Source organism: Macaca nemestrina, chromosome 11 (assembly GCF_043159975.1).
Source record: "Macaca nemestrina isolate mMacNem1 chromosome 11, mMacNem.hap1, whole genome shotgun sequence".
Taxonomy (NCBI): domain Eukaryota; kingdom Metazoa; phylum Chordata; class Mammalia; order Primates; family Cercopithecidae; genus Macaca; species Macaca nemestrina.
In genome coordinates this window covers 137,937,312-138,223,833 of record NC_092135.1, presented here as the reverse complement: position 1 = coordinate 138,223,833, position 286,522 = coordinate 137,937,312, and the positions used below count along the sequence as shown (strand labels likewise).

Below are 286,522 nucleotides of genomic sequence, written 5' to 3'. Positions count from 1 at the left end.
CCAGGGGCCCTGGGGCCATGAGCCTTGGGAAGATGTCTGGGCCTCGAGACCCACCTAGATCTGGGAGTTGTTTTGTGGCCTGGTCCAAGCCTGACTCCAAGTCTAAACCTGATCTAAACCTTCGCCAAGAGCTTGTGAGATGGAACATCCCAGTATTTACCCAGCCTTCTTCTAGAGCTCCATCCCGTGGCCCCATCATCATTACAGCCTCCTAACAAAGGAGGAAACACTTCCAGGGGGTCCCGCCTCCCCTCACGGCTGCCGAGTTGGCCTCACGATTTGAAGAACGCAGTGCATTTTATTCTAAGGTTGGGTCTTGTTACCCAGGGAAGCTGCTGGACATACAGAGTTATTTTAAAGGAGCAGAAATAGAACAGAAGAAACAGTCTTCCTGCACATTTCTTGCTATTCATAATATTCCCCTCTGAGAAGCTTTGATGGTGGAAAGGTTGAAGGTGCTGGCTGGTTTGAAATACTGGACCTCCCTGGAGGGACTCTCTGACCCCGTGAGTTGATTAATCTTATTCTGGAACATCCATGGCACTGACTGCACTCCCCTCGGTGGATGTGGCCACGCAGGCTCCCGTACCCAGTTTTCTCTCAGAACATGGTTTATTTGCCCAGAGTTGCTTCTCTGTCTCCTTGAGGCTTCTGCAATGAAAATGGACATCTCCCTGGCCACTCACTCAAGTCCTACTGCAGTGGCTGAAAACACTTTCAAGGAACCAGCCAACAGCCCCAAGAGAGGAACCACTTGCAGCCATCAGCAGGAATTAGGAAGCTCACACCTGGACAAGACATGCGCTCCCCAGCGGTTGCAGAGAGACAAGATCTGTTGGGCTATTTCTGTCACAGCTAACTCACTACTCACACAGAGAGACGTGAAACCATGACCTTCTGGAAGACTCTGCCTAGTCCTCTATGGAGGCTTGGGCACTGTGAACACATCTGTTACGTATTTCCATCTGACAGCTGGTGAGAAAATGAGATATTTGTTTTATTCCAACATATAGAATCTTCCCTGGGAAGATTAGGGGTCTTCTAATCCCTGCTGATGGCTGCCAGTGGCTCCTCTCTGGGGATTGTTAGCTGGTGCCCTCATCTGTGCCCTCATCTGCTCCTGCAGGCTTCTTAATTATAAGGCCAGGTGGTCACATTGTCAGTATCTAGACCATGAGCTCCTGGGGCCCCTCTTCATGCTGCCTGCAGAGAGGGTCCCAGACACTGAGAGACACCGGGGAAGCGTTGTGAGTATAGGATGCATTGGAAGCTGAAGAAGCTGCTCTCTAAAGGGGAGAGAAGAGCTGGAGACCTTCCACATGTCTGGTTTGCTCTTCCCCCAATAAGGGGACATGAGATAAGAAGGCAGGACAGACCAAGGATGAGAATCAATGAGCCAGGAGATCATGGAAGAGCATCCATGAGGCCCAGCAGAAGCTTTATAACGGGAATGCCTCATTTCCCCTGAAGGCGCCCAGACCAGCATACTGAGCCCGGCATCTCGGCAACTCTAAAGCAGAGAGATTGCCGTTCAGAGACCTTACAATGTGGAGATACTGGAAAGGTGGAGAATAAAGAGGGGCCCAGAATAGAGATTGTTCCAGGAAGCACATAATACGGACAGAAAACATGAGCTTTCCTGGTGGGACGTTAAAGTGGGGAGAGGTCAGGGAGATGGCATGCTCACACATTGTTGGCAGAAACATGAAGTGAAACAAGTTTTCTGGAAGATACGCTCTGTAACAAAGTGGAAGGGCTTCTAGAAATGCACCTGAGTGAAATAGATGCCAGGCAAATATGTATGAGGATGGTCACTGCAGCATTATTCAGAATACTGATGTAAGTGAAAATGTCTAATAGGCATTTCAGTGCTCCCTTCCCATAAATAAATAAATAAATAAATAAATACCCACAAACAAACAGAAAACCAGTAAGGACATAGAATACTTGAATCCCCTTATCGAAAAACCCGACAACTAACATTTGGAGACCCCTCCACTCAACAACACCAGAACACATATTCTTTTCAAGTGCACATTTTAACCAATATAGGCCATATTCTGAACCGTAAGAAAATGGCTTGAATTTGAAAGCATTTAAAGAATACAGAGCATGTTCCTTAGCAAAAATGGAATTAAAATATAATTCAATAACAGGAAGATATCTGGAAATTCACAAGTATTTGGAAACTAAATAACACACCTTTTAGTACCCCATGATTCAAAGAAGAAATCAAAGGAAAACAACAAAAAAGTTTGAACTAAGTGAAAGTGAAAACACATTATGTCAAATTGTGTAGGTGCTGCTAATGTAGTATTTATATAGCACTAAATGCCTGTATTAGAAAAGAAGAAAGGTTTCAGATCAATGACCTAATCTTCCACTTTAAAAAACTAGAAAAGCAGAGTGAACTAACCCAGTGTAAAGAGAAGAAAAAGACTCACAATTAGAGTGGAAATCAATGAAATAGAAAACAGAAAAAAATAGAGAAAAATCGATGAAACCAAAAGCTAGTTCTTAGCGTAGATCAATAAAAATGATAAATCTCTGCCCAGACTTCTCAGGAAAAAAGAGAGAAGACACAAATTACCAATATCAGGAATGAGGAGATGACATCATGACAGATTCTACAGATACCAAAAGGATAATAAGGGAATTTGATGAAAAGCTTTATGCTAATAAATCTGACACCTTAGATAAAATGAACAAATTCCCGAAATTACAAAAGCTCACTTAAACAGAAATACCTTTATAACCATATATCTGTTAAACAAATTTTATTTATAGTTAAAATCCTCCCCACCAACAGAACTCCAGGTCCAGATGTCTTCACCAAAGAATTCAACCAAATATGAAAGGAGGAAATCAAGCCTTTCCACACCCAACTCCCCAGAATACTGAAAAGGAGAGGGCATTTCCCCCCTCATCCTGTGAAACCAACATTACCCTGTGACTAAAATCTGACAAAGACAGGTGCAGTGGCTCACACCTGTAATCCCAGCACTTTGGGAGGCCAAGGCGGGCTGATCACTTGAGCCCAGGAATTCAAGACCAGCCTGGACAACGTGGCAAAATCTTGTCTCTACAAAAAAACACAAAAAAGTTATCCTGGCGTGGTGGCGCACACTTGTAGTCCCAGCTACTTGGAAGGCAGAGGTGGAAGGGTCACCTGGGCCTGGGAAGTTGAGGCTGCAGTGAACCAGAGATGGCACCGCTGCACTCCAGCCTGGGCGACAGAGTAAGATCCTGTCTCAAAAAAACAAAAACAAAAAAACAAGAAAACTACAAACTGCTATCTTTCTACGATAGGTCACTACAAAAGTTACAATTCTTAGCCAAATTTTAGTCAACCAGATTCAATAATATATAAAATAATATATAAAATATAATATATAAAATAATATATTAAAAGGACTCAATAATATATAAAAAGGTAATATAAAAATATTACCAAGTATGGTTTACCCCAGACTTGCTAGTTTGGTTTAACATTGGAAAATTAATATTAAACTAAAAAAGTGAAAAAACCAAACCATATGACTACCTTGATAGATGCTGAAAATGCATTTGACAAAATCCAATATTCATCTCTGATTAAAAAAAAAAAACCTCTGAGCAAGTTAATAATGAAATAGAATGCTCACAACCTGTAAAGCACATCTATGAAAAACCATAGCTAACACCACACTTAAACAGGGAATAACAATATTTTCTCCCTAAAATCAGAAATAGGATACCTGCTCTCATCCTGTCTATTCAACATTACACTGGAGGTTCTTGTCTGTCTAATAAGTCAGGAAAGAGAAATTAAAGGGATCTAGATTGGAAAAGAAATTAAACTGTCTTTCTTTGTAGACAACCTGATCATCTCTGTAGAAAATCCAATGGAGGCTAAGAAAAAGTCACTATAACAAGTAATTAAGCCATCAAAGTGGCAGGATAGAAAATCGACATATCAAAATCAACTGGATTTCTATATCCTGGAAACAAATAATTGGAACTTGAAATTTTAAAATTTCATTTTCAATAGTATCAAAATATGAAATGTTTAGGGACAAATCTGACAATGTGTAAAATCTGTACTCTGAAACCACAAAACATTGCTGAGAGACATTTAAAAACTAAAAAATGGAGTGAGACCCCATGTTTATGGGCCAGAAGACTCAGTGTTGTCAAGATGCTGATCCTTCTCATTTAGATCTGTATTGTTGGTGCAATCTTAATCAGAGGTCCCATCGGGATCATTTGAAGAAGTTGACAAGCTGAATCATTTGGACGCATAAAGGGACGAGAATGGCCAAAACAACGTAGAAAAAGAAGAATGAAATCAGAAGACCAACACTACCTGGCTTCGAGACTTATTATAAAGCCATCGTAACCAAGACTGTGATATTACTGTAAATACATACGATCAAAACAAGACTGTGATATTACAGAATAGTGTAAAAAATAAACCCACATATATATGATCAACTGACTTATGACAAAGATGCAGAGGTCATTTGGCACATAGGGTTAATCAGTTTATCAGAATTTAGTTATTCAGTTTTGAAAGAAAAGCTTAAAATGATGTTGGAATTAATGCTTCTTGGCCATCCCTAAAGATGTACCTTGACACAGGGGGATATTATACAACTGTTAAGAAAGGATGAAATGGGTTTATTTATATTGACCTTCCTGTCAGCATGAATGAGGCTCAAGGTTGTCTTTATTTCAACATCTGCTGGACTCCATGCATGGGTTCCCATGGCCCCATCCTAGGGAGGCCTCATGAAGGCAGGGCATCCTGCCGAAAGCTCGAGGTGTCTGCATCTGCAGCAGCCCCAGTCTGTCCCGGGGCCCTGAGCAGACAGGAAGCAGAACACCAGCAGTGCCTCCCCGTGTGTGAGCCTGAAGCAGAGCCCACCCTTTATCCCACTGTCTCTTCCTTTAAAGCTCCTAAAGTGTTAGGTCAGAAACGGAGGTGGCAAGTGAAGCGTGGGAAGAGACCCATTTATTATTATATTAGTTTCTATTAGTGTTTTAATTTTAATCAGAAAAGTTTAATATATCAGAAATTTTTCTGGCTCACTTGTGATGCATTTTTAGTAAAACTGTACTCTCTCTCTCCAAACCTGAACATTAGTAAGAGGGAAAACAAATCTAAAGGAAAAAATTTACTCAATCAGGTTAAAAATCCACTTTCCTAAATTTATTTCAACTCCAAGTTTAGCTGAGGCCCAAACAACCCCTAAAATGCTATCTCTACACATATGAAGATATCCAAGGTATACTAAGTAAATTAGACAGGTTAGAGAGCAAATACAGAAAGCAGGTTTCAGGTACATAAAATAAATTCTACAAGCACAAAAGAACATGTTGATAATTGTAATAGTGATTAACTAGATGAGAGTGGAAATTGTGAAGGACTTTCTTTTTTATGTTATGCACCTCTGTAAAGTTTGAACATTTAACTTCAAACATGTATTTATAATCGCTGAATAGTAACAGTATTTCCATCTTGGGGGAAAACCCCACACACCAAGTTGGGGAAGGAAATATTTGCAGTTATTCTGGGCCTTCTGAATATTCCAGGTAGGCAACTGATATGGTTTGGCTGTGTCCCCACCCAAATGTCATCCCAAATCTCATCTTGATTATAGCTCCTGTAATTCCCATGTGTGGTGGGGGGACCTGGTGGGACATACTTGAATCATGGGGGCAGTTTCCCCCACACTGTCCTCATGGAAGTGAATAAGTCTCAAGAGACCTGATGTTTTTTGTTTTTTGTTTTTGTTTTTTTTGAGATGGAGTCTCGCTCTGTCGCCCGGGCTGGAGTGCAGTGGCCGGATCTCAGCTCACTGCAAGCTCCGCCTCCCGGGTTTATGCCATTCTCCTGCCTCAGCCTCCCGAATAGCTGGGACTACAGGCGCCCGCCACCTCGCCCGGCTAGTTTTTTGTATTTTTTTTTTTTTTAGTAGAGACAGGGTTTCACCGTGTTAGCCAGGATGGTCTCGATCTCCTGATCTCGTGATCCGCCCGCCTCGGCCTCCCAGAGTGCTGGGATTACAGGCTTGAGCCACCGCGCCCGGCCGAGACCTGATGTTTTTATAACAGGTTTCCTCTTTCACTTGTCTCTCATTCTCTCTTGCCTGCCATCATGTAAGACATGCCTTTCACCTTCTGCCATGATTGTGAGGCCTCCCCAGCCACGTGGAACTGTGAGTTCAGTAAACTTCTTTTTCCTTATAAATTACCCAATCTTGGATATGTCTTTATCAGCAGCATGAAAACGGACGAATACAGCAACTTATTTGAATAAACTAAGAACTAGAAGATTACTTTGTTGTTGTTTCTCAGACCTCTGTTATTTTAAGAATGCTTGAAAACTAAGTGCTGAAATCATCTCAGTCCCCCCGAACATCTCATTTGGCAGGTATTCTCTCCCTCTTGGCAAGCACTAGTTTACATGGTGCTAGCCAGGACAGGACAAACACGTGTGCCAAAGATGAGTTCAGAATCAGGAAGAATGCCTGTTCTTCCACGGGGCACCCAGGGGAGAAGTGTGAAAATTCCAGAGCTCTCCTCCCAGCATGGCCTCGTACCACAGAATGCTTTGGTTAACAGAAGTTGTCCTTGCAGGTGAGGCCAGCCCAGGGGGAGCCAGGAGTCCAAGGCAGCTGACCGTGGTATGATGGGAATTTCTGGAAGCCCCATTCACCTAAACACTTCCACAGCAGGGATGCTTGAAATTCTGTGACAGAAGCCTCACTTGGGCAAATGAGAAGGGTCTATGCCAGAAGGGCTAGGACGTGCAGCTGCCACAGCCTGCTCAGTTTATTCTCCCTAAGGTTTGGACCACCTGGAAACTTTGAAGCCATGTGCACTGCCACAGCATGATTACCCAAGGAGGTGACCAGGCCAGGACACTGGTGAGAACTGCCCAGTGGGTGTCAGGACACTGCACAGGCCTGACTGGAGGTGGGGCAGGGGTGGGGACCACTCTTTGGAGGTTCTATAAGCTGAGGAAAGTCAAGGGGTCAGCCCAATCCCATTTTCCACCTACCTACATATCAATATTCAAAGAAAAAATGCAACTCCAGAAACAATGATTGTCTCCCACTGTATAGAACATGACATCAAAATTCCTCTACCTTGAGCTTTCAGTTCTGCTCGCCACTGCCCTCCAGACCCCTCTCTCTCCACCTCCCAGCCACCTTTCACATGGCTGGTGTCAAATCCTGCCTGTCCTTCCTGGTTAAAAATGCCCCTTTATTTTAATCACCGCATGTCGCACAGCCTAAAGTGACCCCCAGTGAGTGACACCTTGTGTAATCTGCTCCTCTTGAGACTTGCTTCTAGGTCACACAATATGACATGGGTGATGGGCGTCACTCTGCAATTGTGTTATGTAAGACTCCAGAGTCTTAGCAGAGTAGAGTGAGAGATTCTCCAGTGGCTTTAAAAGAGCAGATGCCATGAAGTCTGCAAGGCAAAGGAAGTGAATCCTGCCGACAACCTGCAGGAGTTGGAAGCATGTCCTTCCTGAGTTGAGCCTGCAGATGAGAACACAGCCCAGGTGACCCCGGATTGCATCCTGTGAGACCCTCAGCAGAGGACCTTGCTAAGCCATGCTTTGAAGGTTTACTTAGTGGTGGTATTATACGTGCCATGTTTGTAGTCATTTGTTTACAGCATGGAAAGCTGACCCCTCTTGTCTCCCACGGGGGCTCTTAAGGGCACAGCCCAACTCAATTAAGTCCAGGGTGCAGCAGAGCCAGGGACTCAGTCCCCAGTAGTCTCCCACAGCGCTGGAACCTCAGCCAAAGCTTGGTCAGCTGATGCGTCCTACAGAACAGACTCTCCTACAAGAGGACATCACAGGAAGGGATGGAAGAAATATATTTAAGATGCAAGGAGATTGGTAGGTAAAGACTGAAATGGTCAATGCCTGTGTTAGGGGAGCAGCGCTTATCATCCTATCATGAAAGTTTGTTCTCTGAAATAGACATCTATTCCATGGCAGCCTGGCTCCTAGAAAACACACAGAGGTCTCCACAAATTCAACCTTGGATCAAGCAGCCAGTCTGTTCTCTGCACAGGAAAGAGGGCCCTGGCAGCCACCCTTTGCTAAGTCCAAGAGGGCTTATTATTTCCTGCACAATCCAATTAATAGCATAGTTTTCTTTTAATAATCCAATTGAGGCACCAGTATTTGAAATAATGTGGCATGATTCAAGGAACTACCAGCAAAAACCAAGCCAGCAACGAGAAAGTAATTTGATCATAGTGATGTCTTTAATCTTTTAACCAAAGCTAAGTTAAAATATATTAACCACTGATTCATTTTTTCGTGATTGTCTTGTATAAACAAGCTTCTGCACCAGCCCTGAAAATCAAATTCTCAATGGACTCAATCATGTTGACTTAATAAAGTGGTAAAATAAATCTCAACTTAATAAACAACCTTGTAATCACATCTTTAACCACTGGCCACTTGAGACTAAAGGAAACAAAGCACTGCCTCCCCGAAGATCTCTCTAATCTCCCTGCATTTCTGTGACAGCAGGAGAGAGAAGACAGACACGCGGGCCCCTGGCTGACACGCCCACCGGCAGAGCTTGTCCAAAAGGCAGAACGTCCCCATGCCTGCCCACTTGGGGCCTGACGGATCCTTTCAGAAACTAGAGCCTGCTTGCCAGGACGATGGAGTCTGGAACTCTGCACTGAGGAAGGGGAGTGAAGGGATAGATGGCGGTGGCTGTGTTGAGCTTCCTGGCCTCTCCTCCAGCCAACAGGCCTAAATTCCACATCCCACCCGCTAGGGACACCTTTAACTGATCACCTGTCCCCACACCTCCGAAAGTGAAAAGGACTGTCAGTAAACGTGCTGCAGGCCTGCAGGTGCTGCCTCATACAGGGGGATCACACCCACCCTTCCCTGCCGGCCAAGGGATCCCTGTCCCCGTGGGGCCTCCCACCTTTGTTCCTGTGTCCCCTGACCCCTGTTCCCTGACTCCTGGGCTCCTGACCCTGGACCACCTTTGTTCCTGTGTCCTCTGACCCCTGTTCCCTGACCCCTGGGCTCCTGACCCTGGACCACCTTTGTTCCTGTGTCCTCTGACCCCTGTTCCCTGACCCCTGGGCTCCTGACCCTGGACCACTTTTGTTCCTGTGTCCTCTGACCCCTGTTCCCTGATCCCTGGGCTCCTGACCCTGGACCAGGACCCAAGCACCGAGTCAGCTGAGTGTCTGCACTAGTGAGGGTGCGGGGGGTGGTACTGTGGGTATGCACAGGCTCAAAGACTGCAGATTTTTTCTTTCTTTCTTTAAACTTGACTCCATCTTTGACCCACAACTCACTTCTTCCTCTGTCCAGGGAACCCTAGGTAATTTGTCTGTTCATGAAACCAGAGCAGAGTGAGCCACCCTGCTCTGTGCCCTGTGCCCAGCCCTGTGCTGGGGAGGTCCTGCAGGCCAGAGTGGGCTGTGCTCACACTGGGGGCTGTAGCCGAGACTGTGCCTGGCTCCCACTGCATGGAAAAGCAGAGCCTTTGTTTTGTTCTTTGCTTAAAAAGAGGGCCAGGCACATTGTGGGTGATGGATGAACCTTTCAGAGTCACCCAATAAATGAATCAACAGATGCAGGAAAATGGTCAGCTCACCTTGAGGGACATGTGGGATGAGGGCGTGTGTGTATGTGTGTGTGTGTGTGTGTGCATGTGTATGCATGTATGTGTGTGTATGTGTGTGTGCATGTGTATGCATGTATGTGTATGTGTGTGCACGTGTATGCATGTATGTGTGTGCATACGTGTGCATGTATATATGTGTATATGTGTGTATGCATGTATATGAGTGCATGTGTATGCATGCATGCGTGTGCATGTGTAAGTGTATGTGTGTGCATGTGTGTGCATGTATATGTGTGTGCATGTGTAAGTATATCTGTGCATGTTTGTGCATGTATATGTATACATGTGTATGTGTGTATGTGTGTGCATCTGTATGCATGCATGTGTGTGCATTGTGTGTTCATGTGCATGTGTGTATATGTGTGCAGGCATATGCATGTACGTGTGTTTATGTGTGCATGTGTGTATACGTATGTGTGTATGTGTGTGCATTTGTGTGCATGTATTGTGTGCGTGTGTATGTGTGCTTGTTTACATGTGTGTTGTATGTATGCCTGCATGCATACATGCACGTGTGTGCTAATGTGCACATGTGCACAAATGTGTAGGTGTGCAAATGTGTGTATGTGTGTGTGGTTGTGTATGTGTGTATGCATATGTGTGTGTGCATGCAGGCACATGAATGTGTATGTGTGTAGGTATGTGCATGTGTGCCTGTACAAATCTCTGCTTGCATGTGTGTGACTGTGCACATGTATATACGTATGTATGCACCCCAGGCAAGGCCTGTGGGGGGCAGGCCAATTCCCTGCAGAAGAGCTCTCCAGCCATGGCCACCGAGGACTTCTCTTTTCCTTGCCCTGTGTGAGCCCCTTCTCTGAAAGAGTCCATCATCTGAGAACACACCAGCTAGTGATGACCGAAGTGTTCTCCCTTTACTTCTCAAAGGCCTGCCCAAGTGCTCATCCCATCAGCATGGCTGCCAGGAGTTCATCTTTTCCCTCCAAAGATTAAGAAATGGCCCCTTGGGTTGGCCTGCATGGCCATAGCTCATGCATGTAGCATTTCTCGAACATTTGGCCGCATGGGCGTTACTGACCAGAGGAGCATAGAGAGAGCCTGTGGTGCAGAAGGCAGTAGCGTTTCTTTCCTTATCTGTGAACACTGGGTTCCCACCCCAGTTACCCTGGGGATATGGGATGGGAGGAGGTGAGAGAGAGAGGTGCTGGCTTTCACTAAGGCACAGGAAACTCTGTCCTCACAACAGTAACAAGATGAAGAGTTAAAGCCGTCCATCCTGCAGAGTACTGGCTCGGGAATGTGCCTGGTGGTTTTCTGTTGCTTCCTTGCTAACCTTGTCATTTTCTGTGACCTGCACTTGCTTTCCCCACCCCCAAGGGGAGGCAAAAATGATGTGTCTGAGAAGTAAACGGTCATTACCCAGATGTCCCATTTAGAATGCGACAGAAGGCCGGCAACCCCTGCGTGGCACAGCCCTATGCTGGGGCTCTGGGGATGCGGGCGAGAGACAAGTCTGGCTCCCTCACTGAGACGCCCTCCCACAACTGTGCCAGCCCCTACCCCACCCACTGGGGGGCACACCCTCAAGGAACGGATGACAAGGGATTGGGAAGTGAGGAATGCCTGGCAGAGGAAGGATTTCTCTGGGCCTGGAACGATGGATGTGGTGTGAATGGACAGGAGGGTAGAGAGGGTGATTCTTGGGAGAGAAGCAGCCGATTCTGGAGCTGAGGCAGGCACCAGCCCAGCACAGGAGGGGAGCAGGGAGGGGAGGAGGTGGCTGGAGAAGGAGGCGGCTGGGTCTCATCATGGTGAGGCCCTGGAGTGTGGGAGGAGGTCCATCGGTCCAGCAGGAGCCTGGGGACATTGAGAGACGGGCAGCACCATTCACAGACACCTCCATGTGAGTCCAGAGTGGTTCCGGAAGCCAGGGCTGACACAGAGCAGGTGCTCGGGGAGTATTGGCTGGGAGGCCCTTCTGGGAAGGAGCCGCAGGCAGAGGACTCCGGGTGCTGCTGCCCGCCTCCCTCCACCTGCCCTGAGACACTGCCTGTCCCCGCTAAGTCGTGAGTTCATCTTGGTATTTCCAATTCAAATGGTTGATGTCATGTATGTCCTTCTATGCCAGCATCTCTTTCATCCTTTGTGGAAAGTCTTGGTTCCTAACAACGTTAACATAATTTTAAAATTGCATTGTCCCACAACATACATATAATAATGCCAAAATAGTAATGCCAATATTATCACTAACGTTACTAATAGTTACCCACGCTCTTTGTCCTCCTCCCCATGCCCTCCAGACCAGCAGGCTGAGTAAGGTGCCTGCAGGGCCACGCTCACCCCAGAGGCTCCAGGGAGAATCCTTTCTGCTCCTCCAGGGTCAGGAGGTGGCCAGTCATTGGCTTGTGGCCGCATCGCCCCGACCCTGGCCTCTGCAGCGTGTGGCCTCCGGTGTGTACGCTCTCCCTCTGGCTCTCTGCTACGGGAACACCCATGATGGCATCCAGAGCCCACCCAGGTAATCCAGGGTCACCTCCCGTCTCAAAGTCCTTAATGCAATCACATCTGCAAAGTCCCCTTTGCCGTCGAAAGTGGCATTCACAGAGTCCAAAGATTAGGACGTGGATCTCGGGGCTGTGATCACAGGAGGCAAATCCCATGAGGCAAGGGAGATAAAGCACCGGGCCTTCAGACGTGGAGCCTGTTACTCTGCATCTCGCAAGGCAGGGTGGATGCTGTTTTCTGGGCTGACTTGTGTCCCCAAAATTCACATGCTGAAGTTCTAATCCCCAGCGCTTCACCTAGTGACCTTGTTTGGAGATGGGATCTTTACACAGGTAATGAGGTTAAGATGAGGTCATTGGGGTGAACCCTAATCCAAATGTCCCCTTTTTGGACACGAGAAAAGCACTGAGGGAAGATGATGTGAAGAGACATAGGGAGAAGACAGCCGTCTATAAGCCAAGGAGAGGGACCTGGGACAGGTCCTTCCCACAGCCGCAGAAGGAGCCAGCCCTGCCCACACCTTGATCCCAGACTTGTAGCCTCCAGAACTGTGAGGGAGTCATTCTGTTGTCTAAGCCCCCCAGCCTGCAGGCCTTTGCAGTGGCAGCCTGGGACATGAATTCAGATGCATTCCTTGGCAGCAGTAAGGTGGTTTTCAGGGGGCAAGGGTGAAGGGACCCCTCCCTCTGATGGGCACATAGGCAGCAGAGACAGCTGGCACTCAAGTTCCCACAAGGCCCATGGGTCGCAGCTCCTGTGTCCTCGTGGTGCCTGAGGGTCCAGCCTCCTAAGAAGCCTGGCAGTGGTGCCTGGGTCACGACCTTCCTCTCTCACGCAGGGATGAGGTCACACCATGGGGGCCAGAGGCCCATGTCAAGGTGGCAAGGCCAAGGACGCCCCAGAGCAATGCTTCACCACACCTGCCAGGCCCATGCCAATGTTGCCTGCTGCTCCTGCATCCTGTCACCCTGGGTCCACTCAGGCCACCATCCCTGCTGCAATCCATCCACTCACTCCACCCTGCCCCCTGGTCTCTGGGGTGAGCCGGGTGCTAGGTCAAACATGGAGACACAGTGAGGGACAAGCCAGACCCAGTCCTGCTCCAGAAGCAGACACTCTAGTTGGGGGTCAGATGGTGGACAAATGTGAACATAGGGAACTAGAGACAAGCTGTGAGCTGACAGCATAGGACCACGAGGCTGCACAGGACCACGAGCTGGTACAGGGCCACAAGGCCACGCAGGACCATGAGGCCACACAGGACCACAAGGTGGTACAGGGCCATGAGGCCACACAGGACCACAAGGTGGTACAGGGCCATGAGGCCACGCAGGACCACGAGGTTGCACAGGACCACGAGGCCACACAGGACCACAAGGTGGTACAGGGCCATGAAGCCACAAAGGACCACAAGGTGGTAGAGGGCCATGAGGCCACACAGGACCACAAGGCTGCACAGGACCACGAGGCAGTGCAGCAGGTGGCCAGAGCCTGAGTGGGAGGCAGGGCTCCTTGGTGAACACTGCACTTTCGCAGCTGTCCATGGTGTCTGCACAGTGGAAGGGTCAGTGGTCTCACCTGACTTGAACTGAACAGGAGCTGGCCCACGTTCCTGAAAAACAGCAGAAGCAACCGTTACCATGGTGCCCGATGAAATTTATTTCTAAAGTGGCCAATGAAGGGTGAGTTTCGGTGCCCAGTGGTGTGACCTTCAACTACTGTGGCCTTCAGATTTATGGAAAAGGGAAGAAAAAAACAAAACAAAACAAAATCCAGTGACAAAAAGCAAGCAGAGGCTGGGCATGGTGGCTCACGCCTATAATCCCAGCACTTTGGGAGGCCAAGGGAAGTGGATCACCTGAGGTCAGGAGTTCGAGACCAGCCTGTCCAATATGACGAAATCCCATCTGTACTAAAAAATACAAAAATCAACTGGGTGCGATAGTGCATGCCTGTAACCCCAGCTGCTGGGGAGGCTGAGGCAGGAGAATCGCTTGAACCTGGGAGGCAGAGGTTGCAGTGAGTCAAGACTGCACCACTGCACTCCAGCCTGGGCAATAGAATGAGACTCTATCTAAAAATACTACTACTAATAATAAATATAAATAAAAGTAAAACACCAAGCAGAGCCAGCAGATCTGATGAAATTACCCCTAGGTTTCTGATGCTTCCGCTGAGATATCGGGCAGGCAGGCATCAGGCAGGGGCAGGCAGAGGAGTGTCTGGCAGAGGGAACTGCTGGACAAAGCCTGGGGACCCTGATGCTGAGGGACCGAGGGAAGACGAGGAAGGCCCTAGAGGCTGGCAGGGCTGAGGTTTGGGGTTTCGTCCCGGGTCATCAGAAGCCCCATGAGAAGCCCCGCAGGGATTTGGGAAGGGCAGGAGTGTCTAAGTGTCACTCAGCAGCTGATGGGTAAATTGATCTGGGGTGTTCCCAGGGTGGGCATGGGATGGGGTGGCAGCAGGAGGGCCATGAGCCGACCATGTTGGGGAATATCCCGGAGGTAGAAGTGCGGGGCTCGGCTGAATGCCTCTTCAAGAAGCCTCAGAGATTCTCTGATGGGCTATGCCTCATGTGGCTGATCAGTGACCTCACATCACTCTAGGAACTTTGCTTCTCTTGTGTCTGGAAGCCCCAGACCTATTCAGGCCAAGATGTGTCAGGATGTGGTACTGTGGGGGGTGCCGTGTGTGACACGTACCCCACATTCAGGTGTCCTGAACTTTGCCATGTTGCTGCAGGTTTCTCTTCTACAAACACAGGGATTCTATTTTCCCCATTTCTCATTTTTTGAAAAGGTGGGGAAAAGCGTGTGGTGAGTTTCTAATTGTGCAACTGGCCTGAGGCAGAAGACGACTGCCTTTCGCTAATGCACTGATAAGAACTGCACCCTCCCTCCACTGCAGACCCTTTTCCGGAGTCACTTCCGGCTCCCTGTGTGCACGGCCTGCCCTCCTTACACGCACACTTCTGGTACCGTGAGCTGCGGAACACCTTCATTGGTGATGTGACCTCAGGCCCGCTCCTTCATGTCACCGTCCCCAGCCAACCGGCAGGGTAGGCGGGACCTGGGACAGCTTACAGTGGCTTGGCTCTGCCCAGAGGTGGTTGCAAACCTCATAAAGATGTTTCACCAAACCCTCAGTAAAGAGCCCCACACAGCCAGCCCACCACACAGCCATGCCAGGGCAGGCAGAGCAAAGACAATGGGCTTAACTGGCTGCCTGAAAACATCAAGGTTTGGTTTTATTTGATTTGTTTTGCAAAAATCTATCAAACCACGTGACTGTGAACACACTGCTGGGCTTTCCAGATCACGGGGACAGCTTTGCACAAGTCCTGCAGCTTAGGCATGGTGAAAAGGTAAGTCTGCCTTTCCACAGCAGGTTCACTGGGAGGGATCAACTGTATGAAAGTCAAATCATGAATGTCAGGTATATTTCAAGATGTTTCCAGCATCGTCGCTTAGAGCTGTTAGGTCCTGGAAGTAACCTGGGCACGCATCACAGAGATTCACCCAATGCATGTGGGTGTGTGCACACAATTGAGCGGGGCCCCACGGGGGTGCGACGGTGTCTGGAGACCGTTTGGGTTGTCTAGACTGGAGAGTGCTCCTGAACATCGTGGGCGGAGATGGGAGATGCTACCGAACGCCCCGCAGGGCACAGGACGGCCCCACCACAGAGACTTGTTTCACCCCAAGTGTCTACAGTGCTGAGGCCGAGAAACCCTGTACTAAGGTTTATCAGCTGTCAGAAATGTCAGAAGACAAAATGACAACGCATCTGCTTATAGATCGAATTGGCTTTTATTCACTGTTCATGAATCGGGGCAGCCTTGCTTCTACAAAACAGAATGAGAGCTCCCACGGGGCAATGGCAGAACAGCAGGTTTTGTAAGGTGGGAACAAAGAATCAGAGCAAGAGGCAGACGGCGACGGCTTTTTGTGTAACGGGTAGAGCAGAGGAGACGTACATATCACGCTGACTCAGGTAGACCGGACTCTTCTGTTTTCAGGAAGTACTGGTCTGCTTGGAACCTGTCTGCTTCTTTAAAGTTTCGGTTTCATTATGTGGCATTGAGCATGAGTGCCTTCATTTTGGTTTGATCCAGTCTGTTGGGGCCTCACACGGGAGCTCTGTCCACAATGATGACCAAACCCATCCCAATTTTTTTCCTAAGAAAGAGTGGATGAGTCTAATAGATATTGACCTGGCAGATGTCCGGAATGTATCCTTGAATGAGAAAATGCAGCCGTGGATGAATGTGTGTGGTCTGATCTGCCTGCAGTGCTCAGCCCGGCCCAGGGGGGAAGGGGACAGGATCTGTGGATCTGTCCACATTGAGCCATTGAGCCATTAGCACTGAGCATTTGCTCAGAGAGGGGACCTGGAGGGGAAATGAGACGCAATTGTTTTTTACATTAAAAAAAAAATATATATATATATATATATATATTTATATATATATATATCTCCTTTTGCAGCGTGTACAATCATTTGACCTGGCTGTGAGGTGAGTGGTTGGCATCTCCCTGGGAGCAGAGCAGGGGTCAAAGTTCTGCCTTCAAGGCCAGTGGGCTGGAGAGCTGCCTCCCAGCCATCCAGAGTGATTCAGCACACATTTCAAAGGCATCTCCATCCCTTTAATTCCGAGATGCGGTTATTGGCCCAGCAAGCGTCTCTGACTCCCCACCCTGTGGGCTCACAATACCTGCTTCTGGGATGAATCAACGAATCTAGGACAAGCAGCCAGGAATGAAACAGGCAACCTGCTCTTTTATCTCCCCGTTTCCAACAACATCAGGGAGGGGAGAGCCAAAAAGTTAGAGGGAGGAGGGCGATGGGCTGGTGCCCGACTCCCAGCAGAGACCCTCAAAGGCTGCAGAGCCCGGGGGGCCCCCAACGGCAGCATGACGGGGCCACACCGCCCGGATGCCTCAGCCAGGCTGAGAAACACACTGAGCCCTGGTTCCCATAAATTCGGCTTTTATGTGGCTGTGAATAGGGGTGAACAATGGATCTATTGCAGGCTGCACAGAATTGGCCCAGCCTGGGTCTCCCTCCTGCAATTAGAAGCCTTGGCATGGCAGGGTTCTGGAGCCCCTGGCCTGCCTGTAAGCCTCATAAACACCACCGGCGACTTGAATTTGTGGGAGGAGATGCCACCATCCCATGGGGTCTGTTGCTGGCCAGACCCCTTCCCTGGCACAGGAGGAAGTTCTCTGGCCTCCCCAGCTGCCCTGCAACCTAGACGGTGGTTACTGCACCGTTCGCATTGCTGTGGGCTCAGGCTTGGCCCGTGGCTTTGGGTCATGTCTTCCGGTTTCCCTCAGGATGGGACCCCCTTCTCCCCTTCCACACAGTGACTCCCGCTGTTCAAACACTTTTCCTCCTGCTGGTATCTGGGGCATCACATCCAGTGGGGGCTGGGCGTACAGAGGAATCTCAGCCTCACCCTGCACTTCCTGAGCCCAGGGCCTCACCGGCTCATCTGTGCCCACTCAGCCCCCAGCCCTCTGCACCTACAGCACGGCATCTGTGTTGCGGTCCCACCCTCCACAATGCCCACCCACCTCCGGGAAGCACCCACTCCCACCTCTGCCAGCTGTTCTCCTAGTCTTCACCTACATGCAGTATTTCCAAAGAGCAGCTTTACTGGCATTAATTTTATGTGTCAACTGGGCAAGTCTGTGGTACCCAGTTGTTTGGCCAAACCCCAGTCTAGATGTCAATGCAAAGGCATTTTAAAAATGAGATTGGCCAGGTGTGGTGGCTCACGCTTGTAATCCCAGCACTTTGGGAGGCTGAGGTGGTCAGATCATGAGGTCAGGAGATGGAAACCAGCCTGGCCAACATGGTCAAACTCCATCTCTACTAAAAATACAAAAATTAAGTGGGCGTGGTGGCACATGCCTGTAATCCCAGCTACTCAGGAGGCTGAGGCAGGAGAATCTCTTGAATCAGGGAGTCAGAGGTTGCAGCGAGCTGAGATCACACCACTGCACTCCAGCCTGGGCGACAGAGCAAGATTCTGTCTTAAAAAAAAAAAAAAAAGAAGAAAAGAGATTAACCTTTACATCAGTTGACTGATTAAAACAGATCTCTCTTTATAATGGGAGTGGCCCTCATCCAATTACTTGAAGGCTTTCAGAGAAAAGACTGAATTTCCCCAGAGAAGGAATTCTGCCTCCAAACAGTCTTTAGACCCAAGATGGCAACATCAACTCATCTCTGGGTCTCCAGTCTGCTGCTGCTCTATGGACTTTGAGTTTGCCAGCCTCCATGATTGCATGGATTAGTTCCTTAAATAAGTCTCTCTCTCTCCACACACACACATATCCTATTGATATTCTGTTGGTTCTGTTTCTCTGGAAAACCCTGACGAACACACATCTCCAGTGAAGGGAGCCTCTGCAATGGTCCCCACTGACCTCTGGCTCCTGGTGTTCACACCCTTGTGTAATTCTCTCCCCTTGAGTGAGGGCAGGGCCTCATGATGGCTCAATTGTGTGGAGTATGGCAAATGTAATGGGTTACAAAAATACTTCCATCTTGCTCTCCCTCTCTTGTCTCTGTCTGAAGTCAGAACCCTCACTCTGGAGAGGTAGTGGACCCCACAGGGGCTTCCCTATAGAGAGACCATGTGGCAAGGAGGCCACCAGGCATTAGGGATCTGAATCCTGGTAACAGGCATGTGAGTGAAGTGGATTTTTCCCCGGTTGGGCCTTCAGGTGACTGTCTCCAGTCGATAACTTGCACCAAGTCAGAAGACCCAGCGGTCCTGTGCCTGGATTCCTGACCCACTCATGAAATAATAAGCATTTGTGATTTGGGGTCTGTTACCTTGAGCCAATGTATTTTGGGAGTAATTTGTTACTCTGAAACAGGTAAATAATGTACCGCTCTCTCTTTGTCATCTTAGACCTTATCTGTTGAATTGTTGCTGTCTCACACTAATTTTCCTTTCCTCTTCTTCCCAATATAGCCATATCATGGTTTGGGTTAAATCAATATTCATGCCTCATGGGATCATGATCATGTAAGTAAAATGTAACACTGAGCTAGGTAGTGCATTCTAATGGTATTTCTTTCTCTGCACATTTTTATTTTCCTGGAGTTAGTTATTGCCTTGCTTTTATTTAAAAACAAAAAGTTAGCTTTCGATGTGTCTATTTATATTCCAAATGTTCTAACACAAGTCTCAAATGCCAGCAATACATTTTCAAATGCTGAAATACACCAGACAATCCATTGTTTCCATTTTCCTTTTCTTCTGGCGGTTTCCTTCTTTGGACCTTTGCCCCCTCCTCTGGAGTCTTGATTTTCTGGACCTGAGTTGCACCTGCCAGTCTGAGAAACTTCCTTCACTTCTCTTCTAAGTTGTGCAAACTGTTTTCTGTATCCCATGGTTTCTCTGTACACTATGTCACCCAAATACAGTTCTAGTAGAGTCTTAAGAAAGAGAACATGGGAAATAAAATGTTGAGTCCTGGTAGGTCTGAAAATACCCTTTTCAATCCACTTTTTAGGTGTGATATTCTAGATTTTTCCTGAAGTACTCGACTCAGGACATCTTACCATATGTTCCAACTTCCAGTGTGACCATAAAGGGATCCGATGCCTTTTGAGTTCCTGCCCTTTTTATGCGAACTGTCCTTGCAGGTTGGACACCTGTAAGTTTTATTTGGTTTCCAGTGTCCTGAAATGTCCAAAGCTGTGCCTTCTTGTGGGTTTTTTTCCTCTGCTGGCCTCTCCCAGAGTGAGGGTTCTGACTTCAGAGACAGAACAAGAGAAAAAGGAAGAGAGGAAAAGGGCAGAGAGTGAGTCTGGTCATCAGAGATGCTCTTCTCCTTCACCGGGAGGAGTCTTGCTGTATTTCCATGATTGCTGTGGACATTGGTTCTGCTGAGTTGAGCCTCTAATGTTTCTACTTGTCTCAGCAATTTTCCATATTTTTGTCTTTTTGTTCTATTTTACAAGAAACTTTTATCTTCTTACCTTTCTGCTAACTTTTAAAATTTAGATTATTGCATTTTCAATTGCCAGTAATGTTCCTTGTTTCAGAATGCAGCTTTCATTGTGGCCTCCTGTTTTGTTTCATGAACAGAACGCCTGTCTAACCCCAATGCTGTCTCAGCTGATGCTGTCTAACGCCAGTGCTTTCTAACCCCGATCCTGCCACCGTGTTTCCCCCGTCCTCCCTAAATGCAGACTTGTACCTTGAACCTTGTGGATATCACTGAGAGCTGATGCCACATGCCAGGAGCTTCCTGGACACAATCCTATCATTTTACTCTTCTCAGATACAGAAGCTGAAGTACAGAGATGGTGAGTGTCCTGCCCAGTCACACAGCCTGTCACAGCTGGGGCCAGACTCACCGGCGGGGATCCCTTCCAAGCCTGGGGTGTGAGCCAGCCTAGGAGGCTCAGCCCCTACCTCCCTGCACATCTGCCTGATGCCTCTCACGCGTCTTCTTGGTGGGGTGGAAGAACCGTTGCAATTCTCCCTGCAAGGATCCTTCTGAGCCCCCCCTCCTCGAGGCTCACACCCCTCCCCACCAGAGCACAAGTCCTTCTACCCACCCCAGCTAGGGGCAGGCCCTGAGCTGTGACCCATGGAAGTGTCCCAGGCCTCTGAGAGGTGGCAGTGATTCCTCTCAGAAGCATCACAGGGCTGGGAAGAACCCCTGAGTCCCAATCTCCATTGGCCACTGCAGGGCCTCGTGTGTCACTGCCTGGGAGGTGGTGATATGAGCTGCAGATGGTGAGCTCTGACAACAACAAGGCTAATCTTTGTTGAGGGCTTCCTGTGTGCCAGGGACCCCTCCTCTTCAGTTTCCTTCACAACCCAGAGTCACCAACATTTAACAGATGGGGAAACTGAGGCACAGAAGTGTTAAGTAACTTGCCCAGGGTCCCACAGCTAGTAAGAGGCAGAGCCAGAAGCCAAGATGCTCTCACATGAGACACTTGTGGCCTAAGCACAACTCAGGGACTGAAGTGGCAGTAGCTGGGAAGGATCTGGCCAGAGGGGGAGACAGATGCGGTTTGCCAGGATGCGGGCTCTGGGTGGGCAGGAGTGATGCAGCCTGGGTGGAGTGAGCCTGGCCATTTGTCACCTGCTTGCCAGACCCCAGGAGCTGGCCTGAGATCTCACAAGAAATCAGGGCACTCCAAGATCCTGAACTGGAAATGGTTTAGAGCACTTCTTTGGGTCTGGCTGAGTTACCCCAGTGGGAAAATGGCCTGGGAGGGCTGGGTTTGAGGGGCTGGGGTCAAAGTTGGAGAGTGCCTCTCCCAGAGGAGGGACCTAGCTGGGGGTGGGGGGGACCTCCAGAGCTCTCGTCCATCAGGTTTTCACCCCTCTGAGCCTCCATTCTCATCTGCAAGGTGGGACCAGTCAGTGCACGGCCCCAGGAGCTGGGCAACAGACCTGGATAGGGACGCCTGGACCCCCACCCCTTACCTGCAGGCAGCGCAGCACCACAAGTGCCCCAGGGAGCTTGCCGCAGCCCCGCCTCCCCACCTCACCCGCCCACCCACTGGGATCTGTGGCCTTGGGCAGAGGCTGCCTGCCCAGGGCTGCCCCCTCCTGGTTCTGGTGTGCTGGTGCACTTCCGTCCCTGTTCCGGACTTTCTGTTTCCTGAAAGCCCAGATAATCAGAACCTGGAAAGACCTTACCAAGAGTCTCCCAGGGGAGACAGGGAGGGGAGGAGGTCTCAATCGGCCCAGGTGTCAGCTGACTGCGAGTCCACTGAGCTCTCTCCAAAGGTCGAGATGTCTGTCACCAGGCGGGGGCCACCTCCCCTGTACACCCTGGTTTCCTGTGTCTCCAAGCATCCTGCCCTGGACTGAGACCCATATCGGCAGGTTCAGGAGGGGATGGCAAGAGCCAGTGGGCACACAGGGCGACTGTGGGGATGGGCAGGGGACACGTGTCCAGTGACAGAGGATGACGGTGTCCTTCCGGGCTGGGTCTGGAACTAGCCCTTCCTCACCTGTGTTCCTCGGGAATCTTTTTCCAGGTGGTAAACTAACTCAGGGAGAAAAGTTTGTCTTGGACAAATGCATATGGGTTGTGCGGTAAGAATTTCTTCTTTTTTGGAGAACCCAAATGCCCATTTGCTAAATGTCCAGGGTGGATGGTCTCACCCCAAGGGCTGCCCATGAGCCTCGGCCTTGTGTTTGGCCAGCTGTGAAGGAGGCAAGCAGCTGGGACGAGAGCACCTCCCTTCCCTTCCAACCGAGTCCTTACGGGCTCCTCTGCCTTCTCCTCTTCCTGGAAGCAGGCATCCTGGCCCCGTGGTCAAGGACCCAGAGTGTGAGCAAATTTAGAATCAAGTGCCCCTGATAAGCTGCTGCAGTTGTCTTGCTACTGTTCATCTTCGAGAACCATGACTTAGAGAGCCCCCTGGGCATTCTTATGGACAGACACCTGGACGAATGGAGCCCCAGACCCCTGCACCCAGTGAGGAAGCAGCAGCACTCGCAGGGTTGGCCTTACAGCACAGGCCGCACAGTTCCATCCGGGAGGCCTCTGGAGACATCAGCGACCCTCAGTCCCAGGACTCTCGGAGGACCAGGGCACCTGTGCAGAAGCTCGGGCCCCGCCCAGGCCTTCTCAGTGGGCCTCTGTACAGGTAACAGAGGGGCACACCTGGAGTGTCTTGGAAGAGCCAGGGAGGGTGATCTGACCCTTACCTGCTGGGGCCGCCCTGAGACTGGGCTCATTATCCCTCTCCAGCCTTTGCTGTGCACTCTGGGCAGGTGCCTTCCCTTGCAGAGCCTGTTTCCTCTCCAGGGAGATGCGGACGATAAGAACAGCGCTGACCCTTCTGGGAGCCGAGGACCTCAGGGAACTGTCTTTGAAGGGGTGTGGCACAGAGCAGCTGCTGGGGACATGAGCTGGAATGGTGCAGACTTTTCTCACCAAGAGATGATGCTGTGGTGGGAAGAGATCACCCTCCAGGGACGGGTCACCTAAAGCAAGTATCTGCCTATTTGATCAAACACGGAGGTAACTCATGGCCTTCCGAGGGTCACGCTGTGCCTTCTGGCAGGCAGATCTCTTGTGTTCTATCTTTGGCTTGGCTCTGGGTCCCCCTTGGAGCTGGCCCGTGTGTCCCCAGAGACCTGTATGTCAGGAAGACTGAGGGATGCACGGATAGGGGTAACTCCTCGTCCACCTCACTCCTCATGGTCCTTCTGACTCCAGCCTCAGCTGCAGCAACACACTCCGCCCAGGCCTCACCTGCCCTGTGGCACAGTCCTCACCTCACCTGCAGCCCCTGCTCCTACTTCCTGCTTCCTCCCTGACTTCTATGAGATCACTGCTCTGGAAGCCTGCAGGAGCCCAGTGAGCACCCCAAACCTGAAGTGGGGCAGTTTATCCCACGGGGCAACCCCCAGCCAATGGAGATGGGAGACAGTGGAGTGGATACACGTGCCTCCTTCTAGGCTGACGATCAGAAGCCCCGGGACATGCTCCTGCTGCCCGCAGCAGCACCAAGACCGCGACTCGCCCTGTTTCTCCTTCTCTGCGGTCTCGCTCCCAGTACTGCATTCCCACTGCCTGAGGCACTTCCCGGATAGAGCACATGCTCGTGCAACAAACCACACATGCCACACACATGCACACGGACACACATATGCACATGCCACACACCCCCACATACATGCACACGCCACACACATGCACACGGACACACATATGCACATGCCACACACCCCCACATGCATGCACACGCCACACACATGCACACGGACACACATATGCACACACCACACACATGCACACGGACACACATGTGCACATGCCACACACCCCCACATACATGCACACACCACACACATGCACACAGACACATACATGCACACACCACACACATGCACATGCCACACACCCCATACACATGCACACGGACACATCCCACATACATAGCATACACCACACACATGCACACAGACACACACATGCACACACCACACACATGCTGTACACCCCCACATACATGCATACATCACACACATGCACACGGACACACACCCCACACACGCCACACACATGCACGCACACACCCCACACACATAGCACACACCACACACATGCACATGCCACACAATACACATGCCACACACACCCCACATGCATGCACATGCCACACACGTGTACGCACCATACACATACACATGCCACACACATGTACACACCACACACATACACATGCCACACACCCCACACATGCCACACACATGCACACACACACCCCACACACATAGCACACACCACATGCATGCACACAGACACACACAAACATAGCACGCACCACACACATGCACACAAACACAGTACACACACATACCCCACCCCCCCACATCCCACACCCATCTGCATAGCACACACCCCACACACGCACACAGACACAGTGCACACACACCCCACACACCCCCCCACCACACAGAACCTACACTCCACCCACAGAGCACACAGCACACACATGCAGCCCTCCACACACACAATACACAGACATGCACACATACAAGTACACACCCCACACCCCACCCACACAGCACACAGCCCACTCACGCAGGCCCACACACACACACACACAATACACAGACATACACCCATGCACATGCCACACCCACACATTCCACACATGCATCCAAGCACACAAACACAAATACACATGCACACACGCATGCACAGACATACACACACCAAACCACACGTGGACATGCACACACACACACACACGCACACACACATTCTTCAGGATAAGACAACACTGGCTAAATGTTGATGCAGTGTTCGGGTGTGGCTGTTGGAGGCTCTGGGTGCTCTGGAAAGAGGAAGATGAGCGCACACCTCCCGCCTTCTGTTGCTCCAAGGCTGTGGGGGCCGTGGGCCCTTCCCTTTCCCGGGTCCCCTTCCTCCCACGCAGTCAGGCCAGGCCACCCCAGCCCATGAAGATCCTTGCTGCTTCAAGGCACTGGGGCCCCGGCTGCCTCTCAGGTGATGTTTCCACTGAGAAGCGCCAGGCCCTCAGGTGCCGTGTCATGGCACGTGGAGGGTGGGTCCTGTCATGGGATTCAGGCACTTGTTACAGCCCACCTGGAGGGCTGGTGCTTCTCTCCCTGAGTCATGGGAGGCTCCCTCTGCCCTGTGTCCCCATCCCTGGCTCCAAGCTTGAGAGAAGGAGGCTCTGCCCTGCCTGCCTCTCTGGCTCTATCAGCTTCTCTCTGTGATGAGCCCAGCCCAGGCGAGTTCCAGACAGCCATGAGTCCCTGGACCATGAGTCCCTCAGCTGACAGGGAGGTTCAGGGCTGCAGCCCATCTGCTCACATTGTGTAATGACCATGACCCTAAGTTCCAGGAGGAAGCATCTCAGAAAAGACCCTCGTGGGCATGGGGAGCTGCCTGCCTTGCCCCCAGGGCTGGGGCCACGTGGGTGGTCAGGAGCCTGGAGCCCCTTCTCCCTGCCAGCCTGTGCTCAAAGCCTTGGCTTTTGGCCAGACCTGGGCACGGAGCCAGAGGCCAGGAGGGTCCACATGCTTCTGTCCTGCACAGGGTTGCCAGATATGGCAAAAAAAAAAAAAAAAAGAAAGAAAGAAAGAAAGAAAGAAAGAAAGAAAGAAAGAAAGAAAGAAAGAAAGAAAGAAAGAGAAAGAAAGAAAGAAAGAGAAAGAAAGAAAGACAGACAGGTAAAATTGGAATTTCAGTTAAACAAGGATACTTACCAGTATAAATATGTCCCTGGCAATATTTGGGACACACTTATACTTTAAAAAGTATTCATTGATTATTTGAAATTTGCATCTAACATGGCATCCCATATTTTTTTCAGGACAACTAGGGTCCCAAAGGACCCCCACAACCCCAGCCCCACTTGACCCCAGGCCAGGTTCCCCTTTGTTTCAGAAGAAGCCCCTCAGGCCCTGAACTGGAGCCTAGTCAGGAATTCTGAGTTGGTTAAAGGAAGGAATTATATCTTTTTTAAAAAGAAGAACCAAATGGGCCTTAAACAATTTAGCTTTCAAATCTGCCATCTTTACAGGACAGTCTTGTGACACGGTGGGGGGCTTTTCTCTGATCATCTCCTGCCCTGCATGGTACCCCAGGAGGCCCAGCCGTGCAGAATCTGGTAAGAACAGCGCCCCTGGAGTGCACATCCGCCATGCCTCCTCCTCATTCCCAGCTTGGGTTCCTGAGAATGAAGCCTTCGGATGTCCATGATCTGCAATCTGAAGTCAGGTCTGGCTGGATTTTCACTACTTTGGTTCTCATTTTTTAAAGCCCTCACACTCACATCTAATTGGATAGTTTTTAGTGACTTTCACCGTAAGTAGGCCTCTCCAAGTCAACTTAGTTTTAATCCAAAAAGCTCTTTCTTTTCATGTTCATTAGAATTCTGGACATTTAGTTATTTTATTAAAATAACAAGGACAATCGGCACCGGTGGGGTTGGGAACTCACGTAGGTGACTGTCAGAGGGCGCCGTTATCCTCACTCCTTGGGTATTTGGGCTCGGTCCTCGGGTTTATGGAGGGGGCAGAAGACAGCAGCTGAGAAGCAAGTGGGCAGTGAGGGTGGGGAGGGCCATGTTCCCTGTGGCTCAGCGAGGACAGCAGGGTGGCCGGCCTGCAGGCACGGTGGACTCTGACACTGACTGGTTGGGTGGACCAGGACTAGGCACTAACATAGGCTCAGAGAGGAGGCAGGCAGGACACAGCCAGGCAGGAGGCCACATCTTTGCTGAGATCGAGGACACCAAGGACACCAGCTGGGGGATGGGGGGGCTGGGTGGGCTGTGAGGAGGAGGCCACGTCCCCCACTGAGACCGAGGATGCCAAGGACACAGGACAGGGTGACGGGGCTGGGATGGGCTGCGAGGAGGCTGTGTCACCTGCTGGGATTGAGGACAATGAGGACACAGGACAGAGGGATGGGGGCTGGGGTGGGCTGCCGAGGAGGCTGTCTGAGGGTCCTGGGCTCTGGGAGCGGTGGACAGGCTCCAGGCAGCGAGCAGAGCCCCAGTGCCGAAGCAGGGGGCACGTTCCTAGGGCCCTGATGGCGGGCTGGCGGGAGAGGACCTGGGAAGCGAGTCACCAGCAGGAGCCTGGGCTCTGAGGCCACATGTGGGAGCAGCGTGGACTTTCCAGAAGCTTCCCTGGCAGCCGAGGGGAGGTTGGTTTGAACATAGTCTGTCTGCTCCAGAACACGGCCCAAGTCTGGTCACCATGATGGCAGTGTCGTGATGGGGCCTTTGAGACGGGTCTGTCCGTGAAGAGGGGCTGGTGCTTCCTGTCGGGAGCGGGTTGACCCTCTCGGGAGCACGGCTGTTATAAAGGCAAGCTCAGCTTCCTCTCGCCGCGGGGCCCCTCTGATTCCCAGCCATGCTGTGGAGCAGCACGAGGCCCTCCCGCGAGGTGGCTGCCCAGGCTTGGACTCTCCAGCCTCCGGAAGCGTGAGCTGAACAAACCCCTGTCCTTTATAAATGCCCAGTCTGTGGCATTCAGTGAAGACCCAGACAAGGGGACAGGGAGGAACACGGAGGAGGCACAGCCGTCCGGAGCCCATGTCCAGGTGAACTGTGTCTTTAGGACTTTAAGTCATGAACAAGAGTCTGTGCTTGGCCTGTTCCTCCAGGAAACAGGTGGGCTGGGCACAGGCCTGGGCAACCCTGGCTCAGTGACACCTGCAATAGCCCAGGCTTGGTGTTCCCAAGCTGGACAGCAGGGGGCACCAGAGACCGCCCGATCTCTGCACTGCCAGCGGCACCCGCAGCCCAGCTCTGCCTGGTTGTCTTAGGACCCACCAGTGTCCCCCAAGACCGTCTTGTGCGTGTGAGCATGTTCTTGCCCCAGGCAGATGAGACTTCCAGAGGCCTCCGATGCATCTTCGATGGGTGGGGACTGTGCGGAGCAGCGGCAGGAGCTGGGGCCGGGGAGCAGGGACCCTGCAGAGTCACCTGGAGAAAATTCAAAACTACGGAGACCTGGACCCATTAAATCAGAATCTCACGTTAGGAGGCTGGAAATCCCAACTATTCAAAAGCTCCCAGGTGGTCCCAATGTGCCGCCAGGGTTAAGAGCCACTGCTTGAGATGGTGGCCCTGGACCTGCCCAGCACCATCTAGAGACGTGTTGGAAATGCAGATTCTCAGCTCCCCGAAGCACTTGAATCAGAACTCTGAGTGGGAGGGGCCAGAAAGAGACCTGCATTTTAACAAGCACTACAGGAATCTGATGTCAGGCCCCCAGGGACTCACCCCCTCAGGCTGAGAACCGCTGCCCGTGCCTCGCTGCCCAAAGTGTGCTGGGGGACCAGTAGTATCCTCAGCTCTTGGGAGCTGGTTAGGGATACAGAGTCCAAGGCCCTCCACCTGTTGAATTAAACCTGCATTTTAACAGGACCCCTGGGGGATTCTTACAGTTTGAGAACCATTGCTCTAGGGGCTGTCACTGAACAAGAACAATACACGCCTTGGTGTGTAAACCCCTACAGAGGCCATTCCGGGTGGGCTGCAAGAGAGCAGGTGAGAAAGGAGTGATGGGTGAGTGGCCAGGGTGACGCCCTCCAGGGTGCAGGGGAGCCGGGGATCTCCGGGTAGAGCCAGGAAAGGCTGTGTCCAGGCCAACGGGGGACAGTGGCCCTGCAGGACCCAGGAAGCGTCTTCTCAAGAGAGCGTTCCTGCAGGACCCGGGAAGCGGGACAGTGCGTGGTGGTGGGGCAGTGGGAGTGGCAAGATGGACCAGGATGGCCCGAGTGATCGGAAGCCCACAGCTATTGGTGGTACTGGGTGGTTTCTTTTTAAGATATTTTTTCCTTACATAAAAATAATAAATTAAGGAACATACATATACCCAGAATGAAGAAAAACCACATATACATGCCCATAGGTCCACCGTCCAACACCATCACTGCTTACTACTTCCAGACTTTTTCCACATATAGTCTTTTATTCAGTCATTATAAAGATACGGTACATGCTATCATATCATCTTTCCTAACGTCGTAGGCATATTTTCACATCATCTTCAGACATGTGGTTATTAACAGAAGGATGATGGGCTCTCTGGCAGCCCCATCACGGTCAGAGGCTGCAGCAGGGCCCGGCTCACCCTCACGTCCTGCCCTCTGCATCTGGCTCCCACCTTCCCTGCTGGACACGGAGGTCCTGGGCCCACCGCCGATGCTGGGCTGTGCATTTTCAGACAGAGCCTCCCAGACTGTTTCCTGGCTCGCCCTCCCAGACCCTCCCTTCCTCGGCGCCGCCCACAGTCGTGGAAGGTCCATTCCTGTAGCAAGCTCACTCCGTGTCTGGCCACACTCCCCGTAACCCGGCTGGACACAGTATTGGTGCTGGGAGAGGGGCCCAGGGATGGGAATGCTCAGGGTGGAATCTGGAATTGGATCTCTGACTTGAGTAGATCGAAGACTTCAGTGGCTCCATTTCCCACGGAACTGCTGCCCACCCAGTGCAAAACAGACCGATAGGGGGCAGGACTCTGGGTGACCAAGCAGCTGATGCCACCGTGGAAATAAGGACCGTGGGCTTGGTTGGTGGCTGGAAAAGTGTGCTGTCGAATCTGGGAAAAGAAAATGATGAGCTCAGAGCTTAAATTCCCAGCTCAGGGGGCAGATAAGGAAGCAGAGAGCTTCTGTGCTGGGCAGGGAAGGGCGACAGGCAGGCCTGGGTGCTCGCCTCAGCACCCAGATTTCAGAGGGGCCACTGCCCCTAAGCCCTATGTGCAAACAATCGGTTATGCTGAGCACCTGCTTCCTCCTGGGGGTCGGAGATCTGCACACGCACCAGGCAGAGGGGGCTGCACGACCAGCCCTGGGCACTGAGGTTCTGAAGGGCTCCCCTCGTGGGGAGATTTCACATGTGTCGACACAGCGTGGTGCTGGGGAACGGCATGAGTCCTCCTAGGGCATCTTCCTAGTGAATCATTGACCTGGGTGCTCTTGGGGGCCCCCAATACAACTGCCCTGTAAGAATCCATTGCCTCCTATAGCCACAGGCTCCAGATTTCTGAAAAGGAAACCCAAAATCAAATCCGTGGGTGGCTGCCTTACAATCTGAATTAAATTAACCTTTGGGTATCTTTGGTTAAATGTATGGCATTGTGCGGGAAAAAATAAGTCCTTAATCATTTGGATGGGGGCATGTGGGCAGACTGTGATGAAGTTGGGGACCCTGAACTCCAGAACCGTGGGACACATGGGTGAGGAGTTTCCCAGAATCCTTGCAGAGCCCCCAGGGTGACCAGGAATGACAGGGGAGACTGCCACACCAAATTCGGCCCTGAATTCAGTGGGGTGGTGGGACCCCAAGGGGCAGTACCAGGAGGAGGCTGTACTTACTGGAGAGACAGGTGAACACAGGAACTGATGTGGTCAGTGGGACTGCTGTGTAGTCAGAATGGCCTGACCCGCAGAGACCCTTGGTGCCAGCTGCTGGTGTCCCAGGGTGGGGACAGCCTCCTGCCCACCTGCAGACTGACACTTCGGATCACAGGGAAGCTCCCGCCTGGAGACAGAAGTCCATCTTGACCCCACACTTCCTGCTGTGACTCTGCTCAATGGACGTCCTGCAGGCAGGTCCTGCTGACCTGGGGCTCCTCCTGCCGGCTGGTTTAAGTGGAAGCAGCGCTGGAATTATTCAGCTCCATCTCACGGGGGAGGAAATCTCAGCCAGCCCCAGTATTGGATGTAGGATCTCTCCTTGTGGAGAGGAAACTGGGTTTGTTTCAAGTACCAATGCTGAATTCAGTCCTAACAATTTCAGAAATGGCCTAGCCAAGATGTTTTTCTCTCAGTTCGATCTTCGGATCAGATTTCCAGAAGCTGACACTCTGATTCTGCCTGCCAGCAGGGCGACAGGAGCCCACATCCTCTGGTGGGGATGAAATATTCAGTTTGACTGTTGAGGCAGGTGACGTGTCCTTCCTCATCTACAGCCCTTCTATAAAGAGGACCCTTGAGCTGGCAGCAGAGCCCATCCAGGCAGCACGGCCGGCTGAGCAGAGACAAGGTAAGCTCTGGAGAGGCCAGGCAGGGTTGGGGGGTGGGTGGGTGAGCAATTTCTTAAGTCGTGCAAATTAAGGCCAATTGAGGCAGGGATTTCACCTCCAAATAGTGGTTTGAAACCACTGAAATGGAAATTGCTAGGAAAACCGTAAGAATTTTTTTTTTTTAAATCCATGCCATTTTCCCCAGGGCTGCCACACTGGGGCTGGTAGAGGAAGCCGGCCCTGACAGATGGGTGGTCTCGCCCTTCCTGGGTTCGTCCTGCTGCAGGTGAGCCTGAGTCGCAGATCAGGAAGCACCGGGAAGATGCAGGCCTGCATGGTGCTGGGGCTGGCCCTCTGCCTCCTGCTGGGGCCTCTCGCAGGTGAGGGGCCGCTCTGGAGGGAGGCAGCCACCAGGACCCCCGACAACCCTCCTGTTCTCTCCCCTTCCATACACATCTCCAGACTGCTGGGAAACCTCAGAGCCCTGCGGCTGGTGTGGGGTGGGCCCAACTGGCACCTGGGTGGTCCTTCTGGGTGACAGCTCTTCTCTTCCTTTGCAGGGGCCATGCCTGTGCAGGAGGAAGGAGGTACCGTTCTCCGATTTCTTTCCTTTCATTTGCATAAGTAACTGGTGTGCAGCGGGGAGAAACTGCTGGGGAGGGCAGTGGCTTCCTATCTCAAGCAGATGCATCAGGGGCCCTGGCTCAGCTCAGGCCTGAGCACGGAAAACATGGCCCTCAAGAGCCAGCTTGGAGCTGTGCAAGCAGAGGGTCTCTGAGCTCCTTCCAGCTGCGACCCTGCCCTCCAGCCACCAGGGAACACACTGGGCAGGGGAACCAGGGCCCCATGACCCCTGACATTCCCACCCTCCTACCTGGGCTCCAGCCCCTAGGCCCTCCCAACTCTGAGCCCTAACTCAGTCCAGTATCTTCAGGGCCACCCTTGCCCAAGCTTTAGGACAGGTTATGTTGGGGGGTAGTGGACGGGGGTGTCTGTGCTCCCTTCAGAAATCCCAGCAGGAGACTGCCGGTGCCCCACACCATCCCCATACAACTCCCTCCTCAAACAGGACAGGCCTCCCCCCTCCGTCTCTTCCCCTTTTTCCTCTGTCTCCCAGACCAGGCATCCCCAAGGACCTAGGTCATCACCCCACTGATGAGAGGGGACAGGCTCAGGCCCCCACTCTGGGAAGGCTGAATCACTGTGGGCACAACTGGGAACCATCCACTTGCCTTGAAGCCTCCGAGGACGGTGTCTCCGGGCAGGACCAAGGCAGGTGTCATGTGTCTTTCAGACCCTTACGCGGAGCTGCCAGCCATGCCCTACTGGCCTTTCTCCACCTCTGACTTCTGGAACTACGTGCAGCACTTCCAGGCCCTGGGGGCCTACCCCCAGATCGAGGACATGGCCCGCACCTTCTTTGCACACTTCCCCCTGGGGAGCACCCTGGGCTTCCATGTTCCCTATCAGGAGGACTGAATGGTGTCCAGCCTGGTGCCCGCCCGCCCCGCCAGGCTGCACCAGGTCAGGCCTCTGCAGGCATGGAGTCCCGGCAAAAACTTGGCCCCTGCGGGGAGTCAGGCCTGGTCTCATGCTCAATAAACTCCGGACTGAAGATGTACAACCAGCATTGTGGGTGGTCTTTCAAGGACGGCTGCGCTCAGGCCCCATTTACTTTATTTCACAAATGAAGCGGGTTTTATTTTGATTCCTGGGGAGCACTTTCATACACTCTTTCATAAATGTGCACCATTTCCATCCACACTGGCATCAACAAGGGACCTTATATCCTGGGCGGACTCAGGACTGGCTTTCTGTGTCTCCCTCTCATCCATTTCCCACAATGATCCCGGGGGTGCTGCAGTTCCCCAGATTACAGGTGAGGAAACTGAGGCAGAGACAAGAGGCCACTGCCTGATTTGTTAAGGTCACACAGCTGGTTAAGGGGGAGCTAGACTCCAGTCCAGGCACCCTCGCTCTGGGCCACTAAGCTGGGCAACAGGCAAACCCACAGTCAGGGCTCGGCTGACTCCACACCACGACACTCCCCTGGGAGGAGGACCCAGGAGGCAGCAGGACATGGAAGTGAGAAACCCCGTCTGTATCTGTCATCAGTCAGGGACAGCAGGGCCTGGGCAGGCTCCGTCTTCCAGGGACGGCTCTAGGTTTTGAGGATGCTGGGAGGAAGGGGGCTTCACCTGGGCACCCTGGGGCACCGGAAGGCTGGGCAGGCAGCATGATGGCATCTCAGGGGTGGGCCTCCAGCAATGGGATGGCCTCTGCACAGGTGGTGAGCTCCCCATCCCTGTAGGGTATACAAACAGACCGTGGAGACCCACGGCTCCAACCCTTAGCTAGGAAAGACCTTGACTTAATGGGCCACTCCTCTTGGTCACTGCCAAGCCCCTGTTCCATCGGACTGACTTTCACTTGGGTCTTTCAGAGTGACGCACTTTGGCATGGCATGAGGCTCACGGGATGCCCACTGCCTGCTTCTCCCTGCATCCCACACTGTCCACTCAGGCCAGGCGGACCCTTTTCAGGCCACACCCTCACCCCTCACATTTCAGCTCAATTCCTGTCCCTGGAACTACCCTCCTCCATGCCGCCCCCCCTTCTCTGCAGCCTAACCCCCAAACCCACCTCCTTTAAGGCCTATTGAGGAAAACTTACTAGAAATTTTCAGAAGTTGTGCTGAACCCTGGAGACAGGTGTGGGGACCACTGCAACGGGATCTTGCAGTGGGGGAGGGAGACCAGGCTCAGCTCCGAACAGCACAGGCAGTGGGGGTTTGCGGCTGAGGAGCAGGTGGGGTTGGGGGTGGAAAATGACTAGGAGGAACACAGTGCGGAAAGGGGACGCTGGCTCCGCAGACCCCACAGGGCTCTCGCTGAAGACAGGCCTGGGCGATCAGACATCCTGGGGATGCTAGGGACCAGGAACCTGATCCAATATCCAGGGTGGAGGGCTCTGGCTAAACCAACTTAGCAGGGCTCTCTGCGAAAACTGAACCTGACAATGCCGTGCACAGATGGGCCTGGGAGGAGGTTAGGAGGCCACCGAAGTCTGGTTAGGCAAAGAACCTTTGGCAAAGTCTCGTTCCAGGACCTCTTGCTTCTCTCCTTCCCTTCCCTGTTCTTCCTCTCTCCCTCCCTTCCTCCAACCTTCTCCCTCCTCTTTCCCCTTTCCTTCTCCTTTCCCTCGCTTTTCTGTCACATTCCTTTCCATCTTAACCACATTTAAGGGCATTAAGCACATTCACGGGACTGTGCAGCCATCACCATCAGCCGTCTACTGACCTTTTTCATCTTTCAAGGCTGGAACTCTGTCCCCACTAAACACAAACTCCCCATTTCCCCTTCCCCAGACCCTAACAACCTCCCTTCTACTTTCTGTCTCTGTGACTTTGACTCCTCTAGGGGCCTCTGCTGAGTGGAATCACGCGGTGTTTGTCTTAGGACTGGCTTGTTTCCCTCGGCAGAGCGTCCTCAACGTTCACGCGCGTGGCAGCAGGTGTCTGCATTCCCTTCCTTTTAAAGGCTGAGTAATGTTCCACAGTGTGCGCGGACCACATTTGCTTATGCACGTATCCATCAATGGGCAGGGTCAGTGGGGGACGCTCCTCTTTTTCATTTATTATAAATAATGCTGCTGTGAACGTGGGGTACAGACGCCCCTTGGAGCCTCTGCTTTCCGTCCTCTGGGCTTGTGCCCGGAAGGGGAGTGCTGGGCCACGTGGGCGTCCGTGTTTGATTTTCTGGGACCTGCCTCCCTGTCTCCCGCCCCGGCTGCCGCGTCTCACTCCCCACCCTTCCACCCGTTTTGCTGTTTTTTGACTCTGGGCGTCCCAGGGGTGCAGCGGCCCCTCGGCGGGGCCCTGGTTTGCTTGCACCTTTTCATCTGCTCACTGGCCGCCAGTGTGTCTTCTCCAGACAAACGTCTGAAGGTCAGGCCCTGGGCTCCTGTGAACCCGGCCGTCCCTGCGGCTGAGTCTGAGGCTCCCTCTTTATTCCGGATCTGGCCCCTTGTCGGAGGCGTGCTCGGCAGGCACTGCTCCCATTGCTGGCGGCCTTTTCTCTCCGTGGCCGCCCGGCCGCCCCTCAGAGGCGTTGCAGACGCCCGCCCTCGCCAGCGCAAAGACAGACGCCGGTGGCCGCGGACGCACGAGCGGCCCCGAGCACCCCGGATGCGAGACCGCTGACCGCGGGCGGGCAGGCGGGCACCACAGAGGCGCGGTCCTCCGGCGTCTAGAGCTGCCATGTGGCGCGCGCCGGAAGCGGCCCTGCGGCCGGAAGTGGGCCTAGAGCGCCGCGGGCCCGAGATGAAGCCGGCGGTGGACGAGATGTTCCCCGAGGGCGCCGGGCCTTACGTGGACCTGGACGAGGTGGCACGGGCCCGGCGGGAGTCTCCGAGCGTGGGGAGCGGGGAAGGGGGAGCGGAAGGGCGGCGTCCTGGTGCGCGGGTCCCGGGGAGGGGAGGCCGGGCGGGTGGGCAATGGCCGCGGCTCCCAGGCTCCCTGCCCCGCGGAGAGCAAATCCCGGCTTCTCCGAGCTTCTGGTGAAAGGCGGCCACCGACGGCGGCGGGAAGTGTGTGCCCTAGCCCGGGGGACCAGGAGGCGCAGCCTGAGGGTTGAGTGCCTGCTGGGTTCCCCCACGGCCCCCGGGAACACACTCGTGGTCAAAGGAGTTGCGTTTGCTGCTGTTCGATGGCGGCAGCACCCAGTGGGGGCCCGCGGTGGGTCTCCGTAGCGCGGGTGGGGACTCACCTCGTGTGGGATTTGAGCTAGTGTTCGGGGATTTGGGGAAAGAAAGTGGGCTTTGCTGTGCCTTGGAAGCGAGGGTAATTTTCCGACTGGGCTTCTTAAACTGAACTAGAATGAGGGAAGACTGGAGCAGCCGTCATTCTTGTCGTAGTGGAAAAGGGGGATGTCTGGCATTTATGTGCTTTGTGTAGTGGCCTCGTTCTTCTTTTTAATTATACAGGATTATACAGTCGTCTTGGGATTTTTTTGGTCTCTGTTGTGTTCACAGAGTGACCTTGTCTGATGTGAGCTGATGTTCTGAGATGGTTTATGGTCAGCAAGAAAGCACCACAGCCTAGCTCGGAGTGGTAGGCCAGCTCCTGCATGTCAGGGCCTCATGTCCTCTTTCTCAAAGCTTAGGGGGTACAGAGGTGGTCAGAGGCAGCCCTTGTGCCTGTGGAGGTAATAACATGGCAGAGAGGCTGATTGCAAACACCAGGTGTCATAGAAAGCCGAAGACACACCAACGGATGGGCCCTCAGGGCTTTGAGGGGGCTCAGCAAAGGTGCAGCTGAGGAGTCGACTCTGTGGCTCAATGCTGGGGGACACATTGGTTTTTGCCAGGTAGGCGGGGATGAAGGCCCGGCAGGAGCAGAGTCCTGGGTTGGGGGGATGCCCACTGGCTCATGTCGTTTAACATGGTTGAGCGTGCAGTGCCAGAGAGAGGGGAGACAGTGGGCAGGGACCAGATCATGAAACCATCTGGAGTCACGGTAAGAGGGTGGCTCTGTGCACCCCACTCCTGAAGCACTTCCACTAAACCCAGGCCTCTCAGTCCTGTTTTACAGTCACAGCCCTAGGCGATGTGGAGCCACTTGAGAGCTTTACAGTAGGGAGTGAGAGGCTCTGACTTGCTCTGTAGGGTAGTGGCATTTAGAGATGAGAGGGTAGAAAAATGGTAGCAGGGAGAACAGGACAGTCGAAGAGGGTGTGAATGAGGCAGATGAAGGTAGGGACAAGCTCAGCTCAGTGTTTAAGTGGTAGAATGTGGGAGGCTTACTGTGGTGTTGGGGACAGGGAGGGAGGCTGAGAAGCCAGGGGAGGAGGCTGAGCATTCTGGCTTTTCTGAGAGTGTCTGTGAAAGGGAACAAGGGCATGCAGCTACGTGGGGATGAGGGCAAGGTTGAGCAAGTGGCCTTGTGAATGCTGGGGCCAGGGCAGCAGCAGGACCTGTGGCCAGCTGTCCAGGGTGTTGCTGTCAGAGGAATCTGCTCCCACTGTCACCAGGTGACTCTAAACAGGATCCAAAATCCTGAGGGCTTCAGATTGCCCAGCTTGGGTTGTGACATTGTTTTTCCACTGCCGTGGAGTTGTGGCAGTGGACGGTCCATGATGGCAGCCAGCACCAGAACCTCAGAGGCAGAGCAGGTCAGTTTCCTCTGGGAAGTGGTTTCATTCCCAGAAGAGAGCGGGAAGGGATCCTGAGCGGAGTTGATGGGCTCAGTTTTGCGTGTTTGTGGCCTCTGTGGCAATGTCCGGGGGGGATTGGAAACCTCTCCTCGAAGGTTACAGAGAAGTAGTGGTGCTTAGAGCAGTGGTAGGTTTCTAATTTTTAACGGCAGAGAGGAATCAAGGAACAGAAGCCCTTGAGAGACCTTAAAAATCATTCCTTTGAATTTCTCCCTCCCCCTCCGCCCATACATATTCCTTTATCTGGAACTAAAATGTTGACTCCAGCTTGAGCCTGTTTCCCCTCACCCATCTTCCTTTTCTGTGGGGGTGGCGGACACTGCAATGTACTTATCACCTGTTCTTTTGGAAAACGCAGCTGACATAATTTTGCCTTTCCATTCCCCAGGCGGGAGGCAGCACCGGGCTCTTGATGGACTTGGCAGCCAATGAAAAGGCCGTTCATGCAGACTTTTTTAATGGTAAGGATGCTTGGAATGGGATGCCAGATTTAATCTGAATATTTCTTCTGTAGGTTAAGGCAGTGAAGCAACTTGGTGACATGAATAATTTGGGTCATAAGGGGGTAGAGCCCCTGCGCTCCTCTCGGAATGCAGTGCAGCCTCTATGGAGCGATGACGTGGGCTGCGGCCCCTGGCAGGCAGCCTTCTTTTTCAGGAGAAAAGTAGCATAAAATTGTGCCCAGCTTGCAGCCCAGTAGTTGAGTTTGAGCTCTGGCATATGTGTTACACGTGCCTGCAGACACCTCAGACTGTAGCTGGGTCTGGCCCCTTGCCCCAGACATGGCCATAGGAACCCTGTCTGGCTCCCTGTCTCTCTCCTCTCCGGGCAGCCGGTTTCCTTTCCTCTCCCAGCCCACCTGTGTTTGCCTGCCTGGGTTCTCGTACCCTCAGCTGCCTTTGCAGAGGGACAGCCACACTCCAGCTCTTGCCCAGCTCTGAAATCAGGACGCAGGATGCGTTTCCCTCTTGATTTAAGGGCTTCAGTGCTAGTTACCAAAAACATGGATAAACCAAATAAAACACTGGTAAACCAAATAAACAATGAAAAGCAAACTTTCTGTAAGATCTTCTGACCTGCTAGAGGGGATATTTCTCTCATTCTCTTCTGATTTCTTCAGGCCTTGTTCCTCTAGTTCATATTAACATTTACTAAGCGTTCAAATAATAAACAAGATAGGTTTCTCACCCCAGAGAGTGAGGTGGCATTTTCCATCCTGTTTTAACCCATGGTGCTGGCCTCTACAGAAAGCTCTTGTTACCAGTTAACAGCTAGGATGTGACCTTACCACATCGGTTTCTAACTTACCGGAGATCCCCTGCCATCCTGAGTCCCTGCTGCTTTATCAGGCTGACTGTCAGCCAGCCATTGCCTGAGGGGAGCAGCCAAGCTGCTGAGTTGGGGTGCAGGCTTTCCCAGGGTGCCTGGCCATGCCCCTGAGGCAGCATTCTTGCTGCTACCAACTGGAGTCAGAACTGGGGCAGGTGACATTTGAGACGAGTCTGGAGGACTGAATAGCATTTCTTTCAATTCTTTATGCCAGAGTGAGATGGGAGAAGGGTGTTGCCTTCAGAGGGAACAAATTGTGCAAAACTGCGGAGTGCTCTCCAGAGCTGCTCTGCAAAAACACCAGCTCACCAGGGCGACTTTGAAGCTTCTTCACGTGGGCAGGATTGGGCAGTGGCTAATGCTGGCACCATGCACTTGCATTTTGATGATCTCCTTCAAAGTCCCATTTATCCTCTGCCAGCCCATTGGTGAGAGGCGACTGCTGTGTTCTAGTGTTTGAGTTCACATGGCTTCCAGAGTCAGTCCCTGAATCCTGACAGGAAAGCATCTCTGAGAGGGACCCAGGCCTGACCCGTCAGGTGAGTGCCCAGCAGCCTGAGCATTGTGGGCGTGTGTCTACCTTTGAGCCACAGCTGGTCAGGGAGGGAACACGGGAGAGCTCTGTGTCCCCTGCCTGCCCACCCACTGAGTTCACAAAGCACTCACTGTCCCGTCAGGTTGTGACAACCCCATGTGTTCAAGGAGCCATTTACTTTGAGAGACCTGTAGGCTGTGGATGGGGCTTCTGCTGAGTCCTTTTTACTCATCAAACAGATGGGTTTTGCTGGGCAGTTATCCCCTGGGCACCGGGGTTCTAGCCATGAACGAGACTCCCTTCCCTCGCCGTGTCTTACAAAATTGTGGGTTCAGACAAGTCAGCAGGCAGGGGCTGGACTGTGACGAAAGCCCTGGCAAAGCGTGGACGGTATTATTTCCGGGAGCACAGCAGAGGGAGGTTTCTCCAGAGCGGGCAGCAGAGCAGAGGTTGGAAGGTGTGGAGTCAGCTGGGCCTGGGACTGCGCAAAAGTGCTCTGAGTGGCAGAATCACAAACAGCAGTTGGGAGGCAGTGAGGATGTGGGGGTGCGTCAGTGTGGCTGGGGAGAGCTGGGACCCTCTGAGTAGCCAGAGATGCCTCAGGGACGCCACCCTCCCTAGGAAGGCTGGATGCCGTGGTGCCAGCAGGCACCCTCCAGCAGTGGAACCTCCTCTTTCTAGTTCATAATTCATCCTGCACATTTTCAGTGCACAGTACGTGTGGGTGGGCTCTTAGTTTTACTTTCTTCTCCTGTTGTGAAAGTAATGATTGCCTGTAGAAGGGAATGTAGAAAACTAAACAGAAGGACAAAATCTTTTCTGGGGGGCCTGATTTCGATCACCCAAAGCAGTGCACTAGGCGTTTGCTGTGTTTTTTCCAGCGGGCACGGGCCTTAACGGGTGTTTCTCAGGCTTGAGTGTCATTCACACTGCCTTACTGGCGGCTTCACCTTTCTGCAGCTCAGTCCGGCTTTCTCATTCTCACAGCGGCAGCCGGCCTGTTTCCCTCTGCTCTCAAGGACCCAGCACGGGCCTCCCAGCTTCGTCTCTGCCTGGCCCTGGCAGCGAGGGCGGCATCTTGGGCACCGTGCACTCATGGGTGCAGACATGGCACTGACGTGTCCTGAGTGCTGAGTTATGGCTGTGCAGTGGTGTCCGTGGGACCCAGAACAGCCCTGCAAGCATTTTCTTAGGATTGTCTTTTAAATGAAAGCAAGAAAGCACTCTGGCCAGCACTCTCCCCTTGGACTGTGTGTTTGAGTCCGGGTTGGCTGAGACTGAAAGTCTGTTACGGGAAAAGTCTTTTATTTCATTAGATCATTGACGATCATGTCTGTATTTTGGACGACCATATAATTCATTTTGAAGTGATTTCTTCAGCTCTTACCCTTGTATGTGTAAATACGTGGTTTTGCTTATTTCTCTAGATTTTGAAGATCTTTTCGATGATGATGACATCCAGTGAGATGACCTCTGGCTGCAGGCGGGGCCAGGCCCTTGGTACAGAGTCGCAGTGTGAGCCTGCGCAGGACAGTTTCAGGTGGTTTTAAAGAACACGTGGAAATCCCTTGAATTTAGGACCTGGTTAACCAAGAAAGATAAAAATGTTCTTCACCACCTAGATGAGGCTGTTCGTCTCTGAACATGACCACGTTGTGTCCTCACTCCAATTAAAAGAAAGCAACGTCACGTGCAGAGTGATCTCTTCTTGCACTTTTGAGTGAGTGTTGCAGTCCCTAAAAGTCTGTGTGTGTGTCACGCATGTGTCAGCTGAGAGAACCATGTTTGTCTGCTAGCAAATACCGGGTGTTACGGTGCTGTATGTGCTAGACCAGGAGGCAGTGCGGACCGAGCACAGCTGGGCCTGCTGACGGCACTGGGAGGACCTTGCCCCGGGGCCGCCCCTCCGCTGCGTGGGCAGGTTCGCACCATGTGTGTCTGTCAGCACAGCGGGCCCTATGCTGTCCTCCGGCCGCCACGTCAGGGCCGCTGCCCCACAAACTCGAGGCTTAAGGATGACGGGAGGCGCCTTCTACGCGAGGAATGCACGTTGGTCCGTTTCGAAGGAGAGTGTAGCACCCGTGTGGGGGAGGGGTTTTGTTTCCTGTAGGCCCAGCTCGGTGATTGATAATGGTTGTAGAACAGTGAAGTTGCTGTTTCATATCCATCTCGCAGTGAAGAGTGTTCCTCAGACCAGGGGATGCCCAGTCCCAGGACTTCAGCAGTTCCCCTTTTCAGTTAAAGCCCCTCAGTGGACGAGGGACCTGCTGCCCCCGCTACTGAGAACCCGCTGAAGGGTGTCGCCTTGTCATGTTTACGGAAGAGGCATTTGTACTGGAGGCCAGGTGAGATTTTAAGCAGAACTGAATGTCAGCCCTGCCTCATTTTCTTGTGAGTGGTGAGTAGATTTCCACCCTGTCATCCTGATGGAGCTCCTATCCTTTGTTGGGGCTCAGCAGCTGGGGACCGCCCGGGACAAGTTAGCAGTCCTCCGTGGTTCCCGTGCTGCAGCGAGGGCAGCCAGAGCACAGGGCGCGTGGGAAGGCAGGAGAGTGGACTGCGGTGTCAGAACACCCTCAGTTGGAAGCTCTGCACTGGGCTGCACGTTGAGACTGCCGCTTTGTGTCTGAGATCCACGTGGCTTATCTGCAGGCCGGGAGCAGGGTTTCCAGCAGCCAGGCTGCATACCATCTGCACTTTGAGAGGGCGGAGTTTCTCAGTGCTGTGTTCTTGTGGTTCATTCATGAGAGTCGTGTTCACAGTTTCCTAAGTGGATTCCTCAAAGCAGGCATAGAAGGCTCTGTGGGGAACAACTAGGTGTTTTGGTGAATTCTGTCGTATCAGGTGGTTACCCTGCAGATCCCCTTAGTTGAGGTTTATCACAGTCCCACAGGGCCTACAATACACAGTGATAAGGGCTGTGGCTACAGCTCAGGCTGGCCAGTGGCAAACACCACTGCCAACGAGTTGTAGGCTCCTGCTGAATCAGTTCCTTTCTTTGGAGGGCTGGGCACAGTGGTTCACTCTGGTAATTTGGGAGCCTCTTTGGGAGGGTGTGGTGGGAGGATCACTTGAGGCCAAGAGTTTGAGACCAGCGTGGGCAATAGAATAAGACCCCCCTTTCTATAAAAAAATAAAAAAATTAGCTGAGCGTGGTGGCACGTGCCCATAGTCCTAGCTATTCGGGAGGCTGGGGCAAGAGGATCACTTCAGCGAGCTGTGATCGCACCACTGCACTCCAGCCTGGGCCAGGGAAACCCTGTCTCTAAACAAAACTAAAAATGTTTATTTGGGCCTCTGTTTCCTCATTGGTGAATGGGGATATCAGCCTCTGGCCTTCAGCAGGAAGGAACGATCCCAGATGAAGAAGACAGCTGCTGCACAGGAACTCGGGCAGAGTGGAGATTGGCACACCCCTTCTAGACCAAGGCCTGTGAGCCCCAGGCGCTCCTGTGTGGGCCGTAGAATTTCAGGCTCGTCTGGTCCAAGCCGCTTTGTGAACACCAGTCTGCACGTGTGTGCATGTCAGTGTCTTCTGCTCGTGTTTGGACCTGTGTGGGCTCTAGGAGGCCTCCCTTTGTCTTCACAGAATCCTTGCAGCTTCCTCAGTACCATGAGGCCACAAGCATTGCCACGTGTTTTTCTTCCTCATCTCCCCGTGACTCGGCTGTCACTGTGAGGCTGTCAGGAAGGGTGATCACCCGAGTGATCGGACTGCAGCTGACTGGCCCAGCCACGCCCACTCCCGTGCAAAACTCCAGCCATTGTCAGTGACGTGTCGTCACCTACACTGACAAAGACGTGTATTTTCTGTTTTTACACCTGATCGCCTTAATCACAGAGACCTCTATACTGATCTCTGCCGCGCTGAGAAAGCTGCTGGGGGACCATAGGCTCAACTGCCAGCCAGATATCGCACTTCAGCAAGGCAGCACGGCTCTGCGGGGAATGCCTGCCTGCTCCTTGGAGCAGAATCAGCCGAGGGTGAGGGCGTCTTCTGGGGTCTTGGAGAAGACTGTTCCATGAGAAAAGAAGGAAGCACTGTCCATTAAAATCCATACAAGAGAGGAATTTGTTGGAAGGCTCACAGAAGGACAGCTGGCCCCAGGGCTCAGAGATCCCTGGACTCAACCACTTCCTGTTTCTGCCTGCCCACTGGCTTCATGGGCCTAGAAAATCTTTCTCCACAGCAGTTTCTTTCTCCACCGTGGTTCCAGCAGTTTCCTTATTACGTCTCCGGTAACACGCCTCCTGGGGTGGCGAAGGGGACTGTGTCCCAAGGGAAAGGTTTGAGGAAGGGCCGTGATTGGCCCACCTTCCGGAAGCCATGTACTTTGCTGCATCCAGCCCTGGATCAGCATCCGGGCTCTCAGTACGTCTTTGAGGTGTTGGCCACACAGTGCAGGTTTTGTGTGAATAATCGTTACCTCCAATTAGTCCCAAAATACTACCCTCAAGTATGTCTTGAATGGTTTTTAATGGTTCCTGGGTGATGTTTGAGGAGGTGTGAGTGGCCTGCCATCAGAGGTGGCTGTCACTTGGGGGCAGTGAATCCAGGGAGGGTTGGTCAGCTGACTGGGCGACTGTGCTCAAGGGATGCCTGGTCCCTTTGTCAAGGTGCTCAGCAGACGTTTGTTACATGTAAACAAGCAACAACAGAGGGACTTCGAAATGACCGAATCCTGGGCTCCTTTGGAGAGGAGAGAAAGCCGCCCAGGGAGCGCTGAGCCTGCGTGGCTCATAGGTGGTGCCTCCCTGTGGAAGAGGCGTGGGGTCTCTCAGTTCTCTCCTGTATGGATGCTGGTCCCACTCATGAAGGCTCCACCACCATGACCTAATCACCCTCCAGAGGTCCCACCTCCTAACACCATCACCTGTGGGTGGGGAGTGAGGATTCAACGTGAATTTGGGGGAGTACAAATTTCTGGACAGTAGCACCTCAGAATTGGAGGGTGAGCAGACGTGGCCCGATGTGGGCAGTGCCACATCACCAAGAGGCAGGCGCCTGAACACATCTGGGATGCACTGCCTGGTCAGCAAAGTGTGTGAGAGACTGCTTAACAGGGGCCCTGGGGAGCGACCTAAGCCCAACTGCCTCTGGGTGGTCTGGAATTTCCCTGTGCCTGAGCTTGTGAAGTGGGGTCACAATGACACTGGGTGGGGGTCGGCGAGCTCCTATGGGAAATGCTCTGAAATGCTCCGGCAGCACCCTGCATGGTAGCCCAAGCGCTGCCTGAGTATTCGCTGTTAATTATTATTAGCAAGTCTGTACGTCACAGGAACCCTGTGTCCTTGTACTTGGCCTTCCCCTGTCTGTCCTAAGTTCCTATACCTTGTAGAAATGCTTGTCTTCTCATTGGGCAGAGTGACTTGTCCCAGGTGACTCGGAATTCCAGAGGCAAACGTACCAGACCTCATTCTAGTGTCACGAGCTTCCTTCTGTTCCTCCAGAGATGGTGAACTAAACGGGAGACAAGGAGCAGCTTTGGACAGAGTGTTTGAGAGCACAGGCCGTGAGCAAGGGGCAGAAGCGCTTATGTTTACCAGATGCATAGAACTTTCCCTACGTGGCATAAACAAAGCAGCAAGTTAGGGAAAAATGGACACAGGACACTTAAGAAACACAGTTTACAGAAGCACCAATCCAAGTGGCTGGGAAGTTAGCTAGAGGTGCTCAGACCCACAAGAAGCAGGCGGGAGGTCAACTAAGACAGCACAATATCCGTTTCCACTCACTGGAGTGATAGACGTTTTGAGTGATGAATAACCATCCATTGCTGGTGGAGAAGGGAAGAAGACAACACAGCCATGTGTAGATGTCAGGTAGGATGCAGAGAGGTGTGTCTGACATCTATTTACATAAACATCAGATAACCATTGTGTTCGTGTGTGTGCAGAGATACATGCTTTTTAGATGAGTGTAAATGTGGCGTATGCCCCTATCTATATGCACCCAGCATCGGAGCACCTACCTAGAGTCCTGTGTCGCTTAGCGACGGTGGTCCCTTCTGAGAAATGCCTCATTCAGTGATCCCGTCATTGTTCCAACATCACGGAGTGACTGACACAAACCTAGATGGTTTAGCCTGCCACACACGTAGGCTAAACGTGGTGGTGGAGCCTGTCCTAAACAGGTGGTGGAGCCTGTTGTTCTAGTACACACCGCACAGCTCGTGACTGTGCTAAATCCTGTAGACAACAGGAACACAACGCTGACCATTTGTGTGTTGTGAGACAAAGTGTCAAACCTAAGGAGCCCTCTTTGCTCGTTTCTGCTTGCCAGCACTGCTTCCCAGAGCCCCTGCGCGCAGTGCTCCAAAGATGCTTTGAAGGCAAAACAGGGCAGAGCACACGCCACCCCCACATCTCCCGCCTGAGTCACTACGTTCCTTGTCTTTCCTGCACGAGATAACGCCTGTGAGTTAGTGATTGTGCCTGTGTAATCTACGACCTGATGTCCTCCTGCACAAACCTTGATGTGATTCTGCTCTCAGGTAACTTCTGAGCGGGTTCGACCTGACTGTCCTGAACCCCACCACCTGCATCTCCGCAGGGCGCTGGCACCCTGTGTGGGGCGGTCGAACAGGACCTGGCGAAGGGGCCGCTCCCAGGCTAGAGGACTCAGTCTGGAGTCCTCAGAAAGACTTCCGAATAACACTAGTTTAAATGCCTTCAAAGCTTGACTTCTTTTCTTCCATCAACAGTATCTAAACATATCTAAGCATAGAAAAGGAATGGTTAAAATGTGCTGTTATAATCTGATGAAGCCACTGGTGCATATGCCGTCTATTTTTGCCCAAAGTGGCATTACGGGGGGCATGACTGTGAAGCAAACATGGACAGATCCAGGGGGAGAAATAGCAACACCACAATATGGGAGACTCCAGAACCCCACTACAGCCACAGGCAGACCATCCGGACAGAAAGTCAGTGAGGAAACAGCCGACTTACACACCGCTACAGACCCAGCGGACCTGACAAACATTCTCCCCCCGACCTGTGTGCTCTGCCACCAGCTCGTTTAGGCAATATGGTAACGGCGATGAAACTGAAGATACACAAGGAAGTGGGGTTTGCAGCATGTTTTCCATACGACAAAAAACATGGAAACAAAATGAACGCTCATTCATGAAAGAGGAAATTACGGTGCATCCTTACCACGGGGTCCTGTACCCACCGGGCAGAGTGTCCCTTCCACAGGGTCCCATACCCACTGGGCACAGCATCCCTGCCATGGGGTCCCGCACCCACTGGGCAAAGCGTCCTTGCCATGGGGTCCTGCAGCCACCGGGCAGAGCGTCCCTACCACGGGGTCCTACACCCACCGGGCAGAGCGTCCCCACCATGGGGTCCCACACCCTCTGGCGGAGTGTCTCTACCGTGGAGTCCTGCACCCACTGGGCAGAGGGGCTGGAGTTTCAACCACTGATGTAGAGGGGATTCCACAAGGCCATGTGGCTGGGAAATGTGGGATACAGAGACGTAGGTGTTAGGTATTCATACCTATTTACATACACCTAAAATCGACATTTTGTGTGTGTGCATAGACACTTTTTAGATGACTGTAAATGTGGCGTGTGCATCAGTCTGTATGAAACGCCACACACTTGTACTGTGCGGCTCACCTAGGCCCACAGACCCTGATCACACCCCGTGCATATGATCATACAGGTATGTATGTGTATGTGAATGTTTCATGAAAGACTGTGCCTACAGCCCTGTGGGGAAGGCCGAACACTAAGGCTGCTGTGAGGACCCATTGTAAAGCACGAGGGCAGGGCAGGTGCTCGGGGTGGGTGCAGGCCCCGGCCCCACTCTGGAGGGGTCTGGGGGAGTGTGGATGGAGAACCCTGGGAGACCACACATCCTTGTGCATCCTGCACAGTCCCGATGGAGGGGAGGGGCCGTCTGGGGTGGGCAAGGGACCCGAGCATCAGTGAGGGCCTGGGTGGAGGCTGCCGCTTAGATGGCTTTTCTCCCCAGACCTGGGGACTGCCCCCAGTGGGGATCCCTCTCCATTTCCTTAGGCTCCCTGTTTGCAGCTGAAGCAGAGAAGGAAAGCCTGGCCTTCAAGACCCAGGGCTGTTCATCAGCACAGGCCTGAAAAGAGGGGCCGACTGCAGGGTCAGTCCTCTGAGCTGGAGGAAGCCTTGCTGGTGTCAGGGCCCCAGTGGGGCCTGCAGAGGGGCAGTTTGCCTAGAGAATGAGTGCGGCTGCTGGCCTGGAAACAGGCCGGTCTCGGCTGGAATCTGCCCCGGACATCAGTGCTTTCTGCTCAGCTGAGCATTGCATAAGAATTGCATACGTCATGGCAATATAGATATGAATGTATACAATTTGGAGGTCTCTGGTGGATCTGCAGATTGAGGCTTCCTGCAGGGCAGGAGGCCTGGATGATTTGTTCCAGTCAGCAGTCCTTGGGTGGTGTGGTGGTTGTGTTTTGTTTTTTATTTTTTTCCCCTTTGGCCATTTTAACTTTATCCTGTCACTTGGCAGGCTCACCTCTGTGTCCCCAACTGTGCTCAGTACAGCTAAGGAAATGTTGAAGGCAGTGCTGACCCTCTTGCTGAGGCAGGAAAACCACCAACCCTGCCATGAAAATAACATTTGGAACGGTTAGTTCTGTTTTTTATTTATTTAGTATCCTGCCAGTGATCATAACAATCTCAAAAGATGCCATTCATTGCAAGCCAGCGTTGAGCCCAGCATTCAGATTCTATCATTTCAGCCTCAGAAAGTTCCCAAGACGTGCCTGGTGCGCTGGCTTTGCCGATAAACAAACTGAAGCTCCCTGCAGCGCAGTGACCCCTGCAGCCTGGCCTGGCTATGTGAGGAAGGACAGGGTGAGGCTGAGAGCAGCAGTGCAGCGCGGGCCCTGTGCAGGAAGCACAAGCTCAGCTCCCAGCTCTGCCCTCTCGAGGTGTGACCTGGAGCAAGTTATCACACTTTTTTTTTGCCTGGGTTTTCCATTTGCATAAATGAGAATTATGACAATACCTACCTCAAAACATTAAAAATGCCTGCTCGGCCAAAAATGCAGCAGTGAAGGAACAGACTGTGATGGGATCTGCACAGTACAGGAATCTGACGGAGGACTCACTTTGTCCAGAACATGTTGTCTATAACAGGAATTCCCATACGTCAACAATAAAAACATGCAGAGACTAATGAAAAGGTGGGCAAAATGTATTTGATTGATAACTCGTTTAGAAATGAATGTATGCAAATGATCAGTAAGCACCTTAAAAGGATGGCAATACCCTCACTTATCAGAGAAATGCAAATCAAAACTGCAGTGAGGCATCGCTTCACATTTCTGTCCGCAGCGAAAGTCTAAGATGAAGATGACAGCACTGAATGTCATCAGGGATGTGGAGTCTCTCCTGGAACGGTGGCTGTGGGTGGGGATGTAAAAGGATCTGACCACACCAGGGAAAAGTTTGGCAGTTTCCTAAGTGAAACCCGTATCTACCCTGTGGAACACCCCTCCCCAGTGAAACCCGTATCTATCCTGTGGAACACCCCTCCCCAGTGAAACCTGTATCTATCCTGTGGAACACCCCTCCCCAGTGAAACCCGTATCTACCCTGTGGAACACCCCTCCCCAGTGAAACCCGTGTCTATCCTGTGGAACACCCCTCCCCAGTGAAACCTGTATCTATCCTGTGGAACACCCCTCCCCAGTGAAACCCGTATCTACCCTGTGGAACACCCTTCCCCAGTGAAACCCATATCTATCCTGTGGAACACCCCTCCCCAGTGAATCCCGTGTCTATCCTGTGGAACACCCCTCCCCAGTGAAACCCGTATCTATCCTGTGGAACACCCTTCCCCAGTGAAACCCATACCTATCCTGTGGAACACCCCTCCCCAGTGAAACCCGTATCTACCCTGTGGAACACCCCTCCCCAGTGAAACCTGTATCTATCCTGTGGAACACCCCTCCCCAGTGAAACCCGTGTCTATCCTGTGGAACACCCCTCCCCAGTGAAACCCGTATCTACCCTGTGGAACACCCTTCCCCAGTGAAACCCGTATCTATCCTGTGGAACACCCCTCCCCAGTGAAACCCGTATCTATCTTGTGGAACACCCCTCCCCAGTGAAACCCATATCTATCCTGTGGAACACCTCTCCCCAGCTTCCACTTTTAGGTACCTGCCTAAGAAAAATGGATGCATATGTGCATGTGCGTGCGCACACACACACACACACACACACACACAAACACAGATGTGTCTGATAATGCCCAGCAGCCTTATTCATTATAGCTCCACACTGGACACCAAAACAGAATATTAGAGTCCAGAAATAAACTCACGCACTCTTGGTCAGATGAATTGTGACAAAGGGGCTAAGGAAATTCATTCGGAAGAACTAGATATCCATGTGGAAATATAAAATGATCCCCAGTGCTTACCTTACACTGTACATACATGTTAATTTGAAATGGATCATAGATGTAAAGCTACGTAACTTCTAGAAAAAAAATCGTAGGAGCAAATCTTCAGAGCCTTGCAGAAAGCAAAGGCTTTGGGAATCAACAATGTGAACATCGAAAACAAAGGGAGAAAACAAAGGGAGATTCCATCAAAATTAAAAACTTCTCTTTAAAAAGTACTTAGTAAAATGGAAAGGCAAACCACAGATTGGGAGAATATATTTTAATACATATATGTGACCATATAAAGAACTCTCAAGACTCTGTCAGAAGACAAGCATCTCCCCTTCAAATTGGTCAAACGTTGAATAGATACTACCAAAGAAGATGTACAGATGGCCAATCAACACATAACAAGATACTCCACGTCAAAACTCCACAGAAACGCCAAAGCAACACTGCAGTGCGACACCTACTATTATACACCCGCCAGGCTCGCTAAAATTCAGAAAGTCCAGCAATCCTAAATGCTGAGGAGTACATGCAGCTGTTGTAACTGATACACTACTGGTGGAAGTGTATATTGTACAGCCGCTTTGGAAAAGCATTTACTAGGTTCTTACAAGTCAAACATACACTTCCAGTATGACCTAGCAATTTCACTTCGTGGCATTTATTTAAGAGAAATAAAAACATATGTCACAAAAAATCTTATACACAATGTTCATAGCAACTTTATCCATAATATACAGAAACTGAAAAAAAAACTGGTGGTCAAATGTCCGTCAGCAGATAGAATGTATAAAAAAAAGTGTAGTGTATCCATCCAATGGAATAATACACAGCAATAAATAAGTCAGCTGCTGATGCAAATATCAACATGGATGATTCTCAGAAATGTGATCTCAGCAAAATATACCAGACACAGTGGGCCCAGAGGTAAGGGAATGGAGTCAATGACAATTATTCTTGAATCTTAAAAGTCTAATGATTTTTTTTTTTCTTTGGCTAGGCTTCACACTTGGTTGAGACCTGTCCCTTCCTTCTTCTTTCTGATTTGTCCCTTTTGGAATGGGGATGTTTTTCCTATGCTTATCCAGCCACGGTATTTTGGAAGCAGGTAATGCATTTGGTTTTATAGCAGGAGAGGAATTTAGCTTCATAGTAAATCATACTTTGATTCTTACATATACCTGACATAGACTATATTTATGTAAACTTTTGGACTTAGGGTGTATGTTAGAATTGGTTAAGCTTTTGAGACTGTTTGGATGGGGTTCATATATTTTGAATATAAGAAGGACATCAGTTTCAGAGTGGCAAGAGTACAGTGTTATGGACTGAATTGTCAAGAGTACAGTGTTATGGACTGAATTGTCTTCCCCCCAAATTTATATTTTGAAGTCTTAATCCCCACTACCTCAGAGAGGACTGTATTTGGAGTTACGACCTTAAAGAAGCCCCTAAGGTAAAATGAGCTCGGGCACAGTGACTCACGCCTGTAATCCCAGCACTTTGGGAGGCCAAGGCGGGTGGATTACCTGAGGTCAGGAGTTCAAGGCCAGCCTGGCCAACATGGTGAAACCCTGTCTCTACTAAAAATACAAAAAATAAGCTGGACGTGGTGGCGTACACTTGCAATCCCAGCTACTCAGGAGGCTGAGGCAGGAGAATAGCTTGAACCTGGGAGGCAGAGGTTGCAGACAGCTGAGATTGCTCCACTGCACTCCAGCCTGGGCAACAAGAGTGAAACTCCATCTCAAAAAAAAAAAAAGTAAAATGAGGTTATATGGATGTATGGATGGGCTGGTGTTCTTATGTGAGGAGGCGATTGGACACAAACAACACACAAACTCGGGGGTGGCCATCTGCAAGCCAAGGAGAGAAGCCTCAGAAGAAACCAACTCCACTGACCCCTTGATCTTAGACTTCTAGCCTGCAGAACTGTGAGAAAAAACATGTGTTTCGTGTAAGCCAGCCAGACCCTGCACTTACTTTGTTCTTATGGCAGCCCTAGCAAATGAATGCAGGTTCTAGGGCTTTGGCTGCTGCCAGTTTGGGGCTATTACAATTACGGATGCTGTGACCATTCATGTACAAGTCTTTGTATGGACATACACTCTCATTTCTCTTGGGAAAATATCCAGGAATGGATTGGCTGGGTCACATGGTAGATTTGTAACTTTTTAAATAGGCTGTTTCCCAAAGAAGCTGCACCACTTTACATTCTCATCAGCAGTCTATGAGAGTTCCAGTTGCTCTCTGTGATTAGACTTTTTTATCTTAGCCACTTCACTTAGTATTTTATGGTATCTTATTATGGTTTTAATTTGTATTTCCTAATTACTAACAATGTTAATACTATTGTTATGTGCTTATTTGCTATCGATACTCCTTCTTCGATTAAGTAAATGTATGTTAAAATTATTTGTTCATTTGTTTATTTGGTTGGTTGTTTTCTTATTTCAAATTATGTGTGTGTGTATGTGTGTGTATATATATATAGATGTAAGTCCTTCGTCAAATATATAATTTACAAATTTACAAATATTTTCTTCCAATCTGTGACTTGTGCGATAGGTGGACAGCTTCCAGTAAAGCCCCCAAAGATCCCTGCCTCCTGGTATTCCCACTGTTGTTTAGCCCACTCTCCTCAAAGGTGGGCTGGAGTCAGTTATTTTTCTGTAATAAATAGAATATGGCAAAGGCGATGATATGTCTCTCCCAGGATTAGGGTGGTTTTGTGAAGACTGAGGCTTCTAATTTGAGTACTCTTTCAAAATTACATCTCGAGGCCTTGAGACATAAGGAATGTCCAACTTTTTCTAGCTGGATTTTGAAATTACTGTGGTCCGATGGCCCCTCTGTGCCTCCCCTTCTCCCTGCCATCTACACTTTCTGAACAGGAATACCTATAGATGTTATCCTGTGCCTGTCCAACCATTGTTGTATTGGATGTTGGGATCAGATAACTCGTCTCTTGAGTTTCACAGTTCTACAGATTGAGAAAAACTGTACTCAAGAAGCTGTAATTAGGAAATTACACCTGGGAAGCCTCATCCACACCTGGACCTAATATATATAATAAACTTTTAGACTTTGAGTTGGTGTAATAATGAGATAAAATTTTGGAGAATCTTAGTGTGGAGTGAATGCATTCTTTATGGGGAAGAGAAATAAATCAAATGAATAAAATACAGCAGAAATTATGTTATGTACTGTTACTTCTGTTTTTGGACAATTAAAAGGACTGTAACTTCTGTCTTGAGGTTCTCTGTCTCTCTCTCTCTTTCTCTCTCTCTCATTGCTTATTCTGGAACAAGTTAACTTCAATTTCATGGGTCAGTCCTTATATGCTGCATAAGTGACCGTGGAAGTAGATTTTCTGAGGCCCGACCACGGCCAATGTGTGAGTTTGGAAGTGGCTTCTCCACAATTGAAACTTGAGATGACTGCAGTCTGCACTGACACTCCAATCAAGAAAGACCTTGAGTCAGAACAAAGCTGCTAAGTTTCTCCTATGTTCTTGACACAGAAATTATAAGGCAATAGATGTTTTATTCTGTTCATCCCCTAAGTTTTGCAGGTAATTTGTTAAGCAGCAATAGATAACTAATAGCACTATTCTAGTTCCTTTTTCTTTCCATGTAAATGTAATAATTAGCTCATCAATATCCACAAAAAATGCCTGCTAGGACTTTGATTAGGATTACACTAAATCTGTAGATCAAATTTGAAATAATTGATATCATAATGTAGAATATTCCAATTTATGAACACAATTTATCTCTCCATTTATGTAGGCCTTCTTTAATTTTTTTTATTGTTTTATAATTTTCCATAAACTAAATATCCTTTGTTAAGTTTATTCTGAGGCATTCCATTTCTTTGATTCTATTGTAATTAGTACTTTTAAAACATTCAAATTGCAATTGTTTATTGCTAGTATATGGAAATATTATTGATTTTGCTTGCTGATTTTTCTATCCTGAGATTCTGTTAAATTACTTATTTTTCTAGGAGTTTTTTTTTTTTTAGATTTTTAAGAGATTTTCTATGCAAAAAATTATGCAGTCATCCTGGCCTACAGTGGCCAATTAGTTGAGACTCTGCCTCTGCTGAGCACCAGGACTCCGGGTTCTCCAGGGTCCTCTGTTACCACCCTGTCTGATCCTCCTTACCCACAGGACAGGACCAAAGCCCAGAAGTCCCTCAGGGGGCCCAGTGGGGCAAACAGGAGACAAGCAGAGGATCTAGGAGCAGACCCAGTGGCCTCAGCAAACTGTCCTCCAGGCGCGGATGTAAACTCCTGGGTGCAGAGCTCCTCTCTTGGACCAACCCCTCCTGACGCAGCCCCAACATTCTGGCTGAGGAAAAGCTCCACCCCAAGTTCTCCATCCAAAAGGCCCATGACCTTGGGCAAGTCACTCTTTCATTGTCATATATCCAGTAATTAAATAAGATCATCTCTAAATTCTTCTCTGCATTTTTTATGGCCAGCAAACATGCTTAAAATTCTCTATTTTTTTTTTTTTTTGAGACAGTTTCGCTCGTCATCCAGGCTGGAGTGCAATGGCACATCTCAGCTCACTGCAACCTCTGCCGCCCGGGTTCCAGGGATGCTCCTGCCTTAGCCTCCCGAGGAGCTGGGATTACAGGCATGCACCACCACACCTGGCTAATTTTTGTATTTTTAGTAGAGACAGGGTTTCACCATGTTGGCCAGGCTGGTCTCGAACTCCTGACCTCAGGTGATCCACCTGCCTCGGCCTCCCAAAGTGCTGGGATTATAGGCGTGAGCCACTGTGCCCGGCCAAGTTCTCTATTTCTAAAAAATTCAAAACAAGCACCTGCTTGAAAAATCCAAGCTATAAAGAAGTGACTAAGTGAAAAGAGACCTTCCCACCTTTCCCTACAAAAAGTTAGCCCTCTTAACAATTAGGCTGACTCTGCAGGGGGGTGTGTGTGTGTGCACGTGAGTTTTACTTTTGTCTTTTTAAAAAACTGATGATGATATTCATTGTATCTTCAGTTTGATTCTTTTTTCACTTAACTCGATGCCATGCACATCTTAGTTTTTTCTGCCTTTGAATGGTCTATTGTAATTTATTTGTGTATCATATTTATGGACCTTGGGGTGATTTTTTTCCCTGTCGTAAATGATATTGCAAAGCGTGTTCATGATGTTCTCATGGTAACATTCCCATAGGCCAGCAATTGACTTTCATGCCAATTCTCTACTGCACTCCAAATAATTAGTGCAACTTCTGCCATTGACACATAAAAACATGGATTTGTCTCGCCTCACTAGTACGTAATATCACCAGTTTAAGAAATTTGTATGTATTGGGAGGCCGGGGTGGGAGGATCAATTGAGCCAGAAGTTTTAGGCCATCTCTACAAAATTTTAAAAACTTAATCAGGTGTGGTGGCATATGCCTTGTAGTCGCAGATACTTGGGAGGCTGAGGCAGGAGGATTGCTTGAGCCTTGGAGTTCAAGGCTGCAATGCACTGTGATTGTGCCACTGCACTCCATCCAGCTGGCACAACAGCAAGACCCCAACTCTCAGGAGAAAAATGTATGCATCTAACATAGTGTGATGGTTAATTTTGTGTATCAACATGACTGGGCTACTGGGTGCCCAGATACTTGGTCAAGAATTATTCTGAGTGTTTCTGTGAAGGGGCATCAGATGTGTTTAACAATTAAATCCATAGCTAAGTAAAGTAGACTGACCTCCGTAATGTGGGTGGAGGTCATTCAATTAATGACCTCATTCAATTAATTGAAGGTCTAAATAGAACAAAAAAGCTGACCCTTCTCCATGTAGGAGGGAATTTCTCCTGCCCAGCTACCTTTGAGCAGGGACATCTGGTTTTTTTACTGCCTTCAAACGCAAATGGAAACATCAGCTCTTCCTGGATCATCAGCTTGCTGACTGCCTGTCTGCAGACTTGTCAGCTCCAAAACTCTGAGTCAATTTCTGACAATAAATCTGTGTGTGTGTGTGTGTGTGTGTGTGTGTGTGTGTGTGTGTGTGTGTACATAAATATATGGACATATACACCGTAAGATATACCCATAGATATATAAGACACATATATTCTCTTTCTCTGGGGAACCCTAATATGCATGGTACCTCATTTTTAATGAACGTAACTGTATTCGTTAGTGTGGCTGGTTGTCTTTTCTATACTTCTGGGCCATTCGTGTTTCTACTTCTGTCATTTGCTCCTGTACATTCACACATTCTGTCTGATGGTGATGCAGTCCTGCTTGGGGACCATGACTGGAATCAGATGGGGACGGGAGGCTACGCCCAGGGAGTGCCTCCTTCCCTGCAGACCCTAGCCCCAGGCCCAGGCACACCAGCCATGTCACTGGGGTCAACAGCTTTGCAGAGTTGCTTTCTCACCCTGGGGCAGAGCTGTTTCCTTTTGTTTTAGTTTGGGGCTTTAAAAGTTCTACCCGACCTTATGCAGGAGTAAATCCTGGACTCCACACTGGGTCCAGTTCCCAGCTGGGCAAGAAAATTTTCCATGTAGTGCTCCATCGTTGCCGTTCCATTGTCTACTTTTTCTTTTGCGATAATGTTTCACTTTCCCACTGGATTGCTGAGTTTCTTCTTATTGAATTGGATGAGCTCTTTACATAAAAGAGCCTTATGGGCCCTTTATACTCCTCAGAGTAAATATGTAAGGATATTTTTCACTTTCACAAATAAAAATGGAGGCTCCCATTTTTCTTGAACCAGGGTTAAGAGAAATATGGCATTTCACTTAACCACATGAAACACTTCAATACAACTTTAATGGTAAGTGCCAATTGACATGAGTTTAGAGTTGAAAGACGAGAGAGGTGTAGACTGGGATAAACGTCAAATGAAGGCTGTAACTACAGCTTGCCTCCAGCCAACTATTGCTGGCTATCAACACAGGCTCTGTGTTACTAGCTCTTCTGAATTTCCAAACAAAACAGAAGTCTTGATTTTATATTTTTTAGATACTGGAAACCAATCAAAGATTTTATTTTATTTTTATTTCAATAGCATTTGGGGTACAAGTGGTTTTTGGTTACATGGATGAGTTATATATTGGTGAATTCTGAGATTTTAGTGCACCCATCACCTGAGTAGTGTATGATGTACCTCATGTGTAGTTTTTTCCCTGGCTCCTCTCCCACCCTCGCCCTTCTGAGTCTCTAAAGTCCATTATGTCAGTATGTATGACTTTGCATACTCATAGCTTAGCTCCAATTGATAAGTGAGAAAATATGGTTTCGGTTTTCCACTACTGTGTTACTTCTGCCTGCAACTCCACCCAAGTTTCTGCAAAAGACATTATTTTATTCCTTTTAGTGGCTGAGTAGTATTCCATGGTGTACATATACTGCATTTTCTTTATCATAAGTCAGTGGACATTTAGGTTGGTTTCACATCTTTGCAACTGAGAATTGTGCTGTTATAAACATGTGTGCACAAGTGTCTTTTTCATATAATGGCTTCTTTTTCTTTGGGTAGATACCCAGTAATGGAATTGCTGGATCGAATGGTAGATCTACTTTTAGCTCTTTAAGGAATCTCAATACTGTTTTCCATAGAGGTTGTACTAATTTACATTCCCACCAGCAATGTATAAGCATTCCCTTTCTCCTACATCTGCGCCAGCATCTATTGTCTTTTGACTTTTTAATAAAGGCCATTCTCACAGGAGTAAGGTGGTATCTCATAGGGGTTTTAATTTGCATTTCCCTGATGATTAGTAATGTTGAGTATTTTTCCATATGTTTTTGGCCATTTGTATATCTTCTTTTGAGAAATGTCTATCCATATCCTTTGCCCACTTTTTAATGGAATTATTTGTTCTTTCTTGCTGATTTGTTTGAGTTATAGTTTCTGGATAGTTCTTTATTGGATGTATAGTTTGCTAATATTTTCTCCCATTCTGTGGGTTGTCCGTTTCCTCTGATTATTATTATAATTTTTTTTTTTTTTTTTTTTTGCTGTGCAGAAATTTTTTAGTTTAATTAGATCCCATTTATTTATTTTTGTTTTTATTGCATTTGCTTTTGGGGTCTTAGTCATGAATTCTTTGCCCAGGATAATGTCAGGAAGAGTTTTTCCAACATTGTCTTCTAGAATTTTTATGGTTTCAGGCCTTATATTTAACTCTTTGTTCCATATTGAGTTGATTTTTGTGTGTGGTGAGAGAGAGATAGGGATCCAGTTTCATTCTTCTACATGTGGCAAGCCAGTTTTCCCAGTTCCATTTATTAAATAGAGTATCCATTCCCCAATTTATGTTTTTGGGTGCTTTGTTGAGGATCAGTTGACTGTAGGTATTTGGCTTTATTTCTGGCTTCTCTATTCTGTTAAATTAATATATGTACCTACTTACCTACTTTTATACCAGTACCATGCTGTTTTAGTAACTATAGCCTTGTAGTGTAATTTGAAGTCTGATAATGTGATGCCTCCAGATTTGTTCTTTTTGCTTAGGATTGCTTTGGCTATTCAGGCTCTCTTCTGGTTCCATATGAATTTTTGGATTTTTTTTTCTAATTCTGTAAAGAATGATGATGGTATTTTGATGAGCATTGCATTGAATCTGTGGATTGAGTTGGGCAATTTGGTCCCTTTCACAATACTCATTCTTCCAATCTATGAGTATGGGATGCATTTCCATTTGTTTGTGTGATCTATGATTTCTTTCAGCAGTGTTTTGTAGTTCTCCTTGTAGAGGTCTTTCACCTCTGGTTAGGATATTCCTATGTATTTTATTTTATTTTTTGCAGCTGTTGTAAAGGGGATTATGTTCTTGATTTTATTCTCAGCTTGGTCACGGTTAGTGTATAGCAATGCTACTGATTTGTGTACATTGATTTTGTAACCTGAGACTTTACTGAATTTGTTCATCAAATCTACATGTCTTTTGGAGGAGTCTTCAGGATTTTCTAGATATACAATCATATCGTATACAGTGATAGTTTGACTTCTGCTTTTCTAGTTTAAATTCCCTCTGTTTTTTTCTCTTGTCTGACTGCTGTGGTTAGTACTTCCAGAACTATGTTGAATAGAAGTGGTGAAAGTGGGCGTCCTTGTGCCTGTTCTCAGGCAGGGGGATGCTTTAAACTTTTCCCCATTCAGTATGATGTCAATTGTGGGTTTGCTTTCCATTATTTTGAGGTAGGTCCCTTTTACACCTAGTTTGCTGAGACTTTTTATCATAAAGGGGTGCTGGATTTTGCCAAATGCTTTTTCCACATATATTTAGATGATCATATAGTTTTTAATTCTGTTTATGCGATGTATCACATTTATAGACTTGCATATGTTAAAGCGTCCCTGCATTCTGGGGATGAAACCCACTCAATCATGATGAGTTATCTTTTTGACGTGCTATTGGATTCAGTTAGCTAATATTTTGTTGAGGATTTTTGTATTTATGTACATTAGGGTCTATAGTTTTCTTTTTTTTGTTGTTGTTATGTCCTTTCCTGGTTTGGGCATCGGCGTGATGCTAGCATCATAGAATGATTTAGGGAGGATTCCTTCTTTCTCAGTCTTTTGGAATAATTTTGGTAGGATTGGTACTTTTTCTTTGAATGTCTGGTAGAAAGCTGTGAATCCATGTGGTCCTGGGCTTTTTTTGTTGTTGTTGTTGGCAAAGTCTTAAATTACTGATTCATTCTTGCTGCTTGTTTTTGGTCTGTTTAAGGTTTCTATTCCTTCCTTATTTAATCTAGGAGGGTTATATGTTTTCAGGAACTTGTCGAATCCCTCTGGGTTTTCTCATTTATGTGCATAAGGATCTTCATAGTTGTCTCAAGTGATCTTTTGAATTTCTGTTGTGTTGGTTGTAATGTCTCTAGTTTCATTTTAATTGAGCTTATTTGGGTCTTCTCTCTTCTTTTCTTGATTAATCTAGCTAATGGTCTATCAATTTTGTTTATTTTTTCAAAGAAACCAGATTTTTGTTTCATTGATCTTTTGTATTTTTTTTGTTTGAATTTCATTTAGTTCTGTTCTGATATTTGTTATTTCTTTTCTTCTTCTAGCTTTAGGTTTCGTTTGTTCTTTTTTCTCCAGTTCCTTGAGGTGTGACATTTGGTTGTCAATTTCTGCTCTTTCAGACTTTTTGATGCAGGCATTTAGTGCTATAAACTTTTCTTTTAGCACTGCTTTTGTTGTATCCCAGAGGTTTTGATAACTTGTCTCAGTATTATCATTTAATTCAAAGAATTTTAAAATGTTATCTTTATTCCATTGTTAACTCATTCAAGAGCAGATTACTTAATTTCCATGTATTTGTATAGTTTTGAGCATTTCTTTTGGAGCTGATTTCTAGTTTTATTCCACTGTGGTCTCAGAAGATATCTGATATGATTTTGATTTTTTAAATATATTGAAACTTGGCTGGGCATGGGGGCCCATGCCTATAATCCCAACACTTTGGGAGGCCAAGGCGGGTGTATTGCTTATGCTCAGGAGTTCAAGACAAGCATGGGAAACATGGTGAAACCCCATGTCTACCAAAAAAAAAAAAAAAATTAGCTGGGTGTGGTGGCGCATGTCTGTGGCCCAGCTACTCAGGAGGCTGAAGTGGGAGGATTGCTTGAGTCTGGGAGGTGGAGGTTGCAGTGAGCAAAGATCTCGCTACTGCACTCCAGCCTGGCTGATAGAGTGAGGTTCTTTCTTAAAAAAAAAAAAAAAAGAAATTATTGAGATTTATTTTATGGCTTATCATATGGTCTATCTTGAAGAATGTTCCATGTGTTAATGAGAGGAATGTGTATTCTTCAGATCTCGGGTAGAATGTTCTGTAAATATTGTGAAGTCTATTTGTTCTAGCATGTCATTTAAGTCCATTGTTTCTCTATTGACTTTCTGTCTTGAAGATTTGTGTAGTGTTGTTAGTGGTGTATTGAAGTCTCCCATTGTTACTGTTTTGCTGTCTATCTCATTTTTTAGATCTAGTTGTAATTGTTTTATGAATTTAGGAGCTCCAGTGTTAGGTGCATATAAATTTAGAATTGTAACATCTTCTTGTCAAATTGATCCTTTTATCATTATATAGTGACAATTTTTTTCTTTTTGTTATTTTTGCTTCAAAGTCTGTATTGTCTGATATAAGAATAGCTACTCCTGCTCACTTTTGATTTCCATTTGTGTGGCATACCTTTTTTCACCCTTTTACCTTGAGTTTGTTTAAGTCATTCTGTTGTTAAGTGAGTCTCTTAAAGACAGCAGATATTTGGGTTGTGATTTGTTATCCATTCTGCCATTCTGTATCTTTTTATTTTATTTTATTTTTTCACTCTGTTGCCCAGGTTGGAATGCAGTGGTGCAATCTCGGCTCACTGCAAACTCCACCTCCCAGATTCAAGTGATTTCTCCTGCCTCAGTCTCCCAGACCATTTACATTCAACGTTAATATTGAGATATGAGGTACTGTTCTCTTCATCATGTTAATTGTTACCTACATAGTTTGTGTGTGTGTGTGTGTGTGTGTGTGTTACTGTTTTATAGGAACAGTGAGTTTTAAGCTTTCAAGAGGTTCTATTTTGGTGTATATTAGGCTTTTGTTTCAAGATTTAGAACTCCTTTTAGCATTTCTTGTAGTGCTGGTTTGGTAGTGACAAATTCCATCAGGATTTGTTTGTCTGAAAATGACTTCATTTCCCCTTCATTTATGAAACTTAATTTTGTGGGGTACAAAATTCTTGGCTGACAGTTGTTCTGTTTAAGGAGGTTGAAGATAAGACCCCAATCCCTTCTGGCTTGTAAAATTTCTGCTGAGAAGTCTCCTGTTAGTCTAATAGGTTTTCCTTTGTAGGTTATCTGCTGCTTTGTCATACTGCTCTTAGAATTCTTTCCTTCATGTTGACTTTAGGTAGCCTGATGACTATATGCCTGGGTGAATATCTTTTTTGCAATTAATTTCCCAGGAGTTTTCTGAGCTTCTTGAATTTGGATATCCAGATCTCTTGCCAAGCCAGGGAAGTTTTCTTCAGTTATTCCCTCAAATAAGTTTCCAGACTTACTATTTTCTCTTCTCCCTCAGGAACACCAATTATTCTTGGGCTTGGCCACTTTACAGAATCCCGTATTTCTTGGAGACTTTGTTAATTTCTTTTGATTTTTTTTCTTTGTCTGATTGGGTTAATCCAAAAGCCTTGTCTTCGAGCTCTGAAATTCTTTCTTCCATTTGTTCTAGTCTATTTTTTAAACTTTCCACTGCATTTTGTAATTCCCTCAGTGTGTCTTTTGTTTCCAGAAGTTCTGCTTGAGTTTTCTTGATGATATCTATCTCTCTAGAAAATGTTTATTCATATCCTGAACTGTTTTAAAAATTTCTTTATGATGGTTTTTACCTTTCTCTGATATTTTGAGTAGCTTAATGATCGACCTTCTGAATTCCTTACCTGGTATTTCAAAGATTTCATCTTGGTTTGAGTCCATTGCTGGAGAACTAGTGTGATCTTTTGGATGTATTATGTCCCCTGTTTTGTTACATTACCAGAGTTATTTTTCTGGCTTCATCTTATTTGGGCTGACTATTTCTTCTAATTATTCTTGAATTTATGTTTGGTTTGACTGTATTTCATGGTTTTTAAATTTGTTTTTTCCCCCTTAAGGATGAGACTTTAATGCTTATAATTAATTATAGCCTGATTCAGTTCTTGGTACTTTCAGGAATGAGGCAGACTCTGAAATTCCTTGGTTATGGATGGCCTCAGTGTCTTGGCTTTCTTGAACATGGGTTATAATGGTAACGAACTGGTCGTGTAGACAGACTTAGGACCTCGTGGTTAGCTGGAGTGGTGCAGGCCGAGGTGATAGCTGAGATTGCACAGCGGTTTTCTCCTTCCTGGGTGAAGTGTTATGCTACCAGGAGATGCTGTCCTGGACTGTGTTGATTGGCCTTCAGCCAGGAGGTGGTGCTTGCAAAAGAGCAGCAGTGGGATTTGTGCTCGCCTTAGGTTGCCCAGGGAGATAGTCTGGTTTCTTAGGCAATGGGCAGGGTCATGTAGCCCCCAAGAGATTCTGTCCCTTGTGTGAAGCTACCAGGGCAGGTGGCGGGGCAAAGCCAGGAGGGGGCTGGTCGGGGCGGGTTTCGCTGATGCTCCCTGTGCAGGGTAAGCAGTAGCCCCTGTGGGTGTCGGGGCACGGGAGCGGTCCTCAGGCTACGGGTTGACGTTCCAGGGGGAGCGCTGCTGTCTCTGCGGCACAGAAGAGTTTGTGCAGGGAGTGGGGAGTGGCAGACGGTGGCCACCCCCACAGTTCCCACACACTTAGAGTCGGATCCACTCCTACAGTGTTCACTGGCAGCGGCGAACTGAGTTCCAGTCGCCTGTAGTCAGACCTTCCACTGCCTGGAGTCATAAGCTTTTCCCTGTGGAGGTAGCAACCGCCGCCTTCAAGCCACGCCCCTCCCTGTCTTCTGCAAAGGTGGGCGTCCAGCCCCTGCACCCGCGGGCCCTGCGCCCAAGGCTCCTGCACCCGCTGTCCCTGCACCCTGCACCCTGGCCCCTGCACCCGCAGCTCCTGCACCTGGGGCTCCTGCACCCGAGACTCCCGCACCCGCAGCTCCTGCACCTGGAGCCCCTGCACCCAAGGTTCCTGCAGTCAGGGCGCCTGCACCCGCAGCCCCTGCACCCGAGGCGCCTGCACCCGCGGCCCTTGAACCCAAGGCTTTTGCACCTAGGGCTCCTGCATCCGAGTCCTCTGCACCCAAGGCTCCTACACTGGGATTCCTGCGCCCGGGGCGCCTGCACCAAAGGCCCCTGAACCAAAAGCTCCTGTACCCGGGACCCCTGCACCAAAGGCTCCCGAACCTTGAAACCTTCTTTTTACTCTCCCCCACTTGGGGTTATGTCGTGAAACGCCCCATTGGGAGCTTGTTTCAACCTGAGACCGCACCTGAACTTCTTGGCCATCCGCAGCGTCCCCCCCCCCCCCCCCCCCCCCAGTGAGGCACAGCAGGAAACGACTGATCTCGGTCTGCCTGGGCTCTGGGAGTGCGGGAGAGGCCTTCCCAGCGCCGCTTCTACTTTTCCATCCCACCGCCCTCCCCACCGCCCTCCCCACCACCCTTCCCAAGTCAGTTCCTGCTCCGGGTGGGGTTAGGGCCTTCCTCCGCGTCCTCCTGGACTTTCGGGGTCCCCAGGGGTGTTGTGTATCCCAGAGGCAAACTCCCCCCTCACCAGCCCCTGCCTGACTCACAGCGTGGGCTGCAGCCTCCCGCTTCCTTCAAAGGTCCCTAGAACCCTGCGGTTTTCCCGTTCAGTGATGGCATCTCTTGTTGAAAAACGTTTCACAAGGTGAATCTCTACACACGTGTGTCCTTCCAAGTGGGAGTGATGTGCTAGTCATGCCTCTAATCCGCCATGTTGGGGTGAAGATTTTATTTTTAATACTGTGTGGCCAAAGAAAATACGTCTTTGACCCAGACTCAGCCTGCAGGCCGCTGGTTTTCTATTCATATCAGAGAGTATGTCGGCCCATAATGTAGCAGCTCACAGACAAGGTCTGGAGGAGCTGCCGGTGACATCAGTGAGCACAACAAAAAGGAATTTTAAAAGGTATCAGCAGGTCATTTGCACCAAACAGGAAAAATATTGTGTAAGATACAGATAAATGTGTTAAGTACAGTTAGCATTACAGGAAATTGGACAATCACTTTTTATAAAATAGGAGTTCTATAACAATAGGGAGAAATATAAAGAAAACTCATAGAACTAAGAGAATTTCAGAGTCAAAATAGGTTTAAAAAGTTTTACAATGGAAACAGCATGGTGTGGAAAGGGATTCCTGGCGTAGAGAAAAGTCCTGAGTCCATCCTGGTTAGTGTGGAGAATAAAGAAAGACACTTCTTAGAGCAAAGTGAGTAGGAATGGAGGACAGATACATAAAATTCAATGTGAAGTTAACAAATTTTGAAATAGAGAAACCAACAATGGAAAAAAAATGTTTTCAGAAAGATAGTAGAAGGGAATTTTATGGCATTGAAGAAGGAACCACACTGAGAATTTAGTTTTGGGGAAAAATTGATGCAGAAGCCAACTCTGAGATGTACCCTAACAGCATGATGGTGATGATGAAGGTAGAAAATTTAAATATATGCAAAAGTAGAGAGTACAGTGTAATGCACCTCAAGCAGCCACCACGCAGCTTTCATAGCAACCAACTCCTGGCCAATCTTGCATCCTCCCTACCCTACACCCACAGTCTCTGTAGTATTTTGAAGCAAATATTAGACAAATAAGAGTTTTATCTGTAAATATTTAGCATGCATTTCTTTAAAAAGACCATTTCTCCTAAAAATATCTACAATACCTAAAGAAATATAATTTCTTAATATCAAATATTCATCAGTGCTCAAATGTTCATTTTCTCATAAATTAAATGTAATAGATTTTTAAACTAGAGCTTGTTTTAATCAGTCAAAAATGGTTCACACTCTGTGACTGGTATAAGGCCCTTTTAATATAGCCTGACGCTGTCTCCCTCCCTCCCTCCCTCTCCTCCTTACTTCTGAAGGAAGGAAGGAAGGAAGGAGGGAGGGAGGGAGGGAAGGAAGGAAGGAGGGAGGGAGGGAGGGAGGGAAGGAAGGAGGGAGGGAGAGAAGGAAGGAAGGAGGGAGGGAAGGAAGGAGGGAGGGAGGGAGGGAGGGAAGGAAGGAAGGAGGGAGGTAAGGAAGGAAGGAAGGAGGGAGGGAGGGAAGGAAGGAAGGAAGGAGGGAGAGAGGAAGGAGGAAGGGAGGGAAGGAAGGAAGGAAGGAACATTCTTCTTTTTCTGTGCTTTTTCACATTATTATGGAAAGTTGGTACTATTAAGATTACAGTACCAAAATCTGACAAGGACACTATAAAAAAAGAAAATACATGGTGTTCTTACTCATAAACACATATGTAAATTTCCCAAACAAAATATCAGAAAACGTAATTCAACAACATATAAAAATAATAATATATCCACAACTCAATTGTCTGTATTCCAGGAATGCAAGGTTAACATTTGAAAATCAATTTACTTCACGCCTGTAGCAGAATAAAGAGAAAAATCATGTAATCTGAACAGACGTAGAAAAAGCACTAAAAAATATCAACATCCAGTCTAGAAGAGGCCCTGAGAGGGTCACTCTGCAGAGCTAATGGCACACATCTTTCATGGTGGACTATTGACAGCTTTGCCTTGAAATGGGAGCAAGGCAACATTGTTCACTCTCACCACTTCCATTCAGTGCTGTGCTGGAATCCTAGCCAGTGCAGAGAGGCAAGAAGAAGAAATAATTATGAGGGTTGGAGAGAAAGAATTTAAAGCTGTCATTTATAACAGGTGATATGATTGTATAGATAGGCGATCCATAATATGCAACAAAATTGTTAAATCTGATTATTAAATTAATTTTAATAATTATCAATAATTAACAAACTATGAATTATTTTATATTTCAAAATTATTGAAATCAATAAGTTCATTTAGAAAGTTTGCTGAATAGCAGGGTAATGTAGGAAATTTGTTTTATATTTATGCATCAGCAACAACCAGAAAACGGGCATCCAAAAGTGACATCACTTAAACTAACATACAGATACAAAATATTGCAAAACCTCTTTGCTGCAAACATTTGAGAGAAGCCAAAGTAGACTTAAATACCATGACAGTATGTGCTATCTTTATAAACTGGAAAACTCAATTTTGCATAGAGGTCAATTCTCCTCAAACCAAACGGAGTTAATGCAATCTCAATAGTGTTTATTTGCGGAACTTAAGAAGCAGATCTTAAAATGTATATCAAAACGTGCAAAACCAAGTATGTCCAAGACATTCTTGAAGAAGAAAAACCAGCGAGAGGATTTGCTCAACAAGCTCCAGACTTAAATTCACAGCAATGAAATTGTGGTAGTGCCATGAGGATAGAGAAGTATACTAATGAATAGAATGGAGAACCTAGCACGATTCAACCCTGTGTTGATATAGACACCACATTTATGAAAAAGGCAGTCTATGGAAAAGTGGGGAAATCTAGGAAGATTGGATCTCCGCATGTTAAACGGTGAACTTTGACTCTCACCCCTACTCTACACGAAAAGCAATTACAGGCTGCGTGTAGAGCTCAATGTGAAGGCCAAACAGTGAAGGTCCTGGAAGGCAACACAGGAGACTATTTTCACAGCCTCCGTGCAGGGAAGGGTTTCTCAAATTTTGCAAACAGGAAGCGAAAAGTACACAATACATCGGAAGCACTTCGTGATGGGAGCCACATGAAAATGGAGATGTTCTTCAGTGTGAAAAGCCAGACCACAGTGTGAGAAAGGAAAGGAATAAATAGAGTACGATATGCTTGTCTATGCCTGCAATCTACACAACAGACAAACGAGGCATGTGCTTACTGTGTGAATAATCCTACAGGCAAATAAGAAAAAGACAACCCAGTAGAAATATGGCAAGACACGTGTAGAAGTGCTGCACAGGAGAGAATATCCAAATGGCCAGTAAACATTTGAAAACACACATCATCCTGTTAATCATCAGAAAAGGACCAACTAAAACCTTACAGTAATACCACTGCCTACGCATAACATTGAACAGATGGGCTGTTACCAGGGCTGTTGAGGACGGGAGCAACTGGAAGGCAACGTGAATCAGTACAAGTTTGATATTTTCTTCTGAAGTTGAAGATACCTCGCCTTACCTATGACTTAACTTACCTTCTCGAAGGTATCTACCCAACAGAAATGTGCACACCGGTGAGCCAGAAGACCTGTCCAAGCCTGTAGCATTGATTGTGAGAGCTGCACATGGGGAAAAATGCAAATACCAATTCCTGAGGAATAAATAGAGTGTGATATACTTGTCTGATGGAATTCTACACAACCGTGAAAATGAACACACCACTGGTACATTAAACAACATGGATGTATCTCATGGGCATATTTTTGCGTAAGTATCATAGTCAAGGATGTCACTGTCACCAAGTCTATGGCAGTGCAGATCAGAGTCCACAGGAGCCTGGCCCTTTGCTGACCCATGGTCAGCTGCCACCACTTCCTCCTTCCTAAAGGAGCTCAGACCACACTGAAAGGAAAATGTCCATTGCACTTTATTTACTTTGCAGATACCTATTAATCACCTGCTTTGTTGAGGGTCAGAGAGATGCCAGGATGAGTTAGAAATTCCCCTGCCTCAAATCGCTTGGGGTGTACTAGCAGCTCTAACTGCCACTCACAACTTCGTAGCAAGGATTCACCTTGGTCTTGGTAACCCGTCTTTCTTTCCTTGGTTCCTGACCTAGCTCTCTGGCTGCTTTTGCTAATCACCTTTTCAGGTCAACCATTCCCTGAGCGCCCATTTAATGGTGGTATCTTCTACCACGAAGGTGGTGTCCCTTCCTTAATTAAGGGGTTCTCAATGTCATTGTTTGCTGGAATCGCCCAGAGAGCTTGTGAAAACATGATCACCAGACCCCACAGTGAGGGTGTTTAATTCAGCAGGTCTGAGGCAGGGCCTCAGAATTGGCATTTCTAACAAGTCTGCAGGAGATGCTGATGATGCTGGCCCCAGAGACCACACTTTGAGAGCAGCTGCTAATTAAATCTCCAGCTTATGTCTCCCTTACCCTCAAGGTTCATAATTCCAAATGGTGACTGGTCGCTGATATGGTTTAGCTCTGTGTCCCTACCCAAATCTCACGTCGAATTGTAATCCCCACATGTCAGGGCAGGGACCCAGTGGGAAGTGATTGGATCATGGGGGCGGACTTCCCTCTTGCTGTGCTTGTGATAGTGAGTGAGTTCTCATGAGATCTGGTTGTTTAAAAGTGCATGGTACTTCCACCTTCTCTCTCTCTCTCGCTGCCTTAGAAGGCATTTGTTTTCCCTGCGCTTTCCATCATGATGGTAAGTTTTCTGAGTCCTCTCAGTCATGCTTCCTGTTAAGCCTGTGGAACTGTGAGTCAATTAAACCTCTTTTCTTCATAAATTACCCAGTCTCGGGTAGTTCTTTATAGCACTGTGAGAACGGACTAATGCAGTAACTCCACCAGAACACCAATTCATCGTGTTCAAAACTGTTCATCTATATCCTTATGAAAGAACTTTCTGTCTAGGTTAGGGGCAGTGCCACCCACCAGCCACCCCAAACCCAGTTCGCTTACCTCCTGGCAACATCCAATCTGCACTGCCTGCAACCTGTTCCACCTCCAACTGCACCACCTCCCACCTGTACCACCTCCAAGCTGCACTACCTCCTGACATTCTCCGCATTCAATCTTCCTCCCTCCACCTCTCCTGTTTGGCTTTGGTTTTTTGTACCTGTCAGTCAGGCAGCTGTCATGGTTTGCAGACGAGCTCCAGCTTGTCCATTCCCCGATTTGTTTCCTACACAGCCCCCTCACACGCAATTGAGTCAAACAATCTGCAATTCAGATTTGTATTGCCCCTAATGCAAACAGGCAATAACTTCCCCACAGTCTGCAGAATGCAGGAAAGGGAAGCCGTGGAAGGACCTTGCTCCACTCCAAGTCTGCCCCAGCCTGGGGGACCGTGCTCATCTGGAGCCTGCTCAGGACCTTCTTACTGCCCTTGTCATTTTGAATTCCATGTCTTTGTTTGCATTCTGCATTCCCACAGAACCATGAGGTCCCAAGGGCTGGAATTGGTCTGATTTATTTCTGCATCCCTGACAGCACCTGACCGTGGTGCTGCGCTCAGAAGCCTGGTGATGCTGCTGGAGCCTGAGGAATGTGTGGCTGGTGACGAGGAAAGGGTGGTACTCCCTGTACCCCTCTGTTTATAATGAAAAGCTGTCCCCTCAGTATAAATGACTCTGCAGACGAGGCCAGGGCTGTCCAGGACAGGAGAGTGGTCACTGCTCCACCTGCAGAGAGCAATCCCTGAGTGCTTACTGCATACTTCAGCCCTGCTGCCTCCTTAGAGACATGAGCCCATTCGACTCCTGGCAGCTATGACAGGTGGGCACCTTGACCTCACCTTTTCCAGGGGAAGTCATGACTCACCCAAGGCCACACGGTCAGGACCTGCTTTCCCAGGGTGACCCGGGCTCCTGACTCTGTTCTAGGCTGATGATAATGAGGTGGGCATGGAGGATCACCGGCCACTCTGCACTTCAGCTATGGCTTCCTGTGCAAGGAAGTGAGAGTAGGAAGGGACAGAGGTGGCACCTGGAGTCCCAGTAAGCATGGCCCGGTTGCTCCAGGTTCTGGCTGCGAGAAGATCCTGGGTCTCTGGTGGAAGAGGGGAAGGAATGGGCTCATGCACCTTCCTCCTCACCTCATCCTGTCAGTCCAGTCTGGCAGCTGGTCAGGGTGCCTGCACTTGGGATGACTGTGCTGGGGAAGAGCCTCTGCATCTGGCAGGGCTGGGACTCGGGGCCTCTGGCAGCCAATTAGGTGAGACTCTGCCACCTCTGCAGTGCACCAGCCTGCCAGCTTCTCCAATATTTCTAATTTCTTAAAACAAACATTTGGTTTGTAAATTTTCTATCTTTACTTTTTAATTTATATGTATATTTATACTTATTTATTTTAAAAAATTTGTATATATTTATGTACATATTTATTTTTTAATTTATATAGGCATATTTTAAAATTTATATATATATATAATATGTTTGAGACAGTCTTACTCTGTCACCCAGGCTGGAGTGCAGTGGGGCGGTCATAGCTCACCGCAGCCTTAAATTCCTGGGCTCAAGCGATCTTCCTGCCTCGGTCTCCAAAGTGCTAGGATTACAGGTGTGAGCCACTGAGCTCAGACTTTATTTTTTATTATAAAGATATTTAAGGTTTTAAAATATCCTCTGAGTGCAGTTTTCGCAGTGTTTCGTAGATTTGGTTTGAGGTTTTCTTATTTTGTTTCCCAGATAATTTATGATTCCTCTTTTGATTTTCCCCTTTGGCCCAAGGCATAGGTAGAAATATGATTCTTAATCTTTAAAAGTTATAATTCTTTGGTTCTTTCTAATAAATATTTTTCATTTGATTGCAGAAGAGGAAAGACCCTTGTTTTAAAAATCATTATTTTTTGTAATTAAGATTTCAATTTCACCTAGTCATGAGCCATTTCTGAAACATCCCACGAACAAACAAAATAAACTCAGCATATTATTTGTTCAAAGAATCCAAGGTTTCTATAAAAATATTTATTAAACAAGTTTGTTGACTGGTTTATTCTTATTATCTGTGTCCTTTCTTATATTTTTGCTGCCATATTTTTCCAATTCTGTAAAAAATCTCTCCTATCTAATAGCTTTAACTTTATGCATTTAACTCAATTTTTGCTGCATAGAATTTTATGATTGCTATATCTTATGCATGAATTTACCTATTATTATTTTCTAACTCTTTATCCTGTTTAGAACTTTTGCCCTTAAGTTTTTGTCTGCTATTGATAATCCCTCTCACTTTTTCTACAAATTTAACTGCTATCTCTTCGCTAAAATAACAAAACATTGTTACTTTTAGCAGTTCACTTTTATTTTACTTAAGTTTCTTGTCCCTCATTATATAGCTGCCTTTTATTTTATCCCAACCTTATAGTCTGTCTTTTACTGGAGAATTCAATGCGTTTACATTTTGTGTAATGACTTTATATCTTACTCTCTATGTATTATTATTATTATTTTCTTTTTTGTTGTTGCTGCCCAGGCTGGAGTGCAGTGGTGCAATCTCAGCTCACCACAACCTCCGCCTCCCAGGTTTAAACAATTCTCCTGCCTCAGCCACCTGAGTAGCTGGGACTACAGGCATGTGTCACCATGCCCAGCTAATTTTTGTATTTTTATTAGAGACAGGGTTTGGCCATGTTGACCAGGCTGGTATTGAACTTCTGAGCTCAAGTGATCCTCCTGCCTCCGCCTACCAAAGTGCTGGGATTACAGGTGTGAACCACCAAGCCTGGCCAATCTTACTCTTTATGTATTATTAATAATATATTGGGATACTTTACAGCAATGAAAATGAAACTTGCTGTAAGCAACAAAGAGACGAATATCCTAAGTACAATAATGAATAGAGGAAGGCAGACATGTAAGAATACCTACCATATGATTCCTCTTAGTTAAACTAAAGAACAGACAAAATTAATCTTCAGCATTAAAAGTTAGGGTAGTGACTAATTTTAGAGACAAAAAAGGGAAGATCAGAGGAATTCTGGATGATAGTATTAATTTTTCCTTGTCTGCAAGATAGTTTATATAGAGTGCTTAGTTTTTAAAAATTTATTGAGCTCTATATTTTAGTTTTATTCAACTTTCTGTTAAAATACCACCAACAGTGTAAAAGCGTTCCTATTTCTCCACATCCTCTCCAGCATCTGTTGTTTCCTGGCTTTTTAATGATTGCCTTTCTAACTGGCATGAGATGGTATCTCATTGTGGTTTTGATTTACATTTCTCTAATGACCAGTAATGATCAGCCTTTTTTTCATATGTTTGTTGGCCACATAAATGTCTTCTTTTGGGAAGTTTCTATTCATATCCTTCACCCATTTTTTATGGTTTTTTTTTTTCTTGTAAATTTGTTTAAGTTCTTTGTAGATTCTGGATATTAGTCCTTTGTCAGATGGATAGATTACAAAATTTTCTCCCATTCTATAGTTTGCCTGTTCACTCTGATGATGGTTTCTTTTGCTGTACAGAAGCTCTTTAATTAGATCTCATTTGTCTATTTTGGCTTTTGTTGCCATTGCTTTTGGTGTTTTAGTCGTGACGTATTTGCCTTGGCAATTCCTCAAGGATCTAGAATCAGAAATACCATTTGACCCAGCAATCCCATTACTAGGTATATACCCAAAGGGTTATAAATCATTCTACTATAAAGACACATGCAGCACTGTTCACAACAGCAAGGACTTGGAACCAACCCAAATGCCCATCAATGATAGACTGGATAAAGAAAATGTGGCACACGTACACCATGATATACTATGCAGCCATAAAAAGGATGAGTTCATGTCCTTTGCAGGGACATGGATGAAGCTGGAAACCATCACTCAGCAAACTAACACAGGAACAGAAAACAAAACACCACATGTTCTCACTCATAAGTGGGAGTTGAACAATGAGAACACATGGACACAGGGAGGTGAACATCACACACTGGGGTCTGTTGCAGAGTGGGGGGCTCGGTGGGGGGATAGAATTAGGAGAAATATCTAATGTAAATGATAGGTTGATGGGTGCTGCAAACCACCATGGCACATGTATATCTATGTAACAAACCTGCATGTTCTGTACATCTATTCCAGAACTTAAAGTATAATAAAAAACATAAATACAAATAAAATATTATATTTAAATATATTACTTTTTTCTGATCTATGAACATGATCATGTTGTCTGCAAATAATGGTCATTTTGATTATTTTCTGAGTCCTGTTTTTGCTATCCCTGGGCCTCGAATTTACATTTTAGTTAGTTTTTAACTTATTGCACTTGCTCGGAGCTCCAAAACAATGTTGCATTTAAGTGGCAATAGAAGGTGTTGCATCCTTGACTTGTTTTCAATTTTAAGGAAAAACTTTCAATATTTCTAAGTAGAAGTTTTAGGAAACCCTATTCCTAGTTTGCTAAGAGTTTTTTTCAAAATGAATATTGAATTTCCCCAGATGCTTTTACTGCAGCTCTTGAAATGATCAGATGTATTTTCTTTTTCATTCTGCTCATAATTTAAGGTACAAAAATTGATTTTTAAGTATTTAACAACCTTGCATTTCTGATGTAAACACAAGTTGGTTGTAATATATGATATTTGTCTATATGTATATGTATGCATGTGAACACACACACACACACACAGAGTGAGACTCTTAAGACTTCTGTTGTTTTCCTTTCTTTGTTTCTTTTTTGAGACAGGGTCTTGCTCTGTCACCCAGGCTGGAATGCAGTGGTGCAGCCACAGCTCATTGCAGCTTCAACCTCCCAGGTTCAAGTGATCCTCCATCTGCCAAATAGCTGAGACACAGATGTGTGCCACCATGCACAGCTTTTTTTTTTTTTTTTTTGAGAGACAGAGAGAGACAGGGTCTCCCAATATTACCTAGGCTAGTCACAAACCTCTAGGCTCACGTGATATTTTCATCTTAGCCTCCCAAAGCATAAGATTTTTTTTGTTTATCTGAAAAATTTTCCATCTGTATTCGTGAGAGAGGAGGGCCTGCAGTTCTCTAATGTCTTTGTCAGATTCAGAAATCAAGATAATGCTGGCCTTATAAAATGAATTCATTAGCGTTCTTTCTATTTCTAATCTTGGGAATGCCATGGTCATGTTTTTTTCTTAAAAGTTCGGGAAACTCATTGGCAGAGTTTTCTGGGTCCAGAATTAATACACACGCAAAATTTGTAATTTTGAATTTAGTGTCTTTGCTTTCTGTATAATCTCTCAGCTTTTAAATTTCATCTTATGTTGGCTTTGTTAAGGTTGCATTGCTGTAGAAATATTTGTCCTTTGCATCTAAATTTTCGGTTGATTTGATGTTGCTTATAACATCCTCTCACCACTGTTTTAACATTAGTAGTCTCTGTGTGATGCCCTCTTTCATTCCTGACATTGGTCCCTGATGCTGTTTTCTTTTTGCTTAATCCACCTGGCCATGTGTTTATCATTCTCATTAACCTTTAAAAAGAACAAATTTTAACTTGATTGATCCTTTATATTGGGTGTTTATTTTTTATTTTATTAATTTATACTCATCATTATTTACTTCTTTCTACATTATTTGGGTTACATTTGCCCTTTTACTAATTTCTTGAGATGGAATGTCATTGAAAGAGATAGTTGTCTTTCATAAGATGATATGAATTTTTTTCTGTTGCTGCTTTTAGATTTTCCATAAAAATTTAGTTTCCATAATCTTAACTGACATACCCAACTATCAGTTTTTGGTAATAAATATCTTACTTGAGGTTTCATCAATTTTGGAAAACTCTCACCTATTATTTTTTTCAAACATTGCTTCCAGCCCATTCCCTCACTCCTGCACTCAAGGACTCCACTCTTACATATGTTAAGCCTTATTACCATATTATTCCCTGTGTCTTTTCTACTTCTTCAGCATTTTAAAATTCTTTTGTCTCTTCATGCTTAAGTGTGGATATTTTCTTTTGATCTATATTCCAGTTAACTAAATCTCTCTATAGCTACATCTAATCTGTTGTTAAACTGATTCATTGAGTTCTTAATTACAATTACTTTATTTTTTAATTCCTGGAACATACTAATCATACTTATTTTGAAGTACATGTCTGAAGGATTCTGTGAATCTGCTTCTAATGGCTACTGTTTCTCCTTGTTTTTTGTCATTTTCCTGTGAGACTGGTTATTTTTGATTATATACCAAATATTGTATATCTTAAAATGTGTGGATAATCTCAGGCTCTGGATGATGTCAGCATCCAGACAAGCAATCTCTGACTACACTAATTCAATCTGAAATTGATAAGATTTGAATTTGGGAGATAGTGTGAAACCTTGTGAAAGCTAGTCTGCTTTTAGTTTACTGCTACTTCTAGGATATTGCTCTTCAAACACCCTTGTATTAGGTGCCAATTTTTGTTCACTAAACCCATGAATGCTAGTTACTCTTCAGCATCTCAGTAGCAACTTTAGCTGTTGCCAATTTTCACAAAGGAAAAAGCCCAGTACATTTTATTCTCACCTATCTTGGTTTCATCTACATTTCTATCTCAGTCCCCTAATCATTGCTATCCTAGTCACTGTCTAATTATTTTAAACAATGTAAAAATATTTTTAAGTATTTCATATTTCATCAAGAGGATTTGTGTAAAGTAGTTATTTTTTTACATTGCTAGGAACAGAATTCCTGTTTTATCATTTTCCATTCTTTTTGAACTTTCTGTGTCATTTTGTTTTAAATATATCTCATGTATAAAGCATCAAAAACAAGTAGTTGTTTGTTTGTTTGTTTGTTTGTTTTACCATTCTGGGAGCCATTTCCTCTGAATAGGCTAATTTACTACATTTATCTTTGTTGGGCTTTTGATATTTTTAAATTTATAACTCATATATTTTCTTGTATTTTGTGTTGGCCATCTTACTTACCTCTTTTCTTACTAATTTGTGTACAAATCATTGAGTTTTTACTTCCACTTTTTATTCTCAGTATTTGTATATTACACATTTATTTCTATTTTTCCAGTAGTTACTCTTATATTTTTAATATACATGTTAAATATAAACTTTGTATTGATGTCTGGAGTGAATCAGAATCTCCATTCTTCAAGAAACCCAGAACATTAAAATGATCTTCCCCTTAGACCACCACCGTAATATTAACATCCTTCAAGCAGCTTAGATTTAAAAATACAAACATTGTATTACATTCTATATCAAAAGTCATGAGGCTTAAAATATATTTTACTTTTTTGTTTTTCACCATGATTTCTTTTACCTGTCTTTATCTTTCTTGAAAACATTTATTTTTCTGGAACACACCATGTACAACTGTCTCATTGTTTATTTGATAAAGGGGACCAGAATCTTGTCTTGTGACATCTTTGCCACCCATCTGGGGATATACCTCTCTCTGCCTCCAGTTACTGCAAAGCATCACTCTTCAAACCTGTGGACAGGCACCTTCCCATATGCTATGAGAAAACTGGGGAGGAGCTGGCTGATCTAGACTGGTCCAAAAGTAGCGCCCAAGAGCATCACCTGGTGGATGGCCCGGAGTCTCTTCCTGTGTCCTGCATCTGTTCATACAGCCCAGCCATGCTTATCCCTTAGCAATCTTCTGTATACGTTTGGGGCTTTGTACTGTATTACTTACTCCAGAGATTTTTTTTTTTCCTTTCTGAAGAATTCTTCAAAGTGCCTTCTTGCTGATTACATTCTTTCTTGATTTTCCAAATTATTATGGATTTATTACATTCAGAAACTATCTTTTGTATTATCTACTGGGATCTGGTGTGGGAGAGAGAAAAGAAAATATGCATATTCAGTCATCTTGATACAATACAGCATTAATTTGTATAATGACATAATGACACTTATGTCAGCCAATGTCAGTCAAGTATTTTGATTTTTATTATGAATTTTTTATTACCTTTCAAATTAATTAAAGCTGTCCTTTGCTATCTGGTCTCTATTCTAGCCCTATAAGAAGTGAGTCAGCCATCACTTTGAACTGTTTACTAAGAATCCCAGAACTTATTTGTTGCAACCCGAAAGTAACATACTCCCCCGGGGTTCTACCTTCAAACTAACTCTGCTGCTAACAGGCTTGAAACTCTTGCCTCATTAAAGAGTTTCTAATGAGCTAATCAAACATGGATAGAGTTTGGCCAAAGAAAGGCCCTTGGAGAATCTGGATTCTGAGACAGAAAGGAGAGGGAAGTAAACCCTGGAGACCTCAGCCTAGACAACATGAGAATCCTAATGAGCTGGGCCTGGCTGGCAGCCAGTTCAGTGAGTACGTGCAGTCAGCAGATCATAATGAGCCTGGACTTTTGGCCCCAGCCTCTAGTGAACTCGCTTGGCCAGCTGCATCTTCTAAGGGATTCAAGTTGTCAAACCACCCATATCTGCAAAGGCAGGTCCATCCATAGGCCCAGATGAGCAACCCATCCCCACGCAAAGCTCCTCCTTTGTCTAAACCATCAAAACACTGGGGTCCACATAGCTCAATATCTCATGGGACTAGAATCAGAGAACCTGGAAATATTCAAAAGTTCACTTAGTCCAATCCTGTCATAAAATGAAGCCTAGACAAACCAAAATTTTACAAGCTGTGTGCATTTTACAAGCCACATAAATTCCAATGTTAATCATAAACAGAAAAGGTGTAAAAATGACAAAAGCTAGAAAAAGAACAATGAGGTGGGATTTTTTTTTCAACCAGATGTTGACATTTATTATAAAAGCAGTGATTTCTGGCACTGTTGGCTGCCTAGAAAGTCAGCCATTTCGTCTGTTATCAAGTGATTAGCATCGCCACCCTTCCATGACAGAGACCAGACATGCAGATGGTAGCGCTCCATCCCCCTTGCAGCTGGAGTACCCATATTTGATGCAGTTGTGATTCATCATTTGGAAATCATCTGGGAAATACTTTCCTCGTGACTGAAAGAGACCGTAGGGCAAGATAGACTCTGTAGAAGAGATTAATGGCTGTCCTTTAACACTGATTTCCTTGTGTGCTGTTGTAATAGAATCCTTGTTGGTAGCTGTTCCGTATTCACCCAGAATAAAGACAGGAGCTTTCATCCTCCTGCAAAACACTGTGGCCGTGTAACCAAGTTGTGGTTAAAGTAGTATAGCCAAAGTGTCACACAACAGCGTCCCAGAACCTTCCTAAGACACAGCATGATATGTCTGCTGCCCTCTCATTTTTCTCTTCCTTTATCCTGCTATTTATTAGGCAGATGTCACCATGTCATCAAGTTTAACATTGGTGGAGCAAAAAGGCAGAAGGAATGTGAGTTACCATCATGCACCAGTGCTGCACCACCTGCCAGGAACTTCACATAAAAATAAACGACCCTGGCCGGGTGTGTTGGCTCACATCTGTAATCGCAGCACTTTGGGAAGCTGAGGCGGGCGGATCATGAGGTCAAGAGATTGAGACAATTCTGGCCAACATGATGAAACCCCGTCTCTACTAAAAATACAAAAATTAGCTGGGTGTGGTGTCACATCCCAGCTACTCGGGAGGCTGAGGCGAGAGAATTGCTTGAACCCGGGAGATGGAGGTTGCAGTGAGCCGAGATTGCGCCACTGCACTCCTGCCTGGGCAACAGATTGAGAATCCATCTCAAAAAAAAAAAAAAAAAAAAAAAAGAAAAAAAGAAAAAAGAAAATGACCCTTTCTTTTATTTAAGCCACAGTTGTTTGGGTTTTCCATCACTCGCAGCTACTTGAACTGTAAGTAACAGGACTTTTCTCCATGTGCCTTGCCTTTCTGTCTGTGGCTATGTGGGAGTGAAGTATGATGTCCGGAGCTACAGTAGCCATCTTCTGCCATGAGTCAACCACCCTGAGCGTGAAAGTCAACACTCTGAGGGGCAGCGAGGAGGAGGAAGGAAGAAACCTGCACCTCTGAGCACTTGAAGCAACCTTCAGACCAACTAGTCCTGGGCTTGTTATGCACGATAATAACACTATTAATTTTAAACTACTTTTAGTCAAATATTGGTTACTTTCAGCCAAAAACATCCTAAATGAATCAGATATGTTAATTGAAACTGAATTGTTAGTGGAGAAATAGACAAACAGATCAGTAGAATAACCTCTAGAGTCCAAAACAGATGTTTATAAACATGGGATTTCAAACCAGTGGAGTTTGGGGCAATAGGCTTTTTACTTGCGGGGAAAAGTTAAAATCCTACCTCATATAATACAAAGATTAAACTCCAGAGGGATTGAAATCAAAATATAAAAGTAATATAAATAAACAGAAGAATATTTTTATGGTCTTGGAATAGAGAAGTTTTTTTTTAAAATAAAACTACAAATCTTAAAGGCAATAAAAAAAAATTTAAGCTTCTCTATAATGAAGGACACCAGAAATGAAGTTGGTAGATAAATAGAAAACCTGGAAACAATATCCAAAACATGCCAGGCAAGTGAAGAATAATTATTGGGATATATTGAGAGTTCCTACACATCAATAAGAAAAAGATTTTTAAAAAACTAACTGGAAGCTGGGCGCAGTGGCTCACGCCTGTAATCCCATCACTTTGGGAGGCCGAGCAGGGTGGATTATGTCAGGAGATCGAGACCATCCTGGCCAACATGGTGAAACTCCATCTCTACTAAAATACAAAAAATTAGCTGGATGTGGTGGCTGGCAACTGTAGTCCCACATACTTGGGAGGCTGAGGCAGGAGAATTGCTTGAACCCAGGAGGCAGAGGGTGCAGTGATGAGCCAAGATCACACCACTGCACTCCAGCCTGGTGACAGAGCAACTCCATCTCAAAACAAAACCAAAAGCAAAACTAAACTAACTGGAAATGGACAAAGGTTAGAAACACACAAATACAGGAGAGAAAATACAAATGAATGATCAACATGAAAAGATTGTAAGTCTCAATGATAAACGTCAATTAACCGGGAACAAACTATGAGGTTAAATATGCTTAACCTCAATGAAGAGAGTTAAATTCCAATGATTGGGGAAAATAAAACCCGAAATAGTTATGTTTTGTTCATAAGTTTATCAAACATTAAAAGGATCGCTGGCACCTGGTTTTTGATAAGAATGTCATCTTCACTTGGCTATCTCAGAGATCTCTCAAAATGGACCTATCCAAAAAATCCTCTATTAATCTTTTCTTCCCAATCTCTTATTTCATTTCTGGATCTTCCATTCATCACTCAAGCCAAAAACCTGAAATTCTTAAAAAATTATTTTTCTTTCTCTTACGATATCTAACTTATTTCCAGTCTTAACCTGCATCATTAAGACATTTAAAAGTGGAAACAAAGCCCAGCACCATAGCTCCTGCCTGTAATCTCAGCACTTTGGGAGGCCGACGTGGGCGGATTGCTTGAGCTTAGGAGTTCGAGACCAGCCTGGGCAACATGGCAAAACCCTACCTCTACAAAAAATACAAAAATTGGCTGGGCATGGTGGTGCACACCTGTCATCCCAGCTACTTGGGAGATTGAGGTGGGAGGATCGCTTGAGCCCAGGAGGTTGAGGCTGCAGTGAACTGTGATCATGCCACTGCACTTTGGCCTGGGCAGTAGAGTGAGACCCTAACTCAAAAAAGAAAAGAAAAGTGAAAACAATAACACAAGTTTTAACATATGTAGGATAACTTCATTCATGTTAGAAACATTCAATACATACCCATGTGAAAATCAATGTATATAAATGCAAAGGGAAAGAACTGGGTGATGTAAGTCTATTTACATTACTTACCTCTGACAAGCATAATGGGGAAGGAGAAGGTAGATTGGAAAGTAAGAGGGGGCTTCAGTGTCTCATTTCTTATTCTTATATATTTATAGACTTCTTTCCATGTGACTGTGTTCCCAAGAAATAAGATAGCTGAATCAATAAACTTATTATTTTAAAAAATATGAACTACACAGAAGGCTATAGCTATTATGACAATTCCCCATAAATACCCAAACCCATTTTCCATTTTTTACTCATCTGTTCTAAACACTTTGTTGCATATTCTTCCAGATTTTTATATTTCTGGGTGCCTATCTCTGTGTCTGTCTGTTATTTTCTCCCACTCTTTTTCTGATAGATTCACAGTTTTTCTCTGTATGGGTGGACTACAGTTTAAATGCTTTATTTAACCAATGTCCTATTGAAAGATTTTTTTTTTTTTTGGCAGGGTCTCACTCTGTCACCCAGGCTGGAGTGCAGTGGCCTGATCTTGATTCATTGCAACATTTGCCTCCCAGGTTCAAGTGATTCTCCTGCATCAGCCTCCTGAGTAGCTGGGATTACAGGTGCATATCCTTATGCCTGGCTAATTTTTGTATTTTTAGTGGAGGCGGGATTTCACCATGTTGGCCAAGCTGGTCTCAAACTCCTGACCTCAGGTGATCTGCCTGCCTCAGCCTCCCAAAGTGCTGGGATTCCAGGCGTGAGCCTCCATGCCCGGCCCCTATTGAAAGATTTATAAGTTGTTTCTTATATACTTATAATTTGTTTCTTTATTTCCATTGTTTCCTAAGGGACTGTAACAAAACTCTATCTGCACCAGAACAATGATTTTTGGAAGTGAGATTCATAATAATAGATGAAAAGTGTCAGAAGATAGGTTCCTTTTTCATGGACTGATAAATTATCCTCCAAACATGAATGCTAATTAACACTTCAAAGTGCTGAGTTGGCCTATTTCCCCACAACCTGTGATGATTAAATTTAATTCGTATTTTTGAATTTCAGCTACTCTGACAGGCCCGAAGAAAAAATGATACTTCAGTGTTATTTGTCAAACCATATTCACTTTTGAGTGATGTCAATCATATTTTCTTGCATTTCTTGGCCACTGATAATTCTTTTTTTGAAGTTTTAATTCATATTCAGTGTTTATCTTGGAACACAGAAGCTGTTGGAAAGTTTACCTCTCATAAATCCATTTTTTTAAATTACTAGAAATTTGACCAAATGCAGCTTGACTTGGGATAAAACATCAATTTAAGGAAAATAAATGTTCAAGAAACACAGCAGTGATTCAGAGGCAGAACTTCCAAAATGGTGGCGTGAGGGTTTCTATAAACCTGATCCTCCAGGCCAGGTACAGTGGCTTATGCCTGTAATCCCAGCCCTTTGGGAGGCCGAGGCAGGCAGATCACCTGAGGTCAGGAGTCTGGCCTGGCCAACGTGGTGAAACCCCCATCTCTACAAAATACACAAAAAATTAGCTGGGCAAGGTGACAAATGCCTGTAATTCCAGCTACTTGGGAGGCTGAGGCAGGAGAATTGCTTGAATCCAGGAGGTAGAGGTTTCAGTGAGCCCAGATTGTGTCATTGCACTCCAGCCTGGGGGACAGAGACAGACTCTGTCTCCAGAAAAAAAAAAAGACCTCCATTAAAGTAACCAGAATACTGGCAAAATTATCAAAGTCAACTTATTCAAAATTCCAGAAATTAGCCAAAGTTTATGACACTCTGAAAAGTGTTTACTAAAGAAAAAAATGACTGAAACTTGGTTAGAATAGCAAGGGCTATGGCGTTTTAACTTGATATCTCTCATCTCATCTTTCCTACCACCATGATGTGGTAGCCTTGAAAACCAGCAGCCTTACAGCCACCAAAAGGGGAAGGTTGGTTTTGAAACTTCTCAAGAAGCCTCAACCCTAGAGCATTGCTACTGTGACCTACAGTTCCCTGAGAAATCCATATTTATGTCATGGCTATTGGATCTGACCCAGAGAGCTAAGCTGTACCCACAGGGCATTGTTGATGAGTCAGTAGCAATTGTTTACTTTTGCAATTGCCTAATGCTGCAATATCATTATTTCTAGGGCAAAAAATTTAAAGGAAAGATATGGGGTGTAAGATATCCAGAGACTTTGAAAAGCTCCTATGTATTCCTGGGGATCTCTAAGTCTGCATACAAGCATATGTCTGCATACCTGCCCAGGAAAGACTAGAGCAGCCCCGTCAGTCACCTCTGACTGACCTTGAGGCCCTGTACAAGCAGAAAGTAAAGGTTAAGACAGATTTGAAGGAGTGATCCCAAACACACACAGATATCCTTAGGAAAGGGTGGAAGACCTACTGGCTGATGGCATTTAAGAAAATCTAAATGAACGCTGACTGACAAATAAGTCAAGGTGAGTCAAGGGTGACTCTTAGAAAGCCAAGCTTAAAAATAAAAACCAGAATTCAAAAAATATCCAGAGGTTTCAGTGGCCATAAACTGTAGAGAAAACAGACTCTATAGAATAATCTGAGGAAGGTCATCAAACAAACAAATAGCAACAAAACCACCTACAACAAACCAAGAGTGGGCTTATTCCAGAGTTGTCACATTATATTATCTAAAATGTCAATGTATCAATGAAAAATGATGAGACACAAAGAAACAGGATAGTATGTCTCACACAGAAAAATAAAGCAGTCAGTTAAAACTGTTCTTAATGGGACCTAGATGGTGGTTTGTCTAAAATTTACTAGACAAACACATGAAATCAGCCATTGCAAACATGTTCAAAGAACTGAGGAAAATCATGTTTAAAAAATTAAAGGAAAGTATGTACAATGATGTCTTATCAAATAGAAAATACCAATACAGAGATAGAAATTACACATCATATTATTATATATAATACACATTATATATAAAGATATATATGTATATGTACATTCACAAATATAAATTTTGGGGACAAAAAGTACAATAACTGAAATAAAATAATTTACTAGAGGTGCTCAACTATATAAAAAAGAATCAGCAGACTTTAAGATAGGTCAATAGAGATTATTCAGACTAAGAAACAGAAAGACTAGACAATGATTCAGAATAATCAGAGCTTCAGAGACTTATAGGACACCATCAAGTGTACCAACCCATGCATACTAGGAGACCCAGAAGGAGAGGAGCAAATTAAGCATGAAAAAGATTTGAAGAAATAATGGTGGAAAACATCCCAAACTTGATGAAAAACATTAATCTATAAATAGAAGAAGCTTAATGAATTTCAATTACAATAAATCCAAAGGGATCCACTCCTAAACATATCAAACTTTCAAAAATAAGAGAAAGCAGCAAGACAAAAAATGACTCCTCATATATCTAATACTCAATCAGATTAATGCCTAACATCATCAGAAATGATGAAGCCAGAAGGTAGTGGAATAACATATTCAAACTGCTGAAAGAAAAATTATATAACGCTGGAATAACCTAATCTAACACTGGAATAACTTGAAAAATGGCATCTGACTTTTCCTTGTACACAATGGAGGTTAGAAAACAATGGAACAACATTTTTAAGGTATTGAAAGGAAAACACTGTCAACATAGAATTCTATGCCCAGCAAAAATGTTCTTCAAAATGAATGCTAAATGAAGACATTATTAGGCACAGAGAAGCTGAGATCGTTTGGAACCTTCAGACCTGCACTAAGAGAAATTCTAGAGGAAGATCTCCCAGCATAAAGAAAATAATATTAATTGGAGCCATGAATCTTCAAAGAAGGAATAAACAGACTTGAAAGGGTAAGAGTGAACATACGAACAAAGATAAAAGAATTTTTTTAGAAAGCATAAGACAAAAAAAGCAAAAAGTTCAGGAGGGGAGTAAATGAAATTATACAAATGTAACATTTCCATATAGTTCATCTTATAGCATAATATTAATTGAAGATAGACTGTAATATGGTAAAGGTGCATATTTCAACTTCTGGAATAACCCCTGAAACTAACTGTATTAACTTCCTATTGCTGCTGTAACAAACTCTATTATCTTACAATTCTAGAGTTCATAAAGTCTAAAACAGGTCTTATGGAGCTAAAATCAAGGTGTGAAAAGAGCTGTATTTCTTCTGGAGTCAATTCAGAAGAGTCTGGGTTTTCCTGCATTGAGAGGCTGCCCACATACCTTGGCTCTTGGTTGCATCACACTGGCTTGGGTTTCCACCATTACATCTCCTTCTGTGATTCTTGCCTCCCCCTTCCATATTTTAAGGGTCCCGTGATCACATTGAACCCACCAAGATAATCCAGGGTAATTTTCCTATCTAAGGATCCTTGTCTTAGTCACATCTGCAAAGTCTTTTTGCCATGTAGGGTAACTTTAGCAGATTCTGGAGATTAAAATGTGGACATCATAATCTGGAGATTAAAATGTGAACATCATTAGGGGATTATTATTCTGTCTACCACACTAACAAAATAAATGTAGCTAAAATATCAATATGGAATATAAAGCAGAACATTTTTAAAGTGCATAATTTATCCAAAAGAGGAGAGTAAAAGAGAAACAAAGAAACAATGAACAAAGGAAATAGAAAGACATTAAAATGGGAAACTTAAAACATGTCATTTATTATATTAAGTGTAAATTGAGTAAATACTTTAAACAAAAGAGTTAACTTTATTTTTAAAAAGCATTTTATAATTTTAAAATACGTAACTTTGCTTTAAAGAAGCAAATTGTTTTGAAATAATGAAGTTGAGTGCTGTTGACTAAACTTCTCTGCTGAATTCAAAGAGGCCTGTCTCATTTCCTTAGTGGTTTCCTGAGTTCTAATAGGAACAAGCATCTTTCTCCTCAAATATCCATTGCAAAGGCTGAAGAGTATTAAATTAGCATTTTCCCTTTCCCAGGAAGAATGGGGGATGTAGGCCAAGCAAAGCAGAAGAATTTTCCAGAAATGCTTGACTGTTGACAGGTTGACCAGTCAAAATAATTTTCATCCTATAATTAGCTCTAAAACTCAAAGACTAAATAGACAAACTAAAGTAATCCTTATGGTTAATATTGGTATTGCATTGCTTAGAAGGAAAGCTGTTCCAATAGAATTCTCTCTTTTTCTGAGAGCAGGAACCTCACAGAGATCCAAGGAATATTTAAATTTAGCAAAAGATTATTTCAGAAAGGTAGCAGAAAGGAAAGTTAGTGGAAAACAAATCACCTCAGACATTTTGTGGTGCTTATCCATATTTTTGCCAGCATGAAATGTCTTACCTTTCTGAAAAATGCCTTCCCGCAACACTGTGTGGTTTGGATGGATGCTGCCATCTTCTGACACGTTTGGAATCTTTGTCACTTTTGTTTTGCCAGAAGAAGGTACCTAACAGCAAATGGGACCTAGAGGACTTCCTTGAGATTTTTTGAAGCTGATAACCAGACGAGCAACCCACAACCCCCTGAGGAGGTGAAGCAGGATAAACAAAGCATGGAAACTGTTGGCAACTTTTTTGCTGTGTAGAGAAAGACCTCTGGGACAAAAAAGGCCAACTGATTAACAGACTGTATGAAATTCGAACATCCCTTGAGCCTTGTACCCAGGTACCCTTGAGACCAGCTGATCACCTGCTCTGCCTGCCCTTCCAGAAACCTTCCAGCAAATTCCTATTCTTCAATGTCTTAGTTGCAGTTGGAATCCCTTCCTTTCCAAGGTAGAATATATGATATTTTTCTCATGAGCGACTCTTCCCCAAGACAGCAAATATTTCTCTCCACCTCAGAGGTGACTCTTTTCCAAGTAGTTAGTAGTCATTCCAATTCGAGCTGAAGGCCTCATACTATGATTTGCCTTTCTGATGTAATGTTTACTTTCTAGCTTCTGAGCTCATAATTGACAATCACATTACTTTTATTTGCAGCAGGATTTCTAGATGTTGCAAAAATCATTAATGAGTTTCTTTGATTTAGGCAGTTATAAAAAGTGAAAAAAATTAAAATGGCCTTTTTTTGTCTGTGTCAAGGACAACCAATATTGAAGATGACTGGAATTATAATAATAGTATGCCAATAAATTCAACAACTTATTATTTTTAAAATAGAGCCAGTGTCTCCATCACCTAGGCTGCAGTGGCACTATCATTACTCACTGCCACTTTGAAATCCTGGGCTCAAGCAATCCTCCTGCCTCAGCCTCCTGAGTAGCTGGGACTACAGGCACGTGCCACCAGGCCCAACCGAAATTCAAAAACTTCAGTGAAAAGTGCAAATATTTTTAAAATGTACCTAATCAAAACTGAAACAAGCACAATAGAAAACCTGAAAAAGCCATGCATCTATTAAATAAATGGAATTTGTAAACAAAACCTTCTTACCAAGAAAATGCCAGGACTATGTGGTTTCACTGAAATTGTTAACAAAAAAATTAATGAGAAATAACACGAATCTTTCAGAAACTGTTTCAGAAAATAAACGAGGTGCTCTTTTCCAACTCGTGGTTGAAGCTAGTAAAACCCTGCTATCGAAACATAAAGAAGACGCTACAAGAGAAGAAGACTTCAGACCAAGCCTTCATTAACATAGGCATAGACACAAGAGTCTCTAAAAATATTAGCAAACAAATCCAGCAATCCAAAATAGGGCATCTCATCATGACCAAGTAGGGTTTCTCTATGAATTCACCATTCGAATACCCATAACTTACCGTGTCAATAGAATAAAAGAAAAACACCATATGATCATCTCAATAAATTCAGAAGAAAAAAGACCTTTGGCAAAAATTCAACACACATTCGAAGTAAATATTTCAGAAAATAGGAACAGAAAAATTGAATAAAACTGTCTCAAGCCCGAAAAAAAGCATCGACAAAAGTTAAAATTGACATCATGCATGATGTTGAAAAACTGAATGTTTTTCCCCTAAGATCAGCAATAAGGCAAAGATATCTGCTTTTACTACTCGTAGTTAACATTGTGCTGAAGGTTTCAGCAAATGCATAAGGCAAGGGGAAAAAACCACATAGAGACTGGACCAAAAAAAAGAATTATATGTTGTTTATTCACAAATAACACAATTTTCTACATATAAAATACTCAAGAATCTATAATTCAACTATTAAATCTAGTAAGTAAATTTGGTAAGGCCACAGGACATGATTATACAAAAATGAACTCTTTTTCTGTCTATTAGCAACAAACAAATAGGAAAAATAAAAATTTCTAAAAGTATGGAAGATGCCTACACTAAGAATGCAAAACTTTGGTAAGAGAAATTAAAGAAGTCCTAAATAGAGAAATGTATAATGTTTATATTATCTAAATGTGAATTCCCCCTAGTGATCCCAGATGGAACCATCAAAATATAAAAATTAATAAAGAGTAATTGAAGTATTTATAAGTAGGTAAACAATTATCAGCTGTTCGAACAATAAGAGTAAGGATACATACTTTAAGATTTATGTAGAATTTTCCAAAAGTTGAGAAAGATGAAATGAAATTAAACTGTTTTAAAGATCTAACATTATCTTAGTGGTTATAAATGTAATCATTCTTAATAGATTGTAATAAGAGAATAATGCATGTTGTCTTTTGTAGGATAGCCAGAAAACAATAAAGAATATATAAAAATTTAATAAAGGAAAAATTGAAATACAAAAAAAGTTAATTCAATTGAAAGCAGATAAATGTAAAAATGGGGATATAAAAGAGAGGCCAATTTTTTAAAAATAGGCAAAAGATGTCAAGAAAATTATGTCAGCATTTACGTTAAATTATTTAAATATTCTGTTTAAAAGACTGAGATTATCAGGTTGGCTAAGACACGCCTTAAATATAAGGACACAGAAAAGATGGAAGCAGAAGTAAGGGGAAAATCTGTGTCATAAAGTTAACCAAAAGAAATCTTGGACAGGTGTACCAATATCAGATGACTCTACCTTAAAGCGAGAAGCCATTCAAGAAATCAAGAGAAATGTTACAGTGATAGAGGTGGGTTTGTATGTTGTGCAACCTCGGCAGGTTGTCTTACAGCCCTTCATGAGCTCAGAATTTCTTGGCAGTGATGGAAACTCACCTGATGCAGTATCCACTTGAACCACTTAACGTTATCCTCGTGGCACCTGGGAATAGGCAAGGGGAAATGATGCAAGCATGAAGTTTGTACTTTCTCCCACGTCATGAGTAGTAAGCTCTGTAGTCTCTACCTCCTGTCGGCATCCATGAAAGTGTGGCAGACTTAACTGGTAGCTCATAATTAGGTAAAATTTCAAATTCTTCACAATTCCTGACATATATGGATGGCCAATAAGCCCATGAAAACACGCTCAACATTGTTAGTAGAGAAAAGGAAATTAAAATCACAATAAAAGACCTGGCACATTCACTTGAAAAGCTAAAGAATGGCATTACTAAATCTAGATTAGGATGCAGAGCAACTAAAACCCTCATATGTTGTTGAGAATGTAAAATGGTACAGCCCATGAAAATTTGTTTATAAGTTTCTTATATAGCTCAAAATACAATTTCTACATAACCCAGAAATTGCATGCCTTATTTATCCAACAGAAATAAATCTCTGTACACACAGATATATAAACAAATATTCATAACAGCTTTATTCATAATAGCCAAAATATAGAAACAACTCAAATATCAATCAACATGTAAGGAGATTAAAGTGTGTAGTATATTCGTATGCTGAGGATACTGTTCAACAATAAAAAAGGAACAAATTATCCACCCAACAATATGGATGAACCTCAGAAACATGTTGAGCAAATGAAGCCATACTGTATGATTCCACTTACACAAAGTTCTAGAAAAGGCAAACATAACCTATAGTGACCAAAAGCAGATCGATAGTTCCTTGAGACAGTAGGCAGAGATCATTTGCTGCAAATAGACATAAATGAACTTGTTTGGGATGACTGAATATTCTATCTTGATTGTGGTAGTATTACACAATTGTATACATTTGACAAAATTCATAAAACTTTACACTTAAAATAGAGTATTTAAATACACTATAGCTCATAAGGTTGTATCAAAAGGAACATTCCAATAAGAAAAATCTACAGCAATTCGATACTTGGTCAAATATTATACGTTCTCCTACCCCCAGCCCCCACACATACCCCACACACAAAAACATTCAGGTTAATTTATTCTTATATCCATTGTTTCAAGATAATTTGTTGAAGAGGCTATCTTTCCCCATCAAGCTACCTTAGTACTTTTACCAAAAATCAATTTACCATTTATATGTGGTCAATTTCTGAATCACAGCATATTCTATACCACTGGACTACATATCTGTCATCATGCCAATCTCACACTGACTTAATTACTGTAACTTTATACTAGGTGTTGAAATCAGGCAGTAGATATCCTCCAATGTTGTTTTTCTTTTTTTTTTTTCCAAAATGGTTTGAACTCTTCAAAGTCCTTTCCTTTCTATACAAATCTAGAGTCAGATTTTCAATTTGTAAAGCCTGCTAGTATTTTTATTGGGAGTGCATTAATCTATGGATCATTTGGGAAGAATTAATATCTTAACAATATTGAAATTTTTAATCCATGAACATGATATATCTTAGTTTAGTATGGTATATTTTATTTTAGGCCTTTGTCATTTTCTTTTGACAGTTTGTTTTAGTTTTTGGTGTTTCGCTTATCAATTTTTTGCAGTACTCACGCTGAGAATTGACAAATCAGTAGGGTCTTCTGGTTCAACAACTGGTTGGAGACCCAAAGTCATATGTACATGTGTGGGTAAAATGGCTGAAAGGTGAGACTAATTTTTCTGGGACCCCTTGGCACAGGAGTCCAATGCACTGTGGCTTCAAACCTGTTGGTAAAGTCCAAAGGGGAGCTACAGTTAGATTGAGTAAATTGGACACACTAAATGAGACTCCATGGAATTGCCCAAACTCATAGAGGTTATTAATTTGAAACAATATAGAACACCTGGCAGACTAAAAGAGATTACCATTTTAATTGACAACAGAAGCTGGATTGGTTATAAACAGATTGTTCATTCTATAGCTTCGTGGGGCCTGTGAAAAGGTAGATGGATCATGGACACTATCAGTAGATAATCAACCCTTAAATAAAGTGGTGAAGCCAATAGCTTCATCAGTTCTTAATATGGTCCCAATAATGCAAAAAAAAAAAAAAAATACAGCAAGCAAAAGGAGATTGTGCTCAGTGACTGGTCTTGGAGGTGCTTTTTTCTCAATCTCAATCTCAGAAAAGAGCCAACTGCTTTATCTTTCATGTAGAAAGGATCTCAATTTACATTTATTGTACTGCTACAGGGTTGTTTGAATTTACCAGTTTGCTGTTATAATTTAGTTAGAAGACATTTCAAACTGATGCAGGTCTTGAGTGTAATAAAAACATAAAAAATTGATATCGCAATAATATCAGAAACTGAAAAGCAAGCTAGAACTGACCTAAAGAGGATGCTGATACACGTGACTAACAGGCTGGTTGATAAATCCAGTAACAATAGAAGGGCCTGTCCAAAGGGTGAAATTCTTAGGAATAACATGGGCAGAAACCACCCTTGATGCTCCACAGGCGGCTAAAAATTAATTGCTGTCATTGCCTACCCCTGGACCTAAGGAAGAAACAGTGCATGATTGGGGCATTTGGATTTTCAAGGATGCATATTCCGCAGCTGGGAATATTGGTAGCTCCAATTCATGAGACTGCCTGAAGGAGGCCACATTTGAACAGGGACCTGAACAAAAAGCAGTAGCTCTATCGATGTTCTTAGGAGCCCTAATGAGACACGCTCAGACATAATTCCGGAATTATCTGCCACTCACACTGCATGCAGGCAGGAGCTTATAGCTAAAGCCTAGGAGTGCCACCCAGTGGCAAACACAGGGATTTTTAACCAGAATATTTCCAGATGCATCATAGACATCGACCATTTGAGAGATAGTAACTAGTTTGCTATTGGGCATTCATTGATACTGCCTCTGTGATTGAATGACAGGAAACAATCTTGAAACCTGAAATTCCCATAATGTCTTGGCTGATGTCAGAGAGACACTCTCATCAGGAGAGCCACTCCCAGAAGAGTTCCAGAATAAAATGGAAATGGTTTACACAAGAGCATGCTACAAGGGGATGCCTGGAAAGTACTCGTTGTATTCACAAAACAGTAGCCTCTTTTCCTCCATGGCTGACTTTAGGACCACCTGAGGGACTGCTAGATCCCACTGCCACATGGGAGGTGCCCTATGAGCAGCTCTGGATTGGCCAAGGATAAGCTGTTTGGTTTAGGGACAGCGGTTCCAAGGAGGATGGGTAGCATCCTGTTTGGAAGGCTGCCACCCTATGACCAACTGATGGAAAAACTGCTTGAAGAAGTTAAGAATAAACCAGCTCAGTGGGTGGAAGTGCATGCTGTTTTCCTTGTGGTATTGGAAGAATTGAACAACAATAAGAGCCCTTGTGTTTGGGTGTTTACTGACTCATGGGTGGTGGCCAATGACCACCCATGAGGGCAGGCGGGTGGGTCATGGAAACTGCACTATTAAAGAATTGGGTAATTCTTTAAAAATAGGAATTTCAGGGGGTGCGTTGAAGGACATATCACTGTCTGTCAGAAGAACCCCCTTCCAGGATCGGAACGTGATTGGAACCAGCAAATGGAAAACCTGGTGCACTCACTTGAGGTGGCCACCAGGTCCATGGAATGAGTGGACGTGGGGGCTGGGGCTGTGCAAGGAGGGAGTGCACCTGGATATGTGCCCCCTGCACCCTCTGAGGCACAAGATTCCAGCAACAACTGTCCTGTCTTCAAATAAGAGGGACGGAGAGTGCAGACGGTGTGAAGCAGACTCCCTGGGTGGGGAGGGGAAGGCCCCACACATAGCCAAGCAGTAGACTGTCACAGCACTACAGGTCACTCCAGGACATTATACATTAAACTGGCCATGCAGGAAGAGACACTTGCTCTGGACTGGGCATTGCATACCCAGTGGTAAATGCGAATGCTCGAAATACGATGAAAGGATTGGAAGAGAAGATGCTACACCAGTTTGCTCCATGGAGTTACATTTCCTCAAGCAAGAGCCTAGGAGAGCCAGAGTGACATCATTTTAAAATCTACTCCATCTTAAAACTAGCCAGGAACACTCCTTGCCAGTCACGACCCACGGTCCTAAGATGTTCACAGCTGTGGAGGCAGCTTGGTAGCGCCTGCAAAAACACACTCCTCCAACAACAGAAAGTCCAGACGTGCCAAAGCCCATAACAATATAGGCTTTCTAGGTAATTCTAGCTACGCTTCGATGGACTCACACATGAAAATGTCAAGGACAGTTTTCTTTAAATCAATAGAAGAATGCATTTTGTCATGCTGTCAGCTCACCGCACGCAGACACAGCTTATCTTAGTCATTGCGTAGACGAGACCCTCATATAAGAAAAATGTAAAACAAAGCTGAGGTGCTCCCCATCTTGCTGTTTTTTTGTGTGTTTTTTTTTGTTTTTTTTGAGACAGAGTCTTGCTCTGTCAACCAGGCTGCAGTGTAGTGGCGCGATCTTGGCTCACTGCAACCTCCACCTCCCGGGTTCAAGCAATTCTTCTGCCTCAGCTTCCTGAGTAGCTGGCACTACAGGTGCACACCACCATGCCCGACTGATTTTTGTATTTTTAGTAGAGATGGGGTTTCACCATGTTGGTCAGGCTGGTCTTGAACTCCTGACCTCAGGTGATCCACCCACCTCTGCCTCCCAAAATGTTGGGATTACAGGTGTGAGCCACCATGGCCAGCCTCCGTCTTGCTTTCTGAGGATACCCTGCTCCGTAACAGAGCAGCTTTCAATGAACTCTCTTCTCACTGCACTCTGCGACTGGCCTTGGATTCCTTCCTGCGTGAGACCCAAGAATCCTCTCATGGGGTCCGGATCAAGGCCCTTTTTTCCCAATAACAGACCCAACTTAAAACAGGTGAAAGGCTTGAGCAGGCACATCAGGGAAGGAACCACTGGCCAAGCAGCATGTGAGCAGGTGCCAGTGTTATTAGCAACGAGGGGAATGCACACTGGAAACACAGGCAGGTACCCAGATGGACAATAAAGATAGAAAATGTGAAATCATCCATGTCGTGTGGATTGATATTCATTTGTTCTGATTGCCAAACAAGACCCCAGCATACAGATGCACTCCAGTGTGCTTATCCATTGACCAGCAGGGCCATTGCCAGCTTTGGGAGATGATGGATGGGGCTGCTATAGACATTCATGTGCAGGCTTTTGTGTGAATATACGTTTAACTCAGTAACTGCGTGAGAAGCTCAGAAGCTGCGTGAGACCATTTTCCAGAGCAGCAGTAACATTCTCTGCATCCACACCGGCAGCGTGCGAGGCCCCAGCTTCCCTGCCTCCCAGACAGGACGTAGTGCTGTCCCTGTGTTTTATTTCAGCCACTCTAATGGGCATGCAGTGGTGTCTCGTGATGGCTTTGATTTGCATTTCCCTTGTGGCTAATGGTGATACACATCATATAAATCCTCTTTGATGAAGTGTCTGTTCCAGTCGTCTGCCCATTTCTTTTATTCTTTCTTTCTTTCTTTTTTTTTTTTTTTTTTTTGACAAGGTCTTGCTCCATTGCTGAGGCTGGAGTGCAGTGGCACAATCACAGCTCACTGCAGCCTCTACTCCCCTGCTTGCTCAGGTGATCCTCCCACCTCTGCCTCCCGAGTAGCTGGGACTACAGGTGCGTGCCGCCACACCTGTCTGTTTTCTTTTTTTGTAGATATGGGGTCTACTATGTTGCTGAGGCTTCTATTTCTTAATTGAGCCCTCCTTTGCTCTACTAGCCTTCCTCAGAGGCAGAAAGACCTTGGCAAGTTGGACTATTTCTTTACAGGAATGTCAACCCTCCCCCACTGCATTCTCCTCTCTTGGGTTGGGCTTCTCTCCAAACAGTGTAGCTCCCAGACTTCCTGGGCAGGGACAGGCCTCTAGGTGCTCCCATTTCTTTTGCCACCAGAAAACTATCTTTTGGAAATAGTTGTAAGGCAGGCCTGTTTGGGTTAAGACTGATACAATGGTGTCTATGTTGGTCGTCTATTTGAGAAAAGAAATTAGTATCTTATGTCAGCAACTCACATTTCCCTGTCCCCTTGAGAGTGACAACATTCCTGGATTCTGGAATAGAGTAGGGTCCCTCCCAGTCCATGTTCCCTGGACCAGGCCATGGCCACTGAGTCTAGGAAACGCCTCTGTCCCCAGGCAGAAGTCACAGTCCTCTCTGACCCCAAAGAGAGAGGGTAGCAGAAGTCGGGGTGGAGACAGGGCTGTATGGGTGGACTCTGAATGGACAGGGCAGGAAGGTTGGTCAAGAGGCCTGAATGTCTGGACAGGGCACCAAGGATGGTCAGCAGTAAGTGGGGTGAGTTTATTCCATCCAGGGTTGGGGCCGCTCCTCAGCCAGGCACCACCCCACACATGAGATTCCAGGCTAATTGGCAGTGTGGGGCCGTGACTTCTCCATGGCAGGATAATTGGACCCTGGAGTCCCCACATCTGTGCACGACGGGGAAGGAAGACACAGCCCCTTCTTCCCTGGTGCCACCTACAAACCAGCTGGCTCTCAGGACTGGCCGGGCTGCATCAGAGGCCAATGGGTCAGAGGTGCCAGTGGGCAGGACAGAGGGAAGTGCTGGGCTGCGTCAGGCTGAGGACAACCACCGTGACCCACAGCTCTCCAGGGTAAGTTCCTTCTGCCAGCGAAGTGACTGGTCTGCGGGTCAGCCCTGGGATCTTGTCCCTCAAGGGCAGTGGTCGGGGTTGGGATCCTGCCCCACGACTGGCCGGGATGTGACTACACAATGTGGGACTCCCCCTCACAGGGCCCCACCTCCCACCCCAGCTTCCTCTCCCTCTGCAGCCTGAAATCTTCACCCAGGGGCACAGGCAGGATTCCTATTCCCATGTGCCCACCCCCTGGTTTGCCTGCCTGACCCCCAATGTAGAAAGATGGGAGAAGACTGCAGGTCTGCTCACCCTGCATCTGTGCCAAGCGTGGCATGTGGGTGGCACCTCCTCTGCCCTCACGCCCGTCCTGCCTGTCCACTGCACACCGCCTCTCCCTCCCTCCTGCTGCAGGCTGCTGAAAGGACGCTGGCAGGCACATTTCCGAAAGGCTACATTGGCTGGGTATCATGCCAGTGACTGGTTCCCTGCCGGCTGCAGGCCCTGAGCAGCCAGGGCTGTGCTGGGGGGCAGGCATGGGAGGTGGTGGGCTAGAGCTGCTGCCACAACACCCACCTGTGCCTGTGCCCTCCCCTTGGGACACGGAGGGACCAGAACTCAGGGGTCAGGACCACCTCTCGCCTGCTCCACCTCCTCTTCTCTAGTCTTCCTGCTCACTCTCTGTCTTCTTCTCTCCTCTTCTGCCTCCCTCATTCGAACTTCCTCTTACCCCATCTTTGATGAGGCTGAAAATGAAAGGAGGTTTTCCTTGCAATTGTGAGGTTTGAGGACTGCGAGAAAGGCAAACAGACTCAACAAAGCCCTGGGCATCGCTTCCCACAAACAAGCTGCTCCAGCCGAGCGGATCAAGGTGCCAGGGAGGTGTCCGTTTCCCGGACCCTGATCCAGCCACGGGCCTGACCAGTCCCCCGCCTGACTCCCACGGGGAAGGATGGTCCTGAACCATCACACGAGGCCCCAGACTCAAACCTGTATCCAATCCCAGGCTCACCCCAAACTCCATCGCCAACTAGCAGCTGGGGGGCTCCCCTCATCCTCTCACAATGGGCCTGGGCCAGACTTCACCGTCTTGGTGATCTTGGGGACAGGCGTGATAAGGGATGGGCAGGAAGACATAGGTTTCTAAGCCCCTCCAACCCCCAGACCTTGCTGCTGCATCCTCTCCAGCCAGCACACTCATCTCCACTGCAGCTCAGAAGCATGCGCTCCAGGCATCGTCCCTGGGGACGGATCTTCCCCAAAAACATTCTGGAGGACTCTTGTTCGGTGTTTATACTTTCCATTGTGATATTAACTCCACAGAACTGGATTCAGAAAAGCTTTCAAGTAAAATACCTACTTACACTTCAAGATACCAGAAGTAAAAGGATGAAATGTTTTGGGAAATGGTAAATTGCAAAAGTACACTAAATTGTATCATTGTTTTCCTTCGTCCTGAGAGGCGTCTGTTCCTGCTAGCTCTGTGCCACTTCCTTTCCAATTCTGCCTGCCCCGTTAACATTGAGCTTCTGCTCCCAAACCCTCCCTGATACGTTTTCCCTCTGCGGTTACCAATGGCCTCCTACCTGCCAATCAGGCTCCTGCCTCTTGGAGGAGCCCCCGTGTCCTGGCTTCGGCCACACGTCTCCGAGTGTCACCCCACCTCTCCCACCACCTTCACCAGCTCCTCTTCCTCCTCTCTTCCTGCTTCTAGAGGGGGAGGCTTCTCAACCTTTATTCTTTGCCCTCTTCATCTTCACACTTTCCTTGGACAATCTCATCCACATCCCCACAGTCAGCACAGATTGACTTGCTGGTGTCACTTTGATTCTCAGGGACCCAGCCGGGAAGCCTTGTTGAGGCTGCCTTCAGCACACACCAGAGAGGTTTGCTTTTCCCACGCCTCCTGCCCTGGACTGCGCTCCTGCAGCCTCTTGCCCTGATGACCTCAGGGTCTCTGCACGGGCTCCCCCTCCTCACCTGACCCCTCCAGCCTGATCGCAATGCAGTGATCAGAGCCAGCCATTTACAAGTGTGGGTGGTGTCATGCCACTGCTGTCAGAGTGAAAGCCAACGTCCTCACCATGGCCAGGAGGCTCTGAGTGGGCTCCTCCCGCTCTTGGTTGACACTGTCTCCATCCACTCCCTATCACTCTGCTGCAGCCAGCCTTGCCCCAGCCCTGTAACCCCTTCTTGCACTCCCCAGCCTGCAGCCTTTGCACCTCATCATCTCTCCACCTAGGTGTGTTCAACAGACAGACACAGGCTAACTCACATCTTCTTCAACACTCTGCCCTGGTGTCACCTCTTCTCTGGCATATTCCACCATGCCCAGGCCGCCCAGTCATGCCCACCCTGACCTCTTCCCATCTGCTCACCACCTCTCACACTCTAAATAATTTCCTTACATGTCATGGGTATTGTTTATTTTTCTGACTTCTTTCCTGGCTTCACTAGAATTTACATTTCATGCAGGCAAGAGTTTGGGACTGTTTTTTTTTTTTCCTCCTGATTTATCTCAATTGCCTGAAACAATGACTGGCACATATTAGACACTTACTACACCTTGGACAGAACACCCCTCCCGCCCCCGATCTTGACATCTGACCTCAGTCTCTGGTGGGCGTTCTGGGTCTCAGGGATACTCCTGCAGCTCTCTACAGGGTGTTCTGTGGGCGCTGCAAACCCAGCATGCCCCAAACTAAGCGCCTCATCTTCCTCTCTCTCCACAAATGCACTTTTCCCCTCCACAGGGAAACCCTAATGCAAGCAGAAGCCTGGAGACCCTGAAATTCCCCATGTCTGGGAGCATCTAACAGCATCGGGAGCTCAGGTGAGCCTATCGGGAGGAAGCGACGCCTGGGGCAAGTCCTGAAGGGCAACTGGCAGCAGTGGGGACCGAATCAGCCCGGTGCTCTCATGGTGCTGAAGAGGGGCCTCCTGCAGCAGCCAGGGGTTCCAGGAGGGGCAGGAGCAAGACAGGCAGTGAGGCCACAGAGAGGCTGACTCAGGAGCAAGGGGTTTACGCTAAGAACATGTGATGGGCGTGGCCAGGAGACAGGGCTGCGTGTCATTCCCTGTCACTCGGATGATGGATCAGACAGTCAGGAGAGACTGGAGGAAGACCAGTGAGAGAGCGGTGACCGGTGACAATAATCCAGCCTGGAAGGGACGGAACTGAACAAGGACAGGCTGGAAGGCAGCCCATGAATGTGGAGACAGCAGACCTGATTCTGGAGGCATTTAAGATGTGGGGGAGAAGGACTCAGCGCCTGCTCAGGTGTGGAGGAAGGAGAGGGGAGGATGATGGAGCTCCGTGGGGCATCCAGGCAGAGTGGAGGCCGCACCACTCCCTGAGAGGAAGAGCACGGGGGCAGGGGCTGGACACAGGAGTTGGTTCTGCAGAGGGGTCAGGGGCGGCCTGGGGGTCGTCAGCTGGAGGTGACCACAGGAACCACAGGGGTGAGTACATTGCTCTGAGTATGGACAGTGGGGACGGAAGGCTGGGGCCACAGCACCAGACACTGAAGGAAAAGGGAGCAGAACAAGAGCCAAAATGTGGGCCCAGAAATGAGCCAAACGTTGCTGGCATCTGGGGACAGCCAGTCCCGGAGGTACGCGGCGACAGAAGCCGCATGGCAGTGGGAGGAGGGAGTATGACTGCCAGTGAGTCTTTATGTATGGGAGGAAGCGGGGCACGTCAGAGGCATTCGTGCGAATGTGCACCCCAAGAAGAGAGGAGACATGGGGACCCAGAGGTATCTGAGCAGGAGCAGAGACACATCATTGCCTGACTCATGGCCTGCTCTGCAGCTGCAATCAGGTAACCGGTGCGCAGACGGGGCAGGTGCTCCCAGAGAGACGGGCCATGCTGGGAGCAGGGTGCATCTTGCACTGTCCACAGGGTGCACTATGAGTGCAGGACCGTGAACAGGGTTGCCTCAGATTTCCCAACTTTTCAAAAGAAGCCAGATGTCGGTGCCTCTGTGTGAAATGTTCTGATTTTCAAAAACAAAGGTCAAAGTGAAAGTTTTAGTGAATTGTCCTCTGAAACGTACAGGATAAATGACATCCCAATATACCCAATATACAGGCATGTGAGGAATGGGCTTGAAGGGTGCTCAGAAGCCACTGGAATTCTCACCGTGCCCCCCATAAAATCTGTCTCCCTATTTATGTTTAAGAAGCAGTTGCTCATGCCCATAATCCCAGCACTTTGGGAGGCCGAGGTGGGTGGATCCCCTGAAGTCAGGAGTTCGAGACCAGCCTGGCCAACATGGTGAAATCCTGTCTCTAGTAAAACAAATACAAAAATTACCTGAGCACCTTTAATCCCAGCTACTCGGGAGGCTGAGGCAGGAGAATCACTTGAATCCGGCAGACAGAGGTTGCAGTGAGCCGAGATCATGCCACTGCACTCCAGCCTGGACAGAGTGAGGCTCTGTCTCAAAAAAAAAAAAAAAAAAAGTCACAAATAATCTTTAATTGGATTATTCTTTAAAAATCAGTGCTGAAAGGAAATCAACGAGCAGACTATGCGTGTTGGGCCCACAGGCTTCCAGCTGGGGCTCTACCCTGTCTCGTCCACAGAACAGCAGTTTAGGAGAGGCTGGGGGACCTGCAGGCATAAAATAAATATCTTTAATATTTATTTTATTAAATTATTATCTTTATTTTTATTGTAGTTTTTCTATCCAAAATAGAAACTCCTCTTCATTAATCTGCTTCTCTTTTCTTCTTCCTGAATTATTTTAGCTGTTCTTATCTGTTTATATTTCCAGATGATTTCAAGAATTATTTCATCCTGTTTCAAGAAAAATAAAATTTGGTGAGATTTCAAATAGAATTGAATTAAATTTCAAAATTGATTTGGAGATGTTGACATCATTACAATACACTTTTTTTAACCTAAGAATATTCTAATTAGTAATTGTTGGTATATGGGAAGACTACATTTTAAATATTCATTTTGAAATCCTTTAATTCTAATAGTGCAGCAGATTTTTCGGGTTAAAAATCCTGTCATCTGGAAATAATGATAATTTTGTCTACTTCTCTATTGTGTTCTGTGGTAGCCAGTACAGTGGCACATTGTCACACAGCAGCAGTTACAACCAAGAGCCCTGTCTTCATCTGACCTTGGCAGAGCGGGAATGATCCTGGTATTTAGCTGTGGGGATGCTGCAGGCTGTTGCTTGAGGCTAGTATTATTTATCATATGAGGAAAAATCACTTCTTTGGGGCTGACAAATGCATGAAAGCTTGGGGAGAGTTTTTAATCAAAGCCTTTTAGCATCAGCTAGACTTGAAATGTGATCCTTTCAGCAGATTTGCTGACCTCGAAGTCTCCTTGCATTGTGGAAATAATCATGCCAGTGCGACATGAGCTCTTTTAATGTGCTGCTGCGTCCTGACTGCTGACATTTTATTTGAGTTTTGTAACGATAGTTAAAAAAAAAAATCATTGATGCATAGTTTTTCTTCCCTGCAATCTTCATCAACCTTTTGTATCAGGAGTTTGCTATTTTGTAAAATGAATGGAGACTTTCCCACACTCTCTAAGGGTTTACCTAAGGTAGGAAAGATCTACTCCTGGCATAGCTAGAAGCTGGGCACAGGTCAAGTATGTGGGCCTGTCGGTTTTCTTTGAAGCAATTTTAACATCATGATGCTGCTGAGTTGTCTTCACTTCACTCCATTTTCTCAGAAATAGACCTTTTTCTTGACGTTAACATTCACTCTTACATGATTGCTTTTAATAATCGTCTAAGCCCCCAGTCTTTCTTGTCATCTGTAAACTGAAGCTGTAAGAGGACCACTGAATAGAACACATATGAGGTGCTTAGTAAATAGCGCCAACCCTTCCTGTCATTTGGTGCATCTCCATCTGCAGTTTACTTTTTATAGTCTCTGAAATTGGGTTGCATGCTCATATTCTCCTGCTCGTTAAACTAGCTAGAGTTCCATCATTTTACTGTCCTCAACTCAGCCTACGTCAGAACAAGTTTTTGCTGCTATCGATCAATTCTATTATTTTTTCTAATTCATGAAAAATGATTTTTATGCCATTGTTTTTAGGAAAATGTGTTATCTGTGATTCTGCTTTGGAGAGAGATTGAACATTTTTTGATGCTATTGCAGATGATTTCTCCACGTTTTCTAAACAAAGGTGTATGTTTTCTCAGGGCTGTGAGTTTATTATCCCTCAAATCAACATTTCAAAAATTATATTATTCTAATTCTAATACTTGGCATTCTAATTTGCTTTTACCTTTGAGATCTGTCAAGTAGTGAGAGGCATGTACTAGAGTCTGCTGCTGCTACTTTATTTCTGTCTATTTCTTCTTCTTCTTCTTCTTGTTTTTTTTTTTTTTGTTTCTTTCAGATGGAGTCTTGCTCTGTCACCCAGCCTAGAGTGCAGTGGTGCAATCTCCGTCCACTGCAACCTCCGTCTCCAGGGTTCAAGTGATTCTCATACCTCAGCCTTTGGAGTAGCTGGAATTACAGGTGCCCACCATGACGCCAGGCTAAGTTTTGTATTTTTAGTAGAGACGGATTTCACCATGTTGGCCAGGCTAGTCTCGAACTACTGACGTCAGGTAATCTGCCCGCCTTGGCCTCCCAAAGTGCTGGGATTACAGGCATGAGCCACTGCGCCCAGCCCCTGTCTATTTCTTCTGATACTAAAGTCAGGTTTTTGCTGACTCTGTGTTGAGGATGTATTATTCACTAAAAGGTTTATAAATAAAACAGACCATTTGGGGTCTGAAATTTTACTTGATCAAATGTTAATTCTGCAATCATGCTTTCTTTTTGTTTGATTATACATCTGAACCTATGGTTGTCATTTCAACCTGAGTTGAAGTTTTTTGTTATGTATCTTGGCATATTACCACAACTACGTTTGCACCAACCTAATAAAATAGATTCTTTTTCTATGACTTGGGCGTTTTTTCCTTTTACTAGGTGAGTTTATCCTACTTACATTTATTGTCACAACTGACTTTTTTCTTGTTGTTTTTTTTCTTTTTTTTTTTCTTTTTTTGTTGTAGTTAGTTTTAGGTGCTTTCTTATGATTTCCTTTATTTCTATATTTTTTGTTCTTTCAAGATTTATAGGATCTATATCCTTTTAAAAACCATGATTTACTATTAAAAATTTTAAGGACTCATATTACTCTAACAATAAACTCCAGGAATAAAACATAGCCTTTTGATTATCTCATCTGAAAATGAGGCAAAACACACTTTTTTTCTTATTACAATCTTATCCTCTCCCAAGTTTTTCCTCATGGAAAAACAATCAGATAATCAGTAATTGGGAAAAGAAGAGAAACTGGTTTAAATATAGTTACTGGCTTTAACTGTATTTAAGCCCAGTTTCCCTTTTTTCTTTTTGCAAACAATTACTATTTTTCATTATATATTATCTCAATAAACAAGGACAGACCTTTGCATTTTGTTTTGTAGCTATCTGGACAACATTTGCTGGAATTGTATATGCTGTGTTTGAATGTGCTTTTCTTCACTGCCTGTGTTTTTATGCTGTGAAAGTCTTGGTCAAGGATTGTTATTATGTCTCAAGTTAATACCTGTGACATTTTGAGTTTCATATTGAGGAAGAGTTTAAAACTCCTACATGCAAATCAGGTGCTTGTGCAGGCTGCCTCTCTGTTACCCTCAGGCGTGAATACTTCCAGGTCTGGACACAATATTCGAGTTTCATATCCTCCAGCCCTCTCTAGATGTTTCTCTGCTGTTTTCTGGACTCTTAAGTTTTTGATGAAAACTAAAGCTAACTCAACGGATGTTCTATTTTATATACAAAATTATATATATTTTATTCTGGCTGGATGCCTTTAGGGTTTTTTTTCCTTGAAGTTCCAAAACTAGCCATGATCTCCGTGGTACCTGCTGATAATGCTGCTATCCTTACTCTGTTTACAGCCACCAAGCTGCCCAGCCAGTTGCCTCTGCCCTTCTTAAATTTTGCTGATTTGGAGCCACAAAAGGATTTCCAAATACTGCGTCCATCAGCCATACACCCCACTCACACCCAGCCCTCAGCCCTCCTCCCTGCTGACCCAGACAACTGTGAGATCCAGACTCCCACCATCCATGTCCCCTGGGCCACAGAGCTCTCCGGGCACCCCGATGAGGCTTTCTGGACACCTTCTTCCCTCCCATGGGCAGGAGGGTGGTGACATCCTCAAAGACTCTTGGCTCTGGGCCGCCTTTCTTCACTAGCATTTGTGTCATGAGGATAGCCCTCTAGTTTTACATTTTATATGGAATTTCCCTTTTTCTTTAAAGATCTGGGATTTGAACACTAAGAGGAGAGAGAAGAGGGGGCAGGTGGTTGTGGTGGTGAAAATAAACACATGCCACCACCCACTCTGCCAGCTTTTGCTGTACTATGTTAGTTTGGGCAGGCCCTTGTCACTCCTTTAACCTTCCCATCGACATTCATTCCCCTATGGCTTGTGGAGTTTCTACTGCGTGGTGGGAAGTGCTCTTAGTGCCTTGGTCTGTGGTGAGAGAGGTATAGCTCCTGTCCTCTGAAGCATGCAGCCCAGTGGGTGGGCAGCAAAAGGCACTTCACGAGCACTTTCCAAATAGAGTTTCCATCAGTCGTACAGCCCGGTCGCACCCAACCCACATCCCTCCTCCCTCATGAACAGAGCAAGTGCAACCAGGAGAGACAGGGCAGAGAGGGGGGTAGGTGTGGGGTGATGGGAGCCCAGAGGACGGCCACAGCAGAAGCAGCCAGAGTGGGGACGGGGCTGGGGGGCATTCCAGGTGCAAGAAAGGATGTCAGCAAAGGGTCAGGGACTCCACTTCATGCAGTTCTACGACACACACTACTGTGGTTTAAGTTCGTTTTGTGTTTAATCGGTATATGTAAAAGAAAGCTGTTTTATTAGATTTCATTCATGTAACTTCTAGGCACAATCTTGCTACCATTTATGGAATGACTACTGCATGCCAACATGAATCAGGTGTTTTAACAACTCCCTACATTTCCTATGTGTTTTCTTTAAGGATCTGTTAAATTCATATTACTTATTTATATTCTTAATAATTTACCTACTTATTCATGCTCTAATAGATGCCATCAATATAGTTCTATTTAATCTTTAGTTTCAGTTTTCTTTTCTGTATTTCAATTTCTCTACTATTTGGGGAAGAAAATTGCTGTTGATATTATTCTGCAGTTTCTGATCCATCCTCTGTTTTCATTACTCTTTGCAATATCATAATTGAAACCTTTGTCATTTTTAAGGCACATGATATACTGCACAATACACTTTATGCTCATTCAGCCATTTAGTCTATGTATATTTTTCAGTATAGATTCGGAACTATGGTCTGGGAAAGTGCTGACTTAGTGAATTGCTAATCCAGTGTGTAACCTTTTCTTTTTAAAGGAGAATGTAGTATTTGCAAATAAGTAATGGTTCACTATTTTGAATAAATAATACACTCACGTGAAGCAAAATTCGAAAGACAGAAAAAGGGTTGCCATAAAAACATTTCCCTGCCATCTGTGTTCCAGTATCCTGCTCTCCCCCTCAGGGACGGTAAGTGTCCCCATCGCCTTGTGTGACTGTCACAGGTCGTCTGCCCTATTTACATACTTTTACTTGTATGAGCAGAGGCATACGATCCGTGCTGTTTTGAACATTTAAAACTGTAACTACAGACCTTGGAAACCATTCCATATCGACAGACAAACCTGCCCCTTCTTCAGTGACCACATAGTGTTCATAATATGGATGTGACAAAACTTACTTAGCCCACCTCTTATTCATAAAAAATATGGTTGCTTCCAAGTCTTTTGCTTATTAATTCAAATATTGGCTTTAGGTTCGTTAAACCAACCGATGCCCTATACCCCCGTATTTCCTTCTGAAGGGATCTTCTCTGCCTTTGTTTCTGAATAATACTATTTGTTTTGTGACTTTTTGTTTTCATTGCCTGTTAGTGTCACAGGGCAACCAGCAACTGTATCTACACATCTTTATAATTCAAGTGTTCTAGCCCACATCCACATGAGTTCACTGCTTCTGTTGTGGAAACCGCATTGAAAGGGCAGTGGCCCTGGTGTTAGAAGATTCCAGTCTGTGTCCTGGTGCTGCCCCGACCCTGGGTAAGTCCATGAACCTTTCTTTTTGAGTCTTAGACTTTCCATCTCAACATAGAGATGTAAGCCTTGTTTTTCCCACGACTGTAGTGAGGACTAACAGTTGTGATTTATGTTAAAATACACATGCAGGTGTGGGTGGACAGCTCCTCCCTCAGCGACAGGCCCCTTGAAAATGTTCTAGACTTCCTCCTCTCTGCTGCCATCTGTTTTCTCTCTTCCAGGATTGTGTTGCAATCTCTCCCTCGCTGATATTCCCCTCAGATCTACGGGGATAAGGATGTGGCCACTTTCCCTTCTTGGCCTGGGAGGCTCCGGCTGCCGCTGTGGGTGTGCCTGGGTCTGGGGTCTGGCTAACTTGGACCTGGGCCTTACCCCTGCTATGGTGTCTCTTCCTTCTGTAAAATCAACCCTAAAACCGGGTGACAGGTCATACATATATCTAACAATTTAGAAAGAACGCATCAGACTCAAACAATACACCCAGAAGCCTGGGGCAGTCTGGGCTCGTCACCTGGAGGACACCAGACACCCTGTGGACCCCCTTCATGGTTATCAGGTCCCTTGGAGAAGTCCAGATGGTGAAAAATAGGACATAGTTGTGAGACGGATGAGGGAGACTGGTGGTGGCAGGCTCAGGAGGGTGTTCCAGACCCAGTGTTAGAGGCTCTGAGACCTAGAATCTATATCATCGGAGGTTAATGCTTAACATGCATCAGGGTGGGGAGCTGCTTTTGTTCCCCACTGGTGCTCTGGGGAGCCGCGTGGCCTCTCTTTGCACCCAAACTCTCCATCCAAGTCCAGCTCCATTCTCTCTCTGCCCCAGCTGCCCTGCAGCCCTTTCCTCTTGCTCTTTGATGTTTTTCAGGCCCACAGCTCCCAAGCACAGAGGCATGAGGGGGGAGAATGTCACCAAGGTCAGCACCTTCATCCTGGTGGGCTTCCCCATGGCCCCGGGGCTGCAGTACCTGCTCTTCCTCCTCTTCCTGCTCACTTACCTCTTTGTCCTGGTGGAGAACCTGGCCATCATCCTGACTGTCTGGAGCAGCGCCTCCCTCCACAGGCCCATGTACTACTTTCTGAGCTCCATGTCTTTCCTGGAGATCTGGTACGTGTCTGACATCACCCCCAAGATGCTGGAGGGCTTCCTCCTCCAGCGGAAACGCATCTCTTTCGTCGGGTGCATGACGCAGCTCTACTTCTTCAGCTCCCTGGTGTGCACCGAGTGTGTGCTTCTGGCCTCCATGGCCTACGACCGCTACGTGGCCATCTGCCACCCGCTGCACTACCACGTCCTCGTGACCCCGGGGCTGTGCCTCCAGCTGGTGGGCTTCTCCTTCGTGAGCGGCTTCACCATCTCCATGATCAAGGTCTATTTTATCTCCAGCGTCACATTCTGTGGCTCCAACGTCTTGAACCACTTCTTTTGTGACATTTCCCCTATCCTCAAGCTGGCCTGCACGGACTTCTCCACTGCAGAGCTGGTGGATTTCATCCTGGCCTTCATCATCCTGGTGTTTCCGCTCCTGGCCACCGTGCTGTCATACGGGCACATCACCCTGGCTGTCCTGCGCATCCCCTCGGCCACTGGCCGCTGGAGAGCCTTCTCCACCTGCGCCTCTCACCTCACCGTGGTCACCATCTTCTACACAGCCTTGCTTTTCATGTATGTCCGGCCCCAGGCCATTGATTCCCGGAGCTCCAACAAGCTCATCTCTGTTTTGTACACAGTTCTCACCCCCGTCTTGAACCCCTTGATATACTGCCTGAGGAATAAGGAATTTAAGAATGCCTTGAAAAAAGCCTCCGGCTTGGCTTGAGCTGTGCCATAGAGGGCAAGCTTTCTACCTTTCTGGAACTCCATCTCGGAATACACAACCAGCCCCTCTGAGGAGGCCATTTGACTGTCTGCATTATGGTAGTACCGCATTCATTTAAAAATTACTTCCAAATCCATTTTTCTCTTTCCAGAAAAAAACTGAGGTTGAGGTTAATATCATAGGTATTGTTGTTGGTGTTGTAATACCAGTACTTTCTTCTTTTTATAGATGCGCAAAGCCGTACTTAGTAAAGCTTAATAAATTTTCCTCACCTTTAAAATGACCACGCACATTTCAGAAAGCAGCAAAACATGCCAGGTCATCTGAGATCGTAAAGTCCCCAATAAATTGCAGTGTGTTAAAGCACTGAAATGTTTAACCATGTGGCAAAATGAGCTCCACATGTCCCCAAAGCAAAATGTGTCTCGGAAGAGTAAGGACACGTAGCTTTCTGTTTTATACCCAAGGAATGTTCTCTGATTGTCCTGGATGGACGCCCCTCTGCCTTTTTCCTACGTAAACCCCTACTCCGTGCCCAGTCAGCTGCTGAGAAAATAAAAAGTGTTTTATTATTGCATGAGTTGATTCTGATTGAACCTAAATACACGCAGATGCCCAGGCAGGCAGGGCCACCTCTGTCCTGTTCACTGTTGGACCTGGCAGCCCAGCACAGTGTCTGGTGCCCAATGGGCATGCAGGAGACAGAGGCTGGGTATGGGCTGGGTTGGACGTGTAAGGGATCCACAGTGCAAGGAGAGATAAAGCAAACCCAAGTGGGGGCTGCAGGGAGGGGTGGAAGAGGGTCACCTGGATGGCATGATATTTACACCTTAAAACAGGAATAGAGGTTATCCAATTTAAAGGGTGGAAAAGAGGAAGGGTGTTCAATTTCGATGATAGCAAAGCCTCAGAGGCAGGAAGCAGCATGGAGCTGTGCAGAGTTCAAAGATGCAGCATCACGGGAGCCTGGTGTTCACCAAGGGGGAGACCTGAGACAAGAAGAGGACAGAGCCCCAAGAGCTCACACGTATGGTGGGTCAGAGCCCTGAGAGCTCCCAGGCGTGGCAGGCAGATCAGGACCTGAGAGTTCCCAGGCATGGCGGGCAGATCAGGACCCGAGAGCTCACAAGTGTGGCGGGCGGATCAGGACCCTGAGAGCTCCCAGGCGTGGCAGGCAGATCAGGACCCCGAGAGCTCACAGGTGTGGCGGGCGGATCAGGACCCCGAGAGCTCACAGGTGTGGCAGGCAGATCAGGACCCCGAGAGCTCCCAGGCGTAGCAGGCAGATCAGGACCCCGAGAGCTCCCCGCGTGTCAGGCAGATCAAAGCCCCAAGAGCTCCCAGGCGTGGGGGGCAGATCAGAACCCCGAGAGCTCCCAGGTGTGTTAGGCTGATCAGGACCCTGAGAGCTCCCGGGTGTGGCAGGCAGCATGGACTCGTCTGGCAATTAAGGTGGGGGCAGAGGTACGTTCAGTTTCCTGCCTTGGACAGGCTATTTGGCAGGTGTGTGAGAGATGTAGAGGGGACCCCGTGGGAGGCAAGGAGGCTGTGGAGGAGGCTGCTGGGATTGTCCACGTGAGGGATGAGCACTACCCTGAGTTGAGCAATGGATGCAGGAGCTGGATGTAGTGGCCGGGCCCATTTGAGAGCCATGTAAGTGTTCAAATCAGCATTTGGGGTTAGAGTGGGAACACAAGGAACTGAGGAGTGCATCCAGATATCTGCTGGGGACCCAGTGGACGCCAGAGCTGAAGGAGGACGTGCAGACAAGCGAAGGCTGTTGGGGGCTGAGGGAGCGGGTTTGGGCTGTAACTGCCACAGAGGGCCCCAGGGAGTCAGCACTGGTGGCACCTGATCTTACAGTAGGCAAAGGGGTAATTCCTATCAAATGGGTAGAAATCAGATCCAGGTGAAGACTTGTTCCAAGGCCAAGGGAGATGTAGGATTTCATGGGAGGGCAGGATGGGGTAGCAAAGGGCTTCATGGGGTCTGATTTAAGGGATCAGGCTGACTTGGGGTCAGGAATTTAGAGCCTGCCTCTCAGTGGGTGTGAGCAGGAGAGGGCGTCGGGCTTGGGTTTTGCTTGATCCCAGTGAAGGCTGGTGGTGCCTTGGCCACATGCACACCTGTTCATCCACAGCTCTTCATCCACAGCCCTTCATCCATGGCTTTTCGTTCATAACTTTTCATCAACAGATCTTCACTCATGGCCCCTCATCCACAGCTCTTCACCTATGGCCCTTCATCCATGTCTCTTAATCCACGGCTCTTCATCCACAGCCCTTCATCCATGGCTTTTCGTTCATAACTTTTCATCAACAGCTCTTCACCCATGGCTCATCCACGGCTCTTCACCCACGGCCCCTCATCCACAGCTCTTCACCTATGGCCCTTCATCCATGTCTCTTAATCCACGGCTCTTTGCCCACGTTCCTTTATCCACGCCTCTTCATCCACGGTCCTTCATCCGCGTCTCTTCATCCACGGCCCTTCATCCACGTCTCTTCACCCACGGCCCTTCATCCATGCCTCTTCATCCACGTCTCTTCACCCACGGCCCTTCATCCACGTCTCTTCACCCACGGCCCTTCATCCATGCCTCTTCATCCACGTCTCTTCACCCACGGCCTCTTCATCCACGTCTCTTCACCCACGGCCCTTCATCCATGCCTCTTCATCCACGTCTCTTCACCCACGGCCCTTTATCCACGTCTCTTCACCCACGGCCCTTCATCCATGCCTCTTCACCCACGGCCCTTCATCCATGCCTCTTCATCCACGTCTCTTCACCCACGGCCCTTCATCCACATCTCTTCACCCACGGCCCTTCATCCACGTCTCTTCACTCACGGCCCTTCATCCATACCTCTTCATCCACGTCTCTTCACCCACGGCCCTTCATCCACATCTCTTCACCCACGGCCCTTCATCCACATCTCTTCACCCACGGCCCTTCATCCATGCCTCTTCATCCACGTCTCTTCATCCATGCTTCTTCAGCCACAGCTCTTGCCTGGTGGGCTGCTCACAGCAGGGCGATGTCTTCCTACCATCCCTCTCCTTGCTGCTGTCTGCCAGGGCCACCTTCAACACCTGTCTTCTTGTTTCAAACACGTACTTTCTAATAAGCTCTTACTAAATCTATCTTAATCAACTCTGGCATCCATCCAGTCCTCTGCACATTTTTGAGCCAGAGACAACCAAGAAAACCTTCTTCAGCTCATACTGTTAAGTTTCATCCCACTCTAGAATTGACCTTGTGAGTCTGGTTTTAATATAGAAACTATTTTGTAGTTGATCGCAGCATCCTCAGACTGCACAGAACCCTGAAGCCCATCCTCCTCTGTACCGGCCAGTTCCCTGCCAGCTCCCAGGTGGCCAGGTCTGCTCTCACCCTCTGGGAGGAGGGCCACTCAGACCCCTGGGAACCCAGTTGGCTTGGAGCAGCTGTCTGGGCAGGAAGGTTGCACAGTGGTGCGTCAACCACCACTGTACGTCCACCACCGGGAAATGATGAAGGTCTAAACTCTGCCTGTATCTGTATCTGAGTTATGGAGAAGTTGCTTTTCCTCCTCTGTACTCATTCTGACTGAGTTTGGATCTGTTTGCAGAGCTCGTGTCCACCCCATTAAAACCCACTTGTCACTTCCACATCTGCCAACCCCATGCTTGACACCCATGTTGTTGTACAGAAGCACCACCGTCCACTGACTGTCCACCTCCAGCTCATGTCCTTTCCAGAGTCCACTGTCCTTCTCTGGCCCCCTCTAAGCTGGTACAGAGTGAGTGCCGAGACTTCCTGCCACCCACAGTCAGGACCTCCCTCCTGGGCCTCCTGGGTGTCATGACCTTGAGTTTACCTCCTTTGTGTGCAATTGATCATCTGGGTCTCCACCCCTACTTAGCCGACTGGGTCAGAGCCCATGTCCCTGCCTTATTTGGAGGAAGGGCACTAGGCTGGGTAGCCAGCCCAGGGACCCAGGCACAGGCTCAGAGCGATGCTACTGGTGCCATTCTCGGGGCTGTGGAGAGCTGATTTTCCATCCCAGGCAGCTGGGCCAGGACATGGTTTGTCTCCAGTTAAATTACTCCATATCCTCTGTCCACACCCTTCTCTGGTCACAACTAACTGAGTCATTCATTCATTTACTCATTTATTCATCCAAGCACCTACTATGTGCCAGACACTCAAGGTAAATGATGAACAACATCGACAAAAATCTCAGCCCTCATACACTTTACATTCTATTAGATGACAGAGAAATACACAAAATAAATAGGTAAAATACTCGAATGGTATTCAGGGATACATGCTAAGGAAAAAAAAAATACATCAGCTCTAGTCAGCTGAAAAATGGCCCCAAAATATAGGTCTATGTCAAATCTCTGGAACCTGTAAATACAACTTTATTTGGAAAAAGGGTCTTTGCAGATGTAACTAAATTAAGGATCTGGAGATGGGGAGATCAGTGTGGATTAACCAGGTGGGTCCTAAATGCAGTGACAAGTGTCCTCATAAGAGCCTGCGTGACAGGCAGATCAGAGCCCCAGGAGCTCCCAGGCATGGCAGGCAGATCAGGACCCGAGAGCTCCCAGGCATGGCAGGCGGATCAGGACCCAAGAGTTCCCAGGCATGGCAGGCATACCACCTGACTTCCAATTATACTACAAAGCTACAGTAACCAAACCAGCATGTTACTAGCATAGAAACAGACACATAGACCAATGGAACAGGACAGAGAACCCAGATATAAATCCACACATTTACAGTGAACTCATTTTCAACAAAGGTGCCAAGGACCTATGATGAGGAAAGGATAGATTCGTCAATAAATGGTGCTGGGAAAACTGGATATCCATGTGCAGAAGAATGAAACTGGACCCCCATCTCTCACCACATAAGAAAATTCAATCCAAATGGATTAAATACTTAAATCTAAGACTCAAAACTACAAAATCACTAGAAGAAAACATTGTGGAAACACTCCAGGACATTGGTCTGGGCAAAGAATGATTTTGTGCAAGACCTCAAAAGAACAGGCAACCAAAGCAAAAACAGACAAACAGGATTACATCAAACTAAAAAGTTTCTACATAACAAAGGAAACAAGCAATAGAGTAAAAAGGCAACCCACAGAAAATAATTACAAACTATCTATCTGACAAGGGATTAATAACCAGAATATATAAGGAACTCAAATAACTCAATGGCAAAAAAAAAAAAAAAGCAAAAAAAAAAAATCTCATTTAAAAATGGGTAAAATATCTGAATAGATATTTCTCAAAAGCATACATACAAATGGCAAACAGGTATGTAAAAAAATGCTCAACATCACTAATAATCACAGAAATGTGAATCAAAACCACAGTGAGATGCCATCTCATCCCATTTAAAATGGCTTTTATTTTTAAAAAGACAGGGAATAATAGTTTTTGGTGAGAATGTAGAGAAAGGAGAACGCTCATTCGTTGTTGATGAGAATGTAAATTAGTACAGCCACCATAGGCAACAGTATGGAGGTTTCTCAACAAACTAAAAACAGAACTACCATATAATCCCACATTTCCACTACTGTATATATATCCAAAAGAAAGGAAATCAATGCACTGAAGGAATCTCTGCACTCCCATGTTTACTGCAGCACTATTCACAATAACCAGAATATGGAATCAACCTAAGTGTCCATCTGAATTAATGAATGGATAAAAAAAGTGGTACTATATGCAGTGGAATATTATTCAGCCATAAAAAAGAATGAAATCTTGTTATTTGCAGGAACTGGATGTCATTATGTTAAGTGACATAAGCCAGGCACAAAGACACATATCGCATGTTCTCACTCATATGTGGGAGCTTAAAAAGTGGATCTCATGGAAATAGTAGATTGGTGGTTATGAGAGGCTAGGAAGGGTACGGGGGACTGGGGTGAAGCGAGGTTGATTAATGGATGCAGATATATAGTTTGATAGAAAAGACTGAGGTTAGAGATCAGTAAGGTGACTATAGTTTTCAGTAATCTATTGCATATATCAAAATAGCCATAATTTGAATGTTTCTGGTATAAAGAAAGACAAATATTTAAGGTGATGAATAGCCCATTTATACTAATTTGATATTTACAAATTATAATTGCATTCAATCGTATGTACTCCAAAAATATATACATCTATTATGCATAAATTTGAAAATAATAAACACACACTCAAGGAGACACACAGGAGAGATCTGACACACAGACCATGGGGAGGCGACGTGACCTGAGATGCAGAGATCGAAGTGTTGGTGCCACAGACCCTGAAGCCAGGAGCCCCCAGAAGCTGGGAGAGGCTGGACAGGGTTTCTCCCCTGGCAGCCCAAGCTGACTCATCTGGCAGGAGAGGAAAAAGGAATGTCCTGGCTGGGTGTGGGATTGTAGGAAGTGAGGGAACAGGCGGGCTGATGCAGAGGGAGAACATTCCAGAAGGCACAGTGGGTCCCAAAGCCCCAAGCAGGATGGCAGGAGCCAGCCTACTTGAGGAGCACCTGGGGCCATAGAATTAAAGTGGAGAGAACAGGGGAGGTCAGAAGAACTGGACCAGAGAGGAAACAGAAGTCAGGTGGGACAAATCCTTCCCTCAGAGGGAGTGGGCTGCACAGGAACAAGGGTGACCCATGGACAGCAGCGCCTTCAGTAGGGAGTGTGGGAGATAGCCACTGAGGAGGGTAAAGGGCCCAAACGGGGGGGCCAGGAGTGGCTCAACAGCCTCTGCTTGGATGCCCTCAGCCAGGCAGGGGCCAGCCTGGCCCCAGAGGCACCGGCTCACCTAATTGGCAGTGTGGGCCTTTCCATCAGCAGGGGGATAATTGGACCCTGGAGTCCCTGTGCTCATCAGAAAAAGCCACAGTGGTGTCTCCCCAGTGCCTCAGGCAGCCCACTTCTCAAGAGCACGTTCAAGGCTTGTCTGGTCACTGTGGCCAGCCTGGGAGTTGCTGGACGCAGGCAGAAGCTACTCTTCACTCCTGCAGGCAGCTGCAGCCATTTGCAGTGAGGCTTCCCGACAGGCCAGGTAGGGTCCAGCACTTTCCAAGTTGCTGATGGGCTCATTTTGCTGTGATTTTAGGGTACGATGTATTCCTTGCTTGGGGAGAGAGCTCTTCGTTTGTGTGTGTTATTGACACTCCCCACTCCACATGCCCCCCACATACAAGCTGGGGCAGGGATTCCCCTCTGCAGTCTCATGGCCAGCACCAAGCAGGATGGCTCATGGATGCTCCATAAGTGGCCCTTGCATTTTTGAGTACTGTGCTGAGCACATATTCATAGGCATCGGGTTATGCCCTGATGTCTAACATCTCACCCAGAATTAGCCAGCAGCCTCAGGTGGCTGAATGGGGCAGAGAGCATCTGCTCACTCATCGTTGATGAGGATTGGTTCTAGGTGGCTCTGCCAGGCACCAGGGAAGGCATCAGAGTAAATGGCGGCAGGCTGATGGTAGGTGCAGCCGGGAGGAGCTACCGCAGTACCCGTCTCATGGACCACCCCAAAATACGTCCGCTCTGTGGCATGGAAAGCTTCACTTTCCTCTCTCAGATTGGAGACCTAGGTTTGAATTTGTGACTGGGCAAAAACAGTCTTTGTAACACATTGGAGAACCTTGTTTACGATGAGAGGATGCCAGCCTCCCTCGGCAGCATCCGCTTGGCCTTTCAGTCTGTCTACAGAAACCAGGGAGGCACAGCCAAGTTAAAAAGGCAGCCGTGCCCGTAGCCATGGGGGACCCTGGAACAGAAACGGGCATTTGAGGAAAAAAAGATGAACGCCAAAGTCTGGAGTTCAGTCCACTGTAATACCAATGTCAATCCCTTGCTTTGATGAACAAACCCTCTTCATGCAGGAGGAAGCTGAATGCAGGGGCTCCCGGGGCTCTCTGCACTCTCTTTGTAACTTTTCTGTAAATCTAAAATGATTCCAAAATAAAAAGTTTGTTTAAAAGAAAATGCAGCCATTGTCTAAAGTTCAGGGGATGGAGACAGTGTGTTGTAAAGGGCCCTGAATTTGTCAAGTAACACAGTTTCAATTTAACGAATCAATCTGGTATTAACTAGCCAACCCATTAGAGATCAGTTACCACTATCCAAATCAAGAGAAATCTATAGGGGCCTCCACTGTCCTGGGTTAAAAGCATAAGAACCAAAGCTCGCTACCCCCACCGCCAGCTCTCCCCAGCAAACCCAGTTGACAGGTGGGGGCCGCTGGCCTTCCAAGGAGCTTCTGTGGCCCCCAACTTTCCTCCTTGTGGACTTTAAAGCCCTCTGTGGCCACTCAGCTGGGAAAAGCACACAGTCACCACCCTGGATGGTGTCTAAAGAGGCAACATTCAGACTCATATCTGGAGATCCCTTTAACGGCAGGGGTTCTTATTGCTTTTGTTTTGGGGAGATAGTAGGCAGTGACTGCAGTGAGTAGCAAATGCTTGTGAAATTGATCCTAAACTCTGAACTGCACACTGGCATTTTAAGGCAGGGAATGGCCATGCCACCCCAGTGGGTGATCAGAGTTCCCACAGAATGCTCACCCTAGACAGCAGGAGTACAGGTGCGTTTCTCAGTATAAACCTGTCCCTGGACGATTCCTTTCTAGAATTTCGTTTTTCAGCCTGGAACTCATCCATGAACTCCAGACTCGTATAGCCAACCCCCTACATGTCACCGTGAGGCTCTCCAGGAAGTGCCGTGCACCACACCTCCCCCAGCACAGCCTCCTGATTATTCGGCACCCACCTGGCCCTCTCCTAGTCTTCTCATCAATTTTCAGCATTCTGGGCCAGAAACCTGGGGTCACCCTCCCCAGCTGTGAGCTGGTGGAAGTCTGCCATTCAACCACCTAGACTGCCAGTGAAGCAACCACCAGGTGCCCTGTGGGGCAAGGGGCTGCGGCTACCCTCTCTCTCCCTCGCCTGTGGACCAGGTCCCCGAGAGCCAGGCAGCCCTCTCCTGGGAGCCCTCCCTGCATTCCTCTGGCTGGTTAGCCCGGTTTGGGGTCCTGCCCTGGTAGGCTGATAGCCCCTCACCTCGGGCCAAGGTTGCTGCTGTGACTTGCAGGAACCCTCAGGTGAAGGACCCTAAGGAGGGCCAGCTCTGTGTCCATGCCCACTTGGATTCTGAGAGCTGCCCCGAGCATGTGTGGACTGGTAGTGCCCCTAGACTCAGAGGTTTGGGTTTCACCCACCCAGGAGCTGCCCGGCTCTGTTCCTCAGCATATTCTCTTCCTCATTCCTACTTCATGGTTATATCTAAATGCAAGCACACAGAAGTTTTCTACTTTAAAACTCAGAAGATCAGCAGATCACTGCTCTCTCCTGGTGTTCTCAGGAACCGTGTGGCCTCTCTTTGTACCCAAACTCCCCATCCAAGTCCAGCTCCATTCTCTCTCTGCCCCAGCTGCCCTGCAGCCCTTTCCTCTTGCTCTTTGATGTTTTTCAGGCCCACAGCTCCCAAGCACAGAGGCATGAGCGGGGAGAATGTCACCAAGGTCAGCACCTTCATCCTGGTGGGCTTCCCCACGGCCCCGGGGCTGCAGTACCTGCTCTTCCTCCTCTTCCTGCTCACTTACCTCTTTGTCCTGGTGGAGAACCTGGCCATCATCCTGACTGTCTGGAGCAGCGCCTCCCTCCACAGGCCCATGTACTACTTTCTGAGCTCCATGTCTTTCCTGGAGATCTGGTACGTGTCTGACATCACCCCCAAGATGCTGGAGGGCTTCCTCCTCCAGCGGAAACGCATCTCTTTCATCGGGTGCATGACGCAGCTCTACTTCTTCAGCTCCCTGGTGTGCACCGAGTGTGTGCTTCTGGCCTCCATGGCCTACGACCGCTATGTGGCCATCTGCCACCCGCTGCACTACCACGTCCTTGTGACCCCGGGGCTGTGCCTCCAGCTGGTGGGCTTCTCCTTCGTGAGCGGCTTCACCATCTCCATGATCAAGGTCTATTTTATCTCCAGCGTCACATTCTGTGGCTCCAACATCTTGAACCACTTCTTTTGTGACATTTCCCCTATCCTCAAGCTGGCCTGCACGGACTTCTCCACTGCAGAGCTGGTGGATTTCATCCTGGCCTTCATCATCCTGGTGTTTCCGCTCCTGGCCACCGTGCTGTCATATGGGCACATCACCCTGGCTGTCCTGTGCATCCCCTCGGCCACTGGCCGCTGGAGAGCCTTCTCCACCTGTGCCTCTCACCTCACCGTGGTCACCATCTTCTACATGGCTATGATTTTCACGTATGTCCGGCCCCAAGCCATTGATTCCCGGAGCTCCAACAAGCTCATCTCTGCCGTGTACACTGTTGTCACGCCAATAATTAACCCATTGATCTACTGCCTGAGGAACAAGGAATTTAAGGATGAATTGAAAAAGGCCTTGGGCTTGGGTCAAACTTCATACTAAGACAACTAAATGTCCTAGGGTAAAAATCTGTAGTGATGAAACAACATTGTATACGGCACTTTGTGCTCTTTGAATTAATTTTTGAGTGAAATTTAACAAACCTACAGAACTGTGCACAAGTAATTAGCCTTCGTCTACATATGTTTTCACAAAAGGACCGTGCTCATGGAACCAGCTCCCAGATCAAGAACTAGAAGCTGCCTTCATGCCCTCTCCCAGTCATTATCCCTCCTCCACGAGAAGCACTATCCTGACTTCCAAAACCAGATGCTAGCATTGGTGTTTTTGAAGGGTTTATGCATAAAGTATGCACCCTGTTATGTTCAGCTTCTTTCATTCACTGTGCTGCCTGCCCGAATCCTTGATGTTTTTGCATGTAACAGTAACTCATGCATTCTCATGGCTGTCCAATATTCATAATTCATAATACATTTATACTGCATAGTACATAAAGCATAATACATTTAAACTGGATAATACATATACTGGAATAATGCATATACTGTATTATGTATTATGTATACATAATACATTATGCTGGGAGAAACCCTGTCCTGCCTCTCCCAGGAGGCATAAGCCACGGTGCTTGGCCACAATTTAGGTATCTAAATATAGAAAAGGTAAGTAAAAATGTAGTATCATAATCTTATGGGACCACCATCTTATATGCTGTTCGCTTCATCATTCACCAAATGTCGTTATGTGGTGCGCTACTGTGTCAGTTGAGAATATGGCTTATTTCTGGATCCTCTGTTCTATTTAATTGATCTCTGTATCTATCAATATCACACCCTCCGTCCACACTACACAGTTTTGATTGATATGATTATGTAGTAAATCTTGACACTGGAAGAATGACTCCTCCTACTTTATTACTCTGTTTCAAAATTCTTGTGACTATTGTACGGCCTTTACATTTTTATACAACTTTTATAGTAAGCCTGTCTATGTCTACAAGAAAACCTTGCTGAGATTTTGCTAGAAATTCCATTAAACCTAAAAATCAATTTGGGAAGAAGTGACTTCATGACTCTGTTGAGTTTCAATCCATGAACATCGTAAGCCCCTCCAATCACTGCGGTCTTCTTCATTGTTTTAATCAGTGTTTTGTACTTTTTAGTATGCAGATTCTGTGTATGTGTTGCTGGATTTAGACCTAAATATTATATTTTCTTTGAAGCAACTGTAAATGGTATTCCATCTTTTATTTCAGTTTCCGTCTGTTTGTTGTTAGTATGTAGGATGCAGTTGATTTTCATATGTTGACGTTTCAGTCTGCAAACTTGCTGCGCTCACTCATTAGTTCTAGGAATTGTTTGTAGATTCCTTTGGGTTTTCTATGTGAACAGTCATGTCAACTAAAAACAGAGTTTTATTTCTTCCTTTCTGATCTGTATGAATTTTATTTTTTGCCTTCTTGCATGGCCTATTACCAGAACTTCCAGTGCTCTGTTGAATAAGAGTGGGCAGAGCAGAAATCCTTGCCTTGTTTCCTACTTAGAAGACGAGCACTCAGTCTTTCATGATTACGTACAATGATGCAGAGTTTTCGTGCATGTGCTTATCAAGCTGAAGCAGTTTGCTGAGAGCAGTTTTTGTTTTTACCATAAATGAGTATTTAGTTTTGTCCTTATTTGCTGAGAGCAGTTTTATTTGCTAAGAGCAGTTTTTGTTTTTACCATAAATGAGTATTTAGTTTTGTCCTTATTTGCTGACAGCAGTTTTATTTGCTGAGAGTTTTTGTTTTTACCATAAATATTTAGTTTTGTCCTTATTTGCTGAGAGCAGTTTTATTTGCTGAGAGCAGTTTTTGCTTTTACCATAAATGAGTATTTAGTTTCGTCAAGTGATGCAAAAAACTGCATCAGGCAATCTGGTCATAGATTTTTTCTTTCACCTGTGGATAAGGTGTATTACATTGGTTGATTTTCAAATACCAGATTAGCCTTGCATCTTTTGAATAAATCACCTTGGGTTGTGGTGTATTATTCATTTCATATAGTGTTGGATTCAATTTGCTAACATTTTGTTAATGATTTTTGTGTCTATGTTCATGAGAGATAGTAGTCTATTGGGGTTTGAAGTTATTTTCATCCTGTCTTTGTATGGTTTTGGTATCATAAAACAAGTTGAAAAGCCTCTTCTGTTTTCTGGAGAAGATTGTATAAAGTTGTTTAAACATTTGCCAAAATTCTCCAGTGAGATTATCTGGAACCGGGAATCTTCTCTGGCGGGGGGTGGGAAGTGGGTTGTGTGTTAAAATTACAGATTCAGCTTCTTTAATGGGTACAGGACTGTTCAGGTTATCAAATAATTAACAGATTAGGGCTCATGTCTGCTGTGTTTTGTCTTGTTTCCTTTGCCTTTTTTTTTTTTAACCTTCCAATGAATACAGTACATTTTTTTAGAATTCAATCTTGATTTACTGATAATGTCTTGGGAAATATCATTAGGTATAGTTTTTGTAGTGGTTGCTCTAGGTATCACAGCACACAGATGTAACTTCTCACAACCTATTTGTGTGGATGTTTTACTGCTTCAAGGGGAGTATCACAGAATTCTTTCATGTAGGTGCTTTTACCCTCCCCATTTTTTATATAGTGATGGTCGTATTTCCTGTATGTGCAGTAAGCACTACATCGACGATGTTATGATTTTTGTTTTAACCACCAAATATAATTTTAAAAACTCAGTGAGGGATCGTTTACTATATTTTTCTATTTTACCTATTCTGTTGTTCTTCCTTCCTTCTGAAGGCCCCAGCGTTCTTGTGTTACTTTCTGTTTGAAAGCTTCCTTTAGCCAAACTTTAAAGGGGGGAAGAGCTCACTGGAAACAAAGTCTCTTAGATTTTTCATCACCTGAGAATGCCTTCGTTTCTCTCATCCCCCCCACCCACCAAAGAATCGTTTTGCTGGGTGTAGGATTTGCTGCCCAGCGGGGCTCCTTGTTCCTCTGGATTGACGAGCCCTCCACCACCACCAGGTGAGCCAGGCACCATCAACCAGAAGCCCCGCCTCCATGGATTTTATCTCCTTCAGTCCTGAGGCCCTGGAATCCAGCTCCCGATGAGTATGTCCAGGGAGAAGGCAGTGTGAGAAGTGCCTGACACGGGGAGCCAATTTCCAAAATATAATGGTAGGTAATAAATAATACCAAATGTTCAAAAGAAGCTTTAGGACGGCGACGTCCGGTAATTATTTAATTTTATATTGTTTCCTATGGTGATCTCTCTCCTTTTCTTATACCATCAGTAAAAGGTGAAACACTAGAATCTTACCTTAGAAAATAAGATAAAGGCGTGTCTTCACCTGGGGTAAAGCTGATGAGAAAAATCTGAAAACGCGCCCCCCATCCCCCATTCATTTCCCAGAATTCTCAGAAACACCGAAAAAGATGCTGGGCTTTCTAGAGATATGGAGATGTGAAGGGAGGCCTTGAGTCCTTCTATTTGAAGATTATAAGCTGTGACTCAGTGGGGCTGGAGGATTCAGGGCTGTCTGGTTACACCCTCCAGTTGTATGTGTGTTCATACAACTTTCTTTGTGGCATATGCATATGCTTTGCATGGGGCTGGGGGCACAGCGAAGGATGTGGACGTGGTCCCTGCTCACGGAAAACAGAGTCTAGACCAGTATTTCTCTCATGTGGACTATTTGCATCAGAATTGGTTGGAAGATTGTTAAATGGATTTCAAGGTCCCTCCAGGATCTGAAAACCAGGCCCCCCCCTGCGTTGGGGACGGGGAATCCGTATTTCTGACAAAAAGCAATTCTTCAATTATGGAAACATCCATAGAACCGGCCTTAGTTTACACAGCCGCATTCCCACTGTTTTACAATCGCATGATCATTTCTGAAAAGTTGAAAACAAAGTTAAAGAATATTTCAGGGGTTAAGAACAAAAAGCCCGAGGAACACAAAAGATCATAAAAACCCTTCCAAACAGGAGGCGTACTTGGAAGGAAACCTCACACGCAAGGTTCCTACGTGGAGCCCAGAGCCCAGGTCCTGACGGGAGCACAGGTTTAAGAGATGGACTTGGAGCGTGTGCTTTTCCGTTTGTTTTCCCCTCTATTCAATGTGTTCACAGCAGGTCCCCTGGATGAGACCACTCAGCCTTCAGCCCCAGAGGCGACCCAGGCCGTCCTTGCCAGGTCCCTGTCCCGGACTGGCGCCCCGCGGCAGAGGTTCCACCCCGTCCCTCCGCTCCTCGCCCCGCTTTCCCCCTTTCCCTCCCCAGCTAGAACGTTCTGAGAGCTAGGAACGTTCTCTAGGAGGTCGCTTTGACGTCCACACCGCGCCTGCGGGATTCGGGGACGCGGGGAGCACAGGACCCTGGGACGCAGGACCCTGAGACGCAGAGGTCGCTCCACGCCCGGGGCTGCCTCAGCTCTCCCGACACTGCAGCAACTCAGAACCTAGGCAGGGGCCGGGCAGCGAGCCTGCTGCCCCCACCCTCACCTCCAACCCCCGCCTCTCAGCCCTCAGCCCAACCCGCAGGACCCCGGCAGCCCGCTGGCGATCTCCGCGGAAGCCCCCGAGGGCCTCGGCGCAGCACCGCCCGGACGCGCCGCTAGAAGGTTCCCGACAGGCGCCGCGGGCACCCCAGCCGTGACGTCACGGCAGCGCGCCTGCCGCAGGAAAGGGCCCCGCCGCGACCGCGTCCCCTTGGGTCCTTGAGCCTGAGCTGACGGGGTAGCCATGGCCTTCCGGCTCCTGAAACTGGCCCCGACGACCGCGTCCGTCCGGCTCCTGGCGGCGGGCGCCCAGCGCGTGGTGAGCGGGCAGCGGACGGCGGCGGGCGAGGTGGAGGAGGGGGGCAGTTCCACATCTCACCCGGCCTCTGGCGGCGGCTCCCAGGGTCGCTCTCGGGGTGGGTTTGGGGGACCCCTCCGGCCTCCGGAATTGTTTGGTCTTTGGTCGTGGACAGACTTCAGGGGGGCCACGAGCTTCTGCAGGCCATTTTATCTCAGCTTTAAGCAAAACGCTGGAGCGCGGAGGTGATCGCCCGGAGGCTGCCCTGATGCGGGAGGCCAGTGTGCGGGTGGCAGGCCGGGGGCACGCGCGCTTGTCATTCGGTAATTCACGTAGCAGCCCTGTCAAGAGCCATTTAAAGGTCGGGCCCTGCTAGGTGCTGGGGTGATGCGATGTTGAGCAGAAACGGAGTCCAGTGCTTGTGTTCTCTTCCTTCTGCCTTTACTCTTACTGACGACTCATTTCTTAGCAGTTTGCCCCCGCCTTTTTCAGTGAAATTGTTTCATACATTTGTAACACAGTTGGATTGCTTTGTCATACTCTGCTTTACATCCTGGGATCCTTCTACCTAATGAGTTTTCAAAAATGTGCATACATTGCATGCATTCTTTGTGCTATAAGGTTCTATGGATTTTTTTCTTTGTGCTATAAGGTTCTATGGGTTCTGACAAGTGTATGATGGCATGTCGCCACTGTTATAGGTTCATACAGAGTAGCTTCCCTGCCTTAAAAAATTCGCCTCTGCTTTACCTATTAAACCCTTCTTTTCCTCGAACCTCTGACAACCACAGGTATCATTACCATTTCCATAGTTGCCTTTTGTGGAATGTCATATAATTAGAATTATACAATATATTGCCTTTTCAGACGCCTTGAATACTTGGAAGTATCTGTGTAAGATTCACTTATGTCTTCGTGGCTTGATAACTCATTTCTTTTTAATCACTGAATAATATCTCATTGCATGGATGTACTTCAGTTAATCCATTCAGCAATTGAAGGGCATCTTGGTTGCTTCAAGTTTTTGGCAATTATGAATAAAGCTGCTGTAATCATGTATGTGCAGATTGTTTTTGGAAACACATTTTTATATCAGTTGGGTAATACCTGGAAGAGTGATTACCGGATCATGTAGTAAGACTAGTTTTCTAAGCAGGTGCCAAGCCATCTTCCAGAGTGACTGTGCCATTTGACTCCCACCAGCAGTGAAGGCTCTCCTTGTTGCTCTGCATCTTGCCAGCGTGCGGGGCTGTCCGTTACTTTGGATTGCTATCCATTCTGATAGATGCGTAGTGGTATCTTGTTTTAACTTTGGAATATCTCGTGACATACAGTGTTCAGCATCTTTTCATATGCTTATTTGCTATCTGAGTTAATTTCATTTGCGAGAGGTGTTCACATCTTTTGCCCATTTTTAAATTGGGTTGTCTGCTCTGCATTGTTTTGTAACTTGTTTCTTCCTTACTCTTCAGTTATCAAATAAATCAAGATCGAAAAATATCTTGATATTTTATATTCTCCTGTTTTATTTAAATTTCACAAAGAAGTATTTTAATATTTTTATATTTTCTTGAGTACTTAGTATTCCATAATATGGATATGCCTTAAATTTTTTTTAACTATTCCTTCGTTGTCGGACATTTAAGGGTTTCTATTTGCATTTTTGATGTTCCGTATCATACTTCATTGAGCATCCTTATAGGTCAGTCTTATGTATATAGCCTTTGAATGGATTCCTAATGCTGTAGACCCAGTGTCCTCTAGGTTTCATTACCATTAGCAGTTTAGGATGGTACTCATTGTGTTGTCCTAACTCTGTAATCATTTTAAAAATTATTTCTCATTTTGATACATGAAAAACTAATGTCTCTTGATGATAGTCTTTTGTTTTTTTTGTAGCAAGATTAACCACTTTTTCATGTGGTTTTTAGCTGTATTTTATAATTTTAAAATAAGCTATGTGTTTTTATTCTTTGTTTTGCTTCTTGTGCTATACAATCTCTGTATATAGTAAGGCTATTATCCCATCATACGTGTTGAACTTTTTCAGTTTATTTTACTTTTGGTTATGTTTTTTTTTTCTTTTTTTGGAAGGATTGTTTTGGTTTTAGCGTGGAGAATAAATTGGGACGCTGGAGACAGGAGTTGAAGCAGGTCTTTGCCTTATAGATGAGAGGTGTGAGGATGTCTACAGAGTCAGCACATAGCATAGGGAGGTGATGCAGTGTCCAAAGAGTTTGAAGAGTTAGGATTTTGTGCGTAATTCTGCAGTTGAAGGAAGGTGTCACTCAAATTTGCTCTCTTTTGCTTGTTAGGTAGTGGATATTCCCTGCTGTGAGGGAAAGCAGATTTGGGGGCTTTTCACCTTAGCTCTGTTACCTTCAGGTGCCTTCAGGACATCTAGGTGGAGCTGTTTAATAGGCAGTGGAGTAACTAGGTCAGGAGCTGGGGACAGAAGCTTGGATTAGAGAAATGTTTTTTATTCCCTTCCCTTCACTCCCAAGCTCCCCTCCATCCCTGTCTTTCTTCCTTCCGTCCGTCCGTCCATCTGTCCATCCATCCACCCATCCATCCATCCATCCCCCCTCCCTCCCTCCCTCCAATTTTTATTGAACATAGTAAACATATTTAATAAAAATTTCAGACACTGTTCCAGGGCCTGAGGATTTAGCAGTGAACAAACAGACAATATATCTGCCCTTAATGAAACTTGCATGTACAGAGTGGTGGGGGATAGACAGCTAATTAAACAAATTAATAGGCAATAAAGATGTAGATGTTGGCATTTTTATCACCAAGAGATTTCTCAGTATTTTTACCTAATAATTGCTAATGCCTACAGGAACCAGAGTGGTCACAACGTGCTGCTGTGTGATTTTGTGTTTTTCAGAGAGGAATTCATAGCAGTGTGCAGTGCAAGCTGCGCTATGGAATGTGGCGTTTCCTATTTGGGGATAAAACAAGCACAAGACTGACAGAGCACAGCAAGGTGATAACTGTAGATGGCAATATATGTACCGGAAAAGGCAGACTTGCAAAAGAAGTAGCAGAGAAACTAGGTATGATTTTATGTTATACAGAATGATACGTTTTTCTCAGATATATGGTTGCTTATTTCACTGGTGTTTCTTCAATATTAATATTAAATAATATTAAATGTTTAATAATTGGACCTAAGATGGGTATTTCACATTTTTGTTTATTGAAAAAGCTGTTTTATAAAACAAGAAAAAGCTGTTTTTAATCTTTTGTGTTTGGAAAATTTGTAAAAATCCATGCTGGTTGTCAGTTTGAATTGGAATTTTATGTGGACAGTGTAAGCAGGGCACTTCCACGTAAACTGTTGTGTTTGAACTTTGCGACAGCCTCTGACATAGAGCTGAGGATGGTACTCACTCACAGATGGGTATACTCCTAAGTGAGCGGCTGCCACATAGCTGGGTCCCACAGCCAAGGTTAGAGCCCCTTCCGGACTCCTGGTGCAGCTGTGTGTCCCTCGTACCTTTCTGTAGCACCTGCATGACAGCAGCTGCCCGCTAGAGGGGGCTCCTGTGGTTACAGGGAGCAGTGCTTTCAGGAGGAACCTGGATAAGGGCACGGTGCAAGCTCCTTCGCTCACATGCTTGCTCGTATATGTTGTGTATTCCCTTCATACATGATGAAACCCAGGCATGAAGGTGACTTTCTCTAGGTCTTTGACGCCATCCCTGGTGGTGATAATCGGGCAGGCTGTGTGTTTTGGCTAGGCCACACTGCTCCCTGCGGGAAGTGAGTGATGTACGTGAGACTGCATCGATTGTTTCTCTTTTCAGGCTTCAAGCACTTTCCTGAAGCGGGGATTCATTATGTAGACAGTACCACAGGAGATGGGAAGCCCCTCGCCGAAGACTATAGTGGCAATCTTAGTTTGGAGAAATTTTATGATGATCCGAGAAGCAATGATGGCCACAGTTACCGCCTGCAGTCCTGGTTGTACAGCAGTCGCCTCCTGCAGTACTCGGATGCCTTGGAGCACTTGCTGACGACAGGTGCAGTATTTCTGGGCAGTTAGACTTGTTCTGTACTTGAATGCTCTTCTAGAATTCAGCCACGTTAAATTGCCACTGAGTCGAGCTTTCCTTTAAGGGTGTTTGATGAAGTAAGCTCTGTCTTTCCAACAAGATCATGAATTTCTTGAGATTGTGTTATTTTTGCTTCAGAATTAATTTAATGCTATTTCACTGTGGATACTGAAGTGAGATTTATGGATTGTATAGAATTCTCAAGGCACTGCTTTAGGCTTCTATACTTACATATTCATTTATATATGAAATGTGTCAAAACAAAGGGGAAAAGAGCGCATAGAAGTGTCCAGGAGGAAATGGGATCACACTTATGAAGATTGTGCATGTGCCATACAGACAGAGATGTGGATGCCAACAAAATAGGGTTGTTCTGGAGGGCCCAGAGATAGGCTGGAATTCACCATAAAGCCACAAGGTAGACGTTAACCTTGATAAGATGACGGGGGTAGGGAGAACACGCAGAGTCCCATAGGCCAGTGCAGGAGGAGAGGATGCTTCCCTTGAAGATGTCCAAACAGGAAGGAAATGGGCAGGAGCTGTGTACTGGGGAGGCTGGGAGGTGGAGACCGGGATCAGAAAGTAGAGCTGTGTACTGGGGAGCCGGGGAGATGGAGACAGGGACCAGAAAGTGGAGCTGTGTACTGGGGAGTCAGGGAGATGGAGAACAGGGATCAGAAAGTATAGTTAGGAGAGGAAGGGAATGTGGATGAAAGGGCAGGAACATGGACTACTTGTGTGCAGAACGAGGTCAGGGTCCAGCCAGGGGCGACTGTAATCATCCTGGGAAACAGCAGTGCATGCTAGACATCCTGAGAGTTGGACCGCAGATGCACTGCCGAGTTGTGGTCAAAGCTACCATGCCACGGCAGTCCTGAATTCACAGGTGGCAGCAAAGGGCACATCTGTGTGCAGAGAGAGGGAGCTGGGTGGGTTCTTGGGGCCTGTGTGTCTGTTTTACATTGCAGTGCTTGCCACGCTCATCGATTGGCAGTGCCTCTGATGAGCTTCTCACACACAAGCTCAGCTCCCGCTAGGGTTGGCTTCATGGGGTCTGAGCTGTGAGAACAAGAATGTGGTTTTCACCAAGAGTGGCCGGCTGACAGGGCTCTTTCTCAGAGCTGTGCTCAGGAGCCGCTGCCTGTGCTCCTTCAGGTCTCCATGGATGCAGTGTGTGTCCATGACACGTATCTACACAGTTGTACAGTGGTGGAGTTATTGTCTTGCTTTTTCAACATTTTATTAGTGATTCTTTCTTTTCTTATATGAACGTAAGCCCTGATCTTAGTTAGTGTTACTCCTAAGAAAACAATGTGGTCTGCTGTTTCTGTTTTGAGGTGCTTTACCAGGAGCCAATCCAGGAGCTGATGTCGTAGCATGGACTTATACTGACATCCAGGCTTACTCCACGTTCTTTTTGAAGCATTCTTCAACCCTGTCTTCTGACTATTCATTTCTTAAAATGAAAAAGACACATTTTACTTGTTAAACAAAACCTTGTTTTTCTGTGTGCTATAGTAACCTATTTCCCGTTTAGAAAAAAAAGGTGCAGCTTGCTCCCATCTCAGTGTTCTTGGGGCACATTGGCGCTGGGTTAATGTATTCATTAAATATTTAGTGCATGACTGCTGTGTGCCAGACCCATTCTGGGAGCTACGGGTGCCACAGGGAGGGAAGCCTGTGTTTTAGTAGGGGGACGAAGACTCGATGTGGAAACAAGAATGTCTTGTCCCAGGTGAGTGGTGGGTGCTCTGAGGAAGGAGGCCACGGCGAGAGGCTAGGTAGGAAGATTAGGGGAAGCCTCTGCCCAGACACAGCAGGGTTGACCACAGGGAGGCTGGCTGGGAACCGGGGACCAGCGCTCTGAGCTGCACCGGTCTCCGACGGGGCTGCTGTGATAGTAACACAGCCAGTGAGGCTGGGAGTGGACGGAGGTGAGGTTGAGAAGTAGCCCAGCATTGGTAGACCTGACTGGAATGGTGGGGGCAGGAGCAGGATGGGGGTGGACACTGTAGGGATGGAATACATTATTTAAAAACAAAGCACTTTTTGTATTAACTGGATGCTTTCCGTTATAGCTGACTGAATGAAACAATGTTATATTGCTCAAAACTGAAAAGACAATTTCAGTTTTTGAAAATGACTTTCCACTTTTAAATATGTGTATGTTCTTTTCAGTATTTTGGTGTGGAAGTGGAATTGTAAATGACTGTTATTTTCTTTTTTCTGAAATACAGTGATCAGTTGACAGTGCTATGCTCTGTGTCTGATTTTCAGTCTCTGTTTGCTTGTTTTTACACAGGACAAGGTGTTGTATTGGAGCGCTCCATCTTCAGTGACTTTGTGTTCCTGGAGGCGATGTACAACCAGGGATTCATCCGAAAGCAGTGTGAGTCAGGGCTGCAGACAGGCTTCTGGGTGTGTGGTGTGTCTTTGCAAAGGCTGTGATAGACTCACCTTGCGCTTACTGTGTTTATGAATGTTTGTTGATGAATAAATGCCATGACTTAATCGGTCTCCACTGGAAAAACGGACTTCCTAAGATGTCTTCCACCCTTTCTCCCTCCTAAAATCGGTGTGTTTTGTGCTATCGTGTCTCCCTGTAAAAGCAGAGTGAAGCCCCGGACCTCAAACACACACAGCTTAAACTGCAGTCCCCACAGCCTCCCGTTAGAACCTGCCCCGCGCTCAGCCTGCCCTAGCAATACCTAGGCTGTAGCTCTAATTGTAATAAACGCTCCAGTTTCTAGTGTATGATTTTGATGAATTGGGATGTTGGCCCTGCCAGTTGCCGGCATCACCACAGTCCTTTCCTCTGACACGTTGCCATTTTTCAGGACAGTAGCTTTGTGTTGCTGTATTGGGGAAGGTCTGACAAGTGGCAAATGGAAAGGAACAAAGACCATGTGGTTTGAAGCAGGCTGACCTTGAGGAGTCAGGGTGGGGTTGGGGTGTCTGTGACTAGGACTCTGTTGGGTGGTGTGTTGAACAGGCCTGGTGGACAGCCTGACTGACGGCGTTTTCATCTGTAGACTGAGGTGGCTGGAGCCAGTGGAAAACTGGAATCTGGGAACTCAGAGGAAGTACTATTGGTTAGTGAGTGAAAGAGGAGGCCAAAGCAAGCCAGGTGACGATTCTGCGGAGGAGACGCCTGCTCCTGGCTGCTCGTGTGTCCTGGTGTTGCGGGTACTCCACCTGTGAGCTTGCCGCCCACAAGAGCACTGCAAGCCCTTGCTTCTGATGGGGGCTGATCCTCCCTGGGTATGCTGAGCAGCGGGTCAGGTCACCAGCAGGTGTTTCTGGAGTGCCTGTGGTGTGCCAGGTTCTCTTAGGTGCTCGGGATATGAATATGAAGAAACATAAGACAAGGCTCCCACAGGCCCAGGGTTGGGGGCTGTTGAACCAGCGGAGATGGTTAATTGCAATCAAGTGTACTTAGCAGCTCCTGAGCATTACTCCTGGCTGCTTTAGGGGCACATAGGAGAAATGTGTAACCAACTGGGAGATGGGATAGTGTCAGGGACAGCTGTTTTGACGAATGGCCTGTCATCTGTAGCGCAGCAGGAGTGAGGGAGGCGTGGGGATGGTGGAGAAGCCTGCATGTGCCGCAGGCTGGTGGTGGTGTCCTGTAGTGAGGGCTGGGTGCTGGGGGAGAATGATGCTGGCTGAGGCTGCACGAGGAAGGAGCTGCGCCTTGGCGAGGGATGCTGGCTTCTGTCCTGAAACTAGTGAGGCACCACTGGAAGGTCTTTAGCATAGCAGAGGTGGTTAGATGTGAATTTAAAATGGTTGCAGGCCTTCGTCTGAAGGATGCATTTGGTGAGGAGAGACGGAAGTGGAAGGAGCCTATCTGGGAGGAAATTGGGGTGGGACAGGTATCCCCAGCAGGGAGGCTGCGCTGGGCGATGGGAGTTGCTGCTCAGGAGGGACACTGGGCAGGCCTGGGTGGGTGGCTTCCTGCGTGCACAGTGGGGAGTGGCGTGGACCTGCCCTGGCTGGTGGGCTGCTAAGGGGGAAGGACGCACAGGGGCAGTGGACCCAGGTGGCTTCATGTTTGGGTAGGTCGGATTCCTGAGTGTGAGGTTCCCATGGCAAGGTGGCAGGAGACACCTGTTGGCGTCTGCTGAGTGTCTGCTGAAGTCTGAGGACTGCCCTGGGCTGGAGGTAGTCTGCAGGCGTTGGGGGTCCAGCACTGACCAAGGGCATGCTTATCTTGGGAAAGCCCAAGTAGTGATGGGGGAGGGCTGAGACCAGATCCTTGGGGGACTGTTTCTGGGGAGATGAGACCCCCCTGACGGATTGAAGCTGAATGATCAGAGGTGCACAGGAGGAAGCAGAAGGGATGTGGGGAGAGTTGGTTGTTGGTGTCACATGCGCTGTAACTGTGATGAGAACTGAGAAGTGACTGTCACGTTTCACCTTGTGGGGGCTGGTGACGTTAGCCAGAGTCGTTTCAGGGCTGGGCTGGGGGAAAGCAGATCATGTTGGCTAAAGGACAGGTGGCATAGAGCAAGGTGGGAACCACCTGAGAAGTGAGTGTATCGGCGGGAAGGAAGGTGAGAGCAGAGACTCGATGAAGGAAGGTTTCATCTCAGCAGCAGGAGAGCCCAGCCTGCTACCGGCCCAGCAGTCAGGAAGCAGACCTGAGGCCCCGTGTGCTCTGCCTGGCTGCGGGTTTGTTTCTATGCTCAGGTGAACGGTACTCCACTGGCAGCCTCCGTCCTTCGCTTTGTCACACCTCCTCCTGGGTGGTCTTTTTCTTTAGCTCATGCCATCCCTGACCATGAGCCAAGGCCCATCCCGTGATCGCCTCTAGAGTAGGTTACTAGGAATACTCACTGGAACTTTTCTTTAAATTTAATTTTAATTTAACTTTTAACATTTTTATTTATTTATTTTGAGACTAGGTTAGGAGACTGGCTAATGTTTGTATTTTTGGTAGAGATGGTATTTCACCATGTTGCTCAGGCTGGTCCTGAACTCCTGGGCTCCAGCGATCTGTGCCCACCTTGGCCTCCCAAAGTGCCAGGATGACAGGCGTGAGCCACTGTGCCCAGCCCATTTCCTCAAAATAACTGTCTTTCTGTGGACCCTAGTGTGGCCATCTGTCACTTCTGGAAGGTTCCACATGTGAAAAGCTGCAGAGGGGATGGCTTCTCAATGTGGCCTCTCCACATGCACTGGCGTGCACTCTCTGCTGGCTTCCGGGAGGTCAGGTGCGCACGAGCACATGCGGGTGTAGAGTGTTCTGAGGAGCGGCAGGGTTCCCTTGGGTGGCATGGGCCCTGCGGATGCCGTCTGGATTATGCATTCTGTGTAGTGATCACTTTAGGAAAATTATTCCTCAGCCTTAGCTGCTTTCAGTTTCATTTTGTCACTAAATCAGACTCAGTAGATACTTCTGTGCAACTGATTATGCTTACTGAACCGGGATAAATGTAGCTTGATTTTCAGCTGAGTTATTTGAAAAATAAAGTGTTTAAAGCTGTTTTTTATTTTCTAGAGAAGACCAGACTGTTGTATCTATTGTTACTATGAAGAAACATAGTAGCAGGTATACACTGCAGGTATATGGAATATATTTCAGTTCAAAGATCACTGAACTGTGACCTCCATCTTGCGTGAACTACGCCTTGCCTCAGAAGCAAAAGTGACCCCTTAAATGTGGCTAAGATGTGCTAAAGATCTGTCTTTTAGGATGATTAAGGTCACAGTTTAAATGCTGATATTTTACTTGTGTAAGTAGCTTAATTTCTCTGGTCCTCAGTCCTTTGGTTTGTAAATACAGTAGAGGTGAGAAGCCCTGTTTGCAGGGTTGTGGGCACCACAGCTGCTGTCTGCACATGCCCTGTGGCACCTGGAGCACAGTCACATGCCGTGTGTGGTCAGTGCTTAGAACTGTGGCTGAGCTAGGGTCTGTAGATTGCTGCTTTCTCTGAGAATTGCACGTATGTTTGCCCTTTTATTCAGGGGGTAGCGTGTTTTAGAAACCTGTGTGGGGACTGGTAGGTGACGGTGCCCATTTCTCTTGTGTGCCAGGTGTGGACCACTACAACGAAGTGAAGAACATCACTGCCTGCGACTACTTGCCCCCGCACCTGGTGGTCTACATCGATGTGCCCGTTCCAGAGGTCCAGAGGAGGATTCAGAAGAAAGGAGATGTAATGCAGTTTGAAACCAAAGGCCAGGCGTCTCCATTTTTCATGTAGATCAGCACTAAAAGCCCTGTGTTAATAGCACACTAATTCCCACCAGTCCTCACTAGGAGGGGTGACACACACCCTGGTCCCACCCGAGAGAGGGCATCTGCAGGGGTGGAGGGGAGACCCCAGGGCTTGGCCTGGTGCCGCCGCCTGAGGACCTGCTGCCCACCAGTGCTCTGCGGTCCCACTGTGGTCCCCGAGTCCCCTCAGCTGTTTAAACTTTGGAGACTGGGGAGGGCCTCCTGGCAGAGCATCCTCCATCCCTCTGTCACGTACCTTTCTGTTCTGTGATGAGGTTTTTGTGTCCTATCGTTTTCTTTCGCACTGAAAGCAATTTCTTCTATCCCTCATCACTTCAATCTATTTAACACAAATCGTGCCTCTCCCCCTTTTTCTTACTGATTCCAGCACAGTAGAGCGGTGATCTCCACACACATCCATTTACTCTTTGTAGTTTTCGTTGGATCTTAATTAGGTGGCCTGGAAACAATGCCTTTCAAAGGGACCCTGAGTCTGTGGGTAGCTGTGTTGGCGGCTTGGTGGAGGATCCAGAGATGAAACAAGGACTGTCTTTGCCCTGTGGCGAGTTCTTGTTTAATACTGTGTTATTTTTCCCTCGAGGAGAATATGGTCTCCTTTTTGATACTGTGATGAAAATGCAGGACTTCCTGCCTGTTCCTCGCTCTGGTGCCCACCCTCACTGCCGGAATTCTTGTAGGTGCTCAGGAAATACCTTTCTGGATGGTGTGAGGGCCACAGTAAAGCTCTGGGTATTTTTTGCTGCTCCTGAAAGATCCAGGAGACTAACTTTCCTTCTCTCTGCTGCAACAGTAGAAACAGCAAGACATCTGTGTGTGCCTTTCTATTGCCGCTCTGGACCTGTTACTGTTTAAGCATATGCTTTTAAGTATGTTGCATAGTTAGACTTCCAAGAACCTTCCATCAAGTGGCAAAAGGAGGGAACTGCAAGTTCAAAATGTTTGTTTCTCAGTGGAATAACTGGACACTTTTGCTTATTATGCTGACATTTATTGGGAAAAACAAAGTCATATATTTAACATTCTTTAGGTAATTCTTTTGTTATCTGGGAAAACAGTATTTCAAAAATAATTCTGAGGTCTAAAGTAGAGCTGTCAACTTTTTAATTTTTCCAAGTAAAGTCTTTAATACTGTCACCAGCTGAAATTACCCCATTTTATAAAAGATGTCACATTATTAGTAAGTCCGTGTTCTTATTTTGATTTTTATTTCAATGCAGTCTGTGTCTCAATATTGCAGCTTTTGGGAATAACTGATGGGAATATCCGAAAACCATTTCTAGATTCTAAGAAAACAGTCAAAGTGATCAGTAACTACATGTTTTATCAATTAACTTCAGGTCTGATTTCTGAGATGGTTGTGTTATGTTGCATGTTATGGGCTTGTATTACACTAGAGTTTCTTTTATAATCAGTAAACGTTTAATCTTATTCTACTTGGAACATAGCTAATGATAGAGATTTAGAATCATATCACCTCTTTTATACTTTTGTTAATTTCACTCACTCCTCTAATACAGAGCACCTCATATATGCAAGGCACCTGTGCCAGGCACCTTGGAGGCTGCAAAGGTGAACAAAGATGGTCTCTGCTCAGACACCAAGTTCTTATTGGAATATAGAACTCCCAATTACAGTCTTTCCCCCTTTTGACAGAGCAAAGAAATGCAACATTGCCTTTATCATCCTTTCCCTGTACCCCGTCTCATTACTGGAATTAATTACGTGTTCAGTAAATATTCTTTGAATGATAGTGTTTTTCTTACTTTGAACAGCTTTAGTGAGGTATAATTCATGCTTCGTAAAATTCACCCATTTTAAGGGTACCATGGAATGATTTTTGGTAAATTTACCAAGTTGTTGCCACTCTTGCCGTAATCCAGTTTTAGAATGTTTTCATCATTTTGTAAGTTGAAACAGCAGGCTTGTTCATTTCTTTCTTCCTTCCTCTCTCCTGTAAGTGTTGATTGAGCATCCACTGTGTACCGGACCCTGGTGGTGCTGGGGGTGTATCAGTGAGCAGGGTGGGTGAGGTCCTCCCCGTGAGCTCGTGTGCTGATGGGGAGACCTACAGCAAACAAGGAGATACATAATAAATATGTCAAATAGAGGAAAATGACGTGAAGAAAATGAAACAGGCTGAGAAGATAGTGTGAAACTAAGGAGTTTTACATTTTAAAACTTGCTACTTGTAATTGGATTTTCAAGTTTCTGAAATTGGCATAGCACATTTCAGATGATGAGGGAGGTGAGAGCTGTAGAAAGTGGGAGGAGTGGTTGCAGGGAGATGGGTGAGCGATGAAGGTGGAGAGCAAGTTGGAGAGATGCAGGGAGAGTCAGGGGACAAGAAGAGGGTGTGCCGAGGACAGGTGGCGGACAGACAGGCCGCTGCCCCCAATTTTTGGTGCTCTTTCTTTGCTACACTCAGGCATGAGGCAGACAGGAAAGACAGGCAGTGCTGCTTGATAACAGGCTTCTTTCTTGCCCTAAGTACGCATCTTAGGATGTGTGGAGAAAGTCACGCTGTGGGAGCACATGGGCAGGCTCAGGTGTTCACTCTCGTAGATGGAGAATGATTCTAGCTGACGTTGGGGCCCTTTGCTGTCACCCCACAGTCCCCACAGTGCCCGACGTTAGTGGTGAGAAAATAGTGCCCAGTGATTTGCATTTTATATATGTACAGGTCAAAGAAAATGAACTCTAAATGTTCCTGTTTGATGTTTCTGCTTTTGTTTAGCCACATGAAATGAAGATCACCTCTGCCTACCTGCAGGACATTGAGAATGCCTATAAGAAGACCTTCCTCCCTGAGATGAGGTGAGCCAAACGCACGACCGACTGACGGGACTAGAACTTCTTCGCCAGTCGTTTCTCAGGCTCCAGTAGCCCGGGCAGTGTTCTGTCTTATTTACTGCAGTGGATATTGTCTGAGATGTTTAATCTGATGTTTATAAATAAGAAAAACAGGAGACATTTCAGTTTGATTTTTGTGGGGTTTATTGGTTTGTTTGTTTTGGTTTTCTTGTCAATACTTTTGCTCTGCTATATTTCTGAAGTTTTTTGATGCTAGAAGTAAACCAAGCTCTATTCCATGACAGGTTTTACCGTAGAGAACTTACGTATTTTTACTTCAGGTGTCAACTAAACATTTGTGTTTACCTAGAAGGATTGATTGGGAGTGTATTCATGGAGAAAATTCGTGAAAGATAACATTTTCTCTAGACATTCTTCATTGATGTCCTTGAGAGATGTTTGGATTAGATGAAGGAAACACCACCAGACTGTCTTTCTTCCTTTTCCCCCTTTCTTTCTTTGTTGAAAGCACACGGAAAATGTGGTTTCGCTTGTCCTGTGGCTTGTCATTCTGTGCTTCTGGGGTATATTCGTGTATAAGGAGTGTCTGCCACACTCATTCAAGTCCAGTTAAACTCAGATTGTTTGAATAATGCTTGAATTGAAGATTTTTATACTATTTCTCATACGTTTTAAAAACCTAAGCCTCTTTTGGTGCCTAAAAATCTCATGTTCTTGTTGTTTAAAATTTCAAAGTAACTGTGAAGTTGGAAATAAAGAAAGATATAGTAATTTTAGAAAAAAGTTTTATTTTAAAATTTATTTTAGTTAAATACTGAATATTTACAATGAACAACCTCAGAAGATAATATTGTTAGACTGTAGGTAATTAATAAACAATAAAAAGTAAGAAAAATGTTTTATTTAGCGAGTTTTTTCTGTACCATAAGTATTAACGTTTATGTCATCTCTGCTTGTTTGTGGTGAGCGTTTCTTTCTTAGGTGGTAAGAAGACAGGGTGGCCTCTGGCTTCCTTTTAACCTGTTGTACTGCCCTATTTCCAAGGCCACAATACCAAGGGAAGTATCTAGAGCCAACGTGAATAAACAGCATAAACAGAGATAGTTGACCCTAGAGTTTCAGGCTCAAAAATTACTCTTGGAGATTTTCTGGCTTCAGAAACATCACTGCGAATGAGCTTTCTCATAAGTTCTCAAATGGAATTTCTAGCTACAGCATCAGCAAAATGATGGCTGGTTTCAGCCTGCGCACGGGGCGAGTTTCTTTTGCTTTGCCACCCTCGTAGACTCGTTAAGCCTCAGGCGTTTATTTCTTACCACTTGGGCTTGCTGTGCTTTTAGCTCTTGTTTTAGGAACAGATACAGTCTCTGTTCATTGTTAAAGTAGATCTTACCTGACAGCTCAAGCCTATGGATTGATGGGAGCCAATTGGTGTAGGGGTCGTTTGTCACACATTGAAGAATGAGTACCGGATGTACTCTGTGCAGTATGCATTATTTTAAGTGTTGAATTGTAGACCAAGATCCAACTGCAGCTTTGTGATGGACTTGGATCTTAGAAGTTTTCTCTTAGAAATTCACTATGAAATTTGGCTGAAACTATTTTATGTAAAATTTCAAGAAGCCTATAACGAGTTGTATTTTAAAATTTATTGGCCATTAGTGTTTTAGAATTCAGGAATTATTTCCCGACAGAAACAATATTAGGTTTCCTGGGCTTGTATATTTAAACAATCGTTTAGTTAAACACTGAATATTTTTATTGTTAGATCTTAGACCCTAGAAGACAATATCGCTAGATCATAGGTAATTAATGAACAGTAAAATCAAAACTAAGTAAGAGAACTGTTTTGTTTAGTTTTAATACTAGTGTTTGAAATAAAGCAGATCGACCTGACAAGATGATGGCTCCGTTGAAGTTCTTTGTCTCCTGTCTTCCTCTGAGCAGTTCCTCCTGTGTTAGCCCTTCTCTCTGTCACATGCTGATATATGGTGATGCTTCACTGTTTTTGTATGTGTTGCTTATGAATGCCTAAAGAGCATTGCAGCCTTTTCCAAAATATTTGTATTGTGGGATTTTAAGAGGCACAATGAGCTAACTCTCATAGGAATGTGTGTTTTCTGGCTTTGTCAATATTTATGACCCAGATCTTAGGCGTACATGTCTTTATCCTCATTACCTTAATTATGAATGTGTTAATGAGTATGAGTATCACTTAGTTTCACAAACATTTGGCCATTCCCTTGTTCAACATCTGTTTATTTACTCAACTCCAACAGTGCTAGCTCCCAGTGTCAGTGTTAGCTGAGACACAGAGGTACTCAAGACAGGGTAGGGAAGGCCTTTCTGAGAAAGAATCATCTCCTCTGAGATTTCAGAGACAAGAAGAGAAGCACTGAGTGGCCAGCCTGACATGTAGCGAGTTTTGTAACTGTCCGTTGTTTCAGATTGTTCTAAGGTGGGTGAGGAGCTGGGGAGGCTCTGGAAGTATTGAAGTAACTTGCAGGTTCAGGAATACAGCTTGTGGCTCTTCTCGGCCCTGAGCGACCTGTAGGAATAACCACCATTGAGGTGGCACGTGAGCTGCCGGCCCAGTCCTTTGTGGGGTTTCCTCCAGATCCCTGACTCTACACTTGATACCTTCTTATTTTAGGCCTCCTTTCATGAGGCAGTGGGAATGAGAAGCGGATGTGACTGGACAGAGGCGATTTTATTTGTCTGTTGCCGAGATTGTCAGCATGCTGAATCGAGGCACACAGAAGATAGAAAATGGGCTCTCCAGGTTGCTCTCAGTAGGTAGTTTGGGGTCTGGAGCTCATTGAGGGCAGGAGCCCTGTCTTCCCTACCTTCCGTACCCCACACAGCGCCTGGCTCCTGGTGGGGCTTCAGCTGATGACTGTTCAGTTATGTGTGTGTAATGTACCTGTCACATCATCCTGATCTCTCATGTCCACTCTTGTGCAAGTGTGTCAAATAGTTTGTGACCTTTCATATTGCTGTGTGAGAACAAATAATGTTTCTGTGCCAGCCCTGTTCATCAGGGATGCTTAAGACCTCTGTCTCCTGTACGCTTCAGTTGAATATTCTCTTAGGTGACTTGCAGAGGGAATTACTCTTCTTTGTCACTTTGTGCCTTTCTCTTCGTAATAACAATGAGTAGCTGTAGACGGTTCGGGAAGCAATACAGCAAGTCCGGTATTTAGCGTGACCTTTTCCTTGCCAGCCCTAATGGCAAGTGCAGTAAGTTACTTCCCTCACTATGGATTTATTGTTCACTCTGCTTACAGTTTCTGACCATTTATGTTGATCTTAAGAGCGCTGTGAGGGATGCAGTGATCTTGTTGCAGTAAGAATCTGTTACCCAGTTGTATGACTCTGTGAATTGTGTGTTACAGACTTGTGTGGAACAGATGTGTTACTGAGTGATTGTAGAGCTTGAAGACTTTTTTCTTTTTCCTACACTTTGGAAGTGATACGAGTCAGTAACGATGAGACTTAATAAAATACAAGCTCTTTACCTATACCGTGGAATGTGACTCACCAGTGGTCTGTTGAAGATGGTCAGCAGGGTAGGTGAAGTTTGTTTGGTACCATTGTAGGGGTCAGATGCTGATTTCAGTATGAGAATAAATAGCTTGTACATTCTTGGGAGTATTTATTTACCCTGTATGTTTACATCCTAAATGTGTGGAGGGTACTCCGGTATAAGGATGCCCTCTGCCTGTGCTCGGTTAGGCCCTGGGTTTTGTTGTCCTTTCCTGCAACCGGCACCTAAATGAGATGTCCCTTGTTTATACTGGGCAGATGATGCGTGGGCCACAGTAGCCCCTTGACATTATGCTGGAAGGGGCTTCCAGTGTTTCTGCCGTGGTGGGCACTCCATTGAGCCTCCTGTTCCAGCCTGTCTGCTGGCCTCTCTGGCCAGGATTGGGACTGCATAGGCTCCCTCTGGGTGGTCTGGAGATGATGGCAGGGGCAGCTTCTTCATTTGGTGAGGTATGGACATGCTAACCTGCTGCTTTTCAGTCATCCCCTGGCTGGACAGCCAGGTCTCTGAATGGTCAGTGTAGGCATGGGGGAAGCGGGCATGGTGAACTGCTGCTCCCTTCCTTCTGGGACCTGGTGCTAAATTCTCAGTGGCCAGACTAAAGATCAAGGATGAAGATAACTGAGTTGCTGCTACCCTGTTGTATAGTTTGGCTGAAACAGGTTACTTTGAGGGTTTCATTTGTCTCGTAAATTCTAAATCCTAGTAGCTCAATTAACCTGTGTCCCACTTTGCCAGTTTTGTGCCCTCTGTGCCTGTCCTCGGTTAGGCCCTGGGCTTCGTTGTCCTTCCCTGCAGCGGGCACTGCATTTGGCGATGGTATGTGCAGCTGCCGACGTGGCTCATGTACCTTGTTCCTGTGGACAGTGATGGCTGTGGTCTGTCACGCCCTTGGCTTGGGGGCAGTGTAGTCAGGAGAAGGGAAACGAGGAAATGGACCTGCTGTTGTCACTGTCAAGCCAGCCATGAGAACATTCTGGCTTCTTTCAACATGTCCTCCTGAACCAGTCAAGCTCTAATGCGCCCTCACATGCCCAGCATGGTGCCCAGTGCAGAGAACGTGAGGTTTTAAATTCGAGCAGGAGACTTTAGCGGTTTGTATTCATTAGCACATTTAACTTCAGCTTGGAAAAGTTTACATGAATTTCATCTTGTTTTTTCTTACAGTGAAAAATGTGAGATTTTACAGTATTCTGCAAGAGAAGCTGAAGATTCAACAAGGGTAAGAAAATGATTGAAAAGTTGAAAGTTATTCCTACATTTGATTCATGTGTAAGGTTCTTGCAAATCAGATCGTCAGTTAGATTCCCAGTGGTCTTAACAAACATCATTATTTTATCACCTAAAAGCAGTGCCAGTCAAATCCATCACCACACTCCCCTGGCCATAAGGTTTTGATATTCTTTTAAGTCATTCAGTTTCTATGATCTGAAGATTATAGAGGCCACGGAATCGGGGGCCATCCACTCCACCATTTTTATTAAAGAGATGGAGAATTGAAAGTTAGATTAGTTAATGGGAAAGATTTACATGTTAAGATAACAGTTTTCCCTAAATTAGTGTATTTTGTGAAAGTCTAGTAAATCTTGGTGTAGTTTTCAGGGAACTTTTTGAATAAAAGCCAGACAAACGTTAAAACATCTGAAGAAGAGTAACGAAAGGATATTTGCCCTCTCACGTATAAAAACAAACTATATGATTATAGTAAGGAGAGCATTGCGGTGTTAATGCAGGAATTAATAAAGAGCCTGATGGAACAAAACAAGAGTCCAGAGGCACGTATGCGCCTGTGTATATTTTCAGTTTCGCAAAGTTAGTTCCTTAAAGGATGACTACAAAAATGGAAGTAGAGGAACATGGTTTCTTACGTGGTACTGAGGCAATTGAACATCCATTTGTTAAAAAACAAGTTTTTTATTTTGTATTTTATGTATTAAGCATAAATTACTAAAACCAAAACAAGGTATAACAATTCTAGAAGAAAATACACATTTTAGGATCTGGTCTTGAAGTGTGAGTGGCGTCCGTGTAACAGAGGAGCTTTGCATAGTTGGCTGCTGGGATGACAAGCACGCTTCATTTGCCTCTCAGCATTGGGAGGATGAGAAGAGGGAGGTTAACTGAGCTTTTCTGCACAGAGAGGAGCATTCTCCTTGCAGAGGGAAGCCCTGCATTCTCGCCCAGGCTCTCCTACTACCAGTTGTAAAGTTCTTTTGAGACCTTGGTTTATTCTACTCAGACTGATTAAATTACATTTCATTTTCTCCTCGGCCTTCTGTTTCTGTTTTTAGAGTATTTATATACCTTTGAGAAACTGTTTAGGTGGCATGTATCTTAGCAGAAGAATAGTACATTTTGTCTCTTACACTATATTATTTGAGTTTGTTTTTGAATCTACTCAAATTCTCGAAACTAAAGAGGGTTCCTGAGTTTGGCCTGTTTTGAGGAAAGAATGCTTATGGAAGGATTACTCCTCTGGAAGGTCAGACTGTGCAGACAGCCAGCCTTGGGGCCGGGCACCTGGATCATTAGGTCTCTCTAGGAAATGGGTTTATATCTTATTCTTTTGTCATTTTGAGAGGCTGGGTTTTGCCTTTTAGAATGAACTTACTTGGGAAGAAATGAGTAGCCTGTCCTGAAGGCTGATCTTTCTCCCTAGTCTTGATTGTTCTCGCCTGTCCTGAAGGCTGATCTTTCTCCCTAGTCTTGATTGTTCTCGCCTATCCTTGTTCTCCCAGCCTGCAGGGTAGTGTCTGCACTACTTCCTGATCCCTGAGTGTTAGCTAGGCAAGGCCATACTGCCATGCAACACTCAACCCCACCATCTCATTAAAGGTCAGCCAGCTTCACTTTCATTCTGACTGTTACGGTGTGATTCTTCCTGCTAGATATTCATAGCTTACAATGTATTAAAATGTTACCTCTTGGCCAGGCATGGTGGCTCATGTCTGTAATCCCAGCACTTTGGGAGGCTGAGGCAGGAGGATTGCTTGAGCCCAGGAGTTAGAGACTAGCCTGGGCAACATGGCGAGACCCCATGTCTACTAAGAATACAAACATTAGCCAGGTGTGGTGGTGGGCGCCTGTAGTCCCAGCAACTCGGGAGGCAGAGGTGGTCAAGTGGGAGGATTGCTTGAGCCCAGGAGGCCAAGGCTGCAGTGTGCTGTGATTGTACCATTACTTTCCAGCCTGGATGACAGAGCCAGACCCTGTCTCAAAAACAAGCTACTTCATTTACATTTCTAAAATGGGGTTCTCTGTTTAACCTGAATTTTTCCTGTCTTAGGTGGTAGAGGACATTGAATACCTTAAGTTCGAGAAAGGGCCGTGGCTCCAGCAGGACAATTGCTCTTTACACCACCTGCGATTACTGTAAGTGCATCTGTGTGGGGGCTGCTGCACGTGTGGGGTCTACTTGCATAATGGGGAAACTTAGGGAAATTTGAAATAATTACGTTTCAAGTTAGGTGTTAGCACGACCAACCAATACTTAGATGCATTTTCTCTTCCAAACAGCTCCTGAACCCCCTGGTCTGATACTTAATTTATTGAGTGCCATTATTAATTTAACAGGTATTTTGCTTCCACTATGTGCAACATCGTTCCAGATTTAAGGGATTTAAGTGTCAGATAAAATTCTTGATGTCTTTGAAAATGTGTTTTAGTGGGGGAGACAGAGTAAACAAATAGATGAAACTGTCAGGTCACAAAGGCCAGGGAGAGAAGTAACCCGGAGTAACAGGGTGGTGAGTAGCTAGGGGTGACAAAGGGCCCGTCTTGGGACAAGGCCTAAGTGAGGCCAGGATTGGGTCCTGTGGGCTGTCGGGTGAGCAAAGGGCAGGGGCTCAGCAGGTGCAGAGGCTCTGAGGCAGGACTGTGGTGGGAAGGTGCACCCAGCAGCCAAACCAGTGTGGCTGGAACAAGTTGGGGGAGGGGAGGCCACGGCGGAAGGCGGGTAGGTCATGGTGCATTTGGTGGGTTTTTAATCTGATGAGATGAGATGCCATTTGGGGGTTTGAAGCAGAGGAGTAACACGATGTGATTTATATCCATTCAGCTATTGTGTGGATTCTTTGGTATCTATTAAATGAAAAACAAAAACTGTACCAATTCGGTAAGTTGAAAAAAAAGCTGTCTTCATCTACATCACTCTATTGAAACTGCTCCTGCCAAGAAGACGGCCTTGCAGCTCCAGATGCAGCAGACCCTTGTCTGTCTTCATGCTGCTCCCTGGCCCTGGAAGCAGCGCTGCGCCCCTCTTCTCCACTCCCTTCTCCTGGTTCCATGCCCCCCGACTCCCCCAGTCTGTCACTCCTCCACCAGCCACTGCCCTCTGGGGCCGGGCTCTCCTTTTGCGGTTCCTTCTGCCTGCCGCTGGGCTCTGGCAGGCACAGTGACCCGGGCAGGGTCTTGTCCGTTGACTTTGATTTCTTGAGGACATACCTAGTCACACAGCTGTGGATAGCATGGATACCACCGTAGGTCCTAGCCCAGACCTTTCCCCTACACACCCCGCAAATGTCCTCCGGGTGCCTCTTGCAGTGTCTCTGTGCACTGGCCTTCCCACCAGTGATCCCCAGCTCTGCCTTTTCTGTCCTGGCTGGTGCTGGCTGCCTGGGAATCTCACCCTGCTTGGGTCTCTCCTCTACCACCCACCCCAGGTGCTGCTCATCGCTGCAACGCCCAGTGCCTGGCACAGGCCTCGTATCCAGCGCGCACTCAGGAGATGCATCTGGAACGAGTGACTTTGATTTCTGTGTTCTTGGCCCTATGAAGCTGGTGTTCTTAGACCATTGGTGCTTACCTTCTTTTTCTGCCTGATGGGATATGAGTGATACAGTAGTCTCCTAGGATGACCAGAGGGATAGCTGGCTCATTGTACATGTCACTAAAAGTTCACTGATCAAAATGTAAACAGAATGTGTAATAAGTCTACTTCTGGCCAGGCAGGGTTCACGTCTAAATCCAGCACGTTGGGAAGCTCAAGTGGGAGGATTGCTAGAGCCCTGGAGTTGGAGACCAGCCCGGGCAATATAGTGAGACCCCATTTCTACAAACAATTTAAAAATTACCTGGGTATGGTGGCGCATACCTGTGGTCCCAGCTACTTGGGAGGCTAAGGTGGGAGGGTCGCTTGAACCTGGGAGTCAGGCTGTGAGGAGCTGTGTTCTCGCCACTGCGCCAGCCTGGGCGACAGAGACCTTGCCTCTCAAAAGAAGTTACTTCTGGTGTGATGTTTTTAGTATAGCATTAATAAGCAGAAAATGGATTTACATTAAAAAAAAAGTCATTCTACTTAGTTTGTTAATTCCTGCCACACTGTTAAAATGGTGTTTGCAAAATCAGTTTTCTAGTTAGTGGAATGGATACTGAAGGGTGAGTGAGGTAGGCATACTGTGGGGTCCTCATGTCAGACTGAGGAGACAGGAAGGGTCAGGTCAGCCCTTAGCTGGCTGTGTGACTTGGCACAAGTTACTTTATCTGCCTGTGCCTCCATATATAAGATTATGGCAGCCTAGAGTGCTAGGCTGTATGTATTGAAGGAAAAAACAAATATAAATTTCATATATTATATTCCATATATTCACTACTGTATAAAATAGTATTAATCTAAAAGTAGCCTACTGAAATGATTGGCTCTAGAAAGTCTTTTTAAAGGAATCTAGCACATCTTCCATTAGAAAGTAAAACAACAAAACCTGCTTTTCTTTTTTTTTTTTTTTTTGAGTTGGAGTTTTGCTCTTGTTGCCCAGGCTGGAGTGCAGTAGTGCGATCTCAGCTCACTGCAACCTCCACCTCCTGGGTTCAAGCGATTCTTCTGCCTCAGCCTCCTGAATAGATGGGATTATAGGCATGCGCCACCACACCTGGCTAATTTTTTGTGTTTTTAGTAGAGACGGGGTTTCGCCATGTTGGGCAGACTGGTCTCGAACTCCTGACCTCAGGTGATCCGCCCGCCTCGGCCTCTGAAAGTGCTGGGGTTACAGGCGTGAGCCACTGCACCAGCCTTCCTTGTCTTTCTGAGCCATTACTAGGAGATGGAATTAAAGCACAAAGCACTGCTTTTGGCCTCTGAATCAGTATTCTGCCTCCTGGAGACAATGGCCAGAGGTTACAGTGCCTGCTCCACATGGACAACACATCTCAGCCTGAGGGCCGTGAGTCCGCTGATTGATGGGGCGACTGACCAGAAATGAGAGGGGTCCTCTGAGATGTCTGAATGTAGAAGTTTCTCCGAGTCATTAAAGTCAGCTGATCATTCCCTGTGCAGCCGTTTTTGTGCAAAGTCAGTGTGTGCTTTGCTGTGAACTGTGGCAAGGGCCATCAAACATTGGTTCATTCCGAGTAATTTTAACTTTCGGACAGAGATACGTAGGTGATGGAGACCAAGAGGGGAAAATAAAAGTATATTTCTGAAAAGAAAATGATTGTTGTGATACCAGAGATTCACCATTTCATAACCAGGTCAGACGGATCCCTTGAGAGGAACTCAGCCAGTCACCTGTCGCTGTGCCCCTGGGCAAGGGGCCTAACCTCTCTGAGCCTCTGTCTGCTTCTCGTAAAGCAGGGAGAAAATAGAAGCTACCTCATAGGACTGTTGTGGGGATTCAATGTGCGAATAATTTGAAAGGCTCAGAACAGTGTATATCATAAGCACTAAAGTTGTAGAGACTATGTTATACCGTTTGTGGTATATTACACTCTGATTGTAGATTCATTATGTGCTTACATTTCTCTGTTAATGTTTTTGTTCTTTAATCCTAAGCTTTTTTTTTTTTTTAACTTTTTAAGTAGTGTTTTTCTGATCTCAGAAATAATTTGTATTATCCTCAATTCACGCATTATGGAAATCTACAGTGAAGTTGAAACCACATGCTGAGGACAACCGTGATGAAGATGCTATTCATATTTTTTTCTGTGCATGCGCCAGTGCAGTTTACTGTTTTGTTGTTGTAATCCAGATTCCCAGTGCGCCCCGCCTCTTGGTGGGAGAGCTGACCTGAGTGATGTGCCCCCCAACCTTGCAGGGTTGAGCGCCACGGGGCTTAGCACTGCCTTGTATATGTAGTTCCGTGTTGCTTAACAACAGGGATATGTTCTAAGAAAGGCGTCGTTAGGCGATTTCATCGTTGTGAAAACATCGTAGTGTGTATTTACACAAGCCTAGATGCTGTAGCCTGCACACCTAGGCGGTGTGGCGGAGCCTGTTACTCCTAGACTGCAAACCTGTGCAGCGTGGTACAGTACTGAACACTGTCGCCAGTTGTGACACAGCGGTAAGTGTTTGTGTATCTAAACATAAAAAATAAAATAGTATAAAAGATACAAATGGTCCACCTGCCTAGGGCAGGCACCGTGAGTGGAGCCGGCGGGACTGGCAGTTGCTCTGGGTGAGTCGGTGAGTGAGTGGTGGGTGAATGTGAAAGTCTAGGACGTGACCGTACACTGCGGTACACTTTGTAAACAATGTACGATTAGGCTACATTAAATTTATATAAAAAGTTTTTTTCTTCAGCGAGAGATTAACCTTCACTTACTATAACTTTCTTTATAAACTTAAATTTTTTTTCTTTCTTTCTATCCTTATTCTAGAAGTATTTTCTGAGTTTTAAAATTACTTATTTTTACTTTTTAAACTTTTGTTGTTGTTGTTTATTAAGATACAAACACAGTGGCCTAGGCCTACACGGGGTTGGGAGCATCCACACCTGTCTCACTGGAAGGCCTTCACGGGCAGTAACACACATGGAGCTGTCACCTCCTGTGACAATGATGCCTTCCTCTGGATGCCTCCTGAAGGACCTGCCTGAGGCTGTTTTACGGTTACTTTTTTAAATAAGTAAGATGAGTACTTTAAAAATCACGATAAAATGTCTAGTATAGTAAATCACCTAAACCAGTAACGTGGTCACTGATGAGAATATCAGGTATTCTGTACTCTGCATAATTGTGTGTGCTGAACTCTTCCACGACCGGCGGTGCAGTAGGTTTGTTTATACCACGTCACCGCAAATATGGGAGTCACGCGTTGAGCCATGGCACTGTGACAGCTGCTGTGATAGGAAGCGTTGAGAGTCTTGTAGGACCACGTTGTGTATGTGACCTGTTGTGTACTGAAGCACCATGCTGTGCGTGACTGGAAACCGGCAGGAACCTGCCGCACTGTACAAACAACGTGGGTTTCACAGGAAGGCCACAGGAAGGCTCTGTCGTTCACTGTCCCTCAGTATGACTTTGTGAATTTGCCATCACGTTTCCATTTTCCCAATATTCAGCTTTAGCTGCAGCTGTCAGGTTCCTCGTAGGAAACAGAAGGCACATTTGACCAGAGAACAGAAGAGGGTTTAGTAAAGGAGCCATTGATGAAGAGCAGGGCAGGGTTGAGGAAAGCTGGGATGGTGAGACACCCCGGCCATCTACAGTGGGAAACTGGCGGGTGAGGGTAAGGGCACTGGGCTTTGGAGTCCAGAGCTGCTGGAGCTGCTGTGGAAGAGGCTGTCCAGCATCAGATGGAGCCCGAGGGGGATGGGGAACCCACATGCAGGGAACCAGCAGAACAATCATCCACCCAACTATACTTCATTGAAGTCAGTGGGCAGTAGAGCCCCTCTGATGCAAGGAGCCAGCCTCTGGGCACAGAGCACTTTGGAGGAAGGGTGGAGAGGAGATCTAAAGGGTCAGATGGACAACAGCCCCAGACTGTCCACCCAGGGAATGCAGAAGATGGTCAGCATTCACTGTTGTCCTCTGGCCAGAATGGAAATGTACGTCCCTATGTGGGACAGGGGCAGCCACCATGTCATTGTGCAGTGATGACCGTTCATAGTCTTGAGTTGGTCACCGTGGGTGTTTTTCATATAAAGTAGAGGGGGAGAGAAACAACCTGCCACAGAGTTCCTAGAGTCCCCGCTTCTGTGGCAAATTCAGAGACCCGAGTTCACTTTGGTGGCTTCCTTGGTTCCCACAGCCTCCTTCCCTCTGCAGGCAGCTCAGGTCCATGTGGGCCTTACCTGGTGCAGCATCCTGATCCTGTGTGCTGTGGGTTGGAGCCTTGGGGGCTGCCCTCTGTGGTAGCTGCCTGTCTCCTCTATTCAGAATAAGATTCATCACTGTGAATGAGGACAGGTACACAGATCAATACAAGAAAAGACTTGTTGGACTCGGGAGAAATCCACGCACAGGCTCCCCAAGCTCTCTTCCTCTTGTGAGGGACACAGAGACACTGACACATGGATAGAGCTACTTTCTCTAGCAGTGAAAAATACAGTAACATATGGGCAGTATTTCTGCCTGGAAAGCCCTTTAGCTACTCAGCACCCATAATTTTTATTGGGGGCTGGTCACGTAGGAATCCTCCGCTTCACAACTATTCAGGTTCCAGACTCCCAGAAAGAAGGCGGGTATTCTCTGTAACTCCTGTCGTACCCTGGTAGGGCTGAGGTTGCTGCCCAGCCTCAGCGTAGGGCACTTTTTAGAAGCTGAGTTTCCAGAAGCCAACCAAGGGCCAGCCTCGCAAGGAGGCCCTGGCAGAGACAGCAGCGTAGGCCTGCTCTGTGTGTGGCGAGGGAAAGGCTTTCTGAGAGTGCAAGAGCCGTGCTTCTGGCAGAAGAACTTCAGGCAGGGGAGGCAAATCCGTACCCAGGAAATGTGGTTTTTCACCATGGCCAGAGCCTGGGATTTTAACAAGACCGGGGTTTTGTAAGAGAGGGGCAAGGGAACCGAGTATAGACAAAATCGCATGTGAGTAGTGGTGAACCATGACACTTAGTCTGGGTAAGGAGGGAATTGAAGGAGGGAGGGGTGAGGGGACTGAAATGACAAAATGGTTGAGAGGCCAAAGGCATACCCTCTTGGAAGAGAAAGTCGGGAACAAAGGTTGAATATAGAATCAAATCACCTGTGGTTCTGCCGCCACAGTGCCAGGAGTGACAGTTGAATGCAGGTTCTTCCAGTTAAATGTGTGTGTGTGCATATATTTCTAAATATATCTTGCATGTATTTTTGTATTCTACTTCCAATATATTGAGCATGTACCTGTTTTGTTAAACATTTTAAAATTTGATTTTTTCATGGCTCCCCATATAAGGTGCACTTACCATTGATTGAGATGCAAGTCAGGGCTTGGCAAACTGGCCTGTGGGCCAGATCTAGCCTTCAGCTGCTAAGAAGATCCTTACATTTTTAAAGGATTGGAAGGAAAAGAAAGGATTATGTGATGGAAACTGTATATAGCTCTCAAAGCCTGATATTTGCTATCCAGCCGTTTACAGAAAAAGTTTTGATCGCAGACACAGCATAATCCGTTTACCATTGCTTTAAAATAAATCTCTTGGGTTATTTCAGTTTCTTCATGTTCCTAATACAGTAAAGAGCATGTTGTACCCCTTTTTGTTCAGTTTCAGGTTACTTAAGGTATAAAAGTGGTCAGAGTATATGAACGCATTTTACAGCTATTATGTTTTTGCAAAATGATTCTCCAGAATATGTGTACCAGTATTCATACTTGTACCTGGTCCTCTGAATTTCCCTATACAGACAATATAATTAAACAAAATGCAAACAAAAACTTTCAATTTTGATACCAAAACAAGTATTTGTTTTACTTTGCATTTTATAAACACTGAACTTAAGTTTATATTTTTATTGGCTATTTATTTGCTCTTTGTGAATTTTCCCTTCATATTTAAGTTTTTCAGAGAACTGATGATTTATGCAGTTGTTTTCCATTTTATTGATGTATACCCTAGTTTTATTATTTTCTCCCTGCTTTCTTTAGGCTTTTCTTACCTTCATTTTCTATCGATTCCTAAGCTTTTTGATTTTAGATCTTTTTTCTTTTCCAATATAGTCAGCCCTTTGTATCCCTGGGTCCGCATCCTTGGATTCAACCAATCTTGGATCAGAAATATTTGGGGGGAAAAAAAAAGCCAATAAAAATAATACAGCAATAAAAAATAATAAAAATGTAAAAATGCAGTATAACAACTATTTACATAGCATTTACATTATATTAGATATTATAATACTTATAACTATTATTGTATTACATTGTTTTGGATATTATACATACTCTAGAGATGATTTAAAGCAGGGGTGTCCAATCTTTTGGCTTCCCTGGGCCACATTGGAAGAAGAAGAATTGTCTTGGACCACACATAGAAAACACTAACACTGACAATAGCTGATGAGTTTAAAAAAAAAAAGGCAAAAAAATTTCATAATGTTTTAAGAAAGTTGATGAATTTATGTCGGGCTGCATTCAAAGCTGCCCTGGGCGGATACAGCCGCGGGTTGGACAGGCTTCATTTAAAGTGCATTGGGGGTGGATGTGTGCATAGTTTATATGCAAATACTGTGTCATTTTATGTAAGGGGCTTGAGCATCCTCAGATTTTGGTATTAGTGGGGTCTTGGAAGGAAGCCCTGGAGAACAGAAGAATGGTTGCATATGCATTCAGTGCTGCCACTTTCCCTCTAGGTACTGCTCTTGCTGTATCACACAAATGTGGATAAGTTGTATTTTTATTTTCATTCAAAATGTTAAATTATTTTGAGACTTTTTCTTTGACCTATGTGTTATTTAGAAGTGTGTTGTTTAATCTTCAGGTGTTCAGGGATTTTCTAGGTATTTTTCTGTTGTTGATTTCTAGTTTAATTCTCTTGTGGTCTGAGAATACGCTGTGTATGATTTCTCTCCATTTACATTTATTAAGGTTTTATATGGCCAGTGTTTCCTATCTTGATGAGTGTTCCAATTCAGCTTGAGAAGAGTGTAGATTCTGCTGTTGCTGGAGTGTTGTATAAATGTCGGATTGAGCTGATTGATAGTGGTATTCAAGTCGTTGGTATCCTTACTGATTTTCTCTCTGCTGGGTCTGTTGGTTACTGAGAGTTGGGTTTAAATTTCCAACAGCACTGGATTTGTCTGTTTCTCCCTTGAGTTCTGTCAGTTTTTGCATGATACATTTTGAGGTACTGTTGTTAGGTACATAGTGTATTATCTTAGGTTATTATCCTCTTGAAGAATTGGCCGCTTTATCGTTATGCAAAATGCCCTCGCTTTCCCTGACGTTTGTCCTTGTTTGAAGTCAGCTTTGTCTGAATTTAATAGAGCCACTCCAGCTTTCAATTAGTGTGGGCATGGTGTGTCTTTCTTCCTCTTCTATCTCGAGTCTTTAGTTTTCTCATAGGTAGTAAGTAGTAGTTGGGGCCTGTGTTTTAATCTACTCTGACAGTCTCTGTCTTTTGATTGCTGTTTGGACCATTTGCGTTAGAAGCGAGCGTGAGGATAATCAAGTTCCATTTTACCGTTGCTTTTCCCTGTTTTCTGTTTGCTGCCTGGGTTGTTTCTCCCTGCCTCTTTTTCTGCCTTCTCTGGATTTCATTGAGCATTTTATATGATTCTCTTTTATCTTTTCTCTTAACATATTGATTGTACTTTTTAAAAATGTTTGTAGTGGTTGCTGTGGAGTTTCCAGTATACATTTACAGCCCATCGAGGTCCACTCTGCGATGGCACTGCTGCTCCAAGGGGCTGCAGGTACCGATGGCACAGTCTTCTAGGTTCCTCCTGCTGTCACTGTGACATGGCTGCCATTCCTTCCACTTTTTTTTTTTTTTTTTCTTTGAGACAGAGTCTCACTCTGTTGCCTATCGCCCAGGCTGCAGTGGCATGATCTTGGCTCACAGCAACTTCCCCCTCCTCGGTTCGAGCAATTCTTCTGCCTCAGCCTCCCAAGTAGCTGATACTACAGGCGTGCACCACCATACCTGGCTAATTTTTGTATTTTTAATAGGGATGGGGTTTTGCCTTTTTGGCCAGCTGGTCACAAACTCCTAACCTCAAGTGATCCGCCTGCCTCAGCTTCCCAAAGTGCTGGGATTACAGATGTGAGTCACTGCACTCGGACTCTTCCACTTTTTGTAAGCTGTAAAATCACTCAATTCGTTGTTGTTGTTGTTAGTCCAAGAAAGGCCATTGATTTTCAGTTTTTTCTTATTGGAAGGATGGAAGTTACAGCTTCCAGCCTTCACCATTTGGAGCTGAAGCTGGAAGTTCCATCTTTGTTTTTTAAAACTGGTGACATTTTGGACTAGATGCCTATATTTGTATGTGTGTTTATAAATTTGCCTAAATGATATACTCTATTATTCAAAACTTTGCTTTAAAAAAACTCCATCTTCTCTTTTAACTGCTCTATTGCAGCAGTCCCCAACCTTTTTGGCACCAGGGACCAGTTTCATTTCATGGAAGACAGTTTTTTCACAGACTGGAGCGGGGGTGGGGGGATGGTTTCAGGATGATTCAAGTGCATTACATTTATTGTGCACTTTATTTCTCTTATTATTACATTGTTATATATAATGAAATAATTATACAACTCACCATGATGTAGAATCAGTGGGAGCCCGAGCTTGTTTTCCTACAACCAGACGGTCCCATCTCGGGGTGATGGGAGACAGTGAGAGATCATCAGGCATTGGATTCTCATAAGGAGCGCACAACTTAGATCCTTTGTATGCACAGTTCACAATAGGGTTTGTGCTCCCGTGAGAATCTCATGGCACACTGGTCTGACAGCAGGCAGAGCTCAGGCAGTAATGCGAGCGAGGGAAATCGGCTATAAATACAGATGAAGCTTCGCTGGCTTGCTCACTCAGCTGCCGCTCACCTCCTGCTGCGTGGCCAGGTTCCTTACAGGCAGAGGTTTGTGGCCCGGAGGTTGGGGATGGGACCCCGCTGAACCGTGTTCTGCTGTTACGTCTGAAATCTCATAGTTAACAGTAGATGTCAACACAGTGTCTAGAAGGTGTTTCGGAAATAATTTGTCCCACAGCACTCCTGTGGGGCGGGACTCCCTCATTTTACAAGGAGGAGACCACAGCTCGGAGAGCTCGAGCCTGCCAAGGTTGCATGACTGTGTGTGGGACGTCTGACCTCTCGGGCTGCAGGAGATGGAGCTGCTGCTCTCTGCATCCTCCGTGCAGTCCTGTGCCCTGGGCCGCCTTGCCTTCCCTCCTGCCGTCTGGTCAGGCTTGAATCCTGGTGGAAGCTTCGACTCCTCCGTCACCCATAATCCTAGCTTGAAGCCTCCTTTTTCCTTGCTGACCCCCTTATCCTAATCCTCCCCTAAGTCACACCCTGCAGGTCAGTGTGCCACTTTCAGTGATTTCTCTCCCATGTCTCTAACACTTCTGCTCCCCTTGGGGTGTAATCCCCTGGTTCTTGGTCTCTGTTCCTCTGCCTGTTTATTTCTTCATCCCACTCCCACCAGGTTTATTTTTTTAAAAAGTCACAGTGACCCCGTTTTCTCTTTACTTGAATCTTTGCGTGGCCTATCTTCGTTTAGTCATAGATCCGAATTTCCTTTCCCAGAATTAATTCGGAATCCCAGTCTGCCCTGGTTCTGCGTCTTCCACCGGGATACCAGGTAATCTCCCAGGCTTTTCTTCCACCACCACCTGCTCAGTAATTACCTAGAAATCCTAGCGGTCTTTAAAGCTTGGCCGTAATCACCGTGTTTTCTCCCTGACACCTTCCCTTAACTCTTGTAGACTGTTACTTATATGAATGTATATGGTATCCTTGTTTGTTAGTATTAGCTACTGCTGGGCATCATATGACATCTCACAAACTTACCGAGACAAGGGATTTTGTCTGACTTGACCTCTCTGTGGTAACAGTGTCATTTTCTAAACACGGTGTGAAATGTGTGTTGATTCGATTCTGCACCGTTTGTGTAGTTATTTAGTTACGCACTTATCAGAGCATAGAGAAGGATCCTGTAATTCCCCCGTAGTGTATCCATTACAGCATTCAGTTATTTTCATCTAGCTCACTATGAATGGTTTTGTCCTTTTTTCTCCTGATATTTTGCCTTTCTTCCTCCCCAAAGATGTTTCGTAAGTTTACAATATCAATTGTGTTTATTTTCATTTGAGTACCATTTGTCAATTGAGGGACTCAAGTGATAATTATGACCAATTTTCTAACATAATTATTGTAAACATGCCATTTACCAGTGACATTCATTTTATCCAGAACCTGACCAAATTATTGGTTTAGAACATTTCTGCACCATCTCAGTTACGTGTTGCCAGTGTCTAATTATGTGTATGTGTATAGCTATGCTTGTGCTGAGAGGCAGTAATTGTATTTTTCAGTCTTATTCATATCCACATCCCTAACTGACTGGCGCCTGCCTGGGCTGGTTTCGGTCCAGTCAGGACCTCCGACGACACATCAGGCCTCCAGCTGTGCGGGCTCCTCGCAGACCATCGCTGCCTCTCCAGAGCCCAGAGCTTCACACCCACCCTCTTTTGCTTGATTGCTAAGAATTTTACATGACTCCTGGAGCACATCTTTTTAACATGAAATTTCAGTGCTACAGAAACTGTAGCATGTGAGTTTGGTATCACAAGTACAGTGTTTCAGATAGAACTTTGCAATTCAGGAGAAACTGAAAAATAGGGTTTCGAAATGTTATAGGACAAAGTGCTGACATTCTGTTAATTGTGAAACAGCTTGAGTCATAAAACACAATTTACAATTTTATTCCTTTTTGCGTCTTCCTGCCTTACTCTTTTGTTTTAAAATATGTGACAGAACACCTCATATCGTAACCAAGCTCTAGTATATTTTATCTTCTTATTTAGACACTGACTTATGATATTAAAAGGATACGTTATCCTCAATCAGTTTTGAATTCTTCATAATGAAGCTAAGTGCTTTGTGAAGAGAATATTTTCTTTCACTGCCTTTTGCTTCCTGAGTCATAAAATGATTCCTTGTGTCTTTATTACTTAAATCTAGAAGTTTACTGGAGATATACCATAGACTCTTTCTAGTAGTCGTCATTAAGCTCATAGCAATAAATTGAAAGGGTAGTTTGGTTAGGTATAAATAAATTGTAGAATCATTGCAGCAGATTCTTTTTTTAATCTTCAAAAATAGTTGGAAGCGTACTTGTTAAAATTTTCTGGGGCTACATGTAATGTTGCCAAACTAAGCATAGATGGCGCTGTTGCTTTCTCTACTACACATGCTCCAGGCCACTGATTGCTTTCATATTTTCTAGCATTTTCTTAGGTTTTTCAAACTGTAAAGAAAACCATGTCACCTCCCTGCATTGATATTTGTTAACATTTAAAATATGAACTTCATTTTTAATTGGAATTTCTTATTGTGAGATCACTTCAAAAGTTATCCTTATATTAGAGTTAACAGTAAGAAGATACGTAGTTGTAGATTATTGACACATGCATGGAAGCGTTTAGATAGAATGCAAAAGGAAAGCTAGCAGCAGTTTCCTCTGGAGAGGGAACTTGTAGTCTTACAATTAATGCAGTCTTACAAAATAGGGCATCTTTATGCCCTTCACACGCTTTCTGTTTTGCTTGCTTTTAAAAAAAAAAATTTGAATATCTTTTGGCAAGTAAAACCAACTTAATAGTAAAACTAAGAAAATGATCTTATCTGTAAGTGTGTACATTACAGCCATGTGCCTACCCGTGTGGAAACGCACATAAATACGCTTAGGAAAGCAAACGATCGTTGGTATCCTGGCAGCAGTTTCTTGGGGGGGGGGCGTTTACATTACTGGATCACCAACCATGTACGAGCGACACAGTTTTTACTAGGATGCTGCTGATGCTATACCTACCGTCCACTCATCTTCAGCTTGCCACAGATCCGCAGCTCTGTGGCTGTCTGTGAAAGCATGATTCATGGCTCCTGTGAGCCTTCGGTTCTGGTCAGGTTGTTTTGTTTGTGGGAGAGCCTACCTGGGTACCGTGGGGAATAGGCCTTGGGTTTACTTAGTGGACCTGGACTGTCTCACAAAGTCTGGCTGAGAGCCAGATACACTCACATAATTTCCATTTGAACCATTACAAATGAGAAACGTCTCCTGCTTTTATAACTCAGTAATGGGAATGTGGCTGTTGAAAATAATTATTTTCTTTGTTTTGAGCCCTTAAGAAAAGAGACTTTATTTTAATGTTTTTTTTTTTCCCCCGAAAGCTCAAGAAATGCTTTTTATCTTTAAGTTTAGTGGTTATATTCGGACTATATTTAATTTAAAATAAGCAAATTGTAACAAAGTATAAATATTTTATCATTCAGCACAATGAAATGATAAAGCTAAGAGACTATCCTATGATTTGTGTATTTATTGGTGCCAAGAAAAGTGGAGAATTAAACCTTTTACAAGCCGTGGTACGACAGACCATCCTATGTCGGCCTCAGCGTACAGAACAGATCTGTCAGACACTGGCTGCAACTGCAGAGAGACTGAAGCTACTCACCGTTCCTGCCCCAAGATCCACTCATCTGGAAAATTGTTAATGGGGGCATGCTTTGTGTGTAGCACTGTCATATAACCATTTGCTTCTAGCTTTTGATTCCTGCTATTCCTGTGTTTAAAGCATACTTTGTCTCCTTTTTCTATGTCTTTTTCTACGGCATCCGTTCCCAGAAGGTCATCATTTGTAGGTACTGAGGCTTTTAAAAGATGCTACCACAGGTTCTGAGAGTAATTTTAAAAAGCAGCTCCAGATCGACCACGTGGTCTTTGGGAGGAAGGCTTTGCTTCTGGGATGACTGCTTGGCAACGAACAGCATTTATTGGAATGTATAGATTTTTTATATGGATGTTTAAAAAAAATCAGACTTAAGCTGCTTTTATTGTATTTATTTTGATGGTTTGGTGTGATCCACATGTGTCTTATTTTTTTAGGGTTCAGGATAAGTTTGAGGTGCTGAATTACACAAGCATTCCTGTCTATCTCCCGGAAATCACCATTGGAGCTTATCAGTCTGATCGTGTCTTGCATCAATTCAGAGCGGTAAGACTGTGGAAATGGAGAAAGCTGGCTGGGGGTTGAGTCTGCAGCACCTGGGGACACTGTAGTCACTTCTCCAGAAAGGAGTTGTTGTTGTTGTTGTTGTTGTGTTTTGTTTGTTTCAGTGAAGGGGCCTCTTTTTCGTTGAAATAATTCTCCTTTTCCCCGTATTTCTGTATGGGGAGCTGGGGAAGTCCTCAGATGGCAGCCCCAGAGCAGAGATGTTCGTCATCAGGCATATTATCTTGATAGGGGAACACTCTGTTCATCAGCTATTATGTCACTTTCTTTACTGTCAGGCGTTACTTTTGGTCTTGTCTTACTCTGTCTGTAAATAATGAGGGTTCCATTCCTGCAGAAGGCCCTTAGGCCATATGGGAGGGCATAGGGAGGGCAGGCAGAGCTTGGGACAGACAGCGAGGGTGGAAGTTGGTAGGGGCAACTGTGTCATTGATCTTCTTATCCAATTGCCATACCTTCTTAGTGAGTTATTTGTTGTGGCAAGATTCCATTGGTTAGAGGCATGTGTAAGTTTTGTTGGGAACCGGCGGGTGAGTTGCAGCCTGCGCTGCGAATCCGATGTCAGTGGACTGGGAAGAGCACGATCCTTATCTGTGGCAGTGGTGGCTGTGGTTTGTTATGGGTAAATGTGAAATAGTTGTATTAAATCAGAACTCCAGGCTATGCCTTCAACATGTAGATGAGTTGAAATCTAAATTTTTTTGCATTCCTCTGATTGTCCGAGTGGATACCAGCAAATTGCCTGGAGAACCCACTGAAAGTCTGAGTAGATCCCCTTGCTTTCTTTCTTACTCGAGGTACTTGGCATTTTCTTTTAAGTAAATTTTTTGGATTGTTTTGGAAGTGGTTTTATTCAGTGTGAGGATTTGGGGAAAACACATAAAACCGTAAACATATCTCTCAGAGGCACTGGCGGTTAATAATCTGTGCACACCTCCTTCTGTCCTTGTATACGTGTGAGTGCATGTGCCATTTCTCCCTCTTTGAGTGGGGCTCTGTGGATTTGCTTCCCTGGCATCATTGCTGTAACTGGTGCCTTGCTTGCTGCTCTTATGTAGGCCAGAAAACCCACACTTGGTGTTGGTTCCCCGTGTCTGCTTTTGTGCGTGGCCAGGTCCTGTTGAGTCTGTTTCACAAGTGGCTTCACTTCTTCCTGTTGACATCCAGGCTGCCATCATTCCCACCTGAGCTTGTACGGCAGCTTCCCCTCCGGTCTCCTTGGGTTTAGTCTCTGCCCTCAGTCCTTCTCCAGTAAGGCAGAAGCAGCCGCGATCTCAGTGCAGAACCCACAATCTCAGTCCTGTGCCTGAAGTCCTTCCTCTCCTGTGAGAGGTGTGTTAAAGTCTGCCGCTCTGTAGATTTGTGCCTCCTTTCCGTTCTGTCTCCTTTCCGTTCTGTCAGATTTTGTTTCTTTTTTGTTTTAGGGCCGTGTTATTAGATGCATACAAATTTAGAACTGCATTGTTAGTAGAGTCACCCTTTTCATTATGATATTTTCCTCTTTACCTTTAGTGGTGGTTCTTATTGTAAAGTTTATTCAATATTTATGTAGCATCTGAAACTTTCTTTTGGTTAGTATATGCATGATGTAACTTTTTCTATGTCCTTTACTTTCAACCTTTCTATGTCTTTATATTCAATGTGGTTACCTTGTAATTTGCAGTTATTTAAAAAATTTGTATTAGTCTGAATATTTGAAATATTTATTCACATTTAATGCAATTACTGTTTGTAAATAGCTTATCTTACTGTTACATATTTTTTCTACCTGTTCTATGTATTTTTTTCTTTTCTGATTAAGTTTTTTTCTTTATTCCATTTACCCCCACCTATTTCCCTACCAGTTATCATTTTAATAGCTTTTTGTGACTAACCTGATAATTAAAATATTTATCTTTGGTTTAATGATGTTGAAGATCAATTAGCTTTCCAGTTCCAGAGCAGAATTACCCACTCTCGTGTTTTGCATGATCTCTGTCGTCTTAATTCTCCGTACGTGTTAGCCCCACAGACGTTTGCGACTGCTCTGAGCGGTGCTCGGCAGCTCTGCCTGTGCATTTGCCCCACGGCCACCCGCCCCTTCCCTGGGCGCTGCGCCTGTATGTAGCATCCTTGGTCTTCTGCCTGAAGAATTTTTTGCGAATAATAAATTCTCACACTTACTATTTAAAATGGTCTTTATTTGATCATCATTTTTACCTATTTTATTTATTTTTTTAAGTTTGGAATGTTCCAAACTTAAAAATTCCTCAATTGGAACGTTCCAAACTTAAAAAAAAAAAAGAAAAGGAAAAATAACTTTTCCTGAATCATTTAAGGTAAATTATTAACATAATGCTCTGTTATCTTCAAACACCTGAATGTGACGGTTCGCAGAAGGTGGTGTCTGCATCAGGATCGTTTGAGCTGCTGTTGGGAATGCAAGTTCTCAGGTTTCAGTCCAGGCCTCCTGGATTAGACACACAGGGGATGGGGCCCAGAAATGTGTTTGAGTGAGTCCTCCTGTCAATATATAGTGCCCGGTTTGAGAATCATGGCTTGAATGTGTAATTCTCACAAACAAGAATGTTCTCCACAACCCCAGTACAGCTGTCAGAGTCAGGAAATGAGCGTCACGCGCTACTGCTGTCTGATCCACAGGCCCTCTTCATGAGCAGTCATTTATCGTAGCCGTGTTCTTCTGAGCAAGAATAGCCAATCCAGGGTGATGGCTTGCATTGAATGGTTTCCTCTGCTAGTCTCTGTGAATCTGGTTCAGTTCCTCAGGCTTTTCTTGGCATTCAAGACCTTGACATTTTTGAAGACTACAGAACGGTTACCTTGCTGAATATCCCTCAATTTGGTTTTGAGGGATATTTGGCATATGGTTCCCATTTGTCCCACCACTGTTTTTGTTACCTTTGTTACTTGTTAAGGTGGTGTCTTCGCTATAAAGTTATCTTTTACTCTTATTATTTAGGATTTTGAGGGGAAGTACTTTGAGAATATGTAAATGTCCTCTTCCTCATCAAACTTTCACTCAGTAGTTTTAGCATCCGTTGATTTTTCTTGGCTAAATTATTACTATGATGATTGTCAAATTATAATTTTCTGTTTCTGTCATTCTTTCTATATGACCAGGTAGTGTCCTGCTAGAAGCAAATATTTTCCCTTCTCCCCATTTATTTATTCACTGATCTCCATATATCACTATGGACTCGCAGATTCCTGTTTATTCAGATACATCTATACTTGTTTCTGTGTTTCTATTTGTTGAAAACCGTGAATACACACCAGTGTCTCCAGTTCCAGTGCAGCACAACAAGGTTCATTTTAGTGCTCTCCTCATCCATATCCTTCTCAGATGATGAGAAACCCGGCCCCCGTGATCTCAGTGTATTTACCTGCCGGAATTCCGCAGGGCGTAACTTAGTCTCCTGTTTCTGCTACTATGGCGTCCCTAATCCCTGCCACCCAGGCAGGTGCAGGTATTCTCCAGTCCTGCAGAACAGCTTTCCATTTGAACCTGAAGGAAGAAAGGCTGTCTTCATTCCTGCAGGTTGGTTTCATTGGGTATTGAGTTTTAAATTGCCAATATTTTCTTTCAGTGCTTCCAAACTTTGCTATTTTATACTTCTGGCTTTTGTGTTTCTAATGATAGTTCCTCTTCAGAAGATACTTCTTATTTCTTTGACAGCTTTTTTCTCCTTCTTTTTTAAAGAGATTTTTCTGACTTGGTTTCATGCATTTATACTCTGTGGGGTGTGTGTTGTGTAAGTAACTTCTGTGCGTCTGTGCTTGCTTGGCCTGAGGTTCATATGCGTTTATACTCTCTGGGGTGTGTGTTGTGTGAGTAGGTGTGCATGTGCATCTGTGCTCACTTGGCCTGAGGTTCGTATCTATAACTCTTTGAGCCTTTGGCTGGTGTTCATTGTCTGTATCACTTTTTTTTTTTTTTTTGAGACAGAATCTCACTCTGTCACCCAGGCTGGAGTGCAGTGGCGCGATCTCAGCTCATTGCAACCTCTACCTTCCACGTTCAAGCGATTCTGCTGCCTCAGCCTCCTGACTACAGGCATGCGCCACTATGTCCAGCTAATTTTTTGTGTTTTTAGTAGAGACAAGTTTTCATCATGTTGGCCAGGCTAGTCTCAAACTCCTGACCTGAGGTGATCTGCCCGCCTCAGCCTCCCAAAGTGTGTCTGTATCACTCTTGCTGCATTTTCTGTCTGTCTTTACCTCCCACAGTGTGTCTGTATTCCTCTTGCCATGTTTTCTCTCTGCTCTTTCTGGTTCCAGTCGGTCATATGTTGGTCCTTTTCACCATGCACCATGTTCTTCATGCATCTGCTCCTTTCTGTATTTCTCATCCTGTTTTTTTGTTTTTGTTTTTGTTTTTTTGTTCTTGAGTGTGCATCAGCCTAGATGTGTTCTTCTTAACTGCCTTTCAAGTTACTAATCATCCTTTCAGCTCTTCCTTATCGGTTGTTAGACCTGTATTTCTTATATTTGAGTTTCGAATTTTCATCCTGGTTTGTTTTTGATTCTAGAGTTTTCATTCTTTTATAATTTCAAGTTTACTGCTGAAATTATTTTGTCATCTAATTTCTTAAACGTATTCATCACAAAGTTACACAGAATTATGTGATAATTGCAGTATCTGTGTCTTTTGTAGGTCTGTGTGAGTGGTCTGGTCCCTCATGTTTGGTTTGGGGTTGTTGAGTCTTGTTGTTTGGTGGCCTCATCATTGGTGTTTTGTTGTTTTCCAGTGGCAGTCATTTTTTGTGGAGACTTTGCCTGGAGTTGTCTCACTCTGGAGAGGATGTGCTTTACCATCTTCTGGCAGGCATGGAAGTCAGGGCAGGTCCCCTGAGAGCATTCAGGAAGCAAGCTGATGACACTGAGCTTCCGTTTTGTGGGGCCTGGGTGTTTCCAGCTTGCCCTTACTGAGAGGCCGTTTTTGCTGGGGTCCTTTCTTTTTGATGGGTCCTGAACTGCATGTTTGGCCCCACAGTGCACTCCCGCTGCTGAGAGCTCTGCCGGACTTCTTAGCCCCTCAGCTCTGCTGGTGGGACTGGGGAGCACCTCAGGGAGGGGAACGATGCCACCTGTACAGCCCAGCTGTTTTTGTTTCTTCTGTGGACATTGACATCCAGGGCCCTCCCTGCCCTGTTGCCTTTACAGCCTGATGTTGCCTTTGTAGAGTCCTTTTCTACATTGTCCCCTGTTCGGTTGTTCAGGAGGGGAGGGTTGGTCTGCATGACTAGTCCACCAGCTAGATGTGTTAGCCGTTTTAACCAGTTACATGGAGAGCTCACCTAGCAGTTTTTCATCACTGTGTTTTATGTGGTTTTGTCTGCTTTTCAGTTTGTGAGCATTGAAGAGAATCTAAGAGAATCTATGATATTGGGCGTGTGGTTTGAATTAAATGTTTAGAAATGTTAAAATTTTGAATCGTATTTACATGACTGGGGAAATCTGATTTTTAAATTTCTAAGCATTTAAAAAAATAAACGAATGTTTAGAACAGTTTTAGATTTACAGAAAAATCGTGAAGGTCATAGTGAGCTCTCATATCTCACATCCAGTTTCCATTTTATTAACTTCTGTTAGTGTGGTACATTTGTTATAATTAATGAATTAATAATACTTACTGGGTTTTTTGGTTTGTTTTTGTTTTTTTTTTGGAAACTGAGGCTCACTCTGTTGCCCAGGCTGGAGTGCAGTGGCATGATCTTGATTCACTGCAATCTCCACCTCCCGGGTTTAAACGATTCTTGTGCCTCAGCCTCTCAAGTAGCTGGTATTATAGGCACCTGCTACCGTGCCCAGCTAATTTTTGTATTTTTAGTAGAGATGGGGTTGCACCATCATGGCCAGGCTGGTCTCAAACTCCTGACCTCAAGTGATGTGTCCGCCTCGGCCTCCCAAGTGTTGGGATTACAGGTGCGAGCCATCACATTCGGCCCTTATTGTTAACAAAAGCCCACACTTTGAGTCATTCAGATTACCTTAGTTTTTCCCTAATATGCTTTTTCTGTTCCAATATCCCATCTAGAATATCACACGACATTGGATCCTCATGTCTCCTTAGGTACCTCTTGGCTGTAACATTTTCTCAGATTTTGTTTTTAATAAGGAGTGCTGGTGAGGTATTTTGTAGACTCTCCCTCAACTGAGGGTTGTCTGATGGTTTTCTAGCGATTAGACTGGGCTGTGTGTTTTGGGGAAGAATCTATAGAGATGAAGCATCAGGAGCGCTTGCTGTCAGTGCGACCTGGCACCCTGGCCCTGACCGTGGGCTCCTGGCTGAGGTCGTGCTTGCTGGGTCTCCACTGGAAGCTGCTCTTCCTCTTTCCAGAAAGCCTCATGCACACCACAGCCTTTATGTTCCTCTGTTGAGTAAGAATTGCCTGACTATTTAGAGAGTTTTGTTTAAGGAAATTCAGTTGCTTGATATTAAAAAATTATCAGTTGAATTTAAATAGTAATAAATAGTAATGACCATTTCTGTAAATTCATAAAATTCCTTTTGTCCATCAGAGACACCAGCAACAGTTCTCATTGCATTTCCTTCCGGAGACAGCATTGTGGGGATACCTGGAGGTGAATGAACAAAGCTCCTCTGGGTTTCACATGCAGCTGTTTCAGATCTGGGAAGGTTTATGGCTTCTCACAAAAGGCTCTCTGCACGGGTTGCAGAGCTGCTGTTTAGATTGGCTTCTCTGGGCACTAGGGAAGCCTCCCTCCCTTGGGGTAGTCCCCTCCCTCTTGAGCCTGTGCTCAGGGGGCCCCTCAGGGAGCTTCATTCTGACCTGAGTGACTTCGGTAGAGCCCTTAGCAGACAAGGAATGGAATACCGAAATGTCTTGTGTGAAGCCTTCTGTAAGTGTGTCTCCTTGCACACACCTCTGAGAGTGCAGGCCTTCCCCTGGAGCAGGAGGAGATGGAGGGTTTTTATTTCTAACAAAAGGCCCCACCCTGGTGAGAGTGGCTTCCTTTTATCTGGCCATCTGACAGACAGCTTGTGCTAGCAGCGATTTCCGTCAGATGCTGAGGGGAAAAAACAACTGTTGCACAAAAAACACATTAAAAATCAAACCCTAACTATAAAACCCATTTTCTCCAACTCTTTTCCTTCCTTTGGAAACAAATACTCGTGGTGTACTAGGAAGGGAAATGTTCATGAAAATGGAGTTTCTTTTGAATCATTTGTGTTTCAGGTTGCCTTCATCTCATTCCTGTCTAGTTCAGCTGAAGACAACAGGCATAGCTAGAAAAATGGAAAGTGTGTAGGAAGAGAGAGGGCCTGGAGACAGGAATGTGTGCAGGTGGAGGTGTGTCTGATCTCATCAGAACAGACAGAGAACATACCAGAGCCAGGAGCCTTCAGTCTCTGACACCTCAACTCGCAGAGGCCACCGGGCAAGGACAGCTGAAGTTGTTTTTAGTTGGGTCACAGTTAGAGGTTCTGAGGTTTAGCAAGAATTATTGTGAAGTTTGAATTGCTAACAAAATTAAATGCTGTTTTCCATAATTACACATTGGAAAAAGAAACCGTAAATACAATCAAGACAAGAATCAAGTTTTTTAGAAAAGAGTTCAGGTTTTGCTTTATGAAAATTGCAAAAGACAAGTAACTGAAGGAGAGTAAAGTCAGCCTTTGTCAGAGACGAGGTAAACAGAATTGCCTCTTCCTCACCTTGCAGCTGGGGATCCCCTACCCGCAGTGGGCTGCGCAGAATGAAAGAAAGGGTCCTGAAATGCTTCTCACCGGTCTTTGGAGGTGAGGAGACCTTCTTATCGGTCTTCAGGTACACGCGTCAGGTCACTGGTTTGCTGCAGGGGAGCAAACAGCATTCGAGGACATTCCACAGAGGACGTGTGAATATTACAGCAGAAGGTATTTGGCGGCCAGTTATTTCCGGGAGCAAGTGGAGGCCATGGATGCCTTTTCATGTCAGTGGTTCCTGGAAGCCCATTACCTTGGTAGGCAGTTTCTCGCTTTCTGGGAGCCTTTTTTTTTTAATCTTAAAAATACGTGTTTTAGCCAAATTCTGTCACCAACATGAGAATTTCTATAATCCCAATTAATGTTACAAAAATAATAAAATTACTAAAACTATGTTTTATACTTTCATGAGAAACTTAAAATATACTTGCACTGTGCTTCTATAAATAGGTGGTCTGTGTGTTGTAACACGCCCAGGACGTTGCATGCGTATTTTATGGTGGGTATTGTCCTTGTTGATACTTGGAGGTTAGGAGTTATTAGGTAGCACTTCTGATTCTTGGGAAAGGAGTAATGCTTTGACCTTTATTCTTTAGAGTAAGGATTATAGTCTTCGTTTTTCTTCCAGGATTTTCATGATTTTTCTGACTTTAGTGTTTTTGCAGTTTTGCAAGATGGGTCTACATTTGAATTTTTCTTTATGTGCTATTTGCGTCTTGTTGGTAGGGTCTTATTCCTTGCTGGTAATTCCCGCTTGCTTCTCTTTCTGTGGACATTGTAAACCTAGTTACTTTATGCTCTGTCTCTGGAGTGCTACTCTGGACACTGTTTGATCTTGTTCGTTGTTTCTTCTTCTCACCCATGGTGACTTCTTTTCTTCTCTGTGTTGGAGACTTTGGGTGCTGAGCTTCTGCCCCGTGGGGCTCCATCCGTGGGCATTTGGTGAGAGTGGGTCCCTCCTGAGTCAGGCTGCCGGATGAAGTACAGGATGCCAAGGTAAGCTTGAATTGAGAGCAGCTAGTATTTTAGTATAAGTATGTCCCAAGGATTTTACCCGGGTATCCTATATGATTCCCAGTCCTGGCAGCCTACTCCTGAAAGGACCCTTTGCTGCTGCCAGGCCGCAGATTCCTGAGGAGCAGGGAGGGATTGATGGCACCTTTGTTGCTTGTGGTATTCCAGGCCCTGGAAGTAATGTGAATTTCCACCCTCGAACCTGTGTGGGGACAAGCTCTGGTTACGAATTCCCAATGGAGGGTGGTTTCACCACTGGGTGCCAGCTGGGGTCTCCTTGCTGTCAGGGGGCCTTCTCCCCGCACGGAGGGTGTGGCCCTTCAGGAGTCCCCTCACAGGGACGCCAGGCCGTGTCTTGTGGCTCTCCCCGCACGGAGGGCGTGGCCCTTCAGGAGTCGCCTCACAGGGACACCAGGCCATGTCTTGTGGCTCTCAGCAGCTCTTAGGCGTCCCCAGGGCTCTGCGGCTTCAGCTCACCACTCTGGCTTTTCCACTTGCTCTTCGTTCTCAGCCCCTTGTGATTTCTTGGGCAGCTCAGCAATACATGTAGAAGCATTTCCAGAGGTTTTTATATCAAGAGGTTTTTCAGCATATTAGGGCTGCTGTTTTGCTAGAAATGGAAGCCTCCCCTATTTTTCTTTATATTTGGAAACCCTGTTTTGGTGCTGGTTCTTTCTGTAGCCATTCTGTGGAGGGCCTGTCTGAATTAGAAAGTCTACATTTTATATACTCAATAGGTATTTACCCAGTGAACAATCCCCCAGAATGCAGGTTTGATTAAATCCCCAAACCTGAAGGCACAGAAGGGAAACCTGGATGATCAAAGAATTCTTGCCTTTTAATTTAATCAGAGTTCTATCCTGGGGATAGAGTCAGGCATCTTGGGAGCGCTAAGGTAGTAGGAATGACAGTTTACCCCAATACCTGCTGCCAAGCCTGACATTTCAGACCCCCTGCCCGACAGTGTCATCTCAGTGTCCTACCACTTCTGCACTTAGCCCTGAGCAGATCTTTATCATGCCAGGCACTGTTGCAAGCATTGGGGCCACACCCGAGAGTGAAGCCAAGCCCTGCCCTCGTGGAGCTCACCTCCTAGTGGGCAGGGAGAGCAGATGATAGACAGACAGGTAACAGGGCCCCAGGGTCTTGGAGAAAGCACAGCCGAGGAGGCTGCCCTGGAGAGAGGTCTCAGGCACCTGACGCAGGGGACTGAGGGATGTGGGGGTGTAGGGGAGCAGGTGCTGCAGGGGAGTGAGGGATGTGGGGGTGTAGGGGCAGGCGCCCCCTGGAAGGTAGGAACAGGTGGACACGTTCTGGAGCTAGAGAAGAGCCCGTCATGGTGAGGTGTGATGCAGGTGGGGTGAGCTTGAGCAGGGAGTGAGTTGAAAAGGCAACAGGCCAAGGTCAGCCGGGGTCCGCAGCTGCCGCGGGGACCTCAGTTCAGGTGTACTCCTGGTGAGGTGGTGGCGTTGGCATGCCGGAGAGTGGCAGCATCTGGGTTTCAGGTTCAAAGGGTTGCTCTGCTTGCCATCTTGAGTTTCAACTGTGGGGCAAAGGCAGAGGGCCAAGGCGGTCAGGGAGGATCCTGGTGGTGCAGGTGAGAGTGCTGGTGCCATGGGCTGGGGCCCTGAGAGTAGGCATCATCTCTTTTCCCAAGAGCCCCGACTTACCAGAGGCATTGTCGCTCCTCCTTGCCCAGCCAAGTTGCTTCTTTGCTGTTTAGGTTTTCAGAATTAAGCAGACTGTTGCTGAAGGATTCCAGCAGAGGGAGTCAGGGAGGAGGTGCAGGGTGGGGAGCGGGCTCTGAGGGCCTGGTGGTGGCCTTTCCTCACCGGGCGGTGGAGCGCTGGGCCTCTGCCGTGTTGCCTCTCCTGCAGAGTTGTGTGTGTGACTGGAGGAAAGGGGTGGAGCGAGTTCCCCCAACTCTGGGGTCTTGCTATAAAGCGCATTAGAGACAGGTAGGGGCAGCTGGGTGGGGTGGGGCTCTAAGATAGGAATTTGCCATTTGTAACAACAGGACTTTGGTATAAAGGCTTTAGTTTGGGAATCCCAGGCATACTTCCTCATGGATCTTTTCCTGACCCTTATGTTTAATTTACTGATGGATGGATGAGCCCAGAAAGGGTTACTCAGGAGAGCACTTCTCAGGGAGTGGTGTGATGCTGGGGAAGCTTGCCCACCCTGTGTCTGAGCAAATTTCTGAAATCTGTTTGGAGCTTATACATTGAAACAAAGCCGTTATTCTAACTTTCATATGAAAAGAGTTCCATGTCTTTTAAGACACTTTTTATTAGAGCTCAAATTCTTTTATAAGCAGAAACTCCTTTTTTAGGTTTCTAAAAAGCATACAAACAGTGGGAAGACAGAATTCTTCCCCACATCACCTACAGGTGGTTCGCCCACACCTATTTCAATAGACCTTATTTTAGCGACTCACCTTTATCAAATGGTTCCAAAGTGTTTCAGCCTAGATTTAACAGAACAGCAGCTCTTCCTTTTCAGACTCATAGTTTTCATAACATTTAATTAAATTTTGTAATTGCAGTGACAAGTACAACTGGCATCGCTGCTGGGAAACAGACCACTGACTCATACCACTTGGTGGGAGGGATAGAAGTGCCTGTGGTCCAGCGGGAGCAGATCCTGCCACTTGGTGTGCTGTGTAAGCTGGCCTGTGAGTGGTCCAGTTAGGGTTGGTCCAGGGGAGCTTTCTGCTGAAAGGAGGAGGAGCTGGTGAAGAGGACTAAGCTTGTCAGAGTGTTAGGAGGCAGGCCAGACCGCATGGGCCCTGGGTACCAGCAGAGGAGCCTGTAGAGGGGCCTCAGTGTCTTTCAGAGGCTGCAGGAAGGTCAGGGGTGGTGAAGGCTGACCACGCCCAGGATACTGCGTTGATGACCAGGTCATAGGTGAACCTTGAGAAAAGTGTCAGGAGACTGGTGGGAATTAGAGATTCCATCTTCTATAGCTTGTTATTTTGTCTTGTTTTTAAGGGCTAAGGCATTCTCAGTGTGTTTATAGACAAAAGGGTAAGTGCTTGTGGAAAGAGAGAAAAAACGCAAGAGAGGAATGGGACCGTTGATGGAGCAGGGATCCCAGAGGCGGCGGCGGGGGGCCCCTCTCGGCTCATCAGAGATCCGAGTTCACCAAGCAGTCATGGCCAGGCCAGATCACCGCTCGTTTCATAGGACCCCAACCTAGTCTGCTGAGGGGAGGTGGAGGGATGGGTGAGGGCTCTTTCCTCCCACGGGGAGACACTCTCTGTTGGATTGGCCATGTGTGGAGTGGAGGCACAGAACCTATATCCAGGGTGCTGGGAGGGTAAGTGAGAAAGCCAGCTGACCCATGCTGGGTGGTTGACCAGGCCCAGTGACCACGTTGGCCATTGTCATTGAAGCATCTCATTCCTTGATTAAAATCCACTGGTGCTCTTCACATCACAGGGCCAGTTCCAGACAGTAGATTACAGCCATTTGATGTGTCACATTTATGTTCTCCTAGCGTGAAAGCAGCAGTTTGTGTGCCTAACATAATAAATATGCATGGTTGAACATCCTGGATGTGATGGCTCATGAGTCTTTCTGGAACAGATTGATCTTGGAGATGTCTTGACTGGCCTGTAAGGGGCACGCTCGTCCAGCTGTGGAGCACGCAGTGGGTCAGATCTCCACACAGTGGTTCTTGTCCGTGTGAATCCTCTCACCTGCATGAAGTGGTTCTTGTCCCTGTGAATCCTCTCACCTGCATGAAGGGTCTGGCTGCCTTTTCTAGGTGTCTGGGAAGCCTGCTGTTTCCCATCAACTGCACCCTTGAATGGGGACTCCAGAAACAGGAGCAGCATCAGGGACGAGTTAGAGGGCCTAGCATGCCACACTCAGGGACAGTGGCGGGACACTGGCAGGAACAGTGGCAGCTCGTGGCGCTCCGGATCCCAGGTTCCTGTGCCTGCCCACCTGTACCTGCCAATGGATGGGTGACTTTGAACTAAGCGAGAAGATGGCAGTTGGGGGTCCAGTGGCATTCGTTAGTTAGGAAGAAGCTCCAGCTACCCATTCTAGACTTCCTGTCTCTCTCGTCTGTCTTTCCTTATCCCTGAACCTGGCTTCCAGTCTGAGTCTGGGGAGATCTCCTCGGGGGGAAGGTTTCCCAGCTCTTCCTGTGACTGGATGGAGTCAAAGGTACCAAGACCTGAGTCTAGGAAGGGTCCAGCCAACTCATTTTTCTTCTTGGGGTTCTGTAATTTTTGCTTTGTTTGCCCTTGGGTAATTAAGAGGTGCACAGCTGCTGTTTGGGATGCAGTTGTCTAAATCAGTGATGCCCCAGAAGTTGCTAGTGTTCTCGGAGCTGCTCTTACTGAGGGAGTCAGGTCTTTTTACTGGAACTCCTTCCTAGGGCCACTCTGAGCTCTCACAGCCTCTGCCGCTGCTCATAGTTTCTGGCTCCGCATGGTGGAGTCGCCTTGCCTTCTGCTGTGGCTCCTGCTTGTCACTCTGCAGTGCTCTCAAGGCCATTCAGCCTGTCGGCGGGAGCTCCACCTTCCCTGTGCATTCATCTGGCCCCCATTTCACTGCACTCGGTGCCAGACACTGCACCAGGGCTGGAGACATAGCCCAGTTTCCATACCCTGGAGACTTGGCAGAGGCACGTGCGCAGAGGGTGCGATGGAATCGCAGAGGCTGTGGGGACCCGTGAGAGGATAGGGATGTGCAGTAGGCTGCTGTGTCTGTGGTCTGAAGGCTCGCATCTCACAGGATGGGTATGAGTTTGCCAGGTAGAAAAAGAAGAGTCTTGGGGGGCAGTTGAGGGAGGAGGAGGATGGCTGTGAAGGCCGGAGGCTGCAGGGCATGGCTGGCAAGGGCCATGATGTGAGGGGAAAGGAGATAGTGGCCCTGGGACGAGCATGATCTGAAAGGAAAGGAGACAGAGCAGGTGGGAGGGTGATGAGTGGGGGGAGATCGCACAGGGTCTTGGGGTGGACTGTGGAGCTTAGTTTTCATCCTAAGCCACATGGGATTACAGCAGGCATGAGATGAACCTGAGGAGTTCCATATAATCGAATTAGCCTTGCACATTGTTATATAACCAAGTCTTGAATAACAGTATAAAGAACTTCTTATCGGCATTGATGGGATAATTAAGAAAGGTTGTCAGAAGTGTTGGAATTTGAACCAGAATTTAAGATTCATAGATCCTGAGGATTTATGGGCTTTATTTAGAGTAACTTCTTGACTATTAGAAACCCTATCAGATAAACTTTAAGGGATTGGAAAACAGAGATCCAGAGAAGTTAGCTCAAGGTAAGACTACTAAATGGATGACGTGGAGTGATGGTTAAGATGACATTTTTCTGGCTGGTGCCGTGGCTTTGGTTGGAAACAGCAAGAGATACAGAACCGACGGGCTGGGTTCTGGGAGGGTGGTTGGCAATAGGAAGTGTCGACGCTTGAGCCAGGAGGCTCTTAGGATTAATCTGGCAGCCGTGGCCTGCGAGGTGGGGAGAGGCTGGTGGAAGGAAGGATTATGGGCTGGGGAATGGAGTGTCATGGGCTGAATAGGACCTGACAGGAAGGAGAAAGAGCAGAGAGACGGAGGCTGAAGGGGCACCACTTCTGCTGCTGATCACAGTGGTAACAATGCCAGGTCACCCCGAGCACCGACTGTGTGCTGGGCACCATGCTGTTGCCACAAGAAGGCACTATTATTCTTATTCCCATTTGCAAATGAGCAGTTGGACACAGTGGCTTTTTGAGGTCCTGCAGCTTCTGGGAGGGCAGGACTCATATTTGGGCAAGTGTGATCGGGTGGCCGTGCTGCTTCCCAGTCCGCTGCTTCTTGCAGGGCCCCTGGGGTGAGCACCGTGCACAGACTAAGGCATGGGGGTTGTATTAGGCTGTTCTCATGTTGCTATAAAGAAATATCTGAGACTGGATAATTTACTTAAAAGGGTTTTATTGGCTCAGAGTTCTGTGGGCTGTACGGGAAGCATAGCAACTTCTGCTTCTGGGGAGGCCTCAGGAAACTTACAGTCATGGCAGATGGTAAAGGGGAAACAGGTACATCCTAACATGGCAGGAGCAAGAGAATGGGGTGGCAGAGTGTCACATTTTTAAATGACCGGGTCTTTGGTGGCAGAGTGTCACATTTTTAAATGACCGGATCTTTGGTGGCGGAGTGTCACGTGTTTTAAATGACCGGGTCTTTGGTGGCGGAGTGTCACATTTTTAAATGACCGGGTCTTTGGTGGCAGAGTGTCACATTTTTAAATGACCGGGTCTTTGGTGGCGGAGTGTCACATATTTCTAAATGACCAGGTCTTGTGTGAACTCAGAGTAAGAGCTCACTCATCACCAAGGAGATGGCCTAGGCCATTCATGAGGGATCCGCCCCCGCGATCCAGACACTTCCCACCAGGCCCCACCTCTGACACTGGGAATTACATCTCAGCATGAGATTTGGAGGGGACATCCAAACTCTCATTTGATGAACATGCTGGTGACATGGGTACACAGACTAGTAAAGAAAGACCTTTTCACAATAGAGTGGATCTTAGATTTTCATATGAATAGAAGGGTTTATGATTTTTGGTGGTGTTAGTCCTGTGACCTTGGAGTTTTTGACCAGTCCTGTCGCAGGTCTGGCTAGTGTCCTGGTGGCTCTCAGGCGCCTGTCCACACTCTAGGTGACACCCCGCGCTAGGGCACTGATGCCTCAGGAATCCAAGTTTTCATCTAAAACAGCGTTTTCATGGGGTGCGGTGCTCACGCCTGTAATCCCAGCACTTTGGGAGGCCGAGGCGGGCAGATCACTTGAGGTCAGGAGTTGGAGATCAGCCTGGCCAACGTGGAGAAACCCTGCCTCTACTAAAAAACACAAGAATTCGCCGGGCATGGTGGCGAGCGCCTGTAATCCCACCTACTCGGGAGGCTGAGGCATGAGAATCGCTTGAACCCGGGAGGCAGAGGATGCAGTGAGCCAGAATTGCCAGTGCATTCTAGCCTGGGCAACAGAGTGAGGCTCCATCTCAGAAAAACTAAAATTAAATAAAAGTAAATAAATAAGTAAAGCAGCACTTTCAGAGGGGCATGTGTACCTGGGGTCTGAGCAATATTTATGAACACCTTTTTTATTGGCGACCCTCATTGTGTGCTTGGAATTGACCCTGTGTAAGTTCATGAAAATACTGAATGTGTGCAGGACAGGCTGCTAATTCTTTAAAGTCACGTTTTAAACATTGTATCAGGTCACTTTTTATTTCTGTGCAGCCCTGCCTTGGATCAGACAAACTGTGATTTGGTTTCTACTTTACCAATTCGGTGTCTTTTCAATGGAAGGAGGCCAGATGCCGTTAAGATACTGCACTTCCTCCTCGAAGCTGATCGTGTCCAAGATAGTTGCTAGGACAACAGAATCTTCTGTTTTCTCTCCTGCTATTTTTATTTCTTTTACTATCTCAAGTTGTTTTCATTTTCAGTATTGAGTTCTTCCTTACCATTTTTTAAAATAGAGATGTTTTTAATAACTTTAATGTTAATACTGTATGTTCTTGCCTTTATGAAATTCACCTTACAGAAAAGCACTAGGATCAGTTTACCTAAACATGCTGGAGACGGAAGGCAGGACGTGATTGCTTTAGATTCCTCATGACATTCAGACCTTACTTGGAACTCAGTTTGGTATCTAGTTGTGTTAAAATACAAATTTTCAGTTTAGAAGTTACTTAATTGGGTTTGAAAGTAAATGCATAATGCCTTCAGTGTTCTCTCCACTTTGTGCCCTGCCACATGCACTGTGAAAATTAATCATTGAAACTCAGCATTAATCTGTATGCCCCAGTTATTTACATCTCTGTATATAGAAAATTATCAGCATGTGTCACTCGAAGAAGATGACTGGCCTGAAGGGTGCTCTTTACCAGGTACATTGGTTTGTATGTGATTGCTGCTGGTATGTGGTATCTGCCTGTCTACTGATGGAAAGTGATAAGATAATGTCTTCCCTGCAATCTGGAAAACCAAGTGCCCTGACTTTACTATATGTTGACATATTATTTTATTTATTTTAGAATTTTTAGAAAGCATACCATTTTCAGGTTTAAAACAAGCGCTTAGGAACTTTTCTGTTATTCACAGCTAATAAGAGTTAAGGAGGATTAAGACATTTGAACTGTTGTTAATACTCATTGCAACAAATTTGACAGCTAAATAATGATATATTTGTAGGAAGCTATAGTTTTATGTGCCAAAAAATAGAACACACATTTTCAAAACAAAAATATGGTTTTTGAAAGTTGACTGATAAAAGATTTTTTGAAAATTGATGCCAATTTTGTTATACTGGATTTGTGTTCTACAGTAACGGAAATTAAGGGAAATTGTGTATCAGAGAAATGTCTTTAATATCTATAATCCTCTTCTTTAAAATTAATGAAAAACTCTAAGCAGAATCCATTAGCATTTATATGTTATAATGGAAAATAGGAGTTGGAAACTGGAATTTCCAAATCACCCCGAACTGTGCAGTAGTTCGGAGCTCCTTAGTACATCTAGAGAGAGGGGAGCCAGTCATGCCTGGCATAACCCATTTCTTGCCCCAGCGGAGTGAAGCTGACCCAGTAGACAGGCCGCCCTCACTCAATCCTTTTTTTTGTTTAATTTATATTTACAGTAGTACAATAAAGGATTTGTTGCTGGAATATACATATATTTATTTATAAGTATGTTTAATATTTATCAATATATTTACAAATATATGTATACATGTACACACACACACACACACACACACACACACACGTCCTTCATGAAAACTCTTTCAACTGGGAAACTGTGAGCATCCTTGAATGTCCCTGAGGTGACTACTAGGATATAAACATCCCCCTAGGGAAGTTCTTTGAGTTACTTATGAAAGGAGCTACAGAAAAATTGGAGTCACCTTTGTCGGGGTGGAGTGGATTGTGGATCATAACCTAACAGACACCCAAGAAATCTCATAGCTGAGACCTTGAGCAACATACGTTTATTATGTGCTGATTGACAGATAAATGGAAAATTGGAGGGAATGAGGGGATTTCAGTAAAACCTCATATAAGTAGTATATGATTGAGGAAAGAGTTTATTATGTTATTTTTAAGAGTTAGCACACTAAAAGTCACAGTTTAATTCAACGAATATTTACATGGTATAGTGGGAAAAAGATCCTGGACTTGATCATTAAAAGGCCTGGGCTTCTCTTTCAGCCTGCCACCAGCTAGCCACGTGTCCTTGGGCAAGTCAAGTCTCTGAACACCCGTGTCTCTTTTAAAATAGAGACTGTGGCTCACGCTGTCAGGGCCACATGGAATAACACTAGTGAAAGGGTTTCTACTTAGAGGCTGCCCGCTAGTATCAGTGAGCATATCAGTGATTGCATTGGACATAACTTTTTGATGAGTACTAAAGGAAAAGTCGAAGGATGAAGGGAGCTCTGAGAAGGAAGGGGCATTATTTCATGGCATGATTCGAGGAGGCAGAGGTGGCTCAGGATAGCACTTCACAAGAAGAGTGAGTGGCACAGGCGTTTGATAGAGAAAAGCCATGGCCTTGGCCAGGAACAGCAAGTCAGCTGCCGCGCTCGAGGAAGGGCTTCTTGGAGGCCTTTGTGATGCACCTGGGCGGGGAGATGCTTGTTCAGGAGTTTTCTTTGGCTTTCTCCTGAATGACATTTCCTGAGATAGATCTATCAAGTTAATCACACTCACTCACCCAATAAGTTCTGTTCTACTTCCTTTTTACAAAGTCCCTTTTGAGAATGTTTTTATGTGGTACTTCTTTCATTACCATGGTTCTTCGATAAGTAACTGCATAGAGCAGTAGGTAGGGCTGTTAAGTGTTAGAGGCTGTCTTTGCAAAAACTGAAATAATGACGCAGAGAAGTTTGTCCATACAAATGAATGATTCAGTGACATCTGTTGTCATTAGCCAAACCTTGGATAGGAACTTTCTTAGAGGGAGGTGAGGTGCCCTCTCTGGCTGAATTACCTACTCCTTCTTACCTTACATTTCAACTATGTATAATCGCAGATGAGATGTACATTTACATCTTTTCCTGGGTTCTTTTTAGACTGGTTATGTACTGTAGTTCCATCTTATTTCCTTTGTGGACTTATGAGCTATCCCTCTTTATTTCATTTCTGATGATTGCCTTAGGGTTTCACCATGGGCATCTCTAACTTGTCACAGTCAACCCACACATTGTCAGCATTTAACTGCCTCACACAGAATGCAGGTATCTGGCCCGAGGCCACAGCTGTTCCTGCCCTCTGTGTTCTTTGTGCTGTTATTCTCGTACACTTTGCCGGAAACCACACAATGGACTGTTGTGATTTTGGCTTTAAACGGTAACTTTTAAAGAGATTGAAACAGAATTTTTTAGTCTTTTATCCTTCCCTCCACCATTTCTGATGTGCTTTATTCCTTGTGTGGATCTGAGTTTCCACCCAGCGTCATCTTTCTCCTGTGTGAATAACTTCCTTTAGCAGTTGTTACAGAACAGATCTGGGAGCAGTGAATTCTCTTAGCTGTTGCTTTTCTGAAATACGTAGTTCAGCTTCATTTTGCTGGGTATTTTCATTTGATGTACAATTCTAGGTTGACAGTTTTTTCCCCCTCCAACATATAAAAGATATTCCGTTGCCTCTTGGCTTGCACAGTTCCTGGTGAGAAGTCTGCAGTTCTTCCTCACTTTGGTTCTTGTGCCTCACGAACCTTTTTCCCTTCGGTTGTTTGTAAGATTCTCTCGTGATCTTTTTCTCATTAGTTTTTCATAATTTAATTATGGCGTGCCTCTGCGTGGTTTTCTTGGTATTTATCCTGCCTGGGGTTCATTGAATGTCTTGGGTGGCAGGATTATCATTTTCAGAACACATGGAAAATGTTTGGTTATTATTCAGATTTTTTTCTGTCCTCTCCCTTTTGGGGACTCTTATGTATCCATGCAGTAGGTGACTTGCTGTTTTCCACAGGTCCCTGTGACTCTGCCCATTTGTTTTTGGCCTTTTTCTTTCTGTCCCTAATTTTGGATTGTTGCTGCTGCACTGCCTTCAAGCTCACTTCTGTTTTCTTCTGTGGGTGTATGCTATGCTGTTAACTGCATTGTGTTGGTTTAGGTCTTCCAAGAATCAGAAGCCAAGGGATTAGAAGTTGAAGAGGCCCATTGGAAGAAAACACCTTTGAAGGATCAGGGAGAGGAAGCCTGAGATGGCAGGAGAGCCTTTGCTCTTCCTTGCCAGACTGTGACAGGAGACAGGAAGAAAGAATCCAGGAAAGATTTGGCCAGACGGACGAGTGTCCTAGAGCCAAAGATGCCTGTCAGGGAGTCCCATGTCCACAGGAACAGCTGGCACCAGAAGCTCCTCTGTGCTCCATCACTGACCGGGCATGTTCTATAACGTGCGTGGCCGTGGCATGAGCAGGCAGCGGGTTCTGAGGGTCGGCAGATGCAGGGTCAGGAGCAGCAGGAGCGTTGCAGAGGAGCACACTGTCCTCCCTGCGGCAGGAGCTCTGCAGAGCACATTTTCATGGCCACCACACTTACCCAGTAGAATTGTGTTTCAGGAATCCTGTTTTTTAGCTCTAGAAATTCTGTTTGGTGCTTTTTATGTTTTCCAATTCTCTCCTTATTATGTTTTTCATTTAATTCTTAGAGCGTACTGAACATTTTTATAACAGCTGTTGTAATGTCTTTGTTTCCCATTTCATCGTCTTTGTCGGTTCTGAGTTGGCTTGATATTTTCCCCTTGTTATGGGTTACATTTTCCTGTTTCATATGCAGAGAGATGTCTCATTGCTTGCCATACGTTGCATATTTTGTGTTTTTGAGTGCTAGATCTTGTTCTATTCCTTTGAACTGTGTTAGAACTTTTTTCTGACAGCAGTAAAGGTACTTGCAAGTCAGTGTAAACCTTTTGAGGCTTGATGTATCAGCTTTCTGGTGAGCCTGCAATGGGCTTTCTTCAGGAAGGGCTTAGCCCGGTGCTAAGGCATGGCCGTGGGGTCCCTGTTGAATGGTGCATGTGTGCAGCGAGAGGCCCCTCTGCTCTGGCCAGTGGGAGCTTGCCGACTCAGCCCTAAGTGAGCTCTGGGAGTCATCTGCTTGCAACTCCCCAGAAACTGTTCTTTCCCTGAAGTCGACTTTGTCCAGCTTCATGGAGTTTTACCCCCTGCACACACTAATTGGTACTCAGCCAAAGACCAAGTGGGTCCTCTGTGCAGATTTCTGGAGCTCTTTTTCTGCCTAGGCCTCACCCCTTTAGTGGTGTACTCCCTAAAATCTAGTAATTGTGTCCTGCCCAGAGTCACATGCAACCATCAAACTCAGTTTCTCCAGCTTCTAAATGCATCTGGCTGGGAGGCAAGTTCAGACCCTGTTACTGCCTCATGGAAGGAAACTGTTGACTGTTACTTGGCCTGATGCCTCTCACACAGGCCCTAACGGTGTAACTGATTGCCCAGGAGCTGCATAGTTCACGTCGACTGAAGTCTGGGGTATATTTCGGGAGGAGGCATTTTTTTCATGTTGGGGCTTCTTTAAGACCATAGGGCTCAAGTCTGCGCTTGCTACTCCGCGGAGGCCGTGCTTTGTGCATTGTGTGCCTTTGCTGCCTCCTCCCTGCTCCTGAATGGCCACCTCTTCCCTACTGATCCGCACCCTGTCCGCCCCTGAAGCCTCTGTCCGTCCCTGAAACCTCTGTCCGTCCCTGAAGCCTCTGTCCGTCCCTGAAACCTCTGTCTGTCCCTGAAACCTCTGTCCGTCCCTGAAACCTCTGTCCGTCCCTGAAGCCTCTGTCCGTCCCTGAAACCTCTGTCCGCCCCTGAAACCTCTGTCTGTCCCTGAAACCTCTGTCCGTCCCTGAAGCCTCTGTCCGTCCCTGAAACCTCTGTCCGTCCCTGAAGCCTCTGTCCATCCCTGAAGTGTCCGTCCCTGAAGCCTCTGTCCGTCCCTGAAGTGTCCGTCCCTGAAGCCTCTGTCCGTCCCTGAAGCCTCTGTCCGTCCCTGAAACCTCTGTCCGTCCCTGAAACCTCTGTCCGTCCCTGAAACCTCTGTCCGTCCCTGAAACCTCTGTCCGTCCCTGAAACCTCTGTCCGCACCTGAAACCTCTGTCTGTCCCTGAAGCCTCTGTCCGTCCCTGAAGCCTCTGTCCGTCCCTGAAGCCTCTGTCCGTCCCTGAAACCTCTGTCCGTCCCTGAAACCTCTGTCCGTCCCTGAAACCTCTGTCCGCACCTGAAACCTCTGTCCGTGTGGGTCGGGTGGGATTTCTCCACCCTTTTCACCCTCCATCACCTTCCGTCTTCTACTTTGGGTTTCCCCCACATTCCAACTTGTTTCTAGGTTTTATGGAGCCAGAGAAGAGAGGGTTGCCTTCGTTCATCTCTCTCAAAGCAGTTAGGACCCAGTGTTCATGAGTACAAGGAGTTTCCTGTGTTAGAATGAGTGTGTGTGTGTGTGTGTGTGTGTGTGTGTGTGTGTGTGTCTGTATATATTTCCTTGACTGATTTCTATGCGAACAGCTGGCATTTGAAGCACTAATGTAGGACATGTCTAAATGGTGCACCCAAGAGAAGCACCTGGGAGAAGCCTCAGTGTGCGGCCTTAGCCTTCAGTATGCGGCCTCGGCCTCTATGGCACAGATCCCAGGTTGGCTGTAGCATTTAGAAGTGGGCACCTTTCTAACATCAGAACTCAATCTAGTCCTCACGTTGAATCACACAAACTCAGTAGAGTCACTTTGAATAAAAGAACAGCATGTTTCATCTTCCTCTGTAACCCCACCTGAAGCTGGGGAATCACCCTGTTCCCTGCTGTTGCCCAGCACAGGACCTGGCACCTGTGGGTACTTACGAAGTAATTGTGGACTAAGTGAACTTAAACCATGTCGTGGACTCAGCTTTACTGTCTTGTTACCTTCCTGTCTTTCTTAGGCCAGTGATGAGCAAAGGTTTCCATTAAAGAGCCAGAGAGTAAAGATTCCTAGCTCTGTGGGCCACACAGCCTCTCACAGCCGCTCAGCTCTGCGCTGTGCAAAAGCACCACCAGCCAGTGTGTAAATGCATGGACCAGGCTGTGCCAGTGAGGCCTCATTTACAGAAGCATTCAGTGGCCAGATTTGATCTGTGGGCTATAGTTTGCTGACCCGTGCATGAGGCACTAAAAGGCCAAGAGCCTGGTATAAATTCCTAACGAGAAACCCAGGCTCTGAATCAGCCCTGAAATGTAAGCAGCAGCATAATGATCTGAAGCAGCGTCTTGGCATTATTAAATTAAACCCATTCTGGTGGCTGCGTCAGCATCTATGGCTCTGTTTATTGTTTTTCCTTAAGCAAGCAGTTCCATTTCTAGAAATTTATCTTAAGCACATAAATCTAGAGGGGGCACATCAGTGTTATTTATGATGGGAAAACTGGGAACGGACACGGCCATAGGCTGGAAGAGGCACAGCCTGACGTACAATGTGGGCCAGTGGTTAGGAGCAGACTCAGGAGCCAGCAGGACATGGCTCCAATTCTAGCTCTGTGAACAGACTGGCCATGTGCCACCCTTAGCAAGTTACTTAATCTCTCTCTCCTTAGGGGAAAAACAAAAAAGAAAAAGGAAATCCTTGCACATGCTGTAAAATTCGAAAGATACATCAGAGTGTACAGATGAGAGTCATGCTCCTCCTTTGTTCCCTAGCCGCCCAGGGCGCCTCCCTCAGGCAGCCCTGTTCAGGTTTCTTTGTGTGTAGCCTTCGGGTTGGTGGGGGAGAGGGTAGCAGTACCCACCTGGGTGTGTGTGCCATTCACCCCGTTAACTGTGAGGGTCAGGAAAATCATCATGTTGGTTTACATTAAGCGTGGACTTCTGACACACAGAGTTGTACACAGATATTTGGGGGAAATCGGGAGTGGGTTTGATGAGAGTGTCTGATACTCTCTTTTCCTGTCTTTCCTGTATGTGAATCAGGATGCGTGGGTAGGAAGAAGTCCAGTCTTGCGGGGTTTTCCGGGAGAAGAAAGCCCAGATCCACATCCCCAAACAGGCTGGGCTGCAGTGCGTACACACCCCTCATAGGTCGTTCTGTATTTGCTGATACAAACGTGCACACCCTCTGCAGCCTGGGATGGAAGCCCACCCTGCTCGTCCTCCGTGTCTGGGCTCCGTCAGGGGGCGGCTCCATCAGGGGGCGGAGGGAGCTGCCATTTCCAGCCCAGCCCCCCGTGACCAGCAGCTCTCAGGGAAAGGAACTCGTTTTCTACACTGAGTCAGCCCAGGTTGCCGAGGTGACTGGGCAGGGAGACTCCCAGTGTGCTGTCTGAAATCCCTTCCCGGCTCCAAGCCTCGCCCTGGAACACTCTGGGTGGGCCACCAGGGACTGACGCATGCCAGGGTCACGGGTGGAGGGCAGCTTAGCTGCTGGGCTCTGGAATAGGACTTGGAATGTTTGGCTTTGTAATTTATTGAGGGTTTTTTCCCTTTCTTTAGTAAACTTTACTTTTGATTTCTAATGGAAAATGGAATGCAGGGAAAGAGCCTCCTGAAAGTGTTAAACTTGCCAGATCACCGTGAATCTAATGAGTCCAAAAGGCCTTGAATTCAGAAATCCAGCGAGGGAAACTGTTCACATTGTGCAGTAGAAGGGATTGCAGAGGATGAGCATTGGAGGGGTTGGTTCCTTTTTCTGTTAGGCGCTCTTTCTTCTTTTGCTCCTTAAGGATTCTCGGTTTGCTCACCCGGTATGCACTCAGCAGAAGCCCCAACTTCTGACAGGAGGAAAATGATTTTCTTTTCATTTTAAAGTAGGTGTACGGCCCGCACCTGAGATAGTTCACCACATGCCCTTTCCATCTCGGCCTTCGGACGCACAGCCACACACGTGTGTCACGCACCCAGGCACCGTGAACGAGCAGATCCGGGAAAGCGTGGCCCAGGAGGAAGGTCTGGCGAGGCCTGGTGCAGGTCCCGGAGTGGGGCTGCCCCGTGAGGGAACGGGCTGTGCTGCTTTCCTCCCCGAGGCATTACCGTGCACTTTTCCTCGAGTGATGAATGAGCGCTGGGTTTGGGGGTTGAGGCTTATTTTAACTTACCAGATACAGACGTGAAGGAGTAATGTAAACGGGATGGTTTTGCATTTTCCTGGTGTGAGATGCTCCAGATGAACCTCTCCCCACTGCATGAGTCTCTGTTGGCCTAAAACACTGAAAAGAGACCCCCAGGATCTGAGAACCCTCCTGGGTATCACAGGCCAGAGAAGTCCAGAGACAAATTTTCCAAGACAATTAATGGCCACTGGCTGGACTTAGCAGGTTTGGTATTCTGCAAGTTTCTATTATCTGCTCTGATTTAAAATTCTATTTGCAAAGATGAAAACGGAGCCAGACTATCCCAAACCCAGCCCTTCCTCTGTCAGTACTGCTGTGAAGAAACCTGCATGGCTGGTCCTGTGTTTGGGTAGAGCATTAAATGACAACTTTAATTGAAAAACCCTGGGGAAGCTGACCTAGGGCGTCTTAAGAGAGGGGCCCACTGGCCGTCGTGTGGGTTTGCAGCAGGTTGGTTAAACGGGAAAACCTTTCAGGTAATCTTTTGTTCAGATGTCAACTTTCTGTTCTTTGGACATAATTCTGCAGTTGGGCCTTTAGGGAAAAAGAAACGAATTTCTGGCAGGACCACCTCTTGGATGTGGAACCAACTACAAACACTGTTACTGTTCCCTGGCTGCCGGAGTCGTGTTTGAGTGCGGTTCTACTGGAGGCGTCCTGGCCTCCAGTGTGCCTGGAGGGCCTTGCTGCTTTCGCAGCTCTCTGGCCTGCCCCTTCCTTGTGTTGTGTCTTGGGGGTGACCCACCCTCTCCTGCATCCTCGGCCTGTTCCCCTGCACAGCTTTCTTCTTCCTGTTGTACAGATGTGCCCCGGTGTCTCCCATCATAAAAAACAGACACCCCGCAGGAGTCACCTGTTGCTGCTGCTGCCGGCTACTACTCTCTAGTGGCTTAAAACAGTACTCGTGCATCCTCCTAAAGTTCTGGAGGCAGAGGTTCTAAAATCAGGGTGCGGGCGGGGCTGCCTCCTTCTGGGGGCTTAAGGGGAGATCCATGTCCTTTCTCTTTCCAGTTTCTAGAGGCCACCCATGTTCCTCAGCCCCTGGCCCCACATCTCTGTGGCCGTTGCTTCCATTGCACATCTCCTTCTCTGATTTCTGAGGACCCTAGTGATGGTCTGGGGCCCCTCAGATGATCTCCCAGTCCCCTAGTGATGGTCTGGGGCCCCCCAGATGATCTCCCAGTCCCCTAGTGATGGTCTGGGGCCCCTCAGATGATCTCCCAGTCCCCTAGTGATGGTCTGGGGCCCCCCAGATGATCTCCCAGTCCCCTAGTGATGGTCTGGGGCCCCTCACATGATCTCCCAGTCCCCTGCTGCAGAGGCCCTTTTGCCAGGTGAGATCATGTGTTCACAGGCTCTGGGGGCTGGGCATCTTGAGATGGAGATCTCCACCTCTCTTTGATGCAGAGACCCCGCCCACCAGCCCCCTGCACGTGCATGGGCATGCAGGTGCAGACACATGTGCCATTACCTGGCGTGTGAAAGGCAGCCCGGGCGTTGCGTCCCCTTCCTCAGCTGCTGACTGCTTCCCCACTAGTGTGGTCTCCTTCCACCCCGCTCCTCGTGTCCTTGTGCAGAGCTCATGGCCATCTGGTGACCATGACACGAGGCAGCGTGTGTCACGTGTGGTCACGCCCAGCTCCTCCTGTGGCCTGCGTGCCTCACTCCTCAGTCCCTCTGCAGCCTCAGGCCTCAGCCGTGCGGTGCTGCTCTTCAGCCTCTGCTCTTCGCCCTCACCCCGGGTGGCCGGCTCATGTGGCACTGGCTCCCTCAGTAATGGGAGGTGGCTGCACAGCCCTGTCTTCTAAGCCACAGACGCAGTTTTCCAACTGCCCACGGGTCATCTCTGTGGGGCAGCCTGCCGTGGAGCCCCCACACCCTGCACCCATTCTGTAAGCAGACCCGACACTCACCTTCCCTGGGGTTGACCAGCTCTTTCTCTCTGTCACCCAGGCCTTCCTGACCCCGTCAGGCCCTTTGAGGCCAGCCCCAGGTGCCCATCACTGCTCCCCAGTCCAGGAATAGCACCTGCAGCCCGTCTGACACAGGTCACACCTTATGCCAAAGGTCTCGTCAGACCGTGATGCCAGAAAGTCACGGCCCTCTCCTGCAGTCTTCCTGCCGCCTGTAGACACCTGTGGTTCGAGCAGCAGTGTTGGGGGATCCCCCTGACCCTGGAGGGTCCCTCACTCTCCAGACACCTCCCTGGACTCTGCCAGACCAGCTGCCTGTGCTCCCTGCTGGGATCCCACAATAGCAAACCCTCTGGGCTGTCTTGGCGCCACTGGCTGAATGACCTGTGCTTTCATCTCAGTCTCTTTTCAGATTTCACACTCCTGAAGGAGCTGGGCTTTTCTTTTTTCTTCTGTGTCCCAGAATTCTCCTGGTACCCAGACAAAACCGTCTGTATCCACACTGTATCCTGGGCCAGAGGGCTGGAGTCTGGCTGTGCCACCCACCCCTGCCTGCCTAAGGATGTCTGTCCCCTCCAGATCTCACGTAGAAATGTGATCCCCCGTTGGAGGTGGGGTCTGGTGGGAGGTGTTTGGGTCATGGGAGTAGATCCCCCATGAATGGCTTGGTGCCCTCCTTGAGGTAATGAGTATGTTCTCACAGAGTTCACATGAGACCTGCTCATTTTAAAGTATGTGGCAGCTTCCACCCCCCCACCCCTCACGCTCTTGCTCTTGTTCCTGCGTCCACCATGTGGCATGTCTGCCCCCGCTTTGCCTTCCGCTATGATTGGAAGCTTCCTGAGGCCTTCCCAGAAGCAGATGCTGGCACCACGCTTCCCACACAGCCTGCAGAACTGTGAGCCAATTAGATCTCTTTTCTCTCTGCGTTACTCAGCCCCAGGTATGTCTTTATAGCAGTGCAAGAACGGACTAACACAGCACCAGCCCCTCCACTTCCAGGGCCCACTTCACAGCTGCACACCGAGGAGAGGAGAGGCTTTCTGGGGAGGAAGGAGGGTGGCTCCCGGGCCTTGAAGATCCTCAGAGCTCTGCCTGTCCTGTGTCTGAGATGGCTGGTCTTGGGGCGACCTCTCTGCTGCTCCGTAGGATACGTTGTGTGTTCGTCTGTCACTGTGTGGCCACCGTGGCAGAGGCCGAGCAGGCACATTTCAGTGGCGTGGTCCAGGCAGCCTTGGCTGTGCGGCTGGCTGCGAATGCTGCTCCTGGTTAGGATAGAGGAAAAGCTGATTCTTTTAAAAATGGTTTTAGTACCCGCTCTTAAGGGCAGAATTTGGAAGGGGTGTGTGTGTGTGTGTGTGTGTACACAAATTGGCTGTGTGCTCGTGCTGGTTGGAAAATATGAAAAAACTCATCGTTTTCCCACCTGCCGTCGCTGGGCGACACCGCGACGGGCGCTTTCCTCCGGGCTCCGCAGTGAGGTGGTCCTGCGGAGCAGCACTCCTCCTTCCGCCTCAGCCAGCCCTGTGCTGGCCACCTGCCCTCGTGAACAGGCGTCTTTGTGCTGGCGGGGGCTCTTGTTGCCCCCTAGATCTCCCTGTGCCCTGTGAGGTTGGCCTCTGTGGATCGCCACCTGGGTTCCTGACCTCTCCCAGATGGTGGGAGAAGTGGGAGCTGTAACATCTCTCCTGCAGCTCCGACACTGCCCAGCTCAGTCCCTGCTGGCCTCTCCGGCACATCTGCTCCTCCTGGGCTCTGTGGTCCCTTCCTCCTGTTGCTCCTGGAGCTGTTCAGTGGCTCCCACTAGGGTCAGTCCTGCAGTGCTTCCCTCTCCTTTGCTGGTTTTCCTCAACCCTGCCCACGTCTACTTAAAAGGCCTGGATGAAACTTACTTTCCCACTCCGCCAAGGGCCCTTCCAGCCAGCGGCCCAGCCCTGCAGGGACCCCAAGGGCCCCTGCAGACTCTCTTCAGAGGGGATTTCACCCGGGGGGTTTTCAGAGATAACTTGGTGTTTCCGTTGGTGAACTGTGGTTTCTGGGCCCGAGCCCCATCCCTGTGTCTGCGTGGCTGTCCCTGTCCCCCTCCCGTGGTGCTTGTTGCCCTCCTGACATTAATGAGGACACTCAGGTGGTTCCTTTCCATTTGTGGCTCCCAGCCCCGGAACGGAAGCTCCTGGCAGGCAGGGCTGGGTTGTGGTTTGTGTACCTGTGGCATCCTTGCACTCACAGGATAGACCTGCCGCGGATAGGTGCTCACCAGCATTGTGGAATGAACTCGTGAATTACAGGCATCTGCTGGGTAAAATTGAACTAGGAGCTGGGAAAACATTCTTTCACTTTAAACAGAGTGCACCAATGCCTGTTTCCCCCCACAGCTGCCAGGCCGCAAGTACAGCCCTGGGTACAACACCGAGGTGGGAGACAAGTGGATCTGGCTGAAGTGAACGGGCCGCCTTCTGCTCCAGCCGCGTCACAGCGACAGCGACGGCCAAGCTGCACCCGCCGCACTCTCCTGGACGCCACATGGCTTTAAGATCGGGGGAGGGTGAACGATGCGAAAATTGCACAGTGGAAGAAGCGGTCTCACAGAAAGCCATCCATCCCGTAGTGTAGGTAACGGAGTCGGGGGAGCAGCGGCCATTCTGGGTGTTTGGAACCCTCTGGCTTTGTTTTGGAATGGCCCGCCACTCTCCCTGGAAAACAGTGGTCTGCTGTGAACGGCCGGCTCTCGGCGGCCCCTGTGGTTTCAGTACTGCCCCTCTGTGCCATTCAGGTTGTGTACGTTGTTTTTCTTCCGACTTCCAGAAATAAAAGCGTTTCTGTGGGACTTTCCCCATCGTGCGTCTGTGTGCGTGCGTGTGCGTGCGGTCGTGTCGAAGCTGCACACGTGCACACACGCTGCTCTGTGCCCTGTTTGGTGTGGTGTGGTTTAATTGAGACTTACATTATGCTGAAGAGATTTTCTAAAGGCCTACTGTATTTATTTTAGTAATGTGCTACATTAGAGTGGAAAAAAAAAAGAAAGTGGGCCGGATGCGGTGACTCAAGCCTGTAATCCCAGCACTTCGGGAGGCCGAGGCAGGCGGTTCACAAGGTCAGTAGATCGAGACCATCCTGGCTAACACAGTGAAACCCCGTCTCTACTAAAAATACAAAAAAATTAGCCGGGCGCGGTTGTGGGCGCCTGTAGTCCCAGCTACTCGGGAGGCTGAGGCAGGAGAATGGCGTGAACCCGGGAGGCGGAGCTTGCAGTGAGCAGAGATCGTGCCACTGCACTCCAGCCTGGGCCACAGAGCCAGACTCCGTCTCAAAAGAAAGAAAGAAAGAGAGAGAGAAAAAAAAAAAAAAGAAAAGAAATAATAAGAAAGTGAAGAAGAAATAGCAAAAGGAGAAAATTACCATAGATTTACAGAATAATATGTTTTAAGAGAGACATTGAAAAGGTTCACGTGGTGGCTGTCCTCAGCGTCTCAAACTCCTTCCTCTGAAGGAGATTTGAGCTTAGACTGTTGATGGCATAAAATGCAAAAGCAAAATGATATACTCTCTTTATTACCCAGAAAATCAAGTTGCCAATCAAAACTGAGAAATGAGAAAGAAAATCACATTTCTTTATTCACCTCTGTCAAAGCCTAGAAAACCAAAACAAGCTGGTTGTGGTTCAGCATCATCGTTTAGGAATTGAGCTGTCAGTTGTGAGTCCTATTGAACTGTGAGTTTTCCACTGTAAAGCTCCACTGTGTCCAGTATGGTAGCTCCTAGCCACATGTGGCTATTGAAATTTAAATGAGCTAAAATGTAATACAGTTTAAAACTGGGTTCCTTGGTTGCACTGGCCATAGTTCAGGTGCTCCGTAGCCGCCATGGGCAGCAGTTCCAGTGCTGGTGCAGGGGACGATGCTCTGCTCCCCACGGAAGCTCTGCCAGGCCTCGCTGCCACGGAGCATGCAAAGAAGATGCACACTCCTTCCCTCCTTCCCGCCTTCCCTCCTTCCCTCCTCACATCCGCCAGCCTTTTTCCCTCCTTCTTTCCTCCTCCTTCCCTTCCTTCCTTCCGTCTGTCCTTGTTTTCCTCCCTTCCCTCCCCCCTTCCTTCCCTCCTCCTCCCCTTCCTTTCCTTTCCATCTGTCCTTGTTTTCCTCCCTTCCCTTTGTCCTTGTTTTCTTCCCTTCCCTTCCTCCCTGCCTCCTTCCTTCCCTCCTCCTTCCCTCCTTTCCTCCTTTCCTTCTTTCCTTCTTTCCTTCCTTCCTTCCTTCCCTACCTTCCCTTCCTCCTTCCCTCCTTCCGTCTGTCCTCATTTTCCTCCCTTCCCTTCCTCCTTGCCTCCTTCCCTCCTCCTTCCCTCTTTTCGTTTTCCTTCCTTCCTTCCTTCCTTCCTTCCTTCCTTCCTTCCTTCCTTCCTTCCTTCCTTCCTTCCTTCCTTCCTTCCTTCCATCTGTCCTTGCTTTCCTCCCTTCCCTTCCTCCTTCCCTCCTTCCGTCTCTCCTTGCTTTCCTCCTTTCCCTTTCTCCCTGCCTTCCTTGTTTTAAGAATTGAAAAAAGTTTCCCAGGAGTTTTGAATTGGAGTCCAGATTTAAGTGGCTGAAGTTTTGCATTTCACTAAGAAACCAACAGCTTTAATCATGAAATGAAAGCACAGCTGGGCATTGGGCCAGTCACGGAGTATCTTTTGCTCTAAGCACCTCACAAACCCATTGCGGAGGGGAGGAAAGAAAAAGAAAACCATCTTTAATTATCTTAGCTGTTCCTAATGTCTTTGGCTGCAAAGAGCTAGCTGTTTCCTTCAACCTTGGTGGTTGCACGGGTAGTGTCCTCAGCAGTGAGAGGGCAGGTCTGCCGTGTGGTCAGGATTGCCCTTGCAAGGGGCAGAGCTGTCCAACCACACAGGGCTCAGTGTCGGCATGGTGTGGACTCGGGTGCTCTGATTGCCCCTTGCGTTTGTGTCTGACCCTGTGTGGTTGCAGTCCCTGGATGGAATGGGAAGTGTGTAATTTGTAGTGCTAAGGACATTCATCTGTTTCATTTTCTGGTGTTTTCAATGATATGCGTATTCAGCAGAGAAAGACGAATAAACACTGTCCAAGTCTTCTCTCCGCATTGAAGCCTCAAGAAGAGGTGAGGAGATGCCCTGATTTCCTTATTTCAGAGCAGTACATGAGTTCGTCTCACGAAAGCTCTTACAACTAAAACAGCAACTGCAACAAACCAGGATCAAAATAATCATGCATTTTCCAAGATTCCATGTTGGACTTCTCAGTGCTTTGGAGATCAGGAAATAATCACGTTGTTGCAGCAGTGTGGTTTTGTGTCTAGATTTTATTCACACAGGTATGTGTTTACAGGTGTGAGAATTTTGTATTGAAGAGAAAGTCCTTGTTTTTTTCTAACGTATCTTTCTGTTCCATCAACTGTTATAACAAAATTGTTAAGAGCATTGAGCTTCTTAGGAGGGATTACATGCAGCTACTTAGGACCACTTCAGCAAGATGGGGTTGCCTGGGTAGGTAGCAGCAGCAGCTCACCAGCCCCTCGCTGCCAGGCTGCTGCTGGTTGCTGTCCACCAGGCAGCCATGGAGCCTCCGTGTTCTGCCCAGGTGTTGCGGCAAGAACAGCAGGGAAAGAGGCGGCCACCTCCAGGCCACAGGTGGACCCAGGGACCTTCAGTTACGCTGCTTCAATTGAATTCGTGTTGGTTTCTCTACTACAGCAGAAGTGAAAGAAGCTCTTGTCTTGCTTAACATTTGTCCCATTTTTTGGCCATTAATTGACTTTGAATCTCTCTGTGTCCTGCTTACCAGTTAATAGCTTTCTGGATTGGCTGTTCTCAGCAGTGCGCATGTCAACACAAAGAAGCAAGCAGGCGGCTAGTTTCTGGGAATAAGCACAGTCCGTGCTCACACTGGATGCAAATCTGCAAGATTTGGGAGTTTGGCAAAATAGGGGTGGAGGGAAGGCCGTGATGAGAGAAGCTTTTTCGAAGAAAAGCTTATGTAGGCAGCAGCCACTGGCTGGCCAGAATTCCATGAATGGAAGCAGGTGCCCGAGTGATCTGGGGCTTTACATCCGGATGTAAATAGAAGCTGGGAGCCTGAGGCTTTGCTTTAGGAAAATCATGAGCCAGAAAACAGAGGAGGTGATTCTCAGTAGTCACCTCTCGTGGCTAGGATTTTCTAATACTCTCTTGAGTTATACAAAGCAAAGTACCTTTTAACAGCAACCCATCTGTGACTGGAAACCGCGAGCTGCCCTCGGGGAGTGGAGCCTCTTCTCAGCAGAGGATCCCAGCCGTTCCGTCCTCCCCCATTGAAGTGCTGGGCTGTGTTCGTTCGGATGTTGGACATTGCCACCTGACTTCCAGGAGGCTGGGGAGCTCTAGTTATGGACTTGTCCCCAAAAGAGTGGTGCTGTTCTCAGAGTGATAGATGTTCCACCGAAAATGCCTGTCCCCTGGCTCAGCCTGGCCGCACTTGCTTGGAGGAGGCTGCTTTAAGGGTTCCAGTAGGAAGCCAGATGAAACTATCACATTTTGTGTTGAAGCATGTGAGTAAGTTTGCTCCTTTGCTTTCACTATTAATGTATAGTTTTAAAATTCTTAATTTAAAAATTATTTTAATAGTAGTAAATTTTTCACAAGTGAACACTTTATATCTTTCAATTAAAATTTGAAGCTCCCTAGTTAGATCCAATTGCTGGTTACATTTTGGGAAGCACTCGTTTTAGTGCTGTGTAGTTTCATTGAATAAACATTTTTTAATGAGACTATACCTGGTGATATTAAAAATCCCAGCTTTTAATTTTTACAAAGCCGTTTCCTCTGGCACGTCCCATGTGGTAGCGTTGGTTTTCTTACAGTGAATGTCCATGGGGCCTCCTACATCCCAGGCAGCATCTCAGCGCTGGACACGTGGCAGTGAGAGCAGAAATGTGAGCGGCGGCTCAGGGGCGAGGCCCGGGTGGAAGGAAGCCCCTGATGCAGGGCCGTGCATGTGCAGAATGGGAAAGCTGTGCCACTTGGCGAGCCCACAGTGGAGGGGGTGTCTGAGCTGTGAGGAGGGTCTGGTCTGAACTGCAGGGCACCCAGCAGAGCCCACTGTAGGTATTGGAGAGCTGAGGAGAGTGCAGAGGGCCTGGGAGGCGAGGGAAGGAGTGAGGCGGCTCGGCCGGGTCAGGTGCTCCACGTGCGTCAGGGAGGGGAGGGCGGCTGCAGTGGCTGTCCACGTGACTTCGGCAAGCTCTGTGTCCGCAGAGCGGGGCTGAGCTGGCTGGGGCAGGGGTCACAGTGTGGGAATTAAGGAAAGAGCAAGCACATAGGGTAGAGAGCCGGACTACCCTCAAAGCACGAGTTTTCTGTTGCCCAGCTCCGCCGTGACGCCGCTCCTCCCACCAGAATGAGTGCGTTTGTCTCCGCGCTCTCCCCGCCTTGTCATGGAGCTTTGTTCTGTTTAGGAAGCACGAATAGAAAGGTGGCTGTGATTGGCAGCGGGCTGGAAAGTGCGTTTCCACTGGTCTGCCCTCTCCTGCAATAAGGCGAGCTTGGTGCGGAGCGCTCGACCGTCCCGACGGCTGGAGCAATGCCGGGGCTCCGAGCACGGGAGGCCTTTCCTCCTCTCAGTATTGCAGCAGGCAGCGCACAGCCCTTCTGTCCAACTCTGGGGACCCGAAAGACCATCAGAATCCTGCTGTTGTAGACATAGTAAGAGGAGCGGGTAGGACCCCACATGTTCGGGCCCCATGCCTTGGATCTACCCCCTCTGCAGCCAGAGGGACAAGCAGCTGCTGTGCTGGTCATGGCCGGTGGTCCTGTGTGTGACGATGGCCACTCACATCTTCTTCTTCTACAGAAGTTAGCACCGTGAGTCAGACTTTATATTTGGATTTTGTGCGTCTTGCATGTATGGTGGGGATGACCGACCTCACCTCCGAGTGCAGGCGCTGGAGCCCCTGGGGTCGCAGCGCTGCTGGTTCCTGACAGGTGGGTTGCACCTGTGGGAAGGGTCCAGGCGTATCTTTCTCTTGGGAACCAGTGATGGGTGTACCAGGAATGGCCTGGCGTGCGTTTCCATTCGGAAATTCCCGGTCCCTGTCTGGAACCTGGTTCCTTTTGCTGGTTTTTGCCCCCTTTCCTGTCCCTTTCCTGGGCAGCTGGTCCCTGCTGTCGCCCCTGTCTCCCTGGCTGCAGAGCTTTCCTCTGGAGGACTTGTCACAGAGCCTGCGCCGTCTCCCACTCTGGGCTCTGCTGCCCTGCCCTGCTTTGGTCTCTCAGGTTGGAGTCGAGGTTGCATCTGCCGAGAGCCATGCCCACAGGCGAGGCAGCATCAGGGTCCGGAGCCAGAGTCCATCGTCCCCTGGCCCTGGGTTTCGAGCTGCCGGCCACCCCTCTCTGAGAACCCAGCCTATGACTCGGCTCCCCTTGGGCCTGCCCCCAGCTTTCCCTCCTGCCCTGGTCTGTCCTCCTGCGGCCCCGTCAGTCCTCATGGCTGAGTCAGCCAACAGCAACCCACACACAGGGGCCACTTCTGGACGGGTGTCTGGCAAGGTGTGGGTCTGAATTCAACCTTTTGCCTCGCGTGCCTACCCCCATGTCCTGGGTTCTCCAAGAGCCACCTTAGGAAGATGGGGAGTAGGTCTGGACCACTGGGCAGCTGGTTGTTCTGTGGGTCTGGACCACTGGGCAGCTGGTTGTTCTGTGGGTCTGGACCACTGGGCAGCTGGTTGTTCTGTGGGTCTGGACCACTGGGCAGCTGGTTGTTCTGTGGGTCTGGACCACTGGGCAGCTGGTTGTTCTGCAGCAGGTCCTGAAAGTCCTCGTGGACCGGGACCCTGATGAGGACAAGCTCTCAGCTCAGAACAACACAGAATCCAGCGCTGGCCGCAGGACGACTGTCTAATGGTCCTTCTCTAGAAACGTCTCCGTGCCGTCCTGAGAGTGGAAAATGCCGGCGTTGGTCATGCGAACTTGCACGGCTATTTTCATGGTCTCTCACCCACTCTGGCCCCTTCGTGTTTTATGGCGGGAATAGCAGACCTCACCCCCCGCCCGTGTTTTGAGGTGGTTTAGATACCTTCAACCTGGGGAAGTTTTCACATATTTTCTGTCTGTAGTATTTGTATACTTCACACGAAGCCTTATTAGTGCATAAATATAATGAACTCCTTCCTATTGAAATAAAATTTGAGAAGAACATGGTATGTGCCAGCCAAAGCCCATATTAAAATGAACCCTTCTGTGAAGGGGAAAAATCAGTCTTGTTGAGAGAATGTAATTTAGATGCAGAAAGAATCCCAGCTGCGTAGAAATCCCCGTTGCCAAAAGCAGGTGAAAGGAACCCCTCGTGTGAGGAAACGTTGCTGTCCGGGGCAGGTTGGGTGGCGGCACAGCAGCCGTGAGAACGCGGGACTCTCACATCTGGTCGTGTCGCCAACATGGCCAACCAGTCGTCACCTGTCAACAGTGCCACCCAGTTGGGGGAGCATAGATGGTCTTGCTCTGGTTCTATCCAGCTGTTAGCAGTGAGTACAAACAAACAAGACAAAACAAAAAAACTAATGATATTTTTTAGCTGGTCAGAAATGACTTGAAAGACCTCAGACTGTTGAGTTAACAAAAAACAACCCCCCGCCCCCGCTTTTTTTTGCATCTAACAAAGTACTTGTGTGTGTTCATCTAATGGGTAAATATGCAGCCTCTGCTGTTTAAAGGAAAGTGAAAGGCTCAACAGTGTGTGTTACCTTGCCCTCCTTAAGGCGTGCTTTTCCTCTGAATGTCCTTGGCTCAGAAAGCTGGTTGTCAGGGAGCTTCACTGGGGTCTCTCTGGTGAAGGAGCGCGTGAGGACACAGGAGAGCGGCATCTCTGGCTGGCACTCTGCCGGCCGGGCAGGTGGAGCCCACTCTCACACCCCCGAGGCGGTCACAGCCCGACCATCGGGGGAACCCACTCTCACAGTCCTGGGGTGGTCACTCAGCTAGCCTGGCAGGTAGAACCCAGTTTCACAGCCCCGAGGCGGTCACTCAGTCCAGCCTGCGGGTGGAACCCACTCTCACAGCTCCGAGGTGGTCAGTCACTCAGCCCAGCCCAGCCCAGCAGGTGGAACCCACTCCCCACTGTCGCAGCCCTGAGGCGGCGGGGGCGTCCTCCACCTCGCTCTTCCTGGAGAGACGCCAGTGTGTGGGCTTGGAAGTGGAGTCTATTTTAAGATTGCAGTTCCTGAAGAAGCCTGTGTTTGCCGTGCTGTCTCCACGTGGTCACAGCCTTGAAGCCTCCAGCCTTTTAAGGGCAAGCCTCTGCCGGCTACCTGTGGTCCAGGCAAGCCGCTGCTTACGTTCGCGGTGCCTGTTGCGTTTTCCAACCTAAGAGGGCACAGGAGGAGGTGGAAGGGGACTTAAGAGCGGACAGTGAGTGTCCAGAGCTATAGGAGTTCTGAGAAGACACCGAGGGCTCCTCCTGCAGGCCAAGAAATGGGCCTTGGCGGGTTGAGAAACCCACCTGTTTCTGATTGCCTCCTGCACCACCATGCTCAGGTCACCCGGCAGGCACCCCTCCCTGGGGCTGAGCAGTTTCCTAGGGCTGCGGTAAGCAGCTGCCTTGCACTTCGTGGCTAAAGCAGCGCAGATCTATTCTCCTAAGTTCTGGAGGCCAGGAGGCCTCCAATCAAGGTGTCAGCAGGGCTGGTCCCTCCTGCAGGCTCTGCAAGGAAACAGTTTCCTGGCCTGCCCAGCTTTTAGAGGCCACCCGTGTATATGGTCTTGTGACTCCTCCTCTCGTCTCCTCTCTCTGCTGACCCCTGCTGCCTCCCTCGTACAAGGACCCCTGTGATGGCATTGGGCCACTCAGTCCAGGAAACCCCCCATCAATATCTTCAACCCCATTTGCTCAGCCCCTTTGCCACCCGAGGTCCCACGTCCCAGGAGCTGGGGATCAGGATGAGGCTGTCCTTGGGGCACTCTTCTGTCTACCATAGTCCCCACCTCAGGCCGACAAGAAGGCCCCATGGAGACTGGCAGCCACAGGCCCTGCTCTGGGTGGCCCTTCAGCTTCTTCTCACCTCCCAGGTGGCCTGAGAGGAGGGTCTCACCCACTGAAGAGATGGGCCTTCTGCCTCAGAGAAGGCGTGGGGCCGCGGGGCTGGCATCGGCAGCCGTGCCCTGTGTTTTCTGGCAGCTGTGAGCAGCCTTGCCTTGCCAGCTTGGTCAGCAGAGCCTTGCGTCTGCCGTGGGCTGGCTGTACCCCTCTGGGGCCCTGGCCCAGGCTCATCCCTGTCCCCATGCGGTGCACACTGTGGGGAGAGGTGGACATAGGTTGTCCCATGTGTGGTGACAGGTGGTCTCCATAGCTACGTCTGGCACAAGGTTGCCCATCCAGGGGAGGGAGGCCTCTGGGAGGAAGAGAGGGGAGGCTGCTTTGCCCATCATGGAAGTTCAAGAAAACCAGAAAAAGCCCTGCAGGGGTACCTGGAAGCTGTTGGTGCTCAGAAGCTCTTCCCACCTACAGATCTTGTGATGGAGCCTGCAGGTGAGTGCCCACCGGCCAAGAGGAGCCCCAAGCCACACAGCTGGGGCCCTGTGGGCCAGTGGGGGCGGGTTTGCTGTGGGCTGCACAGCGCTGGCTTCCTGAACCCTTTACCTTCCACAGACAACAGCGTCCTCATCTCTGCCCAGTAGGTCTGCTCCTTTGTGCTGGGGCCCCCCACTCTGCCTGCAGAGCCCTTTGTGCTTTGGCCCCTACCCTGCCAGCCCGCTCCCTGCATCCCCCTCCTCACCGCCCAGCCCTTCATGCAGCCTCTCCTCTCCCTGGGCCTGCAGGTCTGCCCCACCAAGCCCCCATCCCAGGATGCAGCCAGGCTCTCTGCGAGCAGGTGTGATGCACATGTTGCTGGTTCATCCTGTGGACTCACAGGGCGGCTCCTGTGCAGACCTCTAGTGGATGTGGGACTGCAGGCAGCTGCCTTTAGCCTCTGCTGGCCCACGCCCCAGGAGCCATGCCACAGCGCTGGCCGGGGGAAAGAGACCAAGGGGCATGCCCCGTCTCAGGTCTCGAGAGGGACAGAGCCAGGCAGGAGCCCGGGCAGGCGTCAGCAGGGCCCCCATGTGTCGGTGGGTCCCACTGTCCGTCCTGCTGCCCAGGGGATGGCCAGGCTGGAGGCCTCGGTGTGCAATGGGGACAGGCATGGGAACCCCTCTGGCCTGTTCCCCCTTTTTTAGTTACACAAATACTTTATGATCACTTCTTAAAATTTAGGAATTTTAGGAAGGAACAAGGAAGAGAACTTTAGCGTTATATACATTTTCTTTGACTTGCCATTAGAGTCTTCCTAGACCTTGCTTCTTAAAGACGCCTAACCCTCCACGCCCGGATGTGACCACGCCTGCCGCCCTCCATCGTTGCTGCTTCTCAGTGTCCGGCACGTCCTGTCCTGGGTGCTGAGGGGACCCAGGGAGGGTGTGGTGAGAGGAGGACCCTGACCAGGCATCCATGGGACACGGCTGCCCAGCACGGTCTGCACTGGGGAGCCGGGGGTGGTGAAGGGGTGCCAGCGGCACAGGAGCGTGTGGCCCTCCCGAGGCCCCTCCCGCACACCTGTGGGCACCCCGAGTCCCATCGGTCACCCTCGCTGCAGGGTTTCCTCTCTCAATAGCAGCCTCCCAAGACCCCTCCGCACGCCTCACAGGCACCCCGAGTCCCATCAGTCACCCTCGCTGCAGGGTTTCCTCTCTCAATAGCAGCCTCTCCTTCTGATGACTCGTGGTCAGATGTTTGCAGGAAAGGGCCACAGAGCCCCGGCGAAAATCCAGACTCAAAGATGAGACTGAAACGGGAAGTGTCAGCATTGTTTTAGGGTTTTTCACTTCAAAAGCCAATAATCCTCTGAAGCAGGGCCCTTCTGCACTCCTTCCAAGCTCAGCAGCTACCTGACAAAGGAACCAGGGGCTGAAGCGGAACGTACTGGAAGCCCTGGCCAGCAGGTGGCCAGTGGGACGCTGACTCGAAGCCTCTTTGAAGCAGTCGTGGGAGCAGTGGGAACAATTGCCCCGTAATTGTTGGACAGTGTCACACAACTAGACAGGCACCTACTTGAATCACAGAACGGAGCTGTGTGGCGTTTCTGTGACACCGGGATGAAGCTGCAGGCACGAGCAGGGGTCTGCACAGCCGACCACGGGGACAGAGACAGGCATGCGGCTGTCACTCACCTGCACATGGTGGCCGTGTGACATGCACAGGCCTTGCCTGTGTGGGACCCCTACACTGAGGGCACCAGGTCTAAACACAGGTGGGAAAGGTCAATGTTTACATCTACACTTCAGATGCCTAAAAACAGAGTCTTCGGGGAACAGGGGGGAACCGTTCCCCAGACTTCCAAAGGGCGTGCTCTGAGGGGGCAGCTTGGTGGACTGGAGCTGTGTGAAGAAGGTGGTGGGCCGGGAGCCCTGAGCCTCCCGCTTGGGCCAAGGCATGCCCACAGCAGACCTCTTGTCCACTCACGGACTGGGGGGCCTGAGGGATCCCTGAGGAAGCTGTGAGTGATGGGCAGCTGTCTGGCTGGCAGGAGATGCATCATCTCAGCTTCTTTAGAACAGGGCCAGCCTGTGCTGCTGAGGAATGACCAGAGCCACACAGCGTGGGGCAGAGGAGCTACAAGGACTGGAAACCTTTCTAAATCTCTGCCACCACTTCGTGAGCCCACTCTGAGGTGTGCCCCCTCCCTAGATTCTCACAGCAAGCCTGGCTGCAGATGGGGACAGCCTGATTTTTCTGCCATCATGTACATAAGAAAATGGGTTCTGAGGGTGGGACTTCTCCTGTCTCCCAGATGGAATGTGGTGGGTCCAGGTTCAGGCTCAGTCAGGGCTCTCCTGATAACCGGACCCACAGGAGGTAGAGATATGGAGACAGTTATGATAAGGATTCTGGAAGCTCAGAAGCCCCAAGATCTGCTGTGTGCAAGCTGGAGACCCAGGAGAGCCAGTGGTGCAAGTTCCAGTCCAAGGAAAGACCAATGTCCCACCTCAACAGGCCAGTGTCAGGTACGGTGGCTCACGCCTGTAATCCTAGTGCTCTGGGAGGCTGAGGTGGGAGGATCGCTTGAGGCTGAGTTGGATCCCAGCTTGGACAACATAGGTGAGGCCTCGTCTCTTCAAAAAGTAAAAAAATGTGTGGTGGCACACGTCTGTTGTCCCACCTACGTGGGAGGCTGAGGTGGGAGGATTGCTTGAGCCCAGGAGTTTGCACTCCAGCTTGGGCAACAGAGAAGACCTTGTTTCTAAAAAAACCAAAAACCAAAACCAAAAGCAAAAACAAAAAACAGGCAGAGAGTGGGAATTCTTTCTTCCACCACCTTTCTGTTCTTTCCAGACCCTCAGCGGATTGGAGGATGCCTGCCCACGCTGGGGAGGGCCGCCTGCCTTCCCGAATCCACCAGGTCACATGCTGATCTCATCCCCCACAGATACACCCCAAAAATCATGTTTGACCAAATACCTGGGCAGCTGCAGTCCAGTCAGGTTGGACGTCTGAAGCTGATCTGTACAATTTCTAACTGGCTTCGCCCTCTGAGCCGTGCATCTCGCTCCTCAGACACAAATGATCTGTACAATTTCTTTTTTTTTTTTTTTTTTTTTGAGACGGAGTCTCGCTCTGTCGCCCAGGCTGGAGTGCGGTGGCGCGATCTCGGCTCACTGCAAGCTCCGCCTCCCGGGTTCACGCCATTCTCCTGCCTCAGCCTCCCGAGTAGCTGGGACTACAGGCGCCCACAACCGCGCCCAGCTAATTTTTTGTATTTTTAGTAGAGACGGGGTTTCACCGTGGTCTCCATCTCCTGACCTTGTGATCCGCCCGCCTCGGCCTCCCAAAGTGCTGGGATTACAGGCGTGAGCCACCGCGCCCGGCCGATCTGTACAATTTCTAACTGGCTTTGCCCTCCGAGCCGTGCGTCTTGCTCCTCAGACGCAAATGTTGGTGCTCGTTCCTGCCCAGGCTTCTGTCTGCACCAGTGTTGGAAGAATCCACTCAATCAGCAGTTGGTTTGCTTTGATTTTACCTTAAAATCCTGACGCTATTCTGGTCATGATGAGCTCTCATACATCCATCCCAAAGAAAGACATGTGTCCTTGCATTTGTGGGGTTTAAGCAATGAGAAAGCCTGCCCAAGGCCAGAAGCCTACTTGCTTTATCTTTGTATGAACCGTTCCCTGCAAAATAAATACACAGGCCTCTGCTGGCTCCTGCCTAGGCCAGGATGGCGCGAGGCTCGGTGAAGTCCCCAAGGAGGGAGGGCCACTTCAGCTGGCTCTAGTTTTTTCTGTCCCAGACCCACTGGAGGCCTGGCTTTGTGGAAGATGAAGGGACACACCGAGTTGCATTGTCAGGCTGGCATCCGAGCCGCCTTTGCAAGCCCTAGTTTGTCCTTGTATTTGGAATGCTGGAGGCTCGAGTCCGGATCCAGGTCCCACCAACGTGTATTCGTGCTTTCAAGATGGCTGGGGCTTTTAGCCTTGGCAGCTTTGCTTGGGCAGTCCTGCTGCTTTTTACATTTGGCTTTCCAGCGACTCCACTTAACAGCTGCGAAATGGAGAGTGGGCTGTAGACCCTGAACAAGGTCAAGTTAGTGCAGTGTTTCGAATGCCTGTTACTTTTCCATCGCCACTCGTGGAGCAGAGGCTGTGGAGATGTCCCGGTTATCTTCTGTCCCGTGGGAGCTCAGGACCCAGCTGCAGAACCAGCCTTGAATGAGACCACAGGGAGCCTCTGAACAGGGCCTTGAGGGGCCAAAGGGAGAAGAGCAGCCCGGAGGCCATTGTCCTGAGCACAGCCTGGCTTCGTCTCTGGAGTGCGTGACTGAGGCTGGGAAGAGGGACGTGTGGGCAGGGCCCAGGAGGTTCCAGCTCTTAGGTGTTGGTGGAAATGAGCTGCTGTTTCCCTAAGAGTTGTGCGCAATCCTGGGCCTTGCTGTTAATGGAACCTCTGGGCTTCTGCTCAAACAGCTGTAGTGACGGCAGGGCTTGTCCCCCCACCTCACCTCCCCCACCTCATCGCCTGAGGATGTAAATTGGCTAACTTGGACTTGGAGGGCCAGCTTGAAGGGCAGGCACACCTGTGCACGTGGTCACCCAGTGCCCACGCTCAGGAAGGGCCCACTCTTGGTTTAATGTGCAGCTGTGGCCGTCCTGAAAGTTTTGACAAGTTTTGGACAAGAGCCTCCCGTTTTTGTCTTGCACTGGGCCCTGCAGGTTGTATCGCTGCTGTGGGCGTGCTGAGGCACCCCCCAGTGCTTCCTGGAGCCCTTGCCCCTCTTGCCATCTGGCAACAAGAACTAGACTGGCCTGTTGCATAGTCCTTGAGGCCTTCAGTGGATGGAGCAGGAGCTCATGGCACCAGGAAGGCCAGAGTGTGAGAGGAGCCCCGGGGAGGAGCCCCACGGGGATCCTGGGCCTGGAGGCCTGAGGCTCGGCAGGGAGGGAAGGGCTTGCTCTGGGCCCCAGAGAGTCAGGGGCGGTCCCTGTCTGTCTGGTAGGCAGAGAGGGCGGGGCTTGGTGGGCCCTGGAGAGGCAGGGACCATGCCTGTCTGTGTCTGGTAGCAGGGGCCTCCCAGTCTTTGTCCAGCTTCTTCCTTAGGCCAAGCATTTGGCCCAGTGGGGCATGAAGAAGGCAGTCGCACAGGACAGTCGCCGAGCCGTTTTCCTCTGTGGTCCCCGGGAGCTCTGTCCCTGGGGACTCTGGGAGTTGGTGTGGGATGCAGGCCTCAGGCACCTGCATTGGTACAGGGCTGTTCCGGTATGACTTCTTGGTACTCCCAGGCACGGATGCCTGCTGCCAGATAATGTCCCGGGCCGTGGTCCAAGCGGTGTGAGCAGGCCGGACGGCCCCAGGTGGCCTGGTCTAGGTCTCCAGGGATTCTGGCCTCAAGAGGAAGGGGCTGCACTGCAGCCTGGATCCCAGTTCCTTACTCAGGATCCCACCCTCACTCCCTGCTGAGCACTGGGCTATGGAACTGAGGAGTCCCATGGGAGGCACAGCACCCACTGCCATGGGCTGGGCGTCCCTCTCCTGGGCACTGCCCTGGCAGTTCATACAGGGCTCCCTCTCTCCTTCCACCAACTGTGTGAGGTCGTGGCCTTATCCTCATTTCACCAAAGGTAGCTTGAGGTTCAGTGAAGTTAGGCAGGGCATCAGAGACACACAGCAGGCATTGCCAGCATGGGGCCCTCGGGCCCCAGAGCTTGTGCTTGTAGCCTTCTCTCTGCTTGCAGGAGCCTCACTCCGACTTTCCCCAAAATCTGACTCAAGGGAGTGAGTGCATTTAGCACGCGTGGGCACACGTTCATGTCAGGTGTGCCTGACAGAACCTCGGTCCCGCCTCCTTCAGGGAGGTCCTGCACCGGCGTCAGGAGCCGTTGAACTCAAAGCTTTTATGTGGACAGCAAAGGGATTCATTGAGATGAGCTGGAGCTGGGCTGGAGAAGGTGTAGCGTCCATCAGCGTTGACTTGATCCCTGGACGAAGTGGGGGTGTTTGTGATTGCAATGAGGCCCTTGGGCTTGAGGCTCACTCCATGGCCCTGAGCGCAGTGCCTGCGGGGAGGACCCCTGGAGGCATCGCTTAGGGATTTGCAGGCCCAGAACCTCACAGAGCATGCGGGTTAATGAGCTAATTCCATAGTTGGTGGAAAGGGACGTCTTCCCCCAGTAACGCCCTACCCTTCGGAAACCCTCCCAGCTCATCACTGTACCCATCTTCCCGTCTACTGGGGCCGGAGCTGCAGTATGGGGTGCAGGGCTCATGACCACCTGGGATTTGAGGGACTCGAGTGGCCGGGTGCCTGCCTGGGAGGGTAAGAGGAGCAGGTGGGAGGAGCGTGCAGCCATCCTTCCTCGACTTCGAGAAGTCACTGGAGCAGGGGCCGAACACACACAGCTGCCAAGGTGTGGCCCCTCTCTCTGGAAATCTGCAAGGGACACATCTGCCCTGGAACCCTGGGCTCCCTGTTCAGAACGGAATCCCTGGGGCCCTCCTCTCCTGTCCTGGTCTTGGGGTGCAGCTCATTATGTGAGGCTCTGGGTTGCTTTCTGTCCGTAAGCAGATCCCATTCTCAGCGCAGTCTCCTCTCCCATCCTCCTGCTCCCGGCACCTGGGTTGCACACAGGACGCTTCTGGCTTGCAGTCCCAGAGCCCTGTGGGCCCTGCAGCCTGGGGACGGCCTTCAGGGGGGTCTGCAGTGGTCCACTCTGCACTTTTGACCATGATGTGTGGTTGAGTTGCAGCACTTCTCCTGCTGTGTGCATTCACTGTGTATTTAAAAAGTACAAAGTAACTGGGTGGAAGCTCTGGAGATGCCTCTGCTCTGACATGCTGGCTTTCATCCCAGGGCCAACTGATCCATTCCATGAGAAAACTGTTCATGAAGGACCAGTATGTGGCCAAGTACTCCGTGGAGGGAGCCTCAGCCCCCAGGATCCTCCCAGCCTGGCCATACCGAGCAGACTGCAGCCCTGACCGGCTCGGTGGGGCGCAGGGAGCCTCGTGGTGCAGCCTGTGCTCCGGTCAGAGGGTGTCCACTCGTCCCCCGAGGGGCATCCCAGAGTCTTTGGAGCGAGAGCGATGCTCAGAGGTGAGCAGCTTGGTCTTGGTAGTGAGGAGGCTCTGGTTTCCAGTCTCCACTCAGCAGCAGCGTGACTTTGGGCAAATTGCTGATCTGTGAGCTCGTGTCTTCCTGGCTTCGAAGCGGAGGAATGATGGCGCTGCGGCTGCGGTTGTGGGAATGAAGGAGGCCAGCGTTTGCAGAGCCGCCTGCTCAGCGCCTGCCATTGACCTGGGAAGTAGCTTATCATTTCCTCCCCAGTCAGGCCCTCCTGCGGGAGGGGTACCGGGGCTCTGACGGCTGTCACACATGCCTGGGTTTCTGTAGAGGACAGAGAAAGGAGAGGCAGGGAGGTTTGCTGGGGAGGCTGCTACCAAAACCGTGGAATTCTGTCTCGGGAGGGACCTTGCAATAAAAAGCAGCCTCCACAGGCTCCCTGGGAAGTCATCCCCATGGCTGTGTCTGGAGATGAGCTCTGGGTGGGGCGCAACCTAGGGTGGTCCTGCAGCCTCTGCCTTCTGTTGCTGATGGCAGTGGGTTGGCTGAGCTTTGGGGACCAGTTCACTCCCAAGTTACTGTGGCCCCAAGGCTCTGGGGACAGGGGCAGGTGGCTCTTGGCATGGACAGAGCTTGCTCCTTGAACTGGAAACCCTGGCTAATTAGCGAGCAAAGGCCCTGGGGCCACCAGGGGCTGCCGAGCCGGGCTCTCCAGGCTGCCAGAGGCTTCCATTAGGCACATTGGTGTTTGATTTTGTTTCCTTGGAATACCTGGGGTTTTTGTCGGCTGCGAGTCATTTTTCTTGATCCGGGCTGCCAGTTCCTTGAAGAAAATCACCTCCAAACAGGTGTGGAGGAAACTGTACCTCCTAGCTTGTCCACACCCAGCCTGAATTCACACAGAAAGGAAATCATTTCCCCCATGAGTTCACTGAGAGTCTGACAGCACTGTGAGGGGAGGTGGCCAGCCAGGCACCCAGCCTGACCTGTGGCCAGAGGTCAGAGCCAGAGGTGCAGCCTTGGGATCACAGCCTGCAGCGCTGGGCCTGGGGCCACACTCAGCATGGGGGACGCCAGGCTGGAGCAGAGGCCAGGCCCAAACAGCCGCTTTGCCCCCGGGGGACCTTGGCAAGGCTGCTGCCTACGTGAAATGATGGAAAGGTCTAGGCTGGCCCCAGGTCCTTTCTGGCATGGCCTCAGGATCTTGGCAGGAGGACAGCAATGCCAGGAGGGGGTGTGCTGAGTCATGTGCCTCCTGTCAGGGGCAGGGTGGCTCATTGTGCGGGCACTGGTACCCTGCACCTGGGGGAGGACCAGCAACCAGACTAGCCAGGCGGCCGCAGGCTCTCAGGACACAGGGAGGCCCAGGATGTACGGGAAGGAAGGAGCAGAGCATCTGAGTCTGGGGACATCTGGGGACAGGCACTGCCCCCAGCGGCCTCAGCTTCCCCCCATAAAAGGGACAGACACTGCCCCATGCTCTTGACTTCATCACTGTCCAGGGACAGGGACCGACCCTAGACCCTTCACCCCCAAGGAGTCTTGGGCTGCAGGTCCAGCTCTGCAGAGGGGCCGCAGGGAGTATCCAGTGCTCACACCCATCTGCTCATCTCTCAGCCGCTGTGCTTACTGAACACCGGGGGGTGCCAGTGCTGTGCCACGAGGGGCGGTCGGTGCTGAGCGAGGCCTGCTCCCCAAATCAGACACATTGTTATGAGACTAAGATTTGTCCCTGCTCATGGACATTCAAACAAATGTCAAAGACAGCAGGATTAAGCAGAATCACAGTGCCCTGCCCCCAGTCCCTAACAGAATAGAAAGGAAAAACTAGAAAAATAATCCCAGCAGAAAACAAACAAGGCCATACGCTTTGAAAATTGGTAGCCAAAGGCCAGGTGTGGTGGCTCACACCTGTAATCCGAGCACTTTGGGAGGCTGAGGCGGGAGGATCACTTGAGCCCAGGAAATTGAGGCTGCAGTGAGCTCTGATTGTGCCACTGCACTCCATCCAGCCTGTGTGGCACAATGAGACCCCACCTCAAAAAAAAAAAAAAAAAAAAAATTAGTAGCCAAGAAAAGAAGCAGAAGATTTCAGAGCAGAGCAGAAGTTCGACAAGTTCGAGTCCCACTGGTACACAAGCGGAGCCCAGGCCACCTCTGTGCTTCGGATCTGGAGACGGGAGTCTTGCAATGCCTCTGGCAGACATGGGAAGATAGCAGTGAGTTGAAACTCTCCGTAAGAAGTGGCGGCTCCAGGGATGCGTTGGCCTGTGGGCGTGGCCTGCGACCGGGACTGGACGCACCACTCCCCCTGTCATGAGGTGAAGCCAGCTCTGGTCCGGGCCATTTCACAGGATTCCAGAACAGCGGCAGAGCCTCAGCATTTGAACAAACTTTCTCCCACTTCAGCTGAGCTCCTCCTGCCACCACCATCCTTGCAGGCTTCCTGAAGGTGGCCTGAACACAAACTGCCTGGGTTTCCCGTGTCTAAGAGGGGAAGACGAGCCTTTGCCAGGTTTTGTGGAAAGAGTTAAAACCCCTCCAGGGCTGAGTTAAAGCATATAAAGACCCGGTCAGAGCTGCTCAGGCTTGAATAGGATGGAAAGGCGGGGAAGGGGAGGGCAAGCGACAGGCCAGTGTCCCACAGAGAAACCCGTGACTCAGTGCTGGAGAAGGGACCACAGCGTGCGCAAGATAAACATGCGGAGGGCAGAGGACGCACAGCTCGTGAACAGAAAAAACCATTCCTGTGCTTTGCCTAAGAGAACAGTTTGATAAGAACATGAATTCAGTAAAATAAATGTTAAAAATATATAAGACTTAAGAAATGAAAATAAGATGTCAGACCTCAGGAAGCAAACTGAAAACCAAAACAGTGTCAGTACCGAACCGATACATTTCAAACAGCAACTAACAACATAGCAAGGCTGAAATTGCTATTGACAGAAATCAGTCGTTCTCCACGTGTGGCTCCTGGACCAGCGGCCCCAGCCTCCATCTGGGAGCTTGTGGGAAATGCAGGTGTCTAGGTCGCACCCAGGCCTGTTGGCTCAGGCGCCCTGGCGGGTGGGCCTCAGCGGCACCTGTGTTTAGCAAAGTGATTCCAGCGCACACTGCAGCGTGAACACCGCTGCCCTAGAAGAAAGGCTGAAGACAGCCACAGTAAGTAAAGGTAAACGTGGTAGAGGGATGAAAACTGTTACGCACTTTGTATATGTAAATCTAATTTATAGGAAGATGGACAAAGGCAGTCGGTAGAAGAATCGTCGGTGTTTAGACCGAAGGGATTCCAAGTGAAATAGTTTGTGCACACATCGTGTGATCTTTCAATATACAGAATCCATTTGTTTTTCTCATTTCAGGGGATTTTTCAGGGGATTTTAAAATCTAAGGTCCATACGGTTTTGGTGCAGAAAATTCTCTAGTTTTACTTTCATTTGCTTATGTTGAAAACTGATATTAAATGTAATTTAAAATAGCATCGATAGATCCCATTTCATGAAATCATACCTGTCTTTCTGTTGCTATACAGGCGTAAAAATATCAGGGCGTTGTTCACTGATGTAGATGGTTTTCCTGAAGAGAGGAATTTGGAATTTTTTTTCCTTTCTTCCTTGAACTTTTTTTTTTTTTTTTTTTTTTCTTTTTGAGACGGAGTCTTACTCTGTCGCCCAGACTGGAGTGCAGTGGCACGATCTTGGCTCCCTGCAAGCTCCGCCTCTCAGGTTCAAGCATTCTCCCACCTCAGCCTCCTGAGAAGCTGGGATTACAAACATGCGCCATCATGCCTGGCTAATTTTTGTATTTTCAGTAGAGATGGGGTTTTACCATATTGGCCAGGCTGGCCTCGAACTCCTGACCTCGGGGGATCTCCCGCCTCGGCCTTCCAAAGTGCTGGGATTACAGGTGTGAGCCACCATGTCCTTGAACTTTGTCGTTTTGATGGAGAGGAAGGAACCTCTGACAGCGAGGTTGGAATAGCCACAGTTCTATGCCCCTGGTGCATTCTCATCATCGGGCATGGGAAGTGCCTGTCCCTGTTTGTGATGATATTTATTTTTACCCTACGCGCCACTCCTATTGCCCTTGTCTCAGGAGGCTGGTATTCCCTGTGCTTGATAGATCTTTTTGTTTGTTCTGACATAATACGTTGTTTCATGTGTTTGCATTTTTAAGGAATATAAATGGTTATGGGTCATATGTCTGTTGCCTGTGTGTTTTTTTGTTCGTTTGTTTGTTTGTTTTTGAGACGCAGTCTGGCTCTGTCGCTCAGGCTGGAGTGCAATGGTGTGATCTCAGCTCACTGCAAGCTCCACCTCCAGGGTTCACGCCATTCTCCTGCCTTAGCCTCCCGTATAGCTGGGACTACAGGCGCCCACCACCATGCCCGGCTAATTTTTTGTATTTTTTAGTAAAGAAGGGGTTTCACCCTGTTAGCCAGGATGGTCTTGATCTCCTGACCTCGTGATCCGCCCGCCTTGGCCTCCCAAAGTGCTGGGATTACAGGTGTGAGCCACCGTGCCCGGCCTACCTGTTCACAGGTCCGAGGATCCTCCCCACGCCTGGGCGCTCAGTGCCACCAGCTTACCCAGAGGCACTCAACACTGCCTCTGTAAGCTCCTTCGTCATTGCTGTGGGTGCATCTGGCTTGCCCGTTTCTGCACCTGGTAGTGTCCTTGCTGCTGTCCAATTTCACTTACCCTTCCTGGGTGGTGGGTACCCAGACGGCCTTCCAGTGCTTCAGGAAGAACCTCACATGTGGAGAAAAATATCTGTGGTTCACAGAAAACTGTGCATTGCCTAGAGAACACTCCTCAAGGTTATTTGATTCTACTCAGTCATTATTTAGAACTATCTTATAACTCTGTTCCTTGTAGGTCACCAGTAGCAATACAAAAGAATTCAGATAGACGGGAATGTTCTGTGCTATGTAGTGGAAATCCAGTTCATACCTCCCGTCCCCAGGGGAGAGCCCGGTTTGCCTTCACTTGCATATTGATTTAAGTATCTCTGATCTCTAAGTGTGGCTATTCTTTGGATTCTGTTTTGAACTGGTGATAACATCCCTTCCTTGATAAGTGAATAGACTAAATTTCAAACATGTGTTCCTTTTTATATTTCTATGAGAGTCATGGTTTTACTTTTTTCCTGAAAATTACCTTTTAACACACATATCTCCTTATGGATCTGTGTAAAAATTTACTTGGAGAAATTTATCAAAGAATAACATTGCTGGATGTGCGAGGCATTACCCGTGTTCATCAATATTCAATCCTTGCCTCCTTCTGGAAACTCAGACTGTACTTCCAGCAGTGTGGCTCATTCTGTCCCCAGGCTGGGAATAGCCGTGACAGTGTCATTTCTGGGCCAAAGCAATGACAAGCCGTGGTGAGATCCTTATGCCACACACTCTCTTCCCTTGCCACGGTGACTGCCAGTGTTTTAGCTCAGGACTGGCAAACTTGCCTGGGGGCCACATCCCACTCACCACCTGTTTTTGTAAATAAAGCTTTATTGGAACACAGCCACGACATGTCATCCGTGGCTGGTTTTGCCTGGAGTTGAGTGTTTGTAACAGAGGCTGTATGGCCTGCAAAGCTGGATGTGATGTCTTCACCTTCCAGCCCCTTACAGAAGGTTTGCCAACCCCTGTTGTGGAAGGCGGAGCTTTCAGCTGCCTGGGTTCCTCAGAGGCGGTGGGAAGCAGAGCCTACCCCCAAGTCATACCAGACACCTGAGCAAGACATGACCCTTCCCCGGGCTGAGCTGCCAAGCCTGGGCAGACTTGTTGCCAGGCCTCTCCTGACTGAGGAGGGCTGGCTGCCCCATGGAATCGCAGCTTGGCCTGCACTGCAGCCGTTTCGAGGAGGGGCCGCGTGGCCCTCGTCTCCCACAGCTGGGATTATCAGCTTCCCGACTGTCCCCAGGGCCAGTGCTTCCAGTGGGTGGTGCCCTGTTTCTGTGTGCCTGGCAGTCCCTGGACTTCTTCTTTCCATTGCCTGTTTGCATCCTTTGCTCCTCTTTCGCTAGGTTAGCCGTCCCTTCCTTGTTGATATGGAGAAATTCCTTTCCGATTTGGAAACTTTAGACATTACAAATACCTCTCACCATTTCTTGAATGTTCTGCATGGCTCAAATCCTTCAGAATGAACTTGTATAATCTTTTTCCCCCCAAAATGATTCACCTTAAAAATACAAAAGCAAACAAAAAGTGTGGCAAGAGCAGAAACGCCTTCAGCAATGGCAGAAATGTTGGAGTAAGCGGGTGGCCCCCCAGGAAGCTGTTTCAGCGTCACTTCCTGGGACAGATGTGGGCTTTGCTCCTTTGTGGTTCTACCACTCTCTCGCCCGAGTTCCACTCACCCTCTCCACAAACCCGGGAGCATTTCAGCAGGTGCCCTGCTGGGGCTGGTTTGGATAAATCACCTCTTTGGAAAGTGTCCAGAAGACACTGGCTGGTATGTTGGGGCTCGCCAAGCCAGGAACCCGACAGACCCCAAGGCCTCCCTTTCCACTCAGTGAGTCTCATGGGGATGAAACGCGGGCAGCTGGATCCTGACTGTTCGCGGGTCCGAGGATCCTCCCCACGCCTGGGCGCTCAGGGCCACCAGCTTCCATCTGCCCAAGCCCTGCAAAAGCAGAGCATTGCGGGGCCTCGGGAGGCAGCGTCTTTCCGCTGAGCACTGTTTCCTCCCACCCAACGGCTGAACGGGAACCAAGCCGTCCGCAGGGGCTGCCGACCCTCTGGCTCTGCTGGGTGTGTGGTGTTCAGCTCATGCACTTGTGCACCGATGCTCGCTGGATGGTGCATTCACCACGCGTCTTCTCTGTGAAACTTTCTCACTCCTGCCAGGATCTGCACCCTCCCCAGCCTCGCTTCCTAGCCGCCCCCGTTAAACTGATCCATAGGTCTCCTGTGCTGGCATCTGGGCGAGTTCACCCTGCAGCCCCCCCAGGGCAGCTCATGGGAAGACAGACCTCAGGAGACTGAGATCCAGAGATCATGGCAGTGGACTAACCACAGCTGCCCGGGAGCAGACCGCACTGGGCAGGAAGAGACGCTGCCCTGGAAGTAGCTGCCTCCCAGGGCATCCTGGAAGAGGCATCCTGAAGCCCACACACGCAGAAGGGCTTCTCCATTGATCATTCTCCATGGATCATTCTCCATTGATCATACACAGAAGGGCTTCTCCATTGATCATTCTCCATTGATCATTCTCCATTGATCATTCTCCATTGATCATACACAGAAGGGCTTCTCCATTGATCATTCTCCATGGATCATTCTCCATGGATCATTCTCCATGGATCATTCTCCATTGATCATACACAGAAGGGCTTCTCCACTGATCATTCTCCATGGATCATTCTCCATTGATCATACACAGAAGGGCTTCTCCATGGATCATTCTCCATGGATCATTCTCCATGGATCATTCTCCGTTGATCATTCTCCATGGATCATTCTCCATAGATCATACACAGAAGGGCTTCTCCATTGATCATTCTCCATGGATCATTCTCCATGGATCATTCTCCGTTGATCATTCTCCATGGATCATTCTCCATGGATCATTCTCCGTTGATCATTCTCCGTTGATCATTCTCCATGGATCATTCTCCATGGATCATTCTCCATTGATCATTCTCCATGGATCATTCTCCGTGGATCATACACAGAAGGGCTTCTCCATTGATCATTCTCCATTGACCATTCCCCATTGATCATTCTCCATTGATCATACACAGAAGGGCTTCTCCATGGATCATTCTCCATTGATCATTCTCCATTGATCATTCTCCATAGATCATTCTCCATGGATCATTCTCCATGGATCATTCTCCATGGATCATTCTCCATTGATCATACACAGAAGGGCTTCTCCATTGATCATTCTCCATTGATCATTCTCCATTGATCATACACAGAAGGGCTTCTCCATTGATCATACACAGAAGGGCTTCTCCATTGATCATTCTCCATTGATCATACAGCCTCTGACAAACCAGGAAGCAACTGACCTGTTGCACAAGTTGGAGATAAAAGGTATAAACCCCGTGTGCATCAGTGACTGCCCGGACCAGCAGCCGCCTCAGTGCAGGTGAGGGCTGTCCTCGGGGGGTGTCTGTGCAGTGCAGGGAATAGCGCAGGGTTGGGGCAGCCAGCCTGGACGGCCAGTGTCTGTAATGGGCAGAGTACTGCCATCACCACGCTTCAGGTGTGCGTGGCCCGGCTGGCTCTCCAAGCTCCTCCTGCCCCTTAACCTGTTTATTCCACATGACGGTGCTGTGAGCTGCATGCTATTATCACCCCCATTCGCAGATGGGGAAACTGAGGCCCTGAGAGATGGAGGAGCTGTCCGAGAAGTGGGGACTGCTGGGGAGTGGGATGCTGGGATTGCGGCCGAGCACTGGGCTCCCTTCTCTCATCCCCTAGGCTGTCTTGGCGTCAGGGATCCGGGGAAAAGGCCACCAGCCAAACAGAGCCACAAAAGTACGGTAGTGAGTATTTGTGGCTGCTCTCCAAGAATTTAAACCATGGCTCCGTGGCCCCAGCCAGTGACAGTGAGGCACATTAGGGTGCTGTGAGCAGTCATGATCAGCTGTGAGGTGTGTTACCAATAATTTGGTACATTAAAAGTCGGGCTTCCCCCAGAATGGCTGTAATAAAAAGGCAGACGGTAACCGGCGCTGACGAGGATGTGGAGAAACTGGAACCCTTGTGTGTTGTCAGTGGGTGTAAAATGGCCCTGCTGCTTTGGAAAACAGCCTGGTGGTTCCTCAAAAAATAAATGAGGAGAATCAGTATCAACTGAAGAACATGGAACGCACATGTCCTCACAGAGTCTTGTCCATGGATGTTCAGAGCACATGATTCACAATAGCCAAAAAGTGGGAGCAGCCCACATACCGGTTAGCTGATGGTTGAGTGAGGAGACTGTGGTGCATACACATGGCAGACTCATTAGGCCATAAAATGAATGAAGCTGTGGTCCAGGCCACCGCGTGCATGAACCTTGACAACAGCCACTAAAAGCACATAGTGTATGATGCCACTTATTTGAAATGTCCAGAATTGACAAATGGAAAACAGAAAGTAGATGAGTGGTTGCCAGGGGCTGGGAGGAAGGGGAACGGGCTGTGACTGCCCATGGGCATGGGGCATCTTTTTCAGAGATGGAAATGTTCTAAAATCGTACCGCAGTGCTGGTTATGCAGTTCTGTAAATTTCCTAAAAACGTCATTGAGTTGCACACTCCAAATGGGTGCATTTTATGGTATAGAAGCTTTGGTTCAGTCCCGTTGGTTTTAAAAACCGATGGCAAAGTAGAGTGCATGGGCTCATGTTGGCAGGTTCTTGACCTTTTCGCAATTACAGCTGTGCAGTGAGTGCCTCTAGGGTGGCCACTGCGGACTGCCCCCAGCCCTCCTCTCTGCTTCTGATTGGTCAAGAGGGGGCATGTGGCCACAGACACATGAGGGGAGGGCAGCTGGGGCTTCCAGAAAAGATTACATCACTTGTATTTATTTCTTTAAGACTTATCTTTTTTATTTATTTTTATTTTTATTTTTTTTTTGAGACAGGGTCTCACTCTGTCACCCAGACTGGAGTCCAGTGGCACGATCGCGGCTCACTGCAACCTCTGCCTCCTGGGTTCAAGTGATTCTCCTGCCTCAGTCTCCCGAGTAGCTGAGATTACAGGCATGCACCACAATGCCCGGTGCCCAGCTAATTTTTTTTATTATTAGTAGAGATAGGGTTTCGCCATGTTGGCCAGGCTGGTCTCGAACTCCTGACCTCAGGTGATCTGCCTGCCTGGGCCTCCCAAAGTGCTGGGATTACAGGCATGAGTCACCACAACCTGGCCAAGACTTACTTTTTTAAAAGTAGTTTTAGGTTCCCAGCAAACCTGAGCGTAAGGTAGAGATTTTCCGCATGCCCTCTGCCCCACACATGCATCCTTGTTCCCTTTGTTCCCCACCAGAGGGTCCGTGTCCTGGGAGTCAGCCCTGAGGGAGGGCCAGGAAGGACATGACAGGTGCTTTTTCGGACGAGAGGTGAGAGAGGACTCTCCCAGGAAGAGCACGCAGTGTCCATGCAGAGGAGGCCTCCATTCCAGGGGCGCGAGCCTGCACTGACCCGTCGCCATCCCTCAGCCTGCAGTTTACTTTAGGGCCCCCTCGGTGTTGTGCCTTCTGTGGGTTTGGGCAAACGCATAATGACACGTATTCACCGTTTCAGTGTCACGCAGAGCAGCCCCCTGCCCTAACGTCCTCTGTGCTCTGCCTGTTTATTTCCCTGCCCCCACTTACCTTTAAGGAGATACCAGGAGCGATCCCCATTCTCTGCCTGGGGACACCACCGTCTGTACCATGCCCAGCTGCCCTGCCAGTGGAGACCCTGGCAGATCCTGGGGCCTGGGAGCTGCTTGTGTGAGTCAGCATGCACAGGGCATCTGCTGCCCACACCTCCGCTTGGCCTGACCAACAGTCACTGTTCACTCTCTTCCTGCGCCCTCATGAGTGCTCTTGAACAGGAGAAGTTCTGGGGCTGGCGCCGCAGCTGCCCTTGTAATAACTGCAGGATCCCAGCACCGGGTTCAAGCTGCCCAGCCCTGGGGGAGCAGGGAGTAACAGCAAGGTCTGTATGGAGGAGCACCTTCCAGTTATTGCAACACAGGGCGTTTCTGAAAACAACAATTTCCCCGTGTATTAGTCTGTTTTCACGCTGCCAATAAAGACATACCCAAGACTGGGTATTTTATAAAGAAAAAGAAATTTAATAGACTCACAGTTCCACGTGGCTGGGGAGGCCTCACAATCATGGCGGAAGGTGAAAGGCATGTCTTACATGGCGACAGGCAAGAGAGAATGGGAGCCAAGAGAAAGGAGTTTCCTCTATAAAACCATCAGATCTTGTGAGACTTACTACCATGTGAACAGTATGGGGGAACCACTCTCATGATTTAATGATCTCCCACCAGGTCCCTCCCACAACATGTGGGAATTGTGGGAGCTACAATTCCAGATGAGATTTGGGTGGGGACACAGCCAAGCCCTATCATCCTGATCAGTTATGTCAGTGGGAGTGAGACAGGCAGAGAGTCCCCGTCCTCAACTCTGTGGGGAAATATTCAGCACCATGAGCTGAGCGATGGAGACAAATGCAGAAATGGGAAGTGTGGGCTGCTCCCTGAGTCCCGAGCTCTGACCCCACACGGCCCTGCCAGCCTGCAGGGCCCAGGGAATCCAGCCAGCCATGAATTGTAATTTCCCCATCCAATGGCACAGGTCACCATCCACATTATGAAAGTGGTTTTTCACTGGATGAGCTAAAATCCGTTCACCAAATGTGTTTGAGTGGCCTTTGGGTTGACTCTGACTTTACACTTAACACCACAGGGCAGGCAGGCACTTGGGGAGGCGAGGGCCTTCCAGTACTTACCCAGGTCCTGCAGGGCAGGGCTGGCCGCAGAGGGAGGCACCCCTTTTCAGTTTTGCATCCTGGGAGCCAGCCCTGAGGGAGGGCCAGGAAGGACGTGGTAGGTGCTATTTTGGACCAGAGGCGAGAGAGAAGGACTGTCCCAGGAAGAGCAGGCAGCGTCCACGCAGGGGAGGCCTCCATTCCAGGGGTGTGAGGTGGGGCCGAGGCTGTGGGTAAGGCAGAGTGGGGAGGGCCAGGTTGGTGGGCACGTGGCAGCCACAGCCACTACGCTCCTAGGCCCCAGTGGGAGCTTGGATTGAAACCTGGTGAGCGAGAGGGAGTGGGGTTGTCTGAGTCGCAGGCCCACGTGTGGAGAACGGGCAGGAGTGGAGGTGGCTGGTCCATGCGCTGGACGCAGAGAGCCAGAGAAAGGAGCGAAGTGATTCATGCTGCACGGAGGTCACAGTGAGGACGGTGCGCCGAGACCTGTCAAAGGACAATCCCAGCTGATAGGAGGGATGAGGTCCAGCGCCCTCTACTGCTCTAGGATGACTCTGCACTTACTAACCGCATGCAGCTTCCAATAGCTACAAGGAGGGTGTTGAACGCTCCCAGTACAAAACAGGGATAAATGTTTAAGATGATGGGTAAGCTAATTACCCTAATCTGATCACTATACATTATATGGATCCAAACATCATGAGTATGTACAATTCGTCAATAAAAAAATAAAATGAAACAGTGATGAGAAAAGAAGCCAGACGTCAAGGACCATGTATTGTTAGAATTCCTTTCATGTGAAACGTACAAAGAGTGAGATTTGGTTCGTGGTTCGTCAGGCTGGGGGTGGGGGTGGGGCAGCAGGAGGTGGAGTGGGAACTAGGAGAGGGTTAAGACCCACCTGCCCCCCACTCCCTCCCAACATGGCAGTGACCGTGCTGAGAAGTGGCCGGTATCGTCACATGTGGGAGGCAGAGTTCATGGGGCAGTGTGGAGACTGGGATCCGGGGCAGGAGATGGTGCCTGTTAGTTCACTTAACATAAATCTGGCTGGGCGTGGTGGCTCACACCTGTAATCCCAGCACTTTGGGAGCCCAAGGCAGGAGGATCACTTGAGGCCAGCAGGAGGATTGCTTGAGGCCAGGAGCTCAAGACCAGCCTGGGCAACATGGAGAAACCCCACCTCTACAAAAAATAATAAATTATCTGGGCCTGGCAGTGTGCATCTGTAGTCCCAGCTACTCTGGAGGCTAAGGCAGGAGGATTGCTGGAGTCCAGATGTTCAAGGCTGCAATGAGCTGTGATTGTGCCACTCCACTCCAGCCTGGGTGGCAGAGTGAGCATCTCCAAAAAAATTCAAAATACAAAACTGGATCATTCAAACCTATGGTCCAGTCCTCCTATGGAATGGTGTTACCTTGATTAATCTTTCTTCCCTGTAATTTTGGGATGTGTCCCTGTTTCACTGACTTCATTCCGTACAGAGCCCTACGTATCATTCCTTAGATCCTTGGAGCACTTGATGCCCATCAAAGCATTTTCATGCACAAGGTTTTCCACGACACTCCCTGTAGCCCTGGGAGGAGGCTGCGGGGACTTCGTGCGAACATAGCTGTGCATTAAGATGTAGGCTCTGCAAGATCGCGCCACTGCACTCCAGCCTGGGCGACAGAGTGAGACTCTGACTCAAAAAAAAAAAAAAAAAAAAAAAAGATGGAGGCTCTGTGCCTTGGCATTCCCAGCCTACAGTAGTGGTGGCAGGACTGGCAGGACTAGCCGGCTCCAGTTCGCTCCCCCAGGCCTGGCTGCAGCCTTTGTCCTCAGGCATAGACACATCATTGGTGTGGGGCCTGGGACGTCCCCAGGAGACAGCAAGACGGGGAACTCCTGGAGGGTAGAAATGGAGGCCTGAGCTTGGAACATCTCTGAGCAGTGTAAGAAGGACCCAAGGTAGATGGGATGGAGGGATATGGCCTGGATGGGCAGAGTTCCTCTATTCCTCGTCTGCTGTTAGCTTTGAGAAGGGCAAAGGCTCCTGGCATCCAAACTGCTTGCCTCCCCGGGATCTCTCCCCAGCCCCCTATCCCTCACCCCGACGTGTCCTGCTACTGCCTGGGACCTGCCTCTGTGCTGGGAGGTGCCAAGATGCCCCCACCCCAGGCCCTGCCACGGGAGACAGACCACAGCCTACACGGGCTGCCGTCACTTGTCACAGCCTGCCTTCCCCACTGAGGGCCGCGTCTAGCGTGTACGGTGGAGTCTCGCTCAGTGTAGGCTCTTAAAAATGGTTTGTAAATAAATGGATTAATAAAGCCTATTAAATACTTTGACCAGAGAGTTTCACTTTTGGAAACTTATCCCAGAGGAAGACCTAATTTACAAAAGGGCTTATAGCTTCATTTTCTAAAATAGCAAGAAACGTGTAAGCAATCTACACGCCTGCCAGCTCTCGAGGGTGCCGTGTCAATCGCAAAGCACAGAAATACTTTACTGCTGTCGAATGGTAACCATGTGGGCTTCGCAGGTGCTTGGAAAGTAGTTTTTGTTTTTGAGACAGAGTCTTACTCTGTCGCCCAGGTTGGAGTGCAGTGGTGCGATCTCAGAACAAACTCCGCCTCCCGGGGTTCAAGCCATTCTCTTGCCTCAGTCTCCCGAGTGGCTGTGACTACGGGTGCCCGCCACCACGCCCAGCCAATTTTTTGTATTTTTAGTAGAGACAGGGTTTCACCGTGTTAGCAAGGCTGGTCTTGATCTCCTGACCTTGTTATCCGCCTGCTTTGGCCTCCCAAAGTGCTGGGATTACAGGCGTGAGCCACCGCTCCCGGCCTGGAAAGTAGTTTTTTAAATGGTCAGAAGAAAAGCAGAACGCAGAGAAACACAGGTACAACGCTTTCGGCCGCACACAAGTGTCAAAATAGGGCTTGCAGCCAAGCAATGAATTAATAGATTCTCAGTGCCAAGTGCCAAAAGGGTCCTTGGGTTTTTGTTTCCCATTTTTTCCCGAAATATAAAGATGTCTATTCAATAAACATGAAAAGGAACCACGTGTGATTAAAGGAGCAGAGGTGCAGATGAAGGGCGGCTCTTCGGAGCCCAGCACTGTGAGTGCAATTTGTCCAGAGGGATGCAGGCTCCTGGGGAGCCCGAGGGCAGCTGTTTTCTCACAAGACATTATGGCCTGGGGGGCAGCTGTGGCCTGTGGGCCAGCCTTCTCATCTAATTGAGCTTGTATTCATTCACTGAGTAAACACTGACTGGGCACCTGCTGTGTGCCAAGCACTTGGAGACCCAGAGGGCACAGTGCAGGTGGAGACCTGGCTTGGTGGGAGGGCACAGTGCAGGTGGAGACCCGGCTTGGTGGAAAGACGCTGTGGTGAGGCGAATGGTGTCCCCAGAACACGTGTCCACTTGGGACTTGTGAATGTGACTTCATTTGGAAAAGGGATCTTTGCCGGTATATTAGTTAAGGATACTGAGATGAGCTCATCCTGGCTTTCAGGCACACCCTAATCCAATGATAAGTGTCATCTAAGGAGAAGGAGAGGGAGGGGGCTGTGTGAGGATGGGCAGGGGCTGGAGCGAGGTGCCTGCATGCCAGGGGCGCTGGGCACCTCCAGAGAGACCCGGAGCAGCAGCTTTCCTGCAGCCCCGCAGACACCTCGATTTCTGCAGAAGTGAGAGAGACTACGTCATGTGGATTAAGCTGGTCTGCCCCAGAGAGCTCGTGCCTGTGGCCAGGGTGAGAGGTGCTGTTCAAATGCTCGCAGGGAAAAGCCAGGGGGACCAGAAACAGCCAATTTAGCAAATCAAGTCACTGCTGTGCTCAAAACCGTCCGAGGCTCCCACAGCCCTAAGAAGCTAAACGCCATTCTCCACAGGGCCCTGCTGACCCCCGACCTCCCTCTCTGCCACCCCCTCCTGGACCGTGCCCCTCCTCCTGAGCATGCTGTACCTGTCCACCAGGACCCTGCTACCTCCTGACCTCCCTCCCTCCCACATCCCTCCTGGACCCTGCCGCTCCTCCTGAGCGCCACGCTGCACCCATCCACCGGGGCCTCCACGCCTGCTGTTCCTCTGCCCAGAACTCTTCTGCACGCCCTCTGGTCCGGTTCCTGGTGCGTCCTTGCCTTCCACCCCCCTGTTTCCCGCAACCCCGCTCTGTGTACCTTTCCTCCCTGGTGCTCACCACTGATTGGCTGGGTGCCACCTGCGAGTCTGTGGAGCTTTTTGGGGGTGGCAGGCAGGCAGAGTCAGCAGAGGCTGTGGACAGTGGGGTGCAGAGGGGCTGGAGCCACTGCCTGCAGACAGGCAGGACCGTCTTTCTGCTTGGTGTGACTTGGTCATCAGCGAAGTGGCAATCAGGACTGGACCCATGGGGACGGGGTCAGGAAAGGTCTCTGAGGAGGGCATCCTGGGAGATGATCTGCATGCAAGGCTGAAGGAGGAAATTTGCAGGGGGTGTGAAGGTCATGGTGAACGTCAGAGCAGGGGCAGTGGAGGAGCAGGGCCGGTGGAGGAGCAGGGCTGGTGGAGGAGCAGGGCTGGTGGAGGAGCAGGAGTGGTGGAGGAACAGGGGCGGCACAGGAACAGGGGCGGTGGAGGAGCAGGGCTGGTGGAGGAGCAGGAGGAGCAGGGGTGGTGGAGGAATAGGGGCGGTGGAGGAGCAGGGCTGGTGGAGGAGCAGGGGCGGCGGAGGAGCAGGGGCGGTGGAGGAACAGGGGCGGCAGAGGAGCGGGGTTGGTGGAGGAGCAGGGGCGGCGGAGGAGCAGGGGCGGCGGAGGAGCGGGGTTGGTGGAGGAGCAGGGGTGGCGGAGGAGCAGGGCAGCCCTTGCCAGGGCAGCGAGGGCTGCCGCACTTCCGGGGCTTGTGAGATGGCACTAGCCTCCGAGGAGAAGGAAAATCACTGATGAAATAACGTTGAGAGGTGAGGAAACACTGTCATGGCTTATTTATTTTGCATTCCTTGCAAGAGCTCTTTTTGACTCATTTTTTTCTTTTTATGGAGGTTCAGGAGTGAGGCCTGAGAACACAAGAGAAACGGCTTCATTAGACCCCGGCCCCACCTTCTTCCCATTCTCAACCACCTTCCACAATTTACCGATGTCTGCGTCTCTCCCCTGTACCGTCCTCTGTAACCCGTGAGTGGCTGACGCAGCCGTTGTCCCTGCCTCCAGGGCAGCGGCCAGGCCACGGGTTGGTGCCCAGGCAGGCACATCCCAGCGTCAGGGCAGCGTCTCGCCTGGGTGGCTGCCTCCCGGCTGTGGAGACGCCGGGTGGCGATCTTGTTATGATCTCATTAGCCAGATGCAGCGTTCTCTTTCTCTTCATTTGTGAAGAGCAGTGGGAAGGCACGGGAGGGGTTCAAGCCTGCTTTGGTTCTTGTCTTGAGCTCACCGGGCGCCAGTGCGGAGCACCGGACAGAGACAGGAGTAGGTGCAGGAGGAAGAGTTGGGGGCTCCTGACATCGGGAGTGGGATCCAGGTGGCCGCAGGGCGATGGGAGATGAAGCGTTTCTGAGTCAAGACTGGGAGGATTTGCTGATGTGAGGAGTGGGGTAAAGGAGCAGCCACACCGGCTCCGAGTTCGGCCTGGGCTGCTGGGAACAGGGATGCCACCTCTTTGGAAGGGACGCTGCAGGGAATGCAGAAGGGTCTGACATCCATGCACAGAGGGACCTGGGACGGGACGTCCGGTGGTCGGCTGGGTGCATCTGGAGCAGATGAGGCAGGGCTTGGAGACAGCTTGGGAATCACAGGTGACAGTGTCCCCCAGGGTCCTGGGGATGAGGTCACCTGTGGGGAGAGCATAGTTGGAAACAAGACATCGCTGTCACAGCTCCAGGGTGGGAGACGGACCGCGTTAAACCCGGCACCCTCGGTCACTGGGCCCGGCTGTGCCCTCTGCTGCTGAGCTTCCCCCTGGCAGCCAGAGTGGGAGCCCCCAGGGAACACCTGGAGGCCGGCGGAGGCCACCCCGTCGCTCCCCTCTGAGCCTGTGGAGGGGAGCTTCAGGGGCTGCGGGGACTGACAGGCAGCCACAGAGGCAGGACTGGAGGAACCCGGAGGCCCCAGTGAGTGGAGTCACTTGGGTGGGAGGCCGGCAGAGGGAATGCAGCAGCTCGCGGGGGCCGGGACCGAGGAGTCTGGCCTGGATTCCGGGGATTTCAGGGATTTCCTGCCGTAAGGGAACTGACTCCACATCATCATCCTCATAATAGAAGTAGTTTTCAGATCGGAAGTGGTTGTCCTCTTTTCTCTGCGTTCTTGTTTCCAGCTGTATTTTTCATCTTGTTTTTGCCGTCTTTTCTTTAGTCACGATTCATGGAATTCATGGGCTCCTTTATTTCTTGGAAAACATAAAAGCAGTTGAAGTATACATTTTCTTCTGTTTATGGAACAATCATGCCTTCAAAGTGACATTCGTACCTGCCTTTTTTTCTGTTACATTTGTTTCCTTCTTTTGTTATTTTTTTTTTTAAAAAAAATCCCGGAATCTTGGTACAGACCTTCTGCCTCTTACTGGTGTTCGCGTGGGTGCCGTGTTGGGGTCTGCTGTTTTCCCATGTGGGGTGGGAGGGCCCTTCTCGACTTCAGTTCCTGTTTACCTGGGTACTGGTGTTTTGTGTCTTTGTTTTTAACTTTTAATTCGATGACCACAGATGCACAAGAAATTGCAAATGCAGCAGGCAGAAGACCCCTGTGCCCTTGCCCAGCCCCCCAACAGCCACTTTATTGGGGTACCAGGGACCCGACAGTGATGGGCCCACCCGCCTTGCCGAGTGTTTCCAGCTTTCATTGCACTCACTTGTTTTCCATGTGGTTTTATGGAATTTTACCACCTGTGGCGGCTGCCACGCTGCCGTCATCACGTGGTTCTCCCTCAGGCTGTCCCCTGTCGCCACCCAGTCTCCCCTTGCCCCACCCCTAACCCCAGCAACCACGAAGCTGTTCTGTAGCTCTGTGATTTTGATATTTTGAGAATTTTGTATAAATGGAATTGTGTAGCATGTGACCTTTAGAGATTAACTTTTTAAAATTCAACCTAATGCCCTGAGCCCCCTCCAGGCTGTGAGCGTGGCAGTGCGGTCACGCTTTGCGTAATGACGGGGATACATCCTGAGGACTGCACCGTAAGGTCGGTGAGTCAGCCAGTGGGTGGCGGGTGAACATGAAGGCCTGGGACATGACTGTGCACTGCCGCAGACTTTAAAGACATTGCACACTTAGGCTAAACTCAATTTATGGTTACAAATTTTCTTTCTTCAGTAAGTTAACCTTAGCTTACTCTAAGTTTTTTACTTTATACACTTTTTGATTTTTTTTAACTTTCTGACTGTTTCATAACATTTACCTTACAATACATGTTACAGCTGTATTTTCTTTCTTCATATCCTTATTCGATAAGCTTTTTTCTATTACATTTTAAAAAATACTCAGGCACAAATGCACACATCAGCCTGGGTCTACATACGGTCAGGATCATCCATATCGGATAGGGTATAACTGTGTCCCCACCCAAGTCTCATCTTGAATTGTAGCTCCCATAATCCCCACGTGTCGTGGGAGGGACCTGGTGGGAAGTCATCGAATCGTGAGGATGGGTCTTTCCTGTGCTGTTCTTGTCACAGAGAATCAGTCTCATGAGATCTGATGGTTTTAGAAAGGGAAGCTCCCCTGCATATGCTGTCCTGCCTGCCACCATGTGAGACGTGTCTTGCTTCCCCTTTGCTCTCCACCATGATTGTGAGGCCTCCTGAGCCATGTGGAACTGTGAGTCCATTAAACCTCATTCCTTTATGAATTACCCAGTCTTGGGTACGTCTTTATTAGCAGCATGAGGACAGACGAATACGATGTCGCTGTCTTCCACCTCCACCTCTTGTCCCACTGGAAGGTCTTCAGGAGCAATAGCACACATGGAACTGGTCTTTCCTGTGATAATGATGCCTTCTTCTGGACACCTCCTGAAGGACTTACCTGAGGCTGTTTTACAGGTATCTATTTTTTTTTTTTTTGTAAGTAAAAGGAATACACTCTGAAATTATGATAACAACTATAGTATACTAAATATATAAACCAGTAATATCGTCATTTATTTTCATCATCAGTATTATGTACTGTATATACTTGTATGTGCTAGACTTGTATATGGCTGGCACACAGTAGGTTTACTTACACCAGCCTCATCACAGACACGCTATGACATATGGTGGCTGCAGTGTCACTAGGGGATGGGATTTTTTCAGCTTCATTATAGTCTTATGGCACCACTGTAGCATATTCGGTCTGTTGTTGACTGGAGCATTGTATGCTAGTTTATTTCTGTTTATCGCTCAGCTCACGTTACCAGTGTACCACAGTTTGTTTAACCACTCACCCACTGGAGGAAATTGACATTGTTTCCAGATTTTGGCAATTATGAATAAAGCCGCTGTGAACATTGGTATACAAGTTTCTGTGTAGACAGAAAGTTTCATTCCTCTGGTGTAAACGCCCAGAAGTGTCATTGCTGGATCATAGGGTAAATGTATGTTTAATTTTTTATCAGAGACTCCAAAATGTTTCCCAAAGTGGGGTACCACCTTCCATTCCCACCAACGCTGTGTGAAGGACACAATTTCTCAGCATCGTCGTCAGGCTTTGGTGTGGTCTCTGTTTGTGATTTGAGTTGCTCTGAAAGATGTATAATGGTATTTCATTGTGGTCTTAATCTTCATTTCTCTAGTGGCTGGTGATGTTAACATGTTTTCATGTGCCCATCTGTATATCCTCTTTGTGAACTATCTGTTCATGTCTTGCACATTTTCTCACTGGATTGAGCTTATCGTTGTTGAGATTTGAGACTTTCTTTATGTATTTCAGATTTTGTCCTCTGCCGGGTGATCTCCCACCCTGTAGCTTGTCTTTTCATCCCCTCACTAGGGCTTTTCACGAGCAAAAATTTAAATTTTCATGTAGTCCAATTTTGTGTATGTTTTAAAATTGATAATACTTTACAAGCCAAGTCTAAGAATTCTTCACCTAACCCTAGATTCCAAAGATGTCCGTCTCTGTTGTTTTCTATAAGTTTAGTAGTTTTACACTTTAAATTTAAGTCTGTGGTCCATCGTGAGTTAATTTTTGTACATAAAGGGAGACTTAGGTCGCAGTTCTTTTGCCATTGTCATTGTCATTTCTTTTGCCAGTGGATGTTCACTCACTCCAGCACCATTTATTTGTAGAAAGACTATCCCTTCTCCATTGAATTGCTTTTGCACGTTTGTCAAACATCAGTTGGAAGTACTTGTATGGATCTGTTTCTAGGTTCTTTATTCTGTTCTCTCTTCTCTCTGTTTCTCTATAGTCTTGATTACCGTAATGATGGAATAAAAATTAAAATCAGGTAGTATGATTCCTCCCACATTTTTATTCTTTTTCAAAATTTGTTTAAGGTAGTTTGGTTTATTTTCCTTTCCATATAAAATATAAGATACGCTTATTCACATCTGTACAGGTTTCTGCTAGGATTTTAATAGGAACTACACTAAGACTGTAGATGAATTTAGGGAGAATTGAGTTTTCCAATTCATGAACATGATATTTCTGTCCATTTATTTAGATTTTATTTTACTTATCTCATTAACAAGTTTTCAAAGTACAGATCCTGCACATGGCATGTTTATTTATACTTAGGCAATTTTTTGAGTTATTGTAAATACACTGCAGTGTGTTTTTAATTTCAGTTTCTATGGGCTCATTGCTATTATACAGAAATACAATAATTTTTATGTGTGTTGTTCTTGTATCCTGCAGCCTTGATGAACACACATTAGTTCTAAGAATTTTAAAATAATTGAGGAGGAGATAATTTCTATGTATACCATCATGTCATCTGCAAATAAGAAGAGCTTTTCTTTATTTTTTTCCAATCTCTATGCCATTTGTTTTCTTTTCTTGACTTATTACTCTAGTTAGGATTTTTGGTCCTACATTGAATAGGAGTGGTAATAGTAGACATCTCCAGCTTCTTTGTGATATTCAGGATCTGAGTCTTTTATCATTAAGTGTTATGTTAGCTGTGATTTCTTTTTTTGGTAAATGTTCTTTATCAAGTTGAGGAAGTTCCTCTCTCTGCCTGTTTGCTGCGAGTTTTTTTTTTTTTTTACATCATAAATGAGTGCATTGACTTTTGTCAAGTACATTTTCTGCATCATCAATTGACATGATAATGTGAGTTTTTCTTCTTTACCTGTTTACCTGTTGATGGTGTATTATATTATTTTCAATGAACCCTACTTTGCATTCCTGCAATAAAACCTACTTGATTATGGGGTATGATTCTTTTTTTTTTTTTGTAATGTTTGATTGAATTTGCTAGTGTTTTGCTGGGGATGTTTGCATCTAAGTTCATGAAGGATATTGATATTTTTCATTTTTGTGCTTTCTTTTTCAGGTTTTTATTAAGGTAATACCAGTCCCATAAAAGGAAAAAGGATATGCTTTTTTCTCCTTTATTTTCTGGAAGAGATTGTGTATAATTGGTGCTAATTCCTCTTTGAAGGTTTGGTAGAATTCTCCACTGATACCACCTGGGCATGGAGACTTTTAAAGAGGCTTTTAAATTAGAGATCAAATGCATTTTATATTGGATGAGCTGTAGTTTTCAAGTAATTGATCCATGTCATCCAAGTTGTGAAATTTATGTGTGCAGGAATGTTTGTAATATTTGCTCCCTTTAATGGCTGCAGGGTCTGTAGTAATATCGCCTCTTTCATTTCCAGCATTGGTAATTTGTGTCTTCTCTCTTTTTCCTTTGTCTGTGTTGCTAGAGGTTTATTAATTTTACTGATATTTTCTTGGAAACAAGTTTTTATTTTCTTGATTTCCTCTTATTTTTCTGTTTTCAATTTCATTGATTTCTGCTTTTTAATTTTCTTTTTATTTTTTTCTTGCTTTGTGTTTATTGTGCCCTTTTCCCTAGTTTATTTGTGTAGGAATTTAGATTATTTTGGCACTTAAATTATTGATTTGGAACTCTTCCTCTTTTCTAATGTAAGCATTTAATATGCACCCCACAAATTTTGGTATGTGTGTTTTTATTTCTTTTTGTCTGTATTATTTAATTTTCTTCTAGGATATTTCTTGAAGCCATGTATTATTTATAAATTTGTTGTGTAATTTTCAAGTGCTTTGAGATACTCCTGTTATCTTTTTGTTATTGATTTCTTCTTTGGTTTCATTATGGTCAGATTATGTATTTTGTATGATTTCAGTTACTTTAAATTTGTTTCAGTTATTTTATGAACCAGGATATGGTCTATTTTGGGGAATTTTCCATAGGTATAAAATGTATATTATGCAGTTTGAAGTGCAACAGTCTCTAATATTAGATACTTTTGTTTGATAGTGCTCAGTTTTTATGCATCTTTGCTGATTTTGTGTCTAGCAGTTTCATTAATTGCTGAGAGAAGGGTGTTGAAGTCTACAACTTTATTTGTGGATTTGTCTATTTCTACTTTCAGTTTTTGTGTTATATATTATGAAGCTGTGTTGTTCAGTGGCTACGTATTTTGGACTGCTGTGTCTTCTTGCATACTGACCCTTTCACCATGATGTATGTAATGGCCCCTTTTGTCCTCAGTAATTTTCTTTGCTCTGACAACTACTTTATCTGATAATGTATAATGTATATCAGATAATGTATATCTGAGTAGCTATATAGCTACTCATACTTCTCTTCTTTTAAGCCAACATCTGCCTCCATCCTTTACTTCTAATTTACCAGACTTTGATGTTCTTGAGCCCTGGCAATGCCAGTTGCTCCTTGGTTTGCAGCCTCATGGTAATCATTGTCCTTTCTACTTTGCAAAGGTGTGGCATCAGTACCCAACCACCTTACCCATTGGCATACTGCACACCTGTGATGGAACTGGGGATTCTTAGGGTGCTTATGGCTCCAGGATGACACCCGCGGTAGAAGCCCACTTCACTCTCCCTCACAGTCTGCCTCATGAATTTTAAACCAGGTGTCCCTGGAATCATAGCTGTCACATCATGTTGGTACAGGGGCTGGGATGAGCCCAAGGACCAAGGCGCTGTGGCGTAAGACAGCCTCATGGATGACAGTGGTAATGGCAATGCCCAGCCTCTGATTCTTCCCAGGTGGCACCGCCTCTATCCCCTGAGAAGTCATTGTTAATGGCAATGCCCAGCCTCTGATTCTTCCCAGGTGGCACCGCCTCTATCCCCTGAGAAGTCATTGTTAATGGCAATGCCCAGCCTCTGATTCTTCCCAGGTGGCACCGCCTCTATCCCCTGAGAAGTCATTGTTAATGGCAATGCCCAGCCTCTGATTCTTCCCAGGTGGCACCGCCTCTATCCCCTGAGAAGTCATTGTTAATGGCAATGCCCAGCCTCTGATTCTTCCCAGGTGGCACCGCCTCTATCCCCTGAGAAGTCATTGTTAATGGCAATGCCCAGCCTCTGATTCTTCCCAGGTGGCACCGCCTCTATCCCCTGAGAAGTCATTGTCCTGTCTGGAGCACCACATGGTCACTCTCCAAGAAAGACATCCATGTGAGGGAGACGGACCTGTCTCTGTGTGCCTGTCATGGAAGGCGGAGGTTGGGCGTGGTCTGTGAGTGCTCCTCTCTGTCCTGGGGTCCCTGATGCCTTGGCCTGCAGCTCACTGCCTGCCTTGAGCCCCTCTGAGCCTGGGTGGTGGCATTGAGGGCTCCCAGGCTGTCCAGCCATAGTCAGCAGAAAGACAGATGGTGGGGTTGTCTAGTTGAGGTGCCTAGCTGCCTTTCAGCACAGAATCCAAGTCACCCAAAGATAACCAACCACTCCAGAGCACAAGTGGGTATAAAGACAAAGGAACACCCAGGACACTTAGCAGCAAGGTAGGAAAAGCTCATGTAGGGGCAATTGCTTATAATTGAGGGGAAAATGGAAGGAAGGGTGGAAGGAAGGAAGCAAGGAGGGAAGGAAAGAAGGGAGGGAGGGAAGAAGGGAAGGAAGGAAAGAAGGAGGAAAGAAGGGAGGGAAGGGAGAAGAAACAGAAAGAGGGAAGGAAAGACAGAAAAATGGAGGAAAGGCGAAAAGGAAGGAGAGAGGGAAGGAGGGAGGGGAAGAGGGTGAGGAGGATGGACCTGAGCAAAGAGCCAGCAAAGAGCCCCGTCCCCTCCCTGCTTCCGTGAGGTCTCACCAGAGGGAGCTGGAGCTCCATCCACAGAACCTCACTAATGTCTGACCTGGCCTCATCCCGGGTCTCCTGGGCCTGGCCTTACAAGGCGATTGTAAAATGCACCAATCAGCACTCTATAGCTAACAAGAGGTTTGTAAAATGCTCCAATCAGTGCTCTGTAAAAACACACCAATCAGTGGTCTGTAGCTAGTAAGAGGTTTGTAAAATGCACCAATCAGCACTCTGTAAAATGGACCAATCAGCAGGATCCTAAAAGTAACCAGTCGCGGGGAGGATTGAAAAAAGGGCACTCTGATAGGACAGAAACAGAACATGGGTGGGGACAAATAAGGGAATAAAAGCTGGCCACCCCAGCCAGCAGTGGCAACCCGCTTGGGTTCCCTTCCATGCTGTGGAAGCTTTGTTCTTTCCTTCTTCACTCTTTGGGTTGGTGCCACCTTTAAGAGCTGTAACACTCACCGTAAAGGTCGGTAGCTTCATTTTGAAGTCAATGAGACCACGAACCCAATGGAAGGAACCAGCTCTGGACACAGCAGGGTTGGGCCTGATGAGGTGCAGCTCACTCACGTGCCTGCATGGCTCATGCCCCAGTCCCTGCAGGCTGCGACGTGCCCTGAGGTTTCCTTGGGTTCAAACCATCATATTGATTTGCAAATAATATTGGTTGATTGACAAACGACACGCAGTCCTGTGGGACAGTGGCTCGGGCTCTTGGTTGCTCTGTCCACAGAACCCTGTGGCTGTGTAGAAGATGCTGCTTCCTGGACAATCACCTCTAGGCATCCAGCCTTCCCCAGGATACCTGAGGAGAGACAGGAGAAACCTGCCCACCTGGGGAGACTCAGAGGGGTTGCCCAAGGATTAAAGGGGGCAGCCAATGACCAGACACCTCAGACGACCCCACGCCTCCCCTTTCTAGGAACTGTGTCCATCTGCATCTGCCAGGCTTTCTTTCAATAACAGGTGTGGCTGGGACTGATTCTGCAAAAAAAAAAACAAGAAACAAAACCACAGCACTTCCATCGCCTTCATGCAAAAGGCCTGGGAGCCCTTCCCTTAAAGGCCACGGCCCTTCCTTTAAGTTCAGAGTTGCTTCCTTCCAGAAACTGTGTGGAGCAGTTGGATGTTGGGCTCTAGGGAAGTTAAGGAGACGGAGACACAACTCCTTTTGGCAAGGGGGGATGCTATTTAAGGACTCCCGTTCTCAATTTTTAGCATGGGAGAAAACACTTTAAAAATAGTCTGCAGCTCCAGTCCCAAACTGGCTCTGTCTGGCTGCTGAAGCCTTTTGATTTTCTCCCCCTCGGATGCTCCTATCCGTGGGCCTCAGCCTCCAGGATCTGCCCCAGGATGGGCCTCAGCCATGGCCGTTCTGGCAGCTCAGCAAAGGTTGGCCCCATCAATCCATTGTCTGGCTCGTCTCAGAAAATTAACAGCCTCACTCTTTTAATGGGAATGGTGCCCTCTCCTATGGTCTGCCCACTATGCTCAGAAGGCAGGGTTATGTCTCCCCTCCTCCTGCCATGGGTGAGAGAAGGAGCCCCCTGAGGGCTATGAGTGTGGCCAAGCACAGTACCCTGGCGCCGGACCGAGGGGGGGATGCAGTCTGTCACAGCCAGGGGCAGGGGACACTGAGGCTTACTGGAATAATTCGGTGGCTACCCAGGGCTGAGCAGGCACCGTGCCCAGTCCCCATGACAAGGGGACCCTATCCACGTGTCAGTCTGGGCTGCTGTACAAACTGCTACTGATGGGATATCTCAAGGACATTCCATTCTCAGCTCTGCAGGCCGGCATCCCCGGTCAGGGTGCTGGGGGGTTCTGTTCTTGGGGAGGGCCCTCATGCTGGCCACAGTCCCACGTTCCCGCTGAGCCCTCACACAGGGCTGGAGAGAAAGGAAGCAGTGTTCTGTCCCATTCCCATCATGGGGCCCCACTCCGTGACCTCACTGAACCCTGACCACCTCCCAAAGGCTCCACCTCCAAATCCCATTACGCTGATTATGCTGGGACCAGGGCTTCAACATAGGAATGGGGGACAGCACCCTGGGAGCAGGGTGAGGGGGCCCCCAGTCTCACAGGTGCTGGGGCACACACAATACTGCACCTTAATTTCAGACCTCGGACCATGGCCATCCTGATGGGGAAGGACTGGTGTAGGCAGGGGCACTGGCCTCCTTGCCTCCCGGGCAGAGCTGGGCAGCCCTACACTCCTTCCCTAGAGGCCGTGTCTCCCACCACGTTCTCTCCGAATGGCAGGAAAACTCAGAGTTCATGGAAGATGTGTTCAGGGAGGGGTGAAGTGTGGAGAGAGGCTGCAGGTGGAGAAGCCCTTCGGAGAATGAGGTATTCTCAGGGATGGTTTTGTTTGGGTGTCAGGTTTCTGAGAATGTGACCTCTTGGGATGGGGCCTCACAGGTTCCCAGGAATTACTTGGATTACTGTAGGAAGAATGCTAAAGACACTCATAACCCCACACCCAGCGGCGGGCACTGCAGGTGTGTCGGTGAATCTGTTCTGTGTGAGCCTCAAGGCTACATTTGGTTATTCCTTCGCTCACCCCACACCGCATGCCCGCTGCGTGTCAGGAATCATCCTGGGAGCTGTAAATGCAGCAGAGAAAGAAGCCTTGAGGACGCCCCTGCCCTCAAGGAGCCAACATTCTAGAAGGAGACAGAAGTAGGCTAGTTGAGTAATTCAAGGAGCCATGAAGGTCAGGGAGGGGCAGAGAGTGAGGAGGGAGTGGTGATTTTAAGCAAGGGTGGGAGGCCCCACTGCCAAAGGGGCATGAGACAAGCCAGGAGAAATAAACCATCAAGAGGGAACAGCCCGAAGAGGGGCAGGGCTGCTGGTGTTGGCGGCTCCAGAGCTGCATGCCATCTGTGCCACTGAAGGCCCACGTGGTGGCCAGAGCAGGGACTGGGGTCCTGGGCTGGCTTCCTCCTCAGCAGTGGGTGTCAGTCTGTCCCACCTCGGCCCCTCTGCTGCCTCCCAAGATGGTGCTCAGACCTGGAGAGAGAAGTGCCACCTCCCATCCCTGCCCTTCACGGGATGGAAGTCTGGAGTCTGCCCTTCATGGGATGGAAGCCGCCAGTCACTGTGTCCCTGCCGTCGGCCTCCCACCTGCTGTGAGTGGGGATGGGCAGATGGACGCTGGACGAGCAGGAGGAGGGTGAGCTCCATCAGAGGCAGCTGGACCGAGACCCGGAGGAGACCCTGCCACACAGGCCACCCCTTCCTGAACTGGCTGTGTCCTTGGCCAGCCCTCAGCATGGAGAGCGGGGACACAGGTGTGGGAGCTGACATGGGTAACTGGTCATCACACGTGGTCCCAATGCTGGATGTCTGTCTTTGTTCTGTGAGGGTAATGCACCAACTCCACCCCTACCCACGCCTGGGAATAAAGTGGAGGAGAGCGGACTTGTGAATGGCGGAGAGCTGTTCTCAGGAGCTGGGGGCTTTCATAGGGTCTGTGGATGAGGCTGCCGCTGCAGGAGCCAGGGACGAAGGTACGAGATCGTGTTCATGGGTGGGAAAGTGATTTTGCCAAGTCAGGTTTTCCTTGGCCTCTGCGTCAGGGTCTGTCCTAGGGAGACAGGATTGGGTTAGCACAGGGGTGGAGGGACCAAGAGGAAGTCTCAGCTGGTACTGAGGGTCAGGCCTGGAGTGCGGGGGAGTCTGGGGAGGCCTCGGGTTCAAGGCTCCTGCGGGGGTGGGCTTCCTGAGAGCAAGGATGATGGGGTGTGTGTGCATCCTGTGTCCAGTCCTCCTTGGCAAGGGCCTCCCTGGCCTGTTGCTGCCCGGGGCTGTGGGACCTCAGTGGAGAATACCCACTGATGGGTTTTCCTGGCAACATGGCAGGTGCTGGCCATGTGCCAGAGCACGCATGGTCCATCTGTGGCACCCTCCTTGATGCAGAGGGTCCCTCAGGCCCCCGAGCAGGTCCGAGGAGGGCGGAGACCCCATACTTCAGGCCCCGGCAGCAGAGGCAGAGACCCTTTCCCTGTGGACCAGGAGCAGGCCCAGCTGGAGAGCCCAGGCCTCCTCTCCCCACCTGGAGTCCGGGGCTGCTGGGCTGCTGCCCCACCATGACCAGCCCTGTGCCTCCCATTCCTGCAGCCCAGGACTGGGGCTGCTCCTCTGCTGAAACCTCTGCAGGGCTCACATCTCACTGGGACCCGCCATGGCTGCCCTCTTCCCCAAGGGGCTGTGTTGTGGGAATCAGGAGGACGAGAGAGACCTTGGGGTAAAGCAGGAGGATCTTTATTGAGTGCACTCAGACCCAGCGGACTTTAACATCCGGAAAACCGGGCCTAGAACAAAGACAGCACTTGACTTTTATACACACTTCAACAAGGGGGTGGGCTAGCTTGAAGCAGGCTTACAGTTACAGTGGTGTGAAAGCAAGGATACAGAGGCAGAACCATTAATCAAACTGTGACAGGTTCATAACTCAGGATTACACATGACGGTTGCTATGCAACCCAGATGTCTGTTATCTAGGTTTTTCTCTCGTGCCTAGCATGGCTTATTCCATGACCTTCACTGTGGTGTCCAGGTCGCTGTATCTCAGGCCTGCCCAGACAGTTTATGATCTTTCCCCCACTGCTTAGGTAAAACAGAGTGCTTGAAGTTACTAGTTACAGAGAACGGGAATCTATAAACTCACACCATAAGAGACAGGAGCATTTGGTTTTCTCCTCCCTACGTTGAGGGAGTGCTGGGAGAGTCTTCAGAGCACATTCCTTTTTGTCCTAGCTTCTTCAACAGTGTTTATCAAGACTTTTCCTGGGTTTGGGCCTTGCCTGCTACTGCCTTTGGGATGAGTCAGTCTAATACAGGAAAGCCTATTTCTTTCTCTTTTTAGTTTTATTTCTCTTTATTTCTTTAATTTCCCACCTCACCCTGGCCACCTGGACCCTTCCCTTCCTCAGTGCTCAGTGTCAGCCCCTCCCTGGCCTAACCTGAGACCCTACTCCCAGGACAATTTCCTGCCTGGATGTGCTCAGAGCCTTGCTCTGGCTGGGGACTGTGACAGGTGTGTGTGTCTCTCTGGGTGTGAGCACACTGGAGACAGTGTTATGTCCACAGTGTTTCATGTCTGCCCTGTAACACCAGAGCCTGGGACAGTGCCAGCACCCCGTGGCTCCTGGTCAGATCTTGGGCATCAAGTCTGAGTCTGACCCCAGGGGTTGAGACCTCTTGGCCAAGGGGATGGTGCAAAGAGGTGGGGCCACCAAGAGCTAGTGAGGCCATGAGGACTGCTCCTCCTGAGGGGATCGAGGCTCTCGTGAAGGAGGCTCACACAGCACCTGTCCCACGCCTGCCCCTAACCTTCCACCCCAGAGGTCACAGCACAAGGCACCATCCTGGGAGCAGAGAGCGGCCCTCGCAGACACCAAACCTGCTGGTGCCTGGACCCTGGACTTCTCAGCCTCTGGAATGGGGAGGAAATAATTGTTTGCTCTTTGTCACTTGTGCAGCGTTGGTATTTTGTTAGCCACATATGCAGATGAGGACGTGGTCTTTGCTGGATCTTGAAGTGTCAGGGAACTGAGTTCAGCCTGTGACGGGCATTTGAGCTCCTCCTGCAGGTTTCAGTGTGGTGCATCTCTGTGTCTCTGTGTGTGTCTGGCTGTGTCTGTGTCTGTGTGTGTGTGTGTGCATCTGTATCTGTATGTGTGTGTGTCTGTGTATGTCTGGCTGTGTCTGTGTCTGTGTGTATATCTGTGTGTGCGTATCTCTGTGTGTGTCTGGCTGTGTCTGTGTCTGTGTGTATATCTGTGTGTGCGTATCTCTGTGTGTGTCTGGCTGTGTCTGTGTCTGTGTGTATATCTGTGTGTGCGTATCTCTGTGTGTGTCTGGCTGTGTCTGTGTCTGTGTGTGTGTGTGCATCTGTATCTGTATGTGTGTGTGTCTGTGTATGTCTGGCTGTGTCTGTGTCTGTGTGTATATCTGTGTGTGCGTATCTCTGTGTGTGGCTGTGTCTGTGTCTGTGTGTGTGTGTGCATCTGTATCTGTATGTGTGTGTGTCTGTGTATGTCTGGCTGTGTCTGTGTCTGTGTGTATATCTGTGTGTGCGTATCTCTGTGTGTCTGGCTGTGTCTGTGTCTGTGTGTATATCTGTGTGTGCGTATCTCTGTGTGTGTCTGGCTGTGTCTGTGTCTGTGTGTATATCTGTGTGTGCGTATCTCTGTGTGTGTCTGGCTGTGTCTGTGTCTGTGTGTATATCTGTGTGTGCGTATCTCTGTGTGTGTCTGGCTGTGTCTGTGTCTGTGTGTGTGTGTGCATCTGTATCTGTATGTGTGTGTGTCTGTGTATGTCTGGCTGTGTCTGTGTCTGTGTGTATATCTGTGTGTGCGTATCTCTGTGTGTGGCTGTGTCTGTGTCTGTGTGTGTGTGTGCATCTGTATCTGTATGTGTGTGTGTCTGTGTATGTCTGGCTGTGTCTGTGTCTGTGTGTATATCTGTGTGTGCGTATCTCTGTGTGTCTGGCTGTGTCTGTGTCTGTGTGTATATCTGTGTGTGCGTATCTCTGTGTGTGTCTGGCTGTGTCTGTGTCTGTGTGTGTGTGTGCATCTGTATCTGTATGTGTGTGTGTCTGTGTATGTCTGGCTGTGTCTGTGTCTGTGTGTATATCTGTGTGTGCGTATCTCTGTGTGTGTCTGGCTGTATCTGTGTGCATCTGTGTGTGTGTCTCTGTGTGTGTATGTGTGTCAGTGTGTGTGTGTATCTGCATGTCTGTGTGTGTATGTGTGTGTTCTGTGTGTGTGTATGTTTGTGTATCTCTGTGTGTGTCTGTATATTTGTGTGTGTCTGTGTATATGTGTGTTCTGTGTATGTGTGTTTGTATGTGTATCTTTGTGTCTCTGTGTGTGTCTGTATATTTGTGTCTGTATATGTGTATGTGTATGTGTGTATCTTTGTGTCTCTCTGTGTGTATCTGTATATTTGTGTGTGTCTGAGTATGTATGTGCGTGTTCTGTGTGTGTGTATGTTTATCTCTCTGTGTCTCTGTGCGTCTGTATATTTGTGTGTGTCTGTGTATGTGTGTGTTCTGTATGTGTGTATCTCTGTGTCTGTCTGTATATTTGTCTGTCTGTGTGTGTATTATGTGTGTGTATGTGTGTGTATCTCTGGGTGTCTCTGTGTGTCTGTATATTTGTATGTGTCTGTGTATGTGTGTGTTCTGTGTGTGTGTGTGTGTATCGCTGTGTCTCTCTGTGTGTATCTGTATATTTGTGTGTGTCTGTGTGTGTGTGCTGTGTGTGCATGTGTGTGTCTGTGTGTGTGTGCTGTGTGTGCATGTGTGTGTATGTGTGTGTATCTCTGTGTCTCTCTGTGTGTGTCTGTGTATGTGTGTGTTCTGTGTGTGTGTATGTGTGTGTATCTCTGTGTCTGTATATTTGTGTGTCTGTGTATGTGTGTATTGTGTGTGTGTGTATGTGTGTGTATCTCTGTGTCTGTGTATCTGTATATTAGTGTGTGTCTGAGTATGTATGTGTGTGTTCTGTGTATGTTTGTGTATCTCTGTGTGTCTCTGTGCATCTGTATATGTGTGTGTGTCTGTGTATGTGTGTGTTCTGTGCGTGTGTGTGTAGTTTGTGTATCTCTATGTGTCTCTCTGTGTCTCTATATTTGTGTGTGTCTGTGTATGTGTGTGTTCTCTGTGTGTGTATCTCTGTGTCTCTCTGTGTGTATCCGCATATTTGTGTGTCTGTGTGTGTATTCTGTGTGTGTGTATGTGTGTGTATCTCTGTGTCTGTGTGTATCTGTATATTAGTGTGTGTCTGAGTATGTATGTGTGTGTTCTGTGTGTGTATGTTTGTGTATCAGTGTGTCTCTGTGCATCTGTATATTTGTGTGTGTCTGTGTATGTGTGTGTTCTGTGTGTGTGTGTATATGTGTGTGTCTGTGTATGTATGTGTGGCCATCTCTGGGGTGCACTGCCACTTTCTCTAAAGCCTGGATTTCTCTGAGATAGGACCCCACCCCTCCTCCTCTTGCCCCTTTTGCCTGGCCTCCTGTAGTTTTGTGTTCCTGGAGTGACCCCATGCGCTCAGGACAGCCTGGGCTCCCTGGGATGGGCAGACGCCCCCATCATCCAGGGCGTCTGGACCCCGTGCTGCCCCTCTGTTACCGTTGCCCGCCCCTGGTTCTCTGCAGCCCTGAGGCCAGGCGGCCCTGCCCCACCTGATCTCAATGACACAAAGTTCTCCCCTGCATCTAAGAGCTGCGGGATCTTCCCTACGCCACTCTCAGCCCAAAGTGAGTCTGTTCCAGCAGGGCCTGGTTAGAAGCCGGCAGCTGCCAACTAAAAAGGACCCATCTGTGAGAAGGGGAGAGACTGGCTTTTAGAATCTTGACAATGGGGAAGGAAATTGCAGGAAATGGGAAGAAATGGCAGAGCCAGGACGCATTTTCCAAACTGCAAAGATTTTCTGAATATACATATAATAGGTATAATTTACATTCTTTTCCTAATAAAATGCTTCCAGATGATCTCTTTTCCCCTTTTCCACAGGGCAGCGTCCAGCCTTGTTTGTCGGGCATGCTCACGCCTTCTGTCTGGCCTTACAGAAAAACAGACTTGCACCCAGAGCCTCACTCCAGGAGCATCTGGAGCTGCCCTGTCCTGGGACACACAGAGCAGCCCAGGGAGGGAAGGGGCTGTGGGATGATTCCGTCCACCGTGACTGCAGGTTGGCGGGGCTGAGGTGGCCAAGGCCCTTCCTGGTCACCTCCAAGTAAAATGCAGAAGGAGCCCTCCTCGCACTGTGCTCAATGTAACACACAAGCCCACCATGCTGGCGGTCTGTGGCCACGTTCCTGAAAGGTGATTTAAGGTCCGAAGCACTCATGAGAAATGGTTTGCTAGAGAAATGTTCCTTAGTGGGGAAGGAGCGCGTGTCTCACCAGCTGCCCTGTGTCGTGTCCAGCTGTGACCCTGGGAAGCCTCAGTGCCTCCGGGTGACCTGACCAAGCAGAGGTGAGGTGAGCTGGGTCAGACAAGAACACGCTCTTGATTTCCACCACAGCCACTCACTGCCTGTGTGAGCTCCGGGCCTCCGTTTCCAAGTCTGTGAAACAGCCTCAGAGCTGCAGAGAACCAGGGGTGGGCAATGGTAACAGAGGGGCAGCACAGGGTCCAGACACCCTGGATGATGGGGGCGTCTGCCCATCCCAGGAGCCCAGGCTGTCCTGAGCGCATGGGGTCACTCCAGGAACACAAAACTACAGGAGGCCAGGCGAAGGGGACGAGAGGAGGAGGGGTGGGGCCCGACCTGAAAGGGTGTTGTGTGGATTGGGTGAAATGGCCACAACTGCAGCCCAAATACTGGCTGGGCTCATGCTGTCTCTTTGCTTTAATTAAAATCGAGTCAAATCTGCATTCAGGGGAGCAGGAGCCCTGCCCCCTTCCACAGGAATCCCGGCTGTTTCCAACGACGGGCTCTCAGGGCCCCTTTGGGTCTAGACTGCAGCTCCGGGTGCTTTAGTTGCCTCAGGAACCACCCTGCCACTAAACTGTGTCACCAGATTACCTTCGCCTGAGATCTGTTGATGGTCAGTGGGCTTCCTGTGGAGACTGTAGATGATGGGTGGGCTTCCTGGGCTGGTGATTGTAAATGATGGGTGAGCTTTTTATTCTGGTGACTGTGGATGATGGGTAGGCTTCCTGGACTGTAGATGATGGGTGTGTGCTTTGGGCTGGCTACTGTAGATGGTGGGTGGGATTTCTGAGCTGGTGACATCAATGATGGGTGGGCTTTTTGGGCTAGTTACTGAAGATGTTGGGTGGGTTTCCTGAGCTGCTGACTGTAGATGATCGTTGAGCTTCCCAAGCTAGTGACTGTAGATGGGCTTTTAGGACTGTTGGCTCTAGATGATGAGTGGGCTACCCAGCCTGATGACTGTAGATGATGAGTGGCTTCCCATGCTGGTGACCATGGACTGTGAATTATTGGTAGGCTTCCCTGACTGGTGACTGTAGATGCTGGTTGAGCTTTTCAAGCTAGTGATTGTGGATGATGGGTGGGATTCCTGGGCTGGCAACTGTGGAGGATGTGTGGGCTTCTGGAGCTACTAACTTTCAATGATGAGTGGGCTTCTGAGGTAGGTTAATGTAGGTGATCGGTGGGATTTCCAAACTCTTTACTATACATGATGAGTGGGCTTCCTGGGCTTTTTACTGTAGATAAGGGGTTGGCCTCTCGGGCTGGTGACTGGATGATGGTCGGGTTTTCTGTGTTGGTGACTGTGGAAGATAGGTGAGCTTTTTGGGCTGGCAACTATGGATGATAGGTAGGCTTACAGGCCTAGTGACTGGATGATGATGAGCTTTCTCAGCTAATGATTTCAGATGATGGCTTCCTGAGATAGTGACTAGAAGATTGTTGGGCTTCCTGAGTTGGTGACTGTAGATGATGAGTGGGTTTCGTAGGCTGCTGACTGTGGATGATGGGTGGGCATCCTGGGCTGGAGACTGTAGATAATGGGTGGGCTTTTAGAGCTGGTGACTGTGGATGATGGGTAGGTTTTCTGGGCTGGTTACTGTAGATGATGGGAAGGCTTTCCAGGCTGGAGACTGGATGATGGGTGGGCATCTTGGGCTGGTAACTGTGAATGATCGGCGGGCTTCATAGGCTGGTGACTGTGGATGATATGTGGGCCTCCTGGGCTGGTGACTGGATTATTGGTGGGCTTCCCAGGCTGGTGAATGTAGTTGATGGGTGGGCTTCCCGGGCTGGTGACTGTGGATACTGGTTGTACTTCAGGTGCTGGTCACTGTAGACAATGGTTGGGATTCCTGGGCTGGAGACGTTAGATCATGGGTGGTCTTCCTTGACTGGTGCATGTGAATGATTGGTGGGCTTCATGGACTGGCGACTGTAGATGACGGTGGGCTTCCCAGGTTGGTGACTGCAGATAATAGGTGGGCTTCATAGTCAGGTGACTGTGGATGATGGGTGGGTTCCTTAGCTGGAGACTGTAGATGATGCAGGTGCTTCATAGGCTGGTGACTATAGATATTGGGTGGACTTAGTGGGCTGGTGACTGTGAGTGATGGGTGGATTTCCTTGGCTGGTGACTGTAGATAATCTGTGGGCTTCCCAGGCTGGTAAATGTGAGTGATCGGTGGGCTTCCTAAGCTGATGACTGTAGATGATGGGTGGGCTTCCCGAGCTGTTGACTGTAGATGATGAATGGGCTTTTCGGGCTGGTGATTGTGTATGATGGATGGGCTTTCTAGGTTGGAGACTGTAGGTGATGGGTGCACTTCACAGGCTGTTATTGTAGATGATGGATGGGCTCCTTGGGCTGGTGACTGTGGATGATAGGTGGGCTTTTTGGCCTGGCAACTGTGGATTATGGTTGAGTTTCTTGAGCTAGTGACTGTGGATGATGGGTGTGCTTCCTAGTCTGGCGACCATAGATGATGAGTGTGCTTCCCAGGCTGGTGACTGTAGATGATGGGTGAACTTCTTAGGCTGGTGACTGTGGATAATGTGTGGACTTCCCGGGCTGGTGACTGCAGAAGATGGGTTGGCTTTCTGGGTTGGTGCCTGTGGATGATGGATGGGCTTTCTGGGCTGGTGCCTGTGGATTATTGGTGGGCTTTTCAGGCTGGTAACTGTAGATAATGGGTGGTCTTCCCAGGTTAATGACTTTGTATGATGGGCGGGCTTCCCAGCCTACTGACTGTGGATGATTGGTGGGCTTTCTGGGCTGGTGACTGTGGATGATAATGGGTTTTGTGTGGTGGATGCTGCAGGTCATGGAATTCTGCTTTTACATCTGGGCTGGACATTGTCCATTCAGCTTCTCACTCCCTTAAGTGTTGCATTGAGGCCTGGGAGCTTCTCTACCCTCAGGGATGTGCAGGGTGGCCCAGTGTCTCATTGCTTTGGCTCTGATGTCCACCTGCCTTACTTACTAACTGACTTCGTTGAGTTGGAGACTTGTTTTGCCTAGAATAAAAATAACTATCAACCATTTTCCAGGTACCTCGCCTGGAAGCTCTAGTGTGCAGTTTTCTGTTTCATCCTGGCAATTGTGGAAGGGACCCTCATACCCCTCCATCATACCCCTCGATCACACCCCTCCATCACACTCCTCCATCACACCCCTCCATGACTCCATCATACCCCTCCATCACACCCCTCCATCATACCCTTCCATCACACCCCTCCATGACTCCCCTCCATCATAACCCTCCACATTCCTCCATCACACCCCTCCATCACACCTCTCCATCATACCTCTCCATCACATCCTGCCATACCCCTCCATACCCCTCCATCACACTCCTCCATCACACTCCTTATCACACCCCTCCATCGCACCCCTAGATCACACCCCTCCATCACACCCCTCCATCACACCTCTCCATCATACCTTTCCATCACACCCTGCCACACCCCTCCACACCCCTCCATCACACTCCTCCATCAGCGCCCTCCATCACACCCCTCCTTTACACCCCTCCATGACTCCCCTCCATTACACCCCTCAATCACAACCCTCCACATTCCTCCATCACACCCCTCCCTCACACCCTGCCACACCCCTCCATCACACCCCTCCATCACACCCCTCCATAACACCCTTCCACAACCCTCCATCACACCCCTCCACACCCCTCGATTCACACCCCTCCACACCCCTCCATCACACCCCTCCATCACACCCCTCCATCACACCCCTCCATATCCCTCCATCACACCCCTCCACACCCCTCCATCACACCCCTCCACATCCCTCCATCACATCCCTCCACACCCCTCTATCACATCCCTCCATCACACCCCTTCATTACACCCTTCCACACCCCTCCATACCCCTCCATCACACCCCTCCACACCCCTCTATCACATCCCTCCATCACACCCCTCCATTATACCCTTCCACACCCCTCCATCACACCCCTCCATCACACCCCTTCACACCCCTCTATCACACCCCTCCATCACACCTACATCCCACCCCTCCACACCCTCCATCACATCCTTCCGTGACACCCCTCCTTCACACCCCTTTACATGTGGAGAGGAGACAGGCCTGGCGTGCTATAAACTCAGAAACATATTTGCTGTGCTTTCATATGATGACTATTGTTCTTCTGTGGTCCTTGCCCCATCTGTGTAGGACTTGGTTGTGCACTCATGAACGTGGTTTCCAAGATGATGCAGACTTGACACCTGCATCTTGCTCTTCTCACCTCGCCTGTGAGGAAGTGGCACTAACTAGCAGGAACCTGCAATCACAGGACATACCCACATGCTCACCAGTGCAAAGGAAGGAAGGAGAGGTGTTCCTTGCCTGCCCCTGCTGGTGCCCTCTAGGGTCTGAACTCTTTTGAGGTTGGAAGCCCCAGGGTTCAACCTCACCAGGAGCAAAGCTCGTAAATACAGCATCAGCTCCCAGTCCTGGAATCCGTCGTGGGCCGGGGGCTGGCAAAAAGAGCAGAGTGTATATAGCAGCTCCCTCAGGGCCACCCTTCCTGACTCTGGAGGGGCAACGCCTCCTCCAAACAGCCCCAGGTGCAGTCTGAGCACCTCCTGAGCGCTGTCAGAGACTTGGCTTTCTAGGTGCTATAGGAAATGTCACTGTAGACTTCAGAGTAACACCGTCTTTCGTTTTATCACTTCCTTGGTATGAACATCGTGATTTCATTGCAGAGTATTTGGAAGTGGAGGAGAAATGCCCATGACTGCATAACCCTGACAGTCCTTATTCCATTTGTGAGCTGGGCCCTGGGTGGTTCGGAATAGTCCTTATTCCATTTGTGAGCCGGGCCTTGGGTGGTTCGGAATAGTCCTTGCTTCTTCTGTGAGCTGTGGCCCAGCTGGTTCCTGCATTTCCGTTTTCTCACAGAGCAGGCAGCCTGGCTCTGTATTCCAGCTTAGCCAGATACTGAAGCCTTTCCAGTTTTCTTGGTAGGGATGGTTCCTTCTCCCAGTGTCCTGCTGATGAAAGGAAGAGGAATCCCAGGAGGGAACTGAAGGGATGCAGGAAGGGTCTGTGTGCCACAGGGGATGTGCACGCTTCTGGAGCTGAGGCTGGGGTGGCAGAGGGAGGGGTGAACCTGGCTCACTCCCACTACCGGCCTGGGTGCTGCAGTCTCTGGGGGCTGAGTGACCTCCAGGGTGGCCATCAGTCTTCAGGGCCTCCCAACAGCAGGGTGTGGTGGCTTTAGGCCTGAGGACAGGCAGTTAGGTAAGAAGTGGAGGAGGAAGAGGAGGGCCCAGGAGAGGGATTGAATCCAGAGGGAAGCTGCTAGCCTGGAATCCGAAAGCCTGGGTTGCTCTCCGGCCCTCCGGCACTTCATCAAGTATGGATGCTTTTCAAAATATAACGGATACTTGTCAATAACAACAACAAAAATAGTCAACTTTTCCCCTTTGGTTTTATTAATCTGAGGCCATATTTAGGCAAATCCAATCTACTCCTGTGTCTAAACTTGTCTCTAATTTACATGTGTGTTGTATGTGCATGTTAATTTTTTTCTTTCACTTTAATAAAAAGTATGAGCTAAAAATGTATTTTTTCCCTAAAGAGTCATGGGAAGAATCAATTTATCACATATAATTTTAGTGATAGAATTTCTAATAAAATAGGATTTTTCTTGAATTTTTACTAAGTAAAAACTTGAATAATTAGCTACTGAAACGTATAGAGTTACATCTTCAAGAAAGAACATTATAGTGTGCCTTATGTGCTGGGAAACTGTCCATGTTGCTTGAAGAAGTGAAAAGAAGGGATACGAAGTTGAGATAAAAAGTGATTTCCATGCCAAAGTTCCATGCCAAAGTGGATCATAGTTCATTCTTCATTAACTGCTTACTAATTTATTGCAAAACAGGGTAATTAATTCAGTGTTGAAAATATAATTCCTTATAAACTAAAAGAAAATATTTGTTTAAGGAATACATAATCAATAAGTACACACACATACGTAATTTTCCGTCTTTCTGTTATAGAACATTTAAAAAACTGTTTAAAAAGTAGAATAAAATGATGAACCTCTCGGATTCACGCATTTTCAATAGTTTGCCAATCTTGTGCCAACTATTCGCCTGCTGTTTTTTTCTAAAATACGTCAAATCCCAAACATCTTGTTATTTGACTTACAGATGACTTCATCTGCATCTTTCGCGGATCGGGCCTTTTCCCCACGTAACCACGACACATACGACTGCCCTTCACTCCTAACTAAACTAAGAAGACTTCCTTTACCTCTATAGCATCAAATACAAGTTCATATCCAAGTTCCCCTAATTATCCAGAGATGTATTTTTACAGTTGGTTTGTTTGAATCAAGAGCCAAACAAGTTCTCATTTCCTTCAATGGAGCCTGTTTCAGCCTCTTTCCTCCCTTCTGTGCCCCCACTGGCTGGTTGCAGTGTCTGGGTCATTGGCTGCCGTGCCCCCCACCCTGGATTTGCTGTGTCCTTGTGGTGGTGTTTAACATGCTTCTCTACCCTTGAATTTCCTGTCAATTGCAGTTAAGACAAGGGGACTGCAAGCTTCACAGGTGTGCAATCTCATGGGGCCCAGCATTTAGAAGGGCTCTGTGCTGGGCTTAATGCTTGGTCAGGTCTGCCTTGTATCTTGATAACTTTACCTTTGAACTTGTGTTTTGGAAGGACTGCACAGCAGGGGCAGGAGCACAGGAGATTTGCACGATATGCATGTCTGCCACTCCTTGCCTGTCCATTCACACGTGGCATTGGTGACACCGTGAGTGCAGAATTCCAGTGACCCCAGGATGCACGGGAGACCAGCAAGACTCGAGGCCAGGAACAGGTCATTGTGTGTGTCTGCCACTGAGTCTGTGGGAAAGCCACGCTTTCCACGTGAGGTCCACTTCAAACACAGAAAGAAGGCAGTGGCCTTGTGAATAACACCAACAACCAAGGACCCTATTGTACTTTTTCTTACTCATTCTACTTTCCTGTATTAGCCAAGCACTTACAGTGAAAACAATGCATGGACGGAAAGGGGGAAGACAGGAAAAGCCACAGTTACTTCTTTCAGTTCTTCCATATTCACCAGTAAGCTGAAGGCAGTGTGAAGAAGGCAGTAGCACGGCCAGTATCAAGAAGTGAAATCAAAATCCTTGATTTAGTTTTGCACAGCATTTCCACTGTTTGGATAAAAATCAAATATACATACATGTTTGAGCTACAAAATAGGAATCGTGTAATCTCTGTGTTTCTGCATGGGGACCTAATGCTCTTATATTTGTATTTAAAACTGACATTGCACAACATAAAATGAACAGTAAAATTCAGCTAAAAAATGAAAATTGAAATTTTCTTTATTTAGGATGACCTTAAGTAGCAAATAACCATGGTAAATCATTAGAGGGAACAGAGGAAAATGAAAAAAAAAATTTTAACACCGTTAAGAGCAGTTTTCCCTGTTTTGTGAACAAGGGACTGTGTGTTTTCATTTTGCAATTTCTCCCCCCATCTATCACAAATGAAGTTGCTGGCCTGGCTCCAGAACCTATGAGTGTGGAGTAAAGCCCCACCTGTACCTGCACCTGCACCTGCAGAGCTCGGGCTCCCCTCCTCACTCATATGCTCTGCGGTCAGCCCTCTTCGTCTCTAGGTCCGTCCCAGCAGACCAGGAGCACAGATGGGTCAACCTACTCAGTTCTCCACTGGGCTCCCTGTTCTCAGTATGGTCTGTGCATGGAGAAGACTCCTAAGTGCCTTGTAATAGGAGAGTGAGCTGGGGCAGAGGCCTGGCAGGCATCCTGGAGAGGGAGGATGTGATGTGGACTGGGTCAGTGATGGATGGTGGGGATAAGGGAGAGGGGGTGAAGGCAAGATTCTTCTCTACAGGGCACTGAAAGCCAGTGTCCAGTGTCGGGCTAAGATGGATGTAGGGGTGAAGGAAAGGCAGAGAAACTGGGTTCTGGGTTTATAGTTTGGGCGACTGGGTGAATGGGGTGTCTTTACCCTAGCTGCTTCCTAGAGAGAAGGGGTCAGGGTTGTGGGAGGAGACTTCATGTTCCACTTGGGACCGGCTAAATTTGAGGTGCCTCAGGATCATGCCTGTAGCCATATTCATCACGGAAGAGGGCTCCTGATTCGGGAGTTGGTGGCTCATATACTTCAGCCACAAAAAAGATGTGACATTATCAAAAGAGAGCTATGGTGGGAGAAGAGGCGAGGGTCAAGGAGAGAATGTTGGTGAGGGAGAAAAGGGGACTCCATAGAGAAGGTGAGAAGGGACAGCCACAGAGTCTGAGGAATGCAGGAGCGGGCATGGCAGTAGAAGCTGGGATGGGGGTTGTTGACAGAGCAAGAAGGCAGAGAACAAGAGGGCCAAGTCCTGAAATGGCCCACTGGGACAAGGAAGAGGACCCAGGCAGGAGAGCTGTGGAGGAGGCAGAGGAAACAGATCTTACTGACAGATCTAGTGTTGGGACTGATGAGAGGGAGATCCAGAGGAGGTGGCAGGAAACTTGCAAGGCTCTCATCTTGGGGAAGAGGTGGAAGCAGAGGACGGGAGGCAGGGAGAAGGAATGAGGCTGGGATGGAACTGAGGAAGGGAGGCGGGGAGAAGGAATGAGGCTGGGATGATGGAGCTGAGGACAGGAGGCAGGAAGAAGGAATGAGGATGGGATGGAGCTGAGGAAGGGAGGCAGGGAGAAGGAATGAGCCTGGGATGGAGCTGAGGAAGGGAGGCAGGGAGAAGGAATGAGGCTGGGATGGAGCTGAGGAAGGGAGGCAGGGAGAAGGAATGAGGCTGGGATGATGGAGCTTAGGACGGGAGGCAGGGAGAAGGAATGAGGCTGGCATGGAGCTGAGGAAGGGAGGCGGGGAGAAGGAATGAGGCTGGGATGATGGAGCTGAGGACAGGAGGCAGGGAGAGGAAGTGAGGCTGGGACGGTGGAACTGAAGATGGGAGGCAGGGAGAGGAAGTGAGGCTGGGATGGCGGAGCTGAGGAAAGGAGGCAGGGAGAAGGAATGAGGATGGGATGATGGAGCTGAGGATGGGAGGCAGGGAGAATGAATGAGGCTGGAATGGAGCTGAGGACAGGAGGCAGGGAGAAGGAGTGAGCCTGGGATGATGGAGCTGAGGACGGGAGGCAGGGAGAAGGAATGAGGCCGGGTTAGAGCTGAGGATGGGAGGCAGGGAGTTGGAGTGAAGCTGGGATGGTGGAGCTAAGGACCACCTGACTTTAGGCACCTTCCCTGCAGTGCCCCCTACCCTCACTGCTGTGGTTTGAATGATGTGTGTCCCCTCAAAATTCGTGTTGAAACTTAACCCCCAATGCAACAGTGTTAAGAAGTGGGACCTTTAGGAGGTGATCAGGTCCTCATGAATGGATTAGTGCCTTACGGAGGGGCTTGAGTGGGGCACTTCCACCCCTTCCATCTCGTCTGCCACGTGGGGACACAGCAGTTCTCCCCTCTGGAGGATGCAGCAATAAGGCTGCAGAGAGCAGCCCTCACTAGACACCAGACCTACCCTGATCTTGGACTTCCTACCTCCAGAACTGTGAAAAATAAAGTTCTATTTTTTAATAATCTATCTAGTCTGCAATATTTTGTTACAACAACACAGATGGTCTAAGACACATCCCAACAGCCACATTCATGGCACGGCTGCCATATTGGCACAGACTCCTCCCCCAGTCTCTCTGATTGGCTCAGAGGTGGGCACATGGTCCATGCTGGGCCATTCAGAGCCCTTCTGTGCACATACTTCCGGTCCTCCCTGCAGATCATGGTCCGGTTCTCTACTGTGCTCTGTGCTCTGCGCTCTGCACCCTGCGCTGCGCTGGCCTGATTGAGCCACATCAGCCCACCCCCTGCCCTGGCTTCCTTTTGGGTTTGCCTGGTGGGAATCTCAGCAGGGGATCAGAGGGGCAGAGAGTACTGCCAGGGCAGGGGACTCACTCCTGGCTTCATCCCAGCTAGTTTCCTTTTGCTGGCTACAACCCCATGAGGGTCACGGCTCCCCAAGGCAGCCTCTCCATGTAGGGGTTCAGGGCCAGGCTCTCTGCTCTCGGTCCTCTAGGTGAGGGGGGCTAACAGCCTCACCGTTGCTGGCCTCAAGAAATGATGCTGTTCCCTGTGGTTTCCTTGCCCCCTGCCCACACTTTTGTAGATAGTCTCTTTACCAAATCCTCCTGGGATAAACCTGACTCAACTGTGCCAACTGGTTTCTGCCAGAACCATGGTCTCCCCCTTGGAATTGGAAGCAAAGCTGAGAAAGAAAAGTCATGTTTTGCATGAGTGGTGGAACTAAAGACATGTCTACTGTGTGGCATAGGTGGGCTGTGGGTGAAGCGGATGAAGGCGATACAGAGCAAGGACGTGGCCTCAAACCAAGAGCAGCATTCTCCCTTCCCTGCTTCCATCCGTTTCTGGCCTGCGTGCCAGCCCTGGTATGTAAGCCTGCCCCAGAATCCCCTGTGTAAATTCACTTTTCTGTGAAATGATCCCAGAACGTTCGGTTACATGCAACCGAAAGTCCTCACCCATATACATCATCATACAGCCTAAAACGTCAGGCGACTTCGGTATGTTTTTATTTTTTATTTTATTATTTTTTTTTTTTTTGAGACGGAGTCTTGCTCTGTCGCCCAGGCTGGAGTGCAGTGGCCGGATCTCAGCTCACTGCAAGCTCCGCCTCTCGGGTTCCCGCCATTCTCCTGCCTCAGCCTCCCGAGTAGCTGGGACTACAGGCGCCGCCACCGCGCCCGGCTAGTTTTTTTTTTGTATTTTTTAGTAGAGACGGGGTTTCACCGTATTAGCCAGGATGGTCTCGATCTCCTGACCTCATGATCCGCCCGTCTCGGCCTCCCAAAGTGCTGGGATTACAGGCTTGAGCCACCGTGCGCCCGGCTACTTCGGTATGTTTTTAAAACAAAAACATAAGAATTTTTTTTCTTCCTTCTAGCTACCAACTTGCTCACAAACCCAACACTCTATAAAATGTTGATTTCAGGTACTGTTAGAGAAAGGTGGTCGTTAGCAGAGCTTAGCAGGGATGACTCAGGCAGAGCACCCTGGGCACTGGAGAAGAAGTATCCTGTGATGGAATCCAGACATTCCAAGAGTTTACAGAGAGAAAAATCGATGACGGGACTACAGCCGTGCTGTCATGTATCTGAGCCACAGCAATTTTAGCAGAATTTCTAGACACCATCTAGAAATTATCTCTGCTTATCCTTTCACTCACCTGACCATCTGACATCCATCCTGGGCCACTAGGTCTTGGTGGTGTCTGAACTGGTGCAGCCTTGTTTGGAAGGCATTGATGCTTAGTGTTGGAGCACACAGGAAGGGCAGTGAATGAGAAAACTATAGTCATGCATCACTTAATGATGAGAATATGTTCTGCAAAATGCATTGTTAGGCAATTTCATATTTACACAAACATCATAGAGCGTGCCTGCAGCTCCTCTAGGTGGTATAGCCTATTACACACCTAGGCTGCATGCTGGAGCCTCTTGCTCCTTGCTGCAGACCTGTACAGCGTGTGACTGTACTGAATACTACAGGCAGTTGTGACACAATGCTAAGTATTTGTGTATCTAAACATATCTCAACATAGAAAAGGTGTAGTAAAAATATTATGATCTTATATGGAACTGCCACCATATACGTGGTTCTTGTTGCCTCAAACGCCATCTTGCGACACGGGACTGTACTTCTGTGGGTCAACTTTACTCTGAAATGTCTGTGTCTTAACCTGTAACTTTCAACCTGGACAGTGAAGAACATAGTACAAAATATCTGTCCTGGCCAAACTTTGTTTTTCAGGTACACAGAGGCCATTGAGAATGTTGAATAATAACTGAAGTTGTGCTTCCTGTGGAGATGGTACTAAGAAATGCTGTATTCCAGTGTTTCCAACACTGATATTTGTGTATCGTTGCAAGGGGGTCCTGGACCCTACGCCAAGGACCCTGATTTGATCAGTTTCTTCATGTGAGGGCTGACTGTGGGGCCACACATTGTGATGGATCAGGAATATATATATTTTTTTCTTTTTTTCGGGATGGAGTTTCACTCTTGTCGTTCAGGCTGGAGTGCAGTGGTGCCATCTCGACTCACTGCAACCTCCGCCTCCCGGGTTCAAGCGATTCTCCTGCCTCAGTCCCCAGACACATTTGCCAAGCCACCTGTTTGCTTGTGAGCACCAGGAGCAAGAGAGGAGCAGAAATACCCCAAAGTTCTGCTATGGCTTCATCCCTCTGCTTTATTTAAATGTAGTGGGGTTCGGCACGGCTGTTAAACACGAGGTGATTTTAGAAGTAATGCAACATCCACTTGTTCCTCCAAATGAGAGCTATGATCCTGCTCACCCACTGTCTGTATTTCAACTGCCCAGGTGTCAGCTTATCATCTCTTTCCACAGCCTTTTCATCATTCTCAGTGAATTCCAACATCTCCTTTTTACCACGATTCACTGAAATCACAAGGCTCATGCTAGTTCTCAGTGTCAACTCCTCCATCTTCTACAGAAGTGCACCTTTCTTCCATTCTTCTTATGCAAAAGTAACATTCTGTTCCAGTTCATTTTTCTAACAGTAACATTTGTTTAATTCACAAATTAATTCTTGTAGACATGGCTGTTGGATGACCCCGATTGGAAGTGACTTGTCTTGCTTTATGTCCTAAGACCATCTTTTTGGCCTCTATCCATCTGAAGGCAGCTGCATCAGGCCTCTCCTTTCATATTCCGAATGGGAAGCTGCGGCCCCACTCTCTCCAGGCTGTCTGCGTCGCCTGCTCCCTGTCCGCTAGCGCATTGGAGAGGGCAGCCAGGCCCAGGGCAGCTGTGACTGCAGCCGTCTTGCCCTCCCGTCTGTTTCAGCAGAGCCCATGCTGGCTTGGAACACAGGACAGACAGCTTCTCCTGGACCCTGGATCCTGCCCCTGACCTTGGGATGTCACCGTCAGCAAATCCCCAAAGGCTCCGACTGACGACTCCTATTAGGATTCCATCTGCTCATGCTTTAATGTTTTTGACCTGGGAGGAGAGACGAAGGCTTGTTTTTCCTGTGTCGGGACGTCAGTGGGGGACTGGCCCCAGCCCAAGCCTGTGTTCTCCGTTGCTATTATTTGCAAGTTAATATGATGATTTGAGCCAAAATAAACTCAAGACAGGCTGCAGAAATTGCTACAAGTTATCTAAGCAAGTGGGTGAGGTGCATCTGATCAAACCCTTACTGAGAAGGGCGGGTGCCCAAATCCTGCCATTTCCCACTCCTGCTTGGGGAAGGAGCCCTTATGGGTCACTTTGGGGACGGAGTGGGACGGGGGGATTTCTGCCAGTTGCTGCTAATGGTGCGAGAGGTAGGGGCTCTGATTGTCCTGCCAGAGTTCACTGGAGAAAACTATACTTTCAGTGTTTGAGGGGCAGGATTCTGACCCTAAGGAAGGTGAGACAAGTCAGGAGTCAGGGTTGGGATCCTTCCAGCAGGCGTTCAGGGCCAGGCACACATGTCCAGTGGGAGGCCAGGTCAGACATTAGTGGGATTCCATCCATTCAATGGGGTGGGTGAATGGGCTCACCTTTAAATGGGTGTCCTGTGAAGCCAGGATCATCCGGCCTTTGGGTGAGATGGAGCTGGGTATGTTTTGCTCTTTGCTTGGGTTATCAGAATTCCAGAGCCAAATTCCAGCCAATGCTTAGCACCTGATGGGTTTTATTGTTTGCTACCCAGGCTAATCTCATGTTTCTACAGTTACTTTCCATTCTCTGTTTCATTGTAGGAATCTCGATAAGCTTTAAAAATATTTTTCTGGCATAAGCTATTTTCCCATTTATGTGTTGCTGTACTCATTAGGCTAGCTCTTTTTTTTTTTTTTTTTTTTTTTGAGTCAGAGTTTCACTCTTGTTGCCCAGGCTGGAGTGCAGTGGCGCGACGTTGGCTCACTGCAACCTCCGCCTTCCGGGTTCAAGCAATTATTCTGCCTCAGCCTCTTGAGTAGCTGGGATTACAGGCATGCGTCACCACACCCAGCTAATTTTGTATTTTTAGTAGAGATGGGGTTTCACCATGTTGGTAATGCTGGTCTCGAACTCCTGATCTTAGGTGATCTGCCCGCCTCAGCCTCCTGAAGTGCTGGGATTACAGGCGTGAGGGCTCTTTTTGTATGTTTTGTTTATGTGTCCAACTCAATGGTTCTTAACACATTCAGAAATAAATGTAACTGTCTTCGTCTTTTTGTGCTGCTGTAACAAAATGCCACAGGCTGGATAATGTACAATGGACAGAAATTTACCGGTTCACAGTTCTGGAGGCTGGAAAGTTCAGTTTCAAGGTGCTATCAGCCTTGATGTTTGGTGAGGGCCCCATTCTGTATTTCCAGGATGGTGCATTGAACACTGCGTCTTCCAGAGGAGAGAAACACTGTTCCTCACATGGCAGAAGAGTGAAAGAGCCAGGAGAGAGCTCACTCCTGAAATACCTTTTATTAAGGCATTAAACTCACCCATAAGGGGACATGCTTATGGCCTAATCACCTCTTAAAGGCCCCACCGCCCAAACCATTACATTGGCAGTTAACTTTCAACATGAATTGTGGAGCAAACATTCAAAGCATAGCAGCAACCATCACCCATTTCTAGAAAATTTTATCCACTCAAAAAGAAATCCTATGCCCTTTAGTTATCAACCTCACTATTTTCCCCTTCCCCTCCCCTCACCTAAGCAACTGCTAATCTACTCATGGATATTTCTTTGGGAGTGGATTTTTTTCACTTAGCATGATGTTATCAAGGTTCATCCGTGTCGTGTTAGTAGTTCTTTCCTTTCCATGGCCAAACAGCACTCCATTATATGGGTAGATCATATTTTGTTCATCCATTTATTGGCTGAGAGGCATGGCTTTTTCCACCTTTGGCTGTTATAAATAATGCTGCTATGAACATTAATATATGAGTTTCTGCATGGACGTGTTCTCATATCTCTGAGTATTTACCTAGGAGTGAAATTTCTGTATCATATGGTAATTCTCTGTTTAAGTGTTTGAGGAAGTGCCATGCTATATTCTAAAGTGGCAGCACCTTGGTCCATTTCCACCAGCAATCGTAAAGTTTCCAGTCTCTTTACATCCTTGCCAACTCTTGCCATCCTTTATACATCCTTTTAATTTCTGTCAGATCAGTAGTAATATGTCTGCTTTATATTTCTGATTATAGCAGTTTGAGTCTCTCTCTCTTTTTTTTTTTTTTGGTCAGTCCAGCTAAAGGTTTGTAATTTTTGTTAATCTTTGCAAGGAAACTGGTTTTGGTTTCATTGATCTTTTTTTTCTACTATTTTTTAATTTTGTATTTCACTAAATCCCAGTCTAGTCTGTATTATTTCCTTCCCATTGCTTCCATAGGTTTTTGTATGTACTTTTTCCAGTGCCTTAAGATGTTAGAAAAACTCGAGCTATTACTACTTTTTAAATATAGTCAGTTATAAATTTCTTTCTAAGTACTGTTTTAACTGTTTGAACCCCATCAGTTTTGATATGTTGTGTCTTCATTTTCATTTATCTCAAAGTATTTTTATAATTTACCTTTTGATTTATCCTTTTACTCTTTAGTTGTTTAAAAGCGTTTTGTTTAATTAATACGTATTTGCAAGTTTCACAAGTTTTCTTTACATTCTTGACTTCATTTCCATCAGGATCACAGAATATACTATTATTTCCATGCTTTAAAATTCATTGAGATTTGTTTATGGCCTAGCATATACTCTCTCCTAAAAAATGTTCCACATGCGCACAGGAAGAATGTATACTGTTGTTGGGTGTAGTGTTATACTGAAGTCTGCTAGATCTAGTTGGTTTATTGTGCCACTGAAATCTATTTCCTTGTTTATCTTCTACCTATCTGTTATATCTATTGTTGGAAATGGGAATAAAATATCCAACTATTATTGTTGAATTGTCTAATTTGCCCTTCATTCCTGTCAGTTTTTGCTTTGTGTATTTTAGTGGTATAGTGTTAGGTGCATATATGTGTATAATTGTTCTATCTTCTTAATGGATTGAGCCTTTTATTGTTACTGTTTATGCCTAGAAACACTATTGTTTTAAAATCTATTTTGTCTGATATTAGTATAGCCACTCTAACTTTCTTGTGGTGCTGTTTGCATAATATATGTTTTTTCATCCTTTTACTTTCTTTTCTTTTTTAACTTATACTTTAAGTTCATGTGCACAACATGCAGGTTTGTTACATATGTATACATGTGCCATGTTGGTGTGCTGCACCCATCAACTCGTCAGCACCCATCAACTCATCATTTACATCAGGTATAACTCCCAATGCCATCCCTCCCCCTTCCCCGCTCCCCACAATAGGCCTCGGTGTGTGATGTTCCCCTTCCCGTGTCCAGGTGATCTCGTTGTTCAATTCCCACCTATGAGTGAGAACATGCGGTGTTTGGTTTTCTGTTCTTGCGATAGTTTGCTGAGAATGATGGTTTCCAGCTGCATCCATGTCCCTACAAAGGACACGAACTCATCCTTTTTTTATGGCTGCATAGTATTCCATGGTGCATATGTGCCACATTTTCTTAATCCAGTCTGTCGCTGATGGACATTTGGGTTGATTCCAAGTCTTTGCTATTGTGAATAGTGCTGCAATAAATATACGTGTGCATGTGTCTTTATAGCAGCATGATTTATAATCCTTTGGGTATATACCCAGTATTGGGATGGCTGGGTCATATGGTATTTCTAGTTATAGATCCTTGAGGAATCGCCATACTGTATTCCACAATGGTTGAACTAGTTTACAATTCCACCAACAGTGTAAAAGTTTTCCTATTTTTCCACATCTTCTCCAGCACCTGTTGTTTCTTGACTTTTTAATGATTGCCATTCTAACTGGTGTGAGATGGTATCTCATTGTGGTTTTGATTTTCATTTCTCTGATGGCCAGTGATGACGAGCATTTTTTCATGTGTCTGTTGGCTGTATGAATGTCTTCTTTTGAGAAATGTCTGTTCATATCCTTTGCCCACTTTTTGATGGGGTTGGTTGTTTTTTTCTTGTACATTTGTACAAGGTTCTGGATATTAGCCCTTTGTCAGATGAGTAGATTGCAAAAATTTTCTCCCATTCTGTAGGTTGCCTGTTCACTCTGATGGTAGTTTCTTTTGCTGTGCAGAAGCTCTTTAGTTTAATTAGATCCCATTTGTCAATTTTGGCTTTTGTTGCCATTGCTTTTGGTGTTTTAGACATGAAGTCCTTGCCCATGCCTATGTCCTGAATGGTATTACCTAGGTTTTCTTCTAGGGTTTTTATGGTATTAGGTCTAACATTTAAGTCTCTAATCCACCTTGAATTAATTTTCATATAAGGAGTAAGTATTAGGTCTAACATTTAAGTCTCTAATCCATCTTGAATTAATTTTCATATAAGGAGTAAGGAGAGGATCCAGTTTCAGCTTTTTACTTATGGCTAGCCAATTTTCCCAGCACCATTTATTAAACAGGGAATCCTTTCCCCATTTCTTGTTTTTCTCAGGTTTGTCAAAAATCAGATGGCTATAGATGGGTGGTATTATTTCTGAGGGCTCTGTTCTGTTCCATTGGTCTATATCTCTGTTTTGGTACCAGTACCATGCTGTTTTGGTTACTGTAGCCTTGTAGTATAGTTTGAAGTCAGTTAGCATGATGCCTCCAGCTTTGTTCTTTTGACTTAGGATTTTCTTGGCAATGCGGGCTCTTTTTTGGTTCCATATGAAGTTTAAAGCAGTTTTTTCCAGTTCTGTGAAGAAAGTCATTGGTAGCTTAATGGGGATGGCATTGAATCTATAAATTACCTTGGGCAGTATGGCCATTTTCACAATATTGATTCTTCCTATCCATGAGCATGGTATGTTCTTCCATTTGTTTGTGTCCTCTTTTATTTCACTGAGCAGTGGTTTGTAGTTCTCCTTGAAGAGGTCCTTTACATCCCTTGTAAGTTGGATTCCTAGGTATTTTATTCTCTTTAAGCTATTGTGAATGGGAGTTCATTCATGATTTGGCTCTCTGTTTGTCTGTTACTGGTGTGTAAGAATGCTTGTGATTTTTGCACATTAATTTTGTATCCTGAGACTTTGCTGAAGTTGCTTATCAGCTTAAGGAGATTTTGGGCTGAGACGATGGGGTTTTCTAAATATACCATCATGTCATCTGCAAACAGGGACAATTTGACTTCTTCTTTTCCTAATTGAATGCCCTTTATTTCTTTCTCTTGCCTGATTGCCCTAGCCAGAACTTCCAACACTATGTTGAATAGGAGTGGTGAGAGAGGGCATCCCTGTCTTGTGCCAGTTTTTAAAGGGAATGCTTCCAGTTTTTTCCCATTCAGTATGATATTGACTGTGGGTTTGTCATAAATAGCTCTTATTATTTTGAGAAATGTTCCATTCAATACCGAATGTATTGAGAGTTTTTAGCATGAAGGGCTGTTGAATTTTGTCAAAGACCTTTTCTGTATCTATTGAGATAATCGTGTGGTTTTTGTCTTTGGCTCTGTTTATATACTGGATTACGTTTATTGATTTGTGTATGTTGAACCAGCCTTGCATCCCAGGGATGAAGCCCACTTGATCATGGTAGATGAGCTTTTTGATGTGCTGCTGGATTCGGTTTGCCAGTATTTTATTGAGAATTTTTGCATTGATGTTCATCAGGGATATTGGTCTAAAATTCTCTTTTTTTGTTGTGTTTCTGCCAGGCTTTGGTATCAGGATGATGTTGGCCTCATAAAATGAGTTATGGAGGATTCCCTTTTTTTCTATTGATGGGAATAGTTTCAGAAGGAATGGTACCAGCTCCTCCTTGTACCTCTGGTAGAATTCAGCTGTGAATCTGTCTGATCCTGGACTTTTTTTGGTTGGTAGGCTATTAATTATTGCCTCAATTTCAGAGCCTGCTATTGGTCTATTCAGGGATTCAACTTCTTCCTGGTTTAGTCTTGGGAGAGTGTAAGTGTTCAGGAAATTATCCATTTCTTCTAGGTTTTCTAGTTTATTTGCATAGAGGTGTTTATAGTATTCTCTGATGGTAGTTTGTATTTCTGTGGGGTCGGTGGTGATATCCCCTTTATCATTTTTTATTGCATCTATTTGATTCTTCTCTCTTTTCTTCTTTATTAGTCTTGCTAGTGGTCTATCAATTTTGTTGATCTTTTCAGAAAAACAGCTTCTGTATTCATTGATTTTTTGGAGGTTTTTTTGGGTCTCTATCTCCTTCAGTTCTGCTCTGATCTTAGTTACTTCTTGACTTCTGCTAGCTTTTGAATGTGTTTGCTCTTGCTTCTCTAGTTCTTTTAATTGTGATGTTAGGGTGTCAATTTTAGATCTTTCCAGGTTTCTCTTGTGGGCATTTAGTGCTATAAATTTCCCTCTACACACTGCTTTAAATGTGTCCCAGAGATTTTGGTATGTTGTATCTTTGTTCTCATTGATTTCAAAGAACATCTTTATTACTGCCTTCATTTTGTTATGTACCCGGTAGTCATTCAGGAGCAGGTTGTTCAGTTTCCATGTAGCTGAGTGGTTTTGATTGGGTTTCTTAGTCCTAAGTTCTAGTTTGATTGCACTGTGGTCTGAGAGACAGTTTGTTATAATTTCTGTTCTTTTACATTTGCTGAGGAGTGCTTTACTTCCAACTATGTGGTCAATTTCAGAATAAGTGCGATGTGGTGCTGGGAAGAATATATATTCTGTTGATTTGGGGTGGAGAATTCTGTAGATGTCTATTAGGTTCGCTTGGTGCAGAGTTGAGTTCAATTCCTGGATATCCTTGTTAACTTTCTGTCTCGTTGATCTGTCTAATGTTGACAGTGGGGTGTTGAAGTCTCCCATTATTATTATATAGGCGTCTAAGTCTCTTTGTAAGTCTCTAAGGATTTGCTTTATGAATCTGGGTGCTCCTGTATTGGGTGCATATATATTTAGGATAGTTAGCTCTTCCTGTTGAATTGACCCCTTTACCATTATGTAATGGCCTTCTTTGTCACTTTTGATCTTTGATGGTTTAAAGTCTGTTTTATCAGAGACTAGGATTGCAACCCCTGCTTTTTTTTTGTTCTCCATTTGCTTGGTAGATCTTCCTCCATCCCTTTATTTTGAGCCTATGTATGTCTCTGCATGTGAGATGGGTCTCCTGAATACAGCAAACTGATGGGTCTTGACTCTTTATCCAATTTGCCAGTCTGTGTCTTTTAATTGGACCATTTAGTCCATTTACATTTAAGGTTAATATTGTTATGTGTAAACTTGATCCTGTCATTGTGATATTAGCTGGTTATTTTGCTCGTTAGTTGATGCACTTTCTTCCTAGCATCGATGGTCTTTACATTTTGGCATGTTTTTGCAATGGCTGGTACCAGTTGTTCCTTTCCTTGTTTAGTGCTTCCTTCAGGGTCTCTTGTAGGCCAGGCCTGGTGGTGACAAAATCTCTAAGCATTTGCTTGTCTGTAAAGGATTTTATTTCTCCTTCACTTATGAAACTTAGTTTGGCTGGATATGAAATTCTGGGTTGAAAATTCTTTTCTTTAAGAATGTTGAATATTGGCCCCCACTGTCTTCTGGCTTGTACAGTTTCTGCCGAGAGATCTGCTCTTAGTCTGATGGGCTTCCCTTTGTGGGTAACCCGACCTTTCTCTCTGGCTGCCCTTAACATTTTTTCCTTCATTTCAACTTTGGTGAATCTGACAATTATGTGTCTTGGAGTTGCTGTTCTTGAGGTGTATCTTTGTGGCGTTCTCTGTATATCCTGAAATTGAATGTTGGCCTGCCTTACTAAGTTGGGGAAGTTCTCCTGTATGATATCCTGCAGTGTGTTTTCCAACTTGGTTCCATTTTCCTCCTCACTTTCAGGCACACCAATCAGACGTAGATTTGGTCTTTTCACATAATCCCATATTTCTTGGAGGTTTTGTTTGTTTCTTTTTCCTCTTTTTTCTCTAGACTTCTCTTCTCGCTTCGTTTCATTCATTTGATATTCAATCATTGATACTCTTTCTTCCAGTTGATTGAGTTGGTTACTGAAGCTTGTGCATTTGTCACGTGTATTTGTCATGTCATGGTTTTCATCTCTATCAGTTCATTTATGGCCTTCTCTGCATTGATTATTCTAGTTGTCCATTCTTCCATTCTCTTTTCAAGATTTTAGTTTCTTTGCGTTGGGTACATAGTTCCTCCTTGAGGAACTCTGAGAAGTTTGATCGACTGAAGCCTTCTTCTCTCAACTTGTCAAAGTCATTCTCCATCCAGCTATAATCCATTGCTGGCGATGAGCTGTGTTCCTTTGGAGGGGGAGATGAGCTCTGATTTTTTGAATTTCCAGCTTTTCTGCCCTGCTTTTTCCCCATCTTTGTGGTTTTATCTGCCTTTGGTCTTTGATGATGGTGACGTACTGATGGGGTTTTGGTGTGGGTGTCCTTTCTGTTTGTTAGTTTTCCTTCTAACAGTCAGGACCCTCAGCTGCAGTTGGAGTTTGCTTGAGGTCCACTTCAGACCCTGTTTGCCTGGGTATCAGCAGCAGAGGCTGCAGAAGATAGAATATTGCTGAACAACGAATGTTACTGTCTGATTCTTGCTCTGGAAACTTCGTCTCAGAGGTGTGCCCAACCGTGTGAGGTGTGAGGTGTCGGTCTGCACCTAGTGGGGGATGTCTCCCTGTTAGGTTACTCAAGGGTCAGGGACCCACTTGAGCATGCGGTCTGTCCGTTCTCAGATCTCAGCCTCTGTGCTGCGAGACCCACTGCTCTCTTCAAAGCTGTCAGACAGGGTCGTTTACATCTGCAGAGGTTTCTGCTGCTTTTTGTTACTTTCAATCTATATTGTTGACCTAAAGTGTGCCCTATGTGGACAGCATATCATTGCTAGATCTCTTTTTTCTTTTTGTAATCATCTGACCATCTCTTCCTTTTGAAAGAGTTGTTTAATCCATTCAAATTTACTGTTGTAATATGGTTGGATTTATGTCTACCATTTGGATTTTTGTTTTGTATATTTTATGTATTTTTTGTTCTTCATTTTCTCTTTACTGCTTTCTTTTTCTTATATATGTGACTATTTTCACATATATGTGACTTTCTCTCTACATGTTTTATTTTTTTCTAATGTAACATTTATATTTTTAATCTTTTTTTTTTTTTTTTTTTTTTTTTTTTTTGCTGTAGTTTCAAATGTTGCTTTCTTAGTGGTTGCCATAAGTCTTACCATATACATATACGTCTTAACAGAATCACCTTCAAATTTATGGTAGCTTAATTCCCATTAGATGTAGAAACATTTCTCTCTCTCTCTCTCTCTCTCTCTCTCTCTCTCTCTCTCTCTTTCTTTTTGAGACAGGGTCTTACTCTGTCACCCAGGCTGGAGTGCAGTGGCTAAATCATGGCTCACTGCAGGCTTGACCTTCTGAGCTCAAGCAATCCTCCCACATCAGCCTCCCAAGTAGCTGGGATTATGGGTGTGTGCCATCATGCCCAGCTAGTTTTTGTATTTTTTGTGGAGATGTTTTTTTGCCATGTTGCCCAGGCTGGTCTCAAACTCCTGGACTCAAGCAATTACCTGCCTCAGCCTCCTAAAGTGCTGGGATTATAGGTGAGAGCTACTGCACTTGGCCAAAACACTACTCATATATATTATATTTTTCCTTTTTTTGTGGTATTATTTTCATGAAGATTACATCTATAAATGTTACTCACCCAACAATACACATTGTTGTCATTATCTTATACAATTTTATGTCTCTTAATAAAGCTGAGAGGGAAGGAGAGCAAGTATGTATCTATAGCTTTTGTTATATTAACTTTTTATTTACTATTTCTGGTACTCTTCATTTGTTCCTATGGATTCAAGTTACTCTCTGGAGTAATTTCTTTAGCCCAATACAGCTTTGTTTCCACCCACCTCTTTTGTCCTGTTATTGACAAGTATATTACATTTCCATGTGTTATGCACCCCAAAATACATTATATACATACAGTTTTATACAATAGCTTTTTTGTTTTTTAAAGAAAGTTATCAGGAAGAATATACAATTACCTTTTAAATCATTTAAGATAAGAAGGGAGAAGTAGCATGCATTTTACTGTCTTTTATAGTTGCATAATCGTATTTACTGGTGCTTTTTTTAAAGTGTGAATTTGAATTACCAACTAGGGTCACTTGCTTTTAGCCTGGAGAACTTTCTTTAGTATTTCTTGGCTATGCTACCCACAGATTCCTCAGGTTTTACTTGTTTGGGAATGTTCTTATTTCATTTGAATTTTTGAAAGACAGCTTTGCTGCAAATATAATTTCTGGGTGACAGTTTATTTCCTTGAGAATTTTAAATATATCATCCCATCACCTTCAGTCCTCCATTGTTTCTAATGAGAAGTCAGCTGTTAATCTTATTGTGGTTCCTTTGTAAGTGATAAGTGGCTTTTCTTTTGTTGCTTCTTCAAGATTGTCTTATTTTCTTTGACTTTCAGCATTTTTACTATGATGTGTTCATTTGTGGATCTCTTTGTGTTTCTTTTACTTGCAATTTGTTGAGCTTTTGGATGTGTAGATTGATGTTTGTCAATATATTTGGGATTTTTTTTGTTATTATATCTTTGAATATTTTTTCTGTTCCTCTTATTCTCTGGCTCTCCTTCCCCTATCTCTACCTTACCCCCAGTTTCTGTTACTCGAATTACACATATGTTGGTGCACCTAATGGTCTTGTACATTTCTCTGAGGATCTGTTTGTTTTACTTCATTCTTTTTTCTCTTTGTTCTCCATATTGCATAATCTCAATAGGTCTATCTTCAAATTGGTGATTTTTTTCTTCTCCCCAGTTTAAATCTACTACTGAGACCCTCTACTGAATTTTTTAATATCAATTTTTGTAGTTTTCAGAATTTCCATTTGGCTCTTTTATTTAAAAAATTTCTATCTATTGATATTCTCTCTCTGATGCAACATTGTTCTTATATCTTTATTTTCTTTTTGCTCATCACTAACCTGGGAGCTAGCCCAGGCTAGGCCAGATGCATGTGTAATAACCAAGTGGAGTAATGTATGCTCCCCAGATCTTGATAGCTTAGCATGCAGTGTAATATTTGCAGGCACACAGACTATTGCTGGTCCAGCCAAGACTCCCAGGCTCTGTCCCCACATGGAAGCTCCTCATGGCAGGGGCCTGGGCACCACAGGCTGTGGCTCCTCCACTCTTTCCTTTGGAGAGATGATCATCACTGTGGGAAGAGACAGCTGGAGGGAGAGCTGCAGCTCCTCAGTGCTTTCTCCCAGAAGCCACATGCACCTCTCCTTTCCATGGCCCTGTGGCCAGGGTTAGCAGCCAGCAGTGCAGTCTGCAGAGGCTGGCACAGAGGGGCTCAGTCTCCATGCACCTGAGGGAAGGAAATGGACACTTGGAGCATTGTCTGCATCCACTGAACTGACACTGGGCACCACCACGGTAGGCCTCCAAGTTTGGACACAGCCTTCTTGAATCCCCCTTTTTCTATGTAATGATGAAACGAGGCTATTCATGCTGAATTCTCCCTGCTCAGGACAGTGCCTCTCTCCTGGTGACTGCCAGCAGGGCAGAGGGTGGTGTCTGTTCTATTGTGGGGATTCTCCCTGCTCAGGACAGTGCCTCTCTCCTGGTGACTGCCAGCAGGGCAGAGGGTGATGTCTGTTCTATTGTGAGGAAATACTTTTGCTTATCATTGCAGTGGGAGTGGGTTTTTACAGCCTGGTGGGGCAACTGGTGGGTAATCCTCCTAGAAATCTTGTAAAATCATCTTCACGCCAGCACCACATCCCTGCTCAGCCCTGATGACTGCACAAGGGACTTTCCTTGCCTCCAGCATGTGCTGCTGTGAACCTGCCTGGTCCTCAGTATGGTTGCCACCCTCAGTGGTGTTGGGGTCCTGGGTTGGGGCCATGCATCCAGCTCTGGGGAGGCTCACAAAGCGGGGATGGACTCCCAGGCAAACAGCTTGCCCTGGCAAATTGGACAGTAAATGTGACCGGGTACCGGGTGTCCATCCTACTTCAGGTGCCCCCGATCCAGGGCTGCTGACCGGGGAGGAACTGGACTATCAGGGAACAGGTGCAGTGGCAGGAGCCCCTTTGTCAGTTACCACACCCTGCTAGCCCCACAGTCCATGGAGGACCAAGCCTCTGCAGGTCCCCTGGGCTCTGTCCCACCCAGGTCCTGAGCCTCTTTGTTCCTGGTTGCATATGGAAGGGTATTGTCAGGAAGTCCTGGGATGCCCAAGAGGCAGATTTGTGTGCCATGTGGATGGTGCAGCAGTGTCAGGTCTGTTATGCGTGTGTCATACATGTGTGTTACTCATGGAGTCACAGAGCTGGGGAGGAGGACCCTAGAGTTCTTCTTGTCTATCTGCTCCTTCTGCAGCTGAGGATACTGAGGCTCAGCACAGGGATGTGTACCTCAGAGTGACTCAGGTCAGAGGGCATTGATCCCAGGTACCAAGCAGGTTGGGGGGTTCCAGGTGTCACCAGCAGCACCTGCTCCTCAGGTAAGGCCCCAGCCTGAGGGCAGAATTGACCTCCCCCAACCCCACCAGCACTTGGTGGGCCTCCTGCCAGCCTTTGTCACAATCTGCCTATCCAATGGTCCTCCATAGAGTATGAGAAACAGAGCTTGGCTCAGTGCCATCTTGCCTGACCTCAGAGGACCCAGTGGTCCAGACTGGAGACGGTGGGCTCCAGGATAGCACAGCCACCTCCCACCCTCTTCCAGTTGACCCCAAGCTCTTGTTTAAATCCTTCAGGAGACAGGAAGCTCTCTGCCTGCAAGTCTCACAGTTCACGTGCTGGAAAACACTGATTAAAACCTTCTACTCAGCTGTTCTCCGACACTGAGACCCCAGCCCATAGCCCCCTCTTCGGAATGCCAGCACATAGTGCCTAGACCAAAGCAGGCTCTCAGAAATAGTGGTTGAATGATGCGCCCAGAAAAACCATCGTGGTCTGTGGCCATGCCCAGCCCTCAGCTCCCTGCAGTTCCTCAGCCTTCCTTCCTGGATGTGTCCCTGCAGGACCGGCCCTCAAGACGGAGCCCACAGATGCACACTTGCCACCTTGACTCTGAAGATGTTCCTGAAGTCGCCACCAGATAGAGCACCTGTTGGAGTCTGAAACGTTTCCCGCACATCCCCCCCTGTGCTTTGGGTCAACAGTGACTTTAGCATTGACTCAGTAAAGAAGAGGGTGGCCTGTTCCTGGGCCAAAAGGAATCCGAAGACTCATGGATTTCATTTTTTTCCAATAACCAAGTATCTCACACATAGAGACAACTGCGGAAGGTAGACGTCACTCACCTGTGCCCACCACCAAGAACTAACCAGACTCGCAGTTCAGGGAGCACCCTGGCCACCCCTGTGCCATGAGGCTTTGAGGCTTTCCCAGGTGGTGGTGGGGTGACCTCCAAGTGCAGGTGCCCACAGCTGGGCAGTGTCCCTGTCCCCTGCTCTGACCGTCTTGGGACACAGGGATCCGGCCCGAGGGAGCCTTGTGTGCTTCTCCACTTCCTTGGTGTGGGACCTTCGGAAAAAACAAGGCTGAGCACCCACCCGCCTCTGTGCCAGCTGCTGCTGTTCCTTTTGTTTTTGGTTGTTTTTGTTTGTTTGCTGTGGCTTGCCTGGCTGTTTAGGGAGACTGTTGGCACTCGCTCCAGGAAATCCTCTCTGGGATGGAAGTGCTTATTCACGCAGGCGGCTGGATCGAGGGAAGTCAGACTGCACCGTTTCCAGCAACTCCGCTTGGTTATGATTAATGGAGATAAATCTGCCCAAGACAAGCTAAATTTAGCCAAAAGTTGAGCCCCCTGCTTCCGCACCCCGCCCTCAGGCACAGGCAGAGTGTGTGTTTCTGTTGGCCAGAGCCCAGATAACATGGAGAGGTGGAAAACAATCCCCAGAAATCTGAAAAATGTCGAACAAGGAAAGAAAATGCTCAATCCACCAAAACAAACAGAGATACAATCTCACCCCCCTTGGTTTTTGTACCACTGGGTTTAGGGGAAAAGAAAACAAGAGACTGAATTAGAGAGATATGCATTAAAAACACACACAAAGATTGAAGACAGGAACAGAGTGCTCCCACACAGGGTCACGGGGCTTGAGAGACCCCGGACCCTCAAGTGCAAGGTCCTGGTGGGGCAGGGCAGTGGACAGGAGGGAGGCCAGGTTCCCCCGGGTCCACGCCAGGTGCCCCTCGGCCCTGGCTTCCCTCCCTCCATGCGCCGCGTGCTCACCTTTTTCTCTTCCCGACCCTGACTGTTTCGATAATCTTCAGGCTTTGAGAGTGAGTTCATTACTCCTGTCATTTATCCCACAAAGATGCACTGTGCTGGGCACAGGCAGGACCTGGGCCTGCAAAGAGGAATAGGGTGGTCCCTGATCCCCAGGACTCGAGATTGCTGGGAGGGCGGCCCAGATGGGGGTGGGAGAGCCGGAGGTGGCATCTGGGCTGCCCTCTGCTGGGTCTCCAAGCAGGTTCTGGTGTTGCTGGGCTCTGTGAGCTAGGGGAACCCTGCTGGCACGCTGCTCGTTAAGATCAGGCTTCTGGTGGCTTCTGTGTCTGGTTGGAATGCTGGGGGGCAGGCACTGGGGAAGCATTAGAGCCCACGATTTGGGCCCTTCTTGTTTTGATTTCGGGTAGTACACCCTTAGGAAACACGTTGGGAGCTGCAAACACCCTACAGATGAAGTATTTTATTATTTTTAATAACTGATCATGAATTCAGGGACCATGAACCATCCGCCTGAAAAGTCAGTATTGCAGAAAGTTTGAAGCATTGAACTCACATTCCAGGAGTGCTGGGTCACTGTGATGGGACCTGGGGAGTGACCAGTGAGCAGCAGAGGGGCACAGTGAGAGGTGATGAGTTCCTGAAGTTCCCTCTCCCCCGGGGCACTTGGGGGCTCTTGGTGGGTGCTCCAGCAGGGCCCTGGGGGAGGACACACTGATGTCCCCTTGCTGGTGGGGTGGAAATTGTCCCTTCAGGGTGTGCAGGGCAGATACATCCCTGTCTTAATAAATGGTGATATTGCAAAGCTCCAGTGTGAGGCACTGAGGGGTGCTGGCTTCTAGGAGGATTTGTGTTTGGAGAGTCCAGAGCTAGGCCTGAAAAAATCTGTGACTCCAAGACATTGCACCTAGGCCAGGAGTTGCAGCTCCCTGAGAGCTGGTGTCTGACCCAGCAGGTCACCCAACTCCCAGGGAACCACAGGTGGGGGGTGCAGGAGCAGCAGGGACCCCCAGCTCATGGCTCTACTCCTGGAAATCAGTGCATGGGGTGGGGGAGCTGCTCTTCTCTTGTATTTATCACATCATAGGTGCCTTTAAAATAGAGGAAAATGTCTCCTCCAAGCAGGAAGAGTAACTTTCTATTGATTGGCCGTTCTCTCTGCTCTCTCCCTTTCCACAAGCTCTGCCTGTGGGTTTCAATGAGTTCTCTGTTCCTTGCAACTCAGAGTGACCTTCCTTTTCTCTTGTAGAAACTTTAATCTTTTTACACATTTATGGTGGGCAGAATTCTAAAGTGGCCCAAAGATTTCCACCTCCTGGTCTTCCTGCCTTGGATTGTTTCCTCCCCTGGGATGTGGGCAGGACCTGTGTAATACATTACATGAAAATGAAGATTTTTCACAAATGTAATTAAAGTCACTAATCAGCTGGGTTCAAGTTCACCAAGAGGGCAACAATTTGGGTGCTGATTGAAATCACCTGAGCCCTTCACATCTGATTTGAGGGGTTAGAGACGGGGAAATGAGGTTCTCAGGGTCAGAGGCTTGTGCTCCTGTGGCCTGGAGGAAGCTGCGCTGTGGCCTGTAATAAAATAAAAACTAAATTAAATTAAAATTAGATTGAAAAGAGTTTAATTGGGCAATGAACGATTGCGAACCGAGTGGCCCCCAGAATCACAGCAGATTCACAGAGACTCCCGTGCAGCCACGTGGTGGAAGAAGGTATATAGACAGAAAAGCGGAAATGACGTACAGAAATCGGCAGTGAGGGACAGAATGGCTGGACTGGTTACAGCTCGGTGTTTGCCTCATTTGAACAGAGTTTGAACACTCAGCAGTCTATGAAGTATGGCCGCTGGGATTGGCCAAGACTCAGCTATTTTTACAGGCAGGGGCATACTCCTAAATTAGGTTTTCAATCTTGTCTGAATTTTTTTTTTTCCTTTCTTTTCTTTTTTTTTCTGAGACAGAGTCTCTCTTTGTTGCTAGGCTGGAGTGCAGTGGCGCCATCTCAGCTCACTGCAACCTCCGCCTCCCAGGTTCACACCATTCTCCTGCCTCAGCCTCCCAAGTAGCTGGGACTACAGGGGCCGCCACCACGCCTGGCTAATTTTTGTATTTTTGGTAGAGACGGGGTTTCATCATGTTAGGCAGGATGGTCTCCATCTCTTGACCTTGTGAACTGCCCATCTTGGCCTCCCAAAGTGCTGGGATTACAGGCGTGAGCCACCACGTCCAGCCTCTTGTCTGACTTTTAAGCCAGGTTACAGTTCATTCACAAGGACTCAAATATGGAAGTACAGAGTCCATCGCAGGCCATGTTTAGTTTGCTTTAACACCTGGCTGAGGAGACCGTGAGCCAAGAAGCTGCAGGCAGCCTCCACAGATCAGAAGCAGCCCAGCTGACAGCAAGCAAGAAACGACCTCAGTCAAACAGACACAAGGCAACAAATGGCCAGCATCCCGAATAAGACGGACAGGGATTCTGCCCCCAAACCTCCTCACAGAAGGCAGCCCTGCCACATCTTGATTTTGGCCTTGTGAGACCCTAAGTGGAGAGCCCAGCCATGTGGTGCAGAATTTCTGACCCATAACACTGTGAACTTATAAAATGAGTGTTGATTAAGATGCTAAGCATGTGACCATTTATCACTCAGTCATGTATAACTGTTACAAAAAGCAATGCAAATCTATGGCACCCAAATTAGAAAAATCAAACAGCAAAAAAAAAAAAAAAAAAAGAAAGAAAGAAAAGAAAAGAAAAGAAAAGAAAAAAGAAAGTGAAAACCACTAGTAACGAACCATCTAGACATGACTATTGTTAATATTTTGCTGAATAGTCCTCCAAATATATTGCATGTTTCATTTTCTCTCCCCCACTATGTATGACAGAATTATGGAGCTATAAGTGACATGAATAAACTGCATGTTTTAGCATTGTACAGTTTGGTAAATTTGCTGAGTGTTTACACCTATGCAGCCTTCACCGCACAGGATGGCGACCATGTCCATCACCCCAGGAAGCCTCACACTTCTCTGAAGCCTCTTTCTCCCACCCTGTCCATCTTTCTGTCACTATACATTAGGTTGCACATCCAAGAATTTTGTATCAGTGCAGTCACACAGCATGCACGCCTTTCTTTATTTTTTAGTCTTTTAAAAATCTTTGTGTTTCATTGTGGATGGTTTCTATTGCTGCCTTTAGGTGCAGTAATTTTTTCACCCGCAACCTTAAATCTTCTGTGGATCCCGTTCTGTGTACTTTTCATATCAAACATTGCAGTTTTCATCTCTAGAATTTTGATTTGGGCCTTTTTAGTGTCTTTAATGCTCTATTTAATGGAACCATCTTTCCCCTCACCCCTTGGATATATGGAGCTGTAAACAAAATATAAAATTCTAAGCCCCTGACCTGACGAATGGACCCTCCCTCCCCTTGGCCAACAGAATTCCCAAGTTAACCTGAAAAACTAGTTCAGGCTGTGGTGGGAAGGTGGGGGTCAGGCATGCCTCCTTCTACCCTCCTCCCTTTTTAATTCAGGCACAGCTGACCAGCATTAACATTAAAACAGAGACCTTCAGATTTCAGATCTTGAGCCGAAACAGACTCTGTAGCTGTAAGATACCACATTCCAGCCTGACTCTAGTATAGCATCACTTGACAGATTGCAGGCCCTGGAAGAAATGGAAGTATTTTACCCCAAAATATATTTCCTTGACATATTTGGAAATGGCCCTGCAAAGCTGTCTCTCGTGGGGAAAGTCTACATTCCGTAGAGAATCCTCATTCTTTTCTAGGTCTTTTCCCTGGTCGGGGAGAAAACCAGCAGGCTGGCACCTTCTCAGGTCTGGTAAGAGCTCTGAAGCTTGCTGCCTGGAGGGTTCATCTGCATGACAAAACTGTGGTCTCCACAACCCCTTATCTTAACCCAGACCTTCCTTTCCATTGATTCCAGGTCTTTAGCTAATAACTCTCCACCAATTGCCAATCAGAACATCTTTGAATCTGCCTGTGACCTGGCAACCTCTGGTTCCAGTTATCCCTCCTTTCCAGACCAAATCAGTGTACATCTTACATGTATCAATTGATGTCTTATGTCTCCCTAAAATGTATAAAACTGAGCTGAGACCAGACCACCCTGGGTGCATGTTCTCAGGATCTCCAGGTGCCATGTCACCAGCTATTGGTCACTCGTATTTAGCTCAGAAAAAAATCTCTTCACAACTTACAGAGTTTGAATCTTTTTTTTTTTTTTTTTTTTGAGACGGAGTCTTGCTCTGTCGCCCCGGCTGGAGTGCAGTGGTGTTATCTCGTCTCACTGCAACCTCCGCCTCCCAAGTTCGCACCATTCTATCTTGGCTCACTGCAACCTCCGCCTCCCAGGTTCACACCATTCTCCTGCCTCAGCCTCCCAAGTAGCTGGTATTACAGGTGCCTACCACTCCACCCGGCTAATTTTTGCATTTTTAGTAGAGACAGGGTTTCACCATGTTGGCCAAGCTGGTCTTGAACACCTGACTTCTATGATCCACCGCTTCGGCCTCCCAAAGTGCTGGGATTACAGGTGTGAGCCACTGCGCCCAGCCGAGTTTAAATCTTTTTGTCGACAGAGCAAACGTCGTACAACTACCTCAGCGTCCTTGAATCGTGACCCTGCGATTCGTGCCCACCAAGGTCAGGTTCCATTGACTTTTCTCATCATGAGAGATCACATTGTCCTTCTTCCTGGCAGGCCTGGGCATTTTTAATTGGATCCAGACATCATGAATCTTACCGTGTGGGGTGCCAGGTATTTTTGCATTCTGATAAATATTGGTTTGCTCACACATGCTCTGATCTCTGCACTATCGAACTCTCGAGTGGGTCCCATCGTGGAACTTGGTGTTGACCTGTGTGCAGGTCTCTCCTCTGTCATCACACAGCCCCCTCCCCAGATGCTAGACTCTGCCTTCTCTACCCAGGAAGTCCTGCAGGCTGGGCCCTCTCCAGGCAGTACGCAGGGCTGTGACGTGGCTCAGCTCATCTTTGTTTTCTCTTTCTCAAGCATAACGTCCTTCATTTCCTCATGTCCAGCATCCTGAAAAGTGTTCTTTCCTATGTTGTGTCTATTTTGTTTGTTGTTGATTTGGACAGACGGGTAACTCTGGTTCCTGTTATCCCATCTCAGCCACAGCAGAAATATTGATGTATGTTTTGAAAGAGATAGACTCATACCAGGCTTCATGTTTTGAAACCTGACCACGACAACTGGAAATTCAGTTTTTGCTCCTCTAAGGGTTGTAAGGTCATATCAACAAACCCGTGTTCTTGGCAAAGTTCCGTTCCTCACCAGCGGCCAGGAGTGAGGCAGGAAGTTGCCCGCACTGAGTATGAGAAGTGGCTCCAGCTCTGATAACGGTGGTCCCAGACGGTGAGCTCCTTGCGGGGGTGCAGACTGGGACTGGCCTGGGGAGCCCTCTGGAGTCACAACTGCTATCACAACAGAGGTGTCCCCAGGGGCTTTTATTTCCAACAATGCTTTGGTTTTCCTCTCACATTTTTTCTTACAGGTGAGCTCCAAGATCTCCAAAATGTTTTTCCAACTCCAGGAAGAATCCTCCTAGTATTGACAAGGGTGTCACACTCTCTGCTTGTAGTGAACCTGAAATATCCCCACCCTTCCCTGCCTCCTCCACAGGGCGGCCCTGTCATCCACACTCCAGGCATTGCCGCCCAGCCCCTCCTCAACCCTGCACCCCCCCATGTCCTGATCTGTCTCTCTGTCTTTTTATTTATTTATTTATTTTTGAGCTGGAGTCTGGCTCTGTCACCTAGGCTGGAGTGCAGTGGTGCAATCTCAGCTCACTGCAAACTCTGCCTCCTGGGTTCAAGTGATTCTCCTGCCTCAGCCTCACAAGTAGCTGGGATTACAGGCACCCACCACCACGCCCGGCTAACTTTTGTATTTTTAGTAGAGACGGGGTTTCCCCATGTTGGCCAGGCTGGCCTCGAACTCCCGACCTCAGGCGATCCGCCTGCCTAGGCCTCCCAAAGTGCTGGGATTACAGGCATGAGCCACCGTGCCTGGACGCTCTGTCTCTTGAATGGGACAACCGCGTGCCTTGGACCTGCACACACCCGGCCCTGGCTGTGCCTGCTGGGGACACCCCTTCTCAGCGAGTGGTGCTCACCCTTTCCCTCCACAAGGAGTCCTCACACTCTGATCAGTGTGAAGCAGTCAGCAGATCAAACCCAGGCAGAACAGTGTTCCGAGACTGGAAAGTGAGTGGGATTTGGGGGCAGAGGTCCCAGAATCAATGTCATTAACTTAGTGGGTGGCGAGTTAAAAAGGCACCCCATGGGCTTACCATGACTTTGTTTCATATACCCTGTGCAACAGCCCTCATCTGTGTTCTGGACAAGGGCATCAGGGAATGAAGGGCTGAATATCAGAGGCACACAGCTGGGAAGCATCAGACCTGAGATTTGATCCTGGGCTGTCAACCACACTCTCTAGGGTGGGACTTTGGGCCTCAGTTTCCCCATCTCTAAATGTAAGCCTGCCCTGGAGGGCAGCCATAGAGGTTTCACTGAGATAGACCAGAGACAGTGTGGCATTTATGGGAAACTCTGTTTTGTGAGTTGCAGACCCCACAAAAACCAGTGACCACACCTGGGGATGGGTTTGTACCTTCCTGCCTCCACCAGGGATCGTCCAGGCCACTGAAGTGACCCAGGTCCACGAGGTCCAGCAGCATTTCCTTCAACACAGCAGTCTCCAGTCCTTGCCGCTTCCCACTGCGAGCAGCAGCCAGTTCTCTTCCTGCATCCCCCGCCTCTTCCTGCAACCTTGGCTTCTCCAGCAGTGTTAATGACCTCCATCAACGGGAGACGTGGAACTCACTGCCACGGGCAGAACCCAGACAAGAGACTGGCGTGGAAGCTAGGACACTCGGGGTCCTCAGGGAGCATGCCGGCAAGGGGAGCAAGTGGGCCCAAAGTGGGCTCCACGGATCACAGGGCAAGGGGCTGCACAGCAGGCCTGGAGAACCACACTCGCGAGTGGGCAGGTCTGAGAGCTCAGGGGCCTTCTCCTGGTTCCCTTTTTCATTCCCTCATTCCTCAAATCCCTGATGAGCAACTGTCATGTGCTAGGCAAGAGAGGGATCAATGGGAAAGAGAGAAACCTCTGCCCCTGAGACCTTGCATTGCAAAGGGTCATGCAGACAGCACACGGGGAGCGCATAGGAAATAAAATGACTCTGGATCTGAGTGCCCTGAAGCAGTAAGGAGGGCAGGGGGGCGGGGAGGCAGGCAGGGAGCACACCATGCAGCTGCAGCAGCCAGGAGAGGCCACTGACAGGTGACCCAAGTCTGAATCCAAATGGCAGGGAGGAGGCAGCTGCACACAGCTGTGGGAAAAGCCTTATGGGCAGAGGGAAGAGTGATGCAAAGAGGCAGGAATGAGACCAAGATGGTGATGGGATAGGAGGAAGTTCCGTGGCCAGATGGGAGGGCCTAGGCAGAGGCAGGTGGGTTGGCAGGAGGGAGCAGAGATCTGAGGCTCAGGCTGGTTGGAGGCCCTGGGGGTTCTGTGAGCAGCGAGGTTGCATGCTCTCACTCATGGTTTTAAAAGTTAACTCTGGTACCAGTACCATGCTGTTTTGGTTACTGTAGCCTTGTAGTATAGTTTGAAGTCAGTTAGCATGATGCCTCCAGCTTTGTTCTTTTGGCTTAGGATTGTCTTGGCAATGTGGGGTCTTTTTTGGTTCCATATGAACTTTAAAGCAGTTTTTTCCAGTTCTGTGAAGAAAGTCATTGGTAGCTTAATGGGGATGGCATTGAATCTATAAATTACCTTGGGCAGTATGGCCATTTTCACGATACTGATTCTTCCTATCCATGAGCATGGTATGTTCTTCCATTTGTTTGTGTCCTCTTTTATTTCACTGAGCAGTGGTTTGTAGTTCTCCTTGAAGAGGTCCTTTACATCCCTTGTAAGTTGGATTCCTAGGTATTTTATTCTCTTTGAAGCTATTGTGAATGGGAGTTCATTCATGATTGGCTCTCTGTTTGTCTGTTACTGGTGTATAAGAATGCTTGTGATTTTTGCACATTGATTTTTTATCCTGAGACTTTGCTGAAGTTGCTTATCAGCTTAAGGAGATTTTGGGCTGAGACAATGGGGTTTTCTAAATATACAATCATGTCATCTGCAAACAGGAACAATTTGACTTCTTCTTTTCCTAAATGAATACCCTTTATTTCTTTCTCTTGCCTGATTGCCCTAGCCAGAACTTCCAACAAAATGCAAACCAAAACCACAATGAGATACCATCTCACACCAGTTAGAATGGCAATCATTAAAAAATCAGGAAACAACAGGTGCTGGAGAGGATGTGGAGAAATAGGAACACTTTTACACTGTTGGTGGGACTGTAAACTAGTTCAACCATTGTGGAAAACAGTGTGGCGATTCCTCAAGGATCTAGAACTAGAAATACCATTTGACCCAGCCATCCCATTAGTGGGGATATACACAAAGGATTATAAGTCATGCTGCTATAAAGACACATGCACACGTATGTTTATTGCGGCACTATTCACAATAGCAAAGACTTGGAATCAACCCAAATGTCCATCAGTGACAGATTGGATTAAGAAAATGTGGCACATATGCACCATGGAATACTATGCAGCCATAAAAAAGGATGAGTTCATGTCCTTTGTAGGGACATGGATGCAGCTGGAAACCATCATTCTCAGCAAACTATCACAAGAACAGAAAGCCAAATACCGCATGTTCTCACTCATGGGTGGGAACTGAACAATGAGATCGCTTGGACACAGGAAGGTGAACATCACATACTGGGTCCCATTGTGGGGGGAGGGGGAGGGATAGCATTAGGAGATATACCTAATGTAAATGATGAGTTAGTGGGTGCAGCACACCAACATGGCACATGTATACCTATGTAACAAACCTGCACGTTGTGCACATGTACCCTGGAACTTAAAGTATAATAATAACAAAAAAAAGTTCACTCTGGCTGCAAGGTTGCCAGGGGAGATGAGGCAGAGTGAGGGGCTACCTCACATGCCTCATGCAGCAGAGAGGACAGGTGCTTTGTCCTACCACTGTTTCCCAAACTCTTTTGTAATGAAAATTAAGTGAGTTGAACATATTAGTCTCGTAACGAGAGTGAACCTGTCTCATGGGCCACAGAAGAAACCTTGCTTTTACATCTCTCCAGGTTCAGGACTGTCCATTGAAAACCCTCTCTGAAGTTCCTGCTGCAGGCCTAGACAGCCGGCCACACCCAAAGCCACCCCACAAACATGGCACCTGCTGTGGTCCCAGCATCCTTCCCCTGTGCTGTCCAGAACAGAAGGAAACAGCAAACCAGGAAATCTTCCAAATGAGCTTCATTTATAACTCACTGTGCTAAAAACTGGAATTCTCTCCAGCTTCAATTTGAGCAATTGTGTGATCACTTAACTACAGCAGTGAAATCAAATGAGAGAAAATTCAATATTAGCTCATAAGAGAGATGGAAATTGGGTTTCTGGATCAATAGGAGACACTCTTTAAATCACAGTGACAAAAATATTCTACTTACACTGTCTGGAAATCAAATAAGATGTGACAATTTAGTAATAAGATTCACACATTATATAATATACATTTATAAAACACTCTCCTAAAAATTGTAATCTTATTAAGTCTCCGTTTGAGATATTGTGTAATCACTTACATAATAGGAATAGCACTAAAAGAGAAAAAAATCAAATTCATTTTAGAAGTCAAAATTCTGGCTATGTTTCTGGGTTTTTTAGTGAGTTTATTAGCAATAATAAAGATACTGTAATTACACTAGTTATAAATAGGATAAAATGTAAGTAACTCACATAAGTTATTTAAATACTCTGAAGTTATAGAACATTATCTCGGAATTATAAGCAGTTTCCACTTTAGCCATTGAATAGTCACTTAATAGCAATAAAATTAAAAAAGAAAAAAACAGGCTGGATGCAGCAGTGACTCCCTCCTATAATCCCAGCATTTTGGGAGGCTGAGATGAGAGGATCCCTGGAACCCAGGAGTTTGAGACCAACCTGGGCAACACAGCAAGACTTCATCTTTCCAAAAGCATTTTAAAAAATTAGCTGTGTGTAGTGTTCCACACCTGTCGTCCCAGCTACTCAGGAGGCAGAGGTGGGAGGATTGCTTGAGCCCAGAAAGTCAAAGACTGCAGTGAGCTATGATTGTGCCACTGTGCTCCAACCTGGGAAGCAGAGCAAGACCCTATCTCAAACAAACAAACAAACAAACAAACAAAAAAACAAACAAAAAAAAAAAACAAGAGGATAAGTAAAAATTACTTTACAGAGAGCAAAGCGTCTTGCCATAGTTCTGGATCTTCAGAAGTGGGCTCGCTGGAAGGTGGGGTCACTTGAAAGTGACTGACCTCTGCTGAGACGCATTTCTCTGCTCCCCAGTGGAGGAGGTTCTGGGCCAGGGACATCCTTTCAGGGGGAGGCTCGTGGGCAGTGTCTGTCTCCTCTTCTGGAATCGGGGGAAGGATGGAGTCTTCCTCCCAAGAGCTGCCCCCCGGGGACTCTCAGGACCCTCTGTTATCTGACAAGAGAGGATGGAGCTGGGTCCGCGGCACCCCTTTCCTGCAGGATAGTTGGATCAGAGCAGCCCAGGGGGACCCCCAATTCCATGGGAGGGTTGGATCAGGGAAGCCCAGGGACACCCCGATCCTGTGGGAGGGTTGGGTCAGGGCAGCCCAGGGACACCCCGATCCTGTGGGAGGGTTGGGTCAGGGCAGCCCAGGGACACCCTGATCCTGTGGGAGGGTTGGGTCAGGGCAGCCTAGCTGAGGGGCATAGGAGCTGAGGCTTGCCGTCTGGTGCAGGCTCTGGGTAGGGCTGGGGGGTCTGGGGGAGGCTGTCGTTCTTGGGCCTGATCCTGGGAGGGGCTACACCTTGATCCCTGGGCCCTGACCCCCACCCACTGGGGCCTGGTGTTCCTGCTCCTCTGGGTCCCATCAGCCCCATGGTTCTCTGCTGAAAGCCCCACAGCAGCATCAGGTTGTGAGGATGCCTCAGGAGCCCCTCGATCCTTCCTCCACAATTTATCTCAGAGCGCATTCCCTTTCTTAGGCTGTGCAGGTGCCTCTCAGCCAAAAGTGCTCTCAACTCATTCCCATGAGCTTTTCTTGCAGGGAAAGGAAGCTGCCTTCCATGATGGTCAGGGATTCTCTCCAGTGTTTCTGGAGGATTTGGCTGGCATATTATATTTTCCTTGTGCGGTGATCTTGCCGTGTGCCCTGGAGAGTCCCCTCTGCCCTCAATGGGCAGACGCTCTCCATCAGTATCTGCTGGACACTCTTTTCCTTGGTGCAGGTCAGGGAGGGGGAATGGGGGACGTGGGGATGGGGACGTGAGCTTCCAGGCAGCTGAGCCTCTCCCTTCTGACAGTGATTTTCTGATTGTGGGAAAAGCAGTCAGAAGCTTGGGGATTTCTCATGTGATCTTTTAAGGACATCAATTTTTATTTTCTACAGTTAATTCTTTCTTCCTCAAGAGTTTCAAATCAGTATTTAGCTCAGCGGCACCAACCGTGTCTTCAGAACCCCTTTTGATTTATCTTCCACATGGTCTCTGTTCCCATGATTTGTTCCATGCCGTCCTGAGCTCCCATCCCCAGCCCGTGAGGTCCCCTCTGTCTCTCGTCTTCCCTTGGTGTGCACCCAGGGCTTGCTCCATCCGCTTTACAGGTTCCAACGTTCTCTCCACCACACAGCAGGTTTACTCCCTCTCCACTCCGCTCCTTCAGCGCCCCTGGGAAAGCAGCTTCAGGCTTCCCTGAAGAGGGGGATTTTCTCCTAAAGCGACTGGCAGAGCTGCCGGAAACTCTTCCTCATTCTTGGGACCGATCTTCAAGGATGCTACGGTGTCAGCTCCTTGATTCTGATGGGTCTGGCCACACCAGATCTTCCTGGAAATGTCAGCTATCAGTGCGGGTTGCCCTAAATGTTGAGGACATTGTTTTCCTTTGTGGAAAGCATCTATTTTATGCCCAAAGGGGCATACTGGACCTTTCTGGCTCCTGGATGGGGGCCTCCAGTTTTCATAGTTTGATGCTGGCTTCTCTAACCCAGGTGTGAAGAGCTGGGGAGCAGGGCCTGGCTGAGCTGAGTCATCCCTCCAGGTGAGCATCAGGTAAGCGCAGCAAGGATGAGATGGCAGGATTCTGGGTGTATTTGAACGTGGGGCATCAGGATCTCTGGGTGGATTGGATCAGAGATGTAAGAGAAGGATGCTGACTCCAGGATTCTCTCAGAGTGACAGGCGTCCTGGGTAAGGCTGCGCGTCCAGGATTCCCTATCGGAGTGACAGGTGTCCCGGGTAAGGCTGTGTGTCCAGGATTCTCCTTCGGAGTGACTGGTGCCCAGGTAAGGCTGAGACTCCAGGATTCTCCATCCGAGTGACAGGTGTCCCGGGTAAGGCTGCGACTCCAGGATTCTCCATCAGAGTGACAGGTGTCCCGGGTAAGGCTGGGTGTCCAGGATTCTCCATCGGAGTGACAGGTGTCCCGGGTAAGGCTGGGTGTCCAGGATTCTCCATCAGAGTGACAGGTGTCCCGGGTAAGGCTGGGTGTCCAGGATTCTCCATCGGAGTGACAGGTGTCCCAGGTAAAGCTGCGCATCCAGGATTCTCCATCGGAGTGACAGGCATCCCGGGTAAGGCTGCGACTCCAGGATTCTCCATCGGAGTGACAGGTGTCCCGGGTAAGGCTGCGTGCTGCCCTGAAGGTGATGCATGACCTGCAAGTATGTTTTCAGTGAGGCTGAGCTGCTCAGAGGCATGTCGTCTTTCCTCCAGAAAGGCGGACGCTCTGTGACCTGTTTGCCTCTATGTGAACTTAGTCAGATCTCACCAGCAAACAGACCAACAGTCGCCATTAACAGTGCCATCCCCCGTGCCCTTAGGTCCCCTGGCAGTATGGTCACCACCTGGCAGCACACCCCCAGGACCAGGGTGACCCTGAGCATCATGGGCTCCATGACCCTCCTAGGTCCTGAGTCCCATGGACTGGTGGTTTCCCACAGCACAGTGGAGGTCCGGGTGTCAGAGGCAGGGAGGGGCTGGACAGGCCTGAGGTGGACCCTGCACATCTGGGGTACCTGGGAAAGGCCAGAGCCTCAGACGCTCCCAGTGATGGACATTCTGTGCTGGGGGTTGAGGGGGTGAAGGTGGAGGATGCCTGCACCCCACTGCTATGGAGGCAGGGGCGCCTGATCAGAGCAATCGCTTGGGTCTCCAGCTGGTACAAGTGGCCTGAGTTTGGGGCCAACTTAAGTCCCCAGGACAGAACATGGCCCGGAGTGGAGGGCATGAGCTGAGGGTGGTGTATGTAGATGTGTGTGATGTGTATGTGTGGTGTGTGTGATGTGTGTACTGCTATGTGTGATGCATGTGGTGTGTATGTGTGGTGTGTGTAGTGTGTATGTGATGTATGTGGTGTGTGTGTATGTGGCGTATGTGATGTATGTAGGTGTGTGATGTGTGTGGTGCGTGTATGTGTGTGTGGTATATGTGATGTATGTGGTGTGTGTGTATGTGCGGTATGATGTATGCAGGTTTGTATGTGGTATGTGTGGTGTGTGTGTTTATGATGTATGTGGTGTGTGTATATGTGTGGTGTGTATGTGTGTCTGTGTGCATATATGATGTATGTGGTGTATGTATGATGTATGTAGGTGTGTATGTGGTGTGTGTGATGTATGTGGTGTGTGTGTATATGTGTGGTGTGTATGATGTATTAGGTGTGTGTGGTATGTGTGGTGGGTGTATGTGTGGTGTTTGTGTGCATGATGTGTATGATGTATGTATTGTGTATATGTGTGGTGTGTATGTGTAATGTGCTGTGTGTGTATATGTGATGTCTGTATGTGTGGTGTGTATGATGTATGTAGGTGTATATGTGGTGTGTATGGGTGGTGTGATGTATGTGTGTATGCTTGATGTTCGTATGTGTGTGATGTGTGTGGTGGGTAAGTGATGTGTGTATATATGTGTGGTGCATAGGATGCCTGCAGGTGCATATGTGTATGTGGTGTGTATGTGTGATGTGTGTGGTGGGTGTGTATGTGTGATGGTGTATATAATGTATGTGGTGTATATATGTATGGTGTGTTTGTGTAGATGTGTATGTGGTGTATGTGGTATATGTGATGTGATGTATGTGGTGGTGTGTATATGTGTGGTATGTTTGTATAGATGTGTATGTAGTATATGTGGTATATGCTATGTGTGTGGTGTGTATGTATATGTGTAGTGTGTGTGTATGTGGTGTGTATGTGTGAGGTGGTATGTGTATGTGTGATGTGTGTGTATGTGTGGTACATATGTATGTGGGTGTATGTGTGTATGTATGTGTGATGTGTGTGTTGGGTGTGTATCTGTGTGATTGTGATGTATGTGATGTATGTAGGTGTATGTGTATATGCGGTGTATATGTGTGATGTGGGTGGAGGGTGTGTATGTGTGATGTGTGTGGTGGGTGTGTATCTGTGTGACGGATGTGATATATGTGGGTGTAGGCGTGTATGTGTGATGTGTGTATGTGATGTGTATGTGCAATGTGTTTGGTGGGTGTGTATATGTGTGGAGCATATGATGTATGTAGAAGTATGTGTATGTGGTATGTATGGTGTATTTGGTATGTATGTGTAGTGTAAGCGATGGGTATGTGGTATGTATGAGTGGTGTGTGTATTGGTTGTGTATGTGTGATGTGTGTGGTGGATGTGTATGTGTGATGTGTGTGGTAGGTGTGTATATGTGTGGTGTGGGTGTGTATCTGTGTGATGTGTATGATATATGTAGGTGTATGTGTCGTGTGTATGTGTGATGTGTGTGATGTTTATGTGTGATGTGTGTGGTGGGTGTGTGATGTCTGTGTATATGTGTGGTGCATATGTATGCAGGTGTGTATGTGGTATATGTGATGTGTGTGGGGGCGTGTATCTGATGTATGTAGGTGTATTTGTGTACGTGGTGTGTATATGTGATGTGTGTGGTGGATGTGTATCTGTGATGTGTGTGATATATGTAGGTGTATGTGTGTATGTTGTGTGTACGTGTGATGTGTGTGGTGGATGCGTATATGTGTGGTGTGTATGATGTATGTAGGAGTGTATGTGTGTGTGGTATGTGTGGTGTGTGTTGGTTGTTTATGTGTGATGTGTGTGGTGGGTGTGTATGTGTGATGTGTGTGATGTATGTAGGTGTGTCATATGTGTATGTGTGATGTGTGTATCTGGTGGGTATGTGTGGTATGTGTTGGTTGTTTTTGTGTGATGTGTGTTGGGTGTGTATGTGTGATATGTGTGATGTATGTAGGTATGTCATGTGGTGTGTATGTGTGATGTGCGTATCTGGTGAGTATGTGTGATGTGTGTTGTGGGGGGGGTGTGTGTGTATCTGTGTGGTGCGTATGATGTATGTAGGTGCGTATGATGTATGTAGGTGTCTGTATGTGGTGTGTATGTGTAATGTGTGTGTGGATTTGTATCTGTATGGTGTATGTGATGTATGTAGATGTGTCATGTGTATGTGTGATGTTTGTGTGGTGTGTATCTGTGTGGTGTGTGTGGTGGGTTTGTTTCTGTGTGATGTGTATCTTCTGTGTGGTGTGTATCTGTGTTTATCTGTGTGATGTGTGTGGTGTGTATCTGTGTGTGGTGTGTATCTGTGTGGTGATGTGTGTATGTCGTGTGTATGTGTGATGTGTGTGGTGTGTGTGATTGGTGTGTATGTGTGATGTGTGTGGTGTGTATCTGTGTGTGGTGTGTAGGTGTGATGTGTGTGGTGTGTGTGTATGGTGTGTATCTACGTGGTGTGTGTAATGCGTGTGGTGTGTGTGTGATATGTGTGATTTGTGTGGTGGGTGTGGTATTTGTGTGTGGTGGGTGTGGTGTGTAGGTGTGATGTGTGTGGTGTGTATCTATGTGTGGTGTGTATCTGTGTGTATCTATGTGGTGTGTGTATGTGGTGTGTAGGTGTGACGTGTGTGTTGTGTATCTGTGTGGTGTGTATGTGGTATGTAGACATGATGCATGTGGTGTGTATCTGTGTGTGATGTGTAGGTGTGATGTGTTTGGTGTGTATCTATGCATGATTTATGCAGGTGTGTGTATGTGGTGTGTAGGTGTGATGTGTGTGTTGTGTATCTGTGTGTGGTATCTGTGTGGTGTGTATGTAGTGTGTAGGCATGATGCATGTGGTGTGTATCTGTGTGTGATGTGTAGGTGTGATGTGTTTGGTATGTATCTGTGTGTGATGTATGCAGGTGTGTGTATGTGGTGTGTAGGTGTGTATGTGGTGTGTACGTGTGGTGTGTGCGGTGTGTGTCTGTGTGATGTGTGTGGTGTGTGTAATGCACGTAGGTGTATGTGTGGATGTGATATGTAGGTGTGATGTGTGTGGTGTGCATCTGTGTTATGTGTGTGGCATATCTGTGTGATGTGTATGTGTAATGTGTGACACGTGTGGTGTGGTGTGTGTGTGATGTGTGTGGTGTGTGTGGTGTGTATATGTAATGTGTGTGATGTGTATATGTGTGATGTGTGTGGTGTGTATCTATGTATCTGTGTGGTGTGGTGGTGTGTGTGTGTGATGTGTGTGGTGTGTGTGGTGTGTATGTGTAATGTGTGTGCTGTGTATATGTGCGATGTGTGTGGTGTGTATCTGTATCTGTGGTGTGTTTGATGTGTCTGTGTGGTGTGTGTGGTGGGTGTGGTATCTGTGTGTATCTGTGTGGTGTGTATGTGGTATGTATGTGTGATGTGTGTGTGGTGCATATCTGTGTGTGACGTGTGGTGTGTGTGATGTGTGTGGTGGGTGTGTGTGGTGTGATGTGTGTGGTGTGAATCTGTATCTGTGTGATGTGTGCAATGTGTGGTGGGTGTGTGTGGTGTGTGGTGTGATGTGTGTGAGGGGTGTGTGTGGTGTGTATCTGTGTGATGTGTGTGATGTGTGTGGTGGGTGTGTGTGGTGTGTATCTGCACGTGGTGTGTGTGTATCTGTGTGCTGTGTGATGTGTGTGGTGTGTGTGTATCTGTGTCGTGTGCGTGATGTTTGTGTGTCAGGGGTGCAAGGGCTCCCCCGTGTTCTGGATCCACAAAAGGAGAGTGGGTTTCAAACCTTTACTTGTATTTTAAACAGGAAAAGTCCCTGTTGCCACCGAGGCTCCCGGGACGCGCACGGTGATCACACGAGGAGAGAGACAGAGGAAGGAGGGAGGGATGGATTGAGGATGGCGAGTTTCTCCCTCCCTGCCCGAGTCCAGCTGAAGCTCCGGGAAGTGCCCTCCGAGCCGGGTGCTGGACCGTGCGTGCGCAGCCGCGGGCACTGAGCGCTCCTGAATGCCAGGCCGTCTTCCCGGCACTCGGGATCCGCAGTGAGGGGCGGACGTGCGTGGAGCCCGCGAGGGGTAGCAGCCCCAGGTGAGAAGGTGCTGGAGGCTGAGCTGAGGGACGGGCAGGGAGGGGGAAGGAAGAGGCTCTGCTTAGTTCAAGACCTCGGGGTGCCCCCCGTAAGAGTTGAGCGGGGTTCTGTGGGCGCCGGGCCTGGGGCCTGGGCGAGGCCGCTCCTGGAGCTCCGGGCTGCGCCCTGGGAGTGATGAGCGGGAAGCAGAGGCTGGTTGGGCCGAGTCATTTACCAGGTTAGCCTCAGGTGAGCGCAGCGAGGGTGAGGCGGCGGCATTCGGGGTGTGTTTGAAGGTGGGGCATCAGGATCTCTGGGCGGATTAGATCAGAGATACGAGAGAAGGATGCGACTCCAGGATTCTCCGTCGGAGTGACAGGCGTCCCGGGTAAGGCTGCGACTCCAGGATTCTCCATCGGAGTGACAGGTGTCCTGGGTAAGGCTGCGCGTCCAGGATTCTCCATCGGAGTGACAGGCGTCCCGGGTAAGGCTGCGACTCCAGGATTCTCCGTCGGAGTGACAGGTGTCCCGGGTAAGGCTGCGCGTCCAGGATTCTCCATCGGAGTGACAGGCGTCCCGGGTAAGGCTGCGACTCCAGGATTCTCCATCGGAGTGACAGGTGTCCCGGGTAAGGCTGGGTGTCCAGGATTCTCCATCGGAGTGACAGGCGTCCTGGGTAAGGCTGCGCGTCCAGGATTCTCCATTGGAGTGACAGGCGTCCCGGGTAAGGCTGCGACTCCAGGATTCTCCGTCGGAGTGACAGGTGTCCCGGGTAAGGCTGCGCGTCCAGGATTCTCCATTGGAGTGACAGGCGTCCCGGGTAAGGCTGCGACTCCAGGATTCTCCGTCGGAGTGACAGGCGTCCCGGGTAAGGCTGCGACTCCAGGATTCTCCGTCGGAGTGACAGGCGTCCCGGGTAAGGCTGCGACTCCAGGATTCTCCATTGGAGTGACAGGCGTCCCGGGTAAGGCTGGGTGTCCAGGATTCTCCATCGGAGTGACAGGCGTCCTGGGTAAGGCTGCGCGTCCAGGATTCTCCATTGGAGTGACAGGCGTCCCGGGTAAGGCTGCGACTCCAGGATTCTCCGTCGGAGTGACAGGTGTCCCGGGTAAGGCTGCGCGTCCAGGATTCTCCATTGGAGTGACAGGCGTCCCGGGTAAGGCTGCGACTCCAGGATTCTCCGTCGGAGTGACAGGCGTCCCGGGTAAGGCTGCGACTCCAGGATTCTCCGTCGGAGTGACAGGCGTCCCGGGTAAGGCTGCGACTCCAGGATTCTCCATTGGAGTGACAGGCGTCCCGGGTAAGGCTGGGTGTCCAGGATTCTCCATCGGAGTGACAGGCGTCCTGGGTAAGGCTGCGCGTCCAGGATTCTCCATTGGAGTGACAGGCGTCCCGGGTAAGGCTGCGACTCCAGGATTCTCCGTCGGAGTGACAGGCGTCCCGGGTAAGGCTGCGACTCCAGGATTCTCCGTCGGAGTGACAGGTGTCCCGGGTAAGGCTGCGCGTCCAGGATTCTCCATCGGAGTGACAGGCGTCCCGGGTAAGGCTGCGCTTCCAGGATTCTCCATTGGAGTGACTGCTGTCCTGGGTAAGGCTGTGTGCCGGGGCTAGAGGTCCCGGTCAGCCCCGGCCGCCGTGACAACGGACCTCAGAGGAGCTGAAAACACCAGGCTTTCATTTATCAGCCTGGAGCCTGGAAGTCCAGGATCACAGTGCCAGCTTAGTCGGACTCTGGGCCTTGGGCTCTGATGCCGTCTTTACCGCACTCCCGCATGGCGGAAAGAGAGTTAGGCGGCTCTCCAGGGTCCAGTCCAACACGAGGGCTCCAGCCTGACCTCACCACATCCGGGAGGCCTCCCATCCCGACACCAGCACCTTGGGGTTGGGTTTCAACTTACGAATATTGGAGAACCCAGGGAAGATCACTTGACTAAGAGGCAGGAGACCACAGGGGAGTGTTGGTTCCTCCCCAGGTGACCCTGGAGACGTCCTCAAAGCGCTCTGGGTCTCCATCTTCTTGAAGTCGGCCTGCCCCTCAGGCCTCTTCGTCTGAGCTCCCCCCACCCTCCATGGCTGCAGTACTCGCTGGTCGCCCTGGGTGCCAGCCTCCGGGAGCAGAGTGAGGACATGGTCTCCAGTCCTATTGCTCCTCCTCTGCGCTTGGCGCAGATGACCTGCGTACTGCTCCCCCCAGGCACCTCTGGGGTCGAGGTTACCTTATCTCAGTGTGTGTGACAAGAGCAGCCCTCCAGCCCAGGGGCAGCAGGACAGAGGCTCAGCTAGGCCACCACGGAACTGGGTCAGGTCGGAGGCGCTTTGCAAAACCTCTCTCCAATTCTCCAGTTTCTTTGATTTGCTGTTGAGTGAACTCTTTGTTTGTTTTTTGTTTTTGAGATGGAGTTTCGCTCTTGTTGCCTAGGCTGGAGTGCAATGGCACAATCTTGGCTCACTGCAACCTCTGCCTCCCAGGTTCCAACGATTCTCCAGTCTCAAACTCCCAAGTAGCTGGGATTACAGGCGCATGCCGCCACTCCTGGCTAATTTTTGTGTTTTTAGTAGGGACGGGTTTCATCATATTGGTAAGGCTGGTTTTGAACTCCTGACCTCAGGTGATCCACACACCTTAGCCTCCCAAAGTGCTGGGATTACAGGCGTGGGTCACCACGCCCAGCCATGAATTCTTTTTACTTAAAAGCGAATAGGATTTTATTTTCCTCTTTTCTTACCATCTTTGATACATTTTTTCAAAGCAAAATTTATTTCTAAGGTGTATTTCTTCTCCCTTGATTTCTCTTTCTCCTCCCCATATTTGTTTCATATCCAGTCAATATTTATTGAGCCTTTTCTCTTTGCCTGGCATATAAAGGTTATTAAGAAAATGTTCATGATCTCAAAAAAACAAAACAAAACAAAACAAAACCCAGTTATTAGCAAGGGAGAGAGACAGGTTGAAATCACTGTGGATTAATTCATGGTAAACACGACCTAGAATACTTTCTCCTACCAACCCCACTGTATCCTCTGGGATATACAACACCCGTGGATATAGATAAACCTGGTAAAAACAAACAAACACAAAAAGCAAACAAGAGCTTGTTGAGGCATACTATTTGCAAAGTATTGTGTTATGTGACTGTTGTACTTTATATCATTTGTTTATCTGTTTTTCCTTTTTCTCTCTCTCTTTTTTTTTTTTTTTTGCCTTCATTTGAGTTAATTGGTTGTTTAGTAGTTGATCTAGGGTTTAAATAAACTGTGTTTAAATGGTCGCATTCTACCTTCAGATAGTATCATACAATTTTATGCATACTGTAAGATCCTTACAAAATGTTTCCATTTCTGTCTCATCTTCTGTGCTATCATCCTTTGTTTTACTTCTACTTGTGTTATAAACCCACAGTATGTTACTATTATTATTTCAATTGTCAATTGCGTTATAAAAATATTTAAGAAAAAATTCTTAATTTCCCAATAGTCACCATTTTTTATTCCTTTGTGTAGATTCAAGTTACCAGCTGATAATACTTTCTTTTTTTTTAAATTTATTTATTATTATTATACTTTAAGTTGTAGGGTACATGTGCATAACGTGCAGGTTTGTTACATATGTATACTTGTGCCATGTTGGTGTGCTGCACCCATCAACTCGTCATTTACATCAGGTATAACTCCCAATGCAATCCCTCCCCCCTTCCCCCTCCCCATGATAGGCCCTAGTGTGTGATGTTCCCCTTCCTGAGTCCAAGTGATCTCATTGTTCAGTTCCCACCTATGAGTGAGAACATGCGGTGTTTGGTTTTCTGTTCTTGTGATAGTTTGCTAAGAATGATGGTTTCCAGCTGCATCCATGTCCCTACAAAGGACACAAACTCATCCTTTTTTATGGCTTCATAGTATTCCATGGTGTATATGTGCCACATTTTCTTAATCCAATCTGTCACTGATGGACATTTGGGTTGATTCCAAGTCTTTGCTATTGTGAATAGTGCTGCAATAAACATACGTGTGCATGTGTCTTTATAGCAGCATAATTTATAATCCTTTGGGTATATACCCAGTAATGGGATGGCTGGGTCATATGGTACATCTAGTTCTAGATCCTTGAGGAATCGCCATACTGTTTTCCATAATGGTTGAACTAGTTTACAATCCCACCAACAGTGTAAAAGCGTTCCTATTTCTCCACATCCTCTCCAGCACCTGTTGTTTCCTGACTTTTTAATGATCGCCATTCTAACTGGTGTGAGATGGTATCTCATTGTGGTTTTGATTTGCATTTCTCTGATGGCCAGTGATGATGAGCATTTTTTCATGTGTCTGTTGGCTGTATGAATGTCTTCTTTTGAGAAATGTCTGTTCATATCCTTTGCCCACTTTTTGATGGGGTTGTTTGTTTTTTTTCTTGTAAATTTGTTTGAGTTCTTTGTAGGTTCTGGATATTAGCCCTTTGTCAGATGTGTAGATTGCAAAAATTTTCTCCCATTCTGTAGGTTGCCTGTTCACTCTGATGGTAGTTTCTTTTGCTGTGCAGAAGCTCTTTAGTTTAATTAGATCCCATTTGTCAATTTTGGCTTTTGCTGCTGTTGCTTTTGGTGTTTTAGACATGAAGTCTTTGCCCATGCCTATGTCCTGAATGGTACTACCTAGGTTTTCCTCTAGGATTTTTATGGTATTAGGTCTAACATTTAAGTCTCTAATCCATCTTGAATTAATTTTCGTATAAGGAGTAAGGAAAGGATCCAGTTTCAGCTTTCTACTTATGGCTAGCCAATTTTCCCAGCACCATTTATTAAATAGGGAATCCTTTCCCCATTTCTTGTTTCTCTCAGGTTTGTCAAAGATCAGATGGCTGTAGATGTGTGGTATTATTTCTGAGGACTCTGTTCTGTTCCATTGGTCTATATCTCTGTTTTGGTACCAGTACCATGCTGTTTTGGTTACTGTAGCCTTGTAGTATAGTTTGAAGTCAGGTAGCGTGATGCCTCCAGCTTTGTTCTTTTGACTTAGGATTGTCTTGGAGATGCGGGCTCTTTTTTGGTTCCATATGAACTTTAAAGCAGTTTTTCCAATTCTGTGAAGAAACTCATTGGTAGCTTGATGGGGATGGCATTGAATCTATAAATTACCTTGGGCAGTATGGCCATTTTCACGATACTGATTCTTCCTATCCATGAGCATGGTATGTTCTTCCATTTGTTTGTGTCCTCTTTTATTTCACTGAGCAGTGGTTTGTAGTTCTCCTTGAAGAGGTCCTTTACATCCCTTGTAAGTTGGATTCCTAGGTATTTTATTCTCTTTGAAGCAATTGTGAATGGAACTTCATTCCTGATTTGGCTCTCTGTTTGTCTGTTACTGGTGTATAAGAATGCTTGTGATTTTTGCACATTAATTTTTTATCCTGAGACTTTGCTGAAGTTGCTTATCAGCTTAAGGAGATTTTGGGCTGAGACAATGGGGTTTTCTAAATATACAATCATGTCATCTGCAAACAGGGACAATTTGACTTCTTCTTTTCCTAACTGAATACCCTTGATTTCTTTCTCTTGCCTAATTGCCCTAGCCAGAACTCCCAACACTATGTTGAATAGGAGTGGTGAGAGAGGGCATCCCTGTCTTGTGCCAGTTTTCAAAGGGAATGTTTCCAGTTTTTGCCCATTCAGTATGATATTGGCTGTGGGTTTGTCATAAATAGCTCTTATTATTTTGAGGTACGTTCCATCAATACCGAATTTATTGAGCGTTTTTAGCATGAAGGGCTGTTGAATTTTGTCAAAAGCCTTTTCTGCATCTATTGAGATAATCATGTGGTTCTTGTCTTTGGTTCTGTTTATATGCTGGATTATGTTTATTGATTTGCGAATGTTGAACCAGCCTTGCATCCCAGGGATGAAGCCCACTTGATCATGGTGGATAAGCTTTTTGATGTGTTGCTGAATCCGGTTTGCCAGTATTTTATTGAGGATTTTTGCATCGATGTTCATCAGGGATATTGG

At 47.5% G+C, this 286,522-nt stretch overlaps 5 protein-coding genes across 14 annotated transcripts; all 5 read left to right on the top strand.

Annotated features, from left to right (window-relative positions):
- Positions 1–30,544: 30,544 nt before the first annotated feature.
- On the top strand, positions 30,545–33,402 carry LOC105473794 (otospiralin). Of its 5 annotated transcripts, none has more exons than XM_071073716.1 (4): positions 30,545–31,184; positions 31,451–31,544; positions 31,725–31,751; positions 32,459–33,402. In XM_071073716.1, exons 2-4 carry the CDS (start codon positions 31,487–31,489, stop codon positions 32,641–32,643), a joined length of 270 nt encoding a protein of 89 aa, XP_070929817.1. In that variant the 5' UTR covers positions 30,545–31,184; positions 31,451–31,486; the 3' UTR covers positions 32,644–33,402. The 5 variants fall into 5 exon arrangements, 2 of the variants coding, with proteins under 2 accessions (XP_070929817.1, XP_070929816.1); XM_071073715.1 differs by having other exon boundaries at positions 30,547–31,184; positions 31,370–31,544; XR_011610209.1 differs by having other exon boundaries at positions 31,066–31,184; positions 31,370–31,544; positions 32,404–32,599.
- Positions 33,403–35,395: 1,993 nt separating this feature from the next.
- LOC105473796 (COP9 signalosome subunit 9) lies at positions 35,396–40,929 on the top strand. Of its 2 annotated transcripts, none has more exons than XM_011727839.3 (3): positions 35,396–35,548; positions 37,765–37,837; positions 40,668–40,929. In XM_011727839.3, exons 1-3 carry the CDS (start codon positions 35,423–35,425, stop codon positions 40,703–40,705), a joined length of 237 nt encoding a protein of 78 aa, XP_011726141.1. In that variant the 5' UTR covers positions 35,396–35,422; the 3' UTR covers positions 40,706–40,929. The 2 variants fall into 2 exon arrangements, with proteins under 2 accessions (XP_011726141.1, XP_070929818.1); XM_071073717.1 differs by lacking the exon at positions 35,396–35,548 and adding an exon at positions 35,615–35,899.
- Positions 40,930–105,228: 64,299 nt separating this feature from the next.
- LOC105473797 (olfactory receptor 6B3) lies at positions 105,229–107,744 on the top strand. The gene is made up of 2 exons (XM_011727840.3): positions 105,229–105,353; positions 106,216–107,744. Exon 2 carries the CDS (start codon positions 106,241–106,243, stop codon positions 107,165–107,167), a length of 927 nt encoding a protein of 308 aa, XP_011726142.2. The 5' UTR covers positions 105,229–105,353; positions 106,216–106,240; the 3' UTR covers positions 107,168–107,744.
- On the top strand, positions 105,244–117,595 carry LOC105473799 (olfactory receptor 6B2). Its single transcript, XM_011727845.3, has 2 exons — positions 105,244–105,353; positions 116,632–117,595. Exon 2 carries the CDS (start codon positions 116,657–116,659, stop codon positions 117,593–117,595), a length of 939 nt encoding a protein of 312 aa, XP_011726147.2. The 5' UTR covers positions 105,244–105,353; positions 116,632–116,656.
- A 4,619-nt stretch (positions 117,596–122,214) lies between these two features.
- LOC105473801 (NADH:ubiquinone oxidoreductase subunit A10) lies at positions 122,215–242,065 on the top strand. 5 transcript variants are annotated; one of them, XM_011727847.3, is made up of 10 exons: positions 122,215–122,372; positions 125,242–125,410; positions 126,164–126,379; positions 128,715–128,801; positions 132,452–132,573; positions 135,391–135,470; positions 140,182–140,236; positions 142,301–142,386; positions 156,752–156,860; positions 241,940–242,065. In XM_011727847.3, exons 1-10 carry the CDS (start codon positions 122,298–122,300, stop codon positions 242,048–242,050), a joined length of 1,110 nt encoding a protein of 369 aa, XP_011726149.2. In that variant the 5' UTR covers positions 122,215–122,297; the 3' UTR covers positions 242,051–242,065. The 5 variants fall into 5 exon arrangements, with proteins under 5 accessions (XP_011726149.2, XP_011726150.2, XP_070929814.1 ...); XM_011727848.3 differs by lacking the exon at positions 241,940–242,065 and adding an exon at positions 186,001–186,457; XM_071073713.1 differs by lacking the exon at positions 241,940–242,065 and adding an exon at positions 183,666–183,752.
- Positions 242,066–286,522: the final 44,457 nt, after the last annotated feature.

What these genes read in the sequence shown, in the direction of transcription:
- LOC105473794 (XM_071073715.1), top strand. Translation starts at nt 31,412, where the DNA reads ATGGGTGGTCTCGCCCTTCCTGGGTTCGTCCTGCTGCAGGTGAGCCTG. An exon ending in CCTGCTGGGGCCTCTCGCAG is followed by an intron (nt 31,545 to 31,724) that starts GTGAGGGGCCGC and finishes CTTCCTTTGCAG; the next exon opens with GGGCCATGCCTGTGCAGGAG. An exon ending in GCCTGTGCAGGAGGAAGGAG is followed by an intron (nt 31,752 to 32,458) that starts GTACCGTTCTCC and finishes TGTGTCTTTCAG; the next exon opens with ACCCTTACGCGGAGCTGCCA.
- LOC105473796 (XM_071073717.1), top strand. Translation starts at nt 35,659, where the DNA reads ATGGCCGCGGCTCCCAGGCTCCCTGCCCCGCGGAGAGCAAATCCCGGC. An exon ending in GCACCCAGTGGGGGCCCGCG is followed by an intron (nt 35,900 to 37,764) that starts GTGGGTCTCCGT and finishes TCCATTCCCCAG; the next exon opens with GCGGGAGGCAGCACCGGGCT.
- LOC105473797 (XM_011727840.3), top strand. Translation starts at nt 106,241, where the DNA reads ATGAGGGGGGAGAATGTCACCAAGGTCAGCACCTTCATCCTGGTGGGC.
- LOC105473799 (XM_011727845.3), top strand. Translation starts at nt 116,657, where the DNA reads ATGAGCGGGGAGAATGTCACCAAGGTCAGCACCTTCATCCTGGTGGGC.
- LOC105473801 (XM_011727847.3), top strand. Translation starts at nt 122,298, where the DNA reads ATGGCCTTCCGGCTCCTGAAACTGGCCCCGACGACCGCGTCCGTCCGG. An exon ending in AGAAGTAGCAGAGAAACTAG is followed by an intron (nt 125,411 to 126,163) that starts GTATGATTTTAT and finishes TTCTCTTTTCAG; the next exon opens with GCTTCAAGCACTTTCCTGAA. An exon ending in TCTTGCATCAATTCAGAGCG is followed by an intron (nt 156,861 to 241,939) that starts GTAAGACTGTGG and finishes TTTGACTTACAG; the next exon opens with ATGACTTCATCTGCATCTTT.